General features: G+C 44.2%; 2 protein-coding genes across 2 annotated transcripts; both read right to left on the bottom strand.

Annotated features, from left to right (window-relative positions):
* Window positions 1–119,247: 119,247 nt before the first annotated feature.
* LOC136648312 (desmocollin-1-like) lies at window positions 119,248–168,499 on the bottom strand. The gene is made up of 18 exons (XM_066624425.1): window positions 168,459–168,499; window positions 167,760–167,794; window positions 167,068–167,188; window positions 155,037–155,182; window positions 152,684–152,886; window positions 150,303–150,413; window positions 146,427–146,582; window positions 144,860–145,004; window positions 138,819–138,994; window positions 133,413–133,547; window positions 132,781–132,966; window positions 130,674–130,933; window positions 130,341–130,477; window positions 127,080–127,283; window positions 126,463–126,735; window positions 124,235–124,368; window positions 120,487–120,765; window positions 119,248–119,448 (listed from the first exon to the last, which is right to left on the bottom strand). The coding sequence occupies exons 1-18, from the start codon at window positions 168,497–168,499 to the stop codon at window positions 119,248–119,250; spliced, it is 2,943 nt and encodes a 980-aa protein (XP_066480522.1).
* Window positions 168,500–176,664: 8,165 nt separating this feature from the next.
* LOC136648311 (uncharacterized) lies at window positions 176,665–256,278 on the bottom strand. Its single transcript, XM_066624424.1, has 34 exons — window positions 256,144–256,278; window positions 240,594–240,804; window positions 230,205–230,289; window positions 229,534–229,736; window positions 228,254–228,379; window positions 227,113–227,268; window positions 226,330–226,474; window positions 224,718–224,893; window positions 223,622–223,756; window positions 222,024–222,209; window positions 220,831–221,090; window positions 220,562–220,701; window positions 219,165–219,377; window positions 218,783–219,067; window positions 217,230–217,360; window positions 215,467–215,700; window positions 214,149–214,337; window positions 208,805–208,845; window positions 205,509–205,593; window positions 200,454–200,538; window positions 198,488–198,690; window positions 197,651–197,761; window positions 194,721–194,876; window positions 193,725–193,869; window positions 191,970–192,145; window positions 189,966–190,100; window positions 189,357–189,542; window positions 187,425–187,684; window positions 186,160–186,299; window positions 184,382–184,585; window positions 184,049–184,282; window positions 181,864–181,985; window positions 178,823–179,110; window positions 176,665–178,185 (listed from the first exon to the last, which is right to left on the bottom strand). Exons 1-34 carry the CDS (start codon window positions 256,155–256,157, stop codon window positions 177,988–177,990), a joined length of 5,658 nt encoding a protein of 1,885 aa, XP_066480521.1. The 5' UTR covers window positions 256,158–256,278; the 3' UTR covers window positions 176,665–177,987.
* Window positions 256,279–288,358: the final 32,080 nt, after the last annotated feature.

The following is a 288,358-nucleotide window of genomic DNA, read 5'->3' as shown; positions in this document are numbered from 1 at the left end:
AGGCAGGGATGGGCTGTGTATTCCTGACCGAAAGAAACAAGGCTGTGGAGTGGCCACTTTAAAACCAGTGACTTGCACTTCCAGGCAAATTTTCTTGGTGTTTTCCTTAATTTCCTGTTTCCTTCCCCTTTTGGAAAGATAGAAAAAACATAAAGCTGAATCCTCTGCACATTTCTCTGAATGCTTATTAGACACATTCATGGCCTTTAATGTGGAGGAAAAACAGCAAGAGGTTTCACTTCCCATAAATATAAAATGAAATTACCGAAACTTCACAGAGCATCCTAAAAGAATAATTTTTGGAGAGTTGTAGTTGAACTTTTTTTGCTCTAATTATGCATGCGAACACCAGCATCTTCTGAACAGTCAAAAAGAGTAGTGAATACAGATATGCTGCAACTGATGAGGTCCGTTCTCTCATTTGTTAGTGGGTTCCACCCTTGTAGATCGCTTGATTCTGGGTTCTCTAAGGGTCAAATTAGAGATCACACTGTTAGGCACTGCATATTTGTTTGCTTGTTGGCGAGTAGCAGCTGCAACAGTTTCATCTTCAGCAGCGATTTTCAACCTTTTTCATCTCACCGCACACTGACAAGGCACTAAAATTGTCAAGGAACCCCATCAGTTGTTTTACCATTGACAAGGCACACCATGCTGCTGGTATGGGGTTACAATCCCCAATTGTCCTATTAATAAAGGAGCCTCCCCGAAGTCCCACGGCATACCTGTGGACCAACGCGGCATACCTGTGTGCAACAGAACAGTGATTGAAAATCACTGGTCTACAGCGTGGCCACAAAGTCTTTATGTATGTGATATCTTAAGTATGGCATGTGGATGTCCATAGGCTTTTCTTGTGTAATCTCAGCTAAAGGTCCATTTGCATGATAGTTCAGAGATTAGAGGCACACTCAGACAGAGCGGCCAGTCCCCATGAAATTGCATGGCACTTCAGCCTGCTTGTCCCGTCCCCAGCCACCATAGTCATAGGACTGATTTCAGCGTGAATGACAGGATTTTTGGTATTGGCATAGCGACACCCCGAGACTGATCTTTTCCTGAACTGCGTTAGAAGCTGCATCAGCCGAGGCTGGAACATGATCTGAAGGGTAATGATGCAGCAACTTTGCTAAAGTTAAGTAAATCTAGGTCTGGTCCTTGCCTGGCAACCCTCCCAGGTGCCTTATGCATGTGGTCTTGGTTCCATGATGAAAGAATTATCAATCCCATCTGTGTATATAAAACTGCATTTGCTATAATTGTTTTTTGACTGTTTTTCTCCCAGTCAGGCTTAGCTGTGATATTGGAGCCAGCTGACAGTGAGGAACATACTGTATGGAAGGAAAACATGGATACAAGAAAGATTGGCAGATCAGAAATCATAAACTTGTTTCTCACCTGTGGCATGCATTTTGCAACTGATGCAGATTCAGGGTTAAATACTGACACCTGCCGCCATCTCATGGAGCTTGGCCCCGTCATGCACGGAAGCACAGAAACAGCCATGCAAGTCTGTGCCCTAACTGTTAAAGCCGCTGTAAGAGATGGCAGACCTGGTATGATGTCTCTGATGGAACAGCTGTGAGACATGATGCAAGAGGCTAATTGCCTTATATAAACCAGAGAAGATTTATTGAGACAAAACAATAAGAGGGCGGGATAAAAGAGATTTCTTTTATTAATGATTTAATGGGTGTTGGTTATAAAAAGTGCTGCATCAACAGTCTTGCAGACCTGAAGTGGTAACTTTGGTCCCAAGACAGGATTCCACAAATAGTAGCTGTGCAAAGCTGTTTCCCATATGCTTCCTGTGTACTTGAACCCTTGATGGAAACAGGACCAAATGCACTACTTTATGGAGAGACAGAGATTAGGGCCCTATTTATTTTCTGATAAATGGACCTATACATGGAATCCACTTGTGATCATGTTTTTATTGTTCATTGTTATGTCTTTTACTCAAGTACTCTGGCAGACCTCCCCAGTCCCACACCCCAGGGTAAAGGTCCGCAGTGGCGTTCCCCCATGGGATGTTGCCGTCCCTGTGTGCAAATCCACCCCCTCCCACTTACCTGAGGCTTACGGAGTCTCACATGACCGTCAACTGCATCTGGGAAGCTTCCTTAGGCTTCCCCGAGGCTTTAAACTGTGCTTCTGGAAAAAAAGAAGCACAGTTTCTGAACCCCTATCAGGAGCCTCAGAGAGGCTTCCATGGGGTCCTAAAGGCTCACATCCAGGGCATTTGCCACATCATCAACAGTGGGAAGTCTGCCATTGCTCAAGTACAGTATCCAAGGTGAAAAGGAAAGCAAATAGCTTGGTGCTAGAGTACACCCCCCACTTTACAATGGTAATCCATTCCAGAAACACCATTGTATTATGAAGTATTGCAATGTGAAGCCAATAACACATTGTGTTTTGGTAATTCGTTCCAAGACCTCCACTTCCATTGCAGAACTAAGCAATTTCCTTCTCTAAAAAGTGATTGAAAAGATACCTACGGTGCTCTTTAGGGCCATTGTTGTGCTAAACCTGCTGCCAGGAGCTGAAAGCTACTTCAAAGCTTTACATGTGCACTACCTTTGCATCACTCCTTCCCTCATACACACAAAGCCATGATGTCAAATATGCTGCTAGGATCTGAGCACTATAGAAAAGTATGCATTAATCTTCACATTGGTTCCTTCCCTCATACACACACACATACACAGCCATGATGTTAACAAGAGCTGAAACGACACTTCAAAGCCTTCTATTTGCACTTGCCTTCATTGTCTCCTTCCCTCAAACCCACAGAGCAAAGATGTTAAACATACTATTGGGTGAGACACTACTAAAAACTTGCAGTCACTGATTTGCTTGTCTACTTGGGCAGCAGCATGATCATCCCAATCACATTTTTTTTTTAATACCGTCTTCCAAAGAGCTCAGGGCAGTGTACACTGCTGCTCCCCTCCTTTTGTTCTCACAACAACCCTGTGAGGTAGGTGAGGCTGAGAGAAAGTGACTGGCCCAAGGTCACCCAGGAAGCTTCATGGCTGAGGGGGGATTCGAACCTGGAACTTCCAGTCTAAGTCCACCTCCCAAACCACTACATCACCCTGGCTCCCCTCACCTGCCCCCTCCTCTGCAAATACTTACAGGGGTTCCCAAAGTTCAAGTAGGACTCTAGAAACCACTGGTTTAGCATATAGTTCAGGCCACAGTGTTCATAGAACCATATGAGTCTGGAAAAAACCAAAGGGAAATCTAGTACTACCCCCTGCCCAAAGACACAGATATCCCTCCCCCCCCCACTTCTGATCAATTGACATTTTCACATCCAAGACTGCAGAGGGTCCTAAACCAGGGGGGGAGGGGATGGGAGGGGGCTTCAGGATGTCAGGCAAGGAGTTCAGCCTGTGCACCACCAATCTGTTCTAGTCAGAGGATGGTGGCACAGGTGTTGCCATACAACCTTTTTCTTTCACTTGAACATGTGATACACTCATATACATGTGTACATGTACCTGGCATTGGGTACCAGCAAGGAAGGCACAACCCATGTGCTTACCGTACATTAGAATTGGGCTGATGGCCTCAGATCCCACAGCCTGTGAGAAAGCCACCCTTTTCATTTGTCAAAGGAATCACACACTCGCATCTGGTAGTCTAGCACCGGGCTTGGGAAAAGATTTGCTTGGCCTTTGACTCCTGGAAGCACATTTCCTTATGCAACACATTTGCTGTAGTGAACAAAAGCCACATCCATACACATGAAGTATGTGAAAATGGAGGCCTTCAGCCCATACAGCAATGCTAAGTAACTCACCAATCAATGACACAGTGGCGCCAATGTGCTGCCCACTGTATCCACAGGGGAGTTTCTGCTGCTGGAGGCCTTGTTCAGGTTAAAGGAACATTTGTCCCCTTGTTCCAGGGTAAGGCCCTGCTGGGCTGTTGAATCTGCTTGGACCTTGCCGGCTCCATAGACATGAAGTTGGACCGGAAAAGGGGTTTGGAAAGCAGGTGCCACTGCTGCTGAACCCACCAAACACAACCCCTGCCCAATCCTGATCTGCCCTCCTGCCCACCCCAATTGCTTCCCTGTTCTGTCCACTCCATGCATATTTACTGGGGCGAGCAGTCATCCAGAGTCCATTCCCCCCACATGTATGACAGGGAGTGGTAGGCAATGGTGCACATTTTCACTGCGGAGCTTCTGGCCACCAAATGCAGCCCTCCCCAACCTAGTCTCTAATTGGCATGTACTGAACTCAAGTACCACATGCAGGGAGAGCTGTTGTTTAGAAGCTAAGGCACACGCAGGGCGGGGGGAGGCCTTTCTGCTGTGGGGGAGCAAAAAGATGGATTTTACTTTTTATCAAAAAGAATTCCAATGCGAAGTTGGAATTCCTCCAAGCACAATGCTAAGATCCAAGCAGAAAGAGGACAGGGGAAATCATCTGTCTGGTAACAGTGAACTCAGTTTACAGCTTTCCAATAAATGGCAGACTGAAGGACATGAGCACTCCAGTTTTTCACTCATTACATTTTTATTTACCCTTCATCAAAGAAGCGCAGGGGTGCACATGCTTCCTCTTCTGTTTAGGTCTCACAACAGCCTCCTGCAATAGGTTAGGCAGAAAGGTAGTCGTTGGCTAAGTGAGAATTTAAACCCTGGCCTTCCTGCTTCGAGTCAAGGGTGCTACCTGCTGTGTGTCACTGGCACACCACATTTCAAAACCTTGCTCAAAAAATATCAGTTGTGTTCCCCACAGCAGAAAGGCCCTCGGCATGTGCTTTGTGCTTCTGCACAGCAGTGGGCCACATGGCTGGCACCTCCGGTCAGTTGTGCAGCTTTCTCAGTGCGTGCCTGTTGCAGGCTGGGAAGAAGGGGAGATGGTGCTCAAAGGCAGCAGTGCCACAGTTAAAGCTTCCCTATGTAGAAATCATAGCTCAGGTTATCACAAATGGCCCTTTATCATAGGGCCATTTGTGGGGAGAATTGGGGGTGTTGCCCCCTTTTTAAATTATTTTTTTAAGATTTTAACTTTAAAAAAATTCCAATGAGTGCATATTTCCCATTGAAATGCATTGAAAGTGAACTTTTTTTTTTTTTTGTCCTGAAGGCCCCCTGGTGGAGAAGCTTCAATTTTTACTAGAAAAGGCTAGTAGGGGCTTGATTAAAATAAATCTTGTGTGCAAATCTTGTGTGCAAATCTTCATTTGCAATACAGTTGCTCAACACATTAGGAGCCCTCCCCCTCATTGTCAACACTGGATCAAAGCAAGCCATGCAGTGTTCCCTGACCATTGTAAAAGCATCCAGAGCTGTTTGCTTTACTGATTCCAGAAAGACACTATTTTGTGCTGGTTCCACCTCTGCCTCTGTCCTATCTTGTCACGCACCTGCCTTCAATAGGAGCTGAACCTGACAATATGCAATTTAGGTCCTGCTTTGACACAACCACAGAGCAGGTGCGCTGCTGCAAGAGATGCTCCCAAAGCAATAAATATACATGCAGCATCCAAGCAAGCTGCAGCGCATTGTGGAGGACGGTAAAATTCTCCCAGTGTCACTAACCTATCTGCTGAGTCAAAACTTCCTTCTTCACAATCCTGTTTATGGAACATGATGTTAGGACAGGGACCAGCCATTAGGTGGACTTAAGTGGCCACTTTAAGAAGTCGGGGGGGGGGGGCGATATATTGTTGAGTGGTGCCCAGCACCCCACATCTATCCATTGCTGACTGCTCACTTCCATGTGTAATTGAAACAAGATCATTCATGTCTGCCTTCTTCTCCTTCTTGCCCAACCAGCAAGAAGCGCTTCCAGCATGCTCTAACTATCCTGTTTGTTTCAGCAGGCCAGCAGATAACAAGGGAGAAGACGCTGCAGTGAACAGAAGCCCAAAAGGTCAGGGAGGCTCTGGCTCTTTGGCTGCACTGCACTCTTCTTCTTGCCCACCAACTTCCTTTCCTAAGAAAGAAGCCAGACAGGTGAGGAAGAAGCAGTGCTGGCAGCACTAGTAGTGGCAAGTGGCACATACAAACACGTTTGTGAATTTTTTTTTTAAAGGGGCATGTGACCAGCCGTGGATTCCACAAAGCCTCATGCTGCCAAGGCTCACTGTGAATTTTCTTGGACACCCAGCGATGACATCATCACCAAAAACCAAGGCTAAGTGACAGGCCTTGGCTGCTTATCAGCTGAGGTGCTGACAGCTGGGAAGTGGCACCAACCCTTGAAGAGAGAGACAGGGAGGGAGGGAAGACAGCAAGAGAGGGGCAAAGAAGGAAAGAGGGGCAGCCAGCAAACAAGAGACAAGCATAGAAACAGGGACAGGAAAGAGGAAGATGAAACTGAGAAAGGGGTGAATGAAAAAGAAGGAGCCAAAGAGAGGAAAAAGGAGATGGAAAGCCTGGAAGGGCTCCATAAGAACCACAGACAGACAGACAGAGTAAAGGAAGGAAAGACACCCAGGGCAGTGGCAAGGGGCATAGACACAGGTGGCAGAGGGAAAGTTTGACTACACCCCTAGGCACCCTGAGAAGAGGCGAGCTGCTGGAACAAGGGTTGTGGTGATGACCTGCATGAGAGAAGACCCCCACACATACATACACATACAAGGGAGTACCCCCCACACACACATACAACCAAGGGCTCCAGCTGTTGACATCCCAACCAGGCACTAAGGTTCCCCAGAACTGTCAGGGGCATTTTGGACTGGCAAGTCTCCAGCTGAGGCCTGGGGTTTACAGGGAGGGGTGCTGCTGGGTTGCATCACTCTCCAAGAGTCTGATTGGAAAATGGGTGATGCAAGTAGTTCTTTGAGCGTGGAACCCTTTTCTGTTTCTCAATCAACGCCACAGGAGCTAAACCCAGACACTTTGTCTAATTGTTTTGACATACCTACAGCACCAGGACATTGACTTATTCCTTTGCAATGAGCGTGAGAGGGGCAGCTGCAGCAGGGGATGGGGGTAGTAGATCTCCAGACAGCTGATTGACTAAGACCACTCCTGCATTAGAGGCATTTCATTTATTTAGGGAGTGGGGTTGTGGACTGACCAATGGTAGTGACCGTGCTCTGTTGTTGGTGGATGCCATTACCTTAAGTTACAAAGCTTCAAAGGAAGAGCAGGGATCTTGCCCTCTCTCTCATTGTTCCATGATGACATTGCATATCACATGACAGCCAAATCAGAGTGCTGGCCAGTTTTCCTGCCCCGCACTATGGAGCCTTGATCATAACACACACTATAATGCACCCACTAGCATTATACTGTTTCATGGACTCCACAGAGCGTGATGACTACAAGTTCTGAGACCATGAAAAAGATGTTGGCAATTGCAAAAACAAAAAAGTACGGGTGAATGTTGAAACATTCCCTTCCTCAACCCCCAGTCCCCAGTCTTGAATAAATAGTGATGTTATGTTTGAAAGCTGATGACCATTCAGCTGAGCAACAGCAAAAAATATTTTACAGCCCAATCCTATGCTTCCCACACAGATGCAGCAATGCTAAAATGATTACTGATGCATCCTGTAGAGGGAAGTAGTTGCAGAGTTCTCCTCTGATTAATAATAATAATAATAATAATAATAATAATAATAATAATAATAATAATAATAATAATAATAATAATAATAATAAAACTTTATTTTTATCCCGCCCTTCTCCCTAACGGAACCCAGGGCGGCTAACAACATATTTAAAAAAACAGATTTTAAAAACATTAATACATAGCAGATAAAAACATTTAAAAACACATTACAGAGGTCATAAAAACAGTAGTCAGATTAAAAGACAGAATAAAAGAGCAAGTCACCGAGGAATCAAGCCTGTAAAAAACTAAAAGATGTATAAAAATGTTAAGAAGGCCAGAAATCAGAAGGCTTGTTTAAACAACAGTGTTTTCAGGCCTCGCCGAAAACTCTCAAGAGAGGGAGCCATTCTCAAATCAAGGAGAAGGGAGTTCCATAATGTTCCTTTACCTGGAGGGAAGCAGTGTGGAAGGGTCTGCTTCCAGTGCAGAGGAGTCTACTTGGACCTGAGCTTGCAAATTTGCTGGTGCAAGTCCATGTGGACCCACGCTGCAGGATTGGATTTGGGAAGCTGACTAGAATTCAGTGGCCACCACTGCTACCAAACCCGATCTACTCTTCCCTTGCTCCATCACTGTCCCTTTCCACCCTCCCTTTGCCGCCCCATTGCCACCTCATTCTGCCCTCCCCCACCCCATCCTGCTTCCCCTGACATCTTACGTTCTGCTGTTAGCTAGGCCCTGTAGGACTGGGCCATTAAACATGATAATCATTCTGAGCTAAGCACAAGCAAAGTTCATCTACCAAATCAACTCAAGGAAATTTGCTGAGTCCTCCTACGTAGCATTTAATCAAATTATCAATCTAAAATCTACTTATAATTGCTTGTTTTAAACTCCTTTTATTATCTTTAATGATCAACGTTCCAAGTCAGTGGGCTATGTCATATTTTTCAGGGAAGCTGCAGCATAAAATAGACCTGAATGTACTTCCATCTCAGACACAAATGCCTGCGTATACTTTTTTTCCAAATCTGCCTGGGTCGCTTAATATTCCTAGGTGATTCCAGAAAAACACTTGGGGATTAACTTTGTTATTAAAACAAAAGCTTCAATGAAACAGAGGTGTTTCAAGACAGCTACCCAGGAGACCAGCAATAATAATTTGGTGACAGAAAAATCTATAAAACACATTAAGCCTGTTCTCATTTAAAGAAAAGACAGAAAATCAGCCCCTTGTTTCTATTCACGACTGGAGTTGCCAGGACAAGAGCAAAATACAAGGTGTATAACTTGTCTTAAAGGCTTTACTGATAACAAGTCATAAAAACTAAGCGTTAAACTCTGCTAGTTCTGCAAATGCTATTGATCCCTCAAATTCTAGAGTAATAGCTAATCCAAACTCTTGCTCTTTCATGAAAATTCAAGTGTCAGAGATGATTCATATTTATGTTTTATATTATTAGACCTAGGGTTTGGTGGCTGTTACTTGGATCAAATGAGAGTGTGGCAGAACGAGGGTAGCTTCTTACAGTACATTATATTCAGGTACCAATCCCAAAGTCCTACAGGCAAGACCACATCTGCCTGAAAGCTGAAGTGAAAACATTGATCCTTCACCATGCCAGAGGATCTGAGCACATAAGGTGAGAGTCTAATGCAGTGGTTCCCAAACTATGAACTCATGGGGGTACCATGGGATGTCTCCATTGGCCTCTTCTTACTGGGTCTCCCATCTTGAATAGAGCAAGGAGATAGACTCTCTTTATATTCAAGAGGCTAGTACCTGGGAAAACTGGGTGATGGTGCTGCCACAACAGGACTCCATGACCGTAGGGTGTCAGGACCATGGCAGATTTGGAAACCACTTGTCTAGTGTGAGTTGAGTATATTTCAGGACATTTTCTCACATAGCACAACTCCCTCTTTCAATGTCTGCAACATTTTGTGAACTTATTGGAGCATTTGTCCAACCAGAGAAGCCATGAAGATCAACAACAAGGCTGTCCCTTCAACTTCTCCTTTGAAACTCTGCCAATTGGTGAACTTTTAATTTCATTTTAATCTCTGGAACCTGTACATCTCCTTCCTTGCACATCCAGCCAAGCCATGATTTTGTAAAATGGAACAGTCACATCACATCCATCGCCAAGATATTGGGAGACAGTTGCTAGATCAGGGTGGGGTCGCAGGAATATAATTCAGAGAATAAAACATGGCTGAGTCAAGTTTTGTGCTGACTGAACATAGATCTATATGATCATAGACCATAGAAATGTACCATTTGCCCAAAAAGTATTTTCAATATCCTCTTTACAACCTGAAGTCCAGAGATGAAATCTAATGGCAGATTCCAAAGTTTTGTTAAATGATCTGGTGAGCCTTACAAGAACATTCTCTAAACTTTTCCTCATATATGTCCACCAAGGCACCAAGAAAGAGACCTTTTCCTGGCACAAAGCCTATGCAAGGATAAATATTTAAATAGGCACTTCTAAAAGTGGTTTTAAAATTTACTTCCACATTTAATGGAACAATTGCTGCTTTTGTTTAATTTAGAACAGGATGCACATTCGCTGTCTTCTAGTTGCACTCATTTATAAACTATTAATGTTTTAATTTGCATTTTCATCAGGAAGACAAAAGGCACCCTCACTACATAAGTCTTTTTTTTCCCAGACACAGAGTCATTACTTAATTAAGTACCATTTATCATTACATTATACAGGGGTACTAGAGTGGATGATTATACATTTAGGGCTTGTGCATGGAATACTACATAGCAAACACTGTCTATAGCCATCAAAAATTCCAGAGTCATCAGCATTGTCCTGACTTGTCCAGTGTCTGTCTTGGGGGTGCAAACATTGTTGACAAAGAAGATAAAGATTCTCTCTCCCTAGGCCGGGGCAACTAATCCACAATCAAGCCCTGGAATACCCTGGAGGAGAAAAAAAAAAAAAAAGACTTAAGAGATTGTAGAAGCTGTCTATTAGCAAGCTAATGAACACCAACTTCAGAAAATTTGAAGGTGACTGAGGGCCCAATCCTAATGGGCCCGCGTTGGCATAGTACTGACATGCAACGTCGCAAAAGTGCCATAAGTCACGTCTGTGACACATACCGCTTGGTCGGTGTAGGCTGAGTCAATACTGGGCAGAGGACCAAAGACTGCCACCCAGAGCTCCAGGCAAGTGGCGGGCAGTGAACTGGTAAGTCGGGAGGAGGAAGCATTCCAGGGGTGGGGGGGAAGATATGGCAGGGGAGGGAGAGAGTAAGAGGGAGTGGAGATAGCAGGAGGCTCTGCCACCATATTCTAACTGCCCTTCCAGCCTGGGAGTCCCGACACAGGTCTCCTCAAATCTGCACCTGCTTAATAGTGGGCGCAGACCCGAGGAGACCCATTGGGGCCACCTGGGGATTACTCAGGGTAAGGTAGAATAAGCTTCCTTACTCCAAGTAGACCCTGCACAGCTTCCCAGCCCCATGGAATGCAGCAGTAGCCATTTCGGCACCACCCAAGCCCTTGGCGCTGAGAAACACAGGATTGGGCTGTCAATCCCTTGTCCCCATCTCCAAGACTCAGTAATGGACTCAACAATGGATGTTAAGCACCAGAGGTTTTTATGTATTTATTTATTTCATTTCCCATTCATATAGTGGCATGAATGTGCACAGAACTAGGAGGCAAGAAGGATGACTCTGCATTCATGTACTTCATGTACATTCATGTACTAAGGCTAGGCTGGAGTCATTTAAAGAAACAGAAGAACTTTTGATGACTTAAGAATGGTGGAGTTGGAGAAGTGAAGGGCAGCGATATATCAGGTGATAAGAGCACAGAGAATGACCACCTATCAACAAAGTGTGGGTCTTAGGGCCCAGTTCTATCCAACTTTCCAGCACTGATGCAACTATGCCAATGGGGCATGCGCTGCATTCTGTGGTGAAGGGGCAGTCTTGGAGGCCTCCTCAAGGTAAGGGACATTTGTTCCTTTACCTTAGGGCTGCTTTGCAGCTGCATCAGTGCTGGAAGTTGAATAGGATTGGGCCCTTAGGCTTAGGTACTGCACAGGATTGCGGTACAAGACTCTTATTTTAAATCATGCAGTTACCGGTTGCCACTCCTAGAGGTCCCATCCCGTAATGTCCAACATGTCAGGAAAAAAAATCTCCAGGAACAGCTTCAGTTGGCAGTCCTAACTAGTACTGTCTGATCTTGCTTGTTTCAGTTTGTGCTTGCTTCAGAACTCCCTGCACCATTGACAGGTCCAGAGATAATGGTCTTACTGTTGTTTACATGATTTTTTTTATTGCAGGGTGAAATAACGAGCTACAGTTTCACATGGACTTTGTTTAGCCTTTTCCTTCAGCTCACTTTAGCCTCTGACTTGAATATGGAAGACACTGTGGCAAATGGTACCAACTGAAAGTTGCTGTCAAATCCAGTCACCATCTCACATCTAGACATCAGCTTTCTGCTCCACTGATTTGTGATTTAGTGCACAACCAGAGTCGCAAAAAGATGGGATGGGGGGTCTCCAGCCAGACAGTTCAAGTTCACAGCATCTCCAAGTATGTCCAGTAGTAATCTCATAGCTGAGTTAATAAAATAACAATTAAAATGTCAATTGTTTCTTTGAAATTAGAATTTTTCTTTTTTGTAAAGTGGCCAGCTGGAACCCGGCATCTGGATCTACAACATACAATGACTTTCTGCTGATCAAATCCCATGAAAAGCTGATTTTCCCTTGAGGAGTCTAACTCACCTGCATTGGCTGTATGTGTTGGAAGCTGAATGGACTTGAAGCCCCAGGGAGCTTTCTGTACAGGGAAATTATCCTTCAGGAAGTTGAGTTGCATCTGTAAGACTCCATTACTTCTCTGATCTAGCCACCAGATGGCTGCTCCATTTGATTATGGATTATCTCTTAATTGAAACATCAATGCATTTCAAAGGAATATGCAGCGGTGCCTGCCTTGAAGGCCTGTAAATCATGAATTCGTATTTGTACTGCTAATATTTTTCATATTGCATTCTCATATAGTAAAGTAAATCCTAATCTCACTTCCACCAAGACTGTCATATGTTTTAAAGATCTCTTTGTCTAAATTTTATAGAGTCCAGCGTTCCATCTAAAAAAAATTATTTTTCCTTTCATAAGTAAAACACTTTCACTTCATATTTTTGATAACAGTTAAATAACAGGTTTTTTTTACTTTAAAAATACTTACAGGGTGGACTAACTGTGGTTTCATAGTATTTAGAAGGGAAATACAATATATATGGCTTTTTTTTTAAGAGAGAGAACATGTACACAGTGGGTTTGAAAGGGAAAGAATGTGAATTCAGTCCTCATACTGTCCCTTCATTCATGATTGATCCCAGCTCCTAGCATGGTTAGGAAGCTCCCCACATCTCATAAAGGTCTGAAGGGTCCATGAGCAAAGTCCTGGACCCACGACTATCCCTAACTGGAGAAAAGACCCAGTTCCTCTCTTTTTCCTTCCCACAGCTTCTGAATGTTTGATGTTTGAGTGACAAGCAAGTAGAATTAATTAAGGCCCGCAAACAATACATTCTCACTAAGAGAGGAACAAAACTGTTGCATGGAACTGTGCCACTAGAACCTGACCTCATAGCCACAACTCCATTGGCCTTTCTCTGAGTGATGTATGAATATGAGGGTAGGGGAATGGATGGCATATGCCCAACTTCCATACATTCATCATAAAGATTGGCAGACGTAAGCAGCTGTACATGTGGAGGGTTCTTTCCATACAGTAGGGAGGTTTGCTTTTTTAGGCTTTTGTCACAAGGTACCAGCAAGGTGAGATCACTCATGGAATTTTGGAGTAGGCAAGTCTCTATTTGAGCCAGCCTGAGACAGTGGGCTGGAAGGTTGCTTTGTGGCCTTCCTCTTGGCCTGTGGATCTGATATCTCTTCCCATGAGTCCTGATAATGATCATGTTACTGGTCTGGGCCAAGCAGATAGGCAGCTCTGTGAACTTCTGTGCACCGGCGTATTCCCTGCACACCTCAAAATAAAAAGAAATAAAAAGACTAACCAGGTAAGAACTTGCTTGTATGGATGAGGGTGTTTTCAGGCCTTATAGGGATTCTACCACAGTTGGGTGCACATGCAGTGTGCTTGCACACACATTCGTATGATGTTTGAAAGGGTTCCTCCTTTTAAGGCATTTTAAAATTGGCAAGTAATTCATACAAGTCAAAAAGCACAGCCACTGTATTCATTGCACAGCATATGGTATATAAATCACCCACTGTTGGAAGTATCAGCCTTAGTACAGCAGGATTAACAATTAAACTCTAGCACTTCATTTCTTAAAATGAAGTTACAGCCAAATGCATTTCATTATTTCTATTTTTTTAAATCAAAATTACTTGTGATCAGATTGGATTATCCACGTTACCGCTCACTGAAAGGTAGAGCTGTTGCCTGTTCCTAGAAGCTAACATCATGGTCCAGTATTGTACTTTTCTCATATTGTCTCAGCTGCTTAAGAACGTTCCTTGATTTATCACATCTTCAAATAAAGCATGCATCCTTGTCCTCAAAAACTCCTGGTGGTGGCCTAGAGGCCATGAAAAGGGGATTGGAGGAAAAGTCCATCACACGTTACAAACCTTGAAGGGTATATGCAACCTGCCGGTTTTAGAAGTAGGTTACCACAGAACGCCGGGTGCAAGGGAGTGGCAACAGGATGAAGGTATTCTGTTGTCTTAGATGCTCCCATCTGGTGGGCCACTGTGGGATACAGGAAGGAAGCTGGACTAGATGGGCTTTGGCCTGATCCAGCAGAGCGCTTCTCATGTTCTTACGATCAGATTACAAACTGAAGATACCATGACCATTTCAAATTCCTCTATGTGGCAGCTTATTGCTGCATTATAACCCACATGTGTGCAACAGCTCCATGGGTGGAATAACCAAATTTACTCATACCACCATAAATCATAAATGCGGCTCTTCATGATGCTGAAATGACATGTGTAGTGAAATATTTCACGGAAGATGCCTCCACATGGTGGCCATAATGTACACACAGCCCCTGATCCTCCCTGATAAATCTGGGAAAGAGGAAATATATATCCTTATAGGAAATATATGTCCTTATCAGATAAGAACTAATATAATCAGAAAAATGGATACACAAACTCTTGGGAATGTGATATTTCATCTTACATTATTTATCCAAATCTTGAAGTTGTAACAGGAGGTACAATTACATACTTGGCATAAGTACATACTTACTCCTGTTAACTATATATGTTATTCTGATAATCATCTCAATTTATCCTGCTGTTTATAATTTAATGACAACATGATTTATTTGGAAACATGGGAGTAGTAAGCAGCAGCATTCCCAGAGAGGAGGGCCCACCACTAAGTTTTGCAGGGTGCCTCAATGTACTGTGTAAACTGCCCCTCCCCCCTCACCTTTGCAGCCATCTGAGGTGGTGAGAGCAAAGCGCAGGAGAAATTACTCTGAAGGTGATGGGCACCTTACATGGCATGTTGAGGCGTCCTGCAAAACCTGGCGCCGTGCCCCCTCTGGTAATGATACTGGTAGTAGGTGCCTTGATCCCATTGCTCTCTTCCCAGGAGACCAGGTGGGTGTTTATGGGGGAGGAGAAGGACCTGGGGTGTACTCACAGGGTGTCAAAGAACAAACAGTGAGTCAAAGTTGGGAGGTCTTTATTTCTGAAGACAGTGTGAACAGACAGGAGGTGTGCCCTTGATACTTCTTGGAGTGCTTTCTTCTAGGCTTCCTTTGCCTGCTTTCCAGATCCTTCATCAGGAGCCCCTTGCCTCTTGAACATCTCTCATGGGAGTCACGCTCGAGGTCTTGCCCTTGCCTCCTCCCAGTAGCACCCAACAGGACGGCAATGGCTCTGTTGCCCTAGCCCACTACCTAACTGCAGCCTGATAGCAAAGGCTATGCCACCCAGGCACCCTGCCTTAGCTTGGGGGATCCCTCTTTCCTCCTAACAAGGCATTTTGGGCTACCTCCTCTCTCCTTATCTTCACCTCCTTCGTTGGCCCCTCCTTTTTCGCTCCTTCCTCTTCCCTCCTTGCCTTCCTTTGTTGCCTGGCTGCTTCCCTCTGTTCCTCCTCTGCCCCCTCCTCACCACTGAACACCATGGGCTGCAGTGAAAGCCACATTGGAGCATTCCCTGCCCTCTTGGAATGCAGCAGGGTTGTGGAATGTTACAGGTCAGGGCCCATGAGAGGGGGGTAAATTTGTACCAGGGTCAAAAAGGGGACCCAGAACTGAAAGGAGGTAGCACAGAAATTTCCTGGGATCTTACATTCCCAATCTCACCTAGACTAGCTGCCCACATGGGATGCTGGGGCACTACTGTGGGCATGGTGCAGGGCCAAGGAATGCATAAGCGACACAGTGTCAAATCTGAGAGGAAAGTAGCCTGCTACAGTAGCTCTTTGCCTTGTGAATCTGCTTATCATGAAGTATAGGAGCTAGAAACACAGCTGCCGGGCTACAACTGCTGCAGAAGTCAGTTTTGGCACATACAGGACACTTTCCACTCCAAGGAGAGCTTAAATACAATGATGCCAATTTTCTACAATGGTTTTTTTTTTACTTTAAAAAGATTTTAGAGAGACTTGAGAGTGTGTTTGGTTTTCAGTATTTCCATATCCAGCTGCTGACACCATGCAGGCAGGTAGACCTGGACTCCAAAAAGGAAAGTCCAGTAGACCTGGCCTCCAAAGACTATTCCGGATGTTGCCACCCTTCCCTCACCCTGTTTCCCTCACACACACTTCGGGAAGGGGTCCAAAAGAAACATTGTAGCCTCTGATAAAATTCCTCTCAGAGGCCCTGCTACAGGTGTATCACTTGCCTCAACTGTTTCATGTTCTTTAATTGGTCTTTATAGATTCTCACTGACTGAGTCAGAAAAAGATCACAGATAGGTATGTGGGTTATTAATCACTGATTCCATTTCCACCAAATTAAACTTCAACAAAGGCCATAAAGTGCTAATGAATCACTAATATGGACTTGTAACCAGTCACAATGATGACAGAGGCTACATTTATAATCCTTTGGGAACAGCTCTTTAGAAAGTACCAATGAGCTGAACAGACATTCCAGTCGTTTCAACAGGGCCGGCTCAAGAGATATTACTGGTGGATTGTGTCCAGACATTCCAATATGACCAAAACATACCAAGTGAATTAAATTCTTTTTTTCCCCTCTTACAATAGATTCTTCAACTCATTGTAAGATGAGAAAAGCCGGCATTTCCCCCAGAATACCCTACCTTGAATAGTTCCAATTTTAGTCTAATCACATTGTCCTAGAGATTTCACTCTGCTTGAATAATGAAAAAAAAAGGTGAAATAAAAATTGTATGAAATGAGTATGCCCCGGGACAGGTTCCGTTGGATGTAATTATGTATGCTTCAACAGCTGGAGCAATGCATGGTGAGAAAGGCTGTTAAGGTGACAGAAGTTAATTGCACAGGTTCTAGGGCAGGAAGAAATGGGGGGAGGGGGAGAGAACCCAGGCCCTGGGAAGCGCTTGGATTTTTCAAGCAGGAGAGAGCAAGTATATTGCTAAATTATAAATAGGGAAAAAGTGGCAAATGGGGGATACATTTAGAGAAGGAATAGTAAAGGAGACTCTTACCTAGGCAAAAAAGCATTGTGTCCCTAGAAAGCCTTTCAGGTACATTCTTTATGATGTACCTGCATACAAAACAGGGTAGTCATCCATACAGTTGCCTGCAGTATTTCCCTAGTGACATTGGTCTACAAGGCAGCACACAGAGAAAAAGTCATTTCTCAGCTATACCGGTAACAACAACATCATAGATTTGTAGCAAGTGGGCCATGGAAAATCACATTCGGCTATCTTTTTTTCTCCACGTGGAACACACAGAACTTTTTGAAAAAAGACCCTGTGGCTAGTATTTTTTCAATTGACTACATGGTTCCTTGCCTGAGCTGTGTCAGCTGAGCTTTCCCAAGATGAAGAAGGAGATTTTAATGCTTCTAGGTTGGAATAGAATGCTAGCTTTCAAGAAGGACTAAGGGCACAATCCAAACCGCACTGTGGGCCAGCGCTAGTTCCTTGTGCCAGCCTCCGGATGTCGCAAAAGTACCGTAAGGCACTTCTGAGAGACTCAGGAGCAGGCCACGTGACGGCCTGCTCCCACCAGCTCCAACCCTGGACCCAGGGGTAAGTAAGTAAGCGCCAGCTTTGGAAGGCTGGTACAGGTACTTGGGAAGGGTAGGAGAAAGGATGTTTCAGGGCTGTTCCATGGAGGCTGGGCACCAGGTGGGCCAGTGGGAAGACCAGGAGGGGAGTGGTGCCAGGATGTGGCACTTAGACCAGATCCTAACCCCCCCTCCAGAGTCACCTGGTCTTACACCGGATGCTCGGATCTGCACCACCTCTTAGGGGCAGTTGTCCCAACACATGGGGAAAGGGGAATAATTCCCCTTACTCTGAGTTGTGCTGCAACCCGGCCCAGCCCTGCTTTGGATGCAGCCCAGGTCAGTTGGCCTGCCTGCTCCCAGGCATGTTAGAATTGGGCTGTACTAATTTGTCCTTAGTTTGCACAAGATGCATACAGCTTGCTGGATGATCAACTATTATAGCATTTGTAACTGCCTCTGGTGACTGTATACAAGCCTGAATTTATCAGGAAGTACATAAGCATGTCTTTTTTGATTCTAGATACAATAAAGAGTTTGGCTGCAGATGCAAATTTCTTTAAAGAAGAGGAACTTGCTGGTGTGTCCTGCTTGAGTCTAATGACTTTAAAAAAAAAAAAAGGTAAGAGATAAAACAAAAATGAAAGTCACAACCTGAAATAGAGTTGGATTCATATGAGGTATCTTGTGGGAATCAGTACATTTCATGGTGAACAGAAATTCCTTGCTGATATAAAAATGTGTTACATGTTTTGTTCTTTTGCAGAACAGAACTGATTTCTTATCTGATTGGTTCAGTCTTTTGAATTCCTTTCTCAAGCTGGTGCCACCGGCTTGTTAACTGCTACTAATAAAGTAATGACATGGTATTGAATGCTTTTTGAAGGTACGGGTAGCCTTATTTATGTGAAGGATTATTGGGGAGTTTTATTATCAGCTTCAAATATACCAATTTTATTGCTTCTCCTTTCCTATTCTGTGGCCACAAGAGATATAAGTGTATCCAACGCTGGTGCAATCTCATTAGAATGACAGGAGAGCTCTTTACAGAGAAGAATGTAAACATCGATATGCCAGTTCATTCACAAATGAACTTACCTGTTCTGATATTTGCCAGTCTTTGCTCTTATGAAAAGCTCTTAATACTCTACAACTGTCTCTGGTGTACAAAGGCTACTTCATAAATTAGCTTCTCCAAGGCTAATACAGTCTTTGTTCCTATTCTAGTTTTAATTTAATTCTGGTTGCTCATTACAAGATATATGTATAGTAACATGGGTAATCTGATTTCCTGATTAGTGTACACAGGAGCTAGTAAACACAGCTGTTTGTAAAGGTACAATTCATCTTCTTTCCCCTTAATTGCCATACAAAGACTTCTTTCAATTTTGTAGCCATGCAAAGTCTTTATTTTCAAGTGTTCAAATCTGAGAAATCAGAGAATATTTTCCCTGGTTTCTTTGGTGTTCACTACAACGAAGTCTGCCGCAGTCTGCCTTGAAGTCTGCCGCAGGTGAGGTCATCCAGGATCGGGCGCAGCAGATGGAACGCTAGGTGCAGCACTACTCTGAGCTATATTCCAGAGAAAATGTAGTCACCGAAGAAGTGCTGAACAACACTGAGTGCCTGCCTGTGTTGGAGGAGCTTGACAGTGAACCAACCCTAGAAGAACTTCACGTGGCCCTGGACTCCCTTGCCTTTGGCAAGGCACCTGGAAAAGACAGCATCCCTGCTGAAGTCCTAAAGTGCTGCAAAGAGATCATCATCACTGAGCTGCATGAAATCCTTTGTCTCTGCTGGAGAGAAGGTGGAGTACCTCAAGACATGAGGGATGCAAACATCATCACACTGTACAAGAACAAAGGTGACAGGGGTGACTGCAACAACTACCGTGGCATCTCTCTCCTTAGCGTTGTAGGAAAGTTGTTTGCCCGAGTTGCACTAAAGAGGCTCCAGGTACTTGCAGAGAGCGTCTATCCAGAATCGCAGTGCGGATTCCGAGCCAACAGGTCCACCACTGATATGGTATTCTCCCTTAGACAACTGCAGGAGAAATGCAGGGAACAACGACAGCCACTCTTTATAGCCTTCATAGATCTCACGAAGGCTTTCGACCTGGTCAGCAGGGATGGCCTCTTCAAGATTCTCCCCAAGATTGGATGTCCACCCAGGCTCCTCAGCATCATCAGATCCTTCCACAAGGACATGAAGGGCACTGTTGTCTTTGATGGCTCCACATCAGACCCCTTTGACATCCAAAGCGGCGTGAAGCAGGGCTGTGTTCTTGCACCAACCTTGTTTGGGATCTTCTTCACTGTCCTGCTGAAGCAGGCCTTTGGAACCACAACAGAAGGCATCTATCTCCGGACCAGATCAGATGGAAAGCTCTTCAACCTCTCCAGACTGAGAGCAAAGTCCAGCTGAAATGTCTGCGTGACTTCCTCTTTGCCGACGATGCAGCTATCACTACCCACTCTGCCAAAGATCTCCAGCAGCTCATGGATCGTTTTAGCAAGGCCTGCCAAGATTTTGGACTGACAATCAGCCTGAAGAAAACACAGGTCATGGTTCAGGATGTGGACTCACCTCCCTGCATTACAATCTCTGCACATGAACTGGAGGTTGTCCATGACTTTGTGTACCTTGGCTCAACAATCTCCGACACTCTTTCTCTCAATACCGAGCTAAACAAACGCATCGGTAAAGTAGCTACTACATTTTCCAGACTCACAAAGAGAGTCTGGTCCAACAAGAAGCTGACGGAACATACCAAGATCCAGGTCTACAGAGCTTGCGTCCTGAGTACACTTCTGTACTGCAGCGAGTCATGGACTCTTCACTCACAACAGGAGAGGAAACTGAATGCTTTCCACATGCGCTGCCTCCGACGTATTCTCGGCATCACCTGGCAGGACAAAGTTCCAAACAACACAGTCCTGGAACGTGCTGGAATCCCTAGCATGTATGCTCTACTGAAACAGAGACGCCTGCGTTGGCTCGGTCATGTCGTGAGAATGGATGATGGCCGGATCCCAAAGGATCTCCTCTATGGAGAACTCATGCAAGGAAAGCGCCCTACAGGTAGACCACAGCTGTGATACAAGGACATCTGCAAGAGGGATCTGAAGGCCTTAGGAGTGGACCTCAACAAGTGGGAAACCCTGGCCTCTGAGCGGCCCGCTTGGAGGCAGGCTGTGCAACATGGCCTTTCCCAGTTTGAAGAGACACTTGGCCAACAGTCTGAGGCTAAGAGGCAAAGAAGGAAGGCCCATAGCCAGGGAGACAGGCCAGGGACAGACTGCACTTGCTCCCAGTGTGGAAGGGATTGTCACTCCCGAATCGGCCTTTTCAGCCACACTAGATGCTGTTCCAGAACCACCTTTCAGAGCGCGATACCATAGTCTTTCGAGACTGAAGGTTGCCAACTACTACAACACTACAACGATCCAAGTAAGATACCAGAATTGTTAAAGGGGAGAATATAGCAGGCCATGTAGAGGATTTAACTGAACATAAACCTTGATATTTTAGCAAAATCCCATGACATGAAAACAGAGCCAAGCCTCACCTAAAAGCCTGTATCTACTGTCAGGGCACAAGTATAGAAGTTGTAAAGTAATAAAAGAATACCTTAGAGCAGTGGTTCTCAAACGTTTTGGGAGATTTACTGTTAAAGTAAGTCTTTGTGGGGAAGGGGCGAGGACGGCAACACGATCCCCAGTATCACGTCGCCAAGGGGGCAAAGGGCGGTTCTTGAACTTATTCAAGGCTGCAGCAGGCTCTAGGAGGTGCAGGGAGCCCTGCACAGCCTTTTGCAGGACTCCCCAAGGCTTGGAATGTGAAATTTTTTTCTCAGTATTCCAAGCCTCAGGGAGACCTGCAGAGGGCTGTGCAGGGTCCCCGTACCTCCTGGAGATTGCTGCAGCCTTGAGTAAGTTCAAGCATCCCTCTCGCTCCCTTTAGAGACGCAATCCTGGGGATTGCGTCGCCACTCTCACCCCTCCCCACCCCTTAAAGGGACAGGGGGAACCTTTACATGAATTAGTGGATCACAACCCACCATTTTGAGTACCACTGCTTTAGAGAATATGCAACATAACTCACCAATGAACTACCAATGACCTCTAGATTGTTCAAAGCAGAGTGAAGGGGTTTTCTGTGACAGAGCAAAAGCAAGAGTAACAGCTTTATTTTTAGAAACCAGTTGTGTAGCTGAAAACAGTGGCATTTTTGTAGCCCATAAAAAGTATTCTTCAGTTGCTTAGTTTTTAAAAATCTGTGAAAGAGCCAAGATATGGTTGGTCAATGGTTTGGGAATTGGACTTAAACTTGGAAGCTCCAGATTCAAATCTCCGTTCAGCCATGAAGCTTCCTGGGCGACCTTTGGCCAGGCACCATCTATCAGCCTAATCTACCTTGCAGGGTTGTTGTGATGACAAAAGGAAGGATGGACCTATTTACACCATCCTGAGCTTCTTGGTATAAAAATGTTTGAAACAAATCTATTTTGTGGAGAGCCACCACAGAATTTGTTCTGGCCAACTAATTCTAATTAATTGGTTAATTCTAACCAACTAAGGGAGCATTTCCAGTGCATTTCCAGCTTTCCAGCACTGACATAAGGGCAATGCAACTCTGAGGTAAGGGAACAAACATTCCCTTACTTTGAGGAGGCCTCCATGAGTGACACCCAACTGCAGGTTGCAACACATGTCCCATTGACACTGCTATGCCAGTGCTGGAAAGCACTGACATAAGGGGATAGGATTGAACCCCTAATTTACAGAACTCGGTTCAGTTCAGCTTAAGTCAAACACAATATTTTCTCCTGCTAAAACTTCTGTGTTGTTTACAATCTGTTCTTCCTGGAAAAAGTCAAATTTAGGTATGGCTGAGATAAAACTGAGGTGCTTTTTGAAAAAGCTTTTCCAAGCTGGAACAAAGGGCTCCTCAACTTGGGGTGACTTTTCTGTGGGGCTATGACCGTGACCTAAAATGTTCACCTTTTCTGAGTGAAGACAATGCTTCCTGCAGTCATACTGAATTCGTTTCATGACATCATCACATAGCTACTTAGATTAGCTATCTGGGGTCATTATGTCATCACATTCACTAAGCAATCACCAATTAGCTAGGATTCCTCCGTCACAAAGAAGGTAAAAGTTCAAATTTTAAAAGAATGACAATAAAGCAGCTGCTCCAAGTAGCAGCAAAAAAGGTGAGGGGAGGATTGGAAGAGATAGTTGGCCTTTAATTTAATTTAAAATGAAATATGGATGTATGCTGCCATTCTGTACAGCCCTAGATTTGAGCCCTTGTTCTTAACACATGTAGTTGCTCTCCAACTTGGCATGTCAGTTTGGATGCTACAAAAAAAAGGAGAATGTATTGACATAGCGATATTTCATCTCGTCACTAGCTAAAATACAAAAAGAGAGGAACCCCCTGGGCAGCTTCATCCCTAATGAACACAGCACTGACATTAAAATGTGACAGAATGACAGGCAGAATTGTAGGGAAAGCTTGAAATATTCTTACCTCACAAGACGATGTGAAAGTAATGTATGAATAATCCAGAGCAAGTGCTAATAGTCAAAAAATAGTAATCTTGATTCATCTTTGTCAGTGCTGATTGTATTATGTGTTTTCACTTGCTTGAGCCTGGTTGGGGAATTTTATAGGGCTATCAAGTTTGGTTCTTGTTGGCTGTATGACTTGAATCCTCTTTAAGACTTGTGCGTCTGTGTAACCGTAAGGAGAGCACTCGAAGTTAGCAGAGTTCAACTGGGACAAGAATTCATCACTTTTCTGGTGTTGTAAGGGGAATATATGCAAGTGAGGACAACTCCATTCCACCTGTGATGAAAGAAGTGTCTTTTGAACATCTAGTAGAGCAAATAACTTTTTGTAGTACTACTTCCAAAGGGCCACACTATTTCAATATAATTAAACAAATGGTCCAATTCTATTCTCACAGTATGTCGTTTGTGGCAGCCTCTCTGGAGTGCACCAGTGCACAGGATGGAAAGTCAGGCACCAAAAGCTACACTGCACAGACGGGCCACCAGTGGATTTCTGCCTATGAAGGAGGCAGGTTAGCATAGAGTGGGGGTGGATCAGGGTGAGGCAGATCAGTGTCTGCAGCCCCCATCCCAGGTTTGAAACACCCCCTGTGGTACTACAGATCTATGCCAGCGAAAGAGCTGGCATAGATCAGAGGAGTCCCACAGAGGACCAGATAGAAGCCAGCAAAGTAAGTCAAGTTCTTTTTACTTACCTCTCCCTGCAACCAGTGCACCAGCCAGCATCAGATAGAACTGGGCTGTAAAAAATGTGCATTTCAGGCTTTCTGTTCCGGAATGATTGGAAGTTTAAGGCAGCCTGTAGCAGGTCAATGTCCTTCAATAGATAAAGTACCAGACACTGATGATAGCTTTGTAATAACCAGTTCATTCACTAATGGAGTAAGCAGCACAGGAGAACAAAATCTGAACACAATGCTGCAATCTTAAACCATTTCTGTCCAATATTGCATATATGCAACAGGGATCAAATGTATACACCTGTAGGCCAGGCAAAAATGGGTTAAAGCAGCATCCAGCATTCCAAATGCTTAAATGAGCTTCCCAGCCAAATCCAAAATGACTGCTTTCCAGTTCTCCTTGCACACACTCTGCCAGGTAAAGTTAGCTGCAACTATCACCGACTACAGGCTATGATTGAATGTTTCAAGTTGATTTTAGACAAAGAACAAACTGCTCATTAAGCAAAAGCCTATAGTTCATCTATCATCTATATCATCTATATCATCTATAGATGATCTATAGAACTATCATCTATAGTTCATCTATCATCTATCATCTGTCCAGGCATTCAAAAACCTAGAAAGAGGATCCTCTTTTGGCTTTGTTCAACAGTCATTGCTGTGCTATATTTAGCTAGAATCTTTCTTAATTTAAGTATAAAGAAGCCAAAAACATGTGCACTTTTAAAGGAAAACCAATACCAACACCTAAGCACTTTTGCAGGACTGGAAAACATAGCTGGCTCCAGAAATGATAAATGCTGGTGGAAGGAGCCATAATGTCTTGTCCTGCAGAGGAGCCTACTGAACTCCCTTTATTTGTAAGTGCTAGTTATGAAAATAGGAAATTGCCTTGTACGGAATCAAACAATTGGTCTGCCAAGTTCAGTATTGTGTACGCTGACTGGCAGCAACTCTGCAGGGTTTCAGAAATCATTTTTTCACTACTGTACATGGAGATTGAACCTGGGACTTACAGCATGCAAAACATTTACTCAGCCTGCATACTACAACCTCTGAGTTTCATTATACATTGCTAGGAAGCACAGGTCTTAATTTCCTGGGACATTCATCCCCACTGCATATTTTTCCAGGCAGGAATAATTACTTCTTGTTTGATAAACTACTAATTCCAATTATTCCAAAATCACAAGTCACCTGCAGCCCAATAATGTGATTAATCAAAAATATAGGATATACTGTTCCTTGTTATTTGTCTCTTGGTTTCTGATCATTCCTGATTCAGTACAATCTTGTCTTTAATCTTTTCCCTGAATTCATAAGAAACAAAAAATACTCAAAGCAGAAATTCTCATAATATTGAACACTGGTAGTTCAATCAAAATGTCAATTGCTTAAGACCCATGATAATATTGTGAGCATTGGCCGGATCCCAAAGGATCTCCTCTATGGAAAACTCATGCAGGGAAAGCACCCTACAGGTAGACCACAGCTACAATACTGCAAGATATCTGCAAGAGGAATCTGAAGGCCTTAGGAATAGACCTCAACAGGTGGGAAACCCTGGCCTCTGAGCATCCTGCTTGGAGGCAGGCTGTGCAGCATGGCCTCTCCCAGTTTGAAGAGACACTTGGCCAACAGACTGAGACAAAGAGGCAAAGGAGGAAGGCCCGTAGCCAGGGAGACACACCAGGGACAGACTGCACTTGCTCCCAGTGTGGAAGGGATTGTCACTCCCGAGTTGGCCTTTTCAGCCATACTAGATGCTGTTCCAGAACCACTTTTCAGAGCCCCATAGTCTTCTGAGACTGAAGGATGCTAATGATGATATGATTGGTATCAGTATTATGTAGCACAGCATCTCCCAAACCTTTTTACTCAGGCTTCTCACAAATATAATGTCTTTTTCCAGGCCACACCAACAAAGTCATAAGTTTTTCAATTCTGTAGACCTCTGTCCACTGCCACCAAATGAAGATCCTGCAATATGTTTAATTGCCCAATACAATATAACTCCTCATGTGACAATGCACTAGTACACTGGTTCTCAAACTCTCAGGGAATTTGAGAACCAGGATAAGCCTTTGTAGGGGGAGTGGAAAGCAGCAATGTGATCCCCAGGATTGCACCACTGCAGGGGATCTAGAGACTTTTTTTACACATACCCAAGTCCCTGCTGGCATCCAGGGGGTGCAGAAAGCCCCATGAAGGCCTCTGCCAGGCTTGCACCTCTAAACACTGACAAAATGCTATCACAGCAGTCTTACAGTTTCTTGATCACAACTAGGAAGTGGGTTGCAATACCATTTTGTCACTGTTTAGAGATGCGGGGAGACTTGCAGAGGGCTCCATGGGGCTCCCCACACCCTCCGGACACCAGGAAGGACTCAGCTATCTTTAAAAAAAATCCCCTAAGTCCCCTGCAGTGGCACAATCCTAGGGATCACACTGCTGCTTTCCCCCTTTAAGGGGGCAACAGCATTTGTTCTCAGGCTGGTGGGTTGTGACCCACCAGTTTGAGAACCACTGCACTGGCACATTCCTCCTTATCCCTCTTTCCCAGCATAAACCCACCTCTCTCCTGACACTTAGGCAAGATAAAGAGTTGGCATATGTCCGAGGAAACCCATTGGAGACCAGGTTGCTGATGGAGAGGCCTCTCCTAAGCTGTCAGGTCTCTTGCCAGCCCATAGCATGTAGTGTGTGCTCTGTCAGTGGCACTCATGCTCTGGGCTGGTGGGGGATAGGACTGGGTCCTTAGTTTGCACAAGTCCCTTTAAGTGAAGCTCAACATGTTATGAGAGGGAGGAGGAGGTACAAAACTACTAGGAAGAAAAGAAAATGGGAAGAACCAAGTGCTATCGTGGAAGTGAGGTTGACATGTGGAAGAGGAAATAGGGGTGCTACTCACTGGTGTTCCTGGAATGGGGGCAAAACACTAAGTTTTGCAGGCTCCCCAGTGCTGGAAAGTGAATCCTCCCCTTCACCTTCACAGCTTGTCCAGGCCACAAAAGCAAAGCTTTGTAGCTGCAATTGACTCTGAAGGCAAGGGGGAGGGGCCACTTTACACCAGCATCCAGAAGCCTGCAAAACTTAGTGTTTTGCCCCCCCCCCTCCAGAAATGGCAATGTTTTGCCTCCATGCCAGGAATGCCAGTGGTGCTACTAATTATAAAACACAGCTGAAGTATAGGCATTTTTAAGTCCCATTAATTTCAGTGGGGAAAAGTTAAGTATTTGCTCAGGCTGGATTATGCTCCAGAGCCTGCTACACCATATACTTTTTTCTTTCCTTGCTGTGTTGCTATCTCTCTGTTATTCCTCTGCCTATTCAGGGTTCGGTTCCTCTTAAACAACATGGCTAGTCCATTGTTCTCTGACAGTGCCCCCTGTCCTGTCCAAATAGTCCAACTCCCTTCTAATGCCCACTTGTTGGCTAATTAACATGCTCTTTACCTCTAGGATCAACAGCTGTGGTGTGCAAAGAAATGAACAGAACTCCTTATCAGTTGAGCAATTAACAAGAATTTATTGCTACAAACGCATACACTCCCTGCAAGTCCTCTTTTCCAGAGGCTCTCCCTCCCCAAAACTTAACTTAGTGGTTAAAGGTCCAAAGCCTGCAGTCCAAGTCCAATCCAATCTCCAAAGCACAGTTCAGTCTTCCCAATTCAGTCTTCTGCAGAAGAGTCCCTCCTCTCCAGCAGAGTGTCTCCTCCAGCAGGGTCCTGGCAGTTGTCTCTTCTGTGTCCTCCAGCAGGGTCCTGGCTGTCCCCTTTTCCCATATGTCTGGGTCAGGTAGTGTCTCCCTCTGGGTCAGGGTAGCTCTCTTAGCCTGGTACCTCTTGGTCAGGTAGCTCTGTCTCCTTCTGAAGCTGCCTTTTATCCTTGGATGTCTCATAATCCAAAATGCAGTTCACCTGTGAGCTTCGAGAATTAATTTACATTTAAAATTTGAATAAATTTACATAAGTTTAAATTGTTACGTCCTTGTTAAGTCCAAATTAGGCTCAGGTGAGCCATCTCCATTCAAAGTCCCATCAAGGTCACATGAAGCTCAGATGTCCATCCAGGTCTCCATTGGCCTTGATTGATTACAGCTGTGGAGCCAGCCCTGCCCTTCCCAGAGCTGTCAACCAGCTGTCCAAACATGGAATTGCTGTCAACACCACATCATCCACCTGATCTTCTGATCTTCCATTACACCCCCCCTCCCATTTCAATTTCTGGAAGAAATTATTTTATTTTTCTGGCCCCTTTACACTCTCTTTTTCCTTGGGCATTTGTATCCTTCATTTGACAGACATGTATTTAATGTACTATATAAAGTGTTGAAATAAATGGCGAATGACAGATAAAATGTTGAAAATAACAAGTTACTTCAATACTTTATGCTTCATCAGCTTTTCAATGCCTTATTCTCAAAGTGTGAAAATGATAGGGTTTATCAAGGGCATTTATCTTTGAGTAATGTTACCACACAGGACTGGGATCTAAAGCATTGACATGGCTCGCAGCTAAACTATACCGTGTTCCCAAAGTGTAGTTTGCAAGAATTTGCCAGCTCTTGTAGAGTTTGAGGCTTTTTTGTTTGCAAAACCCTTGTTATCAACATGCATGGTCTCTGCTGGGAAGGGAGAAAATGGGGCAAATTGAGGTTAAAAGATATGCTGAATGTGTTTCTAGCTAGAGGATTTCAGTTTTCTATGCAGGGAGAGGAAGGAAAATTTTAACAGAAGCAACCAAGTTAAAATACAGTGAGAAGATGCCTAGGTTAGCAAGCTATTAGGCCAATGCCAGCAGTCTTTCTTCACACAATTGCTAGAATCATATTGGGAGTCTCCACAGCTCATCTTGGTGTTCTTGGCATCCATTGTCAGTGGATGAAAATTCTCAGTGTGGCAGAGGAATCCACTGGGCACAGGGTAGAGGAGTCCATCTTGGGGGGCTTCTCCATTGAAGAAGCCCTTGTGTTCCAGGATATGGAAAAATCATTTAAAATGTGACATGCCCCTTGTTGTTTAAACAAAAACATCTGGTATTCCTTCTGAAAAGCGCACAGGCTTAGACCTGATGAACTTCCAGAAGATAAAAACTTGCAAAAAGAGGAAGGGCATTTTTTTTTTTTTTAAATAAAGGGTCACTGTATTCCTTTACTTCTTTGTTCATATTTGATGCACTGAGGTCAGTAATGGGAACCTTGTGCCCTTACAGACCAACCCTACCTAACTCCCCCTGTACTGATGCAGCTGCGCCAATAGCACCCATACTGCATCCCACAGGGGAGTTTTGGGTCCTGGAGGCCTCCTCAAGGTAAAGGAACACTTGCTCCCCTGCCTCCACTGCCCAAATTGGTCTATATGTATTTGGACCTGGGCTGGTGATTTTGCTGCTACAATCTGAGTGGACCTGGGAAGGTGGATCAAGACCAAAAGGGGGATAGGATATTGGCAGCAACATTGCTGCCAATACTACTCCCTTCAGGGCCTCCATCTGCTCCCTTCCAGCCCCAATCAACTCACCATTTAGAGTTCAGTGCATTGTTCTTTGCGGTTTTTCCGCAAAGTATTTTCCAAGCCGTAAACCACAATGATTAAATTAGAATGTTGGGGTGTCCCATCTCATTTGATTTCCCACAGAATGGTCACCCCCATGCTGTAAGTGGAGATACGTTCCTACAGGCTACAGTCTAGGTCAAAAGTGTTCAGATAAGTGGTAGGAGTCACTCCACTGTGTTGAGTGTCATGGAGACCAAGTGATCAAGAACAGTGTAAGAAAACAGAACTGTACAATGTCACCATTCCTCAGTAGCTTATTACAATCTGTGCATTACTGCATAACTTCAGTTTGATGGTTCTTCTCAGCAATTAACAGCCAAATCCTATTGAGACCCCCTCTCATGGGTGGTACAGGGTGAGATCTCAGCAGCAGCAGTACACACCGAGAGACTACTCATCTTGATACACCCCTAAATCCAATTGGAAGTCAGGCTTCCTAAAGGACAGTAAGAAAGGAAGATTTTTTGCTCCCCTCTCTGGGTCCTTCTGCTCCTCTTCTCTCCTCAGCATTCTGAGCATTCTCAGCATTCTCTGACAGCAGTGATGTGTGCTATGGGCTGGCAGAGGATAGGGTTAGATTGCTAATTAACAGATATACAGTTCCTAGCAGATTACAATTTCTCAGCTATAAAATATGGTCTGAATTATTAAACTCCCTTGAAAGAAAAAAATCAAGACTTTCCCCTGATGTTAACATCATTTCCATTGATTTTACTTCCATAAAGTTAGCCTTGGATTGGGGTATGAGGTGTTTCAAAATGGCAAAGGCGAAAGAAAGCAATATAACACAAAATGCACATCAAAAAACAAAATGATGTTTTTCATATAAAAATTATTCTTATGGATAAAATGAAATAACCCTAATTTTACCCCCTCAGCACTGCCTCATCGTCTCAGGGTCCTGTTTTTTTTTGTTCCAGAATGAGTTGCAGAGGCCTCTCCAGGGGCTTCCAAGGCCAACAAGATGCAGCAAGTCATCAAGGGTTCATTTAGCTTATTGGTGCATGTCCCACGTGGGGCACCTGCCAACCCAGGGGTATCAATGGAGTCCATGAGGGGTCACAACTGTCAGGCAAAGGGGGCAGCTCCCCCTTTGCAGGTCCAGAGCAATAGGTCTCAGATGGGATATGGATAAGGGGGTGGCTTCACCTTTCCCTGCTTGTGGCTCCTTGTAGGCTCACAGACCAGCCAGCCTCCTCACCACCACCGACCTTCATCCCTGGCCTGCTCCTGCTTATAAAGTTATTTTAGCCCACTGTGGACCCATTCCTTCCTCCTTCCCTTGTATGATAAGGCCTGTTGCAGGATCCTGCCCCCCTTCTCCCCCTTGCTCCCTCAGTGCCTCTGTTCCAACTTGTACTCTGCCCACGTCACCTCTGTCTTCCAAAGCCCCGGCTCCAACTATGGCTGCTTCTCCATGCTCAGCCTTTCTGGGCTGGGGGCCCTGTTGCAGAAGCTTTGCAGATTCATCGAAGTGGCCGCCAACCAAGAGGGGAACTGCAGCCCCCTGGGATGCCTCCAACCAGAATGGAGCCCAGCCAGGACCCAGACAGCGCAGGATCAGTTTCCAGTGCTAGATGGCTTCAGCTTGCATTTTTCTCAAGGATTGCACCAATATCCACCTCAGGAAAGGAAACCATGGCTTTCAGAAAGCACCATTCCAGGGGCTTATTCTCATAGCCCCATTATCCAATTGCAAGAAGGCGAGGTGCTGGGCATCGCAAGCAAGCTCACAAGCTGTGGTTCTGTGATAACAGTTTGTCCTACCACTTTGTGCTAAAAGAATTCTGGGCTGGCTGGGTAAAATTGCCTATTGATGCATCCCCCCCCCCCCCCAGTAAATATTGGAATATGCCTCTTAAGCAGTATAAGAGAATGGACACAATTACTGTGTATGGATGGAAATCTAAAGCCTGCAATACAGTTAGATTTTGTTTGATTGTTTGTTTTGCTACTGTGTGTGATTCAAAAGTAAAAAGAAGTGCTTTCCCCAAAATTTATAACTACAGTGGAAATGGAACACAGCCTACCACATTACATAGATTTTCTTGCTTGTCAACTTAAACATTGACATATCCTTTGAGAAGGAGCAACCAAAGGGCACAATGTGGAATTGGATGAGGAGGGGGATCAATCTTGAATTAAAAAAAAAAAAAAATTCAGAAATGAGTTACAGTAGTTTTATGTTATCCTAAATGACATCTCTGGGAGCTGCCTATACATATTAATAGCAGGAACATAGCCTTGGGATAGCAGGTGGCAGGGAACTATATAAGCTGATTTTTACTTGAGCTCAGCTGTTGCTATAGGGTAAGTATGGCACACGTATTGTGGAAATATCGTTGACGGCTTCTCAGTAATATTTGTGATTTCAGGGAATGTGATTTTGAAAAGGGTGGAAATTCCGGCACCTCATGGGCATGCATCATTCAAGTAAGAAAGTTGGTATGAGTGTAAAATATTATTATACACCACTGGTGCAGAATGGCCCCATGACTCCATGCCAGTTCTCTGACAGGGAAAATGTGCTGGGCTTTTTCAGAGCTGTCCAGCTCCATCTGCAATTGTCCAATGTGCATTTAGAATTGTATGTAGCTTGTTTCCCTTTCATGTAAGTTGGCTTACGATTGAACCATGAGCCCATAAGCCCAAACCAGTACTTCCAAGTGGTGAAATAATGGGCCTTCGTTGAAGGCAAAAAGATTTGGTGCTTTGTTTGACATGTGGCAGGAAGGAAGGGAGAGACAGATTGGACCCTGGGTACTCACACGTGCAGAGTTGCCCTCTGTCAAGCTGAATAGCATGTAGCCTGGCATATCAAACTCCCAGGGAATCTTTGCTGAAAAAAATCCAAAAGAACTCAGAGTACTTAGAGTTAGATAAGAGTTCTACTTTATAGGAAGGTTCCATTATGGTTGAGAAGCAGTGCTTAAATAGTCCCTCCTCTGTTTTCCAGGGCAGGCTACTGCCTTAAACTGACATTGGCTGCAACTCAGCATGTTAAAGGATCAAATAATGGTCACACTAAGCTTTATCACTTGTTTCCTGCATCTTGCTTCATCCCAGAGATAAAATAAAGCAGCACAAATGACAGACCTTCAGGAGATCTGGGTCAGCTAGATAAATGGGAGCAAATAAGTGGATAAATGCTGGCTAATAGGTTCCCCGTCCCCCCTCTGTTCCTGTGTGTTTTCACTGAGTGCTCAAGGTTGGAAAGAATTCAGGAGAATGGTTGACTTAAGGCTCAGTCCTATCCAACTTTCCAGTGCTGATGCAGCCCTGCCAATGGGGTGTGTTGCATCATGAGGAGGGGTAACCACAGAGTCCTCCTCATTTTCTCTCTTACCTTGGGACTACATTATGGCTGCATCCGTGTTGGAAAGTTGGATAGGACTGGGCTCTAAGCCCCAAACATAATGGACCATTATGTACTGGGACTCTTACACAACTGAACAGGGAACCAGGAAGTCCCCAGTACAAATCTTGCCTCTGCCATGAAGCCAGGCTCAGCATACAACCCCTATCTTCAATTCTATAATGATACTAATCTATGCTATAGGCTGTTCTAAGGGTAACTGAGACAATGAATGAACAATGAACACTCTGTGATGATTGATAATCCTATAAAAAAGAGTTTTAAGAGCCCAATCCTATGGCCTCTCAGCACAACTGAAACTACTGTTCCATCAGCACTGGACACCTTATGGAGATGTGGGACACTATCGCATATTGCTGGGCCACTGCTACAAAAAGTGAGAGGTCCAGTGCTTAAGTGGTGGCAGGTCCAAGAACCTCCACTTGCACTGGTGAGCTGTCACTGGAGGTGGGCAGTGGGCAGAGAGCGGGAGTAATGGGAGGAAAAGGGGGGTGTCAGGGGAGGGAGGGGGTGGATCCAGTGGCAGTCACGCTGCCCCATTCTGAGGAACAATTCTCCTTGGACTTATGCTAGATATATAACCAGCATAGGTCTGAGAAGATCCATAGGCCACCAGAGGGCCTAGGCATAGGTAAAGGAAAAATATTTTCCCTTATCACTCATAGGCTTCCTGATTCTCCCCCCCCCCCCCACTTTAGCTTGCTGCACAGCCACTAGCATGGCTGCATGCTATAACATGGCAGGATTGGGCTGCAAATCACTATTCATCATGCATTAGAGACTCATCACAATACTTCCTCAGAGACCAGATGATCACAAAGCACAAAAGACTGGGCTTCTGTCATTTTATCTCTCCAAAACTGGTCACTTCTAGGGCACTAATAATAATACTCAATCTTTGTATCCCACTTTCCAACTGTCCAAAACACTTCAATGTATCTTATGATGGAATCCCTACAACCAGCCTGTGAGGTAAGCATTACTATCCCCATACTGCAGCTTGTGGTGAGAGGCAATGTGAAGCACTAAAAGGCCACCTTTTACTGATGTACATTGAATGGATTATGGGAAGGTTGAATCAGTCTGCTAAACTCTGCTGAAAAGCCCTCCTTCATTTCAGTGGTTGCCATAAAGGATTATGGGGTCTAACTACTTTTTGACCTGCTCTGACTATAGCACTAACTTGCCTTTACAACGCTCCATTTTCAAACTTGCAGGGGTCCTCAGAGTCAAGAAATCCCAACACAACAGAGAATGTCTGAAGTGGTATCAGCACATTACCAGGGTGCATCATTAGCAAGGGCTGGAAGATGTGTCTTCTACCCACTATGGGCGCAATCCTAACACGCCCTTGCACCAGTCCAAGAGGGTTGCAAAAGTGCTGTAAAGCACATTCAGTTCCAGGGGCAGGCGGGGAGTGGAAGGTGGGGAGCAGCAGATATGCCAGACCCCAACTCCCGTTCCCGAGTTGCATGGAATGGCTGCAAGCCGCTCCACTCTCCTCAAACTTATGCCACCTCCTGAGGTGGCACAAGTCCAAGGAGACCCATTGCAGCTGCAGTGGCTTACCTGGATGTAAGGGGAAGAGTTTCCCTTTGCATCTGGCTGAGCCACTTTGGGCCCCATCTTGTGCTGGATACAGCGCAGGCCTGTTCCAGCGCAAGATAGGATTGCACTGTGTGTCTGTTTTTGTCTCCCTTAAAGCCAAAATACAAGGTTGGCCCTACCCCTTTAGGAATGGGTAAGCAGTGCACCTCCAGGTTGTTGTTGGTTTTGGATCAAAATCCTGCAGCAGGCTTCCCATGGCACACATCCCGTGACGGTGCATTGAGCACTAGCACTGCCAGTGGTCCTGAGGGTTCTGGGGTTCACTTGGCCACATTGGCTCTCTGATGAAGACAGGCTCTCAGAAGAGCATGGACATTCAGCTAGCATCCGAACTGCTCAACCCCCTGAAGCCAACCCTGTGAGGAAGGAAGTGAGGAAAACACATGCAGCACTCATTTGGCAATCCACTCTCTTTCCTGCTGATTGGGTAAGGAGGAGCTTGCAGACTGGTGCTGGGGAGGCTGAAGAATATTGAACCCATTTCCAAAACTGGGGCCCATTGTGAAATAGCACTGAAAAGTGTGCCTTTCAGTATTATTCACAGCTGTTCTGTGACTCAGCCTTCAAACATACCTCTCCATTTAATTGCCAATTGCCAAAAATATCTAAATTCTTCAAAAATATAAACACAAGGCTTGCATTGAGCCTGCAAGCTGAGCACAAGTCTGAAAAACATTTGCATATTGTAGTTAAAGGCAGATTGGTCCAGAATTTTGCTCTTACTTAACATAGTAATGAGAACCAATGCACTATTATTTGTCCTTATAGCTATTTTTTGCTGGCTTAATCTCTTGCCTCTGATATCATCACTATCAGACTTCCTGCTGTAATTTTCTTTGAATAATCTCATTTGAATGTATACAACCCCCCCCCCCTTCCCAATTTAAAACCCATTCTGGAAAAATTGCATTTGTTGGAATCATTCAGAGTGAATTCAGAGAAGAACAAAGGCAGGAAACACTGTACATCTTTTTGTTTGCATCACACCATTATGCTCTTCCCTTGTTCCAGAGCATGAAAGGTGTACACGTTTGAAGAACACAATGTCCATAAAGTGTAATCTGCAATCTTACGTTCAGAGAGGTTTGTAAATCGATTCTTCACTAGATGTTGTGAAGCTCGTGGATTGAAGATAAATTGCTGAATTCCAAGAGAATACAGCACAAAGAAAATCATTAGTCGTGACAATTCCTCAGCAAAGGGAAAGATCGTTGTGCGCTCTTTGTTCTCATAAAATACTACAAAGGTTTACAACAGCTATAAAGGAGGCTTTTATAAATCATGGCAATTATTTATTCAAAATGTGTTTGCTTATGAATGTACAAAAAAAACAAAAAACCCAACAACAGAACCCGCCCCCCCAGTCCCCCTCAGAATGGTTTATTCCTGGGAACGGGAGGGAAACTGTTCCCCATTATAATCTCAACCACTATGGTAATAACAAGGCTTTTGTTTCCAGCTTTTTCTATTAGCTCATACTTCCTGACCTATTTTTTTTCCCCATTGGGAGAAAATTGTATTTGAGACGCATTGAATGCTTGTGGGTCAAAGGTTTCTAGGGCCTATGCGCCATGGTGATGGTCTCTGGAGAATTTGGACCAATGAGGGCTTTCATGACTGTCTCACAGAAGCTCCAGGGTTACAAGAGGGTACAGCCTTTTCTTCTCTCCTTGTGCAGTTCTCCCCAGCCTTTGTAAATTTATGATTCCTTGGATCACTCGGCTGCCTAGCTGCAGAAATTAAAATATATTTTACTTTCCTTTCTGTGACATTAAAAATGCATTGCAATGAATAATATAGCAGGGCTGTGTATAAAACGAAAGCTTCAGCGTCCCGTTTAAATGTTTGTTCTTCAGCACCGATTCTCTGAGGGAAACTTATTGAAGGGATGAACGCTAATTTAATTTTTTATCATAAGCATTAGTGGCAAATAAAGGACAAAAGTGCTTTGCAGGGCTCAAGAAAAGGAAGCGATATTTTATCATGGGAAAATATTGCATCCAGATTGAGTCGTTGGCAGTGCATATTCATTTGCTGCTCAAAGAGAGGCAATAAGGGGATTAATATGCAGGGTTTAGAAACATTTTCTATTTATGTCGCAAGCTGCAAATATTGAAGTAACTCACCATGAAAGAGTGCTTAAGCCAAGGTTCGGGAGATAGAAGCGCATGAAGAAAGGGTTGTTACCCAAGGCAGCAGTCAGTTCTTGGACATGACTAGAGACAATGCCAGTGCTTGCACTACAAGGGTGACCACCTGTACAATTGTAGTGGGTGGATTGGCCATCTGGTGCCCTTGGGCACAACAGTTGCTTCTGCTGCTTGGAAGAAATGTCACAACAATGCTTAGAACCAGCTGCACTGTGCATGCTGCTGGCCCATAATAAAATATGTGTATATATTTATATTGCTGTCTTGTGTGCTCCCTGAAGCATTTGGTGATCCACTGTGAGATACAGGACGCTGGACTAGATGGACTTTTGGCCTGATCCAGCAGGGTTCTTATGTTCTCATTTATGCATTAACTATATATGTTTGCTATATAAGGACCAGTACCATCAATTCTTTTAAATGCTAGCAGTTTGAAGGCAATCTTGAGACTGTATTCAGCATGGAACTAGGATCACCAGAAAAGTCCAGGAAATTAGAAACACCGGTTTGGGCCTAGGAGTAGAGGGACAGGAAAGAAAAGAATGACTACCCTGTGAAGGGCAAAGTTTTATTTATCTGAAATCTTTCTTCCTCTGCCTTTGGCCATAGTCCTCAAGGCGGCTTGCAATAATTGTTTGAAACAATATCATGATTACAATAAAACAGCCAGAACAAAGGCCCAACGGACTATGGACATAAAACTCACATTCAAAACAAATGATTACAACTTGATAGCAGCAGCTGCAGCAAAATTCAATGAACGAAAGCCTATTAAATGTTCAGCTAAACAGAATAGATTTTTCCTGATTCCTGAAAGCTTCCTGTGTGGGCGCCAGATAAATAGGTAAGCAAAGTTCCACAAATTGAGGACCAGCCCAAGATCTGCTAGCACGAGTTGGAGTTCCATATGCCACCATTTTACCATTTTACCCAGTAGTGCTCCAGCAGGCTTGGAAAGGTATGGCTGCTGCATGCTCATTGTCATCCTTCTCGTGCTCATCTTCCTCCCCCACCATCAGTGCTAACATCACAGCTGCTCCCACTCTCTCCCTAGATCTGAAAAGGAGAGAGAAAAAAGGAATAGCGTGCAAGATGAAGCATGTAGGAGAAGAGAGTGCTGGCCTAGAATGTTTCTCAGAAGATGCCCCAGCCCAACACTCTCCTTTACTTCCATTTCATTCTTCTCTTTTCAACTTCACAGGGAGTAGCACTGGTGATGCAGGAGGAGGCCAAGGAGGACACCAGTCACATAATCTCCCCAATCCACCACCTGGTAGCCTGAGTAGTTGCCAAAAGGCTTGGATTGATGGGAGGGGGGTGCCATTGCTCTCCACCTTGGCCTTGGTCCTGTATCATTACTGCTGTTGTTCCTGTACGAATGGACGTACACTGACATCACCACAGAGCTACCCCGGAAGCCTTTCCTACCTAAGCAGCTGCAATTCTCCCATGGGATGCTAAAATTCCCCCATGGGATGTAAAGCATGTCTGCGGCACCCACAGTGGAGGGGCTGCTGGCACTGTGCTAGTGCTAATAGGCACTGAGCTTCAGCGCCGCATGGAGGGCCAGTTGGCGGTGAGTATTTTTGGGGCAGGGGCAGGTAGGGAGCAGTAGCATAGCTAAGGGGGTGCAGGGGGTAGCAGTAGCATCGGGCAACAAGCTTTAGGGGGGCAACAAGCTGAGCTTGACACCAGTGGCCAAAATTGTGAAAAAATTTGGTATGTACAAATAATACCATCATGTTATATATCATTGGAAAGGTAATTTAAAGCAGAATGCATTGAAATAAACCCCATTTAAATATCTGTATTCTGTCAAAAGTTGTGGCCAATTAATCAGAAAATGAAAACGCAACTGCCTTATGGACAAAAAGTGGATTTTCTTAACTCAAAACTGACCCATGAGACTGACTGTTCTGAGAGCCAATGAGATGTTGTTATGATACAGCCTGGAACCAATAAGGAGTTAATATGTGTCAGCTCTCATTTCCATGTATCATAACACAGCTACTCCTGCTAACTGGTAAAGAGGCACTTTTTCAAGTGGTGCTCCTCTTATATTTAGCAGGGGGAGAATAACCATCCATCTTCACCCCAGTACAGTGTCTCTAACCAATAAGGGGCACACTTTTTATTTATTTACTTAATTAAATTTGATTTTGTCATGGAGGGGGGGTTTACAAAATCTTCTTTGATCCCAGGTAGCATATAGATGTTTTAGCTATACCACTGGCTGGGGAGAGGTGGCAGATCAAGTGTGTGGTGAACTGCTTGGGGGAGGAGGCAGGTTTTCTCCCAATTTGCACTTTTTAACAAGCCCGAGTGTGATGTCACTTCTGGTTGTGACATCACTTCCGGGGTATCGTTTTGAGCTCTGCAGTGGGCTACATGTTCATTAGCTACGCCACTGGTGGGGAGTGGGCAAAATGGGGCAGGGGAGAGCAGGGCAGAGGAAGAACAGGGGTGGTGAGGGGTGGAACCAGTGGAGATCTGCTCTGCTGAATCCTATCCTCGATGTTAGGCTGCTAAGCCCTACATGGAATCTCTCAAGTTTGCACCAGCATAATAGCCAGCGCAGAGCCATTGTGGGACTTGGGGCTTTCTGCAAGGGAAGGGGACAAAAATCCCCTTCCCCTGAGGAGACCTCCAGTGGTCTCAGCAGTGCCACTGGATGCCAAGGTAGCCATTTTGGCCCTGCTGCACCCAGCGGGGCTGCTAGCTTCAGGATCGGGCTGCCCATTAGGACTGGGCTGTTTAATAAATTTTCACTTGAGCAAAGCTTACTGTAAAAACTAGACTGCTTCACAAATAACCTTGGATACTGATAAATCTCATAGCATTATCACAGCGGAGACAAATTCAATTCTGGTATAAGCTTAAATCATTCCACCAAACATAGCTAATTTGCATACATCAGACATGGGTTTTTTTTGCCTTCCCCACTTTAAACAAGGGCTGGGCTACCCCGACTTGAACTGTATAACATTACATTCTACATGGCACCCCTACTGATTTCAACAGGTTCTAGGAGATTGGAAAAGAAAAACACCTTGTGCCTTGCAATTAACAGATTTTGAGAGTGTTGCGTAAGCGCCAGTCACGTTTCGGCTGAAGCTGCAAGATAGCTCACACCAGGAACAACTTTCCTTGGATGGAGAGAGGGGCTTGGAAAAACAGCATCGTGAAGAAGCAACATGTTGACGTTCAGCATTGTGTTTAGTTCTCAACAGTATCATGACATGTGTGTGGAGTGAGTGCTGCAAGGATAAGGTTTCTTTAGCAGCCACAGCTCCACCCAGTTGTGCAGTAAGCACCACTCAGGCAGGCAGGGCTCTTTGCATAGTAGCAGATGGTGCAACCGAATGACAAAACATTGATGGTGGCGGTTGCTACCTACAGGCAGGGATACTTCCATCATCCATCTGTTTTTGGTAGAACCCTCATCCACGTTTCATAATGCAATTCTGTTATTTTCCATGAAGGGTGGAGCCACATCTTTGTAGTGGTCATGTTCCTCATTACATGAACAAATGCTCCTATATACACCTTGTAATAAATAAATAAATACCTAGGTTGGGGAAGTAGGCGTTTCATATTGCAACTTGAATATTTCCTTTGTGGTTGAGAGTCAAGTAACTAAAGTATGCATGTAGTCATAGAAAAGGCTGTGAAAATCCATTATTTCATGAGCGAATCTGCATTTTTATAGCACACATTATTTCTGTTAGAAACAATCTCAGAGATCATGCTGTATTCCTCGCCCATAACTTCCAGAGCTGCAGAGAGAATTTCAAACCTTGTGGGATATGGCAAGGGTGAAAAAAAAGGAAGATACTGGAGATTTAAACTGGATTTTTGCTCTGAAATCAAATGTATCTCTGCAGCACTAACCGGAATGAAGTATTTCCAAATATTCAACACCCTAAATTCTTTTCTTGAAGTACTTTCAGGAACTAGCTTAGGGCCAATCCAGACCCGTTTGCTAGTCTTACTGTGGGCTCAGCACCAGAGTACTCCATGCAAACATCAGGCAGCAGAGAGGTAAGATGGGGTGGGAGAGATGGGAAGGAGGTATTCCAGGGCAAGTGGATGGCAGGGGAAGGTCTGGCAGGGGGGAGGGGTGGTGTGGGAGGGGGTGGGACCTGCAAAGCTCAGCTCCACTGGTTCCTCAGCCCCATGTTGGGCTGCATGGCCTGACATAGGACTGTTTGATTCTGCGCTGGTTGAAGAGCTGCCGCAGAATCAAGTAGCTCCATTGGCTACATCCCTTACCCAGACGAAGGGGATGAATGTCCCCTTTCCTTGAGGAGCTGGCAGCAGCTGCCCAGCACGCTTAGGATGCCACAGCAGCCATTTTGGCGCCACAGCAGCCCCACATGCCAGGCAGCTCAGGATTGGGCTCTTACTTGCTTATTTCATTTCAGAGAGCAACTCTCCAACATATTTATTATAAGCTGGATCTGAGATTTTAGTTGGCAGGGAAGAGAAGCTGGTAGCACATATTTCTGCCACATGGACTTCAGCTGTATAAAAGTTAGCACTAAAGTTGATCAGAAGCAAGTTGGAATTATTGTTATTATACCTTCAGGTGAGAGATGATAATAATAATACCTTCAAGTGAGAGATGAAGGAGCAGCTTGTCAGCCAGCGTGGAAGGCAACTGGGGGCCAGAAGAGAGACCAGACCATGAAAGATCCATCTGAAATGTTGTGCGGTTCTTGAAAGATAGAACCTTTCTGTTATTGCAAAAATCCTCTCGGGGGTTTAGAGATAGCCTGCCTATGTGAACCGCCTTGAACAGAGGAGTAGTCTGATGACCAGAAAGGCAGTATATAAATAACGGTATGATGATGATGATGATGATGATGATGATGATTGTCAGATAGGGACATTTTACTACCCGAATGTTGAAACTGATGTACAACTTTGAATCTGAAGATCAAGTTTGGTGTGAAATGTTATGGATTCCATCAGGATGAAGGAGAAGCCTCTTAATTCGCCCTGCAGAAGGAGCCCAAATATTTTGCCTTTCCATATATAAGTGGTTGCACAAAAGTAGTAACTTTCAGACCAAATGGTAAATAATAATTTGAGGACCGTGTAGAATTTGAGACAGTTTCATTTGCATTTTATTAGATTGCGGTATAAATTTTGAATGCAGAATCCACATTCTCAAGAGCCTTGGTCAAGCCTTTAATGGATCTTTGCTGTCAGTGTAGATGACTGTATGTACTGCATATGGTTTGGCCTTTCAGTTTTGATTGATCTTTAAAGAGGTTATTCTAAACAGAATGCTGTCTCCTTATTACATTAAGAATTTGTCTACTCTGTACAAGATGCAAGACAAATTATCTCTTGATCAATAAGGAGGCCCAAAGGAGATTGAATGCTGGCTGGTCAAGAAGCGGCATACATATTCTTTTGTGACATACTGGAGAAAACTCATGCATTGGTGCTTGATACATTGTGTGTGTGTGTGTGTGTGTGTGTGTGTACACACCAGGACTCCCATTCTGTCTGACACCAATTTCGCTCCCCATCCAGGTGGGCACCATTACCAACTGACAAATTAATTTTGCCATATGGGGGATTACAAAAATTTATGGACCCTGGGTGTCAAATGACCTAGCTATGCCACTGGTGATGGGGCAGGGAGAGTGCTGAATGGGGACACAATTGGGTGAGGAATGACCAGATTTGGTTCAGGAAGTGGGCATGTTCTGTGTCACAGAAAGTGTATGTTCAAGAGAGGAACGTTGGAGAGGGGAGAGCCCAAACAGAACTCCAACCAGTCTTCCTGCAGCCCTACCTGTCATCCAGCCAGAAATGAAAGAGGCCCACCTATCAGACGTTAAGTCTCCTGTCCAGGAGCTTGCACAGGCAGGAAGGGAGGAGGAGTACGGCCATGGGACAGCAGTTAGAACGGAGGTATTTCACTCCAGTTTGTTTCACTGCATTCCGCTGCAAATTACACATCAAATGGTATATAACATGATGCTGTTATTCCTATTTAGCATTTTAGCTATTTTGGTCACTAGTGGTCTCACCCCCCCCCGGGTGACCCCCGCTAGCTATGCCACTGCACATCACCACTTTGTTCCGCCCTCCCTGCCTCTGTTCCATCCCCCCCCCCACCCTGTCCCACCTTCCCCACAAATGTATCTGCATCAGCAGGTCCAGGGGGATCTGCTGGTGCACACAGGAAGGCTATGACCTTCCTGCCTGCACTTCAGCAGCAAGTGCCTCCGCTCATGATCAGAGTGTTGTTTATGACATCATAAAGGAATCAGTGCTGGTGGAAAGCCACCAGCAGGGCAGTCTAACAGGATTGGGCTGCACTTCTGCTCCCGCATGGGCCCCTGTGGTTCTGAGGAGAGGCAAGGGTGTGTGTCAGGGCCAAAACAGAATGGAAGATATCAGTGGACCCATTGCTACCAAGAGCCACCCTCCACCCACTTCCACCATGCCCCCCTGGGACCCTGATCCCCACCCCATTCTGCCTACCCCACTGGCTTGCCAAAGGCAGTGGGGGGGGGGTGGCTGAGTCTAGTAGCATGTCTGCTGCCATTTGTGGTGGTGCATGTAAAACGATCAGCACACTGCACATGCCTCCAGAAGCCATTTTACTACAGCATGTTCTACTGTCATTAAAGCCAGCTTGGTGTGCAGCCTTAGTTGTTTGCATGCACACATCTTGGCACATTCACATGCCATGAGTATACATGCCATGTACATTTATATAATATAAATGCCTCTTTACAAAATAAGGCTAAAAAAAACCCAAAAAACTTAACATAATGTGGGTCTCTCTCTCTCTCTCTCTCTCTGTTTTTTTCTGACAATAATGCTGAAGCCAATTTGAGAAGCAGAGACATGGGTCACAGCAAAAAGTGGAAATGAGTGCAGAGAAGTAGTTGAGCAGAGAAATATAAGGTGATCCTATTTTGTGAAAGCACTTTAAAGCACTTTGAAAAATAACAGCAGTCTCAAAGGATTCCTGATGGAGCAGTCTTACATTCAGTAATTTGCTCTGAAGGCACTCTAAGATGTGCAGAGCCGTAAAATGTCACCATTTTTCATCTTTACTCTCTAGGGTAAAGTGATGTCCAGCAATGCATCTGGGGGCAGGTGGGGAGAGCTCACTACCATGCAGCTCTCCTACAACTGAGAGGCTGAATTTGGCCACTTTTCCCAAAAGCCAAACTCTCTGTAATTCATTTCTCGATTATAGTATAACATCCCCATCATAAGCATGTCACTGGAATGTGTCAGGCTCATTTCAATGGACCACGTAATTGACTGCAATCCTACAGAAAATTAGAGATATTTAAGGTCATTGAAATCACTCTAAATCAAGCTTGCCAGCAATTTACCTGGGACAGGAGTCTAGTTGACGAGTCTATAATTTTCTGGATCCAGCTCTGTGTTGGATTGTAGCCAACATCCTTAAGACTTCGGTCTTTTTTGCTTTGCTATGCAGAAAGAGTTTGGTTTCTAATTATTTCATTGTTTTAAGTAATTGAATTACTAATTATCAATTATGGCTCAATCTTTTTTCTGGTTTTTATTCTAAGTTCAAGCAACTGATGGGAAGGATTGTTTGGTGACAAAGGGAATACTTAATGATAGCAAAAAAAAGTTGCAGAGACATGGAATGGATTACTTGCACAAATCTCAATTACAGATGATATAGTAATAATTATAATCCATTTATTTATACTGCACCATCAGTCTGCATGGTGCTTTACAAAGAGTGAAAAGATAGGTCCCTGCCCCAAGGAGTTTACAATCTACATATTGACACAAGGGAAAAGAAAGAGGATAGAAGCTAGGAAAACAGGGAAAGCAGGGCCTAGGAGAGGGGGGTAAAGGGGGTAGTTTGAACCTGGGCCAAGGGCTCGAAAAGGGAGCCCTGGAGTCAGAGGAGGGGGGCCTGAATCTTACAGGTTCCTGAGAACTCAGCACAGCCAACTTGCCTCCCAAACCTTCCCCCCACTCCCTGTGTGCTTTCCATTTAATCAAATGGAGATATATGCAGAGGGGGAGCCCTCCCTAAAATGAACACCATGATGACGAGGAACAGTATGAATTATTTCTCCTTATCTGTATTGTTAATTTTTTTCTCATCTGCATTATAGCATAAACAAATATGTTCAAATCAAATGTACTTTCGTATCCTCTTTTATTTATTTATATTTATTCTGGCCCCCATTGTTGCCCTCCCACCTCGTTTACCTCCTCCCCCTTTAATAATAATAATAATAATAATAATAATAGTAAACAACTTTATTTTTACCCCGTCTTTCTCCCCGAAGGGACTCAAGGCGGCTTACAACAGGTTAAAACAGATTAAAAACATAATTTAAAAACAGATAAAACCATATTAACACATATCATAAAAACAGTAGTCAGATAAAAAGTAGTAAAAAGGTAAAAAGAGCACAGAGCAGCAAGTCATAAAAGAATCAGGCCTGTAAAAAATTAAAAGATGTTGAAAAGATGTTAAAAAGGCCAAGAGCTCAGAAGGCTTATTTAAACAGAAGGGTCTTCAGGCCTCGTCGAAAAGTCTCAAGAGAGGGAGCCATTCTTAAGTCAAGGGGAAGGGAATTCCATAGCGTTGGTGCCACTACTGAGAAGGTCCTATTTCTAGCCACTGCCCCACATACCTCCCTAGGCGGTGGCACTTTAGGAAGGGGCCCAAAAGAAACTTTGTACCCCCTGATAAAATTCCTCTCAAAGGCCCTGAGGGAAAATATATCCAATTGTTTATACCTGAATGTAGTTACAGAAGCAAACAGGGACTAAGGTATGATGCCACAAGCTTCATGGAAAAGGTAGGTCTTAAAAAGGAATGTGCATGGAAATTTCCACCAAAAAACTGGACTGCCTACACTACAGAAACCAAGGCCCCTCTCAAGATGCCCCCATCTTCTGTAGTTAAGCAGGAAGTAAGTGGAGACAAAATCAGATCCAGTAAAGCAACAGAGCAGATAGGGGTGGATGAAATGGGGCAGGGGTGGATAGATCAGGGTGGGAATCTGAGCCTCGGCAGGGGCGCACATTCCACTGGCACAAGTAAAGGATAGGATTAGGCCATAAGTACAGGCTTAGATTGACAGAGATCATAATAGTGGAAGTATTACCAGTATAACTGACATGAGTAATGTTTAACTCACTTATAAATCTGAATTTTATTTGTTTTTTTCCATCTTGCTTTTTTCCACTTTTTATGGACTCAGGGGTAATGAGGTAGGTACCTAAGTTTACAGATGATGCTAATTGATTCAGGATTGTGACATTTCAAGCACTGTGTTATGAGCTCTCCAAACTGGGTGACCCGGTATCAGAGTCACAGGTGACATTTACAGCCCAATACTAACCTGCACTGGGAATAGGGAGGCTGACAGGCAGGAAGTGGCTGGAGGGCAACTTGGGGTAAGGGAATATTAGGGGTAAGGGGATATAAGGTCCCAGCTACCTATATGGCGCTACTTGGATCTGTGCCAGAGAATTCGCTGGCGCAACTCTAGCCTGTATAAAGCTGCTCAGGTCAGGGACAAGGGTTAGGATTCTGTGCAGGATGCCATGGCTAGTCCCACCTGGACCACCCTCCCCTGTCCAAAAATGCCCTCTCCCTGCCTCCATTACACCCACCCACCCTCTCCCACCCCCTGTGCCAGCCTGCCAGGCAGCCCAATCCTGAGCTGCCTGGGGCGCCCAGACTCGGCAGCTCTGAGAAGGGCTGCCATCGGATCCTGCGCCTCCCAAGCTACCGTGGGAGGTGCCTTGGGAGAAGGGGGATTTTGTCCCCTTCCCCCCGAGTAAGGTAAGCAGCCCTGCAATGGGGTTACTCATTTTACTGCCGACCAAAAGGTCAGTGGTAAGGTAAAGGCACTTGTGTAGGGCATGTAGCCCTACACAAGTGCCCTGGATCCTGCGGAGCAGAGCTCCGTGGACCCACCTCCCATCCCTCTCCCAGGCACGCCTCCAGCCCACCCCCCTCCCCGCGTCACACCTCCCATCACACCTCCTCCCCGTCCTCTCTCCACACCCCGCCAGCCTCCCCCCTCCCCGGAATGCCTCCTCCGCGCCCTTGTCCCCACCCCCACCTACCGTTCTGCAGCTTGGCAGTCCGGGAGACCGCCCAGCCACATAAGCTGGGCAACCAGCCCACACTAGCCCAGCACTGGCCAGCACTGGGCTAGCACCGGCAGGAGCCTGGCGGTGAGGTTAGCAAACGTGCCTTACAGCACGTTTGTGACAGTGATCATCGGTATGCATGTCCTTGTGCCTGCATGCCCCGCTCCTGAGTCACCACAAACATGCTTTACAGCATGCTTGCAACACTCGAGAGCCTGCACAGCACAGAAGGTAAGTTTAGGACTGTCACCTTAATGTGTAATGAAAGATCAGAAGATCATCAGGAGAATGATGTGGTATTGACAGCAATTCCCATGTTTTGACAGCTGTTTTTCGGTTCTGGGAGGGGGCAGGGCTGGCTCCACAGCTGTAATCAATCAAGGCCAATGGAGACACTGATGGACTCCTGAGCTTCATTTGTCCCTTGATGGGACTTTGAATGGACATGGGCTAAGGAGGTGGCTCACAGCTGAGCTGCATTTGGATAATGGAACATACAAGGATAAAAGCAGCTTCAGAAGGAGCAAGGGCCCAGACCTATGGGACAAGGACAGACTGACACTCACACTGGGCGAAGGGGACTGCCAGGATTCTGCTGGAGAAGACACTCTGCTAGAGAAGACAGAGGAAGGGACTGCTGAGACTCTGATAGACACATAGAGGAGGTACTCTGCTGTTTGGACTGCTACTGGGAAGACTGGACTGGGAAGATTGGACTGTGGACTTGGACTAGAGGCTTCAGACCTATATGCACTAAGTTAAGTGGAGTTTTGGGGAGGGGAAAGCCACTGGACAAGAGGAATTGCAGGGAGTGTCTGTGTTTTGAGCAATAAATTGTGTTAATTGCTCAAACTGATAAGGGAGTTCTGTTCATTTCTTTGCACACCACAGCTGTTCTTTCTAGAGATAAAAGGAGGTGTTAATTAGCCGAAAAGCAGACATTGGGAGACAAAGTTTTCGACAGGACAAATTGGCGTAGTCGGCAGGATTCGACAAATAGGATAAGATATAATGTCAGTAACTTCTAAGTGGTACATATTAGAATAACTTAGTGCACAATCCAAAGAGGGAGTTGGGCTGGCACAAGTCCCTTGCACCAGCCCAAGAGTGTTGCAAAAGTGCCATAAGGCACTTTTGCACCACTCTGAAGGGAGTTAGGCCAGCACACAGACATGTGCTGACCTCCCTAAGTTGCCGCGGGCCCCAGAGGACAGCTGAACTTGGCCAATGCAGGGGTCTGGGGGGGGCATGAGGAGGGCAGGGTGGAGGCAGGAGGGAGGCATTCAGGGGCAGGGAGAGAGTGGGTAGCGGGAGTTCCCAAGGTGGGCAGGCAGGGAGCGGGAGGCGGGACCAGTGCCCAGCAGTTCTGCTGGATCCTGACCCCCATTCCTGGGTGGCACGGAGCTGCCTCTGCTTGCTCCATTCTGCTTGGATCTGTGCCACCTCCTGAAGTGGCTCAGATTTGAGTAGACCCATTGGGACTGCTATAGCTCGACACAGGGTAAGGGGAAGCAATTCCCCATGCCTCAAGCTGTGTTGCTTTAGGCCCCAAACTTGCTCTGGATACAGTACAGGCGTGCCAGCCTGCCTGTTTCCAGTGCAAGTTAGGATTGGGTTGTCCATTTCATATACATGCTGTTAACTCTAATTTGGCTATACATTCCCATTGGAAGAAATCTTGGGGTCATAGCAGAAAGTTCACTGCAAATGTTAACCGATTTCACAGAATCATTGAAAAAGGCTAATTTGATTTTTGGAAATACTGAAAGAGAAAATAAAACAAGCATTATAAAGCTAATATATAAATCAATGGTGTCCTTAGAACAAAAATACCATGTACAGTTTTACTTGCCCTCTCATTAAAAGCATATCACAGAGCATAAGATGATAACAGGCAGGACAACTAAATGATCAAAGGGTCAGAGCGTCTTCTCTGAGAAAAAGTAGCTGGGGCTTTTAGTTTGGAGGAATAAAGGCTGCATGGGATTTTTATAAAATAATGAACTAATAATGTGAAGAGAATAAACCGAGAGAAATGTCTGTCTCTTTCTCAGCTCCTACAATATTAGAATTAGGGGTCATCCACTGAAATTGATTAGAATTTGGTTCAGGATTGACAAAAAGAAGTCCACATTCATACAATACATAATTCTGTTTATGGATTTGTAAACAGTAGAAGAATATTTGATCAAGGATACAGATTCATTTTGTTCTTGATGATGTAGTACTTTCAGTGAAGGAACAGGCTTACAGTCTGAAACTGCTTCTGGATCTGACCTGGATTGTCAGGGGTCAACTGTGGACAGAGATACCTGCAACCAGCTTCAGCTGGTTAGACAGCTGTATATTGGATCAGATGAACATTGCTGTGGTTACTCACATGTTGGTAACATCTAGATCGGACTATGGAATGTGGCTGCCTTTGAAGGCTGCCCAAAAACTTTAACTAGTACAGAATGCAGTCATTAGGCTCTGTTTCTAAGTTTCTGAGAGCAATTCAAAGTGCTGGTGATGACCTATGAGGCTCTAAATGTTTGGGGTCTGAGATACTTCAAGGGCTTCTGTTACCCTGCACATGCCTGATCTTGTCTGAAGCTAAGCAAGGTCAGGCCTGGTTAGTACTTAGATGGTAGACCACCTGGGAATACCGGGTGCTGTAGGCTTATACCATAGTCTTTCGAGACTGAAGGTTGCCAACCATTCTTCTCTTCCCATGTGTCTCTGCCTTGTTCCAATGGGATATTTCAAGTTGTGCAGTTGCAGGTACTGTCAACTTTTGATGCTTGGTTGGCAGCAATCTGCAACAGGGCTTTATTGGTTGTGGCACCTGGCCTTAGAACTCTCTTTCCCCAAAGTGCCTCTGCTGGCCTTCCATAAGGCATTTTAGGGTTGTTTCTTTTACTTGCTTTTGGTGAATTCTTCTGTTGGCTGCTATTTATTATTTTGTTGATGTTGTTATTTTGTTGTTTTGAATGATAATTTTTTGACTAATTAAAAATGTGTTATTTCATTATTTCATGTGCCTAACATTAGTAAACTTCAGCTCCCATAAAAAGATGGAAAGGTGGGGTAAAATGTTTTTAAATAAATAAATGCCCAGAGCAATGCCAGAGAAAATAGGAAGTGGCCTTGTGGAACAGATTTTGGGGGAACATGGATTTGGGAGGAAGGGTTTTGTAAGCTGCCTTAGAAATACACAGGCTGGAGATGAGTTATATATAATAAATGAATCCTCACTATTTTGATAACAGAGCATGAGAAGTTGGAATCAAAAGATCTGTCTCACAGCTCTGACCATCTGGCACTAGGAATGTTCAGACTTCAAGTGAATCCTCTAAAGTGAGTGGCAGAAATAGCTGAAGAGCTTTTTGTGTGGGGGGAGTTTAAAGTTCCATTCCCAGCATGCATAGTCTGGGGTTGGTTTGCTTCTATTTCATATACTGTGATACACAAAAACAACCCAGCCAAAATTACAACATTTCAGCAGGCCTTATTAATTAAACTGCTCTATGCTTAGAAGCACACAGAACTGATTAGACCTCTTGATCAATACATACTAACCTCAATAGCTACCATATCTGTGCAGAGCCAGCTTTATCACACTGAAATGGTCTCTTCAGTGAGATGGCAGGTTCCAGAAAGGGTGCCATTTTCCTCTCTCCAGTCTCCTTTTCTCTGCATCATTAACAATGAGCTCCAGTCCAGTGTGTAAGATGTTATTTTGACATTTTACTTCAGGTCCAAAAGCATCTAAAGCAGGCTCTCTTTCTTCCCATGGCTTTGTTTAACTGTAAAATACAAGGAAAATATGGCCATCAGCTGTCTTCTGTCGCTCCAATAGTCTCCTTCTTCTCAGGATACCTGAGACAGAATTCAATGATTTTATTCCACTAGACTTCCATATGGGGGATAATCCACCAAACGAAAGTACCATTTGACACTAAGGGATGGTTCCCACCTTAGTATGGGTCATTTTTTCTGCTCATGGGAGCTATCAAGGTCAGAGATGACACAAGTCTTGATCTTGTGGTCAAGATCCATGAACTGCCATTTCACACATGTTACACAGTTGACATGAATGAGCAACACCAAACACAATCGTACGCTTGTCAACTCAGAAGTAAATTCCATTGACTCCAGTGGGGCTTGATCTCAGGAAAATCCACATAGGGTAGTTGCCTTCTTGCAGTTCAAATTCAGCCCCAAGTGGTCCCTAAAAATATATGAAATGGTCTGACAACTCAGTTTCATAGCTAAGTAATAAATATTCTTTCTGGTCTTCTGTACAGATAGCACCAAAGTCTCCACTTAAGACTTTCACTCTTGTGTTTGTCAATATTTATCTGAAAATCTATGTTCTTCTGAAGATGGACAGAAAAATCAGTATATCAGTACATCACACACATCAGAACCACATCTGTGATTCTTCCAGCTTCCCAACATGATTTTGAGAGAGAGAGAGAGAGCAGCAGATAATGACTTAACATCACAATGCTTGTAAAACAGCATTATGTCCTGCATTATACTACCTTTTTTCTGCCTGTTTTCTCTGATTTACATTAAAAAGGGAGAATAACATGGTTAAAGCTCTCTGTAGGTCACTGTTAAGCAGTAAAGTAACTGAAGTCAAATACTGGAATAAGTTCCAGATGGCTGCTTCTTTTAAGTTCAATAAAGACTGACTGCAGTGATAGTGAATTGATCATCTCTTTTCGGAGGAAAAAAAAACCCAAATGATACTGTCTTGCAGGCTGCTGCTAATCAACAGCACCCCCTTCTGTCTGCAAAGAGCCAAACTGTCTGCAAAGGACAGTCTGTTTTGCAATACTGTGCTTCCTCTTGGTCTGTTTGGACTGTAGGCAAGTATTTTTTTTTCAAAGCCTTGTGTTCTGTGAATGCAGTGTGAACCTATTCTATTACAAGGAGTATATTAGCAATACTAGTTTCTCAATAAACAACCAAAATCGTCATCATGCATTAAAAAAAAGATCTTACTGTCTAATATTTTTAATATTGCCCTGGCTGTTCTTCCCATTACCTTTAGCATCCTAATATAAGAATAAAACAGGGGTACGTGTGATACAAATAATTTGATAACTAAATCCAAACAGATGGAGAAGATAAATGATTTTACTTTGTCAAGAAGTGAGCTTTTTAAAGACACGCACACGTACTCTGCTTTGTTTTCACCATTAGCATTTGAAGTTCATCATATATTTCATAAAGCAGATTTGAAATCATCTTTGAAATCCAAGAATCAAACTAAAACAGAAGTGGTGTTCCAAAGGAATCACATGTGGGTTCCGGTGCTGGAGTACATAGCACACATCTCATGGCAGTTATGAAGGGTAAATATATGTATTATGAAGGGTTTGGAGGCCTGAACATTTTCTGGTTGTTTCTTCCAAATATTGAAAGAGAAACCACAGATTATACAGGTGGGCAAGGAAGCTGCATTTGTTTTGAACTTGGTTCACACTGGGGTAGTTTGCACATGCTCCATACAAAATGACTGAGGAATCCTTTTGGTTTCAGGGGAGGGCTGACGGAGAGGGTTGAAGAAAAACCAGCTAGAGTTGTAAAGGAAGAAGATGTGTGTCTGAGGAGCAATTGTTTGAGCTGGGAGGTAAAGAGGATTTAGAAGAGATAGCAGAAGTCTCTTTGGCCACCTACAGGGTTTCCCAAACTGGATGTTGCAGCAAGTCCCCAGGGGCACTGCAGAGGCACAATGACTGAGACACTTCAGCAGTGACTGACTGCAAAGCAGACGCTCTTCTCTGCCTGCTACATGTTGTTTCACCAGGTTTAGGGGTCCCTCTCACCTGCCCTTACCTCATTTATTCTGATTTTATTGTCTTTCAGGCAGTCATTGAACCCAGGAGTAAGTGCTGATAATGTCGTCACGTCACACTTCATCACGGCACTGGCACTGATTTCCGGTTTCAGCGTCCAGCAGCACAAGAAGCAGGGCATCGTGGGCCTCATAAGTTTGGAAAGCACTGGCCACCTACATCTAGACTACAACCCTGGGGCAGTTCAAGACCTAAGTCAGGGAATGAATGAAAATTTGAGATTTGCCAACTTCCCAGCCTAGGACACTAGAGTGGCTAAAGTTCCCCATGGGTCAGGCTGGGAGTGGCTGAAGTACTGCCAGAAGTAAAAGCTTACAACACCATGTCTGTATCCAGTCCCCAAATGACCAGGGATGGAGCTCAGAACTGAACAGTCTACGACTGCAGTTTGAATATCAATATGTGTGTTTGCAGCAGAACAAGCAGCAGGTACGTTTGCAAAAATAAAAATAAAAAAAATGAGGCACGTTAATTCTTCTAGTCTCTCTCCTAAATGGCTGCTATGATGTAAGCTGTCCTACTTGTAGCAGCAACTGCCGCAGCTAGTAGCTAGGATATAAAGCTATTTTTACAATCGTCTCTAGGGTAGAGGAATTAGTGAGCTCTGCATGATTTATATATTCTTAAATCTGTCACTTTCTGCATTCAACTCCCATTAAAAAGTTCCCTAGAATAATATTTGTAACGCTGTCATTTCCCTTCTTACATTAACCCTTGTTCGAATGGCTTTTGCTGTCATTAGCACCTGCTGAAGCTTGCCTTACACAGATGGTGTTATTAATGGGAATGTAATACATAATTTTACCAAAGGTTTCCAAATGACCTCAATTCTTTCATAAAGCTTGGTTTTAAAGGGAGGGGGGGTGTTCTTCACTCTTAGCTGATTTCTGAATGGATCCAAACTGTACAAATTCCTCCAGTAGCCAGATATGAAAGCTTTAAAAAGTGCATAGTGACCTCTGTGATTTCTCATGATTTATTAAAGTGATTCTTGCTCGAAGTTAATACTTGGTGAGCTTTAGGGTTTCAGGCCTGTGAATATATAAGCTGTCCCTAGCCTGTTGTTCATAATGAAATCCACAGGTCAGACTTCCCTGTACCTTCCAGACACAACTGGAAGAGTTTCATTCGCATCTGGGAGGGAGGCCTTCTGAGACCTGGGGAGGTACCTACTTACCTCCCAATAGGCCACCAAGTCATCAGTGGTGGCATAACTCCTTGGAACTTGGTATAAAATGTGTAAAATACATAAACTATGTCAGCTGTTTGGCTGGTGCATGTCTGAGGATCCTTAGGAGGCAAGTCCAGGCTGAGAAGGGTGCTAGGATCTGGCTGTGCCTCTGAGATCCTCCCCACCTCCAAGCTGCCCCCTAAACCACTCCTTCCGCCACCTTACCTGCTCCGGCAGGGCATCCAAGCTCACTGGCGCACACATAGACCCTCAGTCTGTTTGCACCGGCAGCTCTATGATGCATGTTGGTGGTGCATCTGCAATGCCTCACCAGCATTTACAGTGACAGATCAAGAGATCCATTAGGATTGGGCTGTTAACTTGTGATACAACATATAAAATGTTAAAGGGATTTATTGTGTATCGTTCTCTGTTCAGTCAAACACAAGAACTACAACATGTTCTTGTGAACATGTTCTTGTGAACATTAAAGAATCATTGTGAAATATAGGAGGCTTTCACTTTCATTTTCAAGGGTGTTCTGCCAAATCGCAATCCACTGGGCCTCATGCCTGCTTAAGGCTGATTAGTTTCCCTTGTGAAACTCACCAGTGCAGCAAGCAAAAGTCAGAGTCCAGTTCCAGTCCACAGATTCCAAGTAAACCAGTCCAATCAATGAGAGTTGCCAAATCAGAGTCCAGAACCAATAAGCTGAGTTACAGTCTGAGGTTGGTCTGGTCTGGTCCGGTCTCTCCAACCTACAATCCTCCTACAACCCACCAAACCTTCCTGCCTCAGGTGCTCCTTATATCCCTAGGGCCCTATTGCCTTCAGGTGGCTGCAGCTGTGCAGCACACTCTGCTGGATGCCCAGGCCTTACCCTTAAAGGGGCCACTGCTGACACCACATCTACCTCCTTGCCAGATCTTCCGGGATTCCAATACAAAGGGTGATTTTAAAAGAGTGACAGCACAATCTTATGCATGTCTACTCTGAAGTAGTCCCATTAGATTCAAGGGGGCTTACTCCCAGGGAAGTGTGGATAGGCTTGGGCTGCCAATGTACAACCATACAAACAGTTCAAACACTTTTAGTGACCAGTGTTAGAATGGCTCATGTGTACACAAGCTTTACGGTAAAGAGAAATCTCTGCAGAATTGAAAGAGGATCAAAGAGCAGTGCATCAGTCCAGAGAACCCCAATGTAATATATTGTGTTTATGTGGTATTGAATTTCAATTTACTAATTGTTTGATTGATCGGCTAAGGCAGCCAGGTTAACAAGTCCAAATCTATAATGAATTGACCATCAGCAGTTAAATATATTACGAACAGCCCAATCTAACACAGGGCCTACAGCAATGGATTTCACAGTCTGCTGCCATAAGTCCTGTTACAGAGGCAGGAAAGGTACAATGTTGTCATACGCTCTAGAGCCTCTGTTACAAACAGATGGAGGCTCAACATGCCTGCCAGTGGATCCTGGATGCCCCTCTAGAGCAGGTACAGTGGCGGCAGGGGTAGACAGGAGGCAGGCAGGAGTAGGGTAAGGTTGGAGTGGGGACTGGGACAGGCAGGAGGAAAGACAGGAGTGGGATGGGGAGGGTCTTGGCAGCAGCAGAGCATGCTGATATTCTGTGCGCCCTTTCCCGCCAGCACCTGCTCCCTTATTCTCCTTGGACTTACACCAACAAAAGAGCTGGTGCAGGTCCAAGAAGACCATTGACAACCAGGCTACCTAGGAACAGGTAAGTAAAAAAATATATATTAAAAAAAATTCTGGTAACTCCACCCCACCCCACACCCCAATTTGCAAGTAGCATGTGCTCCACAGCACGGTTGCATAGCATGAACTTGTATATAGCATATATATGGCATTTTGGCATTTTCTAGCAGAGGCAAAAACCAAGAATGAAGATAACAAATCACTCCAGGGTGAATACAGGGGGGACCCTGAATGAATCCCCTTATCTGCAGAGTGGAACCGTGGGCCCCCCATGTGCACCTCCAAGGGCTTCCCCGGGCCTCCTAACACCTTATAAAAAAAAAAAACTGGAAGTCACATGTTTCACTCTAAGGCTCAGTCTGAGCCCAACAGAGGCTGTGGACGGATGTTTGCAGACTCTGCTGGGCTCAGACAACTGTCTGGAGGCAAGGGGAGGAGAGCTCCCTTCACTTCCAGAGGGTGGGGGGTGGCGTTCACTCATATCTGCAGTTTCATTTAACCTTGGGGGGGGGTTCCAGAACAGAACCCCCGCAGACAGGGGGGCACACCTGTATATGAACTTGGAATCATCTTTTGGAAGGAGATAATGTTCGTGCATAATGGAAGAACGCAGTTCAGTATGCCCCTTTCACTATCATACTAGGAAATATCAATATTCATTGCCTTACTAATACAATGTGTGCTGTATAGTTAATTCAGGGGACAAGAGTAAAACAAGGTTGGAAACCCATCAAAGCATATCCTGTATTTTCATTGGTGAGGAAAACACTTCTGTGTCACAGTTGAACAGCAGCAACCTGGAGAGTTTTCACTCTTCCAAAAAATGAGAATCGCTGTGTTCCCTTGGAAGCTAGTTATTGATTTATTACTTTTCAAATATCTTAGAAACTGCTTTTTGCTTAACTATAGTGCATTAATAAAAATACCCACTACTGTACAGTGTATTTGCTTAATTGCATCTGGAACGTTCCAAGCATATGCTAAACAGTTGGAACTGGGGGCTTTTTATTTAATGTATGCCAATTGGCTAATCGCTCTACGCAGAGCTCTACAAAACAGTTCAAAGTGGCTTCCAATGTGGTATGCCCTGCCATCCTTTGGCTGGCAAAAATATAAGGTTATCAGCAATGAAGCAGGTAAAAACAACTCATCTGAGACCATCTCCATGCCTTTGGCTTTTATAATCTGCCACAGCTGTGCAAAAAGCTTCCGTTCAAAAATCATTCCAATAATGTCTTTTGAAGCACAAACGGTATCCAAAAGCCGCTCCTTTTCACCATTCTTCTCCATTTAATGTGCAAAACTCTTACAAACTGATCTCTTCCTCATCTCCTTAACTAAATTAGCCACCATGAAATGTCCTCCTAAATTAAATCCCAAATGTTTCAGTGCCTTTTCTCTGAGTGTATCTGGCAAACAATGCCCTCCTCCTCGATCACCATGGGGCAGAAGGTGGCTAGACATCTGCGCTGCCAGGGATCACCTCTGAAGAGGAATAAGAACATTATTTGTTTAAGATTAGCTGATAATAAGGAGTTAAGAAGCATGGAAGTGCCAGGCGATTTGTTCCTCAAAGGGCAGAAGCAGCAGGAATCCACAAAATTACTAAAATGTATTTCTCCATTGGAGAATTGTGAGGCTAAGTCATTAACTTTGTACATTAGCCATAGTTTCCCCCAAAGCCTATTCAAACCAAAGGGTTTTTTGTAACAAGTGAAGCCCAATCTGCTTTTTGGTGTAGTAGTGTAAATGATCACTCATGCAACAAAGAGTGACGGCATAGTTAAAGTGCCCATGACACATATCAGGGTCACTTTCAAACAAGGTAACCTACAAAGTCTAAAGCAATATGAGCTTTCTGAAGCTTGCATTCTCTGGTGGGCTGTACCAACCACCTGAATTTATGCACAAGCAGACACCCACTCTAAGGACAACGTCTCTCCATGCAGAACACCCGGTCTTCAACCAGTAGCTTCAAGGGCAGCCATACGAAAAGAATACGTCGCTTAAAAAGCAATGCCCGGTAAATATGGAAAGGAATGCGTGGCCTTGACTGCGTTTAAATGCAGAGTGGCAAAGCTGAGATGGAATTATTTGCTTTGCTTTGGCAAGTTCACACAAAATGGTCCCATCATGTAAGCAATGATAAAAACTCATTGAGGACATTGCCCCTGAAGGCAGGTAAACTGCTATGGAAGAGAAGATTACTTTCAGAGGCTCTGACAGCTAATCTTCAAAGAAGCATTCGCCGCATCCACAAAAGACGACACACGTATAATTAGGCTTCAGTAACCAGTTCAAGGGCACCAGACTGTTCCCACATTAGGAGGTGGCTAGTACTTCTGTACTACAGGGCATCCAGTTTGAGATCTGACACTTGTACCATGTAATAACTCTTTGCTCTTTCAGTACAGCACTGTTCCCTTCCAGCTTGCTGTTCTTCTTTCCCAAATCACATCATCTTTGAGAAACCCATTTTTCTGGCTAATTTTAAAATAGGAACAAGAACTGATCTTTCTTTCTCCCTAAGGACAGAAAAGGGCACACGTTTAGTATTTTATTTATTGGTCATTACTGTCTGAATTCCAGCCTGACTTGGAGCCTTTTAATGCTATACATAGGGATAGCAGAGTAAGGGCCCAATCCTAACCAATTTTCCAGTGCCAATGCAGCCTCAATGTAGCCCTGAGATAAGTGAACAAATCTTCCCGCACCTTGAGGAGGTCTCCATGACTGTCCCCCCACAGCACACCTCCCATTGGCACAGCTACATCAGTGCTAGAAAGTTGGATAGGATATGGCCCTTAGAAAGGAAAAGAAAACTTATCCTGTGTCATCGTCATTATTGTCCCCCGTCCTCACCCCCCAAAAATCTTTCCCCTGTGAACCTTCTCAAGGTGAGGGAACATTTATTCCCTTGCCCTTGGGTGATCCCTCACTACACTGCTGAGTTTACTTGGATCTGCCCCTGCTATAAAGCTGGTGCAAGTCCAAGTGGACCCAGCCTGAGGCCAAGAAGGTGTATAGGATATCAGTGGTGTTACTGCCACCAATACTTCTCCCTTTCTGGCAGTGATATCCCCGCTCTCCACCCCAGCCTCTTCCCTATTCCTCCCCCTCTCGCCCTTCCCCACTTCCCACCCTCCCCCTATGCTGACTTGCTCGTTGGGAGATCACTGATGTGAGGACCAGATGCTTGCCATTTGTGACAGCACCCAGGCCATACTGTATAGTGTGTGTCACCCTTTGCAACAGCAATAAAGCATGCTGCATTGTCAGAACACAAGTTCAGGTGGTGCAGCAGCCCATTAGGATTAGGCCATGAATTATGGTAGAGAATGAGGACTAAGATACATCTATAATGACATATCTACCCCATAATGACTGCTGGCCAAAACAAGCTTGTGGTTTTATTGTCCCTCAGAGCCATGATGGACCTGGGTCTTTGAGGAGTCTCTGGGAACAGAAAATAACTTGCCTTTGTTTTTTTTAACATTTGAGGCAAATCACTGTGCTTTTCTCCAAGGTCTTGTGGTTATTGGGTATCTGACCTTGATTGATAATATTTGGCATTAAGCTTTTTTGATTTTGTTTTCTGCTTCCTCTTGGAGAAGAAAAACCAGCCCTTCTGCTCCTCAAGGTGCAAGGAGTTGAATGAGTGCTCCATTTGGTTCTTTGCACAATATTTTCCATCCCAGCCACAACGTGTAAGCAATTGCAATTATTTTCAAGGGCAAAATGCCAGTGAATTGATATTTTGTAGTTGCATGAAACAGCAGCAATTGGGACTCTGTGGTCTGCAGCAAATGTGGCTATAGAATTTAAACATCAGCCATTCTTGAAAGCAGAGCACCTAGGAGAGATGAGGTCCCCAAGGGCCTCCCTCCCTTTTGAAAATGGGGCTTAAGATGTGTGTGTAAGTGTCGCCATTTATAAGCCAAACAGTTTCTCTTTTTAGCACACAAATGATAATCTTCTTCAGCAACTAGAGACAGAACGTGGAACGTGACCCTGGAGTTCCTTTTGGTTTTCTGTAACTAGCACACAATGGCAGGAATAGGGCAAAATAGCAGTGGGCATAGGGAGGGTTTAGGACATTTACAGCCCAGTCCTATGCATGTCTACTCAGAAGTAAGTCCCATTAGAATCAATGGAGCTTACTCCCAGGAAAGTGTGGATAGGATTGGGCTGTTACTCTGCTGTGATTCTGTTCTCAGTTGTGCCCTTCCAATGAATATTTTAATTGGAGAACTAAATTTTCAATGCAAAATTTGGAAAGTAAATTTTCACTGGTGTTCAATGGAAATTTTTTTTAATTAAAATAATACAGAAGAGGTATGATCAATCAAAGAAGGGGTAAAGTCCTAAAGCTCCCCCCCCCCCATGCCCTGCCTTGCTTTAACCTATTTCAGCCTTCTCCCAGTGTGCTAGTTAGGGGGGGAAAAAAACAAAAAAAACATAGGGTCACATTACACATTCATTGTGACCATTAATCTCCCTGCCCCCCCCCCCCCGCAGCCCAGGGGTGGTGGTTCGAGCCTGGGAAGGGGAGAAGGATGACTCCAAAACTAGACGTGATAGGGCAAAACGGGTGCCATTTTTGGAATCAGCACCCCAAATTCATATCAAACCACCATAAAGTTTGGAAAAAACCTTTCTGACCCTCAATTTTGTAGGCCTGTGTAATCTGCAGGACAGGCAGCCCACATAGGTTTGGGCTGCCCATCAACATTCTCCACATAGTCTTTAGACTTAGTGCTCTCCTCCTCCAGTACATTCATCCCAACTTTATCATTACCCACCTCACTGAATTTGGAGTTTCTTGAGGACATGTCACTGGGACCAGTCTCAATCTCAATGTCAGATCTCAACCTCAACCAATTAGATGGTGACTTTTTCAGAGAAGCATATTTCTATGTTGTAGGACAATAAACAAAACATATGGCAGAATGTGAATGCAAATAAAATGGTACTCACTAAACTGTATAGATAGTAAAGCATAAGTGCTCTTATTGCAGGATTACTGAGAATGTTGTTAAGGAATTCTTGTTTCAGAGGGGCAAGTTTTAGTAGTGACGTATAAGAGCACAAGATTCCTGCCTTCACTGAACGTACTCTGAAAACCTAGTCAATGCTGGCAGATCTCTGCACTCACTGATTGTGACTTATCTAGATATCCCTGTAGTTTGACAGATGGGAGAGAGGATTAACTACTGATCATGAACACATTATTACAAACCAGTTGGTACTTCCGTAAATATAAAGAAACAGCATCTTCTCCCTATGTGAGAACCTCCAGTTTTTCAGGACGGATATCTACTTAAAAGGAGTCATTTATTTAAATAGTCCGATCTGCTGAGATACAGAACTTTTACCCTGCACATGCCCGATCTTGTCGGATCTCAGAAGCTAAGCAGGGTCAGGTCTGGTTAGTACTTGGATGGAGACCGCCTGGGAATACAGGGTGCTTTAGGCTTATACCATAGACTGAAGGTTGCCAACCAAACCGACAGGACAATCAAGAGTGGCCCAAGCCTAAGGAGCCACCAGCCAGCTCCAATCTCCTATGAGTACCCCCCCCAAATTACACTCCCCTCCTACAAGCAGCTCCCATGTGTGCTGATACACCTACCTTCCTCCCCCACACCTTTTTTGCCATTCCTGTCACCCTTCTCCTAACCACCTTGCTTCCCAATTTGGAAAGCTTGAACAGAGAGCAGAAAAGAAAGAGCATGGAGATTCAGGAAGGCAAGACACTGACCTAGAGCACCTCTCCACCCCTTCATATTCTTCCTGGAGAAGTAGGTAGAGAATGGAGGAGAAAGCTGCTGCTCTTGGGCTAGGACATTGTCTCAGAATGAAGCATGAGTGTCCAGCCTTGAAGTGGCAGCAGAAGCAGAGTCTGCTGCTGCCACCAGATTGCTTTCAGGGAAGGAGGTGGCAGTGGAGTGATCCTGTTCCAATCATTCCCCTTACTATTGACTTCACAACCCACCCCTCAAAGCAGTGGTGTCACTAGGGTTCACCCGGTGCGGGATGTCAGCATGTCACCCCCCATGCAGTGGGCGGGGCAACACCCCAGGTGGTGGGTGTGGTGATTTGCCATCACTCCAACCCCACTGATTTTTTTGCTGTACCTTTCGATAGAAAGAAAGATAGAATACATTCTGCATGAAATTATGCATTGATTGATATATAACATGATGGTATTATTCCTCCAAACTGTGATTTTAGTGATTTTGGTCACTAGTTGTGTCACCCACAACCCAGGGTGTCAACTTACTAACACCTTATTGCAGCAGTTCTCAAACTTTTAGCATTGGGACCCATTTTAGAATGACAATCTGTCCAAGACCCATCAGAAATGATGTCATGGTGGAAGTGACATCATCATGCAAATTAAAATAAATAATTATAAATAATTAAGGTTGAACAAATAAATAAGCAGAAGTTAGCCCTGTTCCACCAAGTGAATTTCCTCTGTAGACTGCCTGCAATAACAACCTCCTCCTCCAAAATCAGTAAGGTGCCTTCCTAGTGCCCAGTTCAATTTAAGAACTTCTGTTTAAACCAGATCACTGTCAGGATCCACCTGGCTTTGCAAGTGCAAAGAAGTTCACCTTATCAGCTGAAGCCTCTGTTTTGATCCTTTTTAGTGGGGGGGGGGGCTGCCTTCTGGAGCATTTGTTGAGCTCCATTTCCATCAGATCAGGACCATTCTGGTGGCTTCACATTGCCCTTTGCCTGGCCTGACCACCAGCTAAGGCATGTTTGCTTACTCACGAGTAAACACAACCGTGAGGCTTAGTTTCGCTTTCCATTGGACTCAATACTTTTGTCTGCTTGGAGGGAGGGACTTCCTTCTCAGGTGCTTTTGGGGGCTGCATTCATTGGATCAGGACCATTCTGGTGTCGTTCAATTCCTCTCGGCCTGCCCTTTCTGAGGGACTAAGGCAAACTCACCTACTCATGAGTAAATGTGCGATATGGCTTACTTTCACTTTCCATAGGGCTCCAGGCATTTTTCCCTCTGGTTTTTTGGCCATAACTTTTGATATAAAGGAGATATTTCACTGTGGTTTTGCGCATTGCATTCTGCTGGAAATTCCACATCCAACAGTATATAACATGATGGTATTACTCCTAACCACCGCAATTTTAGTGTGTTTTACACCCCCAGTGCGTGTAAACCCCCCGTGCGCGTCACCCAGTGCGGTCCGCACCCCCTGCACCCACTTAGCGATGCCACTGCCTCAAAGTACTTCTACTGGCCTTATAGCTGGGCTGGCCCTGAAGCCATCTGTAAAGAATATCCTTCTGTTTCTGGAAGGCAAATGCTGAGGCTTCTGTATTAATTAGGAAGGGATTATTTGTGTGTTGGAAGCAAAGAATGGGCAAGGGATGGTCTGAGCCTTATTGAGGTGGCTTTCAAGAAGGCATATTTTATGAACATATCTGCGTATTCAGTTACATTTCTATCTTGCTTTTTTCCATCATGGAGCTTGGAACTTTGTGGAGCTTTGGACTGCGTGTAGTACTGGACTGTTGGAGGCACTACGGTAGGGGCCTGTGCTGGTCCTGCTGTGGTACCCTCCACCCTGTGATGACCCATAGATTCAGAAACATCAGTGCTGGGAATTTGGGCCTCAGCTAGTGCCCAACTATCCAACCCATGATGCCACACCAGGACAAGCTCATGGGGGTCCCAGGTGGTCACCCATTAAGGCATTAACCAGACTTAGACCTGCTTAGCTTCAGCAAGGTGACTGCATTATGTGCCCTCAGGCTATGCCTTGGGCCCATTGTGACAACCACTGTTTTTCATTTCAGTGATAATTCTAAAAATTTGAATGAAAATGCTTCTTGGATGGCCCTCATCTCTGTTCCTTTGCCTCTGCCATGACCCAAAGGTCCTGCCAGTGCTAAAAGCCTAGCATCCCATCTACCTGTGTGCACAACTGAAGAAGATTTGTTTGATGCTGTCATTGCTGCCACTACACTGAGAAGCACAGGATCAGTCCAACTGTGTGGGATCTAATTTCCCAAGAGAAACTTCCCATCAGCTCCATATTCTGCTTTATGTGGGTGGAAACTTAAAGGGAAAGCTTATAAAAAGTGAATTGTGCAAAATGGTCCTTTGAAATAAATTGCCTTGAAAATTATAAGGGGTTAGTCATTAGGTAGATATTACTCCAACGGAGGTTACATTCCTTTTTACATCCTGCCTAATACGTCCATTGATATGCTGATATAAATCTATAAGATTTTCAAAATTATGCTAAGCTCATGGTTTTAATTTTTCTGGTGGTGTTATACTTCCATTATGTTTGGAGACCAATTGTGGAGCAAGGAGGCTTACAGAGGCTTCTCTTCTGAAGTTTCTCAATATGCCCCCCCCCCACTGGATACAGTATGCCTGTTTTAGGTGTGGCAACAAAAGTGGGGGGGGTTGAGATTGGGCTATTACTGTCTCTCATTTAGCCCTTGCCTAGATATTTGCATTTTCCCCTATGCACATTTCTCAACTGGCCTACTGCTGATGCCGAAGCTTCTTCTTAGCAAATTCCCTCAAGGTTCAAAGGCGGCACCTGAACACTCCTGCTGACAACATCATTGTGCCTTCTGCAGAAGGAGTCCCAGACCTTCACTCCATCACCTTCCCTCTCAACCATAGCCCTGGATTCAGCCCCTGGTCCCTAAACTGACTACTCATGCCAAGGAGAATTGGGACTGTAGTGTCATAAAAGAATACTATTTAGGAGTGGTACACCATATTAAGAAATCTGGATTTGCATAATCTAGGAAATGGATTTGTCAGAACCCTATAATTAAATTACAGTATACAACTATTGTGTAGCAAACACCTATTGATCACTAAAAGAATATTCTCTTGAGGTCCCCTAAGCACACAAAGCATACATTAATTTACCATATAATTAACTCAAAATGACTGCCGAGGGAAATTAATATTATGCCATTTCTTTCTGCGTACTGCAGAAATTGGAATTTTAATAACTATAGTAAATTACATGTCAAATGGATCGTATAACAGTGGTGCCATTTAGGTAAGTCTGAAGAGGGAAACATCCCTTGTGTTTCAGTGCACAGATTGATAACCAGTCAGGACTCCCTGCAACTGGGCCATTACTGGTGACTCTGTAAAACAATGGGGGGAAAAACAAGTCATTATCACAATCAGTTTCTTAAGAATACATTCTGTAAATGAAGGTTTTCAGGCCCAATCCTATCCAACTTTCCAGCACCAATGCAGCTGCAGTGCAGCCCCAAGATAAGAGAATAAACATTCCCTTGCCTTGAGGAGGCCTCCATTATTCACCCCTCCCCACTGCAAGATGGCATGGCTGCATCAGCGCTGGGAAGTTGGATGGGATTGGGCCCTTCTCTTGCATTTGCATGAGAAATTAAAAAAGCATTTTTAGTGAGGTATGTGAAAATATCCTCAGGCATTTTATTAGAATGTGTAGGCAACTGAAACCTCTTTCCCCATGCTGCATTCTTCATATTGTGACCACCACCTCTGTCTCTTTGCCCTCAACACCCTCCCACAAAGCTTCTCAGTATGGCAGGTGAGGAGGAGGAGCACACCCTGCTAGGCTGTAGGACAGCTACATGACTTTCTTCCAAACCGAACTGAAGTAGCTCTTAAGCCAACCAGGGCTTTCCACCCAGGTGGCTTCTCACCAATCTAGCAGCTAAACTCTCAAAATGGAAGAGAAAGATGCATTGAATCTATAGCTCAGTGGCACCAGGCATACTTCGGTCCCAGGTTCAATCCCCATTATCCAAGCAGGACAGAGTAAAATTATTATCTGAAACTGTGGAGACCTCCTAACATTACTGACGTAGGTGGAGTTCCTGAAATGGATAGGGGAAGCACCTTCCAGCATGTCCCTTTAGAGATCAATGGGAACTTTTAATTTAAGGTTGCAGTGTTTGTCTAGGCCAGGGGTATCCAAACTTTATGGCAGGAGGGCCACATCATCTCTCTGACACTGTGGTAGGGGCCGGGGGAAAAATTAATTTACATTTCAAATTTGAATAAATTTACATGAATGAATATATTACAGATGGAACTTATATGAATGAATGAAGGTCTTGCAATAGCTCGAGGCCTATAAAAGGCCTTGCACAAAGCAAGGCCAGCCTTTCTTTTGCTGCTGCTGCATCATAGATGTGAAACAGCAGTCAGAGGAGGGAGCCCTCGTCCCACAGTTCTCACAAGAGGTTTAACAGTTGGCCGCCACGCTGAAAGCAGTTGCGTCAGGCCAGCACAGGCTCAAGCAAGTCTCCAGAGGGCCAGAGGCTCATTGGAGACTGGGGGCTCCCCACAGGCCGGACTGGGAGTCCTCAGGGCTGCAAGTGGCCCCAGGGCTGGGGTTTGGACACCCCTGGTCTAGGCTTTTTCCATTCATGTGGGTCTGCACAGCTCTTCCAGGTGAGGCCGTAGAAATTCTCCAAGACATCTCTTTTTAGCACTTTCTGAAACCTTCCAAAACTGGGAAGCTCCTCATCCTGAAAACATTGATTTTTCACATAGGTTGCCTATTTTGACATTCAGGCAAGTCCTAATCCGTTTTCTTTCTGACACCCTACAACTCAGTCCATTTTCATAGCAGAAATGCTCAACCGAGACTCAGAGCTCCAGCAGACACCTACCATGTGGCAAGATGGACCATCTGGGTCTTTTGCTATCGCTCTGCTGCTTCTCTTAATTCCGTTCAAAGTGCCAATAACTAGCTTTGACTTTGCTTAAGTCCATGCATTATTTCAGTGAAGAGTTGTCAGGCACAAGGAGGATTTCTTGATCCAACATGACACAGGACTTGCGTGCCATTAATTACCACATAGAAAGTAAAATCTGAACTGGCAATCTTTTCCAATTAGTGCAGCAGTAGGAGAGGGAAAATTGCACCTGCCACATCCCTCCTTCTCTGTAGCTATTAAAGAGCCTCCTGTATAGGTTGAAACCCTAAACACAACCAATCCAACACTATTCCGAATGAGGGTCTTCATTAGTAGCAAAACTACATGTAACTTTTTTTTTCATTACTATTTTCTGGCCTGATCTAAAAGACTATTGAACTTATTCAACTGAGTACCAGGTAAATTACTGATAAGTTTCATTTCTTTAGTAAGGAAAAAGTAATTTCTTAGAGGTAGAATATGAACAAATTAGTCTTACAATTGTACAAAGGTGATAAGAGGTGTCATTTACGCATTGAGACGTTTCATCCAAGCCAATGGAACCAGCCAGACAAAGAAGTCTTCTGATACAATGCAAGAACATTCGAATGATAAGAGAGTCAAACCTGCAGCTACAGTTATAGTTAAACATGCTTTGCAAAATTGAATGGAATTGATTTGGTGCTGTACTTTACAAATTGAAATTGATGCTGACTGTATTTCACAATCCTTTGCACGTTTTCTCAGACCACAAGACTACAAATTACAGTGGAACCTTTCCGTGGAGGGATGGTGTCAACATCAAGCAGTGACACAATTTGGTGGAAATTGCAGTGGAACCATATTTGGATCAGATTTGAAATGTCCTCTGGAGCAGCCTCCTCTGTAGGACGTAGGAAAAGCCCTGCTGGGACAGGCCAAAGACCCATCAAACCCAGACTCCTCTGTCTCACAGTGGCCAACCAAATGCTTCTCAGAAGTCCACAATCAGGAGAAGAAAGCATATCTCTCTCCTGCCATTGCTCCCCACGCAACTTTCTCATAATCTGGATGTGGCATGCAACCATCATACCCAGTAGGGATTGATAGATTTATCCTCCATGAAGTAATTGCTGCCAATAGCCCCAATGTTTGGCAAAAGACACAAGCACAATGCATATGCATTTGAGTGCAAAGCCACTGAAACAGATTTGTAGGCAGGGCTGAGGCCGCAAATGTGTGGCAGGATGCTATTACCCCAACCAGATCCCTAGACTATAGCTATTCATTTCTAGGCCCAAGCTATTTATTTATTTATTTATTTACAGTATTTTTATCCCATTTTTCTCCTGAAGGGACCCAAAGCAGCTATTGATTTCTATGCTCTCACTTCGCCAGTGGCGTCACTAGGGTTCGCGTCACCGGGTGCAGGATGCCAGCGCGTCACACACACCCCCCATGCAGTGGGCGGGGCAACACCCCAGGTGGTGGGCATGCTGTTGTACCATCACTCCGCCTCCACTGGTTTTTTGGCTGTACCATTTGATAAAACAAAGATAGAACACGTTCTGCATGAAATTACGCATTGATTGATATATAACATGCTGGTATTATTCCTCCAAACTGTTATTTTAGTGATTTTGGTCACTAGTGGTGTCACACACCCCTCCCAGGGTGTCAACTTACTAACACCTTATTGCAGCAGTTCTCAAACCTTTAGCACTGGGACCCACTTTTTAGAATGACAAGGTGTCCAAGACCCATCAGAAGTGATGTCATGGTGGAAGTAACATCATCAGGCAAATTAAAATAAATAAGTATAAATAATTTAAGTAAAACAAATAATTAAATAAGCAGAAGCCAGCCCTGTTCCACCTAGTGAATTTCCTCTGTAGCCTGCCTGCAATAAGACCCCCCCTCCAAAATCAGTAAGGTTTTCAGTCCCACCCAGTGCCCAGTTCACTTTAACAACTTCTGTTTAAACCAGATCACTGTCAGAATCCACCTGACCTTGCAAGTCTCAAAAAGGTTCACCTTATCAGCTGAAGCCTCTGTTTTGATCATTTTTAGTGGGGGGGAGGCTGCCTTCTGGAGCACTTGTTTAACTCCAGGTGCATAGGATCAGGACCATTCTGGTAGCCTTGCACTTTCCTTCACCTGATCTTCCACATCAGCCAAGGCACGTTTGCTTACTTGTGAGTAAACACGATCATGAGGCTTAGTTTCACTTTCCATAGGGCGCAATATATTCATCTGCTTGGAGGGAGGGACTTACTTCTCAGATGTTTTTTGGGGCTGCATTCATTGGATCAGAACCATTCAGGTGTTGTTGGATTCCTCTCAGCCTGCCCTTTCTGATGCACTATGGCAGGTTCACCTACTCGTGAGTAAACGCATGATACAGCTCACTTTCACTTTCTATAGGGATCCATGCATTTTTTGTTCTCCCGTTTTTTGGCCATAACTTTTGATAGAAAGGAGATTTTCACTCTGGGTTTTTGCATTAAGAACATAAGAACAGCCCCACTGGATCAGGCCATAGGCCCATCTAGTCCAGCTTCCTGTATCTCACAGCGGCCCACCAAATGCCCCAGGGAGCACACCAGATAACAAGAGACCTCATCCTGGTGCTCTCCCCTACATCTGGCATTCTGACTTAACCCATTCCTAAAATCAGGAGGTTGCGCATACACATCATGACTTGTACCCCATAATGGATTTTTCCTCCAGAAACATGTCCAATCCCCTTTTAAAGGCGTCTAGGCTAGACGCCAGCACCACATCCTGTGGCAAGGAGTTCCACAGACCGACCACACGCTGAGTAAAGAAATATTTTCTTTTGTCTGTCCTAACCCGCCCAACACTCAATTTTAGTGGATGTCCCCTGGTTCTGGTATTATGTGAGAGTGTAAAGAGCATCTCCCTATCCACTCTATCCATCCCCTGCATAATTTTGTATGTCTCAATCATGTCCCCCCTCAAGCGTCTCTTTTCTAGCCTGAAGAGGCCCAAACGCCGTAGCCTTTCCTCATAAGGAAGGTGCCCCAGCCCCGTAATCATCTTAGTCGCTCTCTTTTGCACCTTTTCCATTTCCACTAAGTCTTTTTTGAGATGCGGCGACCAGAACTGGACACAATACTCCAGGTGTGGCCTTTCCATAGATTTGTACAACGGCATTATAATACTAGCCGTTTTGTTCTCAATACCCTTCCTAATGATCCCAAGCATAGAACTGGCCTTCTTCACTGCCGCCGCACATTGGGTCGACACTTTCATCGACCATCACCACCCCAAGATCTCTTTCCTGATCTGTCACAGACAGCTCAGAACCCATCAGCCTATATCTAAAGTTTTGATTTTTTGCCCCAATGTGCATGACTTTACACTTACTGACATTGAAACGCATCTGCCATTTTGCTGCCCATTCTGCCAGTCTGGAGAGATCCTTCTGGAGCTCCTCACAATCACTTCTGGTCTTTACCACTCGGAAAAGTTTGGTGTCGTCTGCAAACTTAGCCATTTCACTGCTCAACCCTGTCTCCAGGTCATTTATGAAGAGGTTGAAAAGCACCGGTCCCAGGACAGATCCTTGGGGCACACCACTTTTCACCTCTCTCCATTGTGAAAATTGCCCATTGACACCCACTCTCTGCTTCCTGGCCTCCAACCAGTTCTCAATCCAGGAGAGGACCTGTCCTCTAATTCCCTGACTGTGGAGTTTTTTCAGTAGCCTTTGGTGAGGGACCGTGTCAAACGCCTTCTGAAAGTCCAGATATATAATGTCCACGGGTTCTCCCGCATCCACATGCCTGTTGACCTTTTCAAAGAATTCTATAAGGTTCGTGAGGCAAGACTTACCCTTACAGAAGCCATGCTGACTCTCCCTCAGCAAGGCCTGTTCGTCTATGTGTTTTGAGATCCTGTCTTTGATGAGGCATTCCACCATCTTACCCGATATGGATGTTAGGCTGACCGGCCTATAGTTTCCCGGGTTCCCCCTCTTTCCCTTTTTAAAAATAGGCGTGACATTTGCTATCCGCCAATCTTCTGGCACCATGGCCGTTTTGAGGGACAAGTTGCATACCTTAGTCAAGAGATCTGCAATTTCATTCTTCAATTCCTTAATAACCCTTGGGTGGATGCCATCAGGGCCCGGTGACTTATTGATCTTTAATTTATCAATGAGGTCTGAAACATCCACTCGAAATTGCATTCCACTCGAAATTCTGCATCCAGCGGTATATAATATGATGGGGTTACTCCTAACCACTGCAATTTTAGCATGTCACCTCCCCAGTGCGTGTCACCCCCCTGTGCGCGTCACCCGGTGCGGACTGCACCCCCTAGCGATGCCAGTGCATTTTGCTGCCTCCCCCTTCTCCCAGCCTACAGAATATCTTTCCCTACAGATTATCAAAAGTAACAACATCCATTGTAAATGCAGTGAATACTTCAGCAATGGGTAACAAACTTAAAAGTAGAGAAGAACAAAACTGAAGCAAGCTGCTTTAGGTCAGTTATCATACTTGCATGTCTCACCAGCAGGATTTCCTGGCTAAAAGTGCAAGATTAACATTAAGCCGCAGGTTTAGCATCAGCAAGAAGCTGTGAGGGTGATATTCTGTTCGGCATACTGCCCCCAGTAAGCCTCAGATTGCTATCTGTCATTTAATCTACTGCCTTGAAAATATGCATAATTATTCCAAATGTTGAAACCATGCAACACTATCAATGAGAATCACAACAATATACCAAAAATTGAAATTGAAATAACAAGGAGCCAACTGATGCCAGCACATGGGTAAAAGATCATCTTTGCTGAACAAGTTGTGGCCATTTTCCTTATTAATAGGAAACAGAGGTAGATTTACAAAGCAGCACTAGCTGATCAAGGAGAATAACATCCTTACTGCTTTGTTCCTTCCACAATGTGGACACTTACCGCTGTGCCCCTGCAGAGAACAGGGAGCATATGTCACTGGGTAGTAGGAGAAACTTACGTGTGAACAAATGCACAACTATATCTGCAAGATAAGTCAAATTTGTGCTAAGTACTTTCTTTTCATATTGTTGTATGCAGTTAATTAACTGCACAATATGCCTTAGACATTCTAATATGTCCACAGAGCCTCGGAATTACTCTGCCTGTACATGCTAAATTACTGTAATGTTGAATGTGTTCGTCAGATTTTTTTCTGGAAATGTGAAAAATGATAAGAGGAACATTAGTCAGGCAATGGAGGAGGGAGGGATACTAGCTCTGTATGTTCCCAGCTTCCCAGCCTGGCCCAATCATTTCATTAGCTTGTGATCACTGTAGTTCACTAACAGCCCAATCTTATTCCCCGCTGACCCAGAGCATTCAGCACCACTGACAGAGCAGGGCCTGAGGGGGTAAAGGAGGTAATTTTTACCCAGGCCCAGGGTCAAAAAGGGGGCCCAGGAGCCAAAGGAGGGGACCAAGAAATTTCCTGAGATCGTACATTTTCCTCTCTACTGAGACTTGTTGCCGGCTGGATGCTGGGGACACTACCATGAGCATGCTGTCACAGCTATTGCAGCAGCTAGTGGCAAGCCATATATGCTGGGCCAAGGAATGCATACATGACACTCCTTAACACAGTGTCAATCCGGGAGGAAACTGGCCTGCTACAGTAGCTCTTTGGCTTGTGGATCAGCTTACCATGAGGGAGTGTATAGGAGCTCAAGGACACAGCTGTGGGGCTACAGCTGCTACAGAAGCAAGTTTTGGTACACACAGGATGCTTTCCATTCTAATGTGAGCCTAAATACTATGATGCTAATTTTCTGCATGATTTTCTATATTTAAAAGATTTTAAAGAGACTAAGGAATGTTTGGTTTTCCATAAGTGTCTAGTTTTCCATATTACTGTATCTAGCTGCTGATGCCACATGGGTGGGTAGACCTGGGCTCTAAAGACTTTTCCAGCTGTCTTCACCCTCCCCCACCCTGTTTTCCCCTTCTCTGCCCCCATTCTCCTTGCCTGTCACCACCCTCCCCTGCTCTGTTTTACCCCTCCCCCTTTGCAAAGGGACCCAGATGAAAATTTGTACCCCCTCTTAAAATTCTTCTCAGAGGCCCAGGGGCCAACAGTCTAGTTGGACCAATGATCTGATTCACTGTACACTGACTAGTAAATTCTGTTGAGAGATCTTGGCTTGCCCATGTCACCCATGGATTCATCCAGACTTACCTGGGTCCTCACTGCCACAAGGCCACTGTGGCCTCTTCACTGGCACTTTGGTAGCTGCACGTGGCTTCACAAACTGCTGGAGGCCCTTTTGCAAGGCAGTTGCCACTAGAGGAACACTCGTTCCACCAGCAGCAGCGCCCAATAGGTTTGGACTGTCAGAATGTTTTGGGCCCAAATATAACAAGTCTTACGATTTGGAATATGTTAGACCTAAATATTATCCTCTTCGTACATATTTTAGGTCTCCTTTCTCAATGTCAATAGGTCAGAAGAGCCATGGGTGCAGGGCCGGCCTTAGGAGCTGCGGGCCCCAATGCAAAATGTTTTTACGGGGTGTCCACATCCCCACGGGGCCCCCGTACTCACCAGAATGAGTGGCAGCCAGTGTCACTACCAACTGCTTCCAGGGGGAGCCAATTTCAAGCCAATTGGTCCCAGGAGCAGGTGGGAGGGAGGGCCATCTAGTGGCAATGCTGCACTCACCACACTTTCCTTGCGACACCTCAGCATGGAAGATTCCATGCAGAGCATCAGCTACAGGGTGAGGTGCTGGCTGTGGGTGCTTCTCTTGCCACCCCAGCGTGGGTCCCCTCCAGACATGGGGCCCAATTTGGCCAAAATTGCCCTAAAGCCAGCCCTGCATGGGTTCCTCACCTCCTGCTTCCTCAAGAGCTTTATAGGATGGTGTCTGGGTTACAAACTGGAAACCTTACCCCAGACTACATGTGGAATGTTGCACACTGGTAACAGGAGAGCAGTAACTCTACAGCTTATAAAGAAGAACATAAGAAGAACAGGCTCAGACCAAAACTGAGCCTGGATCAGATCAAAGGTCCACCATAACCACCATCCTCTTACCCATACTGGAAGCTAGATACTTCCAGGATGCCCATCTGCAGGGCATCATGGCAACAGCTTTCCCCCGCCATTGCCTTTTGGCAACTGGCATTCTGTGTCATACTGTCTCTGAACTTGGAAATGTCCCTGTCATAATGAATGATGTCTTGGGAAGTGGGGCATTGAAGGACACACCCTTAAGTGTATCTTCAAGTGTATTTGTGAGTGCTTAGTTGATAAAAGCAAAATGGAACAAATAGTGTCACCTGCTGTTGATGCTGTAATGTGCATTTAATTGCCCTAATAGTAAAACCATTTGTTGTGAAGAAGAAAAAAAACACAGAAATGAACAACCTCATATTGAGTAGCAACAGCTTCTTTACATTCCTCTTTCATCAGTCATGACAGAATTATAGTACTAATTCACAGGCCAGGAAGAAGGGAGGAACAGTCACATGCAACTTCAAAAGACATTAATCCCATCCTAATACCACCAGTACATGGCCTTTTTAATATTGTTATGGCTCTGCTCTTTCAGATCCAGCCTTTGATAGATGACACTGTGTAAGCATACAAGCTATAAATCATCGTGTTATTTAAACAGGATAAGGAACAAGTAAAAAGATGTTCCCAGATACGTGAATAATCTCCCCCCTCCCAATTACTAGATGCTGTAGTTACTGTCAAAAGAAAAACGTCCCCAGTCATTGGTAATTACAGAAATATTTGTAATAGAATTTGGAACATTAAAATATGCATGTGGGAGGTGGGGAAGGCGATACCCATCATTTCATAGATTGTCTGTGAAGACAAAGGTCTTGGGTCCAATCCTCACATATAAATGTGCATGCCCTGGTGAGCAATTTGTAGGAATGGCTACATCCATTTATTATCAGGTTTAAAGCATTAGTCAAGAGCTGTAGGATAAAACATGCAAAATAAAAATCACAGGACAGGCAACATTATAGAGATTTCAGAATTCATGCCCTATAGTATATACATTTGAAGCACATTATGTTGAAAGGGTTGGGACTGTCCGTGATGCAGTCTTTACAGCCTCCACGTGTATAGGGCTCCATATATGTCTCCAAGTCCATAGGTGATTTGAATTTTTGCAAGCTACCAGTAGCACATATAAAACATGCTGGGATGCAAGGGCATAGGCTCCTGTATAGAAAGAACCTTGAACCTGTTCAGGTTGGGGCAGGGCCATGAACCTGGCCTGCCTTCCTCCATTCATGCATAAACACCTGCAGAGGGCTACAGAAACTGCCCTTTCACAATCAACTTCAATATCACAGCAATTCAACTATTTCTTTGTGTGTGTTGCCATAATTGCATTACGTCACTCCACCTCCTTCAGTCAACCCTCACTTAAGAACATAAGAACATCCCCACTGGATCAGGCCATAGGCCCATCTAGTCCAGCTTTCTGTGCCTCACAGTGGCCCACCAAATGCCCCAGAGAGCACACCAGATAACAAGAGACCTGCATCCTGGTGCCCTCCCTTGCATCTGGCATTCTGACACTTAGGGCACAATCCTAACCCCTTATGTCAGTGCTTTCCAGCACGTGCCAAAGGGACGTGTGCTGCATCCTGCAGTTGGGTGTCACTCATGGAGGCCTCCTCAAAGTAAGGGAATGTTGGTTCCCTTACCTCAGAGCTGCATTGCCCCTAAGTCAGTGCTGGAAAACACTGACATAAGGGGTTAGGATTGCACCGTTAATCTTTGAGACTGCTACAGCAAATGTAGCTTCTAGCTTGGTTACTTCAGTGTCTTCTACCAGTAAGAAGACTATTCTAGTTGCAGGCTGAACACAGAAGCTTTTCAACCATGAGTTCCCAATTCTACCTATATAAGATCATTGAAAAGAAAGTGTCACAGATCCCTAATATACTTGTGCTGTAAATACAAATGTGCCATCCATGGCTGGTTTAAAAGTAGTATCCCTCAAGAGTTTCAAGATCTTGCATCTGCATCTACATCATCACCAGTAGCTGGCAGTAGCTAGTTCTAGAACCACTTAGAAAATGATACTCTGCAGAAAATTAGTAGATAGGCACAGAAGAAAGAATCAACTGCATTTTTTTAAAGGAATGCACAAGTGAGTGCACAATGCACAAGGAATGCAGGAATGCACAAGGAATGGACCTCAACAGGTGGGAAACCTTGGCCTCTGAACGGCCCGCTTGGAGGCAGGCTGTGCAGCATGGCCTTTTCCAGTTTGAAGAGACACTTGGCCAACAGACTGAGGCAAAGAGGCAAAGAAGGAAGGCCCATAGCCAGGGAGACAGACCAGGGACAGACTGCACTTGCTCCCAGTGTGGAAGGGATTGTCACTCCCGAATCGGCCTTTTCAGCCACACTAGACGCTGTTCCAGAACCACCATTCAGAGCGCGATACCATAGTCTTTCAAGACTGAAGGTTGCCAACAACAGCACAAGTGAGTCATAGAGGTCAATGGCTGTAGGGCAGTAGGGCAAAACAATGTCCACAGTAAGATACATAAAATTATGAGATTTTTGTCCAAACATAAACAAGGGATCTCATGGAAAAGTTGAGTGAGCTCAGTGGTGTACCTGGGAGGGAATAAGGGATCAAGTGATCAGAGACATCAGAAGTGATGTCCTTAGAAGACCTTCTTAGGGCTGGGGAGGCATCGTCAGCCCTCAGAAAGCTTTCTAAGAGCATGAGAACATCGCTTTTGGTTTCCCCAAGAAACTGGAAGTGACATTCTTAGGCCCTCTGAAGGCCTTACCAGGCTTTGTGAGGGTTGGGGAGGCCATGTACAACCTCTCCAGCTCACAGAAGACCTCATGCGGGAGACGGCCACCGTGACTGGTAGGGGGGTAGCTGCCTGGCTGGTAGGGGACAGCAATTTGTGGTTGTGGCTCTGGGCTGTACCAGACCAGGACTGCCACTGAATGAGCTATGTCGTTTGTATAACTGGCTTCTATAGAAGGTGGGTGACTCCAAAGCTGCCCTAGTGCTGTTGTGCCAGACAAGAAGAGTGGGAAGCACCACTGAATGCCAACGATCAGGATGATTTGTGCCACGGCTGCTGTTTTGATCTCTGTGACCTACCTGATTCTGCCACTGCCTTGGCTGTCATTTTCACAGGTCTTTTGTGGCTTGTAGATGTCATGTACAGTGAGAGTGTGAATCCCAGTGCAATTTATCACCTTTCCAGGCTTAAATCACAACAAAATCAGTAAGTCTGAAGGGAACCTGAAATTCTTAATGGGAGTGGAAGGAACACAGATGTGTCCTTACTGGATAAGGCCCTCATTTTCCTGGGATAGAACTACCACTATTGGCGTGAAAACAATGGTAGATAAGATAAAAAAAATCAGGTCTTGTTTTAAATAGTCACTGCAACTGGAAGATTTAACAAACATTTCAGGTAATATGTTTGGTTCAGTAATGCTTTAAATGCCAGGGGTTGACCGCACCTCATTTATCATCTGGCTTATAGCCCCGAGCACCATTTAGCAAGGTAGCAAACATTGTATGTGGACTAAAGTCTGTGTCATTTCCTTGTCCCAAAGTAATCTTTCTGTATTTTCAATGGAATTTGGACAATATAATCTAGTAATAGGATTCCAGGCCTGCAGAGCAATATTGCTGCTGTTTTGACTCCTCCAGTAGATTGAATTGGTTGGCACTGATCAGCGCCTTTTATTTTAACACATGAGGGAATCGGTTTAAAAGGAATAGTAGAATGAAAGATTGCCCAAAATACACTTTTTAAATATAGTTTCCTGGAGGAAAACTAGTGCAATTTATTCTTTTTTGATAGTGTGTGCTTAATCACACCCTGGGCAAACTTCAAGGTAATTGACTTTTTGTTCCTTTTTAAATACCTGGGGGAATAACATAACCTGAATTATGAAGCAAATGTTACATTTTATTTTCACATCAGGATATTTTAATGGGAGAAAGAAAAAGGTTTATTTAGAATGGCAATAAATATGCAAAGAATTCGGCGGCTAAGACAAATATTTCAATAAATAACTTAATTGAACTGTGCATATTCAGTGATTGAAATCCGATTACTTTGTGGCTTAATTTGTGTATTGCTTGACTGCTCTGCAGTTGCAAGCAATTTAACAGTGCCGGCAGTACATGAAGATAGAATGTTAAACAGTGACTGGGGTGTGCACAGCAAAAGTGTCTAAGTATTTTTTTTATTATTATTATTTTTAAGCATGAAGAACTGCATGGGATGCTGATCTTATTTGAAAGCCTAGAGCAAGTCAAATTCTAGAAGCTATTGCTTAAAGAGCAAACCACTTTCTGCAGATTGTCAGATGGTGCTTGCAAAGGGCAATAATACATAATGTAATAATAAAATACGTAGCTCACTGGAGCACATTCACTTCTGCAGCTACTAAGTGTGTATTTTAATTTGCTGTATTTTAATTGTAATGCATACCTTGCAGCAATTCTTCAATGAAATTCTTTACAACATTCCAAAAATTATCTCAGATTTGCTGAATTAAATATTACTTTTACAGATATGAAACAAGGTTTAGGGCCCAATCCTATCCAACTTTCTACCAGTGGCGTCGCTAGGTGGGTGGTCCAGGCCACACTGGGTGAAAGTGCACAGGAGGGGTGGCACGCACGGGGGGAGGTGACACGCTAAAATCGTGGTGGTTAGGAGTAATACCATCTTGTTATGCACTGTTGGATGCTGAATTTCCAGCAGAATGTAATGCAAAAAACCAGAGAGAAATATCTCCTTTCTATCAAAAGTTATGGCCACAAAACCGGAGAACAAAAACTGCATGGAGCCTTATGGAAAGTGAAACTGGTTCGTATCGTGTGTTTACTCGTGAGCAGGCAAACTTGCCTTAGTCCTTCAGAAAGGGAAGGCTGAGAGGAATCCAATGACACCAGAATGGTCCTGATCCAATGAATGCAGCCCCAAAAAACACCTGAGAAGGAAGTCCCTCCCTCCAAGCAGACGGATGTATTGAGCCCTATGGAAAGCAAAACTAAGCTTCACGGTCGCGTTTACTCACAAGTAAGCAAACATGCCTTGGCTGGTGGTCAGGCCAGGCAAAGGGCAATGTGAAGCCACCAGAATGGTCCCGATCTGATGGAACTGGAGCTCAACAAGTGCTCCAGAAGGCAGCCTCCCCCCCCCCCCACTAAAAAGGATCAAAACAGAGGCTTCAGCTGATGAGGTGAACTTTTTTGAGACTTGCCAAGCCAGGTGGATTCTGACAGTGATCTGGTTGAAACAGAAATTAAACTGGGCACTGGGTAGGGCTGAAAACCTTACTGATTTTGGAGGAGGGGGGATGTTATTGCAGGCAGGCTACAGAGGAAATTCACTTGGTGGACCAGGGCTGGCTTCTGCTTATTTAATTATTTGTTTTACTTAAATTATTTATACTTATTTATTTTAATTTGCCTGATGATGTCACTTCCACCATGACATCACTTCTGATGGGTCTTGGACAGACTGTCATTCTAAAAAGTGGGTCCCAGTGCAAAATGTTTGAGAACTGTTGCAATATGGTGTTAGTAAGTTGACACCCTGGGGGAGGAGTGTGACACCACTAGTGACCAAAATCACTAAAATCACAGTTTGGAGGAATAATACCAGCATGTTATACGTATATAAATCAATGTGTAATTTCATGCAGAATGTGTTCTATCTTTGTTTTATCAAAAGGTACAGCCAAAAAACCAGTGGGGGCTGAGTGATGGTACATCACCACGCCCACCACCTGGGTGTTGCCCCACCCACTGCATAGGGGGCTGACACGCTGGCATCCCGCACCTGGTGACACTAACCCTAGTGACGCCACTGCTTTCCACCACTGATGCAGCCGCAGTGCAGCCCTGAGGTAAGGAAACAAATGTTCCCTTATTTTGAGGGGGCCTCCGTGACTGCCCCCCCAATGCAGGATGCAGTGCATGCCCCATTGGCCAGGCTGCATCAGCACTTGCAAGTCGGATAGGATAGGGCCCCTCTACTCAACTTTCCCTACTTTTCCCAACTACTAAAGAGCAAAGACATGCACTTTCTTAGGTGATCACAAGGGGGCACCAGCTGTTTGAATGAACCATGAAAGCATGCATGGTAAAGTTTCTTAAAAGTGAACAAATCAGGAACTGATTGGCCAGGACTTTCAAGGTTATATGTCATTCATTGGAAATGCCCTGCTATGGTCCAGCCTTATCCCCCCCCCCCACTGGTGCAGCCACACTGAAAACAAGCATGCTGTATCCAGCAGGGTGTGGGGCAGATGGAAAGGGTTCTGAAGGGAAAGGGGATTAAATCCCCTTACACAACCATTAGCCTCCCACTCTGCAATGCTTGGACCCACACCTGAAACGGAGGAAGGACAGGGGTGGAACAGGGCAGTGATGGGGCAGGGAGGAGGGCAGATAAGGCCAGGAAGGGGGTGGGTTCAGCTGTTTTGGCACATGCTAAATCCTGACCCCTTTCCCAGTCCTGATCTGTCTTCCTGGGTCAAAATGAACTTGCACTAGCTATAGAACTGGCACAGGTCCAAGGTGACCTTCCAAGCCCACAAAAGCTTTCCCAAGGCAAGGAGAAAAAATGTTCCTTTATCCCCAAGAAGGCATCCCAAGGCCAAAACTCCCCTGTGGGATTCAGCGGAGCCCGCACCAGTTCCATTTCGTTGCTACTTGGGGAGTTACGATAACTGAGCTGCCCACATGGTGGGTCATACCAATTTCCTGTGTTATGAGAAATTGCTATCTCGGAATCTCTTACCCTTTCCATCACCGTCTTGTGTCAGCAAAATCATGAGGAATTACTTAGGGACAGTGGAAGCTTCCTCAGGGCAAGTAAACAAAAGTTCACTTACCCTGAGGAGACTTCTCCAACTGCCTCCTCCCACCATAGGATGCAGTATGCACTTGTATGGCACAGCTGAATTGGTAGGGGGGATTTAGATAGGATTGGATTATGAAACTCAACTTCATAGGCAGGAAAATATCTGCGGGGGGTTCCGGAACGCAGATAGCCTCTCTGTATATAAAGAGGGGTTGTACTCCCATGACCCAGAAGTAATGCAAAGAAGTGTATATAATGAATGTACGAGTGAATGAAATGATTTAAAGATGATGCGGCTTGTGAATATTTGATCTAATAGAGTATCATGAGGATAAAGCTAATCTCTGAAATTTCTGGCTCTAAACCGCACAGCACTTCAACTGCCACATTTTGTTGCAAAGCAGGCAGACGTGTACAACACACCTGGAGAACTGATAAATCAATGCAAGGTGTATTACTCTCTATTAGTTTAAGCAACAGGTGTAAACTAATTAATTACCCTAATTCAGTCTCAAGGGGGAAATGGAACGGAAAACAATGGGTGGCATCTTGAAAAAAGTTGGACAAATGCAGTAGAAATATGAATGATCTAGGGAGACTTTCACACACCTGCAGTATGGAAAATTGAAATCTCGTGCCAGAGTAGCAGCATTACTGACACCATCACTGCATTCTCACAGGTATGGGAACATGTGAACATGAAGCAAAAGCTATTGTTTGAGTGCGTATGTGAATGTTCTCCCTGACAACTTCTGACACCACCTTCTCAAACATTTAAACACCTAACACCAGGGGTGTTAGATTTCCTGTTACAACGCTGCAAACATCAGGAGAGTGAAAATATGTGCGACCACGGCTCCGTTGTGACTCATGCTGCTTGATAGTTCTTATTTCTTTTGTTTTGATGTGTGCAGGGAACACACGCATGACCGTGATGCTGAATGCCTGCCAGGAGAGCATGGCCCAGACTGGTAATATGATGGCAAGGACTCCAGGACTGATGGCAAGAGAATTCAGATCTACAGGCTAAGAGGAAGGCCTCACATTTAATGATCAGTCACACACACCCGCCTTGGATAGGGCTATCTTGCAGACCCCTGTTTGCTGGCATGTTTCCTCATCTAGCTCAAGATACAGATGCATAATCCTGCATCCATGTGTATACTACCTAGCTGGATCAAAGCAATCATGTCCCATTCGGTCATGGCTTTACTTATATACAAACCTTACTTTGGCCTCCATAGAGTCATTATCTCACCAGGAACCCAGTTGGTCTCTTTTCCCCTTGTAGATTATGCATCCTGCTCACTTCAAAACAAAACAAAATTGCATGCATAGAGAGGAGGGGAAAGGGGCATTGATCTTCAGGGTGGACACACATATTTTCTCTGCTTCATTCCCTTCATATATTCCTAATGTTAATTCTTGTACAATCGCTGTATTTTAACCACTAGCAAGTACATTCCAGTGGGTGTTTACTTTTCCTTCACAGCCATTTGTGTTGTATATAGCAAATTATGAAGTTCTAGTATAATTATGCTTTTTCTAAATGCACCATTACAAACAAATTAATATTTTATCACAACAACTTCTAGCATTTATAATCAAATTAGTGCCACAATAAACACAACGGTAACTGCATAATTACTGTGAGTAATGTGAACTAATAGTTAAAGCTAATAGTGTATGTCCTCTGTATATTGTACAATTGCACTTAAGGGGGAACTTAAAGAGGATTTAAGCCCTTTTGGAGACCTTTAAATTAAACAAATGCTTTTCTAGGTGACTGAATATTGCAGATCTGTAGTGTTCTCTGCGTGTTTGGTGACTCTGAATACCGGCAAAGGCTATTCATGGTGTATAGTACAAAACATTGGCAAGTGCTGTCAAGAAAAATGGTGGAACTTCTTCCAATCTGCCATAATTGTGTAGGCCTAACCTTCCATCAGTCTTTTCCAGTCTCATGCACTATGAAAACAAATACTCATCTGGACAGCCTGATTGCCATTCTATTTGGTTTATAGCAATTTGATCTGGGATACCCTTTCATTAGCAGAATACCCTGTACTGGAAGTAGAAGAAGGTGGCCGATTGCCCTCCCTAGAATGCCTCTATTCCACCCTCCCCCTGCACTCCCCACACCTCTGCACCAGCCCAATACAGCCAGTCCGAACTTAACTCTCCTCTGGCGCAATGGCATCAGAGGCGGCCTCCCAACTCTTGAGGTGGCATGAAAGTGCCTTATGGCACTTTTGCAACATCTCTGGGCCAGCGCAAGCACCAGCCCAAGAGCAGCTATGGACTGTGTCCTCAAATTCCTCAGCTGGCCAAATCAGGCTGAAAGGCAGGAAGTACATGCCACTCCCAGACTCACCCAAAACCAAGATGGACAAAAAACTAATCATTTTTCTTCTTCTTCTTCCACCTCACTCTGGTTTGGGGACCATGAGTGACCTCTAATCAGCTGCCAATGGAAGTCCTCTGAGTCACAGTGACTGTGCCCTGGAGGCACAGTGACTGTGCCCTAGTGAGCTGGCCCAATATCTGACTGGATTTAATAGCTTGAAGGGATTTTCTGCCTGTAGCTGTTACAATTGATTTAAGTTCCTACTTGTGTTCTGCTCTGTAGAAATAAGATCATGCAGTCTGAAAAAAGAAGAGCTTTCCATTTGCACTGTCCCAAAGACTCATGTACATTTTTGCTGCCTTCCCTCCTTGTGTCTGTTGGCAACCTTCGGTCTCGAAAGACTATGGTATGCGCTCTGAAAGGTGGTTCTGGAACAGCGTCTAGTGTGGCTGAAAAGGCCGATTCGGGAGTGACAGTCCCTTCCACACCGGGAGCAAGTGCAGTCTGTCCCTGGTCTGTCTCCCTGGCTATGGGCCTTCCTTCTTTGCCTCTTTCCCTCAGTCTGTTGGCCAAGTGTCTCTTCAAACTGGAAAAGGCCATGTTGCACAGCCTGCCTCCAAGCGGGCCGCTCAGAGGCCAGGGTTTCCCACCTGTTGAGGTCCACTCCTAAGGCCTTCAGATCCCTCTTGCAGATGTCCTTGTATCGCAGCTGTGGTCTACCTGTAGGGCGCTTTCCTTGCACGAGTTCTCCATAGAGGAGATCCTTTGGGATCCGGCCATCATCCATTCTCACGACATGACCGAGCCAACGCAGGCATCTCTGTTTCAGCAGTGCATACATGCTAGGGATTCCAGCACGTTCCAGGACTGTGTTGTTTGGAACTTTGTCCTGCCAGGTGATGCCGAGGGTGCGTCGGAGGCAGCGCATGTGGAAAGCGTTATGCCAAGTAACACAACAATAGCATATTACATTATCATGAATTGATTGAAAACGATTCCTGTCTGTCTTTTTTTTTTTTTTTTACTTCCCTTTACAACTGATCTATGCCCTGCGCAGCTATTGGGAGCTCTGATTCTCTTTCCCCAAGGGGTCCATATCCCAGGTGATTACTTGTTCAGATGTTGCAAAATTGTCAGGACTTGCAGTGCTTCTCCATGCCACGAACACAGCACATGGCTCCTTGAAGTAACTGGCAATGATGTCATTGCTGGTTACTTTTGGGTTCGGAGGCCTAAAATGCCACACAAGCAGATGGGGCCTGGGCGGGCAGGAGGTCATTTCACAGCACTCAAAAACCATGCGCTGGAGCTTTTCCTACCACTCTGAGCCTCCAATCATTGTGTGGAGCGGTATGGTGTGGTCTCCTTAACAGGCAGCGAGCATCACGCAACACCCCAGCAAGTGCCTTGTGACGCCCCAGAATGTCGCGATACACAGTTTAGGGTCAGCTGATCTAGTTGTTCTCTATATAACTGAAAGAGCTTTAGTTTATAGTGTAATTTACAGAGAACTGAAGCGACACTATGACTATTTAATTTCAACATTTCTAGAATTTCCTAAGTGCCTGAAAACAATCAACCAGCCATTAGTTCATGATGATTGGGCAGGAGAAATGCAGCCATCTTTGTTTGTTCTTGCCATCTTTTTCCTCAACATTTGTCAATATCACCTTCTACAATTTGGACAGAATGCTCTGAATCTTGTCTTGCTATTAAAGTGCAGTTATTCTTGATGATCAATAAAAACATTGCTCATTCCGTTTCTTCAACAATAGCACAATAGTTAGCGAGGATTTCCAAACATCATGCACACACTTTGTATTTCCAAAAGGCGCTTATCAAAAATTGCCCAAATGATGCTCGCAAATACGTGTTTGTCTTAAGAAACATAAGAAACATAAGAACAGCCCCACTGGATCAGGCTATAGGCCCATCTAGTCCAGCTTCCTGTATCTCACAGCGGCCCACCAAATGCCGCAGGGAGCACACCAGATAACAAGAGACCTGGGCATCCTGGTGCCCTCCCTTGCATCTGGCATTCTGACATAACCCATTTCTAAAATCAGGAGTTTACACATACACATCATGGCTTGTAACCCATAATGAATTTTTCCTTCAGAAACTTGTCCTCCAGATTGTTACGAGCTTTGTCTTTATGAGAATGGGTTACACATGAATGTTTGTAGCAAGGCGACTCGGGTGAAACTCTGCATTCACATGAAGCCAAGGGAAACTAATGAGAAAATAAAGTGCCTGTTGTTTATGATTCATCTTTTTCAAATGCTCCAGCGACTCGGTGAGGTAGCAAACAATTCTGCATGACTTACTTAAACAAACAGATCAGGAATTCTAAAGAGGTTTAGTAATAGATCACAATTAAACAGTGGGCAAGATTAGTTCATTTAATCATAATTTTACATAGCATTTTACTTTGCAAACAACCAAGGGAGATAGATGATCGTGATTCCCATTGCACAGGTTGCACATTGTTGTGCCTAACAGTGATTGGGCAAAGAGATACTGGAAAGCAGTGCCAGGAGCCCTGTGGCAAAGCCTATGCCCCTTGATGCTCTCAGAGGGCTGATGATGCAAGTTCCTCACCTCTGATGGTGCACTGAGGGCTACCACTCATGAGAAATAAGGGTTCAGGGGGTATTCCAGCCAGCTGGGCCTTCCATTGAGCATGGACCCTTTACCAGTGTCCAACCTGGATGACCCCTGATGCCATCCTGCCAGAGCCCAAGAATGTGCAGCTATTAGAACAATAATTTACTACTTATTTCAACACTGTCAGCATCTTTGCCTTGTTACAGAATATATAGTTGGCAACCTTCAGTCTCGAAAGACTATGGTATCGCGCTCTGAATGGTGGTTCTGGAACAGCGTCTAGTGTGGCTGAAAAGGCCGATTCGGGAGTGACAATCCCTTCCACACTGGGAGCAAGTGCAGTCTGTCCCTGGCCTGTCTCCCTGGCTATGGGCCTTCCTTCTTTGCCTCTTAGCCTCAGACTGTTGGCCAAGTGTCTCTTCAAACTGGGAAAGGCCATGTTGCACAGCCTGCCTCCAAGCGGGCCGCTCAGAGGCCAGGGTTTCCCACTTGTTGAGGTCCACTCCTAAGGCCTTCAGATCCCTCTTGCAGATGTCCTTGTATTGCAGCTGTGGTCTACCTGTAGGGCGCTTTCCTTGCACGAGTTCTCCAGAATAAAGTTGAACAAAGTCAGGTGATTAGAGACTGAACTGGCTGTGACTTTGTCATGACATCGGCCTTGTCTGGTGTGGAGTTCCATTGTGTCTTGTAGAGTGGCATGAGCATGTGAGACCATCCTGCTGTCTGATTGGCTCTGAGGTGCCTGTAAATGACATCATCTACAGGCACCTTCATTAGACACTGACTATCCCATTTGGGAGACAGTAAAGAGGGCAGGCATTATTTGAACCCATTTGAACTCTTGAATTTAACCAGACCGGACTGTCTGTTCAGCCTTGTAGATCACATTTGTATTTCCCATTTACTGCCATCCATTACTATTGATGGCAGCCCCTTTTCAATCTTATGTCTCAATTCATGTCCGCAAGAGCAGGTGTAGAGTAGTGGCTTAGGACTTCCTTGGGCCAAATCTTGCCTCTGCCATGCACTCACCAAGTGACCTTAGGCCAGTCACTCCTCTTTGGCCCACCCCTCTGCAATACGGGAATAGTAATACTAATCCTCACAGACGTATGGTAAGGAATACATAGAAATAACACAAGTAAAGTGCTTTGCAGATGCAGGAAGTAATATACAAATCTCCTGATATGCTGTCATAAAAGGCCCAGCAAGGGTGTGAACATCACACCATTACTAGGCAATTTCAGGGCTGATGCTGGAAAGTAGTGGCAGTTCCGCACATCCACTGCCACCAAGCCAGACTCTGACCAGTCAGTGGTGGAGGCAGATCATGGACAGCGAGGAGGTGGGGGAGTTTAAGGGAGAGAAGAGGGGGCAGGAAGTGAGAAAGGGATGGATCCTGGCAGCAGGGACCAGGATCCTATTCCCTTTTCCCCAGTCCATTTCACCACTTTCCTCTTCTCAGACATGCCAGTTACCTAGCTAGCATGAGTCCAAGGAGACCCATAGACAGCCAGGAAGAATACCCAGAAATAAGTAAAAATTCTTACATTTTGTTGACCTTTCAGTTGCCCCCTCCCCACCATTGAATGCAGCACATGCTGACTTGGTGCGGCTGCATGTTATAACATGGCAGGGGATAGGGTTGGACTGTTCAAGAAACTTTTTAAGGAATCAGCTACAGTTTGCATCTATCTAACAGCGAAAAGTTATCTATTTTAAACAATGTGTTCCTAGGCAATGATTTTATTGGGTTTCAATAATTGAGACTGGTATGGACAAAATGGTACAGCACCTCCCTACAAAAGTCAAACAGATGTTTTTTTAAAATGCTACTGTTGTTGCCTTGACTGCCTCTCTTCCTATCAACCAGCTCCAAATGGACATTCAGAGCTAAACTGGTTTGAATGATTCCAGCCTGATTACATACCTGGGAGATGCAGTGAGTGGGGAGGCAGGTAAGGCAGAGCCTCTCCACTGGAATCCTTCAAAAAGCACCAGCACCATGTAAGGCGCCCAAGCACCCAAGTGGGTTGTGGGTGCTTGGGCGACACACACAGCAGTGGCGGCTGCACTTTTTGAAGCTCCGGTGGGGATGCTCTGCCTCACCTGCTTCCCACCCACTGCACATCCCTGTTACAGATTAGCAACATATTTTGTTCATACTAAGCACATGAACACCCATGAGCTAGAATAAAGCTCCACTGGCTTTTCTTTGGTCCATTAACGAACCTTAATGACTCTCAGAAAACATTAATGGGGAGAAAAATTGACTTGCATAATTCATTTGGAGAAATTAATTAATTGTATTTAGGGAAGCCTGCTCGGCATAGAGATAATTGAAACTTGGGTGGGGAATTGCTCGATATTTATTTTTTCAAGCTGCCGTTTAGCGCTTTCATTTCACATTGATTTGGCAGTGCGCATTGTAATATCTCTCCTGCAGAAGAAGATTAGCCACAACTGAAAATGATGATTGTCACTAAGTGCCTATAATTGATGAGATGCCTGCATTTTTGCACACACAAATTGAACCCAATGGGTCGCAACCAGAGCTTACATGGCAGCAGCAAAAGCAGCATCCTATGCTAGGAAACAGAGCCATGTCGCTCGGGCATGTTTGCCATTACAAATCACTTGACACCCCATTATTTTTGAAAATCCAGCACACTATCTTGCACCACTGTGGGGCCACCAGGTCTGTTTTGGTAACATTCTAGAACAGATGCTATAGACAAGGGATCTTCAGTGGTAATCTACGGAAGATCTTCATCTGACACAGCTGTGCCATACTTGTAAAAAAAAGTATGCACATGGTGTGTTAGTGCTGAGCCTGATTCTTGTCTCTAATGCAAGTGTGCAAGAAGTCTTTGCTTTAGCAGTTTTTGCTTTAGCATTTGGTGGGCCACTGTGAGATACAGGAAGCTGGACTAGATGGGCCTGTGGCCTGATCCAGCAGGGCTCTTCTTATGTTCTTATGTTAGCAGTGAAATCCTTCTGTTTTCAGTTATGAATCACCATGACAAAGGGTCTTGTAGGCCTTAAAGATGTACCAGTTTGTTTCAGTATAGGCTTTCATGGTTTATACTAGTGTTTCTCAAAATTGTGGGTTGGGACCCCGTGGGTGAGTTGCGAGTCGATATCAGTTGGGTCCCCATTCATGTCAATATATATTTTATATATATTAGACTTGATGCTACCATTGGATGCAACTGCATCTGGGGAAATGTGACAGATCTATACTTTTAACAGGTTACTATATATGTGTGCTTTTACAATTACAGTAATGGGACTTTTACGGTAATTGTAATGGGACTTTTACTTTTTACTTTTTACTTTTACAATTACAGTAATGGGACTTTTACTTTCCATTGGACCATTCCAGCGGCGTGGAGAGGGGGGATTTGCTGCATGGGTAACAGCCTATCCTCCATACCTTCTTTACCCAGGCTTCGCGCACTGGAGAGGACACTCCAACTTCGCCATACGGCGTCGGCACAACACGGGAAGCAGCAGTTTACCGGTTATAAGTCTTTGCTCGATTGGCGTAGAGCATGACGCCAGGGGCTGCTTCCGACGGTGGGAGAGATCATTGCATCTCATTGGGCAGCTACCGCCCGCCTTAAGCTGGGCAGTCCCCAGCCAGTAAGGTGTTGCCTCGCCACGGTCCGTTAACCTCATGGGGTGCGTGGGGTTTAGGGTGAAAACCGACAAGCGGATCGACAACTCTGCACCATGCAACAGAAAACAGAAAACTACTGCCCTAAAGCTGGGCACCTGGAACGTTAGGACAATGACACCTGGCTTCTCTGATGACCTGCAAGATATAGACGACGCACGCAAAACAGCTGTCATCGACATGGAGCTGAGCAGACTGCAGATGGACATCGTCGCCCTTCAAGAGACTAGGCTGCCAGATTCCGGATCTGTCAAGGAGAGAAATTTCTCATTTTTCTGGCAGGGAAAACCACCAAACGAAACCAGGGAACATGGCGTTGGCTTTGCGGTCAGAAATACCCTGCTGAAATCCATCATCCCACCTACTGTGGGAAGTGAAAGAATTTTGTCCCTGCAGCTCCAGTCATCAGCAGGACCTATCACTCTCATCAGTGCTTATGCACCGACTCTGTCGTCTCCAGCAGAAGCCAAAGACAAATTCTATGATGACCTGGCCACCACTGTCAAGAAAATCCCTGTAAAAGAGCCATTGTTCATCCTCGGCGATTTCAATGCTAGAGTTGGTGCTGATAACAGTTCATGGCCCACTTGCTTAGGTCAGTTTGGCACTGGGAGGATGAACGAAAATGGCCAACGCCTGCTAGAGTTTTGCTGTCATCACGGTCTCTGTGTCAGCAACACGTTCTTCAACACAAAGCCCCAACATAGAGTCTCTTGGAGACATCCAAGATCAAAGCACTGGCACCAGCTCGACCTGATCCTCACCAGACGCTCCAGCCTTCCCAGCATCAAGATCACACGCAGTTATCATGGTGCTGCCTGCGACACTGACCACTCCCTGGTGTGCAGCAGAGTGAAACTGCAAACAAAGCGACTGTATCACACGAAAAAGGAAGGAAGACCTCGCATTGATACCAGCAAGACCCGGGATCAGAGAAAAGTGGAGGAATTTGCACAAGCGCTTGAGGAATCTCTTCCAGGCCCGGCCGACGCAAACGCATCCAACAGATGGGAACATTTCAAGAATACCGTTTACAACACCGCCTTGTCCATATTCGGCAAGAAGACCAACAAGGCGGCAGACTGGTTTGAAGCCCACTCTGAGGAGTTGACACCAGTCATTGAGGAAAAGAGGAGAGCTCAAGCAGCATACAAGGCCTGTCCCAGTGAGCGCAACCTGCAGGTCCTCCGAACTGCTCGCAGCAAAGTCCAACAGACTGCCAGGAGATGTGCTAACGACTACTGGCTCCAGCTCTGTTCCGAGATACAGATAGCAGCTGACACGGGCAACATCAAGGGGATGTATGATGGTATCAAGCAGGCCCTAGGTCCAACACAGAAGAAAATTGCCCCTCTGAAGTCTGCCACAGGCGAGGTCATCCAAGATCGGGCGCAGCAGATGGAACGCTGGGTGCAGCACTACTCTGAGCTATATTCCAGAGAAAATGTAGTCACCGAAGAAGCGCTGAACAACATTGAGTGCCTGCCTGTGCTGGAAGAGCTTGACAGTGAACCAACCCTAGAAGAACTTCACGTGGCCCTGGACTCCCTTGCCTTTGGCAAGGCACCTGGAAAAGACAGCATCCCTGCTGAAGTCCTAAAATGCTGCAAAGAGATCATCGTCACTGAGCTGCATGAAATCCTCTGTCTCTGCTGGAGAGAAGGTGGAGTACCTCAAGACATGAGGGATGCAAACATCATCACGCTGTACAAGAACAAAGGTGACAGGGGTGACTGCAACAACTACCGCGGCATCTCTCTCCTTAGCGTTGTAGGAAAGCTGTTTGCCCGAGTTGTACTAAAGAGGCTCCAGGTACTTGCAGAGAGCGTCTATCCAGAATCGCAGTGTGGATTCCGAGCCAACAGGTCCACCACTGATATGGTATTCTCCCTTAGACAACTGCAGGAGAAATGCAGGGAACAACGACAGCCACTCTTTATAGCCTTCATAGATCTCACAAAGGCTTTCGACCTGGTCAGCAGAGACGGCCTCTTCAAGATTCTCCCCAAGATTGGATGTCCACCCAGGCTCCTCAGCATCATCAGATCTTTCCACAAGGACATGAAGGGCACTGTTGTCTTCGATGGCTCCACATCAGACCCTTTTGACATCCGAAGCGGAGTGAAGCAGGGCTGTGTTCTTGCACCAACCTTGTTTGGGATTTTCTTCGCTGTCCTGCTGAAGCAGGCCTTTGGAACTGCAACAGAAGGCATCTATCTCCGGACCAGATCAGACGGAAAGCTCTTCAACCTCTCCAGACTGAGAGCAAAATCCAAAGTCCAGCTGAAATGTCTGCGTGACTTCCTCTTTGCCGACGATGCAGCTGTCACTACCCACTCTGCCAAAGATCTCCAGCAGCTCATGGATCGTTTTAGCAAGGCCTGCCAAGATTTTGGACTGACAATCAGCCTGAAGAAAACACAGGTCATGGTTCAGGATGTGGACTCACCTCCCTGCATTACAATCTCTGAGCATGAACTGGAGGTTGTCCATGACTTTGTGTACCTTGGCTCAACGATCTCCGACACTCATTCTCTCGATACCGAGCTAAACAAGCGCATCGGTAAAGCAGCTACCATGTTTTCCAGACTCACAAAGAGAGTCTGGTCCAACAAGAAGCTGACGGAACATACCAAGATCCAGGTCTACAGAGCTTGCGTCCTGAGTACACTTCTGTACTGCAGCGAGTCATGGACTCTTCACTCACAACAGGAGAGGAAACTGAGCGCTTTCCACATGCGCTGCCTCCGACACATCCTCGGCATCACCTGGCAGGACAAAGTTCCAAACAACACAGTCCTGGAACGTGCTGGAATCCCTAGCATGTATTCACTGCTGAAACAGAGACGCCTGCGTTGGCTTGGTCATGTCGTGAGAATGGATGATGGCCGGATCCCAAAGGATCTCCTCTATGGAGAACTCGTGCAAGGAAAGCGCCCTACAGGCAGACCACAGCTGCGATACAAGGACATCTGCAAGAGGGATCTGAAGGCCTTAGGGATGGACCTCAACAAGTGGGAAACCCTGGCCTCTGAGCGGCCCGCTTGGAGGCAGGCTGTGCAGCATGGCCTTTCCCAGTTTGAAGAGACACTTTGCCAACAGTCTGAGGCTAAGAGGCAAAGAAGGAAGGCCCATAGTCAGGGAGACAGACCAGGGACAGACTGCACTTGCTCCCGGTGTGGAAGGGATTGTCACTCCCAGATTGGCCTTTTCAGCCACACTAGACGCTGTGCCAGAACCACCATTCAGAGCGCGATACCATAGTCTTTCGAGACTGAAGGTTGCCAATACAAAATGGGACTTATTCCTGGGTAAGTGTGGGTAGGATTGCATCCTAGGATTGTTAAAAATTTTCCTGCTTGATGACGTCACTTCCGATCATGACATCACTTCTGGTGGTCCTGACAGATTCTCATTCTAAAAAGTGGGTCCCAGTACTAAAAGTTTGAGAAACACTGGTCTATATGCTTCATCAGATGCATGATGTATAACTGTAGTCTAAAAACTTAAGCTAACAAAATGTGGTTAGTCTTTAATGTGTGGCAAGCCTCTTTATTTTTTTTTGCTGCAACAGACTAGCATGGCTACGCCCTGGGATACATTCATTCATAAGATCAGAATCCTAGTATGTTTCACCTAGTATGGTTCACATGAGCACTTACAGTTTTCTTTCTTTCCTATCAGTTTGGGATCTGCTGCTGGATTTGATTTAAAAATGACTTGCTTCTGCATTCTGTCATAGCATATGTGATACAAATAGCATGTCACTGAGCATGTCATAAATGATGTTTATGAACAATACAATATGGAGGAATCTTATATGGAGGCAGTCCATTGGTGCTGTCTCCTGATTGGCATTGGCTCTCCAGGGTCAAAGGCCAGTGTCTGCCTCATTCTTGATGCCTGAAAGCCTTTAATGAGAGGCAGCAGGGATTTGACGGATACAAAGCACACCGTCTTCCACTCAGCTATGGGCCCACCGCATAAATGTTTGCTGCATTCAACTTCTGCAGCTGTCAACATTAGCTCATAGGCAACTCAGGACTAGTTGTGATGAAGGTCTGAGTCCCAGATAGGAGGGACAGGTGCTAGGTTGGAGCACTGAAGTAGATCTTACAAGAGGTATTACTAGGCAGAATTTTGGGAGCAACCAAGGTTAGATAAAGACTAGCACAGAAGATTTGGCCCCAAGGCAGAATTGATCACAAGCCAGAATTTATCCACGCTGAGAAGGCAACTGAAGGAAAACCAAAAGAGGGATACAGGGAAGCAACAATCAAAAAATCAGGAAGTCAAGGAGACTGGAAGTTTGAGAGATCGGCACAGGCAGACAAGGCTATATTCTGGCTGGTGCTCAAACCAAACCTCAGGCATGGCCTGGAAGCATTTATAGCCAAGGAAAGAAGAGACCAATGAGGGAATGGAGATGGAGCCATGCTGGGACTTGAAAAGACAATACCTGCTCCTTCTCCATTCTTTCTCTGCCAAAAGATGCTAAAATGGGCACTTTGTAGCACCAGCCAGCCACTGCTTTTCATTTGCAGCAGTGTGACCAAATACAATGGAGGATACAATGCCTAGCCTTTACCCATGTATAGAAGTGGGAATTTTGGCAGGTGCAGTTCAACATGAAGAGTTTAAAAAGCTACACCTGCCAAAATTTCCTCTTCTATACAATGGGTAAAGGCATAGGCACTCTGTCTTCCTTTTTATCTGGTCACCCTGATTTGCAGTCACATGTTGAATTAATATTCCTTCCATACCATAGTAGATACAGCAAGTTTTGGAGACAGGGCAGATGATAGGTGGATGCAGTAAAATACAGGGCTTGGATTCAACCCACAAGAGCCTTCTGTCTGGCCATTCAGTGGTTCCCCTTCCATGGCTAGCAATCCAGCCCTTAGACCTTCCAAACACACAGATTCTGACGCTGGTGCTATGTGAACAAATGTAGCACTCTTGTTCCCAGATGCAGCACAGAAGATGTGCGTGGCTGTTGCTTGACAACTCTTTCTATTTCCTTTTTATAATGCACTGATAGACGTATGGACATGGAGCTGGGTGCCTTCCAGGAGAGCCAAAATACATTTGCTTCAAAAATATGTTGCATAACCAATATGGTATACCTTAGTTCTATACCAAGAACTAACTTCTTTCTTTTTTAGGGCAAGATGTAAATGGCTAAATGAGTCCTGCAAAATTCTTAAAGAGAATAAACAATCAATGTTACGGGTCTTTCCAGCTGTTTACAAGTGTTGTCACTTGTAAAGCTCTTCTTAAAGCCTAAATAATAATAATAATAATAACTTTATTTCTACCCCGCCTTTCTCCCCGAAGGGACTCAAGGCGGCTTACAACATATTAAAAACAATTTAAAAGCAAATAAAAACATATTAACACATACTAAAAACAGCAGTCAGAGTAAAAATAGGTAAAAAGAGCATAGAGCAGCAGCAAGTCATAAAAGAATCAGGCCTGTAAAAAAATATTAAAAGATGTTAAAAAATGTTAAAAGGCCAAGAACTCAGAAGGCCTGTTTAAACAGAAGGGTCTTCAGGCCTTGCCGAAAGGTCTCAAGAGAGGGAGCCATTCTTAAGTCAAGGGGAAGGGAGTTCCATAGCGTTGGTGCCACTACTGAGAAGGCCCTATTTCTTGCAGCCGCCCCACGTACCTCCCTAGGCGGCGGCACTTGTAAAAAGGCCTTCTCTGATGACCTGAGAGGGCGAGCCGGATTGTACGGGAGCAGGCGATCTCTAAGATACCCTGGTCCAGAGCAGTATAGGGCTTTAAAGGTCAATACCAGCATCTTGAATTGGGCCCGGAAACGAATGGGCAGCCAGTGCAGCCGCTGGAGAAGCGGACTGACAGGGTCGAACCGCCTACCTCCAGTAACCACACGGGCCGCCGCATTCTGCACTAGTTGCAGTTTCCGAACCGTCTTCAAGGGCAGCCCCACATAGAGTGCGTTACAGTAATCTAATCTCGATGTCACTGAGGCATGGATCACCGTGGCCAGGTCTGCACGATCCAAGTACGGCCGCAGCTAGCGCACCAGCCGAAGCTGAGCGAAGGCCCCCCTAGCCACAGCCGCCACCTGGGAATCCAGGAGCAGCTGCGAGTCCAGGTGGACCCCCAAGCTGCGGACCTGCTCCTTCAGAGGGAGTGCAACCCCATTCAGGGCAAGCCGATAGTCCAGCACCTGCATCGAGGATTTCCTAACCAGGAGAGCCTCTGTCTTATCCGGATTTAATTTCAGCTTGTTAGCCCCCATCCAGATCCTCACTGCCTCCAGACAGTGCTCCAGGTCCTCAACCGCCACCCTGGAGTCTGGAGGAAAGGAGAGATAGAGTTGGGTGTCATCAGCATATTGATGGCACCCCACTCCAAACCCCCAGATGACCTCTCCCAGCGGTTTCATGTAGATGTTAAATAGCATGGGGGACAGAATTGAGCCCTGTGGCACCCCGCATCTCAAGGGCCAGGGTGTCGAACAGGCATCCCCCAGCACCACCATCTGGGACCGACCCTCCAAGTAGGAGCGGAACCACCGCAAAACAGTGCCTCCAGCTCCCAACTCGGCCAATCGGCCCAGAAGGATACCATGGTCGATGGTATCGAAAGCCGCTGAGAGGTCCAGCAGGACCAACAGGGACGCACTCCCCCTGTCCAGTCCCCGGCGTAGGTCATCCACCAAGGCGACCAAGGCGGTTTCCGTCCCAAAGCCCGGCCTGAAGCCAGATTGAAAAGGATCCAGATAATCCGCTTCATCCAAGACCCTCTGGAGTTGGGACGCCACCACCCGCTCAATTACCTTGCCCAGAAACGGGATGTTGGAGACTGGCCGGTAGTTATCCAACACAGTGGAATCCAGGGAGGGCTTCTTCAGGAGGGGGCGAACCACCGCCCGTTTCAAAGCGAGTGGTAACGTCCCCTCCATCAAGGAAGAGTTGACCACCCTCCCTGTCCACTCAGCCAGCCCACCCCGGGCAGCTCTTATCAACCAAGCTGGGCAAGGGTCGAGCAGGCAGGCAGATGGCCTCACACTCCAAAGGAGTCTGTCCACATCCTCAGGCTGTACAAGCTGAAAAGAATCCCACAACACAGGACAAGCAGTTGCCAAGGGGACATCGTCAGACACTGTCAATGTGGCATCCAAGTTGTGACGAATACGATCGATTTTATCTGCAAAATGTTGCGCAAACACGTCACAGCGGCTGACCGTGTATTCCTCCTGGTCTACTGGGGGGGCCTGATGGAGGAGGCCCCGCACCACACGGAACAGCTCTGCCGGACGGTTGTCAGCAGACGCAATGGTAGCAGAGAAGAACGATCTCTTCGCTGCTACCACCGCCACGGAATAGGCTCTGTAATGGGCTCTACTCCGTGTCCGGTCGGATTCATCCCGAGTTTTCTGCCACCGTCGCTCTAGACGCCTGCCCTGCCGCTTCATCCTTCGCAGCTCCTCAGTGAACCAAGGAGCCGCTCCGAGTCTGCGACGTGGCAGAGGTCGCTCCGGAGCAATCTCATCCACTGCCCTGGTCATTTCCCCATTCCAGAGGTCAACCAGGGCCTCAGATGAGACGCCAGTCTTGGCAGTGGGGAAATCCCCCAGAGCCCTCAGGAAACCTTCAGGATCCATTAGCCTCCGGGGGCGGACCATAGAAAACGGTCCCCCGCCTCTGCGGAGGTAGGAAGTCGCAACAAGCCTAAACCTTACCAGGAAGTGATCTGTCCATGACAACGGAGTGATCTTGATCTCCTCTACGTCCAGATCACTGCCCCCATGCCCAGCTGTAAACACCAGGTCCAGCACGTGTCCTGCAGTATGTGTTGGGGCCAAGATCTTCTGGGACAGGCCCATGGTTGTCATGGCGGCCATGAAATCCTGAGCTGCACCTGACGCAGGTGCCTCGGCATGCACATTGAAGTCCCCCAGCACTAATAGGCGGGGGGCCTCCAATGCCACCCCCGAGATCACCCCAGTCAGCTCAGGCAGGGAGACTGTTGGGCAGCAGGGCGGACGGTACACCAACAGAATCCCAATCCTGTCCGGTCCTCTCAACACAACATGCAGGCACTCGAACCCAGCAAACTGCTGGACAGGGCACCTGGCAAGGGAGATGGACTCACGATAGACCATTGCAACTCCCCCTCCCCGTCCCTGCAATCTTGGCTGCTGCAACACCTGGAAACCTGGAGGACAGAGTTCAGAGAGACTAACTCCTCCTGCCATGTCCAACCAGGTCTCCGTAATACATACCAGGTCGGCTTTCTCATCCAGGATTAAATCCCGGATGATGCAGGTTTTATTATTCACCGACCTGGCATTCAAAAGCAGCAGCTTCAGATCCAGGGACTCACCGCCAAGACCACCAGGCATCCGAGAATTAGGGGAAGGACCAGAAGGAGAGATGATCTGCCTATGATGAACTCTCCTTCTCCTGTAACGGCCTGTCCAACTCCCACCGCCATATCTCCCGTGGCCCGTCACTCTCTTGATAGTGGCACCCCTCCCCTCCCCTGAGCTCCCTCCTAAAAAGAAACACATGTGGCAAGGCCCACCTTCTGAGACTGGCCTATACAGAGAGAGACACCCAGCAGGACTGCTTACAAAAAGATAAAAACAAGGCAGGCCTAGCACTGGGTGTCTCACAGGCCAATCCTCTGCTGCAAAAAGACTGTGCTGCCCTAAAGATTTCAGTTGCTCCTCTCTCCCCTGCCTTAAACAGAAGGGGAGGAATAATCCGACCACTGCTTCAGTTCGTCAGCCAGGAAGGGAGCCTTGGTCTTCAGGGCACGAGCCCCAGGCTAAGAGCCACGGGCCAAGAGCCCTTTGGCTCTTGCCCTTCGGCTCGCGCCAAAGGCTCGCGCCTCTGGCAAGCCAGAGGCTTATGCAGGTTACCTGCAGGGAGAAAGCAGCCACTCGTCAGTCCCGAGACCAGACACAGGTGTTCCCAATCACAGCTCCTTCCTCCACCCTCCTGGTAGCTGACCCTTTAGCTCACTGCAGGGAGAAAGCAGCCACTCGTCAGTCCCGAGACCAGACACAGGTGTTCCCAATCACAGCTCCTTCCTCCACCCTCCTGGTAGCTGACCCTTTAGCTCACTGCAGGGAGAAAGCAGCCACTCGTCAGTCCCGAGACCAGACACAGGTGTTCCCAATCACAGCTCCTTCCTCCACCCTCCTGGTAGCTGACCCTTTAGCTCACTGCAGGGAGAAAGCAGCCACTCGTCAGTCCCGAGACCAGACACAGGTGTTCCCAATCACAGCTCCTTCCTCCACCCTCCTGGTAGCTGACCCTTTAGCTCACTGCAGGGAGAAAGCAGCCACTCGTCAGTCCCGAGACCAGACACAGGTGTTCCCAATCACAGCTCCTTCCTCCACCCTCCTGGTAGCTGACCCTTTAGCTCACTGCAGGGAGAAAGCAGCCACTCGTCAGTCCCGAGACCAGACACAGGTGTTCCCAATCACAGCTCCTTCCTCCACCCTCCTGGTAGCTGACCCTTTAGCTCACTGCAGGGAGAAAGCAGCCACTCGTCAGTCCCGAGACCAGACACAGGTGTTCCCAATCACAGCTCCTTCCTCCACCCTCCTGGTAGCTGACCCTTTAGCTCACTGCAGGGAGAAAGCAGCCACTCGTCAGTCCCGAGACCAGACACAGGTGTTCCCAATCACAGCTCCTTCCTCCACCCTCCTGGTAGCTGACCCTTTAGCTCACTGCAGGGAGAAAGCAGCCACTCGTCAGTCCCGAGACCAGACACAGGTGTTCCCAATCACAGCTCCTTCCTCCACCCTCCTGGTAGCTGACCCTTTAGCTCACTGCAGGGAGAAAGCAGCCACTCGTCAGTCCCGAGACCAGACACAGGTGTTCCCAATCACAGCTCCTTCCTCCACCCTCCTGGTAGCTGACCCTTTAGCTCACTGAGCCCAAAACCAGGGGAAAAAAAGGCTTATGCAGGTTACCTGCAGGGAGAAAGCAGCCACTCGTCAGTCCCGAGACCAGACACAGGTGTTCCCAATCACAGCTCCTTCCTCCACCCTCCTGGTAGCTGACCCTTTAGCTCACTGAGCCCAAAACCAGGGGAAAAAAAGGCTTATGCAGGTTACCTGCAGGGAGAAAGCAGCCACTCGTCAGTCCCGAGACCAGACACAGGTGTTCCCAATCACAGCTCCTTCCTCCACCCTCCTGGTAGCTGACCCTTTAGCTCACTGCAGGGAGAAAGCAGCCACTCGTCAGTCCCGAGACCAGACACAGGTGTTCCCAATCACAGCTCCTTCCTCCACCCTCCTGGTAGCTGACCCTTTAGCTCACTGCAGGGAGAAAGCAGCCACTCGTCAGTCCCGAGACCAGACACAGGTGTTCCCAATCACAGCTCCTTCCTCCACCCTCCTGGTAGCTGACCCTTTAGCTCACTGAGCCCAAAACCAGGGGAAAAAAAGGCTTATGCAGGTTACCTGCAGGGAGAAAGCAGCCACTCGTCAGTCCCGAGACCAGACACAGGTGTTCCCAATCACAGCTCCTTCCTCCACCCTCCTGGTAGCTGACCCTTTAGCTCACTGAGCCCAAAACCAGGGGAAAAAAAGGCTTATGCAGGTTACCTGCAGGGAGAAAGCAGCCACTCGTCAGTCCCGAGACCAGACACAGGTGTTCCCAATCACAGCTCCTTCCTCCACCCTCCTGGTAGCTGACCCTTTAGCTCATTATTAGATAAATAATGTATTAGATAAATGTCCATGTATCTAATACAATTAAAAGTTCAGAAGTTCAAAATACAGGACATGCCAGCAAAGTTTCAAGATCCAATTCCCAAACATCGCAGTGCCAATCAAATAAGCAAAAGTGAATAACCCAGTATAACAATAAGCTATTATAGTGATAATTAATAAGCTACAATAATAATAAACTAGAATAATAATCTACTAGGTACGCAATCAAGTCACAGCTCCAACCTGCAAATATATTGAGAACATAACTACAGTACATACTGTAGCCTCATATGCTATGTGCACAGCAAACATAAAGGAATGTTGAATGGAATGAACTCTTATGTGACAAGGTTCTGCAAAACCAGAAATAGCCACATGATGGCAGCATATTAGCATCAATTAGCTGGCTGTTCAAGATGACTGGAGAAAGTTTGATCAGACTAAAGTCATTTTGGTTCTCCTGATTCATGGAGTTCTGCTTCATAAAGGGTGGAATATGTCATGGGACCAATGAAATATTAAGATACAGACAAAGAAAAGAAGCAGAAATTAATGTCCGCTTAAGCCGCTTCTGCCCAACGTTGCATATATGCAACAGGACCAAATGTGTACACCTGTGGGCTAGGCAAAAATGGGTTAATGCAAAACTGCTGTTCATCAATTCTTCTTTTCACAATCACTGTGGGAAATCAAAGACTTTGCTGCAAAGGATGTTTATAGTCCAGCACTTATATGGGAAGTGCATTATTGCTTATTATTTATTAAATTTCATCCGCGTGTATTGGTGCTGGAGAAGGCAAGTCCCTGCCCCAAGGGGTTCACAATCTACAAATCAACAAAGAGAAGGAGAACTGATGAAGGGCAGACCCCAGAAGGTAACAAAGTGAAGAGCCACAGTATCTAGAGACAAGGAAGAGGAGTGACTGTGAGGGGAGGAGAAGAGTAAAGTAGGAAGTGAGATGGAAAAAAATTGTGGAAAATACAAAGCCTGTATTTGGTATCTGGGGAAATCTGAGTGCCATGGAGACAGTGAGATGGGGGAAAGGACTAATGAAAAAGGATATTGGATTGAACTTCAGTATTGATAAGAACTACACAGCCAGCTTGTATAGCATGTATCATGTTTCTATAACTTATTCAGATTCACAATTCACAAATATGTATATACTTGATTTGGATTTATATTATCTTCTCTCTCTCTCATTCCTGATGTGACATCATGTTGGCCTGGATTTCTTTTCAGTATGTGCAAGAACAAAGAAGTTGGAACCTTTTAATTTTGCATTTTGTACTGACATCTTGTGGCCAGACCTTGCTAGTACAAGGTTTACAGGCTGGCAAACTGAGTTAACATTCCATCAGCTGAATGGGTTAGGCTGCTACTGCCTCCAGGGATGATATAGCAAAAAAAAATAGTCAGTTCTATGAAATTATTTTCATAGAGAGTCAAGCTATTTTTCCTTTTGCTTTCTACAAAAAGGAGTATATTTAAAATGCACAATCCAAAGTAGGGCTCTGCTTTCTTCAGGCTCTGAAGCCGCACTTTCTTTTCCGGTGATGAATTATGACTTCTCAACCTTGTCCTGAACCAAATAGTCTTTGGTAGACTCTTTCCATTGTAGAAAATGTCTGTTAGAAAACAACTGCAAAGGTTCTTTATGCCCAGTATACAGGTATCCCACCCACTCCCTATATATGTGGGGATCTGTTCCGGGGCCCCTGCGGACATAGAAACTGCAGATTTGGGGGAACCCTATCTCTGCACCCCCTGAAGCCCCACTCATGCCCATCAACATTGTTTAGAAGCTTACTGGCATGAAATGTTTCTTTCTTTTACAGGATACTATAAGCATGCAAGCTTATGGCAGGTACAGGTAGGCTGCAGGCAGCCTGAATGCTTGAAGAGACTAGCTGAAATGTTAACAGGAAGCAGGAAGTTAACTGCTTGCAAAGCCGCCACCTTCAATTCTGGGGAGAACTGGAAGTGAAATCATGACATCTGAAGTGCTCTGTGACACCTGTGTTGGCTGCTGCTATCTGTTTGCAAAACAACAGTGCATTCTGCCTGTTCCACCACTGGGTCACAATAACATGGCAGTGAGATGGGTGCATGGCATTGCTGTTAAAACAGATGGCTCCAGCTAGCATGGCCACCAGAGAGCACTCCATACTGGCTCACATTGCTACCTCTTGAATTGGGACTGTGCCCCAGAACTGGGCTCTGGGTCACAGTCACTATCTGGGTCTTCTGATAGTTTTGGGTGCTTGAGCAATACCTGACACCACCCTTGTCTCTTTTACTTTTCACATAGTGTGTTTAGAATTGTCAGCATTCACAGCTGCAAGTTGGCATTTAAAAAATGTATAATGATGACACATATAGATATGCATATATACAGGTTAGCTACTGTGTGTGTGTGTGTGTGTGTGTGTGTGTGTGTGTGTGTGTGTGTGTGTGTGAGTGAGTGAGTGAGAGAGAGAGAGAGAGAGAGAGAGAGAGAGGTGATAAAACACCTAAAATTTTGAGCTACTTCCAGTATTTTCAAATCCAAATCACACCCTTTGGAGGAAATACCTTCAACTGGAAAGTGCTTGGAAAGTGCAAGAAGCCAGCACCCAGAATGTAGGGAATTAACTATGTAGGGAAACACCTGTAGAATGAAGGTTCTATGAGATTCTCTCATGGAATAATACTTGTAAAAACCTCATTGAAAAATGGATTTATGTTCAACCTGCTACATAAACTGCTTTGAGTCTATGGAGAAAGACAGTAGTGCCTTTTCCATCTATAAGTCCTACAAAAACAAAGCTGCAATTTCTAGGGAAATTGTTTTTCCTATCGAAGCTAACCCACAGCCCAATCCCAACCTGCACTGGAATAGGCAGGCCAACTGGCCTGCGCTGTAACCAGTGCAGGTTAGGAGGTGTCTGTCACACAACTCAGAGTAAGGGAATATAGTTCCCCTTACCCCATGTTGTGCGGTAGCCACCCCTTTAGGGCAACTCAGATCTCAGTGAACTCACAGGCACAGACTGTTTGCCTGACCACTCCCCCCTCCTCCAAAAATGTCCTCATTCTGCCCTCTGCCACCAATCTCCAGCACCAGCCACCCTCAGCTGGCCCAAACTTATCTTTTACCAGTGATGCAGAGGCTGGATTCGACCTCCCTGAGCCAGTGCACAGATGTACTGTGCACAGTGCACAGATGTAAGGCCACACCTGGAGTAGTGTGTCCAGTTCTGGTTGCCACATCTCAAAAAAGACATAGTGGAAATGGAAAAGGTGCAAAAGAGAGCGACTAAGTTGATTACGGGGCTGGGGCACCTTCCTTATGAGGAAAGGCTACGGCTTTTGGGTCTCTTCAGCCTAGAAAAGAGATGCCTGAGGGGGGACATGATTGAGACATACAAAATTATGCAGGGGATGGACAGAGTGGATAGAGAGATGCTCTTTACACTCTCACATAACACCAGAACCAGGGGACATCCACTAAAATTGAGTGTTGGGAGAGTCAGAACAGACAAAAGAAAATATTTTTTTACTCAGTGTGTGGTCAGTCTGTGGAACTCTTTGCCACAGGATGTGGTGATGGCGACTGACCTGGACGCCTTTAAAAGGGGATTGGACAAGTTTCTGGAAGAAAAATCCATTACGGGGTACAAGCCATGATGTGTATGCGCAACCTCCTGATTTTAGAAATGGGCTATGTCAGAAGGCCAGATGCAAGGGAGGGCACCAAGATGAGGTCTCTTGTTATCTGGTGTGCTCCCTGGGGCATTTGGTGGGGCCACTGTGAGATACAGGAAGCTGGACTAGATGGGCCTATGGCCTGATCCAGTGGGGCTGTTCTTATGTTCGCTGACTCAGCCAACTCCTCTGGAGGCGCAAATATGCTTTACAGCATATTCACAACACTCCTGGACTGGCACAAGGCCGACCCATCTCCGCTTCAGGATTGCACTCTCAGTCTGACACAGTAATACTCCCTAAGTAATCTAAAGAACATATCTCTTTATTTCTAAGGTCCCCACCACGCATGCCAAGAGGAATGTAGCCACAACCAGGCTTGCAGAGATATGAAACATTTCTTTAAGGACAACCAAAAGGGACAAAGAGCCAGCGAAACACTTTAAATCCAGGTTGCTAAGGGTCAAAAGGAGTTGGAATGTTTAGCTCCATATCCCTGTGACTTGAAAGTTCCTGCCAGGTGGCCAGGAAAGGACTTTTAGTTTTCACATTATTCCAGTACGATTTGGAATTGCACTTCACTATTATGGCTGCAGTCTTATATAGCAGTGGTTCCCAGACTTACCAGAGTCACAGCCCCCTTCTTCTGTGGTGCCTTCTTCCCGGGCACCGCCATCTTGAATTGTGTGAGATCTCACACAATCTAAGATGATAGTACATGGGGAGAGGAGGCCAGGGACATTCCGCAACTCCCTCCACCCCATGAGTACCCTGCAGCTCCCTTTGGAGTTCGGTGTCACAGTTTGGGAACCACCGCTATACACACTTACCTGGGAATAACTCCCATTAAATTTAATGGGACATACTTCAGAATAGACATGCAAAGGATTGCTCTATGACTATGTGAAAGACAGAGAGACCTTGGAGACAGACGCAAAGAGAGAAAAACATGGATGATTTGAAGCAAAGATAAAGACAGGAACTGAAAGGTAAGTTTGTTCAATTCTGGAAACTGCAATTCAGTCTCTGCAACCTAAGGCTGTAATCTAGGGCATGATTACTCTGAAGTAAGCCCCAATGAAGTCCTGTGGGACTTCCTTATAGGGAGATGTATATTCTGCAAAATTTGGTTGCTGGTCTCCTCTTGTTTTCTCACAACTGCTAACAAACTTTACCATTAACTTAAAGTAAACCCTCTCTTATTCTGAAAAAATGAGAACTAGCAACTAGCAATCCATAACGGCTACGACCTACTTTTGGACATTTGTTACTTTATGATGGCACCAAAACATTTTGGGGGGAGATATGCTTATGCCTGAAGATATTGTCAAATATGAGAACTAAAACACAGTTTTGTGTTGGTCTGAAAATTTGTGAAAACTCCAGAGCTGCTTTTGGAGATTTACCTTTCATGGGTCTTCTTCTGCTGTCAAATGGGATACCTGTCTTGAGCTCTCTCATACGTAGGTATCAAAATGGCTACAGCCTAGGAAAGTAGGCTTGTGTCTTTAAAAGAAACAACGTGAGAACCGACCCATATTTTGGAAGAATTTCACGTTCCAGGTTGTCAGTCCACATTCTTTTCACAAGCACAAAGACATTCAGAAGAAGGAGAACACATGTATGGACAGAGCTGCAGTTGCATCATTCTATTTGAGGGTGTTCCCAGCACTGCAACGCTAAGAATGGCTTCACCTGACACAACAAAGAATATTCTGTGTGTAAGGGTCCAATTGTATCCAACATTCCAGTGCTGGTGCAACCACAGCCCTGCAATAAAGAAACAAACAAGCTCTTCTTTTGAGGAGGCCTCTGTGACTAACCCGCCCCCCACTACCAAATGCAGTCTATGTTCCTTTGACATGTCTGCATTGGTGCTGGAAAGCTTTGGGCCCTAAGTGATTTATCTGTAGGCAATTGAATGCAAACAGCATTGTGTCACACACATATGTTTATTTATTTATTTATTTATTTATTTATACATACATACAGGTATTTATATACTGCCTTTCTTGGTCGTCAGACTTTAATCCAAGGCGGTTTACATAGGCAGGCTGTTCTAAGCCCCTGTAGGGATTTTTAAAATTGAATAGTTCTAGTCTTTCATAGAACTCCTTGTTCCAGCTGGATTCCTTTCCAGTCTGGCCTCTCTCTGGCCCTTTGCCTCCCACACTCCACTTGAAGGCAACTCCTCTCTGCCACTGAGGGTCAGCTCATCAGTATATTCAGGGTGTCGTCAGTTCTCAGGTACTTTCGGTTGTTTCGAACTGGCAGCCTCAGATCTTCAGGAATACAAGGCGGCAGCTCTACCAACTGAGCCAGACCTCCTGCCCATATTGCCACATATTGGGAATGTGTAATGGGAAGGGAATTTCGACTGTATGTTCATCATATGTTTGCCTGAAGTAAAGTGCCTTTAGAGTAGCATTGGGAAGAATCTCATCAGTGCCCTTTGCTTTGTTCCTCTGTGTGTGTTTTCGCCTTCATTCTACGGACTCAGTATGAGCCTGGGAACAAGGATGACTGTCAATTTGGAACGCAAAACTCTTCTGAAGTGCATTTTATCAGTTGGGCAAACGTCCCTGCTCCACCTCCATTAATGTGATCCAACCCAGCCCTGAAGGAAATACTGTCAGGGCGTGAGACTAATTTAATCTCCACGTACAACCTGTTGTCATCTTCCCAATGTAGGCTTCCATTCATGGATTGCTTTTCTTGATGATTATATTTTTCTCCACTGTTGGTTTGGCTACAAGATTACAATTTTAATCCACCCGTGCAACCAGACCTTGAAAGGAGGCTCAAGCAGTATGTCCCAACACTTCACTGAAGTTGCTCCTGGCCTCTGTTACTACTCAGAAGGATTTCATCTTGGCTCCATATTTGCAGGTGATTACCTGACTACACAATTATATTTAAACTTCACTTCAAAATGTCTTCCTCTTTTTAATCTAGTGCTGCACTATATTCCCTGTACAATAGTCACTTTAAGTAGATGTTATTTACCACCACCCCCTCCCCATTCACAGACCACATGAATACCACATAATACCTCACCTGCCCACAGCCCCTGGGCATCTCAAGTTTGGAAAGGGCAGTGCCAAATGGATGGCAGCTTCTTCCCTGTGATTTGACCCTTATGCCCTTCATACATTCAGAACTGTCCTGTGCACGTAAATGTGGACACCCAGGTCACACCTAGGAGCTTGACCAGCCAGTGCATCAGTGTGACTAAATAGCTGGCTCCTGTTTCCTCTCCTCATATATTCCACTTAACATGGAGCAAGAAATAATAATATATGCATAGGACTGCCTTCTGTCATTAACTCATACAGTGATGTCTATTGCCACAGTCAAAAGGTGACGCCTTTGTACTCTGTGCCTTGATTCATATGAGGCGTCATGAGGAAAAAAACCTCCCACAGACAGTACTTCTACTGAACCCATAAGAACATAAGAACATAAGAACAGCCCCACTGGATCAGGCCATAGGCCCATCTAGTCCAGCTTCCTGTATCTCACAGCGGCCCACCAAATGCCCCAGGGAGCACACCAGATAACAAGAGACCTCATCCTGGTGCCCTCCCTTGCATCTGGCATTCTGACATAACCATTTCTAAAATCAGGAGGTTGCGCATACACATCATGGCTTGTACCCCGTAATGTATTTTTCCTCCAGAAACTTGTCCAATCCCCAATGTGCATGACTTTACACTTACTGACATTGAAGCGCATCTGCCATTTTGCTGCCCATTCTGCCAGTCTGGAGAGATCCTTCTGAAGCTCCTCACAATCACTTCTGGTCTTTACCACTCGGAAAAGTTTGGTGTCGTCTGCAAACTTAGCCACTTCACTGCTCAACCCTGTCTCCAGGTCATTTATGAAGAGGTTGAAAAGCACCGGTCCCAGGACAGATCCTTGGGGCACACCGCTTTTCACCTCTCTCCATTGTGAAAATTGCCCATTGACACCCACTCTCTGCTTCCTGGCCTCCAACCAGTTCTCAATCCATGAGAGGACCTGTCTTCTAATTCCCTGACTGTGGAGTTTTTTCAGTAGCCTTTGGTGAGGGACCGTGTCAAACGCCTTCTGAAAGTCCAGATATATAATGTCCACGGGTTCTCCCGCATCCACATGCCTGTTGACCTTTTCAACAGTCTTTTCAACAGCCGTAAACAGCTACAGGCAGTTATGCTTTGGAGGGCCCTCCTGCAGGCCTCTCTTCTCCATATTTCAGGCAAGGAGAGAGAGACTGCTGCAGCAGACATGTCTTCCTGGCCAGAAAGTACCACAAAGTACCTCCGTGATGTTGTTAGAAAGAGACCAAGGAAATATCTGTCTGCCTGTCTTGTGACCAATGGCTGTTAGTGCTGTTTGGTGGCTTCTTACCATGTGAATCCTCCTTAAGAGGCACATGTTTGAACCAGGGCTCTGTCAACAAATGTGGAATCACTAGCTTGCCCCAGTTTCATACACAGAGTTCCTCTGGTGCAATAGAATCTCCATTTCCCCAGCTATGTACTAAAAGGATAGGCAATTGTTCTCTTTGACCATTCTGCTGATGAACAAGATGATGTACTTAAAAGGTTCTCTAAAAACTAGCTAACAGCCCATTCCTATCCTTCTTCCCCTCCCCCCACTGGTGTAGCCACACCAAAAACAGACATGCTGTATCCACCCGGGCAATGGATCAGGAGGCTTCAAAGAGAAAAGGAGATTTAAATCCCCTTACCCTGATGGAAGGTGTTATCAATAGAAGTTTAGCAGGGATGCTCACCTGAAACGTATGTTTTTGATCTATCTGTAAGTTAGAGTAAAGAGTAAAAAAATGGTTTCCTTTTTAAAGTCAAGCAGTTGGCTGGGACTTGGCCGCATGCCAAGTTCTCTGCAGAACAATGTTGATACATTTGCATCAATAGGTCTTTGTTTTAACCAGAAGAGGGGGAAAAAATGGTTTGTGCTTTTAAAATCGGTCTGTCTTGCTTTTTAACACACAGGATCATTGCTTTAAGCTAAAAACCTTATATATGCATATAGGTATGTAGCTATATGACAATCTCATATAGAAGAACACTAGTCAACTTAGTTTTTCTATTTTTCTTATTCATTTTAAAACCAGTTTGGTGCATAAACACTATTTTAAGTAAGTTTTAGTGATCTAACTACATTAAAGGGTTTAAGACAACATATCAAAGCCATTTCTGGCTCACATCAAAGGCATTTCCGGGTTAACATCAAAGGTTTCCAGAGAAAATGCATAAGGTTGCAATTCTTTTTAGCTGAGCCTGCAAACCTTTCCAGCGGCTAGAAAGTTGCATTTCATGGGCTACAAACGAAGGCCAATGTAAGTCATGAGATGGTTATGAGATGAGGTCATTTTGAGCAAAATTGAAAGTGCAGTACCACCTACCGACTGCTCAAAATCTGTGAAATGTATATGATGAATGTAATCTGAACAACTGGTGATTTGTAACCCACCAATGGAATGTCTCCAATGAGAAATGTATGTGTTTCAAGGAGGGAACCAACATTGTAATAAAAGTCAGCTAGAGGGGCGCTCTGTGTGACTTCTCTCATTCCCACTTCTGACTCTCAATGCTTGGAAATGTTCCCTTGAGAGGCTGGTCGATGGATTACAATAAAGGCCTGGATTTGATCACTACTGCCTACTGAGTTTGCTTTTGAATCTTGGACTATCTTGCAACATTTGGGATTACCTTCCAACAAACCCACTGTAGGCCTCCAGGTATGCAATGTTCTTTGAACCTGCACCAGCAACTTCGCAGGTGCAAGTCCAAGGAGAGGAAGAGGGTAGGGAGGCTGCCCATGGAGGAGATAGGATCAGGCATGCACTATTGCCACTGGATCCACCCTTCCACAGCCTTCCCCCAATCCACAGCCAACTTGCCCCCCATTCCACACTCCACTACCCCCTCCTCCAGAGGCTCACCCACTCCAGAGGTGACCAGTGATCCCTTGCCTTTTGCAGAAAGGCTTTGGCCTTTCTGCCAGCCCTCCTACAGTGTGCTGCTATAGACACTGCTGGAGTGTTTTACAGCTGCTTTGAAACTGTTGCCACCAGAACATGCATTCTGCTGGCAGCGGGGCCCAATAGTATTGGACATTAGTTGTATTAAATTGTCTCAAGTATGTGTCCTAGACTGTAAAATCAAGGATTTAGGTTCTGTTCCTAAAGAGGAGAAGCAGTAATTTAGAGAAGGACTTGCTTTGGTCATGCTTTATTGTTAAGCAATGAAGAGATGGTTCACTGATGCCAGAGGACTCCCAATCTAAAAAAGGATGCAGCAAACAGTCAATGGACAAAAATGCTCTCCTGGAATGAACAGGGATGGTTGCTCTCCTGCAGCTGAGAGCAAGAGAATCACCACTTGAAAAAGTAGCTTTGTCCAAGAGCAGAGGGAGAGATTTTTATTTAATAGTCATTTCAGAAGTGCTAAGACATAAAGTGAAACTGTGTATCATTATTCTGACTCAAGATATGGTGAGTTGGGGCCAATAAGTGTTTATCTGAAACCACAAATGGAACCAGAAAAATACTGGTGGAGCAGAATGAGATGCTTTGAGATGCAAGAAAGGAGAGAGGTTCAGTTGCCTAGATTTGTAGCTGAGCAAGCAAAGGCAATGATGTTTCAGTCTATAAACTGAGCATGAATCAAGAGGGCTCCTCCCTTGTATATTCATGCTCAGTTGGCAGGGTTGCAGTGATCTTTTTTTCTCATTCTTAACTTTATTCTACTTAGATTCTCCTAAAACCTGAGACGGTAGTCGATCATATTTGTTCTGGATCTATTCTACGCCTTAGACAGTTGTGAGAACTACTGAGACTGGCACAGTTTTTTTTTTGGCTTTCATGAAGAGTCTCTCCTATGGCAATGGTTAGCACAAGTTGCTCAAGTGACATACCCCTTGTTCGTTCTCAAGTGTGTTTTAACTTGTCCGCGAATGAGTCATGTTGAAATGTATTTTGCAATCCCTGTTCTTTCAAATTTTAGAAGCACAATCATTTGAGTTGATAAAACATGTTTAAACAATCCCATGCACCTCTCCTCTTTAACAGAAGTGAATCACACTGAGCATGAGAAATCATGCACCGATACCTGCATCTTAAATCATGTTTCAACTGTGATACCTAATTCTGGAACACTGTCAAAACCTCTGGTAGATATGCATTTGATATACAACACTGTTTTGTAGAATTCCATCTTCTTTCTGTTTATCTTTGTTCTCAGCCCTTGATGGAAACAGCTGTTTGCCAACACTTGAAGTTCCTATAAAACTATCAGTGCAACCCTATGCATGTTTACTTGGAAGTAAGTCCCAAATTGTGTCCCAAATAGTGTTAATCTAAAATACTGTTCAGTGGGGCTTAGGCCCAGAAAGTGTGCATAGGATTGCAGCCTAAGAGCCGTAAGATGCTGGGAGGAGTTCTTGCATTCTTCCAGTCATCTAAAATAAAGCACAACTGCTTTTCACGTTGGCTGAGGAGAAGTACTCTCATGGTATTATAGCATGGTCGCTAGTTCTTAGTGTCTCACTTGGTGCTTGTTCTATGATTCTTACATCCATTACTGTGATTACTGACTCAGGGCCCAGTCCTATCCATATTTCCAGCACTGCCAAAAGGGTGCATGCTGTATCCTGAGGTTGGAAGCCCTCATAGAGCAGATTATATGTCCAAGCAATAGGACACGTATGATACTAAATGTACATATTAGGATGCGAGATCCATTAAAATCAATGAATACAGTGCTGCAAACTCACACAGTTTAAAAAAATAAAAATAAGGTCCTCCGTTTTTTAGTTATAATGTAGAGCTTTCATGGACAAACCCTTGCAAAGAGTCACTCAAATAGATGTAATAATTGCACATATAATATTACATTGCTGTATGAGTTTTAGGGCCCAATCCTACCCAACATTCCAGCAATGATGAAGCCATGGCTATGGGGTGTGTGCTGCATCCTCAAGTGGGGGAGGGACAGTCACAGAGGTGACTGCAAGTAACCTGGTGCAGGGGGGAGATGGTGGAACAGGACAGGAAGGGGGGGATGAAAGTACCAGGGCAGGGAGAGTGCAGGTGGGAGGTGGAATGGGGAGGGAGGAGGTGGATACTGGTAGCAGTGGCTTGTTTTGGTATCCTAGACTGTTCTTTCACCCATTCCCTCTCCACTACTCCTCAAACATATGCCAGCAAAATGGCTAGTATAGATCCATTGGGGCAGTGGAGGCTTGCATACCACCACCACCACCACCCCATGATACAGCATGCGCTCCATTGGCACAACTGCATCAGCGGGGGGAGATTTAGTTAGGATTGGGCTGTAAGATCCTCAACAGTGTGCAAATATGGTCAATTCTCATTATCACTGGGGTTAGAATCTTGGAAAACACAGCGAATACTGACTTATTGATCCTATGGGATCATAGGAGTTGGGGGAGATTATCTAACCTGGTCAGAAATGCCAGCAATGTATAGCTTCAGAATGGTGCAAACAGCTTCAGATTGGTCACCGTGGGTAGCTTCCGGATGACTGTGGATAGCCAAGAACAGGTAGCAGACGGTGCAACATGCCTAACACTCTTGTTTCTGCAGATAGCAAATCTGCGGGAACTGAGTGCACAGACAGTGAGAATTGACTGCATCACTTTAACACAGTTTCACATATTAAACATGTGCCTGTTTCACTGCTCAGATGATTGGAGAGACTGTCAAAGTTAGTTGTGGAGGTGCCCCTTTAAAGTTTGTCAAAGGCGTCCTTCATTACCCAGAAACTCTTATACCGTTTAATAAAACTCCCAATAAATGATCCAACTTCATCATATCATTACATTCATCAGATCTTATTACAAAGGAACTTATCAGAAATTAAGTACAACTTTATCACACCCATCACAGAGCGAACTATAAACCGAACGAGGTGATTAACAGGAATCAGCAGGAGAATTGTCTGCTGGCTCCGATGATAGTGCGGTATCAGCTTTGAACTAGAAGAGTTGATTGATGCACTGTTAAAGCTAGGGTTACCAGATACAAAAGGGGGGCAGAGTGCCTATACCTTTAACCATTATATAGAAGTAGCAAATCTGGCAGGTGCAGCTTTTTAAACCCTTCCATGTTGAGCTACACCTGCCAAAATTCCCTCTTCTATACAATGGTTAAAGGTATAGGCACTCTGTTTCCCTTTGTTTCTAGTAACCCTAGTTAAGGTCAGATTATAATAACCAATAACAACCTCCCACCAATGACATTTTGATTCCATCTCTGCACATATAATTAACCACACTGAAAGTATCTGAGTTTTGATATACAAAGTGCTTCCCTTCTCTAACCCCATGCATCCAGATGCATGTAAGGTGCAGGGCTGACCCAAGACCTCCAGGCAGCCTGAAATGGTGCAGCCAAATGGGAGAGTAGAGCAGGCAAAAGTACAGGCTGCCAGGCAGGTCTTAAATTCATCTGCTACGTAGGTTGAAATCTGAGCTGCAGAATTTTTGAGTCACATAATGTTTATCTCCCATGGAAGGTGAGCATTACAAGTCTGACAAGTTCAGTGATGATGGATGGATGGATGGATGGATGGATGGATGGATGGATGGATGGATGGATGGATGGATGGAAGAAAGAAAGAAAGAAAGAAAGAAAGAAAGAAAGAAAGAAAGAAAGAAAGAAAGAAAGAAAGAAAGAAAGAAAGAAAGAAAGAAAGAAAGAAAGAACTAGTTCCCAGATCCTAGAATAAAGAGGTATGGCACATTTGTGAGATAGACCAAGGTTACAACTTTGGGCCAAGATTTGGACCAAGATTCCAAGATCCCATATCTAAGATTCCTCCCAGACACACACACCCCATCAAGGACATGCATGAGCACATCTTACTTCCACTTTTGGCACAATGTTCCCTATTCCCTCTTTGCATTTAAATCCTTGACTACATTAAAGGAGTATTTAGATTGTATGTGAGAGGACAGTTTAGATTAAACCCACCCCATGTGATTAGGAGAAGAGGAATGACACACCAAGAGGGGGAACAGGACACACTTGTGCAGGTATATAGTCATGTGGGGTGGTGACTTGGATGGGGCTATCTGAACTAGCCCATTACTGTTTTTACTTACAAAACTGGTTCTGCCACCCCATTAATTACCAAGTTAATACTAATGTTAAATTTTAAAATTACATATATGTCAAAGCACAATGCCTGGGAGGCACCATCTTTCTGGAGATTATCCGGCCCATAAGATTTAAGGTCTGAGCTAATGGAAATAGAAGGTCTGAAAAGTAATACATTCCCTAGGACTTTAAAGGACATCTCAGCTGCAAGAGTGGATGAATAAGGCATGACCCAATCGTTTTTCTGCTTCCACCATAAGGCATGAAAAGTCTGTCCCTTATCAAATCAATGTGATTTGTCCTAACCATATCACTCTGATTAACATGAAATGTAGAGTGGTGTATCATCTTAATGAGGTGTAGAAGCTCTCCAAATTTCAGAAAGGTTAGATTAAAAAATTGTAATATCAGGTTGCAGGGGTTTTTTTTGTCTACTCCAGAACAGGGGCCTCCAAATTTTGGCCAGAGGATCACATCAAATATCTGGCATGGTGTTGAGGGTCGGAAAAAAAAAATTAAATATAAAATTTAAATAAATAAATTAGAGATGGAACTTAGATGAGTGAATAAATGAAAGAATGGGCTCATTCATTCAACCTCTCTGGCCCTCAGAACACCCTCCAGACACAAGCAGAGCACAGTTCTGGTCATGTTCAGTTGAGTGGGCCAGAGGCTTTCAAGGGACAAGAGGTTGGCCATGGGACAGAAAGAGGCTTGCTGCTGGCTGCATCTGGCCCCCGGGCCGGGGTTTGGAGACCCCTGCTCTAGAAGAAAGAAGCTTGGTTTCCAACTAGTTTGTTGTTGGTAAATAATGCACCTAATGCCACTCTTCTGTATATGCTTACCTAGATGCTGCAATTCTATATACACTTCAGAAGTACCGCCAACCAGCGCAACAGGAGGACTGGGTGGAAAGACCAAGAGAAAGCCTGAATGAATAGAGGTGAAGTTCCAAGTGAGCACAATCTGCAACACAATAGAATTGCTTTACTGCTGACTGCAAAGTTTAACCATTTTATGTTTTTTGATGCATGAGTGCATTTATAAAAACCTCAGCACTTTCCTTAAAAATCAAGTTTTGTATCTTAGAATGAACCTTAGAAGTGTGTGTTTGACAATACCTTGTATATTGATGGGTTTTCATGTATGAACCAGTACCAAAGCAAGCCAGAATTCCAGCAGAATAGACTCCACCCCCCTGTAATCCTCCATGTAGTTTGATCCTCCCCCATTTACTTCTAGTCGGTGTGTCTACTTTTATGATTGTTTTTTTTTTTTCAAACATATGAAATTGATTCATACACAATGTTTTAAGTATGATCTCAAGATGCTGGAATTACATTTCATTTACAGAGCTTACTCCTCTGAAGTTCTGACAGTTCTGTTGTCATATATGCATCACAGGTTGTTGCAACTATAATCATCTCATTAAGCCCAGCCCTTCCCTTCCCACCTCAATATAGACATTCAGGATGACTAATGTATAATTGGCTGATCCATACACAGAGAATTCAACTGCTGTGCTCAAGATATGATAATGTTGCAGAGTATCCTTCACCAGTAGGCTCCTCTTATTATCTACAAATTGCTGTCTCTATTTAATATAGTTATATTATGCCATCATATATAATTTCAAGGCAACTGATACAGTCTGCCTGTTTCTGCTAAGTATGTCACAGCAGCAGCTTCGTATGCAAGCCACGTCTATCATCCTAGACTGGCTGTCTAGTTGCAGTCTTCTTATAAATAATTATAGGTTTATGGTAATATAGAAGGTGCAAATAGCAGACAGGATGTTTTTGGGGTGGCATGGAGGTGAATTGCCTGTATTACCCTGCCCCCCCCCACACACACACACACGCACATTGCCCAGTATCTTAACCTCTGTGTCAAACAGATCTCTGAGATGCTCCGAAGCACCAACTGATAACAAGTTATTGCCAGCACAACAAGCAACCATGTTGTGCTAGACCAGGGGTGTCAAACATAAGGCCCATGGGCCAAATGCAGCCTCCGGAAGCAATTTAGTCGGCCCGCATTATAATTGGGCTCTCCCAGCTTGATAGTTGGGCTCTCTCATATCTTAAAAATATGAACAAGATTTGCACATTTTCTCTTCTGCCGCTTCCAGCTAATGAGTTTCTATATGAAAATAAAGTGCTTATTTCTGGCCATCATCTGCTTAATGATGTCACTTCCAGCTCTCAGCAGGCACCATGAATGCTAAGTGCGGCCCTCTGTATGAAACCAGTTTGACATCCCTGTGCTAGAGTAACTTCATGTCATCAGCTGCAACAGTTCTTTATATGCAATTGGTCGGTCGCTGGAATGCCGCTGCGGTGGTATAACTGTACGATTGGATTTCAGCTTTAGGCACCAATCAGCTATACACTTTCCTGGGAATGCATTCCACTGAATTAATTGAGACTTATATATGTTCATAGGTTTTCATGGCCAACAATAATCCAAAAATTTAACATCTTTTTTTGGGTGAGAAGACCATGGTTGTGACAAAGAATTAGAATCCATGTTCTTAAAAAGTCCAACATTTCATTCTGTAACTTTTTCAGAACTTCATCAGGAAAACATGCCTAGACAGGACACACGGCTAGAGAGCAAGCCAGAAACAGCAGTTAACACGCCTTGGGTCCCTTCTGAGAGAAAGGCAGGGTATAAATAAAGTAAATTAAAAAAATTACCCTCCAGGTGCTTAGAGTTCCATGTTACTGCTGTATTCTTAAAGCAAACTCAGCCTAACCACAGTATCCCATCTCTGCTGGAAATGTCTTCCTTATAAAGCTCTTTAATGTCTGTTCTTTTTAGGACTGGAAGTCCGGTATTGCTAATATGTAGAGCCTCTTCTTTTCTGTTGATATTTTGGGGATATTTAACTATTTCAGTTGTTTCTTTGTAAAGCCTTGGGAAATAAAATCAATTGCTGGGAAGAACCTGTGTGGCTTGGAAATTTATTTGCTGAGCTATTGCTGATTGATCCAGGTACATTACACAGCAGAAAATCATAACATTTTCCTCAACCATCTTAATGCAGAAGTCTACCATTTCTGGATACTTTGATCAACAGAAAAGCAGAGCACTCTAGGTTACCAAGTTTGCAGAAAACCCACCCATGCAGATTGTTATTTACACAGTTGTTCCAATCACCACCCTAAACAAAAACAAAAACAAGGGATTATCAACACTTTAATAGAGCAGAATTAGTCTCAGAACCACAATATCTGAAGAAGCAATTACAACATGTCCAACAAGTTCTGCAATGCAATGGGTATACCAGAAATGATTACAACAATGTTATAAGGCAATGCAGACAACATAAATATGCTAAGGTGCCACCTTCATATAAAGGCAATGTTTTACTTCCTTATAACAAAGGCAAAACAAAGATTAGTAATATTCTCCATAAAACAAATTTCAGAACAATCTTCATGCCAACTATCAAGGTCCAGCAACTTCTTAGAAAGCTTCAGGAGACAACAGCTAGATACACCTGTGGGTGGAACCATGTCTACATAGGCACCACCAAATGTTCTATAAAAACCAGATTTGCAAAACATGAGAGGCACTGCCGTTTAAAGCACCTGGATCAATCAGCAATAGCACAGCATACAATAGAAATGGGTCATCAAATAAATTTCCAAGCCACACAGGTTCTTTCCACATTTTATTTCCCAAGGCTTTACAGAAAAGCAATTGAAATAGTTAAACATCCCCAAAACATCAACAGAAAAGAAGAGGCTACATATTAGCAAATAAATGCTTCCAGCCCTAAAAAGAACATTAAAGAGCTTTATAAGGAAGAGGTTCCAGCAGAGATGGGATACTGTGATTAGGCTGAGTTTGCTTTAAGAAGGCAGCAGTAAAATGGAACTGTAAGCACTAGGAGGGTACTGGTTTTTTTTAATTGCTGTTTCTGGCTTGCTCTCTAGCCATGTGTCCTGTCTAGGCATGTTTCCCTGATGAAGTTCTGAAAAAGTTACAGAACAAAACGTTGGACTTTTGAACAACATGGATTCTAATTCTTTTACACAACCATAGTCTTCTCACCCAAATAAAGATATGTTAAATTGTTGGAGAATTGAGACTTCTAAGTAGACGCACGCAGGATTGCACTGTAAATCTGCTGAATGCCAAATATTTCACTCTAACTGGGCAGAAAGTTTCCCCCATTTTCCACAAGACCATGGTCATTTTTTTCTGTTCAAGGTCTTTGGTGAACCAGAAGTAATCACAACTCATTATTGTATGCTCCAGGGATTCTTAAAGTTTATGCTAATGTGATCTCCCCAAAATGACATATAAATATGCAAAACACACCCATATTACAGCCAATCATGATGACCCAGGCTTGGAAATCCCTGGAGTAAGACAACTGGTCCATTTAGCTCACTGTTTCCTACACTTGCTGACTGTGGCTTTTTGGAGTTTCAGACAAGAGTCTTTCCCAGCCCTACTTGGAGATTCTAGGGATTGAACCTTTTTCTTCAGAACTTTCAGACTCCCTTCTGTGCCACTCACAACACCCCTAAGATCACAACACTTTGCGAACCCTGGTATACTATACCCTGTTACATCATCTTGTCACTCTCAGGATTAAGTACAGCAGCATAACCAAAATAAGATGGATAATATGTAACTTGACCACAATGTAACCTTGCCATCATGACTCCATTCAATTCCATGTAAAGAGAGCTATCAGGCATATCATTTCTGTTTTACAAAATTAAATGTTTACTATCTGATGGAACAGCTCCTATATACCTCTTGTCCTTTTTACAAATCCAAAGTTCCAGCACCCCAACCCTGCCTATTCCCTTACAAAAGATATAGATAAGTTAAAGGTATATTGAATGAAAAATGGTCATTGACATTCATTCCTCAGAAGAGTGCACATAAAGCAAGTTCATTCATGTGTGCTACAAAACATCAGTCAACACATAGTATGGAGAATCAAGAGAGATCTTCATATCTGATTTCCCAGCTTGGCTCCCAAAGATGAGACAAGGCACCACTAAATTCTGACTGATGCTAGCAGTTTTACCAAAGTCATATTTATAACTGTTTGTCATGAATGCAGTATTTTACAAACTTAGCAGAACTCATGACAGTACTCCTGTGGCTTCTGCATATAGAATTGATGTTAGTTTTTGGAATTATCAGTGAAATCCTGGTCTTTGCCATTGTTTTCAATGCCATGGGAATGTCACATTTTCATTCCATGCTTCCAGCTGCATTGGCATTACATATAGCCCTTATGCTTGCAGAGATGGTGGACTGGAATTAAGTAAAAAAAGAATGTAGATACACTGCATATTATACACAAACACTTTCTTGCACCCTTTCCCCCATCTTTATGTTCTAATTTAGTTGCTTTCACCTCATTCAAATCATCCAGCATTTCAATTACTTAGAATATAAAAACGTAAGTGTAAGAAATTAGCACTATCAACTATTTTAGCACACATCGCTTGTGTTTGAGCATTTATTTCTATAAAATTAAAGGGAAGATTCAGGCAAATGATACCAAACACATACTAGTACCTAGATCCCCAAAACCAGCAGCTTTGAAGCTGAACGCTTAAAATGATAAATACAGGTTTAACTTCCTGTAAAGGAGGATACAGAGAAAATAGAACATTGCTTGCTATTGAGAAAGCAGTTTAACTTTACATTTGTTTTAAAAAATAAACTTTTCAATATAAATCTAAGATGGTAGGTTAAATTCCACAGCAGTGCACCCAGAACTTTAGATATAGAAATGTTGATACTGACAGACTTAACATTAAAATGCATTTTGGTTAACCACTCCTGCTTGAAAGCAAAAAAAAAAAAAAAAAAACCAAACAGAAAATTCTGCTGTATTCAAGTTTTCAAACAGCTACCCTGTAGAAAGAGTCGATGGATTCCTGCTTTGTTGTCAGCACACTTATCTCTTTATACAGGTTTCTGCTAATGTCCTAAACTTGGGGTCCAGCCGCTCTAAAAAGTCAAGCTCCTCTTCGTCTTCCTGATCACTGCAGCAGCAACCTACAGAGCCAGCTGGTGATCCTCTTCCTTCATAGTTATAGGAATGGACATAGTCTTCAGAATACTTGTTCTCTTCATCTAGTCCACACAGATGCACCTGCTGCAATGTACAGATAAAAAAATTATTTACATTTTATGTTTTAGGTTGCTTTCCCATCAGACTGATCTTCAAAGTAGTACACAACACAATAAAACACACTCACAGCAGCAAAAGCAAACCAGCAACAGAATACGAGGACTAGGAAGGAAGAAAACTATAGAGCCTGTTTATCTGTGGATTTTATATCCACAGATCTAGTTCAACGTGGGTCCCCTGGACCAGCGTTGAGCCAGACTTGGCTCTACCTGAACACTCCAAACGCGACCGGAGCTGTGCTCCAGTAGTTGCTGGAAGGCTTTCTGAAGTCCACATGTGTCCACTTGTGGCCTCTGCAAACTTTAGAATGGTCAAAAGGGTAAAAAAAAAAACTCTTCTTCCGGTTTCCAGTGGGCAGCTCCGGTTGCCCTCCAGCTGCCTTCAGAGACTTTAAAGAGTTGAAAACCAAAGATTTCAGTATCCATGGTTTTCGGTATCCACGGGCGTCCGAAACAGATCCCTTGCAGATACCAAGGCCTCACCTGTATTCTGAATAAATGAAATAAAGGAATTTTAAACTAATCATCCCGAACCTTGCAAGGTGGGGGCCAGACAGGGATCCCTGGAAGGGAGAGGTTCTAGTGGCCTGCATGCCATCACTGAAAAGGCCCACATTCCCACCAACTGCATCTCAGATGGTAGCGGGCCACACAGCTAGACCACTGCCAATGAACATAATGGATGAGCAAGCTTGTAAGGGTCCAACCCATACAGGGTTTGAACTGGATGCAGAAAATACCTGAGAGAGTCAACACAGATTGAAAAGCAATAATGTGGTCTATACCATACTATTCGTTTTATTAAACTAGCTTAAACGTGAGGCATGACTGTATATTTCACTGATCCAGTTTTCAATTTTTAAAAATTTACACAAAAGATCAAACTATGCATTTCTAACAATACATCACCTATTTTTGTAGATAATATTAACAAAAAAGAGAACTCTAGCAATGTTCTAACAAACTCTCAACAAAGAAAACAAATACATTTCAGCATACTTACCTCAATTAGGTAAGGGCGTGTGAAGTTCTGCCAGTCCGAATAGGAATATCTGTAAATATCCATCATGGACTGTCTGTATCCTCTCCCAGGTACCCACACCTGTTGTCCCCCTCCTTTGGTCGATTCTAATGTCTGAAACGATTCCTGTACCTGGTGACCTCCATTATCAACCATTTCAAAGCATTCCTGGTTTCCACCTTTTACTCCAACAGCACTCATGTCAGCTCCTTGTTCACAAGTAAGCACAGTTCCTGTTTTCACAGGAAGTATATTTGTATCCTTTAAAAAAAAGTAGCCACAAAAGAAAGATTAATATCAGGGTGCTTGTGGAGATGCGGTTTGATTAGATGAAGTCTTCGAGCTGCTTTGGATGTTTTGAGAATCATGGAAACAAGAATGCAATTTATGTTGCCAGATTCCCCCCTGGGCTGTCAGCCTACCAGAAGTCTAGCTTGTCCTACTCAGACCTAACCATGGAAGCCACTCCATTCAAACATCCCTGATTTTCTTCAGTTCCAAGCAATGGCTCCCATTTACTTTCTCCCTCTTGTGCCCTGAGCAGACAGTTTCTATGGTACTGAGATAAAAAGAAGTACAAAAAGCCTCAACTTCTGTTCCATCTCTATTTACGTAGTAGTACTGCAGCTATTTTTTCATTCACGTCTGGGGTACATTGCCTACTGCCAGGGGTGGCCTAGTCATGAGGCTGACTGAAGTAGCCATTCTGGGTGACGAGTTGAGGGGAAGCACCATCCCCTCTGGTTTACCACCAACCAAACTGCATCAGTTGGGAGAGGGAAGCGGATAGGGAACGGAGTTAGGACCTGCCGCACTCCAAAAATGCCAAGATCCATCCCCTCCCTCTTCCATTCCTTGTCCTGCCCACCCTCTCCCTATCCAGAAACTTGCCCATTTCTCCTCTGTACTGTTCCACTCCCCCTGCAGTAACAGTAGCCACACTCAAGGGTCTTTATGACTAGTATATTCTAGGCTACCAATATGTTGAGCATAGCCCAGAGAATTCCAGCAATATACTCCACGCAAAGTCAATTTTTTAAAAAATTTATTCTCTAAATAATTCTACAATAAAAAAAAAAGGTTTCCAATAAACATTGAAACAAGCATAATACCAGTAAAAGGAATTTCTAAAAACTAGCTCCCTCTTGCCAGGATCCTGCAGAGTCCCAGGTCAAAATCAGCCACATCTGCAACTCTTATAACTCCAAAAGTCCAGAGAATAGGAGGAAAATCCAAAGGGTAAACAGAAGAACAAATTCACAGACCATTCTGTCAATACCCCTCCTTTTCTCCTGAAAGCTTATCTCCATCCATGACTCAACTAAGGTTTCAGCTGGTATCAATCACCTTCCAAATCACAACACATGGAAAGGGCCTCAAACCTAAAAAAGCACTTACTATTCTTCCCTCTCCCTTATCCTGGTCATATATCTTTACACCAGGTTTCCCCATCCACCTTCACTGTTGGAGGTAGCCAGCAGTGGCAGCAGTACTCCAGAATTACCATCATTTATGGTGGCTGACTCAACTGTAACTCATAGTTACAACTGCAGAACTATGTTCTACTTCACAAAGGGCAGTGTTACGTGAAAATCCCCTTTTCCCTTCCAAGTTGTGATTTTTATATCTGGTTATGTTATTTTGGATCATACAGACCAAGCAAGCAGGCCACTCCTCCCCCAGCATATGTTTCTAAGGGCCATGGCCAAGCTACAAACACATGAATTACACAACCCCCACTTCCTTGCAGATCAATGTATAACCTAATCACTGTGTGTCCTGATTATGCAAAACAAGCCTGCACCTCCGGAGGAAAAGGTCTATTGTTCTTTTGTTGTACTCTTAAGCACCTTATGCAGATTGCCTCCCTCCCCCCAGAAGGTCAGCCTGGCTGGTAAGCTGACTTCCTTCAGGTTCATCACATACTCCACGTGTACCATTGTGTGTACACTGAGCATGTGCACAGCTCTGGGATACTTCCGGTCATTCTAGATCATCTTCCAGGTCAGACACAACCCCTTAAGAGAAGGCTCCGAGCACATGCTCTCTCTCTCTGACTGCCCTCCTGCGGGAGTAGTCCTACACGGGACTCTTCCCCCAACTGCTCCCCGGACAGGTAAATATATCTTACGTTTAAAACTCTTTCCCTTCTTCCCTATCTATTCCTCCCTTCTCCCCCATCTTTAGTTAGCAAACTGGGCTTAGCAGATTAAGGAACCCCTAAAATGCTTCCCTACAACATATCCGTTTCTGATTCCTTTTCGAATGCACCTAAATACATAGCACATGCAGCTACAATAAGCTAGGTACACTACACAAGTACTAGAAATCTATACTTATCAATTCTCCATGTGTATTATGTTTACCTTTGTGTGTTTTTGCAATAAAAATATAATCCTTTGATTGAAAGTTACCTTTCTCCCAGTCTCCTCTTTAAGCTAAACAAGGGAGTTCTTTGCTTTACACTGTCTTGCTATCCAGCCTGTAATCCTAAGAGTTTCCAAAAGGCTAATATACTAATTCCCCTAAACAAAGCAGCCTTTTTGGTAACAGCAGTGCAGCCCTAGCTGGGATTGGGCTGCTGTTCTCTCTTTCCTGTCTTGAATCTGTTCTAATCCTTTTACTGAAATACGAAAGAGTTACTGAGAAAACAAAAGCAGTATTTTTCATGCCAAATACAAATATTTTCAGTGTTATTTTCACATCTGAAGCAGCTGACTGTTAACAGTGTTTAATGGTGTTAGACATATTCTGTGTCTGCTACAAGAAACTACCTGGTACACTGTAAAGTCTTATAAATATCTGCATTCCACTTTAACCCAATAATTAGTAATACATTCATATTTTTTTAAATTCAGAAGATTAACTAAGTCAGGATGCTAGACTATCATGAGACTTATTAGCAGTTTCTATGTTTGTTCATTTTTTTAACAGTACAACTACATCTCTTTCCCTTTTATATATCGCTCTTCATGTCCTCACACATAAACAACCATAACATAGTGGTGGTGCACCTGCGTTGCATGCAGAAGGTCCCAAGTTCAGTTCCTGACATCTCTGGCTATGGCTTGATTGAAATATATAAAATTATGCATGGGGTGGATAGAATGAGTTTCTTTTCCCTCTCACACAATGCCAAAACCAGGGAGAATCCACTAAAATTGAGTGTTGGGAGAGTTAGAAGAGACAGAAGAAAATATTTCTTTACCCAGCGTGTAATTAATCTGCGGAACCCCTTGCCACGGAATGTAGTGATGGTGTCCAGCCTAGAAGCTTTTAAAAGAGAATTGGACAGATTTCTGGAAGAAAAGTCCATCACAGCTACAAACCATGATTAGGATATGCAACTTCCTGGTTTTAGAAGTAGGCTGCCTCAGAATACCAGATGCAAGGGAGTGGCAACAGGATGCAGTTATCTTGTGTTGTGTGCTCCTGGTGCATCTGGTGGGCCACTGTGGGATACAGGAAGCTGGACCAGATGGGCCTCTGTCCTGATCCAGCGGGATGCTTATGTTCTTGTGGCTAGTAAGGGCTCCTACCTGTAGCTCCACAGAGCTGTCGCCCACCAGCGCATACATCACTGAGCTAAATAGACCAAAGTTTCCAAACCGTAGACCAGAGCTTCATGTAAGAGCAGCATATGAGTAGAACAAGTAACTCTTTTTTTTAAAAAGTCATGTGCAGCACCTGGTATTTTTAGATGTATTTGAGATAATAAGAAATAACTTACTATTGCAGTTGCTCCAAGTCCTTCAGTGTTTGATGTGATGAGACTCTGACCGGCTAAATCATCACACACTTGCTTCCCTGCACCTCCAACTGCAGCCCCGGCTCCACAGCAGCCACAAAGTGTTATCAGGATTACTGCAGAAGAAAGATGTCTGTTGCCTCCTCTTATGTCAAAATTTTAGATTTCAGTTAACCTGTCCTCATATACTCCACAGAGCACCATGCACACTGATTTTTGGATACTGAGATTCAGTGCATCTAATTATTCATGCTTGGCACTCTAATACTAATTAGAAGTTCCTTTGACTTCAGTGGGACTTGACTCTAAGCAGTATGGACAAACTAGGTGCCACTGAAATCCATGAGGAAAGATCACCTGGGTTGAAATCCTGTCCAGGGAGCCTGCTCAAGGCCTCTCCAGGCCTCAGAAAACCACCTGGACATGATCAGAAGATTCTGCTGGTCATGTCCAGGAGATATAGGAAGGGGTGACCTGCAGATTTCATTATCCATGGGTATTGTATCCACAGGTGTTCAGCAAATTGATCCTCCATGGTTACCAAGGTCCAACTGTACTCATTTTCAATAATTTAGACAGAACCAATTCATTATTCCACTAGTGGCTCTGTAAGTGGCTATAATGGCACGGTATCTCTGTTGTACAGAGGGAGCCTGTATCTGCAGATTCGCTTATCTGTGGATCAGTTCCACAGGGGCCCCCCGTGCACCCCCTCTGAGGCAAGGGGAGCTCTGCTCCCCTTGCCTCTGGATAATCCTTTGAGCTCAGCAGAGCCTCTGCTGGGCTCAGACTGAGCCTTAAGGTGAAAAAAGCACAACTTCCAGTTTCTCTGTGAAATCAGAAGTGATGTTTTTTAATGCCTTATAAGGCATTAGGAGACTTGTGGAAGCCCCTAAGGGGCTTATATGGCTTATAAGGCATATAATGTCTAATGCCTTAAGGCAGTGTTTCTCAAACTGGTGGACTGCAACCCAACAGTTTGTGTAACGCTTCCCCTGTCCCTTTAAGGGGTAGAGGAAGGGGTGAGGCAGCGACACGATCCCCAGGATCTCGTCGCTGAGGGGGGTGCTTTTACTTACTGTGTGTTAGGGCAAGCAGCAGGAGGTGCAGTGAGCCTCACGTAGTCCTCTGCAGAGCTCCCCAAAGCTTGGAATCTTCAGAAATAGCAAGCACAAGCCATCTCCTCTCTACATTGGCAAACAGGAACTGGGAATCCTGGAGATCATGTCGCTGCCCTAGCCCCTACCCTGCAACGACTTACTTTGGGAGTAAAGCTCCCCAAAAGTTTGAGAACTACTGCCTTAAAGGCATTAAAAACATCACTTCCATCTACAGAAAATGTCATGTATGTCCTCAGCCTCTGCTGGGCTCAGAATACCTGCCGGAGAGGAGAGAAGCTCTGCTCCCCTTCGCTCTGGAGGATCAAGGGGAGGTATTTACCTGTATCTGTGGTTTCACTTAACTGTGGTGGCTTCCAGAATGGAACCCTGACAGGTAAGGGGCACGCCTGTAATTGACTGATACCACATCCTTACAGATCCTAAATCTAAGCAGTTGACATTAGTGTTATCATGGGGATTAGCATCTTCATGTTGGGTTTCCCAGTCCCTGGCTATTTAGCAACAAACTATATAAGGCCATCACGCTGCCAATTTTCATGCACCCACTGTTGGAACATCACTGACACACACTGAGCAGGAAAACACTCTGTGTTGTGCTATTTTGCTTCACGATATAGCAAGAAGACGGGCAATTCACCATACGGATGCCAATCCAGGCTGCAATCCTATACACACTTATGTGGGAGTAAATCCCATTGAACTCAGTGGGGCTTACCTCAGTGTAGACATGCACAGACTTGGACTGTCATTCTTCTATTGCCCTTCCCAAGCAGCCAATTGTTGGAATGTCAGCTTTTAAATAAGGGATCTAAGCTTATAGATTGGAAAGGAGAGCCATACATTCGGCATCTAGTTGCATGCGTGGCTCCACTTCCAGCTAGGGATACATTCAGCTAGGGATTCCAACTAGGGATCCAGCTAGGGATACATACAAAAACATTCTTCCATGAGGAGCATGTTCCTAGCTGGACTGGGGACATGTACGCATTTTAAAATGGGAACCGAGATATGTCTTAAACAGACCACAGCAGGGGGTAGGCATTAATAGCACGTGTTGATTTTCACATAAAAAGGCATAAATATACTTACACAACAGTAATAATGATCCCAAAACCATTGCAAGGATGGCCCAAATGCCAAGGCTAACACTAGGTGTTTGACCTGGTTGTCTTGGGTAGCCTGGGTAGCCTGGGTAGCCTGTAGAGATGTCCCTGTAACGGCAATCACTGGGGGTTGTACAGTCGCACACCACAACTCTTACTTCAGTGATTCCCTCATGGCCTAACCTGTCTATTACTCTAACAGGAATGTCGTAGACACCATAAGGTATGTTGTACTCTGGCGTCAGGTACGCTGATGTTTCTGCAAAAGAAACAATACAAACCCAGCGGTGAGTATAATAATGATTATTATTGTGCACCACTGGCTGAGCACCAGAATTGTGAATCAGGACTTCCCTGGTTTGAACTGTACCTCTGCCATGGACTCACTAGGAAATCTTAGGCAAGCCACTCAGTCTCAACTTTCCAGCTACAATATGAGGATAATACTTACTTGCCTTACAAGGCTGTTGTATAATTAGGAGATTGCATGCATTTTGCACATTCAGAAAGCGCTATGCAAATGTTAAGTATTAATATTATTATTTCAAAATCATTGTTTTAATTATTATTGCAGAGGTACTACTCTAGGAAGATGGTACACACCATCATTTGGTACCATACTCCATCGTGGGTTCAAACTTTCAAACTTGAAAGGAGCTCCATTATGAGGTAGATCAGCATCCACAGCCGTAAGACAAATTGGTTGTCTGTCGTTGCACATTATGAACTCTCGTTTAACAATGACAGGGAAATTATCATTCTCATCTTCTAGATTCACCACCACTACTCCAGTGCCTGTTTTACCACCTAGGAAACACAAACAATTTTAGTGGCTGACTCACCATTCCATGCCATTCACAAGTTTTAAGAACAGGTTGCCTTCATCTTACCCATGCTATTCAGCCATCACTGAAAAGCCTTGTGCTTCTGAATTATAAACACAACTTTTTCTGGAGGAAAAGTTCATTCTGGAGGAAAGGTTCATCACGGGTTATAAGTCATAGTAGGTATGTGCAATTTCCTGGTTTAGAGGCAATCTGAGGCAAACTGCCAGATGCAGGGGAGGGTACCAGGATGCAGGTTGTGTCTTGTTGTCTTATGTGCTGCCTGAACATTTGGTGGGCCACTGTGAGATACAGGAAGCTAGAATAGATGGGCCTTTGACCTGATCCAGAGGGCCTTTGACCTGATCCAGATCTTATGTTTTTAACCCCCATGGCCTGAGGGAATGTCACTATGATAAGCATCTGTGAAATTGCCCAAAAACTCAAACTTGAAATATGGAATGGGTTCAGGAACAGAAGCTGTATATGATTTGTAGCGAGGTCATTTGTTTAGGATTCAGTCTGCACTTTCCAACTAATGGTATTCACAGTATGGCAGGTATTGCTGCTCCCCCTTTCTCAATGACATGCTAGCCTTTGCTCCTCTAATGTTCCAGTTCAGCATTCTCTTCCCCTCCACCTTTCCTCTTCCCCTTTGTGCCCCTCTTCCTTTTCCAATCCAGGCAGTGGCAGCAGGTAGGCAGATAGAGGTTGACAGCATCCCCACCCTGCCAATGCAGCTGTGTCACTGGACCACATGCTGCATCCTGGGAGGGGGGAGCAGTCTCAGGGGTCTCCTCCAGGTAAGGGAACATTTTTCTGGGGGTGAGCCTCCAGTGTTACAATGGGTCTACTTGGACCTGCGCCTGCAATTTTGCTGGTGCAAATCTGAGTGGCAGGAAGGTTGAAGGCTGAGAAGGGGGATAGGATATCAGCAGCGCTGCCACTGCTGTTGCCCTATTCCTCCCCCCTCCCCATCCATTCTGCTTGCCCAGCCCCACACCCCAACTTACTGGTGCCAGGGTTTCTTTGCACAGCCATGACTGCATGCTGCTTGCAGCAATAGGCTGTCTGCACAGGATGACAGGTCACTTTTTATGCCACCAGAATGCAGGTTCTGGTGGTACAGCAGACCCATAGGACTGAGTCCCACAACAAGAAGGGAGCTAAAAGACAAGCAAAGCAGCCAGCCACCCAAAGCTCCTTTGGTAAACTCTGCTTCAGTTTAGAGTGCTTCAAAGGGACATTGCTTCATTTAGGGCACTCTCCAAAGCAGATCTTGGATGATTCATTTTGTAATGTAATTCTTTCAGAACCAAACACACATCCCTATTTTTTATGCTTTCACTGATGTGCTATTTCAATGATGATATTTTCCTCACATATGTAAACTGCTCCAGGAGACTTCTCAGCTGGCAAGTGGGTCAAAAATGCTTCAGAGATGGTCAATATAATAATAATAATAATAAAACTTTATTTTTATCCCGCCCTTCTCCCCAAAGGGACCCAGGGCGGCTAACAACATATAAAACAGATTAAAACATAATTTCACAACAGATAAAAACATATTAAAAAACGCATTAGCAGAACCCATAAAAACAGATAAAAGTCAGAATAAAAGAGCATAAAACAGCAGTTCTTAGAGGAATCGGGCCTGTAAAAAAGCAACTAAAAGATGTATAAAAGATGTTAAAAAGGCCATAAAGTCAGAAGGCTTGGTTAAACAACAAGGTCTTCAGGCCTCGCCGAAAGGTCTCAAGAGAAGGAGCCATTCTCAAGTCAAGGGGAAGGGAGTTCCATAACGTTGGTGCCACTACTGAGAAGGCCCTATTTCTTGCCGCCGCCCCACAAACCTCCTTGGGCGGCGGCACTTGTAAAAAGGCCTTCTCTGATGACCTGAGAGGACGAGCTGGATTGTGCGGAAGTAGGCGATCTCTAAGATAACCTGGCCCAGAGCAGTATAGGGCTTTAAAGGTCAAAACCACCACCTTGAATTGGGCCCGGAAACGAATGGGCAGCCAATGCAGCCCCCGGAGAAGTGGGCTGACAGAGTCAAACCGCCTAGCTCCAGTGACCACACGAGCCGCCGCATTCTGCACTAATTGCAGTTTCCGAACCGTCTTCAGGGGCAGCCCCACATAAAGCGCGTTACAATAATCTAACCTCGATGTCACCGTAGCATGGATCACCATGGCCAGGTCTGCACGATCCAAGTACGGCCGCAGCTGGCGCACCAGCCGAAGCTGAGCAAAGGCCCCCCTAGCCACAGCCACCACCTGGGAATCCAGGAGCAGCTGCGAGTCCAGGTGGACCCCCAAGCTGCGGACCTGCTCCTTCAGAGGGAGTGCAACCCCATTCAGAGCAAGCCGATAATCCAGCACCTGCATCGAGGATTTCCGAACCAGGAGAGCCTCTGTCTTATCAGGATTTAATTTCAGCTTGTTAGCCCCCATCCAGATCCTCACTGCTTCCAGACAGCGCTCCAGGCCCTCAACCGCCACCCTGGAGTCTGGAGGAAAGGAGAGATAAAGCTGGGTGTCATCAGCGTATTGATGACACCCCACTCCAAACCCCCGGATGACCTCACCCAGCGGTTTCATGTAGATATTAAATAGCATGGGGGACAGAATTGAACCCTGTGGCACCCCGCACCTCAGTGGCCAGGGTGTCGAACAGGCATCTCCCAGCACCACCATCTGGGACCGACCTTCCAAGTAGGAGCGGAACCACCGCAAAACAGTGCCTCCAACTCCCAGCTCGGCCAATCGGCCCAGAAGGATACCATTTCAATATTTGAAAATCAGGTCCAACTGCCATGTGTGCAAGAACAAAACAATCTGCTATTGCCCTGTTTAACTCACTGAGGGGCCAATTTCAAAGGAAAATAATTTCAGCCAACATAGTTGTACATGAAATTACAAATAAGGCTGCAATCTTAAGACACTTTAAATGGGAATTAAATCCTATTGAACATAATGGCACGTCTCAGTAAACATGTTTAGGTTTGCTCAGTACGTTAGTTATAGCACCTGATACTCACTTTGGTCTGTTGCAATGACTGTAACGTTGCACTGATTAATCATGTTTGGTGCATCTCTGTCTAAGACCGCAGTGGTTCGGATCTCACCTTCGTTATCGATGGTAATCCAGTTGCATGGGTCATTTAGTATTCCATAGCTATTTGAGAATAAATAGAACTGTTAAAAACAAATACACCAAATCCATGTATTTGTGGATTAGATTGTAGTTAACCCATTTCTGCCCAGCCCACAAGTGCACACATTTCATCCCTGTTTCGTATATGCAATGTTGGGTAGAAATTGCTTAGGATTAAGCAATAATAGTAATATAAACAGGCAATAAATTGCAATACCGTATGCCCATGCTGTTTCCAGACTCTGGGTCACTTGCAAGATACCGGCCAACCACTGTTCCAGCTGGCAAACATTCCTTCACATTTATTATATACACAGGAGGGTTAAAGATAGGCCCTTCATCCACATCCCGGACTTTGACGATAACGTAGCAAGTACTTGTAGAAATGGCTCTTGAATTTGGACCGAGAACATAAGGTGCTTCGTTATTGACAACAATTTCCAGCCTTCTCTCCCTGTTCTTTTCATAGTCTAGTCCCTGGAAAATAAATTTGGTTGTTAAATACCGGATTTGCTACAACCAGATCTAAATTCATTACTGTTTTTGCTCTGAATATTGCAAAACTAACAATGAAGTATGGCCAAAGTGACAGAGTTTTAAAACTCTGATTCCCCACCCAGAACACTGTATTTATGAAATGTCCCCTCCCTCTCTTTCTTTCCAAGGTTTGCCTTCTCTCCCAGAGAGATGCTGCCACAAAAACAGAGGGTTTTTTGGTCAGGTCGGAGGGGGACCTCTTGTCTTGTGCCTTTCACACTTGCCTTACAAAATGTATTTCGGTCTTCACATCCTTTCTAGCTCAGGTTAGGTAAACTCAGTGAAAAAAAGGATTGCTGTCTTCAACACCAGAAAACAGACCCAGCACAAATAGCACCAGAACTTCTGTTGCTACCATTTTTACTAGAAGTAAAAAGAGCCTGAAAAACTGCCACAAATCTTCATCATTTTTTTCTCCCTACCTATGACCCAGTTCTATTGGGTTGCTGGAATGTGTGCTGCAGTGAAGCAGTACACTTTAAGGGTGTTGAAAAAGATGAACCACCATAGCCAAGCACAGCCAAGCCGCCACAAGTGGTGAATGGCCACACCTGTGTGACAACGGCCAAAACAAAAGCCGTGATGCCAATAAGCCGACATGGGGGTGGGATGTGGAGGAACAAGGAAGGGAGAGGGAAGAACAGGCCAGAGAGACAGAAGAAGGGAGGGGAGTGGGTTGAGGCCGGGAAGATGGTGGTATCAGCAGCAGCACCGCCAATATCCTTCCCCTGTACCAGGCCTCATTCCACTTTCCCAGGTCCCCTCAGACATGCACCAGCAAAGTAGCTGGCACAGATCTAAGTAGATCCATTGGGGCAATTGCTCCAGGGCAGGCAACCATGTTCCCTTCAAGCAGGCCCCAGGTACCCAAAACTCCCCTGCAGGATGCAATGCATGCCCCACTAGCATGGCTGAATCTGCACAATTGGAGTAAGGTTGGATTGGGCTGCCCAACACAACAAGGTTTTACTGAATGGACCATGATATCTCACAAAAAGGCCCTGTTGACAGCCTTCTCCCAGCAGAAGCAACAGAGAGGAGTGTTCAACCATCCTGGGCTCCTGACGTGTTTTTTTTTTTGGGGGGGGGGGGGCTTGAGCTCAGAGAAAATACATGATAGGCGCTCTCCCACTGAATTCCTGAAGGTCAGATGAATATGCTCAAACAAACTCTACCCACAAGCAATGGTAAGGGTCAGAGTCTAAACTCAAGGGAAACATGCAGCAGGTCATGCACTTCCCCTGGCATTAAACTAACCTTGAGATTATCACCCACTGAACACTCATGTTAATTGTATTAGGTATGGGGAGGTTAAAAAAAAAACTGCAGTCTACCTTCCTTTTCTAAGTTTAATGCATCTAGATACCCTCCAGACAAATTCAGATCTGGCCATGCATACTTACTTCTGCTACAGGGGATTTTCCCCTGCAACTTCCAGAAGGGACATATATACCACACTTCAGCACCTTCAATAGTGGAATCAGTTTGACCACTATTATTGGCAATTGTAAACCCTTGCCAACCCTTGCCAATTGTAAATTGGCAAGAGTAAACCCTTGATAGTAGAGACACTTCCTTAGCCTGCCTGCCACCTCCTCTGACATTTGCACATTAAGCTTATGTGGACGGACTGGAGCTCACAGATGGGGGACGGATGGACGGAAATGCTTACATTTCCTAGAAAGGGAATCCACTGTAATCTCATTCCTATCCATCACATTTTCCAATAATCTGATTTCCTAGCTCGCAGTCTAGCAAACCATTCCACAATGAACCTCAGAAGTTACCTTTTCAATACATAGAGTGCCGATATTTGAATTTTGATCTATATCAATTTTGAAAGCACCATCTTCATTTCCCTTTATAATGTTGACGGTAGCCTGCCAGGCTGGTGTTCCAGGTGCATCGTTGTCTAGGATAGTAATGTCCACTACTTTTGCACCTACTGTGTTTTCCGACACATATACTTCATACTGAAACAAACAAGTTTTTTAGTTATTAGGCTGTCGTCTACACTGTATATTTCAAGAGCTGCTAGAATCACATGCAACACTGCACCTGTATGCTCAGCTGTCATACTGCCCTTGTTTTAAATCCATTGTGATTTACAGATTTACAGTGTCCTGAAAAGTTTACTAGTTAAGGAAGAAATGGTTAACTCATAAGGTTAATATCTCAGTTGCTAGCACACTTGAAGGCTAGCATTCTAAAATGTCCAGAAGCTTTAAAAATGATAGAGTGAAGGGCAAAGAGCCCAGCGAGGCAACATCTCTTTACTAGGGCCAATGTAACCAGTTATCAGCTGTAGTTTTGATCACATCATTCGAAAATTCATGATAATGGGACAACACAACAGAAACCAGAATATATAAAGAAATTAGAAAAGGAGAAAAAATGTTATACAAGCTGACATACATACCGTGCTATGTTCACACCTTGGCGCATGGTCATTTGTATCTTCAATTTGAATTACAGCTGTTCCTGTATTGCACAAACCAAAAGCCTGACCTCCCATATCTCTTGCTTCTACTAGTACTATATATGTAGTTATAACCTGAAAAAGAACATCACAACTAGTACACTGAGGTTTTAAGGTTATTCATTCACCTTAAAAGAGAAACAAACAAGAGACTATTGGATTCTTTTGGTTCTGCTACATTTGTGAAATTATTATTTGCTTAGAGTTCCTAGCTAAGCAAACACTTTTAAGGACTAACTTCTCAAGACAGGATACACAGTCCATGCCATTGAATCAGCAAATATATTTATGCGAAAATTTGCATACACATTGGCAGATTTTCTCAAAACATTTGACTTATAGCTCACATGTGATGGAAGAGTTCATTCATACTTTTTGTATTCTGTATACGAGAACAAGCAATGATAAATTGGTATAGGTCAGTGGTTCCCAAAGTCTTCCATGGGAAGAGGGAACCACTTGAGTCCTTGCAAGGGTGGGACTGCAGCAGCAACACAGTCCCCAGGATTGTGCCATTGCTGGGACAGACGAGGGGGAGGTCTTACCTTCCAGTAGGTCCAGTCAGGTTCCAGGGCATGCGGGGAGCTCCCCAGAGCCCTCTACAGGGCTCCCCAAGCCTCCAATTTACTAAAAACAGAGGATCAGAAACCACTTCCAGTTTTGCAATTGAAAACAGGAAGTGGTTTCCAATTGCAGTTTTTAGTGAATCAGAGGCTTGTGGAGCCCTGTAGAGGGCTCTGAGGAGTTCCCCGCACCTCCAGAAGCCAGTTGGACCTTCTAGAAGATAAGGCCTCCCCCCTTCTGTCCCAGCAGCGGCACAACCCTGGGGATTGCGTAGCTACCTTCTGTCCCTCCACACCCTTTGAAGGGGCATAAGCCATTGCTTCCCAAGTTAGGGAGTCGCAACCCACCAGTTTGGGAACAGATGATATAGACTCATGAGTAGCTAAAGGCTCAGGGCAAAGACTGACATAAAACAAGAACACCACCAGATTTTTCAATCAATTGCTACCTGATGGCAATACGCAATACAGTTTGGTTTCAGCACATAAATGTTTCATTTCCTTTCAGTCGTTCCCCCAAACCCATATCCCTCATAAAGCCTTTTAATAACCACCGTAAATTTATCTGTTCTGTGCAACTAGCTAGAAAAGAACCTTTCCTCTACCAACTGTCATGATTTCTTTATCAAACTTTTTATTCCTGTCTGGGCAATGTCACTACCCATACCTGAATTGCACCTAGTGTATACCTGAAGCTACAGCAACAGCCATAATTTATTTATAAAAGAAATAGTGCACTGAGCCCACTAAAGCAGTGCTTCTCAAAGTGCGGTCTGTGGACTGGTTGCCAATCCACGAGCTATTGGCTACCGGTCTGTGACGTCTCTGGCACTTCCTTCTTTTGGCTTCTCACAGTCTCCCAAGGCTTGCTACTCTAATTGGATGCATGCCAAGCCTCACAAGAGACTCTGAGAAGCCAGAAGAGTAAGGCAGGAAAGACCAGGTGAGTATGAATGCCATGAACCAACACTATATAAAGAGTGTGACGGGCCAGGGGAGATATGGTGGTGGGGTTCTGACAGGCCGTTACAGGAGAAGGAGAGTTCATCGTAGGCAGATCATCTCCCCTTCTGGTCCTTCCCCCAATTCTCGGATACTTGGTGGTCCTGGCAGTGAGCCCCTGGATCTGAAGCTGCTGCTTTTGAGTGCCAGGTCGGTGAATAACAAGACCTGTATCATCCGGGATGTGATCCTGGATGAGAAAGCCGACCTGGTATGCATTACAGAGACCTGGTTGGACGGGGAGGGAGGCGTTAGTCTCTCTGAACTGTGTCCGCCAGGTTTCCAGGTGTTGCAGCAGCCAAGATTGCAGGGACGGGGAGGGGGAGTTGCAATGGTCTATCGTGAGTCCATCTCCCTTACCAGGTGCCCTGTCCAGCACTCTCCTGGGTTCGAGTGCTTGCATGTTGTGTTGAGAGGGCCGGACAGGATTGGTATTCTGCTGGTGTACCGCCCGCCCTGCTGCCCAACAGTCTCCCTGCCTGAGCTGACTGGGGTGATCTCGGGGGTGGCATTGAAGGCCCCCCGCCTGTTAGTGCTGGGGGACTTCAATATTCATGCCGAGGCCCCTGTGGCAGGTGCACCTCAGGATTTCATGGCTGCCATGACAACCATGGGCCTGTCCCAGAAAATCTGGGCCCCAACACATACAGCAGGACACGTGCTGGACCTGGTGTTTACAGCTGGGCATGGGGGCAATGATCTGGAGGTAGAGGAGATCAAGATCATTCCGTTGTCATGGACAGATCACTTCCTGGTAGGGTTTAGGCTTGTTGCGACTTCCTCCGCAGAGGCGGGGGACCGTTTTCTATGGTCTGCCCCCGGAGGCTAATGGATCCTGAAGGTTTCCTGAGGGCCCTGGGGGATTTTCCCACTGCCAAGACTGGCGCCTCATCTGAGGCCCTGGTCAACCTCTGGAATGGGGAAATGTCCAGGGCTGTGGATGAGATTGCTCCGGAGCGACCTCTGCCACGTCGCAGACTCGGAGCGGCTCCTTGGTTCACTGAGGAGCTGCGAATGATGAAGCGGCAGGGCAGGCGTCTAGAGCGACGGTGGCAGAAAACTCGGGATGAATCCGATCGGACACGGAGTAGAGCTCATTACAGAGCCTACTCCGTGGCGGTGGTAGCAGCGAAGAGGTCATTCTTCTCTGCTACCATTGCGTCTGCTGATAGCCGTCCGGCAGAGCTGTTCCGTGTGGTGTGGAGCCTCCTCCATCAGGCCCCTCCAGTAGATCAGGAGGAATACACGGGCAGCCGCTGTGACGTGTTTGCATAACATTTCACAGATAAAAATCGATCGTATTCGTCACGACTTGGATGACACATTGACAATGTTTGACGATGTCCCCTTGGCAACTGCCTGTCCAGTGTTGTGGGATTCTTTTCAGCTTGTGCAGCCTGAGGATGTGGACAGACTCCTTTGGAGTGTGAGGCCGTCTGCCTGCCTGTTTGATCCTTGCCCGGCTTGGCTGATAAGAGTGGCCCGGGGTGGACTGGCTGAGTGGACGGGGAGGGTGGTCAACTCTTCCTTGGTGGAGGGGACATTGCCGCTCGCTTTGAAGCGGGCAGTGGTTCACCCCCTCCTGAAGAAGACCTCCCTGGATTCTACTGTGCTAAATAACTACCGGCCAGTCTCCAACATCCCGTTTCTGGGCAAGGTAATCGAGCGGGTGGTGGCGGCCCAACTCCAGAGGGTCTTGGATGAAGCGGATTATCTGGACCCTTTTCAATCTGGTTTCAGGCCGGGCTTTGGGACGGAAACTGCTTTGGTCGCCTTGGTGGATGACCTATGCCGGGGACTGGACAGGGGGAGTGCGTCCCTGTTGGTCCTGCTGGACCTCTCGGCGGCTTTCGATACCATCGACCATGGTATCCTTCTGGGCCGATTGGCCGAGTTGGGAGTTGGAGGCACCGTTCTGCAGTGGTTCCACTCCTACTTGGAGGGTTGGTCCCAGATGGTGGTGCTGGGGGATGCCTGTTCGACACCCTGGCCCTTGAAGTGCGGGGTGCCACAGGGTTCAATTCTGTCCCCCATGCTATTTAATATCTACATGAAACCGCTGGGAGAGGTCATCCGGGGGTTTGGAGTGGGGTGTCATCAATATGCTGATGACACCCAGCTCTCTCTCCTTTCCTCCAGACTCCAGGGTGGCGGCTGAGGGCCTGGAGCGCTGTCCGGAAGCAGTGAGGATCTGGATGGGGGCTAACAAGCTGAAATTAAATCCGGATAAGACAGAGGCTCTCCTGGTTCGGAAATCCTCGATGCAGGTGCTGGATTATCGGCTTGCTCTGAATGGGGTTGCACTCCCTCTGAAGGAGCAGGTCTGCAGCTTGGGGTCCACCTGGACTCGCAGCTGCTCCTGGATTCCCAGGTGGTGGCTGTGGCTAGGGGGGCGTTCGCGCAGCTTCGGCTGGTGCGCCAGCTGTGGCCGTACTTGGATCGTGCAGACCTGGCCACGGTGATCCATGCTACGGTGACATCGAGGTTAGATTATTGTAACGCGCTTTATGTGGGGCTGCCCCTGAAGATGGTTCGGAAACTGCAATTAGTGCAGAATGCGGCGGCCCGTGTGGTCACTGGAGCTAGGCAGTTTGACTCTGTCAGCCCGCTTCTCCGGGGGCTGCATTGGCTGCCCATTCATTTCCAGGCCCAATTCAAGGTGGTGGTCTTGACCTTTAAAGCCCTATACTGCTCTGGGCCAGGCTATCTTAGAGATCGCCTACTCCCGTACAATCCGGCTCGTCCTCTCAGGTCATCAGAGAAGGCCTTTTTACATGTGCCGCCGCCTAAAGAGGTACGTGGGGCGGCGGCAAGAAATAGGGCCTTCTCAGTAGTGGCACCAATGTTATGGAACTCCCTTCCCCTTGACTTGAGAATGGCTCCCTCCCTCAAGACCTTTCGGCGAGGCCTGAAGACCTTGTTGTTTACACGAGCCTTCTGACTCTATGGCCTTTTTAACATCTTTTATACATCTTGTAGTTTTTTACAGGCGTGATTCCTCCTTGAACCGCTGTTTTATGCTCTTTTTATTCTGACTTTTATCTGATTACTGTTTTTATGGTCTCTCTTAATGTGTTTTTAATGTTTTTTATCTGTTAAATTATGTTTTAATATGTTGTAAGCTGCCCTGGGTCCCTTTGGGGAGAAGGGCGGGATAAAAATAAAGTTTATTATTATTATTATTATATACTAGCAGATGGCAGCACACTGGGGGGAAAAAATGCAGGTCCACAATAGCAGACTCATGGAGTAGCACTGCTCAAGAGCACATCCACATACCAAAACTCCAGCCTGACCCAGAGACAAGATCCTTGTGGGCACCATCTCTCTTCAGACATGGCTTGTCTCCCCTAGCAGCATCCTAATCGGCTGTTCTTACAGGCTGAGCAAAAGGCAGAGACTGCCTGCTTCTTCCCACCTCGCTCACCAGCAGTGGCCCAGAGATTCACAATTGCTGTACCTGATGTATACAGTCAATGCAGTGCCAATCTACAAATGTGGTTACACCTCTTGACTGAATGAGCCGATGCAAACAGAAATGGTCCTAAGGAAGATCCATAGCTCAAAATGGATAAGGAACGGTATGCAAAGGCAAAATTAAAATAGCCAGCAGCTTAGTTTGATTAATGAATTCTTAATGCTTCAGATGACAGTCCTCTCCCCCCCCTCCCCACAGATTCACAGGCCTGCTCCTGCCTCCATTTCATCATACTGATGAGTATGACAGCAATAGTTACTATGATTACAATTAGATTTTCAGTAAAATAAATAAATAAATTACCTCTCTATCCAGGAGCGGGGATACCAGTACAATAGAACCTGTGTCTGAATTTATACTAAACATAATGGTGCCTCTAAAAGGTGGAGGATCCTGGCTCACAATTCTGTACTTCAGCTTCGTATGCAATGTTCCAATTTCATCTCTGTCTGTTGCAGTCATTTGTCCGATTATGGTACCTACATATAAGAATAATGAAGTTTGCTTTTATATATATATATTGAACTACAGTATATTAGTCCACTTATTTTTTGAGATCTAGCCTATGCACATTTGCCCAGAAACACTGGGGGGAAAAAATTTATGCAATTATTTAAAACAAAGTTACTAAAATATGAACATTACAAACAAAATGGAAATGATTTACTATGAACTTAGCAACTGCTGTGGACATTTCCTAAGTTCTACACAACCCTTTGCTACCATCATAGGGGTGGGAGTGTTCTTTCCCTCCCTTGCCTTGCCCTTGCCTTGCCATCATGGTAAGGCAGGAGAATCCTGGTACCCCTATTAGGTGCCTGGTTGGAAGAGCACATTACTCTGAGAACTGTTTGCTCAGCTTGCCCCACCTGAGCTTGATTCAGTGTTAGACACTGTGTGGAGAATCACTGTGCGATGAATTTATATGGGGTTGGTCTTACATGGACAGTGGTCCGTGCCCTAGTGACATCTTGGTTAGACTACTGTAATGCACTCTACCCCTGGGGCTAGCCCTGAAAATGGTTCGGAAGTTGCAGTTGCTGCAGAATGCAGCAGCTCAGTTGGTCACTGGGACTTGGTATGTGGAATCTGATATGACATTGCTCTGGCAGCTACACTGGCTGCCCATTCCTTTCCAAGCCCAATTCAAGGTGTTGGTGATGACCTTTAAAGCCCTATATGGCATAGGACTGGAATACCTCAAGGACTGCCTTCCCCATATATTTCTGCATGACTCCTAAGGTAATTAGAGAGGACCTTCTTAGGGTACCTCCACCATCTGAAGCAAGAGGGATGGCAGTGAGGTACAGGGTCTTCTCAGTTGTGGCACCACACCTCTGGAATCAGCTATCAGAACATCTGAGGGCAGCCTCTACAGTATATGGTTTCTGGCAGAGTTTGAAGACCCACCTATTTGGTCTGGCCTTTGGGGAAGGAGGCACTCATTAGGGACCCCTTGTACACTTTTATGCTGCTGATATTTTAATCTGCTCTTTTATTGGTAGCTTTTAAATTGTTTTAATGCATTTTTATGGGTTTAACCATTTATTTTAATGTTTTTATCTTTATGTGTCTATTGTACACTGCTTTGGGTTTTTAGAAAACAGTATATAAATCTAATAAATAAATGAATAGATAAATAACAAGGCAACTGCCCTAGTTATGTATTTGGACATTATACAACAGGTATTCCTCATTTATTCCAGCATTGCCTGGTTGCCTTACTATGTACTTATATGCATGAGGGCAGCACAAGATTCTCTACTGAACTGGAAGAGGCAGAAGGTGGAACTTGGCTTCAGATTGTTACTCCTGCCAAGGTCAACTAGAATGGCATCTAGTCAGATAGTTGGCATCTGATTGCCCACTCCAGGGAGCAAGCTTAAACAGCACTGACATCAAGCTTGCATTTGGAGAAGTGGCCTTGTCAGTTGGATGGCCAAGAAGGATATGCTGTGGAACCAGATGCTGTCATTGGTAGGGTATCATCATCCAGCACCCTTCTCCCCAGGTTTTACTAGTACAGTTTGCAAGAATAACTTGTGTTGGAAGATTGGACCAACAAACAGACTATTGGGACCCAAGTCAGTATCCTCTGGTTTGATCTGCTACAGTGTAGGGTTTGATAAGGGATAGTTGGATATAGCAAGTTAGATAGAACTAGCAGAAAGATTGACAGAGATGTGAGGAGGATGGTGATTGAGGCTGGTTAGACAGTTATTGCCTATCTGGCCATGTCAATTAAACTTGTTTGTTGACTTATAGCAGGGCCTGTTAGGGCCTTGTGGAGTGGGGAGAGGTTAAGTTCCAGGCCAGTGCCCCCCCCTCATGTGGCAGGTGTAGAGCGGAGCAGAGAGTAGAAGCAGGGATTGTTGGTGTGCACCCTAAGGTAAGCAGGAGTCTGAAGGGAAGCCAGTACCAATCTCGAGTTGCTGGCTGGCTCAGGAAGGTTGGCTGGTGACCCTTCCAGCTCAGATTGCAAAGTCAACCTCAAAGGTCTTTCAGCTTCGGGGGGGGGGGGGTGCAGTTCACCTGTTGGCACCTTGTCATATTAACATTATGTAAGTAAAATTATGAGCTTTAACTGAATTACATAAATCTGGAATGTAGCTGCAGAACTCACAGAGATTTCAAACAAACCAGATTGCTTAAATCGATTAAAATATTAGTAGTTTTTATCATGTTCCATAGAAGTAAATAATGTAGACTTTATATCAAGGGTCATGTGTTGATATTTTGAGACATACTGAGAGATATAAACTTATGCATAGGATGGATAGTTCTTTTCCCTCTCACACAACACAAGAAGCGGGGTCATCCACTAAAACTGACTGGCAGAAAGTTAGAACAGAAAAATGGAAATATTTCTTTACCCGGAGCATAATTAATCTGTGGAACTCCTTGCCACAGGGTGTTGTGATTGTGCATGGCCAAGATGACTTTAAAAGGGAATTAGACTTTTGGAGGAAAGATACATCACAGGTTACAAGTCATGATGACTATAGGCAACTTCTGGGTTTTAGGGGTAGCGTATCTCTGAATGCCAAGTGCAAGAGAATGGCAACAGCATAAGAACATAAGAACAGCCCCACTGGATCAGGCCATAGGCCCATCTAGTCCAGCTTCCTGTATCTCACAGTGGCCCACCAAATGCCCCAGGGAGCACACCAGATAACAAGAGACCTGCATCCTGGTGCCTCCCTTGCATCTGGCATTCTGACACAGCCCATTTCTAAAATCAGGAGGTTGCACATACACATCATGGCTTGTATGAAAATCCATAATGGATTTTTCCTCCAGAAACTTGTCCAATCCCCTTTTAAAGGCATCCAGGCCAGATGCCGTCACCACATCCTGCGGCAAGGAGTTCCACAGACCAACCACACGCTGAGTAAAGAAATATTTTCTTTTGTTTGTCCTAACTCTCCCAACACTCAATTTTAGTGGATATCCCCTGGTTCTGGTGTTATGTGAGAGTGTAAAGAGCATCTCTCTATCCACTCTGTCCTTCCCATGCATAATTTTGTATGTCTCAATCATGTCCCCCCTCAGACATCTCTTTTCTAGGCTGAAGAGGCCCAAACGCCATAGCCTTTCCTCATAAGGAAGGTGCCCCAGCCCAGTAATCATCTTAGTTGCTCTCTTTTGCACCTTTTCCATTTCCACTTTGTCCTTTTGAGGTGTGGCGACCAGAACTGGACACAATACTCAAGGTGTGGCCTTACTATCGATTTGTACAACGGCTTTATAATATTAGCTGTTTTATTCTCAATACCTTTTCTTATGATCCCAAGTATAGAACTGGCCTTCTTCACTGTCTCCACACACTGGGTTGACTGGCCGCACATTGGGTTGACACTTTCATCAACCTGTCCACCACCACCCCAAGATCTCTCTCCTGATCTGTCACAGATAGCTCAGAACCCATTAGCCTAAATGTGAAGTCTTTTTTGCCCCAATGTGCGTGACTTTACACTTACTTACATTGAAACGCATCTGCCATTTTTCTGCCCATTCTGCCAGTTTGGAGAGATCCTTCTGGAGCTCCTTGCAATCACTTCTGGTCTTTACCAGAAGTTTGGTGTCGTCTGCAAACTTAGCCACCTCACTGCTCAACCCTGTCTCCAGGTCATTTATGAAGAGGTTGAAGAGCACCAGTCCCAGGAAAGATCCTTGGGGCACACCGCTTTTCACCTCTCTCCACTGTGAAAATTGCCCGTTGACACCCACTCTCTGCTTCCTGGTCTTCAACCAGGTCTCAATCCAGGAGAGGATCTGCCCACTAATTCCCTGACTGTGAAGTTTTTTCAGTAGCCTTTGGTGAGGGACCGTTGTCGAACGCCTTCTGAAAGTCCAGATATATAACGTCCACGGGTTCTCCCACATCCACATGCCTGTTGACCTTTTCAAAGAATTCTAAAAGGTTTGTGAGGCAAGACTTACCCTGAAAGAAGCCATGCTGATTCTCCCTTAGCAAGGCCTGTTCGTCTATGCGTTTTGAAATTCTATCTTTGATGAGGCATTCCACCATCTGACCCGGCATAGATGTTAGGCTGACCGGCCTATAGTTTCCCGGGTTCCCCCTCCTTCCCTTTTTAAAAATTGGTGTAACATTTGCTATCCTCAATTCCTCTGGCACCGTGTCCGTTTTGAAGGACAAGTTGCATATTTTAGTCAAGAGATCAGCAACTTCATTTTTCATTTCCTTAATAATTCTTGGGTGGATGCCATCAGGGCCTGGTGACTTATTGATCTTTAATTTATCAATGAGGTCTGAAACATCTTCCCTTTTAATCTCTATCTGACTTAATTCCTTGGTCAGGAGGGGCCATTCGGGCAGCGGTATCTGCCCAAGGTCTTCTGCCGTGAAGACAGATGCAAAGAACTCATTTAGTTTCTCTGCCATCTCTAAGTCTCCTTTTATCTCCCCTTTCCCTCCCTCACCATCCAGAGGGCCAACCGCTTCTCTGGCGGGTTTCCTGCTTCTAACATATTTGAAGAAGCTTTTATTATTCCCCTTAATGTTGCTGGCCATGCATTCCTCATAGTCTCTCTTGGCCTCCCATATCACCTTCTTACATTTCTTTTGCCACAGTTTATGTTCCTTTTTTATTCTCCTCATTAGGGCAAGACTTCCTTGCCCTTTATGGCCCTCCTTGGCTAACTTGGCTCATTAGCCAAGCAGGAACCCTCCTGGACTCCTTCCAGGAGTTGAGCCCTTCTTCCTTTGCGGTATACACTTCCGCTGAGCCTCTATTACTGTTGTTTTAAGCAGCTTCCATGCACTCTGGAGAGTTTGGACTCTTTTTACCTTCCCTTTCAACCTCCCTCTAACCAGCCTCCTCATTTGAGGGAAGTCCGCTTGTCGGAAGTCAAGGGTTTTTGTTAGTGATTTGCCTGATATTCTTCCCCTGAAATGGATCGCAGCATGATCACTGTTCCCCAATGGCTCAGTAACATTGATCTCTAACCAGGTCCTGAGTACCGCACAATATTAAATCCAGAGTCACCTGTCCTCTGGTGGGCTCCATGACTAGCTGCTCTAACGCACAGTCATTTAACATGTCAGGAAATCTGGTCTCCTTTTCGTGACCAGAACACAAATTGACCCAGTCGATGTGAGGATAACTGAAGTCCCCCTTGTCACCTCCCTGATCTCTTTCCTCATTTCAAGGTCCCTTTCCGGTTTCTGGTCTGGAGGACGATAGTACACCCCCAGTATTACATTGATCCTCAGGCCTGGTAATTTAACCCATATTCTATAGTGGAGTTGGACCTGACTCGAACCTGAAACCCGGATACGGGTATCTAGTGTGCTCCCTGGTGGGCTACTATGAGATACAGATAGCAGGATTAGATGAGCCTTTGTCTGGATACAGCAGGGCTCTTCTTATATTGTATCTGTGGTGATGAATACCTAAACATATCGTTAGTCACTTGCTCCCCAACGTGCTTCAGGGAGCACAATCAGCTAGTGAGGATATAAATTGCACTTTATAAGAGTTTTCATGTCTGCTAATGTCAATTAAGCAGTGTTGCAGTCACACTTACAGCAGCTACTTACAACTGCAGCTACTTACAGCTCTCCCTAGATTTTCTTGCTTATGCTGCATTTTATTTAATGCTTTTGACAATCATCATGTAAACATACATCCATGTCTTCACAAGCAAGCCTTGAATCTACAACCATCAGGACCATTTCTATGGGAATCAGCTTTTCTTTCATGTGGGAAACTCCACCTCGTCATTTTGTGGCTTAAATTCAGCTGTTAAACAAGGAGGCTGAAAATCCTTCATATCTTACAAGTCAAATGGAAAAGATTTATTAAATTATATCTGCTTACCAGATCTGCTATTTTCATAAACAGAAAAAGTACAAGTCTCTGGCTCAAAAATTGGGGGGTTGTCATTATCATCCTCAATTCGGATTATGTGTTGAAGTGGCAACTCTGGAGTATAGCCATCTACTGTCCTTGCATAGCAAATTATCTGTTCAAAAGAGAGAAAATACCTTCAGTTGCCAGCTGGGGTTATTGGATTTCCTTTGAAATACATTAAGATAGTGTCATTTGAACATTGCTGAAAGCCATACAAGGTTTATGCTTCATACACATCCAAAGTGGTAGATCAGCACTGTTAGGGTGCCCTTTTTTGTTTTTTTTACCCATGGCAGCATTTCTGCACACTTCTAATAGCAAAATCCTATGCATTTTTACTCAGAAGACCTACTGAGCTCAAATGGGGCTTAAAGCCCAATCCTAGGCATGTCTACTCAGAAGTAAGTGCCATTATAATCAATGGGGTTTACTCCCAAGAAAGTCTGGATAGGATTGTGACCTTAATCACTTAAGTATTTGAGTATGCTTATGCTTGCATCCTAAAACTGCATGTCTCCGCTCATCAGCATAAATTCTGAACTTCTCTTACTTGATCCATTCTTGTTCACGGTTATAACTTCACATCACTGGCAATTTCATTTGTCTAATAAAGTTTCATTCACAGATGTATCACTAATCAGTTAGTCAGATACAATAAGACAGATTAGATACAGTAAATGAGATTAGTAAAACAAGGACAAGGATCATTCCTAACTTTCTGATCCATATGTCCAAGATTAACAAAAATGGTAATAAGTGCAGTTGATCTGTTGTTTAACTAAGGGCACAATCCTACAGCAGACTTGGTACCGGCCCAGAAGTGTCGCAAAAGTGCTGTAAAACACTTTTGTGCCACTCGGTGCACCAGCGTCCCTGTGCCACCGCGGGCCTTGGCGACGAGGTGAGTTGCATCTGCCAAACTCAGCCAAAGCAGGGGACTGGTGAACATGCAGAGGGCAAGGAGGAGGTGGGAGGGAGGTGTTTTGGGGTGGGGCAGGGTGGGTAGCAGGTGGGACCCCAGGTGGGCAAGTGGGGAGAAGGAGGCGGGGCTAGGACCTGGCAATTATGCCAGATCCTGATCCCATTCCCAGGCGGCCCAGGGCATTCCTGGGCTGCTCAGATTTGTGCCACCTCATCAGGTGGCGCAGAGCCGAGTAGACCCATTGGGGCTGCTGCAGCGCAACATAGAGTAATGGGAAACATTTCCCCTTGCCTCAGGCTGACCTGCAGTCAACCCTAAACTTGCACTGGATGCAGCACAGCCCCACTGGCCTGTCTGTTTCCAGCCCAAGTTAGGATTGCACTGTAACACAGTTGATATTGCCAACAATTGCAAAGAGTGGAAACATGTCATGAGTGACACATGGATCCCAGCGGCACTACAGCAGCATGCTGGTTGAGAGGACAACCTGCTCCCCAAGCACCAGCTAAGAACTTAAGAAGAACTAACATAGTTTGATACATAGGTAGAAAACAGAAATTAATGGGTTTAATCACATATTATTTTAAACATCCACAAAGTTAGCAATCGTACCTTAAATTCGGCATACTCTTCCCGATCAATGGGGCAAGTAACAAAGAGATTTCCAGTTTCTTTCTCAATGTAAAAATAATTTAGCGGTGGTTGATCAACACCAGGACCACTTATAGAATAGACGATGCTGTACCTTTGGGCTGTATCAGAAACCAGCTACATAAAGGGAATAAAATATAAAGAAAACCATTGTCACTCAATTTACAGAATGAGAGCACAGATTTGCCGCTAGTCCTAAAATTACATTAAACTCCTACAGAACACAGAAATTTGGACTTTAAACTTCTCCATAGTATTTACTGTACATTAGAAACATTTTAAGTACAGTTGTGAGCCACCTGACCACGGAGATATGTTCTCTGATCACTGTTCTCTGATCCCGATTAGGTCATTAAGTGAACATTAAGCCCAATCTAATGCCTTTTTTGAGTAAACAGACACTCCCTGCCAGATACTAGTTGGCTGCACAGGCTACTGGAGATAAATGGCCTCTTCTTTGCATTAAGAGCCCCTTGGCTGTGACACTCTGCTGTAGGCTATGGGAGTTCTGACTGCCTCATTAATAGCCTCTTTGTTGTGCTTTGATCACCATCATATATGTGGTCCGTTGTTAAGCGGAAGGTTATTAAGCAGCGCACACTTGTACTTTGTTCAGGTGGTAATAATAAGCATACATAAATGCAATCAAACCTTCTTTTTGTTAATGGAGCTGACTTCCACTAACGGTTTGTTATTGTTTTGTTGTTGTTGCTTACTCCACAGTGGGTCTTTTTGGACCTTCACTGTTCTGTAACTGGTGCACATCCAAGGAGAAGATCAAAATGTATTTAAAGTATTTTTGTGTCTCTGTTCCATTTAAGGGACCGCCAAGGCAGGTCACACTATACAATAAAACAAATTATAAAACAATAGAAGCATAATTAAACAACAGAAGCACTTTATCTGGTAGAAACGGCTACAGTACCTATAAAAGGATAAAGCGATATTAGTTATTACATTTGCTGAATCTAGTTCTGCTTGTATAAGTAGGACACCTAAAAAAAATAGGACACAAAGTTTTTATCACACTTGTCTAACTGAAGAAAAATGAAGCAAGTCAAACCCCCAAACTACAAAAATAATTTCAGACCATGTGTTTCTGATCATGTCAAAGTGCAGCTGTTTGCCCTTCACTAAATGGTCAGAGAAATGTACAGCAGATTTGTACACATCTGCTGGAAAAAAAAAAAAGAAACCCTGAAAACCAACCTGTTACAAATTTGTCTAGAGCCCAGCATGCGCATTTATGGTAAACCACTCTGCAGATCTCATGATGAGCTGCAGAAACATCAAAGCAGCTTATTATAATTTGCTGTATGTAATGCTGTCACTCAGTACTTCATGCCCCAGAAGGAAAGGCTGGTACCTGACGTATAAGCAAAATGTAAAGTCACTCTTGCTCAGGGAACATGAGTTAGCTTTTTCACACAACAAGCTGTTTCATTTAACAGGGACAGACCGACAACAAGATGGATCCTAACAGCCCTGTAACGTTGGTTGTTATCAAAAGTCAATTTCCTTAAATGTTCAAAGGAGTTGCATAGCTTAGTTTACAGTAATACAGTCAGTTAGTTCACATTTTACATGAGGGTTATGCTCCGAAGTCAAGAGTGTAAAGCCCAAAAAGCATACAGTCAACTCCTTTAAAAACAACAAATACATACGGTCTCTAAGTATTAAAAGCAGAGTACAAGAGACACAGGGGGATTGAGGGAATAGCAGCTTCAGTCTCCGTTTCAGGCTTGCTTCAAGGCATAAAAAGAGTAAGTGGAATGGAGGCCAGAGTCACCTTCACTATTGTTTTTCTCCATCTTTTGAGAAGGAGGGGGCTGAATGCATCCACTTGAATTTGCACAAGTCAGTCAAGCACAAAATGCAGGCCAGCTGTACTAAGCGTAAACATAGTCAGTTCTCTATTACCTGCTAGGGTTAGGTTCCTAGGGTTAGGAGGCTGCAGGGACTTAACCCCAGCAGATAGCAAATTTGCAGATAATGAACTATTGATCCTATGGGACCAGTGTGGTTAGTTTCCTGCAGCTTCCAGAAGGTCTCTGCAACATTCAGGAAAACAGCAGAGACCTCCCAGAGGCTGCAGAGTACTTCAGAGTGGTGCCTGCAACCAGTGCAGAGCCTTTTAACTGCCCAGGGAAAGATTTAAAGTCCCTGCAGTCTCTGGAAGGTCTCTGCAGCATTCCAAGACCTGCTGGACAGTGGATAGCAAGAACAGAAGAATGGAAAACGAGAGGTAGGGGGCAATTCCACCCCTTGCAGATACATAAATTCATGGGTAATGAATTTGTGTATAAAGAGAACTGACTGTATGCTTCCTACAACACTACTTTGCTATAGCTCTCTTTGTCCTGGGTATAATTTTAAATGTCATAAAAAAGGTTAAAATCCATAAGGCTGTTTAAAAGTTTGGTACAGAAAAGTACTGCTGTCTGTACTGCACTGTGCTGTCAGCCAGTGGGAGTTGCATATTTTGTTTGTAATTTTCTGTCTAGAATATTCTGCACCAACAAGGGCAGTGAATTCTGGTTAGCACCAGGCCAGAGAAAGGTGTATTTTGGCTAACACAGGACCAGTTATTTGCTCCCAGAAAAGGCCTTCGCAAGGAAACTGTGGGAAGGCACAGATGCCTTCTCTGACAAGATGCCTTAGATGCCTTCTTGGACAAAAAGGATGAGTCCAGAGATGAGTCACATCCTGGCTCATCCTTCTGAGATTAGCACTGTTACCACCTTTCACCACTGCCATGCAGTAGCAGTCGATTATAATGCACTAGTGTAGACCTACACCTACACCTACACCTACATTAGAGCAGTGTTATAATTTACGCACTTATAGCATGGATACACACAGCACTCTGTTTTTCAGGAACACATCCACGGCATTAAAAGAGGTGGTACTGTTCCACTATTCAGAATAGGTGGAAGACTCTTTCACTGTCATAAATTCCCCCCAACTGCTCAATCTTGGATAGAATTGGGCTGTTATTGGATGAGCAAGATTACCTTCATGTCAGTTTCACTGGCATATCTACTAAAGACCTGAATGAAGTAACTCACTTACTACTCTTGGTTCCAATGCCACTTTTGCAATTCCAGCCAGTTTCCAACTTGGTCTCAGTGAATTTCAGAGGACAGAAACCAATGTAGCAGATTCCAACCCTACTTTCAACAAAAACTTTTTTGTGATTCATTCATCGTAGATCAGCAGTGATAACATGACTGCCCAAAATGGAAGTAACTGGGGAATTGTTCTGAGCTTGGACTGGAAGTATCTTACAAAATGGTTGCAGACCAGATGGCTTTAGATGTAATGAAAGAAACACAGTCACCCAGCTGCACAGTCACTTCCATATCAGAAATTCATCTGCCATAGGAAAGGTGAGCAGGTTGTGCAGGCTTAGACCTATGCATACAACTTTCCTATGCAAAGTTGATCCCTTGGGATAAGATGAAGGAATGCTGCCAGACTAATGCATAAGTGACCACAGGGTGGACTAGCTGTGCTTCTTTATTCATGTCCAAAGCTATTGAAGAGTCACAGGGTGCAATCCTAACCCACTTTTCAGCACTGGCATAGCTGTGCCAGTGGGACATGTGTTGCATCCTGCAGTCGGGTGGCACTCATGGAGGCCTCCTCAAAGTAAGGGAATGTTTGTTCCCTTACTTTGGAGCTGCACTGCCCTTATGTCAGTGTTGGAAAATGTGTTAGGATTGCAGCCACAGTTGTTTTCCTGAGATCAACACTTACTGGGCTTTCTCAGGTGATCTTGTTCTAAGTATTAAATAGAAAAGAATCATTAAACATATGCACTATATTAAAAATTACCTGCTGAATTTGCATTGGGAAAGGTCCCAGTGAGTTTTCCATTATGCTGGTTGGAACAGGAGCCCATCGTCGTTTAGTTCGTCTAAGAATAGTCTCACCAGTTTTGTGTGTCTGGGGTTGGAATACACAAATAAATATCAATAATGCATTCAAATATTATGTATGACTGGTTATATACCTAATTTTTCCTGCTGTTCTGAAGGCCCAATCCTATCCGACTTACCAGCTCCCATGCAGCTGTAATGCCGTCCTAAGTTGACGGAACAAATGTTCCCTTTCCTTGAAGAGGTCTCTGTCACTGGCCCCTCCCTACGGCAGAATGCAGCACACGCCCCATTGGTACAGCTGCATTCTATCCCCCTTTCCAGCCTCAACCCACCTACTTGGGTCTACTTGGACCTGCACCAAAACAAAAAAAAGCTGGTACTACATAAGAACATAAGAACAGCCCCACTGGATCAGGCCGCAGGCCCATCTAGTCCAGCTTCCTGTATCTCACAGTGGCCCACCAAATGCCCCAGGGAGCACACCAGAAAACAAGAGACCTGCATCCTTGTGCCCTCCCTTGCACTCGCATTCTGACATAGCCCATTTCTAAAATCAGGAGGTTGCACATACACATCATGGCTTGTAACCAATAATGGATTTTTCCTCCAGAAACTTGTCCAATCCCCTTTTAAAGGCATCCAGGCCAGATGCCGTCACCACATCCTGTGGCAAGGAGTTCCACAGACCAACCACATGCTGAGTAAAGAAATATTTTCTTTTGTCTGTCCTAACTCTCCCAACACTCAATTTTAGTGGATGTCCCCTGGTTCTGGTGTTATGTGAGAATGTAAAGAGTATCTCTCTATCCACTTTATCCTTCCCCTGCATAATTTTGTATGTCTCAATCATGTCCCCCCTGAGGCGCCTCTTTTCTAGGCTGAAGAGGCCCAAACGCCGTAGCCTTTCCTCATAAGGAAGGTGCCCCAGCCCAGTAATCATCTTAGTCGCTCTCTTCTGCACCTTTTCCATTTCCACTATGTCCTTTTTGAGCTTCAGCAACCAGAACTGGACACAATACTCCAGGTGTGGCCTTACCATCGATTTGTACAATGGCATTATAATATTAGCTGTTTTGTTCTCAATACCTTTTCTAATGATCCCAAGCATAGAATTGGCCTTCTTTACTGCCGCCGCACATTGGGTTGACACTTTCATTGATCTGTCCACCACCACCCCAAGATCTCTCTCCTGATCTGTCACAGACAGCTCAGAACCCATTAGCCTATATGTGAAGTTTTGATTTTTTTGCCCCAATGTGCATGACTTTACACTTACTTACATTGAAATGGATCTGCCATTTTTCTGCCCATTCTACCAGTTTGGAGAGATCCTTCTGGAGCTCCACACGATCACTTCTGGTCTTTACCAGAAGTTTGGTGTCATCTGCAAACTTTGCCACCTCACTGCTCACTCCTTTCTCCAGGTTATTTATGAAGAGGTTGAAGAACAGCAGTCCCAGGACAGATCCTTGGGGTACACCGCTCTTCACCTCTCTCCATTTTGAAAATTGCCCATTGACACCCATTCTCTGCTTCCTGGTCTTCAACCAGGTCTCAATCCAGGAGAGGACCTGTCCACTAATTCCCTGACTGTGGAGCTTTTTTAGTAGACTTTGGTGAGGGACTGTGTCAAACACCTTCTGAAAGTCCAGATATATAATGTGCACGGGTCCTCCCACATCCACATGCCTGTTGACCTTTTCAAAGAATTCTAAAAGGTTTGTGAGGCAAGACTTACCCTTACAGAAGCCATGCTGATTCTCCCTCAGCAAGGCCTGTTCATCTGTGTGCTTTGAGATTCTATCTTTGATGAGGCATTCCACCATCTTACCCAGTATGATCTTACCAGGTCAGATGTTAGGCTGACTAGCCTATAGTTTCCCGGGTCCCCCCTCTTTCCCTTTTTAAAGATTGACTAAATCTGTCCCTTTTTAAAGATTTACTAATTCAAGTAGACTTGTCAGGGTAGAGGAAGCTTGCCCTGGAGCAAGGGGACAATGTTCCCTTACTTCGAGGATAGTCCTGGAGCTCAAACTCCCCAATGGGATGCAGCACACACCCTGCTGGCACAGCTGCATCGGTTGGGGGAGTTATGTTAGATTGGCCAGTAAAATTAACTACTTAGATGAAGGCTGGAAAAATTCCACTGATGTAAATGAGATTAAATTAAACATAAGGAGCCCAGTTTAACATTCAAATGAATCAGGAGCATAATGATGGTTGACCAAATGAGAGTATCCATGACATTTATTAATTGCTGGTTTTGTCTACAGAGGAAAGCAACTTAAACCTACCTTCATATAAAAAATATTGATATAAATGGATGCCATTTACCTTGACAGGATGTGATAGCAAATTGATGTGTATTTTCTTTTGTTTTTGTTCTTGATGGTCATTAAGAAATACGGTGAAAGCTTTCTCCTCCGAAGACAGAGAAATGGCATTTGTTGTATATACAGAACCATCTTTTACAACGAGGAAATCTGGATCACTTGAACTGATTAGGTCTGAAGTCCCAAGGCACTGTTCCAAATTTACTGTTAAGAACAACAAATTGTAAAGATGGAATGAAATAAGAAACAGTGGTCGAAATGACTAGCAAAGGTAGGAAAGGTATGCTCCTACCCAAAAAAAATATACTGTGTTTGATTACCCAGCATATTTGGATGAAGCCACATATGAAAGTTATTCAGTCTTCTATTTTATTTTCTATCTGAACGTGCTTGCTTTAACTAGCTTTAACAGCTTGCTTTAACTGGCAGTCTCCAAATGGGAAACAGCTATGTCCCAAAAAAAGCCCTTCCCGTCCCAAGCAGTGCTTACTGTTCTGCCGCAACGCTGCATTTCTTTCAAGTTGATCTGGGCACAGGGATGCAGGATGGTAAGCACCACTCACTTGGAGGAGTGGTGAGCTTTTTCCAAACCCTGAATCTGGCCCATGGGCCAGGGTATGGAGAGCTCTGCTCTAAGCCAAAATCTTAACCTAGCATTTAGGTTTGCAAATCTGGGTAACAAACTTTACAGGCTTGTCCACTGGTCATTCATCAAAGTATAGCTGGATACAATTAGCCTAACTGTAATTAATGAGTTTAGGGAGGGGAATACACACCCAGGTTTGTTAGACAGCACGTCATTATGAAATGCTTACATTTCACTTATGTCAAAGGCAACTAGTGTACCAAAGGCAAATTGGTACACTAATACCAATTTGAAAAGCAAATGGGTGACCCTCTTGGAGCCTCAGGTTGAAGCAGACGGCAAACCCTACTACATACAGTATATGGAACACTTATAGCCCAGTCCTATCTGGTGGCCGTGTGGCCATAATATATATTCCAGTAGTGCAGCCTGCTTTATGGCTGTTGCTAAATTCAAGTGTCTTGCATACTAAAGAGTGCAACCTGGCCGCTGCCTCAACAGTAAGCTGTGGTGGCCAGGCAACAGCAGCCTCTGCAGGAGCCCCAGTGCTGGTTATTCAGAGCAGGGATGCAGGCAGTAGGCATATTTGGGTGGCAACTGGGGAGGAGATGGGGATATGTCAAGGCCAGGAAAGGGGTGGTTATCAGCAGTGGCAGTTCTGTCAATATCCTATCTCCATTTCCAGCCTCAATCTACCTACCTGGGCCCACTCGGACTTGCACCAGGAAAATCTCTGGTAGAGGTTCAAGTGGACCTGTTGGGACAGCAGAGTTTACCCTGCAGCAAGGAAACAAATATTCCCTTAATTGGAGGAGACCTCTGGGACTGCCTCCCCTGTAGGATGCAATGCATTCTCCGCTGGCACAGTTGCATTGGTGAGGGGGGGATTTTGATCGGATTGGACCCTCAATTCTCAAACTTCTCACGAGTTTGAGACTCAAGGTAAATGTGGGCCAGGGGCTAAGGCAGCAACACGATCCCCAGGATTGTGCTGCTATTGTGGAAGGGAGAGGTTTTTTATGTACCTGGAGACAGCACCAGAGTCCTGAGGATTCAGGGAGCCCTCCACAGGGCCACCTGTGCCTCCAAACAGCTAAAAATAACAAAAAACAGGCTCTTCCAGTTTTCAAAGCGGAACTGGAAGTGACCATTTTTTGTTACTTTATTTATTTAATTTTTTTATTTGATTTCTATACCGGTTTTCTAAAAACCAAAAGCTGTATATTTTTAGCTGTTCAGAGGAGCAGTGAGCACTGTGGAGGGCTCCCCAGACCCCCGGGACTCTGGCACTGGCTCCAGGTACATTAAAAACCCCTCCGGTTCCTGACAGCAGCACAATCCTGGGGATCACGTCACTGTCTTTGCCCGTCCTTAAGGAGTCAGAGGCAGGGCTTCTCAGGCCGGGGTGTTGTGACATTCCAGTTTGAGAACCTCTGGATTGGACATTAAATAAAACTATAAGGCTACTAAAGAGAATGAGGCAGAGCATTCTGTTTGTTAGCAGTTTTGTTGGTTATATTTGACTTGTTCATAAATGAATTTCAATAGAACAAATTAAATAAAATTGCTTGCTTGCCTGACAAAGTAGTAAAACTGCAATTGTCAGCATGCTTACTCAGAAGTATATTCTACTGTATTCAAAGGGGCTTACTAATCATGAGCAGGTTTTGGATTGCTACTGTAAATACAGCAAAAAAAAAAACAGAAAACATTGTCAAAGCAGCATCAAAACGGACATGCCAGTGGTTATTTACTTGCCATTTCTCACCTCTGCCAATTAATGTCCATGCCTCTAGGTTTGAAGACACATTAAAGGTCACTTCCTTGCAAGCTTCACAATGCAAACTTAGCACCTGGAGAAAAAAAATAATTGGAAATGAATATGGGAGGCATTTTGAATGTACAAAACTATAACTAAGAACAACAAATGTAATATTCATTGTTTCAGTCATTTTAAGAAGTATCAAGGGCACAACAGCTCTTTGCATACCTAAAGGACTGTCACATGGAAGAGAGCAAAAATTAGTTCTCTGCTGCTCCAGAGAGTAGAAATAGATCTTAATGGGCTTAAGCTGCAGAAGGGGAGATTCTGGTTGAATACCAAGAAGAAATTCTTAACTGTGCAAGTGGTTCAACAATGGAACCAATTATTTAGGGACGTGGAGGGTTTTGCCTTGCTGGAAGTCTTCCGGCAGAGGATAAGGACCTTTACGAAACAATAGAATTTTCCTACTTCCAAGGAGAGGGTGTGATTAGATAGAGTTGGAAAGGATCTTCAAGGCTAACAACCAAATTCTATGGTTCCCTGCCCCCCACCAATGCAGCAAAACCAAAATAACTACAGCTGCATCAGAGGCGGGGGGGCAGGAGCAGCCATGGAGGCCTCCTCTCAGTAAGGGAAAATTCTTCCATTACCCAGGGGTAAGCGTCCGCAGTGCAGAAGGGTCTGCTCAGACCTGTGCTAGTGAAATCACTGATGCAGGTCTACATGGACCCAGAATGTGAGATCAGGGCTGGGAATGAGACTAAGATTCAACTTTCGCCACTGACACCGAACCTGCTCATTTCCTGTGGCCAATCCATCCCCCATCCCCATTGCCTCCCTGTTCTGCCCTCCCCCTCTCCCCTTTGCTGCCTTGTTCCATCCTTTCTTTTTTCCTGTTGCCTCCCATTTTCTCCGCCCCCCCCCATTATGATGAGTAAAGGGTGAGTAGGAGCTGAATGCTAATTTTCCCAAAGTGGCTGTAACTTGCAGATCACACCCCGATTGCCTGATCAACATAATTGCATCATTGAAATGTGCAGGGCATGGCATAGCCATGGGAACATCCTGTCAGTGGAAGAAAACAAGGCTATTTAGGCCAATGAAAGCATAATGGGCTCAAGCCTTCAGAATCTCCTATCAGATTCACACCAATACAATTTCCTTTCTTTCTTACTACTTTCTTCTTTCTTACTACTTACTAGTCTTTCTTACTAGCAGCAGCGTCCCTTTGGAGACACTGAAGACCTCAGATATCTTCCAACCCTTCATTCAATGATCCTGACTCAGAATAGGATTTAACCTAAACAAATCTAAACCAGTTATTTCAAGGAAATTGATCTGACTAAACCACATGGAAATACTTGTAAACTGTCAAACCTCTGGGGATTGCCCTGACCTATTACTGCCTGACACTATTCTCGTTATACACATGCATATGGTGCCTGGGTATATGAAAGGCAAGCACGACCTTTGCCAGTCACTTGGTGTTCTGAATTGAGTTGATGACAGGGAAGCTTCAGGTCCCACTGGCCTTTGAGAAAAAGCCATGTTCTGGTTCTGCAGAGCAATCATCACAACCTCTCCTCAAACTAGCTGACTGCCTGAGGAGAAGCCTTGCCTTTCTCTTGTTGGCAAATCCCATGACTAGCTACATCTTACTCAGTCAGCAGATTTACATCTGCAAACAAGCCACCAACTGGGAGATTACTGAAGTTGGAATAAACACAGTCATTAGAGACACAAAACACATGCCTTTCATGGCAAAATTTAATGAAAAGTTGCAAGATAATTGTGGTCCAAGTCACCACAGCAATCAAGAGATCCATCATTGCGCTCTTGGCAGGGTGCAAAAAATACACCTCCAGTTGGAGATCAAGACACAAAAGAAAGATCCTTGATAAAGTCACTCTTGTTAAGTTTGCTTTTGATTCACTATGAGAATTTTAGATATCAAAAGCAGGGTTCCAGATCTTTGTGTAGTTGATCTTTGTTCAATTCTTGCTACCCTTCATTCATTCATAGCCCAAAGACCCAGAGATGCTGTGTCAGGCACCTCCATTCACTACCCTCCAAGTGCTGTGTCCAGTTGGCACCCAGGACACATATCACACTGCTTCTCCTTCCAACTTTTCTTCCTTTCTCACTTGGACCTTTTTCCAAGGACTACTGCAAGCGGCCACTCCAATGCCTGCTTAGCTGCTGCTTAAGCCCCCGTTGTGTCACCATGCAACAAACACTTCTTCTGGGAAAGCAATCCTGGCTCTTTTGCTATATTTCAACCCCTATTCCCCATGGGTAACCTCCTGGATTTCTCCATTGTCTGCTCCCCTTCCTCCATTACTGCCCTATCTCCTTCTATGGATTTTCACTTTCTCTTTCCTCCAACTTACAAACCACTGACATTTAGAACCTAGCTATGAGTGGTTGTTGGATACACTGCATTGCATTTTTGGTTCCCATTCCTATTTATTTATCAGTCATATTTCTATTCCACCTATCTTCCCCTGACAGGATGGTTCCCACAATACATGCTATCTGTTGTTGCACCTTTAACCTTGCCTCTAATTCTCTTTTCATGCATTCCACTGAGTTGTGCCACAAGCTACTGCACCTGGTCCCTGCACATGCAATACATTTACCCTATGTGCACTTTACATACATTTTAAAAGCACACCTAGTAACACTATCAGAACACCTTTTCATACCTCAGAGCCCTATAATTACTCTTGCTCATGTATTTGCCTCTCATTTCAGTATTACCTTTCACAACACATTTCTCTTGGTTCCCCTTTTGTTATTGTAAAACAGTCCTTAACAAACTTTGTATTGTGATTTGAAACCTTTGAACTCCCCCCCCCCAACTTTCTCCCCATAGCATGCTTGTTTTGGTACATGTGTAGGCCCATTTGTACAGATTCCCGAAAAACTGGGGTAACAGGGACCAGCAGCAAATCAAGCACATCCTGGGGCATGTGTTGCAATTGAATATTATCCAGACCTACAGCCATGTTACCTGATTACACAGGCCTACAAAATTAGGCTCAGAAAGGTTTTTCCCAAACTTTATGGTGGTTTGATATGAATTTGGGGTGCCGATTCCAAAAATGGCATCCGTTTTGCCCTATCACATCTAGTTTTGAAGATATAGTATAGCCTTATTAGTGAATGGTTCAAGCAGCTTCCTCATGAGGAAGCTATGGTGTAGGCTTCCTTATGAGGAAGCTGCTTGAACCATTCACTAAAGAGGCTATGCCGTGCCTCCAAAACTAGACGTGATAGGGCAAAACGGATGCCATTTTTGGAATCGGCACCCCAAATATACCCAGGAATAGGTGTAACATTTAAGGAAGCAAAATGTGTGTTGGCCTGTGTTATGATGGCATGTGTAGCTCCAAAGGCAAATTGGGGTTACCTCCAATGTTTCCTGCAAAGGGTCTGTGCTGTATAACCATATCCAAATCCCCTCCCCAGGCCTGACATGTTCCCAGGAGGCTCCTCAAATCTATGCCAGTATAAGAGCTGGCATAGATGTGAGGAGCCCAATAGGGAGCTGAGGAGACATGTACACATTTTCGTTGTTTACCTCTCCTGGCCACGCTGGTCCCCTGGATACAGTGGCCGATGCACTGGCAGCCCTGCATCCTGAGCACTAGTGTGGGACAGGATTGGACCACAGCATCTGTTTATTGTTCAGTTCTTCAGTCATTATTGAAAAGTTCTTTTACAAGAACTGGTTCTTCTTCTTTCATGTTTCTGAGGTAAAATTGTGAACCTAAAGCTATCTCCTGGGCCTGAGATATTTATATACCAGCTTTCAAGCTGAGACTGTTCAAAGCAGTTTACACACAATTAAAAGAAAACCAAGTTGTCTGACTGCTGGTTCTTAAAACAGCAGCAGGCACAATCTGAATAGTTCTCATGAAAATGGCCACCAGGAAACCCGGCAGTAGATGACAGAATGAAAAGAGGTTCCCCAACATTAGGTCACAGATGGAAGAGCAGCTCCCAGCTGCTGTCTCTTCTTCTTGGCAATGGCGCCAAACAGCAAAAAAAGCTGGACAGACAAGATCGCAGTAGTCCTCACTCCAGTCCAGGTGTTTTGGCTGCAGCCACTGCTGGTTCTTAAAACCACAGCAAGCCCAATGTCCATAACTTCCAAAATGGCCATGATGATTACCAGATCATGACTCAGAGCACCCTGAAATTTCTAGAATGTTATTGAACAATAGGGGCCAGTGGCACTTTTTGATTCCAGATTAAGGAGCCAACTATTGCCCATGACTAGAGGTGTTTGAAAACTGTGTTATTTATTTTACTCAGAAGTAAACCCACTATGTTTAGTTTAGTCTTACTCATTGGAAACAAACACCTCTACCCATGACTTTTTCAAAGCCAACAGATCAATGGAAGCCATGTCAAATTTTCTCTCTGCCCTCCATCACAAGTTGTGTTCTACCAGCAATTAGAAACAGGAGTCCTTTTTGGTATCTGGGATTGAGATTGCCTGTGTAGAATGTTTTAATGAGTGCAGCATCTTGAGTGCACTGATTTCCCCAAGGATGTGAAAATTCTGCTCAGAGATAACCCCAAGTAGAACCGCCAGCCTTTGATACTTTGTTCAGTCTGCCATCTTCAAATTCCCATCAGATAAGCAACTTTGCTGAAAAAGGATCCTAGTAGTATCCTCAAGTAATCACTATCACTTTAGAGAGTCATCAACTTTCAGAAAACACAGGAGCCCTACTTAATTGTTGCAAAATCATGAATGCGGGTACAAAATCCATGGTTGTGTACCTTAAAGTACCTCCTTCCAGTGACGTGCACTAAAATTCCACCCCTACCTCTCACTATGAGTTTGTGGGCGCAATCCTAACCCCTTATGTCAGTGCTTTCCAGCACTGACATAAGGGTAATGCAGCTCTGAGGTAAGGGAACAAACATTCCCTTACTTTGACGAGGACTGAGTGAGTGACACCCAACAGCAGGATGAAGCACATGAACCATTGGCACCACTATGCCAGTGCTGGAAAGCACTGACATAAGCGGTTAGGATTGTGCCCTGTGTCACTTCAGAACAACATATATAAATGGCTATATAAGAATTTGGCAGCATAGTCAAAATGAGCTGAAATTACTGGATAAATGGAATATAGGTACAGGTGGGCAGACATAGTAGTATTGGCAACCTTCAGTCTCGAAAGACTATGGTATCACGCTCTGAAAGGTGGTTCTGGCACAGCGTCTAGTGTGGCTGAAAAGGCCAATCCGGGAGTGACAATCCCTTCCACACCAGGAGCAAGTGCAGTCTGTCCCTGGTCTGTCTCCCTGGCTATGGGCCTTCCTTCTTTGCCTCTTAGCCTCAGACTGTTGGCAAAGTGTCTCTTCAAACTGGGAAAGGCCATGCTGCACAGCCTGCCTCCAAGCGGGCCGCTCAGAGGCCAGGGTTTCCCACTTGTTGAGGTCCATCCCTAAGACCTTCAGATCCCTCTTGCAGATGTCCTTGTATCGCAGCTGTGGTCTACCTGTAGGGCGCTTTCCTTGCACGAGTTCTCCATAGAGGAGATCCTTTGGGATCCGGCCATCATCCGGGCAGACATAGCCATAAACAATTACACAAATTTTTGAGCTGGTGCTACAGTACACCTTCTCTAAATAATAATTATTACGACATACACAAAAACCCTAGGAATTACCAATGTTCTTTGCAAGAGGAAGGGAGAAGCAGCACTATGGACACAGATTTATATATTTATTTCTATCCTGCCTTTCAGTCACTGAGAGCCCAATCCTATGTATGTCTACACAGAAGTAATTTTATACTTCTTAAAAAAATGGGATACTAAAGCATCCCATTATGAATTATGCTTACTGCCAGTGTGGATTGGATTGCAGCCTAGCATATCAAGTGGCTGATGAATTTTAAAAGGAGCAATAAAACAATATAACACCTACAAAATGATATAAATAGATTTTTCAGGAATGATCAAATCATGAAATCAAAACCCCTGTGGAATAAACAGTCTGCAGGCATTGCTTTAAAATGACAAGAAGTGAGGCCAGCCTAACCTCCCTAGGCAGAGTGCTTTATTCTGAGCTGTTCTGTCCAGATTTTAATTTGGAAAAGTAGTATGTGGCTATATTAAGTTAATAAAATAAATTCCAAGATATGGGGCTGTCATCAAAAAGGCCCTGTCGCTGGTTATCACCAGCCACATTTCTAATAGCAGTTGATTCACAAACTGTGACTGTGGCCAATCCTAAAGTTCAGACAAGTTCATATGGGAGGAGATAGCTCACAAAGATAACCTAGTCCCAGGATGTTTAGAATCTGAAGTGTTCCATCATCAAGTGAACAGGAACTACCTGTAAAAATAAGGCATTTTTTTAAATTCTTCTTCAGGACTCCTAACAAAAGCATTTCGGTGGGGGAGGGGGTTAGTCCATAATTGCATGTGTAGTTTATTTAATGTTAATGACTAAGTCAAATGTAAGGTAAGGTAAACTAAACTTCTTAAACAACAGGAAAATTGGCATTCTTTCCAAATTGCAGCCCAGAATGCAAAATTGCAATGCTTATGTGGTAAAGTGATTTACTATTATTGTGGAGCTAATGAGTTCAGGTCTGGGGCAAAGTGTTGGTAATTTTATTAGGATCAGTCTTGGAACTACAGATGTGGCAATAATTTCATCGTGTATTGTTTCAAATAACGTATATAATAATGACTTATTTGAAGAGAGTATGTTACACAATTGACACTAGTATGAAGGAGTCATGCTGAAGTGAACTGAAACTGAATGGAAACCTGGAAAAAAAAAATTTCAGGCATGCAGTGGAGTCCCGTTCTTGCTGGCAACTGGTTGTATTCTAAAGTTTCCTTCCTCCAAAGGAAGTACAGTCAGTTCTCTTTATATGTGAATTCACTTATCCATGAGGGGCAGAATTGCTACCTCCTCCTGTTAGATGCGTCTCGGTTCTTGTTATCTGCTATGCACAGACCTTTCAGAGGCTGCAAGGACCTTTAGAATGGTGCCTGCAACCAGCGCAGACTGGCAGATGATTCCAACGGTCATTTTAAAGGGGTCTGCACTGATTGGAGGTGCAGTTCTGAAGATCCCCGCAGTCTCCAGCAGATCTCTGCAGCCTTCAGAGATATATTGGCACTTCCTGCTTAACTTTGTTGGCTTCCGGAGGGTCTCCGCTGGATTCTTCTGATGGTACCCTTTCCTCCTAGGGTACCCCTTGTACCTAACCCCATTGATCCTATAGGATCAATGTTTCATTATCTGCTATCCACTGGGATTTCCAGGAACCTAACCCTAGTGGATAAACGAGTACTGACTGTACTCTTCTTCAAGAGGACAGTCCTTGCTACAGAGAAGGAAACCCTTAGGATATATTCCTTTATTTGGAAGCTTACTAAGAAGAAGGATATAACTAAAAATCACACCATAAAGTTTTAATAGCATGTTATATTGCTTTGATGTAATATATGGTGCTAATGCTTCATACTTGCACAATAGAGTTTGTATTCACAGTAGTACTGTACATTGCACATGCAAATATTCCACTCCATCAATATCCACTGAATCATCAATGCCAGGGATGGGCTGCTAGAGCTGCAGTTTCCAAACAAGTATTTCAGCCCAGGGTTTCCTTGCTTGAGTTCCCATGTTGATCCAAACAGAGGTAACAAGCTAAATTATAAAAAGCTTAACATCCTTTGGAAGCAACATCACTTCAGAATAGCAGGCTGTACTTGATAACATGAGGGGGGGAGATGTTTAAGTCTGCATTATGATGAAAACATTAAAGAGTTTGGTGGCCCAGTTCCAAGGGCGTGTTATACCGGCAGAGCACACATTCTACTAGCGTAACACATTTTTTGGATGTTGCAAATGCAACAGCACTGGCGTGCACAACTTGGCCACCAATCACAAGCAGCGAGCACCTGGGTCCATGCAAAGATGGATCAAGGACAACCACAGGTAAGGCTGTGCAGGGGGTCAGAGGAAGGTGAGGAGAGGTGGAATGGGGAGGGGTGGGCAGAACATGGAGGAGATAGGGCACAACAGAGGATGGATCAGGTCTGGGAAGAGGCTGGGTTCAGTGGCAGTGGAGCCAACTGAAACCTAACACCCTTCCCAGGCCTGACCCACCTTTACAGGTCAATGCAAACTTTCACCAGCAATACCACTGGTGCAGGTCCAAGTTGACCAATGGCAGCAGCTGGGGCTTATCCTGGGGTAAAGGAGCAAATGTTCCCTTACCTCGAGGAAGCCTCAACATGCCAAAACTCCTCTACGTGATACAGCAAACACTGCATTGGTGTTGCTGCATTGCTGTGCGGGGAGTTAAAAAGGATTCCGCTGAAGGAGAATATCTGCATAAATTCTTTATATCAATGGGATGTAGGGATGTTGACAAATCTGATCCTCAACACCTTACTAGAAAATAAGGCATGCTGATTTCAGTGGAACTATTTACATATGAAGTGCTTTGTGTAAAGAGGAAGCTTCTCTGGACTGCATCCATTAATTTGAGGAAGGTGCCATTATACTCAACTCGGCACATTGCCAACTAATGTGTATCGGAGTGTATCCAAAGGAGAATGGAATTTCACTTTCACAACAGGGTTTTCCCTTCTCCTCCTCCCTGCTATTGCCCCTGCACCATCTGAAAATCTGCCCTTGAGGGTTGGGGGGACAATTCAGAATGGTGTAGTTGGGGTATGGGTGCTGTAGTAGAAGGGGAAAACCAGTAGAAAACAGGTGACTTGTGAATGTGGAAATACCTTTCTAATTATGCAAGGCATCCTTGGGTACAACCCATTGTATTGGACCATTAACAATAACTGTATCTCTACTGTCACTAGATGGATGGATGACTTCCCAAGGTTGGGACTGGGAGGCATTGTGTTGTGCCATTTTGGTTCTTTCTGCAGAGGAGCTGCAGAAAATATTGTTAGGGGACCACTGTTCAGTCTCATGGCTTTGAAGTATCACAAGGTGTGTGTGTGTGTTGCTGTTTTAACACCTACGTGACTACTGGGCGAGGATGTGTGGGAATCTGGGATGACACCCAGCTGTGTTTCACTATGCCAACTAATCCCAGGGAGTTAGTGGATGCTCTGAATCATGATTTGGAGGAGGTGATGTGCTAACTTCGGTGTTAGAAGAATTACTGTACTTTATTTCCTTTTTATTCCACCTTTCACAAATAGTCCCAAGGTGGGACTACTTAGTTCCATTTTTAAAAAACACAATCGCTATGAATAAAATAACTAATAATAAATTAAATTAATAAATTAAAAGTCAAAACAACAGTTGACAAGCAAAGTGGAGAACAAGAGAGAGTGTGTGAGTGAGCAGAGTTCTTAAATGTTCTGAGGAAGGAGTTCCACAAGAGGGGTGGCTATCACAGAGAAGGCTCTGTCCTGCAGGCATATCAGTCTAGCCTCATTAAATGAAGGCATGCAGAGACTCCCTTGATGATCTTAAAGGACAGTAGATTCATATGGCAGAAGATTCATACAGGTCCTTAAGGCCCAGGTTCCAAACCTGAGGGTTTCAATTCCCAAGGGGGTCGCAAAGTGTTTTCTGGGGTGTTGCCGCAGTTATCACAGGTGTGTGTCACTTAACAATGGGGATGTGTTCTCCAATCCCTTTGTTAAGTGAATCCATCGTTAAGTGAAGGAAGCAGAACCACAGGCGTCTCAGTTTCCTCCTTGGAAGCTGCAACATGATCCTTCCCCTCTCTAATCCCCACTCATCTTGCAGTCTCCTGATCACTGAAGCAGAACCGCTGAACTCCTGCTTGCCTAGACTCTAGACCAGTGTTTCTCAAACTGTGGGTCAGGACCCACTAGGTGGGTCGTGAGCCAATTTCAGGTGGGACCCCATTCATTTCAATATTTTATTTTTAATATATTAGACTTGATGCTACCATGGTATGTGACTGCATCTGGGGAAATGCTACAGCTCTAGACTTTTAACAGGCTACTATGTATATGCTTTTACCAATGCTAGTAAATGAGACCTAGTCCTAGGTAAGTGTGGGTAGGCTTGCAGCCCAGGATTGTTGAAAATGTCCCTGCTTGATGGTGTCACTTCCGGTCATGACATCACTTCCAGTGGGTCCTAACAGATTCTCATTCTAAAAAGTGGGTCCCGGTGCTAAATGTGTGAGAACCACTGCTCTAGTCTAGACAATCCTGCTGAGAAGAATCCTTTGATCTCTGAGATTAGCGGAAGTGAGGCGTGTGCAAACTTTTGCTGCTGTTCAGCACACGCCTCACTTCCGCCAATCTTGGAGATCAAAGGATCATGCTCAGCAGGATGCTCTAGGCAAGAGCACCTATATCACCTACCTAGTACACTTTTAAAGTTACTATAATTTATACATGTAAATTTTGAATAAAAACATAACACCACTTCCTGCTCTTCTAACTTTGGGAAGAACCAAAATCTGGGAAAAAATTAAACAATTTTCTTCCACCTTTAACCATGAGGTAAACAAACAACAAACAAACAACCTCTCCTCCCTATGTTATTATGGTGCGATCTTATCCCCACTTCCCAGAAATCTTCATCTGCACTTTATAGCAAGAAAATCCTCATGTTTGGGACTGGCAGCCAGCCCTGAAGCAGAGTTCTTTTAATGTATGTAGTATCCTGGGTATTGGTGGGGAAGACACATTACAAGAGACTGTGGGGAAAAAGTGTCCTTTTCCTTTCTCCCTTCCCTGAAACTTTTTTGTCCCTTCTTGTGAGAACAAGACTCTTCTTCCAGGCTGCCTAGAGCCCTCCACAGATGCCTTCCTGTCAAGGTCAGAGGATACACTAAGGCATTTTGGTGAGGGTCTCCACACCATATAAAATATATAATATATATATTTTAAACATATATAAAAATTACTGCTGTGAAGTCCACAGTGCAAGACACCATAAGTAGCAGGGCATACTAACTCCAAAGGCAGAAAAACTCCATGATATAAAAAGAAAGTCAACCATTTAAGAACCATTGAAAGGGTTTGCTATTGTGGATAACACACAAGTATAACTGGAAGTACCACTTACATTAATAACAAGTTTCTCCTGTAGAAAGAATTCTACTTGAATTAAAGCATCACACACTGGCAAGAGATTCATCAGGTTTTGTGACCATGTAAAGTCAATGGAAAGAACATGAGTTTTGCCAGATTCATGTTTAGTGAAATGGACTCACTGTTTTTTTCTTGAAGAAAAAAAAATATGATTTCTTGTTGCAAAGCAGAATCATTATTGGCTTTTCACGTAACAAAAAAATTAATCAGGATGTAAGCTTGCATATGCAGTTTATCTTGATTTTATTTATGTCCGGATAAGCACCCAGACACTTCACATCTACAACTTAATAATTTTGGTTTATTTCAACTTCACAAATTTAACAAGCTGCATGAAAATAAATTAAAGAGAACCAAACATCTGAAAGATGAAAGAAGAAGTGCTCTGGGCCCACTATTGAGCAAATGGTCTCTTTTAAAAAAAAATCAAACAATGCAATTCAAGCTATATTCCTACCTGTCATGTCTCAGATTCCATAACAAAGCAAGTTTAGACAGTTTCTTTGAAATAATAAGACAGAACCAGCAATATCACAGACCTCTGGGCTAACCCCACTCACAGTGCAAATCTATGAACATTTCCCAAGCACTTTGTTCAATGAGATTTACTCCCAGGTTAACTGCATACAGGAGTACTGTACTAGTGTTCTGGTGTGATGCTGTTGAAACCAAAGTCTAATCCAGGGTGAAGGTGCACAGCAGGAGTGGAGATGTAGGAACAACCCAGGCAACCACAACTACATCTAAAGAACCCAGCAGGTGTTTAAGAGAGATCAATACACTCATGTTACTCCATGAAATCCTCTCCAGCACAATCAGTGGGAAGGACCTGGCCTGACTACTGCTCCTGCTGGGGCTGTCCCTGGGGGGCAGTCTTTCTGCTCTGACCGCCTGGTTGGCTGCCCCTTCCCCTTCCCCAGGCGCCTACTCACCAGGAGGCAGAGGAGGAGCTGGAGCCCGGCGCTTGCCCGCGGGGCCATGCTTCGGCGCGGCAGGGGGCTTGGCAGAGAGGGGGCTGAGCGGACAGGCGCTGCTCCAGCCGGCGCCCAGCTGCTGGCGACGGTGTGGGAACATGAAAGGGAGAGCGTCTGCAACAGTAGCAGCCGCGCGGCTGGGAGGACACCTTTTAATTAGGGGCCGGGTTTTTTTTTCCCTTCCCCGCCGTGCTTTCTTCATACTTGCAGAAGGAGTAGAGCAGGAAACTCCCTGGCCTCCGCCTCCACGCAGGGCAGATAAGAAGAGATGCGCTTGCCTGGGACCGAGCCATCTTTGGGCTATGCGGCCTGGGAGCGGCACAGGGCTGGATCTGGGCCATGGGGGCACCCTCCTCTGCCAAAAGAGAGAGAGATCCACCCACCCACCACCTCTCTCCTGGGTCCTCTTGCTCCCCTCCATGGGGGAGAGGGCTGATGTTGCGTCCTGCCAGCTAAGCCATTTCTGCCCAACGTTGCATATATGCAACAGGGACCAAGGGCCCGAGCCTGGGAGTAAGCCACATTGACTACAATGGGCCTTACTTCTGAGTAGGCATGCCTAGGATTGGGCTCCAAATGGGTACTCCTGTACCCAGTCCTATGCATGCCTACTCAAAAGTAAGGCCCATTGTAGTCAATGTGGGACTTACCTGTAGGTCGGGCAAAAATGGGTTTTAATGAGTTCCTGAAGAGAATGGAAGAGAAGGAGAAGGTGATGGGGTGTTCAGGGGAGGAAGAATAGTAGGGGGGGGAGGACTGAGCAGAGTTGCGCCTTCCAAGGTTCCCCTCCAACCTACAACGGATGTATCATATTTGTAAGGGAGAAAAAGTCTGGACTCTGGTGCTACAGAGAGAGAAAGATCCACCCACCCATCTGTGTACTTGGTTCTCTTCCCCCCCCCCCATGGAGGGCAGGACTGATGCTGTGTCCTGCCAGCCATTTCTACCCAACGTTGCATAAATGCAACAGGGACCAAACGTGTACACCTGTGGCAGGGCAAAAATGGGTTTAATGAGTTCCTGAAGAGAATGGAGGAGGAGGAGGTGGGGTGTTCGGGGGAGGAAGAAAAGAAGGGGGGCGAATGTGCCTCCTCCAACCTACAACGGATGTATCCTATTTGTAAGGGAATCAAAAGTCTGGACTCTGGGGTGCGGTAGAGACAGCGAGCCAACCTACAGCCCAAGTCTATGCATGTCTACTCAGATGTAAGTCCCATTGTGTTCAATGAGGCTTACTCACGGGAAAGTGTGCATAGGATTGCAGCCCTATGCTCCTGCCCGCTCTCGCTCTCTCTGGGCAGGGCAGCTGGCAGGATCAGGCCCGCCGGCCCCAGTTCCCACCGCGGCACCTGGAGGAAGCGCACAGGTGTGCCAGGAGCGGCCGCCTCATCCTCCCTTATCTGCACTCTCTGCTTGGAGGTGGCGCAACACTGAGGAGGGGAGGGGGGTGGCCCGCCAGCTCAAGCCTCTCTCCTGCACCGCCTAGGGCGGTGGAAGCAGAGCCAAGTCCACCAGCAACAGCCCCGGCTTCAGCTCACGGAGCCCCGGTCGCCGCCACCCAATGGAAGTCCGGAGGGAGCAGCGGCCACCTTGCAGCGCCGCTCTGAGAGCACCGCAGTTGCTTTTGCGAACAACCCGACTCCGCCTCTCGCTCCCGGAGGTGCAGCAGTCGGGGTTCTGAGCGCCCTCTAGCGGGGAAGTGCGGGTGAGCAAAGGGGGTGGGCGCTCCGTCTCAGGGCAGCCCAGCAGGGAAGCTCTGGGGAGTCCTAGTGACAAGGAGCAGCCCCTTTGCAGGCTCTCTGGCTCACACATGGAGCATGCTACCAAGGAAGGAAGCCTGCCTTCCCCTGTCCAGCAGCGATGTGCGGTGGGTGGGGAGACAGGTGGCACAGAGCCTCCCCACCGGAGTCCTTTGAAAAGCGCCACAACCCCACAAGGCACCCACGTACCCACAATCCATGCACAGAGTGCGTGAGTTGTGGGTGCTTGGGTGCCTTACATGGCAGCAGTACTTTTCGAAGGACTGGCGTGGGGAAGCTCTGTGCCACCTGCCTCCCCACCCACTGCACATCCCTGCTCTCCAGGCCTAAGGGGGGGGGGCAGAAAACCCCAACACCTGGGCCTCCAGGGGGCCCAGGCCATGACAAAACTATAAAGTATAAAACAAAGTTATTCCAAAATAAATTTGGGTACTCAATCCCAGCCTATCCAGGGCTGCATTTCCCCTACCATTAGGTTACCCTTTGTCAAGACATCCAAAATCCAGACATTTTTGTCCAGGACTTCTTAAAAACTTTTGGTAGTATAAACACTAGAAGGTCTCTCATGATCATTCCCATGTACAGTGCAGGTACAGGCTGTAAGTTCAGTTCTCTGCTCTGTGGTGTGTACCTGTACAGACATGGCTGAAAAATGTCAGAGGCCAGCAGATATCCGTACAGGTAACAGTGAAAAAAAGCAAAGGAAGACTCTCATTATATTTATGCAATTATTCCAAAATCCAGGCAAATCCAAAATCCAGACACCTTCCTGTCCCAAGCAGTCCACATAAGGGATACTCAACCTGTACCACTTTTATCCACTTTCAGTGCACTTCTATTACCTCAATGCATTCTGGAGAAACAGCAGTTTAAGGGCAGCTCAAAATGTTTTCATTTATCTGCAATCTTGCTCATGCTCAGTTAAAACTGTAAATTAAAAATTTATTTTAAAAATGTAGAAGCATCTGTTTTGCAGACACATTTAGGAATGGGGGCAAATCAGGCATCTTACCCCAGGCCCAATGCCCGCTCTTCACAGTCCTGTTCCACTCTCCCAGTAGTGCAGTAGGGAGATCTGGGCTTGCAGGCCCATTGCTCCTCACTGTAGTGGGAGCACACGTGAATAAGAGAAGACCACTGCTCCTTTGACGAGCAGCCCTAAGCTCTGTCACCCTTTCACTGGGTATTGGGTCTAATGGAGTCCAGGCTTTCTTTCTGTGGCACTCAGTTAGAGGGTGGTAGTTGTCTCTATGTTCCATCCTTCCTGTGCACCACCCAAGAGACAAAGAGTGAACAAGCACAAGGACTTATCTGGGTCAAGTGTTCTCTGAGCTTCCCTGGTAACCTCAGTTCTCCCTGCCATGCTGCCTGGTATGGTAGTGGTGAACAGGCTGCTTCCTCTGCTTACCTGCACAAGGGGCCTGATCCTGTCTTGCAGTCAAGCAATCAGAGGTCCAGGCAGCTGTTGCCTTTCACGAGCAGGCAAGCAGTTCCTGCCTGCTGAGTGGGAGGAGATGTAGGGTGGAGGTGCTGTTGTGCATGGTCCCAAATGCCCAGGGACTTCTGTACTGTACTTCAGCAGCAACTATTCAGTCTGTGCTTGATGTCAGTGAAGCCTCCAGAGGTACCAGGCCAGCAGCTGTTGCTCAATTGTGCCAACCTGTGATGAGGCTGGCCCTGAATCTACCATTCAGGAAGCACAACCCTTAGCAGTTGGAGAATAAAACTATATATACTGTGACCATAATCAACATATACACCTTTCTAATTTCTAAATACAAAAACTTGCATTCTGGCATGTATGGAAGTGCATGTGTCATGGGGTTGGACAAGTGGCCTTTTTCTCTAATAGAGATTTTAAACTGGTTGCTAAGTAGAAGAATGAGTTTATTCAGGCGTGGTTAATTTGTAATTTGGAGTATAAAAACCTGGGTGTGGATTTATAGAGAAAAGGGAAGCTTGGTTAGCATTCCTTATGCTGGAGCATGTTAGAAGGCAACTTATGGACCTTACTAGCTTGTAGAAAAGCTACCTAAATTGTTCTTGTATGCTACTGTAAATACATGATAGTAATGTTTATGGAGGAACAAGGTCTCCCTTAAGAACTTTTCTTGTAATAAAGTTCTTCTATTTTGAAAGTTATGTGCAATCCATTTTTTGATCAAGGGAATGTATTTCAAAAGAACCTGGGCTCTTATGGTACTATAAGCAGACCACGTTGTCCTCGACGGTTAAGTAGATTTGGCTGGTAAAAGAGGGTGCAGGTTGCATCCTGCCAGGGTTTGGAAACCCCTTGGTCCCTGTTAGCAGCACAATCCTGGGGATCACATCACTGCCTTCTCCCACTCCTTAAGGGGCCATGGGCTGAGACTCTCAGGCTGGGGTATCACAACACCCCAATTTAAGAACCTCAGGTTTGGAGGAACAGTTCTTGAACTCAATTTCTAGGGAGAGTATAGCAACTATCTACACACGCACACACACACACACACACACACACACACACACACACACACACACACACTATATGTAAGGTCTCTAGCAGCCTCCAGAGCACAGGACCCTAATTAATTTCTTTCTAGATTTTTTTTTGTCTAGTGACTTGTGATTGTCATTTTTAAATGTGGGTCCCAGTGCTAAAATGTTGGGAAGCACTGGCCTAGGACTCAAGACAGATGGACACTAGCCAACTGGCTTTAAAAGATCATAGACGTAGACACAGGGAGTAGCTTCTGTTGAAAAGCCCTGCTATATCAGGCCAATGTCCCACTTAATCCACCATTGTGTTTACAGCAGTGACCCATCAGCTGCCTCTGGGGAGTCCACAAACATGGAGAAAAGCATATTTCTCTCCCACCATTGTCCCCCTGCAACTAGTATTGAAGATTACTCCCACTGAATCTGGAAGTAGTGCATAGCCTACAAGACTAGTTGCCACTGAAAGACCACATACATGAATTTATCCAATGTAACAGAGGCATAAAGTGACAATTACGCAGCAATATCAGCTTCCTTCCCAAATAACTATGAAGGTTTGATACATATTGGGACCAAAGCCAGGGTGGAGTTACATCCTCTATCTCCACCATAGCTGCAATGTAGCTCGCTCCCCTTCCCCAGATACAATTCAGGGAGGGCAAAAATCAAGTATAAAAAGCCACTAACCATACATGTCTTTAAGATGACTCCTTTTTTTTCAAATGTAATTTGAAACTGTGCAATAATTACAAATTATACAGTAGAATACTTCACAACTGACCAGAATACAGCAGGCAGGTAGTCTGACCCTTACCTGTTTTATTTCTCATTTTGCTTTCCCCTGCATCAGGAAGGTTAGACAAAGCAACAGCACTGGAGGAAGTTTGTTTATGGAGCTTTGGGTGAGTCACTTCTATTCAGTCTGTGGCTTTATGTTCCAAGTGAATGAAAGGACATAAATGAAAGGAAACCACAATTGGATATAAAAGTACCATTTTACCACTCCAGCATCACAACCTGTTGGGTTTGTTTAAAGGCCTAACTAAAAATGATAGAAGTTTCTCAGCCAGTATAACATGAATACTTTTTGCTTTTGATCCAACTTAACATGAACATTTTATAACATTGCATAAATGTTACAAGCCAAAACAGACTATATCGTGCCATCTTTTAATGAAAAAATTTAAGAATTCCACTGAGAAGACAAGGATGATCTAGAGCCCAATACTGGTCTGTTGCCTTCAGTTTGTTTGTGCTGTTGATGCAGAGCTCTAAATTCTTAAACTTGATTTTGCTGCCTTTGTTTTTCAATTTTTAAATACAGTAGCCCCCCCATATCCATTGGAGGTAGGTTTCAGGACCTACTATGGATGCCTGAAGCAGAAGATCATAGGGAACCCTACGTACAGTATTGGCAGATTCTGAGTTTAAGACCCAGAGGCTGCCTGTCTGAGTGATGGGATGGAGGGAGCCGCTGGGTGAGACAATGCGAGAGGTGGAGGGAAGCACGGCATGCTTCCCCTGCTTCACCTTGGCATGGCCTTCATGGAGAAGCTGCCAGCTGGTAAAGCGCTGCTGGACAACACGGTGCCACTGAGTGTGGTGATCGAGGAAAGCCAGAGCCTACAGTCATGCACAGTGCACTTCAAAAGGAGGTGCTGGCAGGCCAGGGAGGAGGAAGGAAGAAGCGGGGGCACCACACCTGAATTTAAGAAGTTTCTGGAATTTTAAATATATATTTTCAATCTGCAGCTGGTTGAAACCATGGATGGGGGGTACTACTCTGGTTGTTAGCCACTCAGACGGTACGGGAGGACTATGGGACAGAAATAGTTTAAGCATAAACAGAATTGGTATTTTTCAGGGTTGTGCTGAGCCCGAATCAGGTCCTGAGTCAGTGACCCTGTGACTCAAGAGTCATAGCATGCAGCTGTCACTACTCGACCTGTGAGAAATTTAGTCTTTCAAGTCATTAGTCATTTCAAGAAACATTTCAAGTCTTGTGTAGCCAAAAAAACCAAAATAAAATAAAAAACTTTAGCCATTCTCCTCCCCTTCAACCCCCACCTCCTGGAACCATCCTACCCAGCTGCTGCCGTCCTTCTGAATGCCAGCTTCTGGACTGCCCACAAGGTCTTTTGGTACAACGTGGGAGCGGCAAAAAAGGGAAGCAAGAATACACACAAGAAAGGGGCTCAAGTCACTTTGAGTCCCAATTCATTTTTAGAGCCACTGACCCGAAGTCATGATTAGAGTTGCGGTCTGCAACATCCACACCTCTAGTCATCCAAAAACACTTTTTGGGCGACTTGAGTCGAGTGCCCGTCCCTGGTATTTTTGTTTCTTTTGAATTGCCAATCTAATAATCCTCTTTGAAGGGAGTGATCTACAAAATCTGCTACACCCTCAAAACCACCAACCATCATTTACCAGTGCTGGGCAGCTGTTCACAAATTCCAGGTATGCTTAGAAACCAAGGTATCAAAATGGCCTAACAGCCAACCAACATCTGGCAAGGATGCTATGACTGGATAGTACCAGAGAAGAAACTAATGTGAAAATCCTGAGTCATGAATAAACCCAGCTCACAGCCTTGACGAAATTTCACCCATGCTTGCCACACTACCTCCCCTGCACTTTAGGCAGGATACATGAAAAGCAAGCTTTTCTGTATTAGGCCCCTTTATTTTGAAATAAAAACCACTTTATTACTTCTGTACAAAATGCATTTAAAACAGAATATTGATCATGTTTAACACAACTAGGGTCTTGAATATAACAGGTGGAAAGAACAAATCCATTTCAGTTTGATCCAAAGCAATTTATAAAGTTGACAAACTTATACTTCATTTTGGAAAATTTTTATAAATATTTAATACAAAAAATCCAACTTTACACGTTAAAGTTTCATGATAGAAAATAATTATTTTTTTTTTACCTCTTTGTGTTGACAAAATCTAGTAATGCAATGAATTGCCTTGCACAGTGGTTTTCATGATTTCTACAGTCAGGAAACATTTCCATATTTGTTAATTTTCCCCAGAACCCAGATGGTGTCTGAGCATGTTCTAGGGTACACAGTTCATGCAGGGCGAGACTAGGCCTGCAGGTGTTCCCCATGGCTCCATTTATTGAGAGCAGCATCCTACAAGGAAGAAGCTTTCAGGGAGGCTTGTTGTCTGTATTGATCTTCTCAGTGGAGAAACCCTGATAAGCCAACACATCTTCAAAAGACACCACATTTTTACGGTATAAAAAAGGAACCTTATGACTATCATAGTTAAACGATAGCTTTGCTTGAAAACATTTGCACATCTTTGTTGTAATTCTAATGGCCTGCACCCAAATTGCAGAACAAGCACTAAAAGGAAAGAAGTCGTAGCAATCATTTGTATTTTTATACAGCCCTTTTCCCAAGTACCCAAAGCACTTCATAAACAAATGTCAGACCTTACAACAGTCCTGTGGGACAGGACAATATTATTGTTCCCATATTTAGGTGTGGGGCTGAGAGATGGGACATTTGCCTATCCCAAGCTAAGACTGCCATTGTGCTGCTGCCGCCATGTTGCGCAAGGAATTACCAACTTTTGGAGTAAAATCCTCTCTTCTGCCATCAGTTCTAGTTCATACCTTTGCTTACAACACTGCACCTACATGATAGCTAAACTAAAAAAAGTTTAGAAAATTACAGTAGAAGAGTTTAGAAGAGAATTAAAGTATATGAATTCCAAGTTGTGTTATACCTTTTTTTTTTTGGACTTTTAAACAATTTTCATACTTGCTATGGTTGTTGACTTTTGCAATTATTTTTCTTCGTTCCATTTAATTTGCAAATTGTTGTGAGACTACCTTAGTTGCAATAAATTAACTATTACTCCCTGCAACTGAAAATGTTTTTACTGCAGCATACAAAACAATTAACACTTTCACAGGGCAGTACTTCAAATGAGGCATCAGGTATGAGAGTCTGACACCAAATTTTGATTACAGAAACAGTTTGTTGCAGGTGTACTTTTAAGCAGGTTTAAGGTGCCTGAAACCCAACTCAAAACATACAAAAAAACTTGCTAAATAGGAATGAGCAGGTTTTGAGTAGGTTTTTACTGTTGCAAAATTAGTTCGAAATACCACTCTATTTCTTCTGCTTTTAGTCTTTGGAGTTTGTCTTTTCCTGAACAAAACAGCTTCTATATGAAGAGATAACTGAATATATTTTGTTTTTTCCCTTTTCTCAAAAGCAGAATGTAAAATAAAATCCATTTTCTTCCGTTCTTTTCTACACCATTCTCGCCAGAAAGCTGCAAAGCTTGCAGCTCTGTTGCCCCAACTAGCTTTAGCTGGCTCAGCACCAAAACGTTTCAAGTTGGACCTGCTAATACTCATTCCCTAATTTAAACACACACCTAGAAACTGGTATGAAGAGGGGAGCTGGCATAGAATAGTAGCCAAGGGACCGAGTTGTGGATCAAGACTTTTCTGGTTTGAAGCTCATCTCTGACAAATCATGCCTTCTCAATCTCAGCTCCCCAGCTGCACAATGGGGATATCCTTGGTTTGCAAGGCTGTTGTAAGGCTACATCAAGGTAATACACACTAAGCCCTTTGCACACTAAACAAACAGGCATTAAAAGGTGTGTTATTTGTCGTATAAGGCTTTGTGCTGGCTTAGCACACTGTTCCAGTATCTCTGGATTCTGCAGATTCAGAGAAATATTCTGTGAAGTCCACATAATATTATCCACATTATCTGAAAGGCTATAAGCCTAATAATATAGACATACCGTGGGGGGGGGGGGAGGAATATAATTCAAACATCAGCCAATTATACCAAAATACAATAGGCTTCCAATATTCTGGTATCTGGAACTATAAATGTCCAATTATTTGATATGCCAATTATTTGATAACTGTCAGGAGGTACTCTAAGCTGGTTTCATATTCAGTTAAATATACTGTGTCTGGATACACAAGTGCGTGCGTGCACACCTAAGTTACTTCCATTCCTTGCGCACTTCCCACTAGCACCTCAGTGCAGACAATTGGCTTGACCAGAGAGCATTGAGTCTCTCACGCTTCAGCCAGCCAGACACAAGTGGGGGGTAAGAAGTTTGGCTTGAAGTCAATAGCATAACTGACTCATTGTTTTGCCAAAGCTCACTCAGCACTGATGTCTGGGCACAGGAGTAGCGTATAACTGGATGCCAGACTATTGGAGTTTTTATTGTACTTAGTGCAACTGGCTTTGGGAGATTAAGGCTAAACTCCTATAAACACTTACCTGGGAGTAAGCTTCATTGAACAGAGTGAGACTTGCTTCCACAAAAGAATGCATAGATTTTATTTAACTAGGCCACAATAAAATCATTCCACCATGACTCCATAAAGTTCCATGTAAAGAGTGGTTTCAGGCATTTTTTGTTTGTTTATATATTCACTGTTTAGGCCAATTGAATACATTCTGTCTAAGGTAACCTGACCAAAGAGAAGACATTGCTGTGCAATACAGACTGAACACAAGATAGCTACTATATGCATCCCATTTTTTTATTATTCTCGGTTTCCAGCACCACACGTTTAGCACCCAGAGATGGGAAGATGCACCAAAAAATGGTGACTGATGCTAACAGTTTTACTGAAGACATATCTATAATTACCATGGCATGAATGGAATGTTTTACAACTGTTAGCAGAACGTATTAAAGCACTTAGGCCAATACTCCTTTTGTGCATGAAATTATCAGCCTTTGTGGTGAAGTTCTGGTGTTTGCCGCTGAAAACAATGGCATTCTCACTCCCATGCTTATGGGTGGCAATGGTAATCCTTATTGGCATCATTGGTGGACAGAAATTCAGTACAAGGAAAAAATAGTTTAGATATGCTACATATATACAAGAATACTTTCCCCCTTGTTTGTGTTTCAATTTAGTTGATTTTTGCCTGGTTCAAATAAACTTGTCTCACATATTCAATTACAAGCATACCTCCCATAGCATGAGAGATTCCTTCCCCAAAAGTCTAGCACTGATACACTGCTACAATAGCTGTCAATCACACCCAGGACAAACAGCACTGTAGCAAAACAGCACTAAAGAAACAGTGTTATGTACTTAGTATCCCAAAACATCAAAGCTTTGGTTATTATAACAATGTAAGAAATTAAAAATCATTTAAACATAAAGCAATGGTATTTTAGCACTTATTTCTATAAAAATAAAGGTTCCGGTAAATAAAAAAAGACGATGGAGAAGAAAAAACCTTAGTATCACCCAGGCCCAAACCACCAGTAACCTTACAAGCAGAGTTCTTAAGGTGATAAAGAATACACCTTTGTCTTCCTATAAAAGGAAGATGTAGAAAAATTAGGAAAATAATTGCTAGTCAGGAAGCAGTTTGACATTCCATTTGGTTTAAGGAAACAAAATAGACTCCTCAGTGTAAAACTCAAGATAGTGGCCAAATCCTACAGCACCCTGAAGTTTAGGTATAGAAAGGTTGATACTGACAAGCCTAATGTTAAAATACAGTTTGAGTAACCACTCCTGCTAGAAAGGGGGGGGGGAAGTCTGCTATGTTTAATTGTTTCAAAAGTTATCCTGTAGAAAAAGTTGATGGTTTCCTGCTCTGCTATCAGTGCACTTATCTCTTTATACAGGTTTCTGCTAATGTCCTAAACTTGGGTTCCAGTTGATCTAAAAAGTCAAGGCCCTCTTCATCTTGCTGATCAGTGCAGCAGCCTACAGAACCAGCTGGCGATCCTCTTCCTTCATAGTTATAGGAAAGGACATAGTCTTCAGAATTCTTATGCTCTTCATCCTGTCCACACAGATACAGCCTCTGCACGGGGAAAAGGGGAAAAAACAAGGTATTAGTTTTCTTAAACTAACCGAAACATTTGGCATAAAAATGATTTCGTTGATTTACCTTTCAATGTTTAATTTTTAATCAGAGTGTGTCCTCTAATGGGTTCCTATACACAAAAAATGCACATGATTGGTCTATATCATTAATTCTCTTAAGAATTTAACAAAATAAGCAAGCTACTGATCAGACATGTAACAGATTATTATTATTAAGAACACTTATATGCCGCTTTTCAACCAGAGTAGTTCACAAGGTGGTTTACATAATCAGATAAATGCAAATCCTTATCAATTCACAAAGAAGATGAAAAATAGTTATATGTGTTTTATTACAGAAAGGTTCATCTTCTGGGATCCAGTACAGACTACATACACTTTTTCAGGCTGCACTCTCAGAACAGCCTCTACTAGCAACACTGGATAATACTGGAAAAATTCTGATAGATTCTACAGGGCAGTGTTTAAACAAACCACAATTCCAAATCCAAGAAGGATGAATTCAAAGCATTCCTTAGAATATAGCACCCACAGCTGTAAATAATTACTATTAACAGAAGAAAGGTAAGCCAAGAATAAATATATATATATATATATTATATCAGCATGATTACCTCAGTTAGCTGAGGGTGTGTGAAGTTCTGCCATTCAGAATAGGAATATCTGTATGTCTCCCCTGCAGACTGGCCATATCCCCTTCCATCCAAAGTATGGCTTCCTCCTCCTTTGGCAGACTCCAAGGTGAGATGACCTCTGCCTTGCGATTCCAGTGTCTGGTACTTTCCTCCTTTGACCATCTCAAAGCATTCCGGTCCCCCAGCTTTTACTCCAACAGCTCCCATGCCTACTCCTTGATCAGAAGTTACCACGTTCCCCGTTTTCACAGGAAGTATATTGGGGTCCTACAAAAAGGTAAAAGCAAAAGGAAAAAACATAGTTGCTTTAGGGGGTGGGGGAAGGGGCTAGTTAAATAAAGTCTCAGAGCTCATTTGAATGTTTTAAGAATCTGGGAAACAGGCGAGCAGGTTGTGCTTCAACATTCTCCAATCTCCCAATCTATGAGGAGTCCAGAGCATCCCTATGCAGATCTCAGTCCACTCAAATGTCCCAGAATTTGCTTAGCTCCAAGCAATGGCCCCCCATTTTGCTTCCTCCCACAAGTCCACGACCTCATGCAGATAGCTGCTATGGCACTGAAATAAGAACAATTATGACACCTCCAATTCTAATTTCTACCTCCACTTGCATGGAGTTATATCAGGGGTGCTCAAACCCCGGCCCTGGGGCCACTTGCGGCCCTCGAGGCCTCTCAATGCAGCCCTCAGGGAGCCCCCAGTCTCCAATGAGCCTCTGGCCCTCCTGAGATTTGTTGGAGCCCACACTGGCCCAATGCAACTGCTCTCAGCATGATGACCAAATGTTCGACCGTTCGCATGAGCTGTGGTATGATTGCTCTATTGCTTGCTGTTTCACATCTGTGATGCAGCAGTGGCAGCAAAGGAAAGGCAAGCCTTGCTTTGTGCAAGGCCTTTTATAGGCATTGAGCTATTGCAAGACCTTCACTCATTCATATAAGTTCATCTTTAATAAATTCATTTATGTAAACTTATGTAAATTTATTCAAATTTTAAATGTAAATTAATTCTTCCCCCCCGGCCCCCGACACAGTGTCAGAGAGACTATGTGGCCCTCCTGCCAAAAACTTTGGACACCCCTGAGTTATATTATCATTCAAGGTTGGTATGCTGCCTGTGCTACTCAAGACAGAATACCACCTCTGGGTTTTACAGTAAAGGTCCCAAGACAGGTGGTCTGCTAGGGACGAGAACAGGTTTTTCTAACAGTTTAGGGGTTAATCATTTTCACATATTTTCAGAAAGATCAATTGTTGGATTAACTTGAATCCCAAGAGGAGAAAGTACAACCCAACCTGACCTGCTTAGGTCTGGTTGCAATAGATACGTGTACAAAAGATAAAACTGAAGAGTGCCTTCTTTCCATTCAAATCCTTGAACTGAAACAAAAAGTTGCTAATAATAAAGCTAGGTCACTATCATATTGTCAAGTATCCTAATATTCTTGGGTGCTTTGTATACTGTTTTACTTAAAATCTAGCTTACCATTTTAAGTAGTTAATCATATTAAATGTTTATTGCTATCTACTAAAAAGGAACCACCTAGTTTACTCTGCAGTATTCTAAATTATCTGCAGTTAAAAATTCATGCAAATGAGCAATACACTAGCCTTCTTTTTTAATTCATTAAATGAATGGGTTTGCATGCTGGAATATCATGCAACATTACCAGGTATTTAATTCAGATAAGAACAAATACTCCCCACTCCATCCCCATATAGCTTATCTTATGTTCCCATTCACCCTTCCTGCTTCCCTTTAAATCTAAAACTACCTTTTTTCACTGCCTCCCACACCCTTTTTCTTTTGTCATCCTCTGATTGGAATGCCTTAGCCCTCTGACCTGTGGCTGGCTCCATTTTTGTATTAAAACAATCACTACAAACCTACCTTTTCACTCTCTCAAATTTAGTCCTTCCTTCCTTCTCTTTGTCCATGCTTCCAAACTTAAAAAAGCTTAAGAGAGGGACAGAGGCATAGCTAGGTCATTTGACACCCCGGGCCAATAAATTTTTGTCCCCCCATATGGCATAATTAATTATATTGATTAATTAATTCACATTTTTATACCACCCTTTCTCTAAGCAGCTCAGGGAGGTGTACATGGTTCCTCCCCTTATTTTGTACTCACAACAACCCTGTGAGGTAGGTGACACTGAGAGATAGTAATAGTCATGACATGAAATGAATAATAATAATGGCCAGAAAAATAAATGCAGCAGATACTTCCCCACAAGCAATGGATGAAATTCTGCATCAAATGGTACATAACATGATGGCTTTTATTATTCCTAAAAGCCACGATTTCCAGAATTTTGTTCACTAGGGTGTCACTCTCCCCCCCCCCCCGCCCCATGTCTCATTGGCATGTTTTGAGTTAAGCAGTGGTTCATAAACTTTAGCTGGGACCCACTTTTTAGAATGACAATCTGTCCAGAACCCGCTAGAAGTGATGTCATGGTTGGAAGTGACATCATCAAGCAAAATAAAATTATAATTAAAGAAAAACAGATAAATAAGGGGAAGCCAAACCTTTCACCAAGTGAATTTTCTCTGTAGCCTGCCTGCAATAACACCCCCCACAAAAAATTTTCATTGGATAGGAACCATTCTGGTGTCATTGGATTCCTCTCAGCCTGCCCTTTCCGACAAACTATGACAAATTTGCTTACTCGCGAGTAAATGCGCGATATGGCTCAGCTTCATTTTCTATAGGGTTCCATGCATTTTTTGGTTTCTGGTTTTTTGGTCATAACTTTTGATGGAAAGGAGATGTTTCAATCTGGTTTTCTGCATTGCATTCCGCTGGAAATTCTGCATCCAACGGTATATGGTATGATGGGATTACTCCAAACCTTCACAATGTAAGCAATGTTGGGGCATTTGTGGTGTCACCCCCCCAAGGGTGGTACCTGGGGCGGACCGCCCCCTCCCTCCACTAGCTATGCCACTGGAGAGGGACCATGAATGCTGCCATACGCATCAAAGTTTTTGCAGATATCTTAGGAATTATAACTCACCATTACTTCTTCTCCAGGTGCTTCAGTGTTTGATATGATTAAGTTCTGATTAGCTAAGTCATCACATACATGCTTACTCACAGGTGCAGCACTACCACAGCCACAAAGCGTTATTAAGATTACTGTAACAGGAGAGAAGAAATACCAAAATAAAGTGACAAATAAGTGTATTTGTTGCATTCTCATCCTATCCTTTCTCCAAGAAGAGCAGCACACATGGTCCAACTTCTACCCCACACCATCCTCGGAGATGGGCTTAATCTTAATCACCAGTAAGGTCACCAGTAAACTTAAATACAGTAAACTGTTAAACAGAGCACCGCCTCAGTGGTCCCTGAAAGCTGCAATGTAGTTTAATAAATCTAATCACCAACTTTTCATACAAAAGGACTTTCTCCTTAAAGTTTGTGACCTTAATATTCCTAGATCTTAGACATTTGGTACTGCTGCTTTGTGGATCTCAGGCACTGAGATACAAAATGATTAAAAAGCTACACCCCCCCCCCCAGATCTATCTAACACTAGCTGGGGAATCTGTATTATTTTTAGGCAAATCAAGTTGCCAATGCATACCACTTTCAAACTTCTATGTTCAGATAAGGAAAAAGAGCACAGCGGACAAAAGCTCAGAACTGTCCAGACCCACTGGACATTTCAGAACTGTTCAAACACACTTGCAACACACTCCTGACTTGGGACTTCAGTGGGGCAAGTTCCCCGAGTCAGCCCAGAAGTGTCATGAATATGCCATAAAACACGTTCACTCCTCCTTATAATGAGGCTGGGCCAGTGCAGAGGCCTGCACCAAACTATAGATGCCAGATCTGCACTTGGAGCAAGTGAGTTTGTGCTGGCCAAGGAAGGACAGGGGAAAGAGAGTGGAGAATAGAGGCAGAATGGAGGCATTTGGGGGCAAGGGAAGGGTGTGACACTGGATGAATCAGGCCCAGGAGGGGGATGGGACCAGTTGTGGCACCGCAGGCCAAGTCTTAACTCCCCTCCAGGTGAGCCGGGCATTACACCAGGCTGCTCAGAATTTCACCAGCAATTTCGCTGGTGCAGATCCAAATAGCTCCACAGGGATGGCTGGGGTGCAACACAGGGTAAGGGGAAAATTATCCCCTACTCTGAGTTGTGCTCCAGCCAGCACCTGCCTTGCACTGGATACAGCATAGACTACTTGGCCTGCCTGTTCCAGTGCAAGTTAGGACTGGGCTGCCTGTTTCATCCAGTGGAGCATGTGTGGGGTTCTTTACCCAAAGCTAAAATCTCTCAGTCTGGTTACTAGTGGAAATGGAGGAATTAGGAGAAATGAACCCAGCCCTTGGCTCCTCCCTGAAGACACCCAGCCACTGGGACCTTGGCTTTTAAATCAGGGACTTGGGTACATAGCCCCTGATGCTGGGAACCATGCATGCTACACCTAGCTGAACTCTTCCCCTCCCCCCCAAATACGCGTACATGTACCTGTTTTCACAAGCACACTGCCCCTAGCTGTATGGAAGAACCTATGCAGTTTAAGTCCACATCTGAAGCAAATAGGGATTTTTGTTTGCTAGAAACACCAATTAAATGCACATTAAAGTGGGTACAGGTTGAGACTAACTATTCGATGGGTTCTGTTCCAAGCACTCATGTGGATAACAAAAAACACACTATAGCAAATCAATTTAAAAAACAAAGTTTGTTTTGTTCAGATGATTTTAAAACAGCCTTGCTGACCTTCCTGATGTAAGATAAGAGTCATTAAAAAGACAATCCATCATCAATTCACTCCACCCCTCCCTTCACCAATGCAAAATGATCACCTTTCTGTCACATGCTGGAGGGAAGGGAGGGGTCCACAGGAGAGAGAAGGATTGATGGATTGTCAGCCTGCTGCCCTCTTTCTCTCTCTCATTAAGCAGGCTATTGTTAAAGGACTGTTCAGTTTTTTAAACTGATTTTAAAGGGGTGCATTTTCCCCTTTCCAGGGATCAGCACAATCCTTCTCATTTGCTGTTGTGTTGAGTCAAATCCATGTATAAAAAAATCTGTGTATAAATAGGCTAGACCTGTATGTACATATAAACTAAACCACCTTAAAGACCGTGTCAAAATCACCCTGAATGTTACAATAGATGCCTTGAAACTTACACTAATGGCATATGTTGCTTTGTACATAAAAAGGCATAAATATACTCACACAACAGCAGTAAGGATCCCAAGATCATTGCAAGAATGGCCCAAATACCAAGACTAATATTTGGTGCCTGCCGAGGCAGTCCTCTCCATTGACAATCACTGGGAGTTATACAATTACACAATACAACTCTGACATTAGTGGTTCCACTGTGGCCTCCGCTGTCTGTTACCACGACAGGAATTGTGTAGACACCATAGTCTAACTGGCCCACTGGTGCCAGGAACGCGGATTTATCTGCAAAAGGGTCAATAAATCCCAGGAATGAATATTATTTCAATCTCATTGCTTGAATTATTACCACAGAAAGGACAACTCTATGAAGGAGGAACACACCATCATTTTGTGTTATCGTCCATTGTGTGTCTGATGTTCCAAAACTGAAAGGAGTTGTATAAGGTGGTAGATCAGCATCCACAGCAGTAAGACAAACTGGTTCTTTGTCTCTGCACATTACATACTCTTGTTGAACAATCACGGGGAAATTATCGTTCTCATCCTCTAGATTCACCACCACTACTCCTGTACCTGTTTTACCACCTAGGAAAAAACAAACCATTTTACTGCCAGCTTTACAAATTTAATACTGTTCATAACTTTTAAGAATAGGTTGCCTGCACTTCACCCTGCATTTAATAAGAAGCCTTGTATTTCTAAAATTAAACACCCATGGCTTGAGGAAAGTTAGCTGCGATATCAAGTCTGGCAGAGTCTTCATTCAAGGAAAATATTAAATTATACACAGTATTCCAATTAGGACTGAACAAAGAGGTTGAAAAATGAGGACCATGGGGAAACTTCTTGCTTTGCCTCAGGAATTCATTTTTAAATCTATGGACAATTCTGGAGTGATTTCCTCAGGCATGCTCCCCACATATCAAATTAAAAATTCAATTTTTAATATCAGTGTTGAAAAATACACCTTGGGCCAGTGAAGCACCCTCAGCTGATACTGATAAAATTAAAGTGTATTCTAGAGCAGTTTTTCCCCAGACTGTGGGTTGGGACTCACCAGAGGGTTGCAACACAATCACTGGTGGGTCGTGAAACTGACAAGCTGATAGCTGACAAGGAAAATGTATTAAGCCTTATGGAAAGTGAAACAGAGCAGTACATGCACATTTACTCACTAGTAGGCAAACGTGCCTTGGCTCTTATCGAAGGCCAGGCGAAAGGGAACACAAAGCCACCATTAAGGTCCTGATCCGATGAATGTGGAGCTCAACAAATCCTTCAAAAGGTGATCACTCTCTCACCATAGCAAAAAGGTTTGAGCAGCTGGTAAAGTGAAACTTTTTTTTTTAGTTTCACAAAGCTAGGTGGTTCCCAATAAAATGTTGTTTTAAAAAGTGGGTCCTGGTGCTAAAACGTTTGGGAATCTCTGTCCTAAAGGTACATTAAGTTGTATCAAAAATACTGATCGTGAGCTCTAAAAATGTAGCCCAAAGCTTACATATACAGGAGCAAAAACTATCCTATTTCCCCCAATCTCTTCATTGAGAGAGAAGTATCAATGAGAATGATTACAGCCAAAACCACAATAGCACATGAAACAAGAAATAAAGGGTGTCAAACTCATTTCATACAGCAGGCCAAAGAGTAATCATGATGCCTGCTGAGGGCCAGAAGTGATGTCATTAAGCAGGAAGCAATGTCATTGAACAGGTCATAACCAGAAATAATCACTCTGTTCTCATGTAGGAACTCATTAGCTGCAAATGACACACAGAGAAAATACACAAATCTTGATAATATTTCAAGATATGGGAGAGCCCAATTATCATGTGGGCCACTGTTTCAGCAGTGACACCTCAGCATTGCTCAGCCGCTGAGAACCTGAGAGCCAGACAAAGCCCAGGGGCCAGATATGGCCCACAGAAGTTTTCATGTTTGACACCCCAGCTGTACACACTGACTGGGCAGTATTGTACTGGCAACCTTCAGTCTCGAAAGACTATGGTATCGCGCTCTGAAAGGTGGTTCTGGCACAGAGTCTAGTGTGTCTAGTGTGGCTGTGCACTGGGCAGTGCATCCTAGAATACTGAGAGGTAATTGCCACTTAGTAAACATGTTAAAGTTTGCTCGGTACATCACTTACAGCATTTAGTACTCACTTCGGTCTGTTGCAGAGACTGTTACGTTGCACTGGTGCATCTGTAAGTTTGGTACATCTCTGTCTAGGAGACTAGTGGTTCTGATCTGGCCTTGATCATCTATGGTGATCCAGTTACATGGATCATGTATTATTTTATAGCTGTATAATAGTATAAATGGAATAAAAAATATTAGAAACAAGTACTTCAGAGGGTACAATGCTTTAATATAAGTTAGGACTCTAAGCATGGTGTTATGATCAAGGATGCTAAAAACTTCTTGTCCCGATATCACATAGCAGTGGATTCTGGAATGGCTTTACATTAGGGCTATACAATGGGGAAGAAGTTCCAGAAACTCAGGAATACAAGAGTTGCCTGTATTCAACTCTCTAAAGCCCCAATCCTATCCAACTTTCCCGCACCAGTGCAGCCGCAATGCAGCCATTTGTAAGGGAACAAATGTTCCCATACCTTGAGGAAGCCTCTGTGACTGCCTCCCCACCACAGAATGCAGAGCATGCCCCTCTGGCACAGTGGCACTGGAAAATTAGATAGGATTTGGCCCTGACTCATTATGCTGGTGTCAAACTTTCCAAATAATTTAGAAGGCAGATCACTTATTCCTCCTAATCTGACTACTCTCCAGTTATTGAAACTGCTTCAGAGTCAATACAAAAATCAGACAGACAAGGCCATCAAATCAGTACAGAACACATTTAGAATAACCCCTGTACAAAATGTGCATAAGATCCTAGTTAACAAAATGGCAATTATTTGTTTAACGTGTAGACTGCTCACTAGTATCGTGGTGCCAGATTAGGCCAGCTGTTCCCAAATTCCCAGAGAGCAGGTTCCTGTGGGGGAGAAGCAATGGCAGCAATGCGATCATGCTACTGCTGGGGGCAAAAGGTTTTTGTGTTGTTTTTTTAAACTTACCTGAGGCAGTGCAGCCTAACAGGTTGCGAAACCAAAAGTGGCCTTTTTTCAGTTGTTTTGAGGCATGGGAATCCTGCAGAAGAGTCTGCAGGCTCCCTGGACCCCCCCCCCCCCCGGTCAGTGCTGCTTCAGGCAAGTTTTTAAAAACGCTTCTATCCCTGACAGCAGCACAATTGCATTGCTGCCTTTGCCCTCCTCCCACCCCTTAAGGGGACACAGACAGAGCTTCCCTGGCTGAAGTGTTACAACCCCCCAGTTTGGGAACCTCTGGATTAGGCTTTTCTCCTCTACAGCAACGTCTATGTACCAGAAAAAAATTAAGTGAATATGGCAATAAAATACAATACCGCATGTCCTCGCTGTTTTCAGTTTCCGGGTCCTTTGCAACATACCGACCAACTGCTGTTCCAACTGCTGTACATTCTTTAACATTTAAAATGTACACAGGAGGGACGAAGACAGGCCCTTCATCCACATCCCGGACTTTGACGATAACATAGCAAGTACTTGTAGAAATGGCTCTTGAATTTGGTGCAAGAACGTAAGGCGCTTCATTACTGACAATGATGTCCAGTCTTCTCTCCCTGTTCTTTTCATAGTCTAGTCCCTGGAAAATAAATTTGGTTGTTAAATACCGGATTTGCTACAACCAGATCTAAATTCATTATTGTTTTTGAATGCTGAAAAACTGATAATGACGTATGACCTCACTGACAGTTTTAAAACTATTATACCCATTCAGAAGCATTGTTTGTATGAAACATCCCCTCTCATTTTGCCACTCCACTGTTATCAGTGATTATAAAGGTAGATGCATTTCCTTATCCTGCCTGCTACCTCCACAGTCTGCACCTTCAATTAAACTTCACTGTATGTGGACATACTGGAGTTTATGGATAGGGTAAAAGCAAGTAATGCTTACCTTTCAGTAAGGGGAATCCACTCTAGTCCCAACTAGAGTCCCACCCATCAAATTTTCCAGTAATCAGATTTTCAAGTTAGTAGTCTAATAAACCGTTACACAATGACTGCAGTATACAGTATATATACACCCTTTGCCATGAGGCACATATGAAACTGTAACATACATTTATTCTCTTCTCAAATAATTTGTTTTCAGATTTATAAAAGAAAATATTGTTTCATTTTAAAACAAATTAGACCTAAAAAAAGACATCCATTTCTTTATGAGGATTCCCTTCACTCCCAGGCAGGAGCTGCCAAAGAAGGAAATATTTTAATGCCAGTTTAGAGGCAGACGACTTGTGCCTTTTACACTTCCCTTACAAAATATGCTTCAGACTGCTCTTCCCTTTCTAGCCTTGGTTAGGTAAACTAAATGAAGGGAAGGGTTTCTGTCTCCCACACCACTACAGAGAGAAGACCAGCACAAACAGCACCAGAACATCCGGTGCTTTTTACTAGAGCCTGAAGTGCTGCCACAAATCTTCCTCATTCTTTCACCTTACTTAGACACAATAAGGTTTTTACTGAATAGACCATGACAGCTCATAAAAAGGCTGTATGGCAGCAGGTCCCAAACTTGGGACCCACTTTTTAAAAATCACACTATCAGGACAAACCTAGCTAATACACTAAGAAAAAAAAAATTGCTTTACCAGCCACTTAGGCCTCTTTTTATCCTGTTATGGTGTGGGGCGATGGTCGCTTTTGGAGTGTTTGTTGAGCTCATGTTCGTCGGATCAGGATCTTTCTGTTGGCCCTTTGCCTGACCTTCAACAGGAGCCAAGGCACATTCACCTACTCATGAGTAAATGCACACATGTGGCTCCATTTCACTCTTCATAGGGCTCAATACATTTTCCTTATCAGCTATCAGCTTGTCGATTTCACAACCCACCAAAAATCAGGTCTCAACCCACTGGTGGATGATACCTTTTGCCATCATACAAAAATTTACTTAGAATATTTATAATCCACCTCACCTTGGGCAGAAGGAGCCCAAGGTTTACATTGCTTTTTTCTACATATTAGTAGTACTGTAGATGTTTCCCCCCCCCCCTTCTCGAATAATCTCTCTCTAGTGAACATTTTATCAGCTTTAAAATAAAACCAATTAGATTGCTAGAACAGGACATCAAGTTACACAACTATCTGGAAAAATAAATGCTGAGAATTGGTTAACATATTATAATCTGCAGGATCACAGTTCAACCACAAAGGATCATATGTGTCATATCTAGCTCTCTCTTTCTATTAGTTAAATGTGGATTGTAACCTGTTACACTGTTAGATTTCAGTTTTTCCATTTTCAGTACCTTTTGAACGTATAAAGTGCCAACATTTGAAACCTGATTTGTTTCAATTTTGAAAGCACCATCTTCATTTCCCTTTATAATGTTGAGGGTAGCATGCCAGGCTGGTGTTCCACGTTCATCTTTGTCTAGAATAGCAATGTCCACTACTTTTGCACCAACTGTGTTTTCCGACACAAATGCTTCATACTGAAAAAACAGGATGTTATTTGTTGTGCATATTTAAAGAACAGTCAGAACTGCAAGCTGCAAGACTCAGAAAACTAACAGTTGATTTAAGTACAGCTGTCTTATTTCCTTTTCTAAATCTATAATGATTAACAGATTAAGTCCTGAAAAACTGACTAGTGAAGATGTGGTTCAGTCACACCAGGTGAGTATCTCAGCTGTTGGCATAAATTTGCATCTTTATCTTGCAAATCATAAAAATGGAAGAGCCCAACAAAGCAACATCTCTCTTTTATCAGGGCTGATACAACCAGAGTAGAGTTACAAGCTAAACACCTGAATATGTAGTTGTAAAATTTGTGACAATGACTCCAATGCATTAAAAAGTGGAAAACATAAAGAAATTAGAATAGGAAAATAATGACTTGAAGATAGGAGACATACCGTGCCATGTTCACACACTGGTGCATGATCATTTGCATCTGCAACTTGAATTACAGCTGTTCCAGTATTGCACAAACCATAGGACTGACCTCCCATATCTCTTGCTTCTACTTGTAGTGTATATTTGTTTATACCCTAAAAAAGAGCAATAAAAAAAATCTACTGGACCACCTTATCACTTTGTTAGTGACTCATCGAGGTTGTTTTCTGTGGCTAGGACCCCCAGCTATGCAAATGTGTATAAGGGCTGAAGTAGGGACAGCCCAGGCATGAAGACTGACTGTAGCCACTATGAATGGCAAGTTGGGAAAGGAGCAGCAAACTGAAAAGGAGTTCCCTGCACCTTGTGTCTGCCCGCTGTCCACCTGGCCAATTCAAGTCAGCCCTCTAATCTACACTCAGAAAGAGCGAGTAGGAAGTAGACTGGGGCACTGGCAGCCAATCTCTTCCTCCAGTGCCACCACTGCAAGAGATCACAGCAACTGAACTGTAAGAAGCAGGACAGGGATACACAGTTCCACCTTCTTCTATTTCTTGGCTGCCTAGTAAGAAGGTGGCAAAGCCCTCCTCCGGATCTTTCATCTTATTCTGAAATCCAGCATTAGAAATAGGGCACATGCATGTTAACACATATGGGAGGTGCACTATTTTGAATTATCTAATTTAAAATGTAAACAATGTTTACAGGGTGATCATCCTGACAGGAGTAGGGGAATCTGTCCCAAATCAGACAACAGACTGAGACTGCTACTCAACTTAAGCCTAAAGGGCACTTACATATTACTGTATGTCACTGAGCAAGTTGTCACAAATATGCCTGCTGATGCAAACAGGAGCATTTTTACGAATCGCTTCACTTTCTAACTTCAAATGGGATAGAAGAGCTCATGCACTTTAATCTAAACTTGAGAAAATGTATTGATAAGCTGATATGGGACTGCCTGGTCACAAAACCTTCCCTCATAATCAGGCCATCTATGAGGCCAAACGCAACAGTCAGGTAGGTTGGCCAGTGGCACCCACCTCCATTCACTTTCTGCTCCTCCTCTCCAGGCTGGAAAAAGGTAAGAGGAACAGAGCAAAAATATGGAGGACAGGCTGGTGTGCCACCTGATAAAAGGTTGGTAGCATTTGGCCCGCAGGCACCAAGAGGCCTTGAGCCAGTTCTGCTCACATCTTTTGGTTGGAGAGGGTTAACAAAGCACATGACTAGATGCCTGATACAGGAGGATGTGGCAGCAGTGATAGCAAGGGAGGAAGGAGATGAGCAGGACTGCAAATTGGTGTTACATTTATCTGTTTTCCACTGTGCAACCAGATTTACAACATATTAAACACTCTCCCTTGCATCCAATACTTCATCTGATGTCACACTGTGTATTTCCTTGCCCTGAGCTGCACCTAGCATGTACCTGAAGCTAAAGAAACAATGCTACAGGCATCTCCCAGTATCTGCAGAGGATACATTCCCTCTCTCCACAGATATGGAAGCCAGATAAAAGCGGATCCTACAAAAGCATTCAAAAATCCCCCCATCATGCCAATAGCTTGTCTGCTTCAGATTGCAGCCTTCCTGTCGCTCTTCCTGCTCTCCTGGCTCTTTGCTGACTACAAAATGGAAGCAGGAAGCAGCAGAAGCACTCACAGGAAGCAAGGCAGAGAGCTGAAAAGAATATAACACATTATACAGTTCAAAGAGCTTAGGGTTGCATTCTTTTCAGCCCTCTGCTTTGCTTCCTGTGAGTGCTTCTACTGCTTCTTTTTTTTCTTTTTTCAGTCAGCAAAGAGCCAGGATAAGGCACTGAATGTAATAGAATCAGCAGTCTCTCTCCCTTCCCCCCCCAACCTCCCCCCCCCCCCGAGTTATGTACTCATATTGCTTCAGAGGACAGGCCCCTTATTTTCTTCCAGAGATTCTCAACCCTGCCCCTGCCTCTGTGTTGTCTTACTGTTGGGCACAACACCAATAGTAATGAACATAATTATACTTTCAGGAAAAGTTACCTCTCTGTCCAAGGTTGGAGACACCAATGTAATAGAACCTGTATCTGGATGTATATTAAAGATACCAGGTCCTTTAACAGGTAGCGGATCCTGGCTCACAATTCTGTACTTCAGCTTTGTATGCAATGTTCCAGGTTCATCTCTGTCTGTTGCAGTCATTTGTCCAATTACCGTGCCTGCATATAGGAATGATCCAGTTTATCTTTTTAAACATTCAAGTTGAGTATACTGCTCAAGTTATTTCAGAACTACCCCCAAATCACCGCACATACAAAAGGTACACCCACAGTACTCAGAAAGAAAAATATACCAAACACTTATTTGACACAACCTTAATAAAAGCAATGGAGACAGCCCACAAAAACATTGCTGTTTTGCAACCTCAGCCTGCTTCATTGGGGTTGCCATTAGGGTACCAGGACAAGCTGACAAATCAATGAAAATTGTGCAGCACTGGATGGCAAAATACACACACACACACACACAGTGTTCATTTCATTATGCATAACTAGAAAGCATATATAGAAGCAGTAACCCAACTAGTGCTTTGCTGTTAGAAGCTCCCTCTGTCGATAGAAAGGAGTGTTCTGCTCATGCAAAAGATACCTTGCAAAGTAACATACTCCTTCCATTCACAAAGGGAGCTTTTGACAATGGAAGTGCTAGTCAGATTTCCACCTAGAATACACATCATAGAGAGTCCAAACAAATCTGGTTACCAAACCATGTATCAGTTTAGATGTTTCCGATTACATTCCATGAATGCACATCTAGGTTTTGATACAAAAACCCATGTATAGTGCTCCTAAATTCTTCTTTAGCCACTGTACCACTGTCCAGATTTTACTGATGAACACTCAATATGCAGCCTCATTCTGACTACCACTGTGAAATGACTTGTCCATATTTTGGAAAAAGCACTTGAAGACATAACTTAAAAAGCCAGTCTTTGTGAGAATCAACTTTTATTTTGTATAAAAATAACCTCCTTCTCAAAATATCCACAATCTTAGTTTGGCTGTTCTTACCACACCAAAATTGTTATCATCTGCTAAGGGAAGCTCTCCATTATTCCCTTTTTGTCCTCACAACAACCCTGTGAGGTAGGCGAGGCTGAGAGAAAGTGACTGGCCCAAGGTCACCCAGGAAGCTTCGTGGTTGAGAGGGGATTCGAACCTGAATCTTCCAGGTCTCCACCTCCCAAACCACTACACCACTCTGGCTCTCAAGAATGGGTGTGGGTCCTTCTGACTGCTGGTCAGCTGAGGCATGCCTAGTCAATAACCTCCTTCTCCACTTTCCTTCTTTTTATGATTAAGTTTTCACACATGTTCAGTATCACTGTGACCAAGAAGCAGTCAAGCACAACACCCAAAAATTGCTCAAAAGTATGAAGGGGAGGCAGAGACCTTGCTAGTTTGGCTCTGTGTAATCAAGGCACTCTGGAGGGGCACTTTAGCAATGCAACAGCCAAATAACTCCCAGTCTCTCCTCCATCACTGGAGTTGGAGCAGAAAGATCTGGATAACCAAGTTATCATGCGCCAAGCCTGGGAGGAAAGTCAAGGCTCTTCCCCATTGCCCAAAGGATGGCACCACAGTCAACATGGGAATAAAAAGGTAGAAGCATCCCTGGTCACACTTTGGCAGAAGCTTAACCTCAGGTATCAAACACCAGTACAAATAAGAAGTTAAAGCCGCACACATTTTATACCAGCTAAGATTTAAATTAAAGAAATATTGTGTGTCAGCTTACCGGATCTGCTGTTTTCAACAACAGTAAAAGTACAAGTCTCTGGGTTAAAAATTGGGGGGTTGTCATTATCATCTCCTATTCGGATTACATGCTTAAGTGGCAACTCTGGAGTGTAGCCATCAACCGTCTTTGCATAGCAAAATATCTGCACAAAAGAGGAAAAACCTTCAGTTGCTAGTTGTGATTAGGTAGTTGGTTTCCATTTGAAATGCATTAAGACAGTGATTTTCAACCTTTTTCATCTCACAGCACACTAAAACGGTCAAGGTTTTTGACAATTGACAAGGCACACCATGCTGCCAGTGGGGGCTCACATCTCCCATTGGCCCTATTAATAAATGACCTTCCCCCAAATTCCTGTGGCACACCTGTGGACCACTCGCAGCACACCAGTGTGCCACGGCACAGTGGTTGAAAATGGCTGCATTAAGATAATATCATTTGGACATTGATTATTGCTAAAAGCCAAACACAAGGTTTATGTTTTTTACACCTCAAAAATGGTGGATCAGTACTGCTAGGGTGCCCTTTCTCTGTTTACCCACTGCAGCATTTCTGCACACTTCTAACAGCACAGTCCTATGCATGTTTACTCAGAAGTAAGACCCAATGAGTTCACATAGGGCTTATCCAACTTAAATATGCTTAGGCTACAATCCTAAAACTGCAATTCTCCATGTCATCAGCATAAATTCAGAACTTCCGTTGCTTGATTCATTCTTGTCCATTGTCAAAACCACACATCGCTGGTAGTTTCATCTATTTAACATAGTTTCATCACTGCCTTAGACATACTGCTGATCAGTGTTGACAAAAACATGGGCAAGGGCCATTCCTAACTTTGTGGCCTATATATCCAATTTTAACAAAAACAGCAAAACCCCAGCTGATCCACTGTTTAAATGAAAATAGTTTTAAACATAGAGGACAGAAAATAATGCATTTAATCAGATATTATAAATTGTAAACACCCATAAGGATAGCAAGCAAACATACCTCAAATTTGTCATATTCTTCTCGATCTATGGGGCGAGTAACAAAGAGATTTCCCGTTTCTGCCTCAATGTAAAAATAATTAAGTGGAGGTTGATCAACACCAGGACCGCTTATAGAATAGGTGATATTATACCTTTCAGATGTATCAGAAACCAGCTATATAAAGGGAATGAGATATAAATAAAAGAAAACCATTGTGAGTTATCTTACTTCAGGGTTGTCAGAATGGAAGCATAAATCTGCTACTCCTTTTTTTGGTGCTCAAACTCCTGTAGAACACAGAAAATACCCAGACCTTTAAATGTTTTCATAGTACAGTATATACATTTGAATTAAGAAGAAAATTATTTGCACTGTCATTATTACCATACTTACTTGCAAGTGAACCCACTATTTTAAGAAGGAGCCATCCTCCAATAACTGTTTTTAGAAGCATTCCACCCGGAGGCAGCAACTCTCCAATATCTTATTAGTTTAAAAGTATGGAAAAATATCAGGCTGTGTTCAAAAATTGTTAAATTCTAAGGGAATGCTAGTCTTCTTTTGGTTATTTCTCTGTAAAATCTGTGTGTATAACCCTTCCCTTCTCCTTTTGAAGAGAGTCCCAGCTACTCATTTAATTGGATGGTTTTTCCTTGCATGAAGTCTCAGGCTATAGGAAAGGTGCAGAGTTAGTTACATCCAATTAGAAAACAGGATGTCTTTTCAGCTGGTGGATAAACACTGAAGAAATCAAAGCCTCTGAGCATGTTCCAGGGATTTCCTAGAGGAGATCTGAGCAAGTGACTAAGTTTTGAGAGTGCTGGTGGAATTCACTATCCAGATGTGCTTAGTTAGGGGCTGTGTATTGAGAGCCATCAGGGTCTATTTTATTCTGGGCTTGTCTTCTATCTCCTACTTACAAAGCTTTTTTCAGTTGTATCCTTTTATGACAAATTTGACTTTGTTGTTTTAACCTGCCTAATTGGCTTTGCCATCTTTTCTTTTAGTATTTTATAAAACTTCTATTTTTGTATTTTACTATGTCTTATTGTAAGAATATCAGCAGAATTACTGTGTTTGTGTTTTGCAAGTATTGTCAGCATCATCTTGAAAAAAATCTCAGAGAGCTTGCATTAAGTAGGGAGAAGGGTCTGGCCCAGGGAATCTCCTATGAATAGCTTAGTTTCCTGGGCTGATGCCAGTGAAGTTACTACCAAAAAAAAACTCCTCTGGCCATGACGGATCCAAAGTTTTCATTCCACAACTAGAATGAGCTTCCTTTCACAGACAGAGAGTTGTGCTCAATAAGTGAACCCTTCTGCTCATGGAAGGTGCACTTCCATGAGCATTATTTTCCTTCCATGAATGGACCCAAAACTTTGGACCCAACCAATTAGTTAGTATTAATTTTGTTAAATGCAATTCCACTTGTAGTTTAGTGCACCATCTAAATACATACTGGTGGCCACATTATTGTTCACATTGTTATTGAGTCTCATTAGGAAAAAGCAAAACAAGTCAACACACACACACACACAAATGCAGACATGCCATTGGTGCTATTTGTGAGCATGACGGAGTGGGTCAGCCCTTCTCTAAATAATCAGAGATGCTTGCTGCAGAGCTGATAGTTACCACATATCTGCAGCATAAATACAGAAACCCTGAAAACAAAACTATTACAGGGCCATCTAGAGACCCCAACATGCACTACTTTACAAATCCCTTTTGAGTTGCAGAAAGATCACAGCAGCTTACTATTATTCGCTGTTTTTTAATACTTCATGAACTAGCAAACAAAGAATGTGGGTAGTATGTGAGCAAAATTCAGTGTCACCTTTGTTCAAGAGACCAAGATAGCCATTTTATATATTGTGGTGACATAGATCTGGTCTAAACAACACACTTACCTCATGGTGAGTATTAGCCATGAGTATGAGCCAAAGAGTCACTGTTTTTTTTAAAAGTGGCACTCCTCTTATATTTATCACAGGGAGAACAACTATCCTTTTTCAACCCAGCATAGCATCTTTTCTAGTGGCTGTTTGCTGGAGTTTCTTCTGCATGTTTTTCAATTGTGAGGCCTTTGAGGACAAGACTTACTTTGCTGTATAAACTGCTTCTTTGTTAAAAGTAGTATAAGGCCTCCACTTCCAATTTTTCATAAAACCCAAAGTCACATATTTCACTCTAAGTCAGTCTGAGCCTGGCAGAGGTCACAAACAAACATGCACGGCCTTTGCTGAGCACAGACGACCCTCTGCTGGCAAGGGGAGCTATCTCCCCTCAGCTCTGGAGGGTGGGGGCAGTGTTCGCTCCTATCTGTGGTTTCACTTGTGGGGGGTTCCAGAAAAGAACCCACATGGTCACGCCTATATATAAATGTTCACTATATATACAATTTATAATATGCCAAGTGCAACAGTTCCCAAACTCTCCAAGAGTTTGAGAACTGCTGGAATTCCCTGTGGAAGGGGTAAAGACAGTGACACAACTGCTATAATCATACAGCTGCCAGAAGTAAAAGAGGTTTTTTAAACTTGCCTGATGCAGCGACAGCCTTCCGGTGTGTGTGTGGGGGGGGTCCTGGGAGCCTCCAGGCCCCTCTGCAGGGCTTCCCATGCTTCCAAACAGCTAAAAATAGTTTTAAAAAATGGCCACTTTGGTTTTGCAACAAAATTAAAAGTGGCAGGTTTTGTTTTGTTTTTTACTATTTTTAGCTATTTGGAAGGAGGGTGAGCAAGTTCTATACACAGCTACAATTCACACAAATTTCCCATGTCCCAGGCTGACATATAGGTGACCTCAAGGGTGGACTAGCTCTGTTCCTTTATTCATATTCAAAGCTACTCAAGAGTCACAGTTTTCCTAGGAAAGCCACTGGTTTATTTTTTTCTACCACTTAAATAAGAAATGAACACTAAATGTATGCTGTATATTAAAGTTACCTGTTTAATTTGCATTGGAAAAGGGCCCAGTGAGTTTTCCATTAGAAGAGTTGGAACAGGAGCCCACCTTCGTTTACTTCGTCTAAGGACAATCTCTCCTGGCTTATGTGTCTGGGTTTAAGGAGAAAGGACATTGTTTAAAAGATCCCATTTCCCTTTAAACAGAATTTAAACAGCTAGTAAGGTAAAATATCAGTCTTAAAACACAAACCAAAGCAAAAATTAACATGAAACCCAACTAGAAAAAGCACAATCAAAAAGCTACAGAGTTCATTTGAAATCTCCCAACACTAAAAGCTTTGTGAAAGAGTAAAATTTTCAACTGGCCATCTAAAAGCAAACCAGGTAGGAGGACTTGCCTGACCTCCAGAGAAAGGGAGTTGCAGGAGGCCAGCACCTCCACTGAGAAGGCCCTGGTCCTAGCAGATACCTTCCATTCCTCACTTAAAAGTAGTAACTGAAGCTATGTCTCAGATTATGGCCAGCACATATGGGGAAGTACATATGTATTTAGGCTTATGGGCAACAACTAGTGCCTTGAATTGACCTCACAAACAAACAAAACTGAAATGAGAAGCTCCCAGCAAGCTTCAATTTGCACCAGCAGAAGTTTCCAAGTGCTTTCAAGGCTAGTCTCACAGGTGCTGAGGTGATCAGGGCATAAATAACTGCAGCCAGATAAATAGCAGCAACCTCTTCCGGTACTGTGCATACTTGGAAAGTTATATTCCCGGTTTTTCTCCCTGCTCCACATTTCACTACCCTTGTCAACATTCTCTAATCAAGGCTAAATTTTCCTCTTTATAAATGAAAGAACACAAATGGGATATCACTAACCCTTTTGGGATGCGACAGCAAATTGACATGTATTTCCTTCTGCTTATGTTCTTGCAAGTCTTTGAGCAATATGCTAAAAGCTTTCTTCTTAGAAGACAAGGAAACAGCATTTGTTGTAAATACAGAACCATCTTCTAGAACGATGAAGTTAGGATCAGTTGAACTAACCAGGTCTGGAGCCCCAAAGCACTTTTCCAGATTTACTGTTAAGAAAAAAAAATCATAAAAATGAAAACAAGACACAAGTGTCAATAATGGCTAGCAAAAAAGACTAACAATCTAATTTCCGAAAACAATAATAAGGTGCTTATATCCAACTATTTGAAGCACCACAAGTACTTCCAATATAAAAATAAAATCTAATGACACTATCTTTTGTAACATTGCATATTGGTGTTGCCAGGTATGCGCCTAACCAAGAACGTATTCAGTGGTAAAACATGTCTCAGGAAGGAGCCACACATGAAAGTTGTCCAGTTCTATTTATTTTTCACATTTTTATACTGCCATTCCTCCAAGAATCTCAGGGAGGTGCACATGGTTCCCTCCCTCCTTGTGTCCTCACAACAACCTGGTGAGGTAGAGAGAGAGAGAGAGAGAGAGAGAGAGAGAGAGAGAGAGAGAGAGAGATCACCTAAGATCACCCAGGAAGCTTCATTGCTAAGCAAGGATCTGAACATGGATCTTCCAGGTTTGAAGTCCAACTCCTAAATCACTACATCATCCTGGCTCTCATTCTGGTTTTATATTTTCATTCTCTCAACAATCAGTCAACTTGCTCTAAACTTACTTCTAAAATCTGGTACATACCCTGGTGGTAACAAACTTTAGGAGTATATTCACTGAATGTTGCCCATTCCTCAAAGTACAACTGGATACTATCAGCTCAATTCTAATGGGTAAAGGCAGCAACCATGTTCAGTTTTTTGGGCTGTATACAATTAAGGATACCTTAAGTCTCATTTATATGACCCTCCCAGAGCCATCAAGAGGGGGCAGGCTACAAATCCAGCTAAAATACTATCAATCATTTAAATAGCCTTTTCTGAACGTTCAAACCACTTATCATACAGTAGCATTGTGTTGTCCTTACAAAAAGCCTATAAGCTGAGTAAATAGCATCATTCCCACACTGCGACTAGAGCAGTGGTTCCCAAACTGTGGGTCAGGACCCACTGGTGGGTTGCAACCTGATTTTTGGTGTGTCACCAAAGGGTGATGGAAAGATCAGATAACTGCCTGAAGCCCTGAGGTTATTCAAAAAAATCAGATACTGTAGCTGCTAATTACCCTGCAAAGAGCTCAGCTCCTGCAGTTTGCAAGCATGCATAAATATAGGAGATAATTTGTTTTCTGGGTATTATTACTTATAAATAAAATATTTCTTTCTAGATCTCCTTTTTTAAAGTCCAGTAAATCTAGGTGGGTCTCAATAGAGAGTTGTTTAAAAATATGTGTCCTGACGCTAAAAAGTCTGAGAACCACTGTGCTAGAGGTTGAGGGTGAGAAGGAGTTGCTTGCTTGGGGCCACCTAGTATGTTCGTAGCAAAGGTAATATTCGAACCAGGGACAACTGCAAACCTGATCGGCAGCTCAAACCTTCAGCCACAATGTTACACCAGCTATTTATGAAACAATAAAATAATCAATACAGCAAATTATAAGAACAAAATATAACTTCCCACAACTACTGCTAGTAGCTTTGTTGATTACATCTGACCTGCTCATAAGTGGCTTTTGTTTATAAACAATTTTATTTTAATCAATAAAGGAATCAATCAAAACATACTTGCATCCTCCAACACTTAAACAATTCAATCCTTTGCATGTTCTCAGAAGTACAACCCACTGTGTTCAACAAGGTCTACTGGGTAGCAACTAGATTTAAGATTGTACCCCTAAATATAGCAAGCAACAGAAAGAAGGTGCTAGTGATTATTGTTAAGGTATTACTGAAGTTTCTCACCTTTGCCAATTAATGTCCCTGCCTCTAGGTTAGATGGCACATTAAAAGTCGCTTTCTTGCAAGCTTCACAAAGTACACTTAGTATCTAGTGGAAAAATAAGTAAAAAAATCACAATTTTTAGTTATTGCGTATAAAATTAAAAACAGCAGGCACAAATATGATCTCTAAACTTTGTCATTTTAGGGATTATCAATCTGTTTCTAGACTCCCTAAATATTTAATAAAAGAGGATAGCCCTAATCCCTCCCGACAGCATCTAATAATATGAAATAAGGGTTGGGTAGGAAGGATTACATATGCTTTTAGTACATAGAACCTTTAAACTTTATTGCATTTTACACAGGGTTATGCTGCAAGCAAACATATCAGCTTTCAACAGTCTTTCCAACAGTCTTTCCATGGAAGAGATCCATACCATTGTTTTGGAAAATATGAAGAAGGCATACTAATTAATAATACTAACAAGAACAGTGCTAATAGACTGCCCCAGACAATGAAGCCAGACACACAAACTGCAAACCTGTGGCTGGATTCAAAGAATGGTTTGGCAAGCAGCTGAACAGTGTGGACAGCCAACCCACATATTTTACATGGAGAGGAATACTGCAAGACACACGGGTAGGGTCATCCACCTATAGCAGGCTCCATAATCATGGGACACCATATCCAATTCTTAATTCAGCAAAGTCAACTCCCTCCCTCCCCATTGTGTGAGGGAAAGCATTTCATTACTACTGCAGAACCAATATGAACCAGAGTTTATTACTCTGACTTCCACCCACCTTATCTTGTCACTTATCAACCATCAGTTTAACTTTGAAGATGGAGGTAAAAAATTATTACTAATAAGGCTGCCTAATGGCAAATTGAGTTGTCATCACAATCAGCCAGTTCCTTTCCTTTAATTCCAGGGTGTCTAAGAACTCAAGGAAAAATACAAATATTTCTAGAGAAAGTTTTCAACTTGGAAGGATGACACAAAGGAACAAATGCGAGTTAAACAACTCTTGTGACTAGAAAACAAAACTGCAGGAATCAGCATTCAAAGAGAAATTTTCCCCAGTCCAGGAATGTGATGCAATTAAAATCAAGTGAGAAGCTTGGCGATGATATGGTAGATGCCTACGGACATAAACCCAAATAGTCTTTGAGATTTAGCATACATGTTGTATCATGAACATTGCTCATTCCACAATCGCTGGCACAGTTCCAGAGGTATCACTGCCTGTAGAAACTGAGGGCAGGCCCAAAAAGGTAGTTGTCCAGGTTGCAGAAGATGGAATTACTGAAGTAATTCAGCAGAAGAATTAAATCTGGACTAAGTGCAAAGACTGGAATTAAAGAATTAGTAGCAAACACATTTTCCCAGCAATCTGAGAGCTAAATTGGGTAGCCACACAGCATTGGCAGGTTACTGTACAAAGCATTGTATGCATACTGTTTGGGTGGCGATTCAAGAGTTTCTTCATAGAGGCTGTGTATAGGAGAGAGGTCACCAGCTCCAATGCACAATTTGGCGATGGACAGAAACCTGTTTCTTCAAGACTTTGCAAAACTGTGTTCTATAGAACCATAATTCAGTTTTGAGTAGATTAACACCCTGAAGATTTATAGCACAGAAACACAGCCTGCTTACCAGGAGGGAGATAAAAGCACTTGCAAAACACTCACTGCCTTTATGCACTTTATTCTTAACTGCTTTATGGGTGCTGTGGAGATGGTTTCTTGTGCAGCACCAACCCCAAGAATTCTACAGTTATTGGAATCTCTGGACCAATTTCAGTTTGAGATCAGGATATAAACCACACCATCAGCAAAAGTGCTGAGTTTGAGAAAATGTATAGTTTAATCTGCATTTTCTCAGACCAGTTTATTTGGTGCTGCACCTCCTATTTTATCGTCACAACCAACATGTGAGACAGGTTAAACCAAGAGTAAGTGACTGGCCCAAGGCCACCCAATAGGCTTTGTGGCCAAGAGGAAGTTTGATTCAAACTTCTCTCCAGTTACAGATACACTATGTCTTTCCAGTTAGACACACTCCAAGCACCATACCACACAGGCTCTCCAGTACACCTAATATCAGAGATGGTGTATGATAGCTCGACATTATCTACGTATCAGCAGTTGAGAGATTGGTAAACAATGTTTATTTTTACACAGAGATTCACAATGAGAATAAAGTCTTGAGGAACACCCTCTAATAAGGAATAAGCAAGACCAATGAAAATTCAAGTAGGTTTTCAAAAAAAAGTCTTTATGAACATGGGTGGTTTCCCCAATCCAGAATTATAAAGGTCTCAAAGTATTCCATGTCTCCAATATGTTCCATAAGAAAAACAAGATGACAGATGGTCTTATCTCAGGAAGGTTTCAGAAAACAGAATTTCCAAATGAATTAGATCATCATTAGCAGGCCAACATTTATGGAAACTGCTTTGTATTTTTGCCGGTAAGTTGATCAAGGAACCAGACCAGGTGAGCACTGATGATGCATTTCAGAAGCTTGCACATCCAAACAATGGGCCAATTTAATAGTCAAAAGCCTAATTCAGGTCCCCAAAATAGGTATAATGATAGTCTGTCTCAAATTTGGGAAAACATGTTCCTAGCAGCCACAGAGTGTCAGCAGCAGAATAAATATACCATGCACGTACTAAGTATACCATAGTTTTTCATATGGTCATACTTTGCACAGTTTCTCATATAGTCCTGTTGCCATGTTATCACATGAATGTGGTACCATGGATAACCAAGACTGATTCTTGCCAAAATTAGAGAATCAAAACAACTTAGAAAGTTTTGGCCCTAACATTTGGACAGGCTGGATTGGCTAGGAGTTTGAAGCATCCAATAATGATGTCTGTAACTTCCTTCTCCAATAATACAAGATGGGGATCAGATAAAATGCAAAGCCCCTAGAGAACTGATTCTCAAAATCAAGTTAGTTGGACTGGTAACCAGATCTGCAATGGATTCAGGAGCACCTTTAGCTCCAGCAAAGGGTTCAGATGACTGCCATTCATGGTTTTTTGAAAGCCAGCAAGTCTGGGCAATCAGTGGAAGACATAGCAGGTATACTTCACTCCTAACAGACCAGCATCATAGACTAGGCTCTATGAACAATTAGGAAAATATGTCCTTCCTGACAACAGGAATATTATTTTTAATTTTTTTTTACATTTTTATTCCGCCCTTCCTCCAAAGAGCTCAGGGTGGTGTACACAGCTGCTCCCCTCCTTCTTGTCCTCACAACAACCCTGTAAGGTAGGTGAGGCTAAGAGAAAGTGACTGGCCCAAGGTCACCCAGGAAGCTTTGTTGCTGAGGGGGGATTTGAACCTGGATCTTCCAGGTCTGAGTCCACCTCCCAAACCACTACACCACCCTGGCTCTCTGGAATACAGACTGCATGGATCACACATGCACTAAAACCTTCTTCACAAGCACTGATTTCTCTGTGCTCATTTAACAAAAGTATCTTGGAGAATAATTTAACTAAATTTCAGACTGTAAGTGTAGGGTAAACTTAAGTAACTCAACAGGAACTTTAGCACTCTTGCCAGAACTCCAATCAACTATTGCACTCTTATATAATCATTGAAGTAGTATTGCTTCAGTAGCATTACTTTGGTGTAGCTGGGTTCAGCACTGTTGCAAAGAATTGTTGACTGCACTAAGGATCAGAGATGCAGTAATAAATTCAGTATGAGTTACTTGAAGGGAGACTCTTTTAAGTTTCACTTTTCAGGTGAACATGTTGCTGATTCTGCCGAAATGCATGCACAGCAGTTGGCAATCTTGGCGATGTAACATGTAGCAACCAATCCAAACAAGCACATTTCCCTTTCAAGGGGAGGGAAAGAGAGAAATTGGCAAGTACAGGTGGATAAATCAAAGACACGCATTAATTAGGGCACGAATGAACCCGAAAAAACCAGCTCCTTCAATGAGCGTCTCCAAAGAGTTTTAAAGGCTTGGCCATTATTATCCTACAGCGTCCCAACTCCGTAAAAGAAAAAAAAATTCCTTATTCTGGGAAGAAACTACCTGGAAGTCTCAGCTCTGGCAACTGTGAAGCTTGCCTTCCTAAGCACATCAGAAGACATGGAGTGCATCTGAAATCCCATTAGACTCACTGACTTCTGAGTCCAAAAGCATAGGACGGTCTGGAAACATCACTCGTTCCCCCCCCCCATTAGCCAGATAAACTTCAGCAGCACCCATGCAGGGAAGTAAGGCTACAATCCTATCCCCATCAGTGTGACCAGATGTCCTCCTTTTCTAGGACATGTCCTCTTTTTAGCCTCGTGTCCTGGAAAAGAACTTAAATGTCCTCCTTTCCCCTGCAAGTGGGCAGAGCATAGCCTTCTTGTAATTAATAAATCAAATGTAATATAGTTTTAAATTTAGTAAGCAATATAGTGTTTAACCACATGGAATTAATATACAAGCAGCTTTATGTCCTACATTTTTCATGGATGTCCTACATTTTGGGGTGCCTGGTCCTCCTTTGTGGTTATGACATCTGGTCACCCTGATCCACTCTTCCCTGGGAGTAAGCCCCAATGACTTACAGTGGGACTTACTTCCGAGGAGGCATGCCTGAGATTGGGCTCTCCACCCGGGGAGGGCAGCCAGCCTTCTAAGAACGCAGCGGGACTTCTGAGCTAGGCTGGCCCCGTTATCTGAAGCTGGGGCCACCCGCACTTTCCTGGGAGGAAGGTCCACTGAGCGCAGCGGGACTTGCCGCCGAGTAGACAGGCACGCCCGTTTATTGGGCTCCCCGAAGAAAGCGTGGCTGGCAGGCACGAGCCCACCGGAGCGCCACTGTGCAGCTCGTCCCGGACTGGGGGCGTCTCCAGGAGCTCTGGGTGGAAACTTCCCAGCCAGCGGAGCGGGCGGCCGCTTGGGGCGAGAGGGCGAAGCGGCCCTCGTGGACGCCCCCAGCGGGCACCGAGGCCGACTCTGGTCCCTTCCAAGCAGCGCCCTGGAGCGCCTGTTCCGCTGGGAGCGCTGCAGACTCTCGCCGCCCCCTTCCTAGGTGCCTACTCACCAGGAGGCCGACGAGGAGCTGGAGGCAGCCGGCCGCGCAGAGGCGCCCCCCGCGCACCGCCCTGGCCCTCGCCAGCGGAGCCATGCTTCAGGGAGGCGGCTGGTGCGCAGAGAAGGTGCCCAGGTGAGTGCGAGGTGGCGACGGTACCAGAGGAGCAGCAGCAGGAGGCAGCGACTCGCTCCCTGCCTCTGCTTTTGGGTCAGGAGGCGCCGACTGTCTCCTCCCGTCCGCGAGAGGACCTGGCTCCTAGCGAGGGCGGGGCAGCGCCCAGCAGGGAAGGGAGGGCAAGCTCCACCGGTGGCGCTTCAGAGCGCGCACTTCTCCCCAGGTGGCTGCGCGCACAGCACTCTCCCTGCTAGGCCAGGGAGGGAAGCGGAGTGGAAACTCCCCCGGCGCCAGCCCCGCCCCGCCTCTCGGAGGGGCACCTCGCTGCTGCGCTGGGCTGCCACGCCTTTCCCCGCCGACCGCGCAGGGCAGGGCAGGGCAGGGCGCAGCCAGCCAGCCAGCCAGCAAGGTCTCCTCTTGGCCAAGCGCCTCGCTCTCCAGGTTGGCTCTGACGCCAGCAGGCTGCCTTTCCAGCAAGCCCCGGCACCGTCTCCCGGGCCAAGCCAGCAGGACCCTCCCACCGGGGCACCTCCGCGGCGGGCGGCTCCCCTTCCCAAGTCCCCACCTTCCGGCGCCGCGCCGCAGCGGAGAAGGCTGGCCGAGAGAGTGCGCAGAATTGACCTTCCTCTCCGGCTGCGCACTTTCCCGAGAGTAAGCCCCGCTGAAGACCATGGGACTTACTTCTGAGCAGACAAGCATAGGATTGCTTGCTCGAGTATGGAGAAGGGTCCCTGGTCAGGTAGATCACACCTTGTCCAAACATCCAAAATCCAAAGTGATCCAAAATGCAGACATTTTTGTGCAGGACTTTTAAAAAACTTTCTGTAGCTTGAACACTAAAAGGTCTTGTGCTCATCCCCACATACAGTGCTGGTACAGGCTATAAGTTCTGTTCACTGCTCTGCAGTGTGTACCTGTACAGACATGGCTGAAAAAGGCCTGCAGACACCCATAAGGTGTGAAAAAAGCAAGAGGAAGCATTTCTCATTATGTTTACACAATTATTCCAAAATCCAGACACCTTCCCATCCCAAGCAATCTGGATAAAAGATGTTCAGCTTGTACTGTTTTTGCATTGGGTGCACACATTGTTAAGCAAGCACCGTTCCTAATCTTGAGATATGAATAATAATTGAAGTATTATAAAAATATTATTATATTATTAATAATTATTATAAATAAAAATTCTTCACAGATACATGATCGATATAGGGAAGTATATATATATATTAAAAATGCTTTGCCAAGATGAAAGGTGGGGTGTAAATGCAAAAAAGGGGGAGATGGATGAGTGTTTAATACCTATAAAGAGTACGTGTTGTGGCAGGCACATTGCTGCCTGATTTATTTGGAAACTCTAATTCTGAACACCTTTCGAATTGCAGGTGGGGTGCTGTATTGTGACTGTAACAAAACAGAGGTCTGATTTCTAAATGCAAAAGTATACATTCTTGTTATATGGAAATGTACATTGAAAAAAAAATTAATATTTGAAGGGCAGAAGGCTACCCTCAGGCTACACCATGACTTACTTGTGTGGCTTCCTCTTTAGTGAGGTATGCATTATTTGACTAATACAGCAAGTGTATTTATTTATTTCATTACGTGGTCCAGGCAGGGTAGTACCTGTAAATGAAAGAAGCTGCCTGTGATCAAGCATCATTTGTCAGATGGGAGTTTCCTGATACCTTCTTAAGAGGAAAAGACTTATAAGGACTAACCTCTGGCTAATAAGAGAGTCTATTTGTGTTTCACAGAGCAGAGGCTTCAGTTTTATATTATTCATTTGTGACTTCTCAATTCAATGTGCTGGAAAGCTTTTCAGTGATATAGGAAGCACAGTAAGACTGGACTCTTTACATTAAAGATTGACTCTATACAGACATATCAAACACAGGGGAAGTACTTTGTCTCAGAACAGAAACAGCCAGCTGCATAAGCCAGAGGAGAAATAGCTTTGAAACCAATAGTTCGGGCCTGATTTATTCTTGTGGCCCACAGGGAGGACTATGATAGTACTCAGGAGGGAGGATGATTATTTATATCCCACCTTTCCAATACCAAAACAAATGCTCAAGGTGATGTATAAGTTCCACACTAAAATGTACAGTGTGAAAAAACCAAATAAAATTGTTAATAAGAACAATAAAACCATTGGGGGGCCACTCTTTGGACCAAAGCTATTTGGACCAAAGGTTGATCTTCCCTCTGAGATGGTGGCCAGCAGCCTGAGCTCAGAAAATATCATGGCTTCAGGAGAAAAGGGCAGTATCTTCCCAACTGTGACTGTACCAATTTAGAAAACCAGCTTTGGGATAATATTCCTGGTGGGATATCCCTGGCTGCTTCAACATGGCTTGTATCTATCACATATATGTGTGATTTTTGCTGCCTCAGTGTTTTAAAGCATATTGAGTACTGGAAGCCATCTTGAGCTTTTGGAAAAGCAGTGTGTAAATGTTTTAAGTAAATAACGCCTACATATTGCCAACACCTTTCCAGCTCTAACATTGTTGCCCACGTATGGTCAGAGAACAAAATTTATATAGGCCTTTCCTACACAGTTCTGCTACACCCAAAATAATGAATAGTGCTCTGTTATCTGGACTATCAGGAGCTGGTCAGCACCATTTCCTAGACCAGATGCTGCTCATGAGCTCTTAGTTATCCATGTTTCAGAACATCTGAGCTGTAAGGTAGACTGTGGTCCACAGTACAAGCGTGGTCTATAACGTCAGGGTGTTCCTTGCATTTGAGGCATTGACCATGCAACTCTGCTAGCAAATCAAAACAAAGGAACAATGCTTATGTGGCTAAAATGGCAAGAAGCATAATGCCCACAACTCAGCTAGGCACATCCTTTTAGAATTCACAGTCTTCATTGGTAGCAGTCCTATGCACACTTACTTCTAAGTAAATATGCTTAGGATTGGGCTGAATGTGTAAATTTTCTCTTAATTGCAAGATATCCTCTAGAGAACTACTTTCATGATTTTTCTTTTAGTCCAGTAGATGTGTTTAAATTTTTTAAAAAAATTGGTAATATTCCTGTATAGCAGAGGACTTGAAATGCTTACCTTCGTTATGACACAAAGTTCATAGGGATTAGAAAAATGAAGCAGGCTTCCACCCAAACACATTTATTTGGATGATTGTACGACAAGTCTCTTCCAGTTAGCTATGCAGCAAACAGGTCATCTTCATTTCCCAACATATTGACTTCCAAGACATCCTGGAGAAAAGATAATTATTGTTCAGTTTATCTCAAATGTATCTCATGAAACAGTTTAATCAAATGAAAATGTTGCCATTCTTGTCAATCTGTAATACGCACACTATTTGTCCTATTTTGTTCAATGGGGCTTACTCTCAGGAAAGTGTGGTTAGGATTGCAGCCTCAGTACCAGTCCTTTTCATTCAGTGGTACATAGAAGGGGCGGGGCAGTAGGCAGGGACTCCATGGGGAATCCAGTGCAAGGCTTTGCCCCAGGACCCATAGCATCTAGGTACCAGCATTGAACACCAGCCTTAGAAATAAAAATGGATGGAAGAATGTCTGATGTTTCTTGGTAAATGACTGGTTTTGCTGCTTCCATTGATGTTATTGAAAATATCAGTGTGTGTGTGTGTGTGTGTGTGATTGTCATGTTTTGACCAATGGTAAATTTACTTCACCAGCCTAACTTTGAAAAAAAGCCAAGAGCTTTGCAAGATTTGCAACTCCTCTCTTAGGTAGTACTGCTACATGACACTTTGGCAAGGAAGTGTCAAGAATGTGTTTTTCTTTTTTTACAAGAAGCTTATAGAAATACACAACTGGTTACATCTCAAGTGTGTGTGTGTGTGTGTGGAGAGAGAGAGAGAGTTTGCAATAATATGACCGTGGATAAAGTCTTAACATGGAGAGACAACCTGGAGACCCTTTGGAAGCCTCTCAGAACCTCATGCGGGAATAGCAGGGAATAAAAATTACAAATAAATAAATGTTATTACATTATACGTTAATACTTTTTATCTTTGTTCTAGAAAGCCTTCATTACATTAGTTAAATTAATGCAGCAGGCCAGGTGGCTTGCTGTCTGGGCCCATTCTTGTTGAAAAGTTCATTTGAAATCATTGGTGTTTTCAGAGAATGCAACATAGTTAACATTCTCTTTTTTATCTTTATCTTGTTCAATAATTCAATTACTGTATAAGGGTAAAACATGTATTTAATATAATGGTTTAAAGTCTGAAGAACTTTAGAAGTCTTGTCAGCATTTCTCTGTTAATGCACTTAGAGAGATCAATTTCAAAGTATCTTACATTCAACATATTCTACATCAAGAAAAAAAGAGAGCAGTGGAGAAGGAACCAAATGTCATTATAAATAAGACTAGCAATGGAGCTCTAGTTATGTGGAAGATGAGATTAATGACCTCCCCTGCTATGACTCTGTGATTAGGAGATATCAGGAAACAAGAGATGCTTCTGGTTTATGCGCATCCCTTAAAATGAATTTGAACATCATGTAGTTTGGTTTCAGTCAGATTTCAGTAAGTATTTTCTTTCTGTACTCTTTCCTTTTCCAGACATTGAACTAAAATGTTTAATGCTCTTTAAAGATGCCCGACTTTGTGTTTGAAATGAAGTCATGAAAGGCTTTTTTTAAAGACAGGCTTTGTTTTGAATTGTTCAAATTCTGTTGATTGTTCAGTTGAAAGATTTATTTTTTCTTTAGGACTTTTGTCCAGTTTCCAAAGAAGGTATGATCAATTATAGAGACTATTAATACTTTTATTTGTCCCATTACTAATTGTTAGCCAGTTAAAGTGGATGATGCACAGCTTGTTTTTCATTTGAGAATAATTACGCATCATTTAAATTGTCCAGTTCTTATTCATACTATTGACCTCACAATTGAGTAAAACCATAAAACAGTGCACTACATATGGACATTTGCATTCTGTTCAATTATATGAATAGTTGCAATAGGAAGGGTTGTGTTAATGTAGCTGCAACACAAGCCATGAAAGGCAGTTCTATTGTGCTTAATAAACACTAGTTTATTAACACAGGTGTGGTTATAAGTGGGTGGCTTCATATGGCTAATGTCCTTTGGATACTACATTGGACATGGACTCAGGTTGCAATCCTAAACACATTTTCTTGGAGTAGGTCTCATTGAGCACAATGGGATTTGCTTCTGAGTAGACATGAATAGGATTGTGCTGTCAGTGTCATAACTGAAGGAGCCAGCAAAAGGCAGAAACAGCCAGTTCAAGTGAGAAACTTCTAGTAGTGCAGCAGTAATTGTTCTAAAAAATAATTATTTCTTGGGTTAGTGACCAGGATCCAAAGAATCATGAAGCACCCCACTGTAATTTCCATGCATCCCACTGTAATTTAGACTTGCTTTTCCTCAAGATTAGCCAGCCATTCCCCATGGCAAATAGCTTATAAAATGGCAGTTTCAAGATCAGTTTGTGGTATCGCATAGGAACCAGCTATTCAAAATAATTTAACTGGCTTCATGCAAACCACAGTAATTCTTCAGGTCCTGGCCTTTTTTTATCAAATGTCTCATTTTGCAATTTTGTTTTTAAAAACTATTCTAGGCCAGGACCTGAAGAATTACTGTGGTAAAGAATTGTTAATTCTTTTAAAAAGAATTAATAATTGAATTTTCAGAACCATGTCGTGTTTGAAAATGAGTTTCCAATTGTCATAGCGTGTTTTATAAGCTATGCTCTTGGAATATTTTAAATTGTTTTGTGTTCTACATCATGTTTGCGATTCATGATTTTGTACTGGTCTGTTCTTGAAATGTTAACTACCAGAGAAGCACCTTTATAATAATCTTCTTAAAGCAGTAAATTGAGAATATGTCTCTGAGGCATCTTCAGGTAATCCCCTAAAGTTATTTGTCCTATAATCATGTATCTATAGTGATGGAAGAGAGAGCCTGTAAAATGTAACCTCTGCCACAGGGTAGAACCAACCATAGTCTAGGGCTGCAATCCTGTTCACACTTGCCTGGGAGTAAGTCCTATTAAACTACTTCTGAATACAGGATTGAACTATAAGAACACTCATGCAAGGTAGTTTCTTCAGCCACAAGAGTAACTGGGGAAGAAGAGGAAGAACAGGAAATGTAGTGGCTACAGTCCAAGATCTTTTGTAGTGTAGTGGCTAAAGTCATGGATGTGGAAATCACAGATTCAAATCCCTGCTTGGCTAGGAAGCTCACTGGGCGGCCTCTGGTAAACCACTGGCTTTCAGCATAATTGGTCTCTATGGGCTGTTATTAGTCCAAGATAATGCTCCAGGCTCTTGAGAAGGAGGGCAAAACCACCCTCCTTTTGATATTTGTACCTACTATAATCATAGTTGGGCACTATGGTGGTTTAGCATGATGGTTGCTATCATTATTCATTGTTTGGACTAGAGTTGTAGAAACACTTGTAACTTTTTTTCATCTGGATGCACTAAATGTATGTGTAAAATGGTGCTGAACAAACCCTGGTTGGACAGACTATCAAAATATGAAATTTTAAGCATGGAAACAATGTATTTTAATAGAAAATATAGACTGTGATTCAGAAGAGCTTTGTGTGGGTGGGTGGGTGCAATCCTAACCAACTTTCCAGCACTGGCATAGCTGTGCCAGTGGGGCATGTGCTGCATCCTGCAGTTGGGGGCAGAGGCCTCCTTAAGGTAAGGCAATGTTTGTTCCCTTACCTCGGACTTGCATTGCTCTTATGTCAGTGCTGGAAAGTTGGTTAGGATTGTGGCCTGTGTGTGCTAGGCTTTTCATCACAGCTGCAGCTTGGGATCCAAGCTGTTTTTTTCCTATCTTTAACCATTTTATCATAAATACAGGTATTTACTGATGCATCTGTATTTTATAGATTGTGATATAAAATAATATTTTGAAACAGTATTTCCTATGCACATTTATGTGGGAGTAAGCCCTGTTGAACACAGTTGGACTTACTTCTGAATAAACATACACAGGTTTGCACCGCAGATGTCTCAATCAGAACTACCGTTTGCCATATCAAGGGAGTAGTTCTAGTAAAGGATGGCAGGCACCCCAGTCCTGAGCTGCCCGGCGCCCAGAGGAGCAACAATGCCAAAATGGCAACCATTGCATCTTGAGCAAACTGGGTAGCCACTTGAAGCTCCTTGGAGGAAGGGGACATTAGTCCCATTCCCCCAGGTAAGGAAGCAGGCCCCACAATGGGGCCACTCAAGTCTCTATTGACTCTTTAGCTGGTGCAGAGTTGAGATGCCATGTGTCAGGCTGGGATACCCGACATGGGGTTCTGGGTCTGGCAGAGCAGTCCCGCCCTACCTTCTCCCACCCTCCCCCTGGATCGCTTCCCCCTGCCCCAAACAGCTCTCCCTCCACCTTGACTCACCTCTCCGCCACCCAAAGCTCATCCTTTGCTCCAAATGGCATTTGGTAGGCCTCCAACTGGCACTGACTCAGCACAGACTGGCGCTGAGCTGGTGCCAGCACTGACCCGGTGCTGAGTGTCGCAGACGTGCCTTACAGCATGTTTGCAATACACAGTGCTGCCGGAGGGCTGGCACTGCATGTTCTGGATCAGGCCCTATCCAATTTTCCAGTGCTGGTGCAGTTGTGCCAGTAGGGTGTGTGCTGCATCCTATAGTGGAGGGGCAGTCTCTGGAGCCTTCTTAAGGTATGGGAACATGTGTTCCCTTACCACGGGGCTGCAATGTGGTTACACCGGAGCTGGAAAGTTGGATAGGATTGGGTCCTAAGTTAGCACCACGTTTCTAGAGAGCAGCTGACTCCAGGTCCTACCCCTTGCACATGTGTCATGGGAAGAAAAATGGTCATACCCTATTGTTGAGAAATACTGTGTTCTTTGGATCTTTCCCATGGTAACAAACTATTTATAAATACAATGTGTTACTATAAGCAATATTGCACAGCCTTTATTTATTGTTCTGTGAATGTTACAAAAGTTCAGAATGCATATTAATATTTTTAGCGTACAAAAGATTAGCTGCTTTTAGGTAGGTCCTTTTAGAATAACTTTTATTACTAATTATTTAAAATATGGCAATTGCCGATTTACTCAGCCAGTTCTTGAAAGTAATCTAGTTGAAGTACTCTTTTCCAGTTTAATAATTTAATACTGCTGTTTCCCTGCTAAATGTAAGAGAGCCACCACTTCACAAGGCACCTTTACCCACTTTGCAGAGGAATGAATCTTGTATTAATATCCATTGTTTAGCACTACTTAGGGGAATGAACAGATAATATAACAATATGCTGTAAAAATAAATGGGCAGGTTCCAGAGACATTTTCTACACCAAGCCTTCTGAAAATGAGAGCACTCATTCATTTCAGTAGCACCTGCATGGCAGCACTTTCTGGATGTACCCATAATTTTGTAGGACCACAGTAAACATGCTTACAGTGCAAGCCTATGCATGTTTACTCAGAAGTAAGCCCCACTGTATGCAGTGGGGCTTACTCCCAGGTAAGTGTATATAGGATTTCAGCCTCATTTCTTTACACAGGCTTCTGCTAATGTCTTAAATGAGGGTTCCAGATGATTTAGGAAATCCAGGGCTGCTTCTCCTTCTAATTCACCAGTACAGGAACTTAAGGAACCAGCTGGCGATCCTTTTCCTTCATAGTAATAGGAAAGTACATATTCTTCATCAATTTTGTTTTCTTCATCCTGTCCACACAGAAACACCTTCTGCATAAAAAGAAAATACACATGTTTATTGAAATGCACCTAAACTGGACATAAAATCATGCTATTTTGGATTACCTTTCATTACTGTTTTTCAGTGGACTACTACTTTTAAAAATGTGTGATTCCTTTGCATAATTCATGCTGTTTATTCTACTCACATGTATAACAATCAAATGCAAAATGTTTAAAACCTTTAAAATGTTTAAAAGTTAAAAAAATAAAAACACAGTTTGCATATTGCTTATAATAAATAAGGATCCGCTTCTTGCATCCAGAACATAACTTTACATCTCCTCCGTCTGCTCTGTATTTCATAGAATATTTGCAGCAACAACAACATCAGGCTTTGTATAAGTATTAGAAACATTTAGATAGGTTGGGACACACTAAGCCACAGGTGTGTCACACACATGAGCATGCATATATGACCACAAAGAGAAGTAATTTGGGTCATTCCAGTAAAGCAACAGAGCCCCTCAAATTGATGGTCTTGAATGATGCAACATGAAATTAGTTTACTAGTAAGCCAAACCATCCAACAGCTTAAGGCAGTGGTTCCCAAACCGGTGGGTTGTGACTCTCAAGGTGAACCACAAATAGGCAGCAACAGGATTGCCACGATCGTGCTGCTGCTGGATAGGGAAAAGGTTTTGTAACTTACCTGGGGATTGCTAAGGTTCTCCAGAGGATCTGGGGAGCCTGCCACCCCACCTGCCCTCTCCAAGGCTTGGAAATGTTGGGAGGAAAGAAACCCACTTCCAGTTTTTGTCCCGAAACAGGAAGTGTGTTTTTTTCCCTTTTTTAACATTTCCAAGCCTTATGGAGGACTGCAGAGGGGGTGGCAGACTCCCCAGACACTGCAGAGAGCCATAGCAACCCCCAGGTAAGTAACAAAACATTTTCTCTGCCAGGCAGCAGCACGATCATGGCAATTGTGTTGCTGCCCCACCCATGCAAAGACTTATAGGGTTCCTGTCTGAGTGGGAACCACTGGCTTAAGGTACACAGTAATATTCAAAACTAAAAAGTGAACTAAGTAGCTAATTAATTGAAAGTTATCACCCTGATGTGAAAAGCTTTCTTGTTAAGCCAAACATGAGCTGTGGCAAATCTGTATGGGAGCACTTACTTCAACTAGGTGAGGGCTGGTGAAATTTTGCCATTCGGCATTCAAGTCTCTGTACGACTTGCGCAGGGACAGTAGAGATTTTGCCATGTGGCATCGTCCTCCCCTGTCTGAGTCTGGTGTGAGACGCCCTTCTCCTTTTATCACTTCTAAACCTTCCCGGCTTCCAATTTTTTCTCTGACTGTACTCATGCTAACCGCTGCATTCATCATTTCCACAGGAGGTTTATCCAGATGCTGAAAAAAGAGGTAAGATAATTTGAAGAAAAAGTATCAATTCTTTCTTATTACCTAAGACACCTGCTCAGTCACAGAACCTGGGCTTTAGCCCACTCTAAATTCACACCAACGTATAGTGCTGTGTACACCTAGCCTGACCAAAAGCAACTGGCCCTGCTTGCATTTTGCTCACAGCAGCCACTCATCTGCTTTCCCCTTCTACATTCACTATCCTCCTGCTCACACATCATTCCATCTGGAACAGGATTCAAATATGTTTTATAGTATATAGGGGAAACACACCAACCTACAGATCATTTGCATCTATTTTGCTGTTTACCACTCACACAGCTCAATCTCTACTGGCAAAAGAAGTTGGCTGCGCTCAGACTCGAAACTAAAAATGATCCAAACCGTTTTTATACTCCGATCTGGCTTTGGGGTTGATTCAAACTTCAGGATATTAATTGGAAGTTTGAACACAAAACTATCCAGGTATTTAGCAATCAAGCTGAAAAGTGACTTATTTGTAAAGTACTGGTATTTTAATGTGTACAGTAGTCTACTGTCACTGAACATTTTGCTCCATTAGTGAAAAAGGCACTAGTTGGCCTTTAGCACTCAAACTTATCAAAGTGTCTCTTATAACAATAAAGAAGATAGTATATATATTATCTGTCCTACAGTTAACAGTTAGCATAATTCTAGTATCTCTATTACCCTTGTACCTCTGAAATGAGCACGCCAGACAAAGGCTTGGGATAAAGGGTCATTTTATTAATACAACCAGAAAACCTGCAACAGGGCATAAACAATCTAAAACACCCCCCCCCCCATGTGTGACCTACTAATTTGGGGAAAATGGGTTACACAGTCATCACATCCTAACCTGAACCCCCTCAGTCATTGCCCAAGAGAGCTTATCAGCACCAACCCCTAGGGGCCGAGGCAGCTGGACGAGCAGATACCCCAGAGACCACACCCACTGTTTGCCAAAGCCAGCCTGGGAGCTTGCCAGCCAGCCTCACTGACCTGGACAAGTATCCTGCAACACCCTACCACACTAGTGGTAGGGTATAGTGGTAGTGGTAGTTGTATATAATGCAACACCCTACCACACTAGTATGGGGTAAGCAAAAAAATCACCAGACAGAGTCAGTCAAGCAGGCAACAAAAAATTTCTACTCACCCCCCCCCCCAATAGAGTGACCAGCTAATCCAGCCTCCACTTGTGTGGCAGCCAGTGAGGTAACCCCCTTTCCCTGTCTTAGCCTGGCTTGACTGGAGTGCCAAGCAAAGGGGGGGGCGAAGCTCTTATGGAGCTTCACCCTCAATCTTTGCTGCTGTGTTGTTATATATGAAGAATCTGCTTTTTGTAACACATCCCATTTCTGCGCAGCCCACAGGTATACACATTTGATCCCTGTTACGTATATGCAACTTTGGGCAGAAATGACAAATCTAGAGGTACAACTATCCTCTTTTTGTGCCACAAATGCATCCAGTAGTTTGTTATGACTAAACATTCAGGCAAAACTGCGGCCTACGGTCAATTCCTCTTCTGGTGCTTCAGCATTTGACAGAATTATGTTCTCAAAAGTGGGATCATCATGTGCCTCTGGTGCCACGGTGGCTCTGCGACGACGGACCAAAAGATGAATCGGTGTTATCAGGCCTGCTGCAGGAGGAAATACACAAAACCTGGAATTTAGATTTCATTTATGGGTCATAGGGTCAAATCTTAAATTGAGTTTTACTGCCGGCGCTGAGCCCTAGTGTCAACACTGGGTGCCATAAAGCACATTTACACCACCTGGTGAGCAGGGAGTGCTGGTGTTGGGCCCGCACTGGACCCAGCAGCAGCAGGAAGAGGACATGCTGCCGCAGGGGATAACTGCAACTGTCAAGCAGTGGTAGGGTCCCTGGGGGGACATGTGGAGGGTGGAATGAGGGCAAGTGGGGGGTTAGAGCCAGGGCAGGAGGGGGTGGGACCCTCCTTATCTTGAACTCCTCATAGGGTCAGAAAGTCCAACACTGAGTCTCAAGTCTGCACCAGCAAAAGAGCCAGCACAGCCTTGAGAGACCCCATTGCAGGGCCTGGGGGCTTTCCCTGGGAGAGGGGGATAAAAGTCCCCTGACTGCTTCCTGGTGCTTGTTGCATACAGCAGTAGCCGCTTTGGCTCTGCTGCTCCAGTGCAGCAGAGCTCAGGTTTGGTACTGGGAATCCCAGGATTGGGCTGTTTGGCTACAATGCTATACGTGCTTTCATAGGCATGCACAGGTCAGGATCAGGCCCTAAGCCACCTTGAATGAGGGAGAAAAATGCAGCATAAATTCTTTAAATAAATAATTTCAGACTCACATGATTGAATCCCTCCTCCAAACACAACATTTCCATAGAAAACTAGATGTCAGGTAGAAAACTAGGCTAACTTCTAGAGCACTTCTGAACCTGCTTGTTATAAAAACAGACATGCAGAATTGCATCTTTCCTTCCATGTGACAGGCACAGCAGACTGATCTTTCCTCTTTCTGTCTTCCTTTTCTGCTGTTCTGTTTCTGGACATGCACCTCTCCAAAAACCACTGGAAACACAGCACTAACAGTCCATACTAACTAACACTCTGCAGTCATTTCACATGCCGTATCAGTGTTTTTAATATTAGGATTTCCCCCATTAATGGATATGACAATTTTAAGCAGGGAAAGGTGTGGGTTGGCAAATGATGGTTAGATGACGATATGTGAATTACGTGTAAAGAATGTACGAATAAAGTGTGACAATCCCAGACTATTCTGTATAGAAGCGCCCCTAGTTTTCTAGGCTCCCCCCCCCAAAGAAATTCAAACTCTACTATCGATGAGGGTGCATAGTATATTAAACTATGACAGCTTTAATTAGCTGGAAAAGTCAATCTGAATTTCATTGTTAATGCCTTCATTATTTAGATATGACACTCTGTGACATCAAGTGTTTGTTCACTCATTTGTTCACCTTTAGAATTCCAAAGCAAGGTCAATTTTACAATATACTCTGGACAGTATCAGTAACTCATTTTCATCTATAGGATGTATATCTATAGGGTGTATATATACTTACTTAGTAGCAATAGTGATCCTATTACTGTTGCAGCGATGGGCCAAATACCAAAAGCGGCACTAGATGTCTCTTGTAATGGGCGGCTAGCAACAGGAATCTCCATAGGAACCCCTTCCACAATAATGCTTGGGTTGGGTTCAGAACACTCACTTGGGATTACACAGTTGCAATAGCGAAGTGTTATTTCATTTATTCCACTATAGCCTTCATTATCAAATATCTTAAGAATAATTGTATAATTGCCATAGTTTATATCTTCTTCCACTGAAAGCAATGCTGATTCATCTGCAGAAGAATTAATCCAAATCCAATGGTGAAAATTTGTACACAATTGTTAGCTAGTCTTAATAGAAAAGACATAGTAAACAAACTATATGCGTACCATCATGTGGTGTTATCCTCCATGTTGGGTTCATTGGGTTCTCGATGTCAAAATGGAAAGGCACAGAGTAGGGAGGGAGATCAGCATCAAAAGCCGTAATAAAAATAGGTGCTTTGTCATCACACATGATATAATATTTTCTAGTAATTACTGGGTAATTGTCATTCTCATCCACTAGATATATCACAATTTTTCCAATACCTGTTTTACCACCTGGGAAATTAAAGTAATATTTCACAGTTTAATGCTGTTTAGTAGATGCACGTTTCAAAAGCAGACAGGCTGCACATCACCCATGCAAATATGTACATACGTAGTTATAAAAATAATGTTGCCACCAAAATTATATTAAATGGGGAAGGTTTTCTCTTCTGCCTCCTTCATGGTTTAGGGGCAGCTCTGAGACTTCTTGTTTAACCACACGCAAAAACAATTAAACTAGGAAACATTCACTATGGGGCTGGAGGTTGTTGTAGGTATGTGCAGAAAATGCAGCGATTTAGGTATCATATTTAAAATGAATATGGGTAGGTTGGTACGAAAATTATGCATCTGAGCCAAGTTTTCTAATTCAATTGTACTGTGCTAAACAGCAAAAGGAGGGGGAAGGAGACGTAAGCAGACGTGATTTGGTTAAATCACTTTTTGAATTGTCTTTAAAATGCATAAGAATCATCCAAATACACTGAAACATTCTATGTTAGAAGAATGTTGTCCTTGTTCCCATTTTCATTTATTTCATTTTCATTTATAGCAACCTTATTTTATCAACTTAGGGCTGTAAGTCTATGCATACATACCTAGGAGTAAGCCCCACTGATTGTAGTGGGACTTACTTCTGAGTAGATATGAATAGGTTTACACTGTCAATCCTATTTTTGCAAGAGGGCTTCTCAGATGGGGTCAGTCCAGCGATCTGGAGAGGGAGATAATTCCCACTGTTATCCTTTGGGCTTTTTAAGCTCACAGAAGGTACGGAGGATAATGCAAACATGTTCTGGACAAATGCAGTGAAAAAAGAATGAGAAATGAGGGAGAAGTAAACTGATTTTCAATGTTATATTGGCTTGCAATTATGAGGCCTGTAAATAATCAAACTCTGCAAAGAGGCATTCACCACTAGAGACATGTTCCACACAACTATAAAAGCATATTGTGAAATCATTCTAGTGGGAACTGAGCAGTTGTAAAGCTATAGTTAGAACACAGGATAAAACTGTTGGAAAAAAAACTGCATCTACTCACAGCATATATCAAAGCAAAAAAAATAATAATCTTGCCTCTTGTTCTTTCTATAGTTTGCAGTGTGCATGAACAGAGAACCTAGCCTTGTCCCTTACTGCAGCCTCAGCAATCACAATACAACAAAGAAGCTGTTCACGGCATTTGGTACTCACTTCGGTCTGTTGCACGGACAGTTACATTACATGGACTGTCTTTCATATTCGGTGCATCTCTATCTAACATTTTAGTTGTTCGAAGCTCTCCTGTGTGGCCAATGGTGATCCAGTTGCAAAAATCATTTATTATTCTGTAACTATTAAGAACAAATAATTTGGAAGAACAATGAGCTAAAAAGCATTGTGTGAATATGAAGTGGTTATAATTATATCCTGATTTTATCCACAATCTAGAAATCAAATTTGCAAATGAAATAAATGTGTACCTCATGCCTTCACTGTTTCCCGTTTCTGGGTCCATTGCTTGGTAGTTACCCACCACTGTTCCTCTGGGCAAACATTCCTTAATATGTAGAATATATTCACAAGGCTCAAACACTGGCCCCTCATCCTGATCCCTAATTTTGACAATGACTGTGGCAGTATTCATTGACAGACCTCTCACATTTGATGCCAGATCATAAGGTGCTTCGTTATTTACAACAATCTCTAATCTTCTTTCCCTGGCTTTTTCATAGTCTAGTCCCTGGAAAGAAAGATAGTTCAAAGTCAAAACAAGGCTTGCTGCCAATTTCTATTGTAATTTTCAAATATTGGTGATAAAAACAAAGCTTATTGACAGTCATCTTTGAGATTTTATTGAGTCTCTGCTCCTCTTTTCCTTCTCATTTATCTCATTTATCCCTCCAATTATTAAAAGATGACGAAAAGAGTCATAAAATAAACATTTACAAAAATGTCAATTCTTAGAAATTTGAGTATGAGCTTTCAAGAACAGCCACTGAAAATTAAAAAATATGGTGGCCTAGGCTGCAATCCCATATTCACCTAGGAGTCTGTTAGTCCAGTTCTAACCAATTTTCCAGTGCCACTGCATCCATGCCAGCAGGTCACATTCTGCCTTCTGCGGGGGGGGGGGGGGGTGTTATTTATTTGAAAAATTCATATCCTGCCTTTCCTACACCAAAGCAAATGCCCAAGGTGGCTTTCAAAGCTCCATAACAAATGTACAATATATCACACAACATATCATATATACAATATATCACGTTTTAAAAAAAATCAGAACAAAGCATTAAAATATTAATTTTAACATTAAACATTAAAACAAAGCAAAACCCAACACACATTGCCGAGCCATTGGGAGAGAAACAAATTAGTCCAGGGAAGCAGTCAAGCCACAGCACTAGTGCAGAGGCACAAACATCCACCCATCAACCAAATCCCAGAGTCCTCTTCAAGGTAAGGACACATTTGTGCCCTTACCTCAGGTCTGTATTACAGCTACATCAGCTACAGGAAGTTGGTTAGGATAGGGCTACCACTCAATATAACTTACTTCTGTGTAGACTTTCACTGAGTAGCATTGCACTGTTTAGGCTAGCTTAAAGTTTAACATGAATTTAATTATAAATAGCACTTTGTTCTTCAGATAGTTCTTTTTCCGATCTGTGGTTACCTTTAAAGCACATAAAACTCCAACATTCATCTCTTGATCAACAGTAATAGAAAAAGCATCATCTTCATTTCCTTTTGTAATAGTGAATGTTGTCCACCATGAAGGTGTTCCAGATTCATCATTATCTTTAATGGGGATGCGTAGTAGTTCTATGTTCTCTGTGTTTTCAAATATTTCCACTTCATACTGAAATAAATAAGGCTTTCAACTATTAGTTTACATACGGTTTGGACTTGCCTAGAACAAGCTATTTCCTGAAGCAAGAACAAAAAAGATTACCTAACTCTAATGTGACGTTACGGAGTTCATCCACAGATTTGACACAATCAGACTTGGACTCAATACAGACTTGGAGCAGCTAGATCCCTACTGAAAGTAATCCCCACTTAAGTGATTGTGTACATGTACACTGTTCGTGTTGTTTTGCCTACTGTGGGGAGTTGACCACACACACTTTGATTGGATCTTGCAGTTTTGATTGCATCTTGCTTGCATCTGTGCTCCATTTCTTAATGGGACACACCCAGGTCTTGTATTGCTGGGCCTTCTCTCCTTCCTTTGTAATAACACACACACACACACACACACACACACACACACACACACACACACAGATTGTTGCATTCTGATTTTATTTATAGATGCCAACACTAGATGATTTTAAAAGGTGTCAGAGAGCACTGAAATAATGGCTGGGCAGTGATAGGTAATTGATACCTATCAATTTGTCCTTGGGTCATTCTAATAGTCAGATGGGGATCATTTACAGCCCAATCCTAACTAAATTGCCACATAACAATGCAGTGGTGCTGGTGCAGACTGCGCTTCATCCTACAAGGGATTTTTGGCTGCTGGAGGTCTCCTCAGGTAAGGGGGGCCATTTGTCCCCTTGCCCCAGGGTAAGCCCCAACAGCCACAATGGATCAACTCAAACCTGCACCAGCAATATCACTGGCACAATTCCAAGTTGATCCATGTAGGCGGATCAGGCCCAGGAAGGGGGTTTGGATTTGGCACACATTGCCACTGTTGAACCTGCCCCCTCCTGGACTGGACCCACCCATCCCCAGCTCCTATCTCATCCCCATTCCACCTCCCTCCGCCCCATTCAACTCCCTCCCCACTCACCTCCAGCCTGCTCTGCCTCGGCACATGGTTTACCCACTCTGGTGGGTCTCTGTCACTCCATCAGCATGTGGGAAAGCTCTGGCCTTCCCACTGGCACACTGGCTTCCTGAACTGCTACAAAGCGCTTTATTGCGCTTTTGCAGCAGCCAGCTCCAGCAGAACATGCGTTCCATCAGCACTGCCTTTTGTATGAATTGGGCCATAAATGTCAGTCAGTACACTTGAAAAAAATGAAGGGTTGTATTCTGGTTGAGATAGTTGAGGTGGATTTAAATTCATAAATTTCATTGTCTCATTGATTTCAATAGTGCTTTGTCAGGATTCGCTTTCTTAGGATGCAGGCCAAGGTATTCTTTTTCTTAATTTAAAATTCACTACAATGACACCACTGCCATATAAAATTGTGATTATTCAGAAGTTGACCACTTTTTTAAAAAAGGCTTAATGAAGCTGAATAAAGACAAACTTACCACATTTTGTACTAACTGTGGGATATTGTCATTTATGTCTACAATAGAAATAATCACTTCTGCTGTACTACATAATCCAAATTCATCACCTCCCAAATCTCGTGCTTCTATTTTTAGTGTATACTCTGATGCTGTCTGGAGAAGAACATTAAAATGAATACAGTGGTAGAATTTTTTTCTATTCAAGGAAGAAAACACCATGATTTTTTAAAAGCAAAGCTATCGGACTGCTCAGTTCTTTTGTATAACACTGGTATAGTACCAGTGCCACCTTGAAAAAATTGCTTGATCTTCAACACCAACCTGTCATCATTCTTCAGTGTTGTAAGATCCCCACAATATTATTGTACTTCCCTGTTCTGTGATGTTGTATCTCATTGGCTTTGCTGCTGGTACATTCCACACAAGGCTTTAGAGCTTAAGCACTAGTTCTGTGATTCGCAGAACTTATTTCAAGAGGCTTTTATCTTCAACAGTCATCCACGTGAACCTCCAGCAGTGCATTAAGGATTGGAACCCGACTCAGTTACCTCTTGCCACGAGCTTACCGATATCTATCATCCTTGAGCAATTACAGCCAGTGATTCTCACATATTTAGCATTGGGACCCACTTTTTAGAATGAGAATCTGTCAGGACCCACCAGAAGTGATGTCATGACCAGAAGTGACATCATCAAGCAAGAACATTTTTAACTATCCTAGGCTGCAATCCTACCCACACTTACCCAGGAATAAGTCCCATTGAATATCATAGTTAAAAGAATATACATACTAGCTTGTTAAAAGTACAGATCTTTTGGGTAAAAAGTACAGATTTACCCAATGCAGTCACATACCATGGTAGCATCAAGTCTAACATATTAAAAACAAAATATTGAAATGAATGGGGACCCACCTGAAATTGACTCGCGACCCACTAGATCGGTGCCGACCCATAGTTTGAGAAACACTGGACTAGAGAGTTTGTGACTTCAGATGCTTAAGACCAGATCATGTGTATCTCCCTGTATTTGACACCCAGCATGTTTTTGTTCTTGGACATATCAGTTCAAAGTGTTGGCACGTAAATAAACATTAAATTCCCAGAATAATTACCTCTCTGTCCAGATCTGCTGATGCCACAGTAATATATCCTGACTCTGGATGTATAGCAAATGTACTGGAGCTGTGATAAGTTTGAAGATCCTGGGATAAAATTCTGTATTTCACTTTGGTATGCAGGGTGTCTGGTTCATCCCTGTCTGTTGCGGTCACTTGTCCAACTAGCGTTCCTGCATATGCAAGAAATGAACTTTAAATATTCAGCTTACCTCTATAAGATAATTTTCAAAATATGATTAAGATCTAGCCTATTTTCACATAACTTAACCGGACAAGCCTAGTTGTGTCTACTCAGAAGTAAGTCTCATTGAGTTCGGTGGGCCTTACTCCCAGGTAAGTGTGGATTGCAACTTTCAACACGTAAAATCCAGGCTTACACATCAAAATTAAGACTTTTACAAAATTTACACATTTAACTTTTGTTAAAACTGTAAGAACAGCTATTTAAATGAATTCTAAGGAGAACTACAACATTTCTGATTGTTTGATTAATGAAATATATATAGCTGACATATGCATAAATTCACACAGAAAACAGTTTTTTAACTTATTTTATAGCATTAAAACTATATAAATAAATACGATTATACATTGGGGACACCCCTCCTTCAAATGGCTTGGTCACCTGAAAAGCATAGCTTCCTTTTGTAATGGGAACATTAAATATTTGAAATTTGGAGGGCTTATTTGAACAATTTTCAGCTCCTTTACTTAAAAACCTCCTGATTTCAAATTTTTCAAACATCATGACACCAAGGTTGAAGAATAATGATTTTCTTTGGGTGCTAACCTAGATAGCATTCTTTATGCACATTCATGGGCTTGTGCCTACACGGTCAATTATTTTACTGTCATGCCGAGAGATTGTACAGTTGGCTGCCCTTCCACACTCCATTCTTTGTAAGAAACATTTTTCCCCACTCTGGAAGAGTTTTGAAAGTCACATGCAGTATGCAGAGAAGGAGGTCGTCTTTGGGAGTGACAGTACAAAACTCCATGCGTGCAAGGCGCTAGTCCACAGTCACAATTTTCTCACTGTAGATTTGCAACTGAATGATAATATCAGAGGCAGCAAAAGAGTATGTGACTGCATGTGAACACTTGCTTTGGAGGTATTGAACATGTGTTCAGAGGTATTTTCTGAACTCATGATCCAATCCAAACTAAGTCCTGCATGGCAAAATGTGCATTCCACCAGTGCAGCCTGCCGTAAAATCGTAAAGCTGATCTGAGCTGTAATGCTGGTAGGAGAAGCTGCTAAGAGAGGATACCCAAAGCAAGGATGTGCAGCAGCTGCACCTTAGTTCCTAGACATAAAGAGCAATTATTTTTCAAGGCCCTATACTTGTCTGAATATCCTTATTCACACAGCCATCTTGTACTATTAGTAACCACACAAACTCCTAGATTTTAAGCACATTCTCTCTAGAAGGCTTTGAACATGTGTTCCTTTGCATTAAAATATCATCAACTTCAGTGGAAACGGTTCAAATAGTACTAGTATCGATGATTACTCATATGTTCAATCATATAACATTTGTTATATCATTTGATGAATGGTTCTCCCAATACTGTAGTCTTTTAAAAAATATTTTTCCGAAGTTACCAGTTCTACTGTTCTCAAGGACATGAAAAATATAAATATCATGATCAAACAGTGGAGCATTATCATTCTCATCGTCTATTCTGATTATATGCAGAAGAGGCATCTCTGGAGTATATCCATCTGGTGTTATTGCATAGCAAATTATCTGGATAAAAGAGAATTCAAGAAATATATTTAGTTGTTAAGTTGCTCTAGAACAGGTTAAGTTATCTTTTTGACACATCAGGATACAATTATTTCAATCCCAGTTTCTATCTAGAGCAGTGGTTCGCAAACTGTTTGACGAAGGGCAAACTCACAGGGGCACCACAGGATGTCCCCAGGTGCCACCGTCTTGGATCACGCATGGTCTTGGACCTTGCATGATCCAAGATGGGGATGCCTTGGAGATCCAGGAAGAAGAGACCACTGCGAAAGAAGGGCACCATGATCATGGTAAGTTTGGGAACTGCTGACATAGGGTACTGCTGTGGAGAGGAGCAATAGGCTCTTGTGTTGTAGGAAAAATTGCTCTGAAATGTTCAACAACCATCCTGTACACTCATCATAGCAACAGGGTACATTGTGAATATGTATGGAATTATAGACATATAAGCAGCAAAAAAATAGCATGTCAAATAAATAGTATGCAAATAATTGCAATAGATCAGGCATGATTGATAATGTGGTCATATGCATGCTTTTATAAAATGTCTCAGAATAGTAAAAGTCACATATGCACACGCACATACACACGTTTAATTGTATATTATCAGGCAATAAACAAAAGATTGATAGCCATACTTGAAATTCTGGATACTCTTCGCGATCTATTGGACAGGTAACAAAAAGATTTCCAGTTTCTTTCTCAACATAAAAGAAATTTAGTGGTGGTTTGTCAACACCAGGACCACTTATGGAATATCGGATGTCATACTTTAGGGCTGTATCAGAAGCCAACTGTGTAAATACAAAAATAAAAAACAGAAATAATCAACAAATATGTTGCCACTTTTTCTTCTTGTCTGCTAATTTACTATCTGCTAGAAATCCCAGGATGCGGAAAGGGTTTGCTTGCAAGTTGATTCAGATATAAAAATGGACCACGCATGGCTGTAAAACTCAAGGGCAGCAGCTCTATATGATTGGTTACATTTATTGCTGCTTACCATGTGAGTAGTCCTATTCACGTGCAGTATATCCATGTCAATGCTAACCATTCATGGCGGTCACTGATGCTGAATCAGAGTTTCAATGTAAGCAGGTTGATCCACACTGTATTCACAGCTTACAAAAGTTAGAGACTTTTGTGTACTGCTCCTCACAAATACAAATAGTTTCCCCTTTACTTCCAAGTGGAGGCTGTTAGCATTTGAATAGGCTCCACTGTCTGGTATTAAATAGTTCAGACTTTGGTTCTCTATCTTGATGCAACCAGAACCTTGTTCATAGGATGTTAAACCTCAAAGAAATAAACTGCTATCCCCCAATCAAAAACCACTCTGATAATGTATGCAGCGCTAATGTATCAGAGACAACCTCAGCATTATGAAGACTGGATGTGAAGGTTCAGAAGAATGTGATGGTGCCCATCACTCTGTGATGAACCATCTTAGTTAATTTGCAAGACCTAAGAAGGTGCATTGTGTATGAGTGAGCATAGCAATACTTTTGACTTTATAGTTTTCACAGATGGGGATGCTTCTGCAGAGCTCTCATAATGGATGTCAAGCTGCTCTGAACTTCAAAACTAATCTCATGGCACGTCAACCCTAGAAAGAGTTTAAAATGTCCATTTTTAATTCACATTTCAGGTTGAAATCATCTTCTTCAACAATAGCTTGATGAGGGCTTTCTTGGATAAAATATCCATGATAGTAGCATACATGATCTTGTGCAACTAGATGTGAAGATGTCCAAAATGAATAGTTAAATTAAAACCTACCTGTTGAATTTGCATTGGAAAAGGTCCCAATGAGTTTTCCATTATAATCGTTGGAACTGGAGCCCACCTTCGTTTAGTTCGCTGAAGAACAAGCTCTCGTCTACGCCTTGCTTTAGCGCTTAAGATCTGGAAAACAGAAAGTTAACCAGACAACAGCAGCAATCCTGCATTCTTGGGAAGGATGTACTTGGTTAGTTACACGTCCTATTTTTCAAGTTACATTTCTTATTGTTCAATGAAGTTTGTAAACTATTATGTGAAAAACAATGAACTATTTTTTAAAATAATTATTTTTCAGTTGTCACTCTTAGAACTAACAGTTCATAACACTTCTCGGTTTCTACCATAATTACAGTATGGAAATTGTAGGATTCTCTTATGTGAAACAGTTCTAAGATTTTCTTTCTTACACTGTGCCTGTACTGGGTTTGTTGGAAATTTTAATGCACTCATAGTGCAATCCTATGCATGCCTACTTAGTTCAGAGGTGTTTCCTCCCAGGTAACTGCATAAAAAATTGTGGCCAGGCAGCCCAATCCTGTGCTTCCCAGTCCCCAGGAATGGGACTGCTGCATCCCATGGGGCTGAGAAGCAGCTTCAGGTCTACTTGGAGTAATGGAGCTTACACTTACGCTTAAGCTCCCTTACCCCATGTGATTCCCAGGTGGCCCCAATGGGTCTCTTTGTACCCACTATTGTGCGGTGCAGATTCGAGGAGACCCCTGTCCAGGGCCAGGAGAGGGGTTAGGATATGGTGGCAGGGCTTGCTGCCATCTCTAGCCCTTCCTACCGTGCGCTCTTTCCCCCTGCAGCACCTTCCCCCTACCCTCCCCCCACCCTGAAACGCTTTGCCCCACACCCTGACTTACCACTCCGCTGCCCAGTGCTCACCCAGAGTTCTGGGTGACATTCATCCTTCCTCTGCCCGGGGCTGGCTCAGTGTGGGCTCACACTGAGCCAGCACCAATGCCAGCACAGTGGTATGTATCACGGGCATGCCTTGCAGCATGTTTGCAACATTGCACTCCAGAACTGGGCTGCCACAAGCCCATTAGGATCGGACCCTCAGTTACCTTCTTTTTCCTCCTTGCTATATCAGTTACTTATGTTTCACAGCAATGTTTATTTGGAGAAGTTGCTAAAAATAGATCTTGGGGACAAATCGTATCAAGTAACACTAGAGTACTAAAACCTTTTTAAACAGTTAATTTTGCCTACTGAGAAACAACACTTGTGAGCAAGAATAAGACAGTAAAATATTTTGATGTAAGTATATCTACCTTTTCTGGATGTGTTATCAAACTCACATGTATCTTCTTTTGCTTATGTTCCTGCATGTCATTAAGCAGTATGGTGATGGTGCTTTCATTAGAAGACAAGGAAATAGTATTTGTTGCATAGAGTGAACCATCTTCTAGAATTGTAAAATTGGGATTGTTTGATCTAATAAATCCAGTGTGCTTAAGACATTGTTTCGTGTTTACTGTAAGAAAAATAAATTTCAAAGACTGACTGAAAGAAGGGGGGGAAAGCATATTAAAAGATAAATTTACAAGCAAAGGTGCTTAAGTGTATAATTGGTGTCTAAATTAAAATCACAGTAGATGGACAGAGAAATCATAGCTCCACTGTCTCTTATTGGCTTAGCTGCTCTGATGTCACAGGTGCTCTGAGAAGCCTTAAGCCAAGCAGTTCAACGCTAAAGAGAGCTTGCATGACTTTCAGACTGAAACTTTAGTTCTGTGAGCAACTGTGGTTATGTTTTAATTTAGCCTCAATATTGCCTGGATGTCATTCCTGGGTTTTCAAATGACAGGTTGCAAGTGCAAACTGGCAAAAAAGTTTTGGAGCTTTCTGATAGAACAAACAGATAACACTTGCTACTTATGGCACGTAAGCAAATTACTTAACAACGTCATTGTAAAAGCATGGAATGACTGGATTTTCTCACCTCTGCCAACAAACTCCCCAGCCTCTAGCTTAGGAGGAACATTAAAAGTCACTCTCTTGCAAGCTTCACAAAATAAACTCAGTACCTACCAAAAAAAAAAGAGAGAGAGAGCACAAAAGCCTTCAGGCATTAACTTTTAATATAACAATACAAACTTTATTTTGTTTGGCATGTAATTGAGGAATGTTTACTTACTTGTTTTGTAAGTACTTGGACCACAAAGGAAGTCCACATCAGTACCTGTATTAAGTTTTTAATTCCTAATCTTTATTCCAGCTCATTCCTTTGCTGACCACAGTTATGGAAGACTGGTAAATTCAAAAGCAAAAGGATGCAATTCAAAAGCAAAGCTTCCTTTGGTTTACATCAGTGACTCCCAACCTTTAGGAGCATGTGAACCACTGAGGTAAAGACTGTAATTGTCATGGACCACATGCAAACCCCCCAACCCCAGCACACAAAAAACACAATTAAATTTGTAATAATTTGAGAAGATTTATAAGAGATTTGTTAGTTTTCTTCATTACAGAGAAGATGTGTGGGTTGCTGCTTTAGTTGCCGGCAGTGGGCAGCCTATTCTCTGCCCTCTCTGGTGGTCCGTGGGGAAGCATCTCCTGAGTTAGCGCTCCCCATGGACTCCCGGAGAGGGCAGAGAATGGATCACCCACAGCCACAGCCAACACTTCAGTGACAGTTGCAGCTGCAGTGAGTCCATTCACTGCTCTCTCTGGTGGTCCATGGAGAGCCCTTACTCTGTGAGACACTGGAAGTGACTGAGGGCTATTTTTTTTCTGAGAACTCATGGACCACTTCTCAGGGTCTCGCGGACCACCTGTGAACCATGGACTACAGGTTGGGAACCAGTGGTTTACATGAATATCAAATGCCTTTTCAGGTTCCTTCACTCATACAAGATGTTTCGATCTCTAGTATATTTCAAATAAGGGAGTTATACAAAAATAAGAATGCAGTAAAAGTTACATTTTTCAAAATAGGGGTTGAGGGCACTAAAAGCCAATCCTATCCTTCCGCCTCACCTGGTGCAGCTGCAATGAAAAGGTGTGTCCAGTGTGGGGGGACAGAGTAGGAGGCTTCAGTGGGAAAGAAAATTTAAGTCCTTTTTCCCCTCTGTAAGCCTCCCAACCTGTAATGGTATTCTTGTACCTGCACCAGTGATTTTGCTGGTGCAAGTCTGAAGAGAGAAAGGGGGAGGGAAGGCTTCTGTTGGTAGGGACAGGATCCGGCTCACTCCATCACCACCAGATACACCCCTTACTACAGTCTCCCACCCCATTCTTCCCCCTTCCCAATCTGTTTTGCCCTCCCTCTCCATTCCACCCCCTCCCATCTCCCCCACCAGTTTACCTGCTGCAGCAGGTAGCCAGTGGTCTGGCAATTCATACATGAAAGCTCCAGCCTCCCCACTTTCACTCTGGCAGCGCACTACTCAGTGCACTACCAGAGTACACTTTGAGGCTGCTTTTCAGCAGTCAGCACTGGGCTATAGACAAATGCATGGGCAGCCCAATCTTAACTTGTGCTGGAACAGGCAGGTCAGGTGATCTAAGCTGTATCCAGTGAAAGTCAGGTGCCACCTGGAGTGTAACTCAGAGTAAGGGGATATTTTTCCCCTTACCGGCATCACACACCAGCCACACCCCATAGGGCTACTCTGATTTGTGCCAGCAAATTCACTGACGCAAATCCGAGCAGTCAGTGTAAGTCCGATTGGGCTGGGAGTTGGCGATAAGATGTGGCCTATGGTGCCAAAGCTGATCCCAGTCCCTTTCTAGGCCTAATCTGCCTCCTCCCAGTCTACCCATCCCCACCCAAAAAGCCACTTCCTCACCTCTGTTCCACCCACCTGCCACCCTCTCCAATCCCCTGCCCCTCCCTGCCTGGGCTGGCATGAACTCACCCTTCCCAATCCAGATCTGGCTCGGGGAGACCAGTGCGCATCCTCACACCAGCCTAGCCTGCTAGGGGACAACTGAGACCTTTTTGCCACAAAGCAACAACAGAAAATGTATCTCTAAATCTACTTTATATCACACAGACAGACAGACAGACAGACAGACACGCACACACACACACACGTTACATGTTACCAACTACTTCCACTAGATAACCTGTTACTGATTAAATAAATAAATAAATCTTGTATTAATAAATAAATCTCCACAGAAGATCAAACAAATGCAAGGAAATTTAACAAAAAGAGAGATTGTTCCTACTGTCTGGATCTTGACTGCCTAAGGAACAAAATAAGTTCATTTATTTAAATATAAAGCTAATTATAACATGTATATGCCAATCCAGGACGAATGCATATAGCTAATCCTATTACAATATGTGATACCGAAAACAGAGACATAGAAGATGGATTGCTGAAAGGATTTACGGCATATAAATGCTACTCGTGGGGTTCCCAGTCTCTCCAAAGTTTTTTTTGGAAGGTTGCCTTCTGTCAGAGCATCAACATTCCACTATGAGCACCAAACAAGTCCATGCCGTTTCCTATGTTTCAACTTTGATCTGCATATTCATCACTGGTAAGGAAACCAAGTTATTATCAGACCCGTATCTAAAAAACAATGAACGCAGCATCCCACACTGGTCTTTAAACTTTCAGCATTACTTTGATAATCAGGAAGACATCACTGAAAAGTTCACAAGCCATTCAAACAATACTTGAAAGTCTCAGTTCCGTATTTAGTGTTGCCAGATGTACAGAATATTCCCCTTTCTAACACACGAGCACCTCAGAATGAAGCCAGTGTCCTTCACTGCAACATATCCTATGTAAGATACTCCAGAGAACAGCTCTAGTATGTCCACCATCTGTTTTTTGAGGTGAAATAGTTAAACACATTCACACATTTTAGCTGGCCCATTAATTTGGCAGGTGATTCCTGGCAACTTGCCCTTGCTATACAATCTATTCCATGTTCTTTACCACTCACCGGTAGGCTGAAGAGAAGCTGTAGCCAGATTGTTCTACACAAGGCGCTGCCTGTATAACTTTCAGCAGGTGGTAGTGCCATTTCCAGCACTCGGGAATTCAGATGGTTTGCTTGGGGGCTTTACAGGGTTATTGGCCTGCTGGGACTGATGATGGTCCCCAAGAGAGTGAAGATGAAAGGAAAAAGTGATGCCCCAGCTAGTCCAGCAGCAGCACACGTAGTGGTGCAGGAAGTGAGTGCCACTTTCTTTCCTTTCTCTTATTTTTTTGCTAAGTCAAACTCCAGCTGTCTAAGGACCAGGTCATTAATTCAGCTCTGTTGCTAAATTTCATGGGGCTAGTCCCAAGAGAGACTTGTGGAACGGGCTCTATCTAGTTTCTGAGTTCCCCTCCCCTGCTGAAGTGCTGGGGGGGAAGGAAGACGTTTGGTGAATTGGGCCCCAGGATTTGCCCTTCCCTCCACAGTAGCTTACAAGGAAATTATTCCTGGCACAATCTAGTTTCACAGAAACCCACCAAGCTAGAATTGAAAATGAATGGAATGAGATTCCAGCTCAAGCCAATGCAAGGAGTCTGCCCTATCCAAGCAAGATCTCTACCTCCAGTCAGTCCTGTCAATTTTCCTCTACCCTGCCATTTACGTAGATTGCCTGTACTCCTAGTAAATGGAACATTCCTTCTTTCATAGTATACCCCTGTAGAACAGACTCCACAACATGTCTTGACCAAGTGTTTCTTTTCTTTCAAGTACAGTTGCCAGAGATGTCCCTTTTCCACCTGTGTTGCCAGGGGCCGTGATGCCCAGGACAGCAACGTCATGACAACACTTCTGGGTTCTCCCAGAAGAGGAGGAGGTGGCTCCTTCTCTTCATGTTTGGTGAACACAAAGAGGAAGAGGCCGTGGCGGCTTCTCAATCTGGCTGCCGCCTCCTTTAGATGTTCCTCCTCCTTTGGATGCTCTCATTGAGCCTACAAAGGAGGAGGAGGGGCACAACAGTAGTCCCATTGCGGAGCTGCTTTCCTTACTCAGGGGAAGGGGACGAACGTCCCCTTTTCCCGAGGAGCCTCCCGCAGTAGCATGGGAGACTCTGGATCTGGTGGGAGCCCTTTGTGGAGCCGCTGGGTCCCGCAGTTCCGGGCTGCTCAGGATTAGGTTGCCTCGCCCCCCTTAGCGACGCTATCCTGGGGATCGCGTTGTTGCCTCCCTCCCCTTCACCTGCCCCTTAAAGGGACAGGGAAAGCATTACACGGTGGGTCATGACCCACCAGTTTGAGAACCACTGCTCTAGGCGGATTTCCTTCCACAGGCAAGAGGTTGGATTAGATGACCCACTAGGTCTGCAGTTTTCAAACTCTCCGGGAGTTTGAAAAGTGCAGAAACTCCCTGCAGGGGAGGGGAGGGAGGCAGCAGGGGCAGTGGGGAAGGCAGCGACGCAATCCCCAGGATCATGTCGCTCAGGGGGGCTGCAGGGACTGGGATGCACTCACCAGTCCCTGCAGCAGCATCCTGGGGATGTGGGGAGCCCTGCTCGAGTGTCTGCAGGGTTCCCCAGCCCGTAGAAAGTGAAAGCACAGCGATCACGCTCCACTTCCAGTCTTGCTGAGGCAGAGCCCGATTGCTCCACTTTCCCTTTTTGCAGGCTGGGGAGTCGTGTAGACGCTCCCACAGGGTTCCCCACCCCTACCCCCAGACACTGCTGCAGGGACTGGCAAGTAAATGCCAGCCCCTGCAGCCCCCTGCAGCTGCTTTCTCCCTGCCGCCTTGCTGCCCCTGTCCCTTAAGGGGGCAGAGGCCAGGGCCTTCAGGGTGGGGTGTCACAACACCCCAGTTTGAAAACCACTGCACTAGGTCACTTCCAACTCGATGATTCTATTATTCTAAGGTCACAATCCAAAGGGTGCAATCCAAACAGCCTTGTGTCAGCCCAGAGGTTTTGCAAAAGTGCCATGGGGCACTTTCATGCCACTTTGGGAGTCAGGAGGCCAGCCCATGGACGTGCACCGGTCTCCAGAGGCCGGCTCTGGCACCATTGCACCAGGGGACAGGTAGGTTCGTTCCAGCAGTGTTGGGCCAGCAGGCAGGTCTGTGGGGGTGGGGGAGGGCAGAACGGAGGCATTCTGGGGCCAGGGGAGGGCAGGTAGTGAGCCTACTGGTGGGCAGGCTGGGGCTGAGCAGGGGATAGGACCAGGATCTGGCACTTGGGCAAGATCCTAACCCCATTCCTGGCTGACCCAGCACACCACTGAGCTCCCTACGCCACCTCTTTAGGTGGTTCAGATCCAAGTAGCTCCATTGGGCCTGCTGCAGCGTTACCTGGAGTAAGAGGAATCAATTCCCCTTCCCCCAAGCTGAGCCCAGGCAACCCCAGCCCCACTCTGAATAAGGGGCAGGCCAGCCGGCCTCCCAGCACAGGTTAGGATAGGGCTATAAGTCACATTTTCCCCTTTAATAAATATGACTATTTAAGCAGGGGGAAAAGACAGGACAATGAATGGATGACATCATATGGGCCACCTGTAATGAGTGAGTGAAAAACATATGACAATTCCAGAGGAAACACACAGTTTGAAAATGTGCCGTATCTTCTACACGATGGTGGGCTTTGCTTATTTCAGAACAGAACAGCTCCAGAAAATTCACACAAGGACATCCTTCTTTCATGCCACTAGTTCAATGGAAGCAGACTAATAGCCCATGTGAGATCTTATTAGACTAGCCAATGAAACTCAATCTTTGCAGCATATTCTGTGGATATTTTTCATGTAGTTTGTCCCATTCCTATAGTGTTGAGTAAAAGGGTCTTGTCTGAAGGTGCAAGAGGCTATAACTTTGCTTAAGCTCACTCAATGCCATGATAGCAAACTTCTTTCCCTCCCCCTTCCCTGAATGTGTCCTGTGCTTTGGCAAGGAAGATAACTGGTGTGTACATGAGCTGGGGTAGCATAATGGTAAAGAGACTGAGCTGTGAATCATGAACTTTGAATCTCATCTTAGCCATGAAGTCACCCACTCCTCTCCCCCATACATTATGCAAGGGTCTCCAAACATTTTGGCCTGAGGGCCGCATCAAATGTCTGGCACGGTTTTGATGGCTGAAAAAAAATTTAAATATAAAATTTATATAAATAAATTAGAGATGGAACTTAGATGTGTGAATAAATGAATGAATGAATGGGCTCATTCATTCAACCTCTCTGGCCCTTAGAATACCCAGCAGATGCAACCAGAGCATAATTCCAGTCATGTTTGGCAAAGTGGGCCAGGGGCTTTCAGGGGACAAGAGGCTGGCAGTGGGCCAGATAGAGGCTTGCTGCGGGCCACATCTGCCCCCGGGCCAGGGTTTGGAGACCCCTGCATTATAGCATACAGCCATGCCAGCGGGGGGTGAGGGGGTGGAAACAGCCTGCAGGAGATAAATAAAAATATTTTCTACTTACCTCCTGGTAGGCTGCCCAATTGCCTATTGGTATCCTTGGACCAGCACCAGCCATTTTGCTGGCACAAGTTCAAGGAGAGCCAAAGAGCAGTTGAAAAATGGAGAATAGGATTCAGTGAAAGTCACTGCTGCCGGAGTCATCTCTTCCCACCCTTGACAGACCCCTGGTTCTTCCTCCTCCCTGCCCTGTTTAGTCTTCCTCCCCCCCACCCCGCTATGAACACACCCCACACCATCCTATCTGCCTCTGGAGCCATCCAGGGTCCATGGTGGTGGACATCTACTGCAGCGGCCACCTTACAGCAGTGACCTCAAGTAACCCAGCAGCAGTACATTCTTCATGGTTTCACAGGGACTTTAACGCCAATGATATAGTAGTCCCACTGTTGTAAAAGACTGATAGGATTGAGCCATAAGTGACCTTAGACAAGCCACTCCCTCTCAGCCTCAACTCCTCAGCTGCAACATGGGGATGATGTTTACCCTACATGGTTGTTGCAAGGAAGACATCAAGACAATATATGTGAAGCCCTTTGCACGCTCAGAAAGCACAGTGCAAATGTCAAGTGCTATAATAAGAAGGCAGAGTATACATACAATAAAATGTATAAATAAATTTTTCTTTAAGAACAATTGTCTGCTTTTAACACAGCATCCAATTTGATTTTCCCTTTTGTTATCTTTAGATGTCCAGCTCCTTTTGTCACACATACTAGTTGAATTTATTTAGGCTGTGGGTAATGCATGACTAAATTAGGCTTTTATGGTTCATTCTTAGATTGTAAGGAGTAACTCACATTCTAAGAAACCAAAAATAGAGTATGCCTCATGGGTCTGAGATGCTCCACTACCATGCATACATCATGCATGACTCAGGCATAAGCCCATACGTATATGCATAATCTCATTCCCATTATCTTTTCACCTCAAAAAAGGGGTGGAATTCTTACAGAAATCTGGAGCATTGTGTCTCCAGACGCAGATACCTGCATCATAAATTGCACATTGCACCACAGTCAAGAATGTGTCAACAGCAATGCCCTACTGGGCTTCTCATGTTCCTGACTTTCAAGCACATAAATCAACTCTAAATTACAGTCTGCATATACCCGCAAGATGTGCAGATGGTTCTCGTCTTGTCATCTTTGATTGTTAGCAAACAAATTTATTTGAGAAGATCATGAACAGCATGCATCTTTCAACAGTGGGAAAACCCACTCAACAGATAAACCCATGATGGCACTAAATATTCAGAACTCCTTTTGTGATACAGGCAAGGAGAAAGAAATCTGAAGATGTTAACCAAGGGGGATGAAGATGTTTCAACCAAGGAGGTTTACAAGAATTTAAATTTTTTAAAAAAATTAAGCAACACCAAAATCCTACGCTGCATCTTTGTTTCATTCATTCATTCATTTTGAAGATTGACAAGCTGCTCTTCAGGAAAACCTACCAGGACAGCGTACAACAATTAAAACAATAAATACAATCCAACCCAAACAAAACAAGGCAAAGTAGACTAACAAAAAACCCATCCGCAATACACATACTATAAAGATACCATAAATGCTGGCAGAACAGAATAACAGCCCAATCCTACTTAAGTCCTCCCATGGTGATGAAGAATTGCCAACATGGCATTGCTGAATCCTGTGAGTGAGTTTTGGCCTCTGGAGGCCTCTTCGGGAGAAGGGAAAATTTGCTCTCTTCCCCTGGGGTAAGCCCCTGCTGCCCCCATGAGTCAACCTGAACCTGCACCAGAGATATTGCTGACACAAATCTGCATAGACCCATGGAGGTGGATTGAGCACAGAAAGAGGGTTAAGATTCGGTGGGCACCACTGCTGCCAAACCCACCCCTTTTGGGGCCCTATTGGCCTCCTCCCTACCCCCAACACGTCCCTGTTCTGCCCACCCCTACTCTGTTCCATCTCCTAAAGGAATTTAGTTAGGATTGGGCTGAAAAGTGAAAAACTTGTCCCAGCCAAGGCATATGCAGGCACAGGCAACAAAGCACAAGGTCTGCGAGTAAAATGGAGATAGTTGAACTTGAACTGAGACTGTGGAGATTTCAATTCAAATCCGCACACAGTCTGAAAGCTCCCCAAGTGATGTTAGGCTAGTTACTATCATGCAGCCTTGCCTCAGTCATTAATGCAAAATGAGATCGCCCCATGTATGACACCCTGAGCCCCTGGGAGGAAAAGTGGGAAGAGAGTGTGCTTGTACCCACTGCGAAATGCAGTCGTGTGCACAGGAAACTGGAGAATAGATTTTGCCATCATTAAATCTGTAAAATTAATTATATTTGATGCTGGTTTGTAGTTTGTTGTTGAAGACAGTAAGGGCATAATTAGAAGCCCAGGAATGTTAATCGCTAGAGTGCTGTGAGACCACAGAGTAGATTCAAGGTCATAGCACTGGGAACCACTCCTATTACTGACACATCAAAAGCCTTTGCCATTTCTGTATTGGGCCTTGCCCTCTTTCTTTGATGTGGTGCTTTAGTGCTGCAGATGACCCTGAACATAACATCCTGGGTTGGCCAAGGAGCTGGATCATCAAGTTGCTTTCCCCCATTCTATGTAATCACAGTGCTCTTGGCAAGTGGGGTAGAGTTGGAAGGTTGAATGCTCATATAAATATTGTCTAAGGGTGCAATCCTAACCCCTTATGTCAGTGCTTTCCAGCACTGGGCCAATGGGACATGTGTTGCACCCTGCAGTTGGGTGTCAGAATGTTTATTCTCTTACCTTGGAGCTGCATTGCCCTTATGTCAGTGCTGGAAAGGGGTTAATTAGACAACTGGACACCACATGCCCTTAATTAGACAACTGGACACCACATAGATCTTTGTGGAATGCAGATTGCTGTCCTTCTTGACACTCTTGCTGCCATTTATGGCTGGAAGTTCTTCCCTGATGACCTAAGGAAGGTCCCTCTCTTACTACCTTCAAATCCCTCCTCAGGTCCACCTTGTCCATGATGCCTTTGGCACTATCCCCATAGTCCCGCCACCTTAGTGCAACTTAGCCTATGTTCTCATACAGGAAACACTTGCATATTCCTCTCAGTTTTCCCTGGCGCTATTCACTCTCCTTCCTCAGTTGTCTCCCTTGTATCTACGTACTTTAGATTAAGAGTCGCTCAGGGCAGGGATATGTTTTTTCTTCTGTTGCAAAGCACCATACACACTAATGGCTCTATGTAAATGATGATGATATTTTGCTAAGGCACACTATGGCATCACAATCAGATTTAAATGTCTGTCCTTTACTTATGAGACAAAGCATTAGTGCTGTTCACTTCTCTGAAGATAATGAATGTAGGAATGGATAATGAATGTAGGAATGGATAACAATAATATATTTGATAATGTATATAATGCGAGTAATGGATAACAATAATATATTTGATAATGTATATAATGCGAGTATATTGGAAATTGTTCTATGGGTTGTTACGACTGGGGAAAGCGTCAGGATTGCAGGATCTTAGTTTTCCCTCTCTCTTTCCCTACTGATACTATATGCCACAATCCAAAGAGTGACAAGCAAAGTGAGATATGGCGGTAGAGGTGGGGCAGGCTGTTACAGCAGAAGGTGGCTTGGTCAAAGACAAGAGTATTCCTGGTCCTTCCTTGGTGGCTCTATCTGCTGCCCTGGGGGCCCAAAGTTGCTGCTGTTGAAGGTCAGGTTGGTGAATAAGAAAACATGATCCAGGATTTAATCCTGGAAGAAGGTGCTGACCTTGCTCCCATCATGGAGAACTAGTTGGAAGAGGCTGGGGGGGGGGGGGAGTTAATCTCACCTGGCATCTATATGCTGCAGCAGCCATAGCTGCAAGGTCAGGAAGGTGGTGTTGCACTGGTCTACTGGGAGTCCATCTCCCTTACTGTGTGACCCATCCAGCAGCATATGGGGGCCAAGTTCCTGATGTCAGGGTTTTGGTTAGTATGCCAACCACTTTGTTGCCCAGTGGACTTCCTACCTGAGTTTGCTGGGGTGATCTCAGCGGTGATATGGGAATGCCCATAGCTGACTGTGCAAGAGGATTTCCGTGTCCAAGTAGACTTCCCAAGTAGGTCTGGCTCAGGATTTCATTGCTGTCATGACAACATGAGTCTGTCTCATCAAGTTGTTGTCCAAAGGACAAGGCTGGGCTCCTGTTGTACCTGATTTTCACTGCTGGGCAAAGTAATCTGGTGGTGGAGGAGATTGCGGTTACTCCTTTGTCATGGACAGATCCTTACCTGGTAGGGTGTAGGCTGATGGCCGCACCTAAATTCTGCAAGGGTGGGGAACCTAATGGTATGGCCCACCCGGAAGGCTAATGGATCCAATGGTTTACTTAGGGCTGGGGGGTGGTTTCCTGTACTAAGGCCAGTGGTTTACCCATTGTTGTGGCTGACTTTGGAATTGGTGAATGGCTAGAGTAGTGGATCAAATTGCTCCTACCTCAGCCAGGTCATGGAGTTCAGTCAGCTTCTTGGTTAGCTGAAGAGCTTCAGGTGATGAATCAGCTCAGTAGAGTGATGGTGGCAGAAGACTCATGACAAATCTGACCAAACACAGGCTAGAGCAAAACTTAGTGCCTGCTTTGTGGCAGTGATGGCAGTGAAGAGGGATTTCTTCTCTGCCATCATCTTGTCTTCAGAATGTTGCCCAGTAAAGCTGTGCCACATTGTGTGGGGCCTGTTGTATTTAACACCTCAGAAGAATCACAGAGATCCTTTTAATGTGATTCCCACTGTGATTCTTTTGCAAAACCTCTTGAGGATAAAATAACTCAGATCCAACTCAACTTGGACTCCGCATTGATTGAGTCAATAGATATTTCTCTGGTAACTGCCTGTCCAGTTATATTGCCACCATCTGAAGTCAAGGCCCTTTTCTGTTGTGGCACTAAATCTCTGGAATGAACTACCAAAACATCAGCCCCCTCTTTACAGGATTTCTGGTGGAATTTAAAAACATATTTCTTCCACTTGGCATTTGAAGTGGGAAAACATGGCTGCAGGTTTGTAAACAAAAAGCATTACTCACCAGAAACAAACACCTCTATCTATTGGAAAGTAAAAACTACAAAGAATCTTAAAGACTAACAGGGCTACTCCTTTGGAAGTAGTTATTTAAAAATGCCCCGCTGCTCTTTGCAAAGTCATTTTAGGATGGAACTTTGGATGCACCCCCCCCCCATTCACTCATGAACTGACATTCCTGATCTACATAACAACCCACTATACAACTTGATTTTTCTGATTTTGTTGTTGTTGCTGTTTAAAGGGGAGGGGGTTGAAATGCTGTATTAATGTGAGCACTGGAAACTGTATAGCGTTGATTTCCGTAATACTGCATTTCATATTTCTCATCCATTTTTGAAAGCTCCGTCATACAGTAGGTGTGGATCTGTGTTCATTATTTCACTCACTTCTTGGGCATGTTCTTTGCAGGTGATCCACATCCTAAGCTGAAACTTGCCCGTGCACGTATTGTGTTAGTTTCAGCACATATTTAACCTTTATTCATTTAGATGCCTTCTGAAATCACTGTAATGGGTTGTTCTTGTCATGCATATCTAACAATTTATAATAATTCGCTAATGCTTACTAACTCCTGCTTGTTATTGTTTATGTAGGGCTTTCAACAATTACTATCATCATGTAGTAATGTAGTCATACAGGTGGGGTGTCTGTGGCTTCCTCCCCCAGGATTTCTGCTCATGAGAGTTGGTCATGCTGTGTTTGGGGTGGTTACCCCTCATCACTTCAGTGTTTCCAAGTACAGTGATTTCTTTTTCCCCAAAGCAGAGAATGTATGGCACCCTTTCCTCACGTATGGGAGAAAGTAGAAGAGACACCATACTTGCTTCTTGCCCAATTGTGACCTCAGTGCAGGAGCACTCTGAGCAGATCTGCCACTTGAATTGGGCCAGATTCACCATACCTACCAGTTTGAACCCCCTCCCCCTTGACCAAAGAAACTTCACACATTACTTCCTCCTCCTTGTCTGCCTGGCTGCTTAGGGAAGCACCTGCATGAGAGGGCAGGGGAGACCATAGTCATTGGTCTCCCTCTCTTTCTTCTTACCTTCAGGTCCACTGTCCTGCCCTACTTATTGAGAACCAAGTATCTTTCTGTCTGAATAGTCCTATCCTAGGTCCGTTGTCTTGGTCATTCTAGAGTATGATTACAGAGTGTGATGGAAAATTGCTAATAATTATTTAATACATAAGAATATGTATCTCTTGTGACAAAAGTCAATCTCCATTGTTATTATTTACATTATTTTGGAGTGATCTTGACCTTTTCTTATTGCCCAACAGGTCTTGATTGTGCATAAACAGTGCTTTGGTACTCCAGTCATGATTGTAATTATTTCTCAGAAATGTGCCTAGTATAAATGTGCTGAAAAGAATACAGGCCCTTATGCTAATTCAAGATGCCAGATGCTGAATGCCAGATGCAGGGGAGGGTACCAGGACACAGATTGTGTCTGTTGTCTAGTTTGCTCCCTGAGGCATTTGGTGGGCCACTGTGAGACACAGGAAGTTGAACTTGATGGGCCTTTGACCTGATCCAGAATGGCTCTTCTTATGTTCTAAGATTCTGAGCAATCAAGATCAACAACATTTTTCAAACCAAATTACTTCATATCAGGAAATGGTTGATGCTGGAGCTTCTGACCATGAAGAAACTAAGGGTGCAATCCTAACCCACTTTTCAGCGCTGAAATAAGGGCAATGCAGCTCTGAGGTAAGGAAACAAACATTCCCTTACTTTGAGGAGGCCTCCGTGTATGACACCCAACTGCAGGATGCAGCACATGTCCCATTGGCACCGCTATGCCAGTGCTGGAAAGTTGGTTAGGACTTGGGCCTTAGGCAGATATCCCCTGAACCCTATTTTGTGCCATCTTCTATTTTGTAAGTTCAAACTAAATGCAAGGTGACATGCAACATTTCTTCCCATAATATCCAGTGTCTTGGATCCTATAAAAGGCAGTAATCCATTCATACAGTAGCATTTTTCCACTTCCTCCTTCTTATTGGAGCCCATTCTTCTCCTGAAAAGCTACCAAGTTGTGTACTGAACTGAAAGCTCTTTCTTAGTTGGTCCCCTGAGGTGAAAGATGCAATTGTAAGAGCTTTCAGTGCAAACCCTGAGTGAATTATAGGACAGAGCAGCACTATTAATAACAGTAGCTGAAGATCATATTTACATTAACTTTCGTATTATTAAAAGTCCACAGCAGAAATGAGCACAGGTGCCAATTCAAAGAAGAAAGTTAGCTATAAAATAGGTTGTCATTATTAACTCATGCTTTTAATTGCTCATTCATATTAAAAAAAAACTCTTTTGTGTAATAGCAGGGGAAATCTTAGAAGCATTTTGCAACATCTACTATTGCAATTTGCAGTGGCAACAGGGATTGGCCAGGTCAGGCATGGGTTGATGGCTATCACCCATTAGGGCAGTGATTTTCAGTGTTTTCCTTCTCACGGTACATTGAACACTATGGTCTTCATTTCTTGCATGTGAGTTTTGGCTTCCAGGAGACTCTTCTGGGTTCTGCAGCTCTGTTTTTAGGACAACTGTCTGTAGTAATTAATTGACTGTTCATTGAGAGCTGGGGTGTCCAACCCGGGCCCGGGGGCCACTTGCGGCCCTCAGGGACTCCCAATCTGGCCCACGGGGACCCGCAGTCTCCAATGAGTCCCTGGCCCTCTGAAGACTTGCTGGAGCCCGTGCTGGCCCGATGCTTCTGCTCTCAGCGTGAGGGCAACTGTTCAACCTCTCACGTGAGCTGTGGGATAAGGACTCCCTTCACGGCTTGCTGTTTCACGGCAGTGACGGAAAGGCCGGCCTTGTTTTGTGCAAGGCCTTTTTTAGGCCTTGAACTATTGCAAGACTATTATTCATTCATGTAAATTTATGTAAATTTATTCAAATTAAAATGTAAATTGATTCTTTTTTTTCCTCAGCCGACACAGTGTCAGAGAGATGTGGCCCTCCTGCCTTAAAGAGTTTGGACACCCCTGATTCAGAGGAAGAAACAAGAGTTTTTTTTCAGTGATTTTTAACCCTATGCTCCAAACTCCCACAGCACACCTGAAGACCTTTCATGGCACACCAATGGGCCATGGCACACTGGTTGAAAATCACTGCATTGGAAGGTCCAGTTGGCCAGGCCAACTCCTGAACCCTCAAAACCAAGCAGTAGTAGAACCCAGTGTGCCATCAGCGTACAGGCACGGGAGTACCTTTACAGTCTCACTGCAGGGCTTTGCCTCACAGCTCCCAGTAACCTGTGTAATTAATTAATTAATAATTTAATTAATACAGGTATTTATATACCGCCTTTCTTGGTCTTTATTCAAGACTTTATTCAAGGCGGTTTACATAGGCAGGCTTATTAAATCCCTGTAGAGATTTTTACAGTTTGAAAGAGTGTTCTATCTTACAAGAACCACAACATTCAGGTGTTACTTTCTTGATCTGTTTTCACATTCTGGCCTCCATACTCCCACGCTCAGAGCAGATGGAATAACTCGGCTCAGCTTGTCAGCTGCTTCAAGGTCGCACGGTGGCCTCGAACTGGCGACCTTCGGATGTTATCTTCAGGCAAATGGAGGCTCTACCCTCTAGACCAGACCTCCTGTGTAGGCACTGCAAGTATAAAATGCCATGTTTGTTATTTGTTATAACAAATTTGTTGTAAAATGCCATGTTGGAACATATTATTATACATGTTCATAATAAGAGTAAGATCCACATAAATGCACGCAGGAAAACAAACAAGGGATTGAAAGTGAACTCAGAAAAAATTGATTTTTTAAATTAGTTAAAGACAGAAGAGCAGGTTGGACCTGCCCTGAGTTACTGCTTCTCCTTGTAATGGTGAGTTGCTCCTTACACTAGGTGTGTTTGGATAACTGAGTCCTCAGCCCTTAGGAGATGGGTGTGCCTCATTTCATCCAGCAGAAACATTTCTTCTGCATTAAGAAGCAGTATTAGCAAGATCTGAAGCACTACTTTTACATCTGACACATTTTCATGGAGGGTGATCACAAACTGCCCTTTCCAGTGGTGGCAAAGCTTGGGATGGCCAACCTCATGAATCAGAAAAGAATGTCTAAGCAGAGGACAGCAATGTTTTGGCATAGCTGCAAGGGAAAGAAAAAGACATCTGAACAGTTGCATAGTTTCTTTCAAATACGCCCTGTGCTCACTGGAAGCCAGGGGTGGCTGATTCATTCTGCCTTTAATCTGATAGAACCTGGCTGGTGGCAAATGGGATCACGTGGAGCTACCTTGTGCTGAATCAGCCTGCCTTGTCAGTTGTGTGTACATTGACTGGTAGTGGTTCTTCAGGGGTGCAGACAGGTTTCTCCCAGCCTTACCCGAAGTAACCAGGAAATAAACTTGGTCCTTCTGCATTCAAATCATGAGCTCTACCATCCATCCCCAAGTGGATCTTGGTAGTGGGTAGTATTAGGCCATTGTGTTATACCGTCTCCCGTTTCTCCAATGAAAATACAGAGAGTCTTGTAACTCCTCTCTTTCCATACCAGAGATTGCTGCCCAAGCTCACTGCCAAGGCCCTATTCTGCCACAGAATGCTACATTCATTTTTCTTCCCTGCAGGAGCCTATCTTCCACTGATTTAAAAACCAAAAGAGTGATTGTGGTGCTAACAGTATACTAGATAATCATAACTGTCTTACAACATGTTATCAAGAGTTTAAACCATGCCAAAGCAGCTGTGGTGTGAAATGTACACTGCACTGAGTCTTAGTGTTTCTGTGTGTGCTTTCATGGTCATGAAAAATAGATACAATATTGACCCATACATTCAGAGATTTAACTCTACAGATGCTGGAGAAGAAACAGGTCCCTGAACTAAGAGATTGAACTAACACACTTTAAAGAAGGCAACCCCAGAAAGAAAAATAGGGTCCAGGAGTTACTAAGGAAAGATGAATTGGCCCTGCTAAAAAAAAAAAAGACGTGTTGGTGCATATGTTTTGTGAAACAATAAGGATACACATATTAGAAATTAACCTAAGCCAAAGGGAGGGATGTCATGAGCAGCGGGCCAGCATGGACACTGGCTGAAGGACCAGATGGCCTGGCCAGCCTCTGAACATACATAAGAACAGCCCCACTGGATCAGGCCATAGGCCCATCTAGTCCAGCTTCCTGTATCTCACAGCGGCCCACCAAATGCCCCAGGGAGCCCACCAGATAACAAGAGACCTGCATCCTGGTGCCCTCCCTTGCATCTGGCCTTCTGACATAGCCCATTTCTAAAATCAGGAGGTTGCAAATGTACATAATGGCTTGTACCCCATAATGGATTTTTCCTCCAGAAACTTGTCCAATCCCCTTTTAAAGGCGTCCAGGCCAGTCGCCATCACCACATCCTGTGGCAAAGAGTTCCACAGACTGACCACACGCTGAGTAAAGAAATATTTTCTTTTGTCTGTCCTAACCCGCCCAACACTCAATTTTAGTGGATGTCCCCTGGTTCTGGTATTATGTGAGAGTGTAAAGAGCATCTCCCTATCCACTCTGTCCATCCCCTGCATAATTTTGTATGTCTCAATCATGTCCCCCCTCAAGCATCTCTTTTCTAGGCTGAAGAGGCCCAAACGCCGTAGCCTTTCCTCATAAGGAAGGTGCCCCAGCCCTGTAATCATCTTAGTCGCTCTCTTTTGCACCTTTTCCATTTCCACTATGTCTTTTTTGAGATGCGGTGACCAGAACTGGACACAATACTCCAGGTGTGGCCTTACCATCGATTTGTACAACAGCATTATAATATTAGCTGTTTTGTTCTCAATACCCTTCCTAATGATCCCAAGCACAGAATTGGCCTTCTTCACCATGAACTCTCAGCACCATGGACATGCTATCAGGAAGCAGAAGGGGGAATCATAGAGGCCCACCAGATGCAAGCACTGTCATCAAGGCTCAATCCTGGAACCTGCTTTCAGTATCAGAGCACAGTCCTGAAGCTAAGTGAGGTGAAGGATAAAGAGAGTGGCACTGAGCATGTTGCTGAGTGGCTACGCGTCACTGCTTGGCAATCACATATAGCAATGATGAAGGTTTGCATCTACAGACGAGTTCCAGCTCCTCTCTTCTTATGAAGATCCTAATTCCTACAATACCTTTCCTTTAAAACCACTTGAGATGTTTAAGAACAACAGAGGAGGAGCAGTGACTGTCGCCTCAGTGACAGTGTTGTTGCCAATGCACCATTCGGGGGTATGTGGGGGCACTGGGGGGGCTCAGTACAGGACTTTGCAAAGTGCCTCCATCCAGCATTACTGACACCCGTACAAGCACCAGATGCACCTGGAACATGTTTCATCACAGAGTGGGTGCAGAGGTTGCTGCATTGTACAGGAAAGGTGAAAATGAGAAGCGCAAGTCATTCATGCTACATGTATCACCAACTGTTTGCAAGTATGAATCACTGGAGGCAAGACAAGGGACATGATGCTTTAGATATAATGTTTCTGCTCTGTGCTGAATGGTGGTTCAGTGGCAAATTTTGATATGCAGGTGCTCATCATGACATTTCTCATAGCCATGTCCCTTTACAACTACACAGCAACAACAACAAAAATCAATTTTAAATTTCTTTTAAAGGATTTTCTTCTCCTGCTATTTATTTCTTCTTTGAAATTTAGAGTACCTCATTTAAAGCTCTCTAGCCCATTTCATCCCAAACTCTTGGAGTGAGTTGCAATAGTTTAAAACAAATGTATAAAAATGGAAAAATGAGATTGAAAATAGCCCCCCAAAATATAAATTATTATTATTAACATCATCGTTGTTTCGTTAAGAATATTTATAGATCACTTTTCAACAAGTAGTAGTTCACAAAGCAGTTCACATAGCAAAATAAGGGCCCGAGCCTATCCAATTTTCCAGTGCCAGTGCAGCTGTGCCAATGGGCATGCATTGCACTCTGTAGTGGGGAGGCAGTCACAGAAGCCTCCTTAAGGTAAGAACATAAGAACAGCCCCACTGGATCAGGCCATAGGCCCATCTAGTCCAGCTTCCTGTATCTCACAGTAGCCCACCAAATGCCCCAGGGAGCACACCAGATAACCAGTGACCTCATCCTGGTGCCCTCCCTTGCATCTGGCATTCTGACATAGCCCGTTTCTAAAATCCGGAGGTTGCGCATACACATCATGGCTTGTAACCCGTAATGGATTTTTCCTCCAGAAACTTGTCCAATCCCCTTTTAAAGGCGTCCAGGACAGATGCCGTCACCACATCCTGTGGCAAGGAGTTCCACAGACCAACCACACTCTGAGTAAAGAAATATTTTCTCTTGTCTGTTCTAACTCTCCCAACACTCAATTTTAGTGGATGTCCCCTGGTTCTGGTGTCATGTGAGAGCGTAAAGAGCATCTCCTTATCCACTCTGTCCATCCCCTGCATAATTTTGCATGTCTCAATCATGTCCCCGCTCAGGCGTCTCTTTTCTAGGTTGAAGAGGCCCAAACGCCCTAGCCTTTCCTCATAAGGAAAGTGCCCCAGCCCCGTAATCATCTTAGTCGCTCTCTTTTGCACCTTTTCCATTTCCACTATGTCTTTTTTGAGACCAGAACTGGACACAATACTCCAGGTGTGGCCTTACCATAGATTTGTACAACGGCATAATATTAGCCATTTTGTTCTCAATACCTTTCCTAATGATCCCAAGCATAGAATTGGCCTTCTTCACTGCCGCCGCACATTGGGTCGACACTTTCATCGACCTGTCCACCACCACCCCAAGATCTCTCTCCTGATCTGTCACAGACAGCTCAGAACCCATCAGCCTATATCTAAAGTTTTGATTTTTTCCCCCAGTGTGCATGACCTTACACTTACTTACATTGAAGCGCATCTGCCATTTTGTTGTCCATTCTGCCAGTCTGGAGAGATCCTTCTGGAGCTCCTCACAATCACTTCTGGTCTTCACCACTCTGAAAAGTTTGGTGTCGTCCACAAACTTTGCCACCTCACTGCTCAACCCTGTCTCCAGGTCATTTATGAAGAGGTTGAAAAGCACCGGTCCCAGGACAGATCCTTGGGGCACACCGCTTTTCACCTCTCTCCATTGTGAAAATTGCTCATTGATACCCACTCTCTGCTTCGTGGCCTCCAACCAGTTCTCAATCCAGGAGAGGACCTGTCCTCTAATTCCCTGACTGTGGAGTTTTTTCAGTAGCCTTTGGTGAGGAACCGTGTCGAACGCCTTCTGAAAGTCCAGGTATATAATGTCCATGGGTTCTCCCGCATCCACATGCCTGTTGACCTTTTCAAAGAATTCTATAAGGTTCGTGAGGCAAGACTTACCCTTACAGAAGCCATGCTGATTCTCCCTCAGCAAGGCCTGTTCATCTATGCGTTTTGAGATTCTATCTTTGATGAGGCATTCCACCATCTTACCCGGTATAGATGTTAGGCTGACCGGCCTATAGTTTCCCGGGTCCCCCCTCTTTCCCTTTTTAAAAATAGGTGTGACATTTGCTATCCTCCAATCTTCTGGCACCGTGGCCGTTTTGAGGGACTAGTTGCATATCTTAGTCAAGAGGTCAGGAACTTCATTCTTCATGAATGAACATGGTATGGGAATGAAAGGTATGGGAATATTTGTTCCCTTGCCTTGGGGCTGCTTTGCATCTGCACTGGTGCTGGAAAATTGGATAGGATTGGCACTAACAGCCCAATCCTATCCACACTTTCCTGGGAGTAAGCCCCATTGACACTATTGGGACTTACTTCTGAGTAGACATGCATAGGATTGGGCTGTTAATCAATACATGTGCCCTGAAGGGGACATCGTTCCCTGTTATTATTCCCTAAAAAGGGAACCATGCAATCTAAAATTTAAAAAAAAAAATGCAGAAGAGACATCAGTAACAGCCACAGGAAAAGATGCCCTACCAGGATGAAAAGGGACAGTTATTCTCCCTCCTGCTAAATAAAAGATGACACCACTTTAAAAGGTGCCTCTTTGCCCAGTGCTATATTAGCCTATACATGTTTACTCAGAAATAATTCCCAGTGTTTAAAAGACCTTACTTCCAAGTTAATTTACATGGGAAAGTAGTCTTAATAATACATACTGTTTCTCAGGTAGCCCTTAGGAAAGATGATGGCCTAAAAATGAACAAATGCCCCTAGGCAAATTTCTCAGTTTGTGTCTTGATAAGCCTGATGTTTTCTCTTGGCTAAGGTCCAAGCTTTCAAAGGCAGGACCTGAGCATTCCTGATGATTACATAACCATGCCTGCTATAGGAGAAGTCCTGGAACTCTACTCCTCTTCTCCACCATTGCACTCCTGTGCTCAGTATTGCAATGTGTGGGCAAGATATGCATTGTATACAAATTATGAAGTATAACTGATTGTTTCCTTTAATATTCTGGAAATTTTTAGAGATACTCTTCCAGTTTCCATGGGAATACTGAACAGTAAACTCAGAGTGATTAACTTCTTGACAATAGACTTGTTAAAATGAAGACTGAAAAATTACAGTGATGTGTCACACTGTAAAATGTGGTAATAATAAGCTTCTTAAGCACTGAGACTGCTAATAGACAAACATATAAGAATGGACACTCCAATCCTAATAGGGCTGCCTATGCTGTGATGCAGTGGCATCAAAATGGCTGCCACTGTTTCCTGTGTGGGCAGGGAGGCAGCCTGAGGTCTTCTCGAAGTTAAGGAACATTTGTTCCCTTGTCTCATGTTGAGTCCCATCCTGGCAATAGGGCTGCTTGGATTTGGACCAGCTCAATCACTGGCACAGAACTGAGTAGCCCCCATGCAGGGCTTTCAGGCCCAGGAGGAAGATAGGATCTGGCAGAGGCCTCCTTCGACATTCCTGTTCCCCTCCCAGGTCTGAACTTCCCTCTTCCCTGCCCTGCCCAGCTTTGCTCCCTCCCTGCCTTTCCCCTGGAATGCCCCTGTGCTACTAGGTGGCATACTCACCACCAACAGCTCCTGGGCTCCTCTCACCAGCGCGGAGGCCCACCACCCTCCCATGCTGGCCTCCATGCCAGCACCTCTCTCCTCCCAGTCACCACAAAGTGATTTGTGACACTTTCATGTCAGCCATCTCCCTGGCAAGTGTGCAAGACCAGTTCTGCCAAGGAGCAAGATAGGGCCATTAGTTTTTTTCTTTGGTCTGTTAATGATCATTATTATTCTTTTTAATGCATTGATTAGGTTGATAATTCAGCCTACCTACATTGGCTATGGATGAATGAAAACTTTTTAGAAGAAAGAATTATCAAATATAATTTAAAACTCAGCATTTCACAATCTCACTACTGGCTGTTAATTGGAAGATGGCCTGCAATGTGCTCAGTTCAAAATAGGTTTTGGCTGGAGTGCAACTTAGAGCACAGGAAGTAAGGAGGGGCAGGGAATTCCAAAAGGGGCAGGTTTGCCGGCAGCAGTGCCCACCAAATCTGAACCCCGTGTCTGGGCCCGATCCACCTTCCTGGGTCAACATGGACTTGCACCAGTGATATAACTGGCACAGGTCTGATTTGAACCCGGGGGAAGGGAACAAATGTTCCCTTACCCCAAGGAGGCCTCTGGAAACCAAAACTCCCCTGCAGGATGCAGTGGGCACCAGTTGGCACCACTGCATTACTGCTTGTAGAGTTGTAGTGGATTGGGCCGTTAGGCAAACTTCTCAGCCTCAGCCGCAATATGCTATCTTATCTTACATGGTTGTTGAAAGGATTGCTTCATAATAATATTTGCGAATTGTTTTACATGTTCAAAAACACTGCGCAAATACTGCACTAAGTAGTATTATTTAGCAACTGAAACACAAAACTTGTTTCTGTCAAAATATCCAAGCCACCTGCAGCAAATCAAACTGCCCAGTTTCTAATCAGGATATACAATTAATTGCTTTCTTTCCCAAATAAACAGGAAATTGAACTTGGCACCCTTTTAGTACTCTCAGCTCATCAATAACTCTAGTTATACAAATATGGAAGACTATATTTAGTGTGTGGTATGTTTAGAAAGGCTATGTGAAAACATGCATCTGATCAGGCAATGTGGATGTTGGCCTGGGTACCTGAAAGACAGTTAGATGTTTCTCCAACAAAAATAAGCAAGTGTATTGCTCAGTAACAAATGTATTGCTCAGTCACTGCTGCCGTTTCATTTTTTGTTGAAATGAGAAAATAGCCTATCCCATCCTGATGTTGCCTTTGGCTGCAATTTTGAACATTATGAGCTTAGACACCACTGGCGATTTGTTTTCTTCCCTGATAATAAGTTTTAAAACTTTGGTATTTTTTTCCACATTTCTTCTAAGGATGGCTGTATGGTTATCAGGCATTGCTCTATTGCAAGTGCAACCAGCTACCCCCAGTGGCATTCAGATGCTGAGACCCAGTGGTCATGTATGCCCATGATAGAAGAAAACTCATCTATATATTTACATTCCCAAACTGTATAATGTTCGTAATCCAAGCAGACTCTTGGCTAGCTTGTATCTAAATGGCAGTTTTTCAGAATAAGGGCTTGTCTCGAAGGTAGCTTTTCATGCTCTTGTCCAGCTGCATTACAGTAAACCATTAATATGTGCTTGCCTGGCATACCATAGGAGAACAAAACAATGGTTGCTAGCAGCCATAAAAAGATATTTTGAACACAGGTCACATTGTGTTTCTGTTTTGTCCACTTTATGCCTAGTCAGTTTAGAAATTTTCTAAATAAATAAAATGGTGGTAGGGACATGGGGGGGGATGCCATTCGGCAATGAGTTTTTATTATATGGGTAGATACAGTATGCATAGGAGATGTATCATGTCTCTCTTTCAAAGCTACCATCAGAACACACTCTAACTGGCCAGAAGTTCATATGAAAACTATATGTATTACTTATCAAATATTTGTTTCACCTTTCAAAAATATATTGAATGCACAGCTACAGACTTTCTTGAGCATTGTTTATTGAAAATGAAGTGATACATGACACAGGATTCAACAGTGCTAACCCCTTGAGCCAGAATCTCCCTTGGTTGCCTAGCTAGTGGCATTAACCTTCCAAGTTGCCTAAACTAGCTGAAACTTGTTAACAATTTACAGAACAATTCTATGCATAGTTACCGAGAATTGAATTCTAATGAGCTTGTTGAGACTTAGGGGCCAATCCTATCCAACTCTCCAGCACCAGAGCTGTTTTGCCAGATCCCTAGTCCAAGCTTCACTTAATTATGCCCACTTTAAGCTAATTAGCTCCTCTTCTTTCCCCAACAATGGCCCTATTACTGCCCTGTAGCACTGCTGGACCCCACCACCAGGGTAGCTTGCCTGTTCAACTTGCAGAGGTCCTTCCTTTCTCCTGCCAGCAGATCCTCCTGCCACTGCAGCAGCACCTTGGTCCTCAGCAGGTCTTGGGCATAGCAGCCACACACCAGTCTCCAAAGTCCATGCACAGTTCCAATAGTTCATTAGCTCCTCAGTTCATTAATATTTTGCATCCCCCATATCTTCAGCTTTCATCCTTCTACTGCCCACACCAAACTCTCCCTTCATCAGGTGCTTTTATGCCTGAGGATCAATTGCCTTCAAGTGGCTGCAGCTGTGCAGCACACTCTCTGCTGAATGCCCAGGCTTTAACCCATAAAGGCGTCACAGCTGACACCATATCCTACCTCCTCAATAGATCTTCCGCTATTCCAATGCAGCCCCAAGATAAGCAAACAAACATTCCTTTACCTTGAGGAAGCCTCTGTGATTGCCCTACCACTACAGGATGCAGGGCTTACCCTGTTGGCATGGCTGCACAAGTGCTGGAAAATTAAATAGGATTGGGCTAAACATGCATAGGATTACAGCCTTAACCTGTGCAGTAAAGTCCCTCCCATCCACCCATAGTGCCCTCCAGAAACAAAGAGTGCAAAGAACTCCCTTCTACCAGTAGCCGATACGGGTGGTAGCTTGGAGATCATCCATCCTTCATTCACCTAGTCCAGAGGTCTCCAAACTGGAAACTGCTGTGTCCCAAAAAAGCCCTCCCTGTCCTGAGCAGCACTTACCATTCTGCTGTGGGACTGCATTTCTTTTAAGTTGATCTGGGTATTGGAATGCAGGATGTTAAGTGGCACTGGGGGGGGGGCATCCCTTTCCTACTCCTCTCCTTTACCTGCTTGCTCAGCAAAGAGAGGGCCCATTGCTGCACATCCACCCTCAGCAACAGCAGTAGCAGGCAAGAGTATTTTTCTGCATCTGCCATGTCCCTTCTTTGTCAGGGCAGTAGGACCATAATCATAATTTCTCCTATTAGTATAAATGTCCTACTAGTGTTCTCCTACTGGTGTAAACCACACAGAAGTACACACAAAGGTACAGGATATGAAAAAATCAAAAGCACCAAGTTTATACAGTACAGTATATTACTGGTACTCTGCCTACGGTTTACTATTGCATTTTCAGGACAGAGAAGTACTCCAAGGGTTATGCTGACTCATGTCATTCCACTGAAGCTCCTCCTTAGGGCAAAGCGATTAATATTGTGTTTTGCTTATCATGCAGTTTGTCGTCTTGATTATCTACTCTTGTAAGGGACTGAGTTCTTGCAGTTATTCTTTTTTAGCAGAGGTGTCTAGAAGTACCTTTTAAATATGTATATTTACTTAGCAAATATACCTCCACTATGCAATGATGCTCTTTTACTTTGTAGAGACTTATCCATGTTTGGTTTGTATGCAGAGCAGTCAAAGCATTTTTAGTAGGAACAGAAGTTCTGCTATTAAAATGAATGGGCATTTCCATTGAAGTAAATCAGTTTTTTTATTTTTGCCATTGTCAATGGAAGAAGATTTCAGTCCAAAGTATTTTTGAGACACGTAAAATGTCACAATTCACATGTTCAGTAACTACAAGCATCAGTAAGAAGGAGATTCCTATCTAGAATGATAGCACAGTCATTCTGAATAAAAACACATAACACTGCTTTCTGGTCTTCTAATTTTTGGAAAACACCAACATCCATGAAAAATAAAACCTTTATCTACCACCCCTAGCTATTACAGCCTGTTTCAAATCTAGTTCTCCATTTCACAAAAAAATAAACAGTTAAAAAGAACAGAGGTTGAACCATTCCCCAGTCTGTGCCAAATGCAAGTTGGTCCATATTTTCAAGAAAAGAGCTTGCAGGCATTTTAGTTTAGTCAGTACAGTCAGATCAGATTAGTAGATGTAAAGTCATCCAAAAAATTCAGTCTGGTTTCATTTAAAAGGCAAAAATAAATTTGGGTGAATAAGGCACCATTTATAACTTTGTCCAAAAACTTGCTGAGTCAGAAAACAAGTGTGTAGGATGGCAGCAGCTTCACGTGGCCAGTTTGCCATCAGCAGGCAGGTCAGCCAAGGTGGAGCACTGGCTGGGGTCCAAATCTATCAATCTACCCAGCCAGCCCCTGAACCCCATTGCCCCAGGACCTGACGATGCAAGATGAGTCAGCTAAAAGATGTGCTGCTGTTGCTTACCTGGCACACCCCATCAGCTAAAGGAAGCAGACACCCAAGACTCTTTCATTATTGTGAAGCCTCCAGAGAATGCTCACATCTCTCTTGTCCATGAGACTCACATGGCTTTCCCCACCCTCCATAGGCAATGCCTCTTCTTCCTGCTCTCCAAAGGGGAAGAGGGAGGAGCAAATGAAAGCACTGCATGCCTCCCACCACCAGTAAGTTTAGGGTAGTGAGCCACACATGCTAAGGCCAGGCTTTGCACCACCTGTCACTGGCAGAGAGCCAGCATGTGCACAAATGTACATAGGTTAATTTTGTGACTCTATTCTGGGGGGGGGGAGAGAGAGAGAGAGAGAGAGAGGGGAAGCAAGCACTATATATCCGTCACACTACATTTTTCATTTCCTTGTATTAATCTGTTTTTAACAGCTGCTTGTGAAGATGAACCGGTACCAGCCTCTTAGCAGGTACAAAAATGATACTTTTCCTGATTGCTCATGACACAAGTATGGCTTTAGGGTGGCTGCACTGAGACTGACATTTAAAATGAACTGAACTGTATCTTGTGTCCTCTCCCTTCTGATAAAATGCAGTTGGCACATTTTAGTATGTCAATTGCTTCTAAGGGACAGTGCTTAGCATAACATGATCCTTTTTAAAATAGCACAAAATTGACCTTGATTTAGGCCCTGACTGATTAGAAGCAAAGGCAGCAATCCATTCACAATTATCCAGGGGAAGCCCATTTCTCTTAGCTGCCTGATTCTCCGCCCCATGCTTTTGCCATCCCTGTCCCTGCACACACATGCCTCCTTGTGGATGAGGGGGAAGGGAAAGGAAATGAGCAAGCAAGGGGATGGAGGGGGAGCAGGCAATGGGTGAGTTAACAAGCGAGTGGATGGAGAGGGTCCCATTCATTCACTCGCCCGCTCACCCACTCCTTGCTCTCACCTCTCCTTCTCCTGGAAAGTGATGGAGCAAGTGCACCCTATATGGATAGAGAGGGGAAGAGAAGCATCCACTTCCCTTCCCTTAATTTACCAGAAATACAATGCGCAGCCTCCCTCTTCCACACTGCTCCTGTTGTGAATGAAGAAGAGCTGTCTATGCTGGGTTCTCAGAATATCACCATTCCTCTTCATTCACAACAGAAGCCTTACAGAGAGAGAGAGAGCCTGCAAGCCATGCTCCTGGAAGGGGAAGGGGCAGGCTCCAGATGACCTCTGCTTGCCCGGTTGGTGCTTCCTCATTACCAGGTGGGTGGGGAGAGGTGATTTGGAGCTATGACATCTTTTCCTCCTTCCTCCAGTGCTCCTGTCTTGATCCTGCTTCACTCTCAGCAAGCCAGAAGAGGCTCAGGGCCCAATCCTATCCAATTTTCCAGCCTGGGTGCAGCTACAATGCAGCCCCATGGTAAGGGAACAAATGTTCCCATACATTAAGGAGGCCTCTGTGACTGCTGCCCCACTACAAGATGCAGTGCATGCCCCATTAGCACAGTTGCACCAGCGCTGGAAAATTGGATAGGATTGGGCCCTCAGAGCTGAAGCAGCAGAGAGACTGGCTGATGAGACTTGTCAATTCACTGCCCCTTCACCTTTGCCAACTCCACTTGACCATTTCAGGTTGCTTAATGGAAAGACCAGCTCTGTCCTTACTGGGGAAGTAAGCCCCTTTAAACACAGTAGGACTTATTTCTGAGTAAACATGCATAGGCTTGCACTGAAAATGTGATAATGACATTTTCATTATCATTTGATAATGACATTTTCATAATGACCAGAGTCAAAAGTGACTCTGGTCTCCAAAATAGATATTACTGAGACGCTACTGTTCTGTTATCAAACATTGCATCTTTGCTTTTCGAGGCTGCTCCTGCTCTCTTTCTCTGACCACTGCATTCTGTCATTTCTCATCTATAGGCAGCTCATCCACCAAGTTGACTTCCCAGTCCCTTCCTGTCCTAAGTTAGAGCTTGATACTTCACCTACTCAGGACTATTAAACAGTAGCAGAGTTCATTCACCATGCAATCAAACTTTTTCTTTATTTATTATTAGGGGTGTGTATATTTCCAATTGAAGAAAGTTGCAGGTGGCTTATATTAAAAAAGATTAAAACCAAGACAAGTCAAATAAGAAAATTAAAAATGTCAAAGTAGCACAAAAGCCAAACAAGAAACATGGCAGCCTGCAATTAAAAATTCACAAAGAGCTAATTAAAGGCCTGCTTTTAAAAAAAAATCACAGGTCTTTAACAAACACTGAAAAGCAGCTGAATGGCTCTCCCAATGCAGGAATTCCCAACCTTGGAGGTATCAGCAGAGAAGGTTCTATCATGAGTCACCACTAACCAAGCATCTGAAAGTGGGAAATGTGCAGACGGCCCCATCTAACTGATATGAATATGTGGCCTGATTCATATGGGAAAACAGATACAGGGCTGGTGACAGAGGTCAGCATCATTCTTCGGCAAATACTGAGGTGCCAGAACCCAAGTGCTGTCAATACCTGACTATGCCCATAATGTTAGTGCAGTGGTGGAGCAACACAGCAAGGAGATAATTAATAGTGGAACTCCTTGCTACAGGATATGGTGGTGTCACCTGGCCTGGATGCCTTTTAAAGGGAATTGGACAGATTTGTGGAAGAAAGGTCCATCATAGGTTTCAAGTCATGATGACTACATGTGGGTTTTAGAGGTAGCCTATGTCTGAATGCCAGGTACAAGGAAGTGGCAAGAGAATACAGGTACCTTGTTGTCTGTGTGCTCCCAGAGGCATCTGGTGGGCCACTGTGAGATACAAGAAGCTAGACTAGAAGGGCCCTTGGCCTGATTGAGCAAGGCTCTTATGTTCTTATTAAGGGAGTCACTCCACAGTTGTTTCCTCTTTCTCATCCCACCAACCAATGCAAGCCACATTACAAAACCTAGAGGGGTCAGATAGGAAAGGACCCAAAAGGGGGAGTTTGCTTAGGGCCCCCTGATACCTGGAATCAGCTCTGTTTAGGTAAACTGATCGAAGAGTTTTAAGACTTTAACAGTGAAAACCAACACTTTGCGTAGTGCTGGCCAGTGATATTGGTACAACAATGGGGATACATACTTCTGAAAACAGAACTTCAGCAGCAATCAACCCCCCATCAGAAGGACCTCAAGGACCTCCCAGATGTGACCAGAAGTCACATGACCAGATGTCTTCCAGGAGGTATTTTGAGGTGTGGTGGCCTCCCCAGGCCTCAGATAGCCTCAGAAAACGTCCTGGACGTGACCAGTCACAGCCAGGAGGCCCTCTGTGGGTATCAGTATCCTCAGGAAGTCCAGGAATGGATTCCCCATGAATACTGAGGGCCCATTGTACTATGCCATTGTCACCTGCTTACCAGTCTTGGCCCCCTTCTTTCCTCCCAAGGTAACCTGTAACAACCATCAATACAGGACAGAGAAAGGGGGGAGCAGAACAAAGACAGGCAAAGCATGAACTTGGGGGAAAGCTCCAGACCTATTGCCTTGCTAAATCTGCTCCAGACTTACTGCTTGCTAAATTTATAATTAACAGACCCCTTTTGCTGACAAGTTAACAAAAAGTGCCTAATGTCACTAAAGACCCTTTGCTGACAAGCTAACAAAACCGCAGACATATGCATCATCATGGCTGGAAATAGAAATAGCAAGCATGTTCGAAAATGGGCAAACCAAAACCAGTCTACTTCCCTTTAAGAAGGTAGGGGGCAACTGCATGAGGAGGACAGTGAAGACGGGCGGGAGACAAGTGTATGAGAAGGTCAGTGGAACATTAAGGTTAACAGGGAACATCCCTTTTTGGGAGACTTTGTTTTGAATTACACCTGAAATGTATAAAAGGTGTCCCACCCAACTAAAATTTAGTTATTTGATTTTTCTCTGTAAACCGCTTTGTGAACTTTTAGTTGAAAAGCGGTATATAAATACTGTTAATAATAATAAAAGACGCCTTCTGGATTCGAGAGTGTGTGTGTCTCCCAGAGGTCATGGACATGTCTTGTTGAACAATAAAATGCATTCATAGTCTTCCACCTTCCAGTGTCTTGCTTATTCGGTCTCAGCAGCACTGGACAGAACCTACACCTGTCTACCAACTGGCTCTGCCCTTCGGGCAGGGGTACAACACCATGATATGGCATAGCATGCATTTTAAGTGTTCAAAATGCTTCACATACATGGTCTCAGTAAACTTCACAACAGATCTTTAATGTAGGCTAGCATTATTCTCCCCATATTGTAAAGAGGGGAGTGAGAGAGAGCGACTTGCCTAAGGCCACCTAGAGAGTTCATGGCCAATGATTTCCTGGCTGGTCCTCATACTCATAGCTGCTGCATTATTACATGCTCACAGTGGCCTACCAGTGATCCCCTCTGCCACCCTTTGTGGGGCATTTTGCTGTGTCAGATATCATAGCTACCTCCCTGGATCCCTCCACCAAGTGAGACTATGACTGGGAACTGTGCAATACTGTGTCATCTGAAATCCACCCTTGATGTCAGAGGAGGAGTCTCGTTCAGTTACAGTCACGCAGTCCTGGGATCTATAACTCCCACAACTGTATTCTGGGAGCATAATCCAAGAACCATATAAATATCAAAGCATAGTTTTCAGCCAATCACCGAGTGGTAGGGAAATTTTTCTTAGAGGAGAAGTTTTCTTGTTCTTCCCTCAGAGATGCCCCACCCACAAGCCTGACCTTCTGAAAAGCCAGTACTTAGGAAAAGCATCCAGTCAGCATTTTCGCACAATCACCCTGCCAATTAAAAGAGGGCTTGGTACTGTGTTTACAAGTTAATTTAGATACTCCTCCTTTGGGTAAAGAGTTGCTTCCAGGGAGGGTGGTGCAAGGACTTATATTTTATATCAGATGTCACACCTGCTTGGCTAAGACTCTGTGACTCACCGGTTAGTTGGAACAGAGGCGAGTTTCTTTCTCTTTCTGTCACAGGTCTGTGATTAAACAATCCTGAAACCAGACCTTTGTTGAGTGAAAAGGATATGCCACTGTCTACCTGCCACCTGTTGTCTCTTGAGCAGTTTTCATTCCATTTCACTTATCTGCTAGGCAGCCTGATTCATGCCCCAGCTCTGAACTAACTTTGCATGGGGAATGGGAGGAATTTTACAAAGGATCTTCAGAGAAGCAGCAGGCAAATGATGTGTTAATAACTCCCTAAGAGCTTAGCTCTGGGCAGGTCTGCTCATGAACACCCCATCCTGCTGGTTTGGTGAGCTCTGTCTAAACGCATGAGCGGAAAATACTTGAAAATGGGATTTTCTGGTTTTCTTCAAAATTCCTGTGCAAACGGTACCACCCATACTGACCCTACACATCCCATCAACCATTGGGTAGAACTAGTTTGAACAAGCAAATTTGCCATCTGATTTGTAGACATGAGATCCATTGTGAGTACATGCAAGCACCAAGACACACCCAAAATGAGATCTGCCCTTGAGCACAGGGATTTACATAGGCATATTTCTACAACATACCTGCAGCTCTGAGGATCTACCACATGGCGGGTGGGAGGTTACAGAACACCTAAAAACACAAAATGTGCCAACAGTCTTGTTTTAAAATTCATGGTGTATATCAGCGACATAAAAGACAGTACAAGACAGACAAGACATACAAGACAGTACAAGACAGTACATACAGTACAAGACAGTACAAGACAGTACTGTACAAGACAGTACAAGACAGTACATACAAGACAGTACAAGACATACAAGACAGTAAAACAGTCTTGTTTTAAAATTCATGGTGTATATCAGTTGTTTGCCCGAGTTGCACTAAAGAGGCTCCAGGTACTTGCAGAGAGCGTCTATCCAGAATTGCAGTGTGGATTCCGAGCCAACAGGTCCACCACTGATATGGTATTCTCCCTTAGACAACTGCAGGAGAAATGCAGGGAACAATGACAGCCACTCTTTATAGCCTTCATAGATCTCACAAAGGCTTTCGACCTGGTCAGCAGGGACGGCCTCTTCAAGATTCTCCCCAAGATCGGATGTCCACCCAGGCTCCTCAGCATCATCAGATCCTTCCACAAGGACATGAAGGGCACTGTTGTCTTTGATGGCTCCACATCAGACCCCTTTGACATCCGAAGCGGCGTGAAGCAGGGCTGTGTTCTTGCACCAACCTTGTTTGGGATTTTCTTCGCTGTCATGCTGAAGCAGGCCTTTGGAACTGCAACAGAAGGCATCTATCTCCGGACCAGATCTCACGGAAAGCTCTTCAACCTCTCCAGACTGAGAGCAAAGTCTAAAGTCCAGCTGAAATGTCTGCGTGACTTCCTCTTTGCCGACAATGCAGCTGTCACTGCCCACTCTGCCAAACATCTCCAGCAGCTCATGGATCGTTTTAGCAAGGCCTGCCAAGATTTTGGACTGACGATCAGCTTAAAGAAAACACAGGTCATGGTTCAGGATGCGGACTCACCTCCCAGCATTACAATCTCTGTGCATGAACTGGAGGTTGTCCATGACTTTGTGTACCTTGGCTCAACGATCTCCGACACTCTTTCTCTCGATACCGAGCTAAACAAACGCGTCGGTAAAGCAGCTACCACATTTTCCAGACTCACAAAGAGAGTCTGGTCCAACAAGAAGCTGACGGAACATACCAAGATCCAGGTCTACAGAGCTTGCGTCCTGAGTACACTTCTGTACTGCAGCAAGTCATGGACTCTCCGCTCACAACAGGAGAGGAAACTGAACGCTTTCCACATGCGCTGCCTCCGACGCATTCTCGGCATCACCTGGCAGGACAAAGTTCCTAACAACACAGTCCTGGAAAGTGCTGGAATCCCTAGCATGTATGCACTGCTGAAACAGAGACGCCTGCGTTGGCTCGGTCATGTCGTGAGAATGGATGATGGCCAGATCCCAAAGGATCTCCTCTATGGAGAACTCGTGCAAGGAAAGCGCCCTACAGGTAGATCACAGCTGCGATACAAGGACATCTGCAAGAGGGATCTGAAGGCCTTAGGGATGGACCTCAACAAGTGGGAAACCCTGGCCTCTGAGCGGCCCGCTTGGAGGCAGGCTGTGCAGCATGGCCTTTCCCAGTTTGAAGAGACACTTTGCCAACAGTCTGAGGCTAAGAGGCAAAGAAGGAAGCCCCATAGCCAGGGAGACAGACCAGGGACAGACTGCACTTGCTCCCGGTGTGGAAGGGATTGTCACTCCTGGATTGGCCTTTTCAGCCACACTAGATGCTGTGCCAGAACCACCTTTCAGAGCGCGATACCATAGTCTTTCAAGACTGAAGATTGCCAATACAATGTATACAATATCAGCGAACTTTGCCTACATAGATCAAGCCTGAAGAACTTGAGATCCACAAAGCGAAACACAACCCACCAACTAAGTATGGCGATCCTTTGGGGCTCCAGTAACCTCCTAATTTTGCTTCCTTCTTTGAAGTGCGTTAACTGGGAAGGTGGCTTATTAAACATTTGGCAAACCACAATAAGCTACATTTGGTTTGGTGGTCACAGTTTCTTCAGGCCTCCTTTAAAACGAGCAGGACCAAAACAGCTTTCTCACAGCCCTATAAATTAGGCTGACAGTTTCAGCTTGTCCAAGGTCGCTCAGTGAGCTTCCTGCCCAAACATGGATTTGAACATAGATTTCTTTAGTCCAGTTCCAATATACAATTCTCTATACTGCATTGTCTGTTAATACAGATTTTCAGCTCAGATATTTAGCTGGGCAAAATGTATTGCTATTTTGTGCATGTGTGATTATTTTATATGTGGGAAGCAGCTCAGGAACTGCATGTGCAAATGTACTGATCAATTTATCCAGTTGGTCATTATGCTTGCAAGAAGTGTGAGCACAGAGATCAGGCATTTGCACTGGTATCTTTAATTGGTAGAACAATCTGGTTTATGTATTTAACATGGGTGATTAACATATGAACCCTTTTGACATTAGCTGTGTTCTTCCTTTCCCCTATAATGATGGGGGAGACAAAGCCTTTTGGACAATCAGAAAACAGCAGCTTTATTCTTTCAAACAATTATACTAATTACTTCTGTTTGTTATTAGTAGCATGATATCATTAGGAAAATTACATGTTTCATCGATTGCTCAGATGACACAGAGTTGCAGCTTCACACTGAAGCCTACACCTCCCACTTTCTTGTGAAAATTCCCAGAACGTTTTACTCTGCCCTAGAAGAGGTGTGGCTCATTTGCACAGCCTCTCCTTGTGAGACTATGTAGTAACATAACATTCAAAAAAATTCCTCTAGGAAAAAAACATTGGCCTAATCCAGCATTGGCGAGGTCTTCTGTTGTAAGAAAAGTAAGGTCTGAATGCCTTCTGGAGTTAGGTTTCTTGTTCCCCTTTATGCAGGAGCCTTTTTGAGAGTAACCAGCTCTTTGCTTCTGGCAAAGATTGCTTCTGGATTGTGTAGGTTACTCTAGTGTGGGCTGCAGCAGAGCCTGTCCAAGATCTCCTCCCTTGGACAGGAAGGAGATGCACTCAAAATGTGCCTCCCTTGCACTGTTCCTTATCATGACAATTCTGCCCCCCCCCTTTACCCAGTGGAAAGACAGCCTCCTCCCTCTTTGCTCCTCTTTTCCTCCCACTTCAAAAAGGAAAAAGGGAAGGGAGCATAAGAGGGAGGAGAGTGGTAGCCTAGACACTCTAGCTCACCACTTTCCTCTCCTCCACTCTTTCTGCTCTGTTCCATTCCCCTCTTTCAAATCCAGGGAACAGGAGGAAGAGAAATGTCAATCTCAGGCAGCCTTTGGAATGGACCAGAGCTCCAGTGATGATATTTTGTGTCTAAGACATTTTTGTGCCTGAGAAAGTCATTCTAAACAGTGCTTTTCCCTTCCTGAGGTTTTTTTTAAATAAGAACAAATTGACAATTCGCTGCCCCTTAAATCCTCAAAGTCTGCAAATGAAAGTAGAATACAGTATAATGGTAGTGTCATCCTAAGTAGGCTTTGAAAAGTGACTCTGGTCTTGCAGGAAGAGGATTGTGCTAGATAGCTTTTTGGGTTTCAGTGCACTTTTGATGGCAAGGACAGCATCTGGGTTGCAAACACACTTGTGTTTAATGAATCTCAGAAAACCAAACTTGACATAACGGAGACAGCTACATTTCATGTGCGCAGGTTGAGGCAGAGTGTTAATACTTACAGCAAAAAGTTTAGCAAATGAAGGGAGCTGAAGCCTGCTCAGCCCCCCCCCCCCCACATGCCTCCCCAAGCATGTTGCTGCAGGCACTTTTCTCCCAGCCAGTCACTGATACCAGAGGTCACACCGAGGAGAAAAAGATAGACTCTGGCAAGATAGTGTGGGGGGAGGAGCAGTGGTCAGCTGCTCCTACCCACACATACATTTTGTTGTAAAAATAGACACCCCTCTCAAAAAGTGTTGTATTAATGTGGCTGCCCTTTCACTCCTAGACTGGATCTGACACCAAAACACACACCTCATGTTTACATGACCATTGCATTCCGGTGTTTGGAACCTGAAGTGTTTACTATTAGTAGATCCAGTTTTGTTTGTTTTTTAAAGCTATATCTTGTGTTGACTGATGCACATACACTCAGCACACCACCCGTTGAGAGATAGCATGCTCCCATTACACAGTTTTTGTTTAATTTTCATGCTTAGTTAACTCACGGCCGTTTCTTGATCCAAGGCATTTCCTCAAGCACAGTCCATTTGAAAGCCGTGGCTTCACATCTAGGTTTTTCCTGCTCCTGTTTTCTCTCATCATTTCCAAAATGAAGATGCTAGAGCAGGAGTGTTAAACTCGTTTCATGCAGTGGGTCAAAGTAGCAATGCCTGCTTGGGTCAGAAGTGATGTCATTAAGCAGGAAGTGATGTCATTAAGCAGGTGATGGCCTGAAATAAGCATTTTTCCCCACTTAGGAACTTATTAGCTGCAAATGACAGAAGAGAAAATACACAAATATTAATCATATTTTCAAAATACGGGAGAGCCCAGTTATCACAGGGGCCAGATAAAGAGCTTCATCCAGCCCACGGGCCTTATGTTTGATGCCCCTCAGAACATGAACCTGCATGCCAAGGATGTGCTATGTCACTTAGCAATGGTCCATCCTCAAAAGCATTCATGTAGCTAGCATGCCACTTTTTCCCCTCTATCAGTACTGATTCTTCTGTCCTCACACACCTCCTTTCCCCTGTAGTTCAGGATCTTGGACTTACCACATTTGTCACCTATGTTAGCTATACTGGCATTCTGCGGATCTCAGGTTTTAATTCAAAACTACACTGCATTTCACTTTTTCCTCTCAGTGTTTAATATATAGGAGAGTGTCTTTCTTTTCCTCAACTTTCCTATATAGGTTTTGTAAGTTTGGGGGAATTATTGGAAGGAAAGGGGTCGTACTGTTCATAGCCATAGCCTTTCCCTACCTCTCTCTCCCCATTTTTTGATTTTTATTTTTTTATTTTTGCTTTAAACTAAACCCTGAAAAAGAGTTAATAAACTCTGAAACTTGCTAACTACTTTTATGGCATCTGAGCTGGCCCTAATAAAGTTATTGTGATGCCACTGTTGGTTTTGAATTTTCTCTACAAAGTTGCCTTTATTTTTTGTAACTTCGCAGTATTCCTGGCCTGGAAATGTCGACAGTACATAAACCTATCCTCATATGATTTATGTAAATCGCTTAGCTAATGTCATAAGAACATAAGAACATAAGAACAGCCCCACTGGATCAGGCCATAGGCCCATCTAGTCCAGTTTCCTGTATCTCACAGCGGCCCACCAAATGCCCCAGGGAGCACACCAGATAACAAGAGACCTCATTCTGGCGCCCTCCCTTGCACCTGGCTTTCTGACATAACCCATTTCTAAAATCAGGACATTGCGCATACACATCATGGCTTGTACCCTGTAATGGATTTTTCCTCCATAAACTTGCCCAATCCCCTTTTAAAGGCATCCAGGCTAGACGCAATCACCACATCCTGTGGCAAGGAGTTCCACAGACCGACCACACGCTGAGTAAAGAAATATTTTCTTTTGTTTGTTCTAACTCTCTGAACACTCAATTTTAGTGGATGTCCCCTGGTTCTGGTGTTATGTGAGAGTGTAAAGAGCATCTCCCTATCCACTCTGTCCATCCCCTGCATAATTTCAGTGGTTCAGCACATCCCATTTCGTTTTTTATCAGCATTTTTTTGGTTTTTTGTCTTGCACAAGTTTCCAGAAGTAAATCATGCCTCTGTAGAACCTGATTTCTGCAGACCTTCCTTATCTTCATGACTCATTGCTGACTTGAACTTAAACAGCTACAGAGTCACATGCAGGATGCAACAATCTCCCAGACAGTGATTCAACTCAAAGTGCTGTTATTTCTGAATACTGCAGAGCCAGTTGTCTATTTTCGCTGTACTTTGGATATGTATGAATGGTTCTTTCCATTTAATTCTAACAAATTTACCTTAGTCCATCCATCTGCTGCATGTAAAACTACTGTGCATAAATCCTGGAAGAGCAACTTCATAATCATAGTCCAATACAAATCTGTTCTGCTCTATCCCTTCTTTCTCCCTCCTGCATTACTGATCTATTGTACACCATTTCAGGGAGATAGTGAGGACACAGACAGTCTGCCCCACTTGAATTTCATAGACATCTGCATTCCTTCTCATTGACTTTTAGAGCCATATAACCTTTTTCAGAACCAGTAGTAGTAGTTTTAAATGTGACATACTTCCCAGGCATTTTTAGATAACATATGTGTTTGCAAGCATGTGCATTACATAGGTACATCTATCAGGCAGCCATGATTAGTTACAGCCCTCTGCTGAGTGGCAAACCTGGCTGCACATTCCACCAGCAGACATGCTACTGTGATGATGGACATGCCATTGTGATAGCGGAAGAGCCACTGGGATGAGACCACCAGTGCAGTTAGCTGGCAACCACATCCTCACTCCAACAGAAGAGCCACCCACCACCAGTTCTTGGCTTTCAGTTATGGTTGGGTTGTTAGTCTCTGCATGTTCTTAGCAATATCCAAATGTTGAAGAGAAATCTGATACTGTGAACAGCCTTATAGTCACTTTGCAATCAGCAGCTTCAGTTTGTGATGAGCAGATGATGTTGTTCTTGTATGATCTTCATGTATACTGAGTTCTCCAGCTCTGTTGATAAGGATGTTGGCTCTGTGTTCCATCAAGTAAAAGTAGTTGTACTAGCACTACTTAATATTTATTGAGTACCCAGGCATACTTAAAGCTGCAACAGAACATAGAGGTAACATTCCTGCCTCTAAGACCTACAAATACTTTGTACAAGTTCATATGAATAAAAGCCAATCGACACAACCTACAGATTAATATGATGTACCTATTGCTGGACTGTGCTATTACAGACTACGGGTGGCAGGGTCAAATATTTGAACGTGCCCTCTTGTAAAATACTTCTTGCACATATAACATTAGCACATCAGGGAGGTTTTTAGACTAGACCAGTGGTTCTCAAACTGGTGGGTCGCAACCCACCAGTTCATGTAACACTTCCCCCATCCCTTTAAGGGGCGGGGGAAGGGGAGGGAGGCAGCAACGCAATCCCCAGGATCGTGTTGCTAAGGGGGGGCGAGGGGGGGTGCTTGTGCCTTACTTTGCATGATGCTGGGCTGCAGTAGGCTGCAGGAGGTGCAGGCAAAACCTTGGAACCTGCAAAAGAAGCGGGCGCAAAGCACTTCCGTTTTGCAGAGGTTTTGCTGCCCTAGCCCCTCCCACACAAGAACTTACTGAGGGAGTAAAGCTCCCTCAAAGTTTGAGAAACCCTGGACTAGACTCTTCCGAAGACTGACTTTTCTATGTGCAGGGATTTTTCACATGAAGGGAGGAGCATTCAAACACGCTGTTCCCCACTTGTAGTCTGAAGCCACATGGATCAAGCACACCTCATGACTCATACGAGTCTGCTGATTACATGGCAAGACAAGCATGTTAAGAAATAGGAGAAGATCAGAGTGAGGCAGACACTGACATAAAGAAGAGCAGGATGACGCAGACATTGACATATGAGCAAAGGGGTGGGGTAGGGAACTGTCAGATAGCAGTGAAGGAGCAGCTATCGGGGCACCAGGATGGTTCCAGAAATCACAGGTATTGAGGAGGGTCTGAAAGGATTAGAGCATGCAGGACTGAAGGTGTGTGCAATCAGAATACCTTTGCACTACAAATGATCTCATTTTACAGGGCTGCAAAACTTGATTCAATGAAGCCCTACAGGCAGTTGGTAATATCCTGTTTCTTGAACTCTCTGAGGAGTTTATGTCACCATTAATCACAAGAGTAAACTGATTAGACTTGTGGACATCTGGTCCACTATAGAATTGAGCCATTTATTTTCACCAACAGTCCACCATTTTCTGCCCCCTTCCCTCCTTGTGTAGCATGATGAAAATGTTTTAGTGGTACCTTGAGATCTCTATTGAATCAAGAGGATGTGTTTGTCAGCTCAGCTGTGTAATGTACAGCACAAGCCTATGCACTCAGTGGCATTCCTAGGGGGCAAGGGGGGCAAATGCCACAAGGCACCATGCCTCTGTAGGCAGTGCCACATTCCTCAACCCCCACCGCGACCCCCCTGCCTGGGGAACTTTGGAGAGCAGGGGAAGCTGTACCCTGCCTTCCTAGTCCTCCGAAGGCCTTCTGAGGCCTCAGGAAGGCTGAAAATTACTACTTCCCATTTTTGGCCAAAAACCAAATTTATTTTATTTTTTTACAACATTTATATCCTGCCTTTCCCCTCAAAGGGACCCAAGGCGGCTTACAACAATAATTAAAAAGAATACAAAAAACAGCACAATTAAAAACAAGATAAAAACACATTCACAAAGAAAGTAGCTATTTTTTTTTGGCCTTCCAGAGGCCTCAGAAGGCATTCAGAAGGTCAAAGAGGTGATGCACAGCCTCCACGGCTCTTCAAAAGTCCCCAGGGGCGGACTGGGCAGGGGTGCAGCACCCTGCAATCCTGGCCCCAGGAAGCACAGGATCCCAGGAAAGTGTGATTAGGATTGCAGACTTATACAATGAGGAAGTTCCTCCTTAGAATGTTTTCAAAAATCTCATTCATCTTTTGGCAGAGGAGTAGTCTATCATCCTGTGTTGTTCAAGAGAGGTCAAGAGAGATTAAGTGTAATTTATTTAAAGTAGCTGTTTAAGTACAAGTTTAATCTTTTAGTAATGTTGCAGTATATTGCCACAAAGGAGGTTTTATATGTAATTATGTGACCAATTAAAAATACAGAATTGGTTTGTAGTGTAGTGGGTAGAGTACAGGACTTAGCTGCACTTCTAAACACACTTACCTGGGAGTTTGCATCCCTCATGTCTTGAGGTACTCCACATTCTCTCCAGCAGAGACAGAGAATTTCTTGCAGCTCAGTGACAATGATCTCTTTGCAGCACTTTAGGACTTCAGCAGGGATGCTGTCTTTTCCAGGTGCCTTGCCAAAGGCAAGGGAGTCCAGGCCACGTGAAGTTCTTCTAAGGTTCATGAGGGATGCAAACATCATCACGCTGTACAAGAACAAAGGCAACAGGGGTGACCGCAACAACTGGCATCTCTCTCCTTAGTGTTGTAGGAAAGTTGTTTGCCCGAGTTGCACTAAAGAGGCTCCAGGTACTTGCAGAGAGCGTTTATCCAGAATCACAGTGCGGATTCCGAGCCAACAGGTCCACCACTGATATGGTATTCTCCCTTAGACAACTGCAGGAGAGATGCAGGGAACAACGACAGCCACTCTTTATAGCCTTCATAGATCTCACAAAGGCTTTCGACCTGATCAGCAGGGACGGCCTCTTCAAGATCCTCCCCAAGATCGGATGTCCACCCAGGCTCCTCAGCATCATCAGATCCTTCCACAAGGACATGAAGGGCACTGTTGTCTTCGATGGCTCCACATCAGACCCCTTTGACATCCGAAGCGGTGTGAAGCAGGGCTGTGTTCTTGCACCAACCTTGTTTGGGATTTCCTTCACTGTCCTGCTGAAGCATGCCTTTGGAACTGCAACAGAAGGCATCTATCTCCGGACCAGATCAGACGGAAAGCTCTTCAACCTCTCCAGACTGAGAGCGAAGTCCAAAGTCCAGCTGAAATGTCTGCGTGACTTTCTCTTTGCCGACAATGCAGCTGTCACTACCCACTCTGCCAAAGATCTCCAGCAGCTCATGGATCGTTTTAGCAAGGCCTGCCAAGATTTTGGACTGACGATCAGCCTGAAGAAAACACAGGTCATGGTTCAGGATGTGGACTCACCTCCCTGCATTACAATCTCTGCGCATGAACTGGAGGTTGTCCATGACTTTGTGTACCTTGGCTCAACGATCTCCGACACTCTTTCTCTCGATACCGAGCTAAACAAGTGCATCGGTAAAGCAGCTACCACGTTTTCCAGACTCACAAAGAGAGTCTGGTCCAACAAGAAGCTGGCGGAACATACCAAGATCCAGGTCTACAGAGCTTGCGTCCTGACTACACTTCTGTACTGCAGCAAGTCATGGACTCTTTGCTCACAACAGGAGATGAAACTGAATGCTTTCCACATGCGCTGCCTTCAACGCATCACCTGCATTCTCGGCATCACCTGGCAGGACAAAGTTCCAAACAACACAGTCCTGGAACGTGCTGGAATCCCTAGCATGTATGCACTGCTGAAACAGAGATGCCTGCATTGGCTCGGTCATGTCGTGAGAATGGATGATGACCGGATTCCAACGGATCTCCTCTATGGAGAACTCATGCAGGGAAAGCGCCCTACAGGTAGACCACAGCTTTTGAGACTGAAGGTTGCCTACAGCTACCTGGGAGTAGTTCCATTGCAAAAAAGTGGAACTTACTTCTGAGTAAACATGCATAGTATTGCACCCTTAGAGGAGGAAGGCTCTGAGTTCAAAACCCAGCTAGAAAACTCAGGATTGCCACTTTATCACCTGTGTCAGTCATTTTCAGCTCTTTTCATCTCATGGCACACTGACAAGGCACTAAAATTGTCAAGGCATGCTATCAGTTTTTTGACAATGGGCAGCAAAATGGCAGATGCGTTTCAATGTCAGTAAGTGTAAAGTCATGCACATTGGGGCAAAAAATCAAAACTTCACATATAGGCTAATGGGTTCTGAGCTGTCTGTGACAGATCAGGAGAGAGATCTTGGGGTGATGATGGACAGGTCGATGAAAGTGTCGACCCAATGTGCGGCGGCAGTGAAGAAGGCCAATTCTATGCTTGGATCATTAGAAAAGGTATTGAGAACAAAATGGCTAATATTATAATTCAGTTGTACTAATCGATGGTAAGGCCACACCTGGAATATTGTGTCCAGTTCTGGTCACCTCATGTCAAAAAGGATATAGTGGAAATGGAAAAGGTGCAAAAGAGAGCGACTAAGATGATTACTGGGCAGGAGCACCTTCCTTATGAGGAAAGGCTATGGTGTTTGGGCCTCTTCAACCTAGAAAAGAGATGCCTGAGGGGGGACATGATTGAAACATACAAAATTATACATGGGAAGGATAAAGTGGATAGAGAGATGCTCTTTACACTCTCACATAACACCAGAACCAGGGGACATCCACTAAAATTGAGTGTTGGGAGGGTTAGGACAGACAAAAGGAAATATTTCTTTACTCAGCGTGTGGTCGGTCTGTGGAACTCCTTGCCGCAGGATGTGGTGACGGCATCTGGCCTGGATGCCTTTAAAAGGGGATTGGACAAGTTTCTCGTGGAAAAATCCATTATGGGTTACAAGCCATGATGTGTATGATGTGTATTTCTAAAACCTCCTGATTTTAGAAATGGGCTATGTCAGAATGCCAGTGCAAGGGAGGGCACCAGGATGCAGGTCTCTTGTTATCTGGTGTGCCCCCTGGGGCATTTGGTAGGCCGCTGTGAGATACAGGAAGCTGGACTAGATGGGCCTATGGCCTGATCCAGTGGGGCTGTTCTTATGTTCTTATGACAAGGCACACCACACTGCCAATTGAGGGCTAACATGCCCATTGGCCTTACTAATGAATGACCCTTCCCCAAACTCCAGTGGCATAACTGTAGACCAGTCACAGCACACCAGTGTGCCATGGCACACTGGTTGAAAATAACTGACCAATGTATTTATTGTACATAGGTTCTAAATTAGTCAGATGGGACCTTGTTTTAAAATACATGTAATGTTGTGTATAACTCTATTTAATGCTTTGTGAATGGGAAGTTACGATGTTTAAAAGCCACATCAAACACCCTTGGCCCTCAATTTTTCAATAATTATGATGCTCCCAGTGTGTAATTTATATAAGTAGCTAGTAATATTTAGGAATTCTTGCACATGCAACATGCATTAATATTGATTACTAAGTTGGAGTGTCTAAAGGTAGACACTGCAAAAGTGGGTGACCTGATGTCTGAAGAGATGTAATCGATTCCTCAATTATATATAAGGAAGGGTGTGTGACCTTACCAAACATCAGAGTAGTACAACCTTCCCATGTCTCAATGGAGCTTCTGCCCAAGCAAGTGCCTCTGAAATGAATGGAAGTTGCATGTCTGCATTCCTTAGCAGATCACTCCCTTTGTGAGGTTTCAGATGAAGTAGCTATTAGCATTGATGAAAAAGGCATTCTTTATCCATCACAGCTTGCAGTTGAGTGCAGAATTGTTTATGTAAGTTATTCATAGGGCAGTTTAAAGGTGGCAGCAAAACGGGTCTCAATATTTATGTGCTGTATTTTCTCCACTTTTAAGGTGGAAGTAATAATAGTGGCCACCCTCCAACAATGCAAGCCATAAACTACATATAAAAGTGTATAGAAAATATATTGAAGTATATTGAAATGTTGTATTGGCAGTTCGTGAAAGTGCAATTGTGTGTGGAGAGCCAGGATGGTGTAGTGGTTTGGGAGGCGGACTCAGCCCTGGATGATCCAGGTTCAAATCTCCCCTCAGCCACAAAGCTTCCTGGGTGACCTTGGGCCCGTCACTTTCTCTCAGCCTCACTTACCTCACAGGGTTGTTGTGAGGGCAAGAAGGAGGGGAGGAGCAGCTGTGTAAACCGCTCTGAGCTCTTTGGAGGAAGAGCGGTATAAAAATGTGAACAAATAAAATAACAGTAGTGTAACAGTAGTGACAGCTGAGGCTTCCAAGGACAGGAGTGGTAGCCAGGAGTGAACCTACAGCACAAGGCACTGTTCCAAAAGGCAATACTTCTGATCATGCAAAGAGGGATGGGAGGGGTGGGATGCTATTTACGAGATGCATTATATAGTATATGTTACATCAGTGGATCCCAAACCTTTTAGCACCAGGACCCACTTTTCAAAATGACATGATTGGGATCCACCTAGCTTTATGAGACTAAGGGCACAATCCAATGGTGCAGTTGGACCAGCGCAAGTCCCTTGCACCGGCCCAATGTTGTCACGAAAGTGCCATAAAGCACTTTCGCGCAATGCAACCACACTTTGACCTGCGCAAGGGACTTGTGCGGGCCTCCCTGTGCCAATGTGTGCCCCGTGGAGGGTGAGTTTGTGCCAGTCAAGCTCAACCAGCAAGGGGATCTGGAGGGGGCATAAGGAGGATGGGGAGGAGGGGGGAGGGAGGCGTTCTGAGGCAGGGGGTGGATGGGTGGCAGGCATTCCCAGGGCGAGTGGGCAGGGAGTGGGAGGTGAGGCCAGGACCTGGCAGTTATGCCGGATCCTAGCCCCATTCCCGGGCAGCCCAGGGCAGTCCCAGGTTGCTCAGATTTGCACCACCAACTGAGGTGGCGCAGATTCAAGTAGCCCTATTGCGATTGCAGTGGCTCTTTCCAGAGTAAGAGTTTCACTTTATCAGCTGCTCACGCCTCTGTTTTGATCTTTTTTATTATGGTAGGGGGGCTGCCTTCTGGAGTGTTTGTTGAGCTCCATGTTCATCAGATCAGGATCATCAGATCAGGATCATTCTGGTGGCCTTGTATTTCCCTTCACTTGGCCCTCGATAGGAGCTGAGGCCTGTCTGCTTTCTCATAAAAACACACATATAGGTCAGTTTTGCTTTCCAAAGGGCTCAGTTCATTTTTCTTGTCAGCTTGGAGGGTGGACTTACTTTTGGAGTGTTTTGGGGGGCCTGCATTCATCAGATCCGGACCATTCTGATGGTGTTGTGATCCTCCTGGCCTGCCCTTTGAAGCAGACTAAGGCAAGGTCTACAACTCACAAGTACATACACACATCAATTTCACTTTCCATAGGATTCAATCAGTTGGTTACTTTCAGTTTTTCAACCAACCAACAGTCAGGTTGCGAGCCACTGGTGGATCATGATCCACAGTTTGGAAAACACTGTCCTAGGTATTCTGTTTACTAAGACAAAAATTTGTTTAGTGCCATCACTACATATAACACTTTAGAGAATAACAAAAGCCAGCAGAGGGAGGAAAGGGTGATATTCTTTACACTCTGTTTACTATTTCTGTCTGTATTTCACATACAACATAAATTCTAGTACTTCCATCTGCTTGTAACAGGGAATGTCTCAAGGAAAGTCTTGAAAGCTTTTAGAGCCTATAATTCAAAGAGGTCTCTCAGGGGCAGCTCCATACTTCAGATGGAGAAAGAATCTGCTGTGCAGACAGTGGTGTTTCCCAGAGCAAACATAAAGTGTGGGAAGCATACAGTGTCTGTGAATTTGTTGTCGACATCGCATGTGCATAAGTAGTGTAACACCCATGTATCTGTGGATTCAGTTATCTGTGGATCTGATTTGGCCCCCCAGTGAGCCCCCCCTCTGGAAGCGAGGGGAGCAGCATTTGCCTGTATCCACAGTTTCAGCTATCTACAGGGGGTTCCAGGACAGAACACCCACAGATAAGGGGACACGCCTGTATATACTTTGGAGGGTTCTCTTCTCACAAGAGGTCTAACTGCCTAAGATTTTTTTAGCAGCCTCTCACCATTTGATTCCACAAGCCAAGTCTTAATCCACAGTTAGCCAAAACAAATAGCACTCCTGTGCCAAAACTTACTTACACAGGGCAAAAGACAATCAACCACACATGCTGTTCTGCAATGATTAATGACAGAAGTGCTGAACGCACAAACAAAATGTTGAAAATGCAACATATACTAAAAGTACTTGAAATGTAAACAAGGAGATGTGGGGGGGAGGGGAGGTGGACAAAGTCATGGGGAAAAAATCATCTTCCCACAGTTTCTTTCAGTACATGGACCTTTATCTGGGTGCAGTTCCTAGCCAAGGTCATATTTCAATGGAAGGAAGAGTAATGCATTCTAATAGTCCCTCATTATTCTTATTTATCTATGAGTATAACAACAGATTTTTTGAGTTTTCGTTTAATATATTTGCCTTGAAGTTCCTAAGGGAAGCCCAGAGGTTGCTCTGCCCATCCTCCACACCCAGCTCCCACAACACCATGTAGAAGATAAGGCTCATAAACTTTACAGAAGATTATGATTGAGTGCCCTCTCATCCCAAAGCTAATATTATGACCAGACTAAGAGGTCAAGCAGGTGCCACTATACTATTTAAGCTTCTATTCGGTACATAAATACAAAAGTCAGGATTCAGTGCAACTTATTTCACGTGACCTTGATGGGAGGGAGATGTGTTTCTCAAGCAGCAGACAGACTTCTTCAACAACTTCAACAAAACCTTTATTAGGCATAAACATTTGATGAGTGAAGACTCTGTACAGAAACCGTAGAGAGAACAGAAACCTACCTAAGCAGTACACAAATACCTTATATGTATATGCGTGCACCTAAGTGTACACACAGATACATACATACATTACATTTTACATACACACATGAATTATTTAAAATTCATGTGTGTAAATTATTTAAAATTTAAAACAGAAAACAATCTGTTACTTTACAGATATTGCCAAGATGTAATCTACTCAGTGATTGCTTGGTACAGAAAGCTTGGCTCGATTCAGATTACTCAAATTTAGGAACTATGCGACTGAGAGGGTTGTATGCTCAACGTCACCTGCTAGAAGGAATTGAATTATAGTGTTCTCAGAATGCCCTGTTTTAGCATTGAGCAAGGGGGAGAGAAATTGCTGTCTTAGCGCTTGATATCTGGGACAGCGCAACATAATGTGTGTGGATGATTCTACTTCGCCTAAATTGCAGCTACATAAACGATCTTCCCAGGAGGCGTTTCTGAATCTGCCATGTGAGTCATTACAAGGGGTCACATGCCAAGGTAAAGGCCCTTCTCTCCAGGGGGCGCATTAGGAGGAACAGATATTTTGGTTGTTGACCTGTTTTAATTTTAAGTTGAAAATTCAAAAGGGAACATTTTTTCTGTGCTGCGCCTAGAATCTCTTGCCTTTCTATAACATATAGTCTGGTTGTCAAAAGCCTGGTGATAACCTCAGGAGAGCGGGCCCCTTGTGGATCGGCCTCAAGGCCCATCTGTTGAGTTTTTTTATAAAATAGTACTAGGCAAGGAGTTAACGTTGAATCAGTGAACAGCCCCTTTAGCAGCAAATCGTGATCAGCCCTGAAAAAGACTTTGGCCCAGTATTTTAAAAAACTGGACCATGCATGTAACTCCAGTCTATGTTGACCTGATTCCAGGCAGAGTGCTGCATAGGAAACGCAATGCGGTAAGCCGAGAATTTTGTAAAGAAATTTAGATTGAACCCTTTCAATTGTGTTATTTAATGCTGGCATCCATACAGGGATGCCATATAAAATTTGTGGTATGACTTTAGCATTGAAAGCTTGTAAAGCAGCTGGTACAAACCGGTTGCCCCAGAAGAAGAAAAAGCAAGTTATGGCTTGAACCACTGGTTTGAATGAATTAATTGCAATCGATCGATGAGAGGACCAGGAATGCTTGTAATGAAATCGAAGACCAAGGTACTGGAATTCCTTGGCAGCAGACAGACACCCAGGCCATGTGGCAGATTAGTTTTGGAACTGAGGGGAATTTCAAAAATGAATTGTCATTTTCTCTCAGTAGTCTGCTGTTCAAAGGAACAGTGTCAAATATCCACTTAGATACTGTGAAGTCCTCAGATATGCTTGTGTATGTGAATGCTGTTCCTTTTCGTTGTTGCTATATCTCGATCCTCAGAGTCCTCTTGTTCCTAATGGGCTGCATCTTAACCAACCCAAAGTCTAGTCTCTTCTGCGAACAGAAGGTATTTCCACTCATGCAAGAGGGAGAGGAAATTCTTGCTCATCTCCCCTTGACCCTGCAGCTCACTGTGGCCCATATAGTCCTGTTCGAGGGGGTTCCCCAACTCCCCAGAGTGAATTTGTGTGGCCACAGGAGGTTGCTGTGGTAAGAGGGACAGGGAAGTTCTTTCCAACAAGTTTCCTTCTTTCTATATGCACTATATAACCAAATTCTTCCTGAAATAAATATATTTTACACATTTTTTATTTTACAAGTTATATATTTATTTATGTGTGTATATATTTAATCAAGAGAAACAGAGCTGCAAACTCTAACACTGGATTTTTGTACTAAGAACACTCCCTAATTTACTGTAGCCTATCCAAAGTAGTTCTGAGAACATTAATCTGAAGGAACCTATTAAGCACAAGGCATTAGTCTTGACATGTTCAGTGCCTTAGGGAATCAACAGTTTATATGCTGGAAATAAAATTTCTTTGTTATTTAGCCAGGGAAGTAATTATTTCTGTAGCTGATTATTTGTATAAGGATTGGTTAAGCTAGGGTGTACCTGCTGCTGTAGCTCATGAAAATACTGAAGTGCATGGCTTTCATTTTGTTTCCTCTACTTGTATCTTTTTGGTGGGTTAAATTCCTCCAACGCAGTTGCTAAAAATATAGTGCAGTACTTACCTTTTGGGAGTATATACAATATACTCTAATTTTGTTTACAGTTCATTCCCCACCCTACCATCAACACACACACACACACACACACACACACACACACACACACACAATTGAATTTGTGCCCTTAAGAGAACAGGAAAAAGTTCATAAGAACATAAGAACAGCCCCACTGGATCAGGCCATAGGCCCATCTAGTCCAGCTTCCTGTACCTCACAGCAGCCCACCAAATGCCCCAGGGAGCACACCAGATAAGACATTGTTCCAAGACAATGAGAACAAGCAACTGTGAAGCAGATGTTACAAATGGGCCACCTCCAATGGCATGAAATCTACCCATTCTTCCAGATCTTTGGGGAAGGCTTTGATCCATGTGCCCTCATTGACTGAAGCTCAATTGGCATGCATATAGGAATGAGTCTTCTCTGTAATAACCCTCTGGATTTGGAGCTCCCTTCATTGGGAGGTTCATGATCTGCCCTCTCTTAATTTTTGAATTAAATTACTATTTACTATTACTACATTACTATTATTCTTTCATCAAGCTTTGGTGGGGGCAAAGGTAGGATGAGAATAATTTGTGCCTACTGTTGCACTTTTGGGTCATTTTGCTATCTCTGCTTATGCAATGGTTCTCACTCCTTTAGCACCAGGACCCACTTTTTAGAATGAGAATCTGTCAGGACCCACCAGTAGTGATGTCATGACTGGAAGTGACATCATCAAACAGGAAAAAATTTTAACAATCCTAGACTGCAATCCTACTCACACTTACCCAAGAGTAAGTTCCATTGACTATCAAAAGCATCTTCATAGCAGCCTGTTAAAAATACAGATCTGTGACATCCCCAAATGCAGTCACATACCTTGGTAGCATTGTCTAATATATTAAAAATAAAATATTGAAATGAATGGCTGCCCACCTGAAATTGGCTTGTAACCCTCAGTTTGAGAAATACTGGTTTAATGAATTTGTTTTTAAATTGTCGTAATTATTTCTCTGTTTTTCTATTTCACTGTTAGCTTCCTTGTAACCTTGCGTGAAAGGTGGGATAAAAATAGGGAAACAAACACATAAAATCTTGTCCTATCCCAGTTCTCCCTTAATATACATACCTTTGCATTGAAAGTGACATGCCTACATGTCATGTAGATACAGATGTCACAAACGTGACACATTCCTTTGGTACATTCCTCTTCATCTTATGAGTATGTGCTGGTAATGGTTCACAAACACTGTAAACCTAAGAATGTTTTAAGCCAAAGTATAAGAGGCATTTATGAGATATTTTCATGCTTTGGAAAGTTAGGAATGCCCTGGAATCCTGTTTTAGCACCCTCTGCTGTAGGGCACAGGAACTATGCATTGTGGATTCGATATTCTGTCTTCCTTCTTGAGGCACCCGGACCAAGGCCTGAGGGTTCTATACAGGAGAACGAGGCCGGTTTTCTACTTGGCACACTGTCACATCAATCATCTGAACAGGTTATACAAGCAACCAAAGATTTCATATAACTGATTATCCACAAATGCTCCCAACATCTTTCTGTACATTGTACCTCAGCAAAATTAGATTTTGGGGAATAAAAAATTAGCCTTGTGGCAAGTACTCCTATGGTCCTGAAGAGGAAGGGAAGGGATGAATTCTAAGACCTGGCACAGGAAAGTTCTACCCTCCATTCTATAACACCTCCACCTCCAAATTTTGCATGGGAAAATTAAACCGGTATGCTGAAGCTTTGTTAAAACAAACACAGTATGTCTCCAGCATTCTAACAGAGATTTCAAGTCAGAACTGAATTCTTTTGTGTCTTTCTATGACAAAATGCACTTCATTTTTTCCCCTATATGGTATGATGGGTGAGAACTGTATATCTGCCAAAAGAAAGAGAATGCTTTTGTTGAGTGCTGTGTGCTTGCAAAAATCCCGAGGCTTGACTATGCTGTTCTTTGACAGCCTTCTGCAAAGCAAACCTGCCAGACAACTTTTCCTGGGTGGGGCATTTCGTGAATAATTAGCCTTGAGCAGTGAAACTCCGGAGCCACACCTGACCTGACTCTCTGATTTCTCTTCTTATAGTTGGAAGTGGAACCACAATATGACAGGGATGCTTCAGTCCTGATCAGTCTCATGATAAAGACTTTACCACTCTTTATAGATTATTTTTTTTCTCTCAGTGCTATGGCTGTTGAAGTTGCCAGTTTGTGCAGGAAACGCAATCCTTAACGCAGTTGTGGCTTACTCTTTGTCATGCCTTGGTATTTATTTCCACGGTGAGAAAATTACAATTCTTTTCAACCCCACCTTAAAAATATAAAATCCTCTGACACACACTTCTGGGATAAATAAAAAATGCTGACTACACAAAATCTTTATGTGCCTTTCAAAGAAGACAGCCTTGTTTTAAAGGGTTGGAAGTGAAAGAGAAATCCTATAATGAGACGTTATGGGATATTATTACACCGTTTTTATACTTACTATGCCTCTGTTTTAAGAAGGGGATTTCAAAGGGGATGCAAAGCCTCATATGCTGTAACCACATATTTTTTAAAGGTCACAGATATATGCTCATTGGGAAGAAGGAAATGCAAGTACCTGCCAGGTCCACAGAATATATATGCCGGCCAGCCCAGCCATGAGGGTGGTTGAACCTGTAGTCTCAGGCTGCATGTTGGAGGAAGCAGAAAGCTAGCAGGGGGTGCCCACACCCTGCTCCCACCCTCTACCTTCCCCAGCCTGCCACCTCACCCTGAAGCTCTAACTGGCTGTCCCATTGGAATGGGGCAGGAAGAAAAGAGTGGTGATGGGTAGGGAGGGGCATTTAAGGAGGCAATATCAGTGGCAGTGGTGCATGTTGATATCTAGGCTATCCCCCTTCCCAGCCCTGATCCCCAGACTTGTGTCCATGCAGATTTCTGCCAGCTGTAGAGTTGGCACACATCTAAATAGATCTGGTGGCCCAGCACAGGCTTACTCCAGGGCAAGGGAACAAATGTTCCCTTACCCCAAGGAGGACTGCAGATGCCAGATGTGGTAGGTGTCACAGTGATGCTGCCTCACCACCATGCAGGGAGTTAAGTAAAATTGGCACATGCCAATTCTTAACCCCCTTCCCAGGTCCGATCCACTCGACCTGATTCACTCCACTCCACCTTCCCAGGCCTGATCCACTTTCATGGATCAACGTGGACTCGTGCCAGCAATATCACTGGGGCAAGTCTGTGTTGACCCATAGTGGCTGTTGGGGCTTGCCAGCAGTCACTATGGAACAAATGTCCCCTTACCCTGAGGAGAACTTCAGCAGCTGAAACTCCCCTGTAGGATACAGTGATAGCTGTGCCAGTGCCACTGCATCACAGCACAGGGATTTAGGTAGAATTGGGCTGTAAGCCTGACATTTTAACCTCATCATTTGCCTTAGAACTTTTCTACGTTCACATACTGGGCAATCCTTGCTCACAAAGTTAAATTTCATGGTGCCCATTCACTGAGCATGCCAATTAGTCAAAGTGAACTGTAGGCTTGGACAATTTAACATAGGCCAAAAGTGTCATCCACGCCTTTTTATACGTTTGGTTGCAAATATGTCAGTGCATTTAAAAAGGCAGAAGTGGTTTGAAGAATTCAAAATTAATAAGTGTACCTAGCTATTTTATTTGTTTGACATCTTGTTTTATAAGTGGGTCTTGGACCATGGATTGAGGACATGTCCTTGCATCTCTAACGTAAAACTAAACGAATGGCCAAGTATTAGTGCAGTCATCCAGACCAGAATGGAAAGCTGCTTTTGCACAGCCCTAAAGTGATTCATTGAGCCAGACTCACATTGGTTACTTTCGATCCCAGGCCTGGTTGGAGGCCTAGTCATGCAGGAACCAGTACGTAATATCTGCTGCCACCATCAGTACTGCAGTTGAGAGCCCCAAATTATCTGCTCTTCCTGTGTATTTGAAACAGGAGAGTACAGAGATGGGAGGTGGCACTGGATCTGAAGGTAAGGGAGGGGATGAGTGGGAGGAGAATTGTGTTATGCTCTTCCTCTCTTTGCCCATGTGGCTGCTTTCTTAAGCAGCCCAGTGGGCAAAGAGGGACAGAGTATGGCAGCAACAGCAATTTCCCCCCTTTCTCCAGTGGCATTGAAAAAAAGAGATGGGTTGTGACTGCCTTGATTACTTTCAAGCAGATCACAGAACCTGTTCAAGTGGCTCCTCAGTGATGGGCCAGAAGGGGGCAGAGGAGAGATGCAGTATTAAGGCACCCCTCGTCCATGTGGTGCTCCCCACTAACCTGACCCTCAACATGAGATTTTCAGGTTGCTTCGTTACCATTTTGGTGTGGTCACTATTTGTATTTAATTGGATCCCAACCCCCATGATGACGGTTCTACTACAGAACCACTTTGAAAGGGCAGAAAACGTGGCTTAACTGTGGTAGCCATATCAATTTTTTCCCCCATTTAAACTGAAAGATGTTTATATTGATCTTGGAAAATGTGTTTAGAATTTCTGCAGAGGGCTAAGCTGTTTTGCTTAGTTGTTTCCCCAACAGGCAGGCCCGCCATTCACTTTGCATCCCGTTCTTTTCGAAAGGATCCCAGGCAGACCAACATTCCTGCATTATCAGTAGCCTGGTTCAAAGTACAGAGCTAAATGTTTAACTGAAGTTAATCACACATGTTTGGAGTTTCACATGCCTGCTGTAGCCTTTCTGTACTTACTGTAGAATTCCATTGCTGCTAAACCACAATTGTCTGTTTTTGTGCAACGCCTAAAAGATACAAAATATATTCCATGATCTCTGTTAAAAGCAAGCCACACATTACAGGCGAATGCATGGAACAAAGCCCCCAAAATGTTGTTGTGTTACTGAAAATCAGCCTAGGGTTTTTTTACACCTAACAGAGGTACTGCCAAGAAATGGGGTGTCCCTTTCCCTGCAGGTCATTTTCCTTCTCAGGATCTTCCTTCTATCATGTAATTTAGTTGTAATGTATATGTATAATGTATAACTTGCAAATACACACTGGAAAGTTGATGACTGAAAGAGAAGCTTGGGGCGTGGCTTTGTGGAGTCAAGCAAACAGCAGGAAAATGGTTCTTGTGGTCCAATCCTATTGAGCCTGTGTGCCAGCAAACATACATTCTGCTGGTGTGCATGGTCGCAAAAGCACTGTAAAGCACTTTGCATCATTGCTTTTAGCTGGAGCGCTGATGGGAAGGCCAAAACCTTTCCATATGTGCTGGCAGTCACAGGGAGGTGGAAGGGGCAGGGGAGGTCAGCAATGGAGGTGGAGGGAGCCTGGAAAGGGATTGGATCAGCTGCACCAGCTCATGACATATCCTATCCCCTTCTGGGGCCCAATCCACCTGCACGGATCAACACAAACTTGTGCCAGCAATGTCACTGGAGCAGGTTCAAGCTGACCCATAGCAGCCGCTGACAAACGTTCCCTTACCATAAGTAGATCCCCAGCAGCCAAAATTCCCCCATGGGATACAGTGTAGCCCACACCAGCATCACTGCACCACCTTGTGGGAATTTAGTTAGGATTGGACTGTTGGTTTGTTACATTTTTAGCCTAACCTTTCTCTGAAAACCACAGGTGTAATTCCCATCCCTTTTATCTCCACAGCAATTCTAAGTGAGGTTACTCTCAGAGAGGTGACTGGCCCAAGAGTGCCCAATTAGCTCTGGGGATAAGCAAGGATTTGAAGCTGGGTCTCCCTGGACTATAGGTGACATTCTAAGTCAGTCATTTTCAACAACAGTGCTATGGTACACTGGTGTGCCGCAGATGGTCTGCAGGTGTGCCCTGAGAGTTTGGAAGAGGATCATTTGATAGTAGGGCCACTGACAAGGCACTGACAAGGCACTGAGGGATGCAGGCCCCTGCTGTTAGTGCAGTGTGCCTTGTCAGTTGTCAAAAAACGGATGGTGTGCCTTGACCATTTTAGTATCTTGTCAGCATGCCGTGAGATGAAAAAGGTTGAAAATCACTGCTCTAAGCACTGCAGCCTACTAGTTTCACAGCTCTTCCTGACCTGTTTAAAGCTTCAACTCACCAAGCCAATTTTCACTTCAAAATGTCAGGGTCTCACGGTACAGTTTTGCTCGCAATGTGTTGCTTTGAATCACTTTTGTAGTGTTGAGGTGTGCAGACTTTAGAGTTACATTTACTCTTGATGCTAAGTTTCTGAAAAGACAGGCTCATGCTTGCTTAGCAGCTGCTACACTCCCTTCAACCTAGAAGCCTTGATCCCAGGCAGAAGCATCAGGCTCTACTTATGCACTTATGAGGGAAAGGCAGTCCACACATGCTCGCCTCTATTTCATCCCTACTTCATACAAGTGGGTCTTGTTGTAATGGAATCATGGAGAAGGGGATGACCAAAACACCATTTTCCTTTTTCCCCTGTTCTAGTTACGTTCAGTAAGTCCTGCAAGTGGGCACAAGTGTCTGACTGGAATAAATGGAGGGACACCGGGTGGTTTATGGGGCCAGAATAAAAATTGCTTTGTCTGCCTCCCCATTTACAATCTATAAATACTAGTCTATAAGTTAGAGTAGACTGGGCTCTATTAGGAATGTGTAATGTGAAAATTAGAAAAACAAGAAATATTTTAATGCAAATGAAACATTGTCAGGTATCTATTTTATTTATTTTTTAAAATTGTGCTGATAGTCAAGGTCAGCAGTGAATCAGGTTAAACACTGGCCAAAGGCCTACAGATGACCTGCCTGGCCAGGCTGAGCCATGAAATCTCTCCCAGTGACACTGGTAATGGCTACATTCCATCAGGGAGTTGTGGCAGACCTGCAAAGGGAGGGGGGGCTGAAGGCAGGGCTTTGTCTCAGGGCAATCAGCAACACTGCTGATAGCAAACATACGGTGCAATCCTTACCTGCAAATGGGCCAGCGGAGGTGTTGTGAAATTACCGTAAGGCACTTTCATGCCACCTTGGGAGTCAGGAGACCACATCCAGCACCATTGCACTGGAGGAAAGGTATGTCCCCACCAGCTATGTTGGGCCAGCATGGGGGTCTGGAGGGGTTGGAGGGAGGGCGGGAAGGAGGACTGTAGGCTGGCTGGGACCAAGTGGGGGCTGGGACCAGGATCCAACACTTGTGCCAGATCCTAACCCCAATCCTAGGTGACCAGGGCAGCTCCGGGCTGCTCAAATCTGTGCCACCTCTTTAGGTATAGCCCCATTGGAGCTGCTCTGGGTAGCTCCATTGGGGCTGCTGTGGCGTTATCCAGAATAAGGGGACTACATTTCCCTTGCCCTAGGCTGAGCTGCAGGCAGCCCAAACCCCGCCAGCTGGCCTCCCCACCCCAGCATGAGTTAGGATTGGGCTGTGGATCTTTCTACATAATTTTCTGATTGCAGACTATACTGCAGAGATTCCACTCTTCCTAGTTCAGGTTATTTAAGAGGTCAAAAAGGCTACAGGTTTTTTTTCCAGTAAAAGCTACATTTTATCCTCATCATTCTATCAGTTAGCAGCAGACCATTTCAAACTGCCTTTGATTTAGTGATCATTGAGTTCAGCCTAGAGACCAAAATGTTGCATAAGTGATTCATTAGCAATCAAGCACGATGCCAATTAAATACTGTGTGTCTAAAAGGATTTTGTTTAATACTGCACATGCCATGAGAGTGAAAGAAAATACAGTTCAGTGAACTTAATGTCTTGTGAATGTGTTATAATTCAGGTGATGTTCTGCAGCAGTGCCAGGGGAGGATGTGAGAGTGAACAGGAGCGAATGAGGAGAGGACAGCAGGTGAGTAGAGCAGCCAGGCCAGGGGAGGTGGCAGGTAGGCAGGCAGATGTGGGGTACCTTTTCCTCAGTTGGTACCACCCCCAGCCCACTGCTCAAAGCAGTTGCATCATCCCTCTCAAGGGTGGGCTGCCCTTTCCTAAGGCAAACAATCTGACCTTTAGCTGAATTTGCTCCAGTCCCTGCCATTAGATGATTCCTGGTCCTGCCAGCTGCCACAAGTCCTGCCCTTACCCACCAAATGCCACCAGGCCCCAGCCTCTGACTCACCATGCTCCACTCCCAACCTAACAAGTGTTACCTGGCCCTGCCCTGCTCCACCAGGTGCCACCCGTGACTGACAAGGTACAATCCACTGAACTCCCAGCCTCCACTCCTGAGCCTGAGGATCTGAACCTCAGGAGGCCAGGCAATCTAGGTGAGAAGTATGGCATATAGGAGGCAATGCTCAAAGCATTTTACTAGAGGCGCAACAGGAAATAATACGTTAGAAAACAAAATGTTAATTATGGTGTGTCAGTGTAGTTACAGACTCCAGAAAACATATCCTCTTCATAAAAACTGAATTGATACTGAGAGTTCAAAGGTCAGTCTGACCAGGTGGGACCTTCACATAGGTGTGGCCTTTGCCTGATCTGGCTCACTGCTGATGCCACCCGCCTTCCATCCCCTTAAAAATGAAACTATGTGTGCAGAATGGTCAGAGTTTTATTGCTGGAATTCATCCTCTGCAGGTGGCCTCTATTGGAATCCTCCCTGCCCCTTTGGTGCAATACAGTACAAATTCTGGCATGGACTCCTAGTTCTGGCATGGTCTGCAGTGCCCAACCCAGGGCACTACAGATGCTGACCTGGATCAGGGAATGGCTCTGACACAAACAGAACAGTCACCTCTGAGTTTCTTTAGAGTACTTAGTGGTTAGCAGCTCAATCATGGGAAACGAGAGCTTTGGATCAAATGATTTTTAAATTACGTTGGCTAGAGATGGGCGTTAACATTGGCAGCTGCCCAAGTGAAGAGAACCAAGGGAGCAAATTACACTCCACACCCAGTTGGGAACTGTCTGTAGGTATTTCACAAACATGCATTGTGTTAGCAGATTTCACTTTGTTTGTTCTCTGAAGAGAGCAAAAACTTCCCCCAGCGACAGTGGGCAAAACATGATCTCTCTATCGAGTTCTCCTATAGCAATGTTTTAAATATGTGACTCACTGTGCGTGTGCTTTTCAGTCCGAAAGAAAAGATCAGTCACGTTCTCCTGTGAAATGTTTTAGCAACACAGGAAGCTCTCTCTTTGGATCATCTTGCTCATGCCATTGGACAGTAGATGTCCGTGGTTTCAGACAGAACTCTTTTCCCAACCCTTTCTGGAGATACCAGGGAACTGTCTCCCCAAAAAACAAGTACCCTACCCCTGAGCTGCAGTCCTTTTTATTTAAGTTTTATATCAACATGCACAATGCCATTTTTCTTCTATGGAAAATACATACATTCAGCATCAGAATGTGAATTTGTGTTTCATACATGTATATGTGTATGAGGGAGGGAGGGAGGGAGGGATACTGTTGCTGCCATGCTTT

The sequence above is a fragment of the Tiliqua scincoides genome, chromosome 4 (assembly GCF_035046505.1).
Source record: "Tiliqua scincoides isolate rTilSci1 chromosome 4, rTilSci1.hap2, whole genome shotgun sequence".
Taxonomy (NCBI): Eukaryota; Metazoa; Chordata; class Lepidosauria; order Squamata; family Scincidae; genus Tiliqua; species Tiliqua scincoides.
This window is presented reverse-complemented; position numbering and strand designations above follow the sequence as displayed.

Coding starts and splice junctions, on each gene's coding strand:
- LOC136648312 (XM_066624425.1), bottom strand. CDS start 168,499: ATGAGGCGGCCGCTCCTGGCACACCTGTGCGCTTCCTCCAG. Junction 167,189..167,759: donor CATTTTTGCCCGACCTACAG/GTAAGTCCCACA, acceptor CACCGTCGCCAG/CAGCTGGGCGCCGGCTGGAG. Junction 138,995..144,859: donor TTATGAAAATAGCAGATCTG/GTAAGCAGATAT, acceptor TCTTATATGTAG/GTACCATAATCGGACAAATG.
- LOC136648311 (XM_066624424.1), bottom strand. Junction 227,269..228,253: donor TTCCAATGCAAATTCAACAG/GTAGGTTTTAAT, acceptor GTATTTACACAG/TTGGCTTCTGATACAGCCCT. Junction 179,111..181,863: donor CACCTGGAGAAGAAGTAATG/GTGAGTTATAAT, acceptor ACCTTTTTGTAG/GACCCCAATATACTTCCTGT.